This window comes from Spea bombifrons, chromosome 10 (genome assembly GCF_027358695.1).
Source record: "Spea bombifrons isolate aSpeBom1 chromosome 10, aSpeBom1.2.pri, whole genome shotgun sequence".
Lineage (NCBI taxonomy): Eukaryota > Metazoa > Chordata > Amphibia > Anura > Pelobatidae > Spea > Spea bombifrons.
The window spans coordinates 7668697-7957054 of record NC_071096.1 but is presented as its reverse complement, the minus strand read 5'-3'; the positions used below and the strand labels follow the sequence as shown (position 1 = coordinate 7957054).

At 40.1% G+C, this 288358-nt stretch overlaps 8 protein-coding genes across 11 annotated transcripts; 5 read left to right on the top strand and 3 right to left on the bottom strand.

Annotated features, from left to right (window-relative positions):
- Positions 1 to 74780: 74780 nt before the first annotated feature.
- KCNQ1 (potassium voltage-gated channel subfamily Q member 1) lies at positions 74781 to 113005 on the bottom strand. Of its 2 annotated transcripts, XM_053448905.1 has the most exons (17): positions 112845 to 113005; positions 107156 to 107664; positions 85712 to 85802; positions 83076 to 83202; positions 82541 to 82619; positions 81691 to 81787; positions 81391 to 81531; positions 80925 to 81035; positions 80147 to 80242; positions 79642 to 79764; positions 78993 to 79131; positions 78664 to 78784; positions 78468 to 78543; positions 78059 to 78153; positions 77660 to 77706; positions 76770 to 76831; positions 74781 to 75367 (listed from the first exon to the last, which is right to left on the bottom strand). In XM_053448905.1, exons 2-17 carry the CDS (start codon positions 107533 to 107535, stop codon positions 75170 to 75172), a joined length of 1983 nt encoding a protein of 660 aa, XP_053304880.1. In that variant the 5' UTR covers positions 107536 to 107664; positions 112845 to 113005; the 3' UTR covers positions 74781 to 75169. The 2 variants fall into 2 exon arrangements, with proteins under 2 accessions (XP_053304880.1, XP_053304879.1); XM_053448904.1 differs by lacking the exon at positions 112845 to 113005 and having other exon boundaries at positions 107156 to 107895.
- Positions 113006 to 117742: 4737 nt separating this feature from the next.
- Positions 117743 to 137814, bottom strand: PTDSS2 (phosphatidylserine synthase 2). Its single transcript, XM_053449132.1, has 12 exons — positions 137536 to 137814; positions 127482 to 127583; positions 125117 to 125199; positions 123921 to 123988; positions 123610 to 123744; positions 122448 to 122498; positions 121419 to 121532; positions 120883 to 121001; positions 120634 to 120748; positions 119298 to 119443; positions 118745 to 118930; positions 117743 to 117977 (listed from the first exon to the last, which is right to left on the bottom strand). Exons 1-12 carry the CDS (start codon positions 137715 to 137717, stop codon positions 117851 to 117853), a joined length of 1428 nt encoding a protein of 475 aa, XP_053305107.1. The 5' UTR covers positions 137718 to 137814; the 3' UTR covers positions 117743 to 117850.
- Positions 137815 to 148196: 10382 nt separating this feature from the next.
- SYT12 (synaptotagmin 12) lies at positions 148197 to 166650 on the top strand. Its single transcript, XM_053448524.1, has 8 exons — positions 148197 to 148410; positions 155632 to 155685; positions 157265 to 157458; positions 159811 to 160176; positions 164324 to 164539; positions 165331 to 165451; positions 165838 to 165971; positions 166258 to 166650. The coding sequence occupies exons 2-8, from the start codon at positions 155652 to 155654 to the stop codon at positions 166429 to 166431; spliced, it is 1239 nt and encodes a 412-aa protein (XP_053304499.1). The 5' UTR covers positions 148197 to 148410; positions 155632 to 155651; the 3' UTR covers positions 166432 to 166650.
- A 2575-nt stretch (positions 166651 to 169225) lies between these two features.
- On the bottom strand, positions 169226 to 184513 carry IGHMBP2 (immunoglobulin mu DNA binding protein 2). Its single transcript, XM_053448523.1, has 15 exons — positions 184370 to 184513; positions 183263 to 183432; positions 182299 to 182491; positions 181934 to 182031; positions 181545 to 181708; positions 180999 to 181199; positions 179865 to 180012; positions 178271 to 178445; positions 177613 to 177795; positions 176372 to 176490; positions 175935 to 176029; positions 175611 to 175734; positions 171548 to 172387; positions 171111 to 171298; positions 169226 to 169520 (listed from the first exon to the last, which is right to left on the bottom strand). Exons 1-15 carry the CDS (start codon positions 184438 to 184440, stop codon positions 169329 to 169331), a joined length of 2961 nt encoding a protein of 986 aa, XP_053304498.1. The 5' UTR covers positions 184441 to 184513; the 3' UTR covers positions 169226 to 169328.
- Positions 184514 to 184567: 54 nt separating this feature from the next.
- Positions 184568 to 190692, top strand: MRPL21 (mitochondrial ribosomal protein L21). Its single transcript, XM_053448526.1, has 7 exons — positions 184568 to 184729; positions 186333 to 186393; positions 186854 to 186939; positions 187216 to 187379; positions 188114 to 188166; positions 189938 to 190041; positions 190573 to 190692. Exons 1-7 carry the CDS (start codon positions 184657 to 184659, stop codon positions 190635 to 190637), a joined length of 606 nt encoding a protein of 201 aa, XP_053304501.1. The 5' UTR covers positions 184568 to 184656; the 3' UTR covers positions 190638 to 190692.
- Positions 190693 to 196531: 5839 nt separating this feature from the next.
- On the top strand, positions 196532 to 211561 carry LOC128467023 (ras-related and estrogen-regulated growth inhibitor-like). 2 transcript variants are annotated; one of them, XM_053448525.1, is made up of 4 exons: positions 196532 to 196644; positions 204308 to 204364; positions 208943 to 209016; positions 210584 to 211561. In XM_053448525.1, the coding sequence occupies exons 1-4, from the start codon at positions 196536 to 196538 to the stop codon at positions 211064 to 211066; spliced, it is 723 nt and encodes a 240-aa protein (XP_053304500.1). In that variant the 5' UTR covers positions 196532 to 196535; the 3' UTR covers positions 211067 to 211561. The 2 variants fall into 2 exon arrangements, 1 of the variants encoding a protein (XP_053304500.1); XR_008345663.1 differs by lacking the exons at positions 208943 to 209016; positions 210584 to 211561 and adding an exon at positions 206752 to 206870 and having other exon boundaries at positions 196566 to 196644.
- Positions 211562 to 217805: 6244 nt separating this feature from the next.
- LOC128467819 (SITS-binding protein-like) lies at positions 217806 to 237847 on the top strand. Its single transcript, XM_053449545.1, has 10 exons — positions 217806 to 218564; positions 227264 to 227435; positions 228991 to 229198; positions 230144 to 230294; positions 230684 to 230878; positions 231031 to 231299; positions 232425 to 232561; positions 234131 to 234252; positions 234885 to 235064; positions 236891 to 237847. The coding sequence occupies exons 1-10, from the start codon at positions 218100 to 218102 to the stop codon at positions 237065 to 237067; spliced, it is 2076 nt and encodes a 691-aa protein (XP_053305520.1). The 5' UTR covers positions 217806 to 218099; the 3' UTR covers positions 237068 to 237847.
- A 20661-nt stretch (positions 237848 to 258508) lies between these two features.
- Positions 258509 to 284820, top strand: CPT1A (carnitine palmitoyltransferase 1A). 2 transcript variants are annotated; one of them, XM_053449495.1, is made up of 19 exons: positions 258509 to 258596; positions 265712 to 265869; positions 266737 to 266879; positions 268429 to 268606; positions 269051 to 269152; positions 270978 to 271115; positions 272467 to 272544; positions 273797 to 273904; positions 276694 to 276778; positions 278957 to 279152; positions 279296 to 279484; positions 280244 to 280349; positions 280854 to 280970; positions 281296 to 281460; positions 281748 to 281882; positions 282056 to 282208; positions 282845 to 282958; positions 283601 to 283693; positions 284419 to 284820. In XM_053449495.1, the coding sequence occupies exons 2-19, from the start codon at positions 265729 to 265731 to the stop codon at positions 284515 to 284517; spliced, it is 2340 nt and encodes a 779-aa protein (XP_053305470.1). In that variant the 5' UTR covers positions 258509 to 258596; positions 265712 to 265728; the 3' UTR covers positions 284518 to 284820. The 2 variants fall into 2 exon arrangements, with proteins under 2 accessions (XP_053305470.1, XP_053305469.1); XM_053449494.1 differs by lacking the exon at positions 276694 to 276778 and adding an exon at positions 275963 to 276050.
- Positions 284821 to 288358: the final 3538 nt, after the last annotated feature.

The window sequence follows — 288358 nt, the reverse complement described above, 5'->3', positions numbered from 1 at the left end:
TTAATGTCTGAGTCACATTGTGCATTTGAATAGATATTCCATTCAACGTTCAGAAGACCAAAGTTATTGAGGACTCTACAATGTCATCAGTTCTTAGAGAAAGGCCTAGTGACTCACCTTGTGCCGGATAGAATTACGGTAAACGGTATAATGATTTTATTCTCAGAAAACAGAAACGACAAAATGTCAGCTGAATGAAAATGTACTGTCCGATAGCTATGATTTTTACCATTTTTCAATGTCATACGGTTCAATAACCGAGCACGTGAGTTCTTTTTTTTAAAAAAAAAATACTTTTAACTGTTTGCTGTTTACCTGTTTGAGGTCATCTGGAATAAAGATCTACATGATGAAGTCATCAGAATGTTGTTGCACCGACACAGAATTTCAACAATAAAGCTGTGTTTGCCGATAAGCTAATTCGGGGCCAAGCTTGAGCCTGCGCTTGGCTCGCTGACTCATGTGCAACCAGTACCTTCTAAATACTGAATATCCACATCTGTATGGACACCCACAAGAACCCAAAAAATATGTTTTTTCCCTTAGCTCCCGCTCACACTGTTCCAAATTCGATAAGCCTGGCTTGAGTCCATGCTGGCTCATACAATTATATTTAAAAATCCGTCCCATAATTGCTACTATGTATTATTTTTGCTGTGTGAACGTGCATATTCATTTGCCTTGACTGGATCCTTTTTGTGTCTTTTTTCCAATCACCAATCATGCCATAAAAGGATAGATTACCTGCACACAGATGTGTCACTCCGCCTATTGCATCATACTTTAACTTTTTCAACCATAAGTCTGGATATAGGCGATTTAAGGTGAAGAACTAGGATGTTCACTCTTTTCACTCATCTTCAATGTTTTTTTGTTTCTGTGCTATTGGGAAGAATCCCAAAACGCGAGAGTTTTTATTTTTTTTTGCTAAATACAATCTGTCGGAAATAACAAAGCATAGCTGAACAAATCAATAGCGGTACTTAGTGGCCAATATGCTTTTCCTGCCTGTTAACTGATAGCCAGTAACAGGAGGTCAACATTTTATTGAAGTTTAAGTGGATGTAGTTGAAACACATTGGCCAGAGAGTAACTGTACATTTTTCTTTTAAACTAAAGAGTTGAAAAAACCTACACTCTCCGGATAGACTTTTATCTCTTTAAGCAGGGTAAACGTAACAGATGCTCTTTAAAATATTTAGGTAATTATTTAAGGCTTGGAGTGCTGAGTGTTCTTGCACTTATAAAGGTTCATTAACTCTTAGTCATAGTAAAAAGTAAATACACTAACGACCTGTCTCTTCATTATAGTAATTGTCTCTGTGCTGAATTGGCTGCTGGAAAGAAAGAATGCAAGAAAAAAGATCTGATGATTAAATGGAAAGGAGAATACAATACAATACACAATGTGTCATTTTTATTGTACTTGACAGTAAAAAGGCTGTGGTGGAGGACACTCAACAGTAGGAGTGAGGGCAGGAAAGGAGTGGTAGATGGAAGCTGGCCCGGAGTGGCCATCTGGCACGCCAGATGAATGCCTGGTGGGCTGCTGGCTGAGAGCGCCACACAATGGGCATAAACTTAGTATGACGCCATGGCCTCACCTAGATCATCAGGCTGCCGCTGGCCTTAAAGTGGCAGGGCTACCTAATTTTTGCCAGTGTTGCTCTTTCCTAGAAGGAGTGTTAAGTAGAAATGCTTAAGTTTGTGCTTAGAGTTGTGTGAGTAGCGGTAGGCAGGCAGGGCCGGCCCTGCCATGGAGCAGAGTGGGGCAATTGCCCCAGGTGGCACTTTTGAAGAGGCGGCACTTTGCCGCCCCAAGCGCCTTCTTTTTTTTTTGAAGCGGAGGAGAGAAAGGGGCGCCAATTAGTTTTCGCTTATCAAGTTGTCAGTACCCACTCGGCGCCCCTCTCTCTCCTCTGCGAGCCCTCTAGCTCGGTCTCGGTGCCGGCTTGTAATGCTGAGCGCTGGAATATGACGTCATTTCCGGCGCTGAGCAGTGAAGCAGCGCGCACAGAGGTAGAGCAGGGAGACTCTCGCCGCAGGGCTGCTGAAAGGTAAGTGAAGTACAAGGGGGGGGTAGGGTAGATAATAGGATGGGAGGAGGGTAGATAATGAGAAGGTAGGGAGAGGAAGGGTAGATAATGAGCAGTGGCGTCGGCAGGGGGGGGGCGGCATTTCAAACTTCGTCCCAGGCGGCACTATGTCTTGGGCCGGCCCTGTAGGAAGGTGAGACTTTTATAGATGAGAATCAGGATTTTAAATTGAATTTAAAAAAAACCCCCAGTTTTAGCCCATCAAGTCACGTTCAAAATGACAAAATTATATAAAATAACAGGAAGTGTTTGAAGTCTTCCAAGAAAAAATAAAGTAATGTACATTAAGGTAGTTCCTGTTACTTCCTTCTCATCAGTCAAAATGATGAGCAGGGAATGTCGAGCGCTCTAAGCGTGGTCCATTGTGCTTTCTCATCATGTCTGCTTTGAAGTTATCTATTACTTACAGCCCTCCCCTTGGGAAACATAGGAATATATTTTATTCCATCCCACTCCAAGCTTGAAATTTAGGTATAACAAATAAAACGCAGAGCGGTAGGCAATAAGCCAAAGCAACATGAAATACGGACACAGATGTTTATATTTTATGGCCTGTGCCAAACTGTATTGGTGATCTTTTATAGGTTAATGCAAATCACACACATTAACCCCTTAATGACAAAGCCCGTACATGTACGGGCTCAAAATGCATTGTTTTCAATAGGTTTAGGGACCGCCCATTGTCCTTAAGGGGTTAAAACGTATTCAGATATCGCTGGTTTTATATATATAACCGTCAAGTGGCCCTTTAAGTCCGCGTTCTTCTGTTTCTCGGAATAGAGGGTGTTTAGATAACTTTAATGATGTTTATTCACATTGTTCTGTATTGATCTTTCAATGTTCCCATTTCTGTTCGGAATCTGAGCGCTGGCAAGTTAAACAAAAAATATTGTATTTATTTTAAATAATAGATTTTTTTTTTTTTTTTTTTTTTTTTTTTAGTATCTTTAAAGACTCGACCAGGGTGAAAACAAACATAGATTCCAATTAAAGATGCAGTAATAATGTAACTATGGCAACGGGTTTTCACGCTGTTATAGTTGTAAATATTTAACTGTTATTTCTTGAAGGGCGACCGTGTTTTGTATTAAAGGGTTAAATGCTTTTGTTATTAATCCTTTGTGTTAAGCCAGGGTGGCAATAAATAATTAACTAACATTAATAATGGACATGAAAAAGACTAACAAAAAAATGTAAGCCTGCTATATTTAGCAATGCAGTATACAACAGAGTGCGGTTTAACCCCCGCTGATACCTTGGCATACGTTTATACACTTTATAGCTTGCTTATATTAATATATTTTTTTAGTCAGTAAGGCAATCTCAGTTTTCATAAAATACTGTATTGTAGCTTCTGTGGTCTCACTTTAGTTATTAGTTATAATAATCCATATTTATATAAAGAATTATTTCCATTGAATAAATAGGTTTAATTCTTTTTGCTTACATGTCATACTAATCATGCATACTTCCACTCTTTGCATGCTCATGGGATGTTTCTATGTGACAATCTTTGCTGATCTGCTAGTGTAAAAAAAGGAGAGAAAAGAAAAAAAAAGGAGAGAAAGGAGAAGAGAGAAAGGACAGACGTCAGGAGGAGTCCCCATGGACCAATCAGGAAGGGGGGACATGACTGCTGGCCCTTGTCTGTGGGCTTCCAAGGGAAATGAGCAACAATGTTGCAAAAATGGGGTTTCAACTGCTTGCAACAGGTGCAGCAGGTGTTACTCTGTTATTGGTAACTGCTTGCTGTTGATGTTCTTCATGGTTGTGTTGCGGTGGTTTGGGTTGTGTTCTTATGAAGCTGTGGCTGACACTCTTACCCACAATTCCAGTGTGGTGTCATTATTGGGTGGGGGCGGAGCCTGTGTGTGAGGGGTACAACGCTGAGGGCCTAAGCAGTGAAGGAGAGACGGGAGAGAGAAGAGAAATTACAAGGAGAAAAGAAAAAGCGAGATAGCAAAAAGAGGCGGGAAAATAAAGAAAGGGGAGAGGCGAGAAAATAGAAGAGAAAATAGAGAGAGCAGGAAAGATGTATAACTTGAGCGACAAATCAGAAGAGACAAATATGAGAAGTGAAGGGGAATGATAAAATAGGAAAAAGAGGAGAAAAGAGAGTAATATGGACTAATTTATTCATAGGTCAAGCATTTCCAAAGACATGAACAGGGTATTCCCAGGAGGCTCCTCTTTTCACCTCTATACTGGGACTGTCTATGTGAAACCCTGCCATGTGGCGACCCACTCCTACATCATATATATATATATATATATATATATATATATATATATGTATGTAACAAAGCAAAGGAGAAGAAAATAAGTCACAGACATCCGGAGACCTCCTGAGACCTGGACGTTAAGATGGCAATCCCTTTGGTATACATGGTAAGTTAAGCTGTTCCCATGCCATATACATATGGCAAACTTCAGATTCATGTATATTGCTTATTTTAATTTGTAAAGAAGGATACACTGGATTTTATTTCTCATTAATAATAGTCAGATCATCATACTTATAAATATCCTTCGTTAATATACCCAACCTTACCTGATTAAACGTATCGTATACGTTACATTACAAACTCAACTCTATGAAACATACATAAATTATTCATTAAAAGCTGGATAAGACTACAGCTGACAACGGCGGAGTCAGACATTTCTTCCTGCTCGGCCTTAATTTCCAATCAGTTACGATTAGCGACAGACGGGATGCACTCAACCCTCCTACCGCAGAGCTTAAACCTCGGATTGACAAACACAAAAAAGAAGGCTGAAGTTTGGGAGCGCTTTGAATCCCAATCATTAATATTAAAATCGTCTTCTTACGCCTTCGGTATTAAAGTTCTTCCATGAAAAGTATTAGCGTTCTATTAGCCTTAAATCATTTTGAAGTAAGCTGCTGGAGTTTCATATTTATTGCAGTGTGGGATTATCTCGTTGCATTCAATTACATCTATCTAATTGGATGTTAAATAATCAGCTTTGGCAATTCTCTTCTGGGAGTTCAGGCAATATAGTTATTATAGTTTATAACTGTCAGCAGGCCTAACCTGAACATACTAGCGGCTTAGATAAGAAGAAACGTATAAGATGTTTTGATATCATTTCTTGTACAGTGCGACCCCAATAATAGTTCTCCAAATCCCATAAACACAAAAAGAAAATGTCTTCCTTTATGGAAAGTAATATGGCCCAAAATGTGATACAATCAACATTTTTTGTTTGTTTTGCATTCTTTGCTATCATTAACCCCTTAATGACAAAGCCTGTACATGTACGGGCTCAAAATGCATTGTTTTCAATGGGTTTAGGGACCGCCCATTGTCCTTAAGGGGTTAATGGGTCTTCTGAATATGTGTTTGAATCAAATTGAATCAATATAATTTTTAGTAATTTAGGTGTCTATATAAAATCATGAGTGACCACCTAATTTCTTAAACAAACTCTTAGTAATGATGGAATCTGTAAGTTTTCTCATTTATAAAATATTTTTTTTAAATGTTTTCATTGGAAATTATAAGGGACTACTAATCTGATTATTACTATTATTATTAATAATATTATTACATTTTTTAATTATTTTTTTATTGTTATTATTTTTTATTATTTTTTTTCTTATTCCAAAGTAACTTTAAAATGAAAATAAAAATGAGAATCTGGTTCTAATGCCTCCATACAGCAACGTGCTTGAATCTTTTTAGAAGAAATAATATTTTATTTTGAAAATCTCTGTTGGTTCCAGAAATGGATTTTCATTTTCCATTACATTAGAATAAAGTAGCAGACATGGCAATTTTTTGGTTTTTCACTCCGTATGGAACAAGCTTCTCAAAGACTAAAATTAACGGTGGCATTTGAAGATTAAGGGAATTTACGGGATTGTTGTCAATGAGACAAGATAATAGTCCCGAAAATCAATAAATCCAATCTACGCTAACAGAAATCATAGCTGTTGTTAGAAGCCAGTTTGTTAATTGAGGGGACATCACTTTACTTCCTGCCAATATCCATTTTTCTCTGATCGTTCCTTTTTATACCAGATCAGATTATTGTTATTTGCTTGTAAAAGTGTTTTGTGATTCACTGCATGGATAAGTACTCTAACAAACGCGATAAACATTCGTAAGGCTACTCTCACATACTAGCTTTCCTTTCCAGAAAAAAAATATATAGAATGGGATAAAATATGATGGAATATCAATTAATTTCAAAATGCAAAACAATGTTATGACCTAGTTAATGGTTAAAAATGAATTGCAAAAAAACACAGTTTTTCCGCATCACATAATCTACCTACTTCAACCTTTGGGGTTTTTTGGTTCGCCAAATGGTTTTATTGTTGCAGAAATATTTGGTTTAAAGCAGTGATGTCACAACCCGGGTGCGGGGGGTGCGGACCGCACACGGGTGACACCTTACAGGGGGGTGACACCACACCAGGTTCCTCTGCATTATACCAGCGCCATCCACCAGGGGGCACCGGTATAAAGTAGTTAGATGCCGAAATGAAAGAATGGAGGAAAGAAAGAATGAAAGGAAGATGGAAAGGAATGAAAGAATGGGTGGGTTGGGGGAAAGGGGGGCACATGGTGGGTTCTCAGAGGCGATTGTGTTGCCCAGGGATGTACCCAGACTGGTCAGGACTGGCAATCGAGGAACGGACCTGGCACTTTAGGCACATATTGTAGGTGCAACTGACGACTGGTAATATGCGGCAACGCGCTACGTCTTGATGCTCACATAGAGTGCTGCCGGCCATATCCAGTCACTGACTATTAACCCCTTAAGAACAATGGGTGGTCCTTAAACACATTAAAAACAATGCATTGTACGGGCTTTGTCATGAAGGGGTTAATAGGCATGACTATTAAATTGCTTCAAAATATAACACAAAGATATTTAGCATTTTTTCTTATTTTGCTTTACTTTACGAAATACATAATTAAGATCCAGGCAGCCTCTTCTCGCTGGATGTGTTTCTTCCTCGGCTTATTTGTCCATATCACAATTCATAGCGGGTTACATTACAGTGGAAAATCAATACTTCTAATTTTAAGTGCCTCGGTAAAACACAAAAGGCAGAGAACAGCTGCCCGCAATGGGTGATATCAAAGAACTTGCTCCAGCAATTTATACGCATTTACAATGCGGAAAGGTAAGTTATGCAAATTATATTCAGAAAAATACGATATATATATATATATATGTGGTTGAACAGTATTTTTCTACTGCTTGGTGCAAATTTCATCTCTCAAATCAGCTTTTAAAACACACAGAGACAATTGGTCATCGGTTTTAATATTTTTATCATATGCATGATTGTGTAGTTATATATTAATTAAAAAAGGACCTGTCGTTCAAGGAAATATGTTTAAATGAAATGCAAAATTGTATGTGTTTATTGTTTTAGTGAGAGCTATAAGACACAGGGACGGTCTTAGTACAAGGCAGCCAAGGCAGACCTGGGTAGCCTTAATCAGGGGGCATCCGCTGCTGGAGGAGCAGGGCAGGTGGGGGAGATCATCCCACTCTAACCATCCCAAAATGAAGGCATGCGGGGTCGCTCCCTTGCACTGTGTGCGGGTGATTGATGCTGAGCGCCAGGATATACGCGATCGAGCACTACAGCAGAGGTCTCTAGGAATACACCCTGCGCTCCAACCACAGGAATTGAGAAGATAGGGAGACAGGAGAGGGAGAAAGAAATGGGGAGGAACAGGAGAGATGATAACCGTACCTGGGAACTCTCCGGGTTTGACCCAGAGATTGCCGGGTGAGTGCTGCTCCTCCGGGTCGCCGGAGCAGGGTCTTGACACGCCCCACTCCCCGCCCCACTCCCCGCCCATTTTTTTTCTTGAAATGGGGGTGTTTCCCACTGCCATCAGTGGGAACGCTGCGGACGTAAGAGGGAACGCCGCCAACGTCAGCGGGAACTCCCCCGTCGGCAGCGGGACCCCTCCACCAACGTCAGCGGGACCACCCACCAATGTCAGCAGGACCGCCGGCTGACGTCAGTGTGCAGTCCTAGCCGCGTCCCGCAAGGGAAGGCTCTTGGTAGCCGGAGCCGAGAAGTTCCCAGGTATGATGATAACGAGAAATAAAAGTGAGAAAGAAAAGAGATAAGGAGAACGAAGAGAAATAAAGAAAAAAGAGGAGCGATAGTAAGAAAGGGGAGAGATAGTGTTTTGTAAATATGTGTATGGGCAAGTGTGAATGTGCATCTATGTGTGTATGCGTGTGTGTACGTTTGGGCAGGCATTTGTACGGGCAGTGTGAATGTGTGTATTTTTATATAAATTATTACTGCTATTCTGGTTCCAAAAAGGAACAAAGCGATTCACTGTAACACACGTTTAACCGCGAGGCACTATTTAGTAAATGTACGCATGTTTCTGTACGTCATATTGTTATGTTACATACTACTCGTTAAGAACAGCCCCGGAGGGAAAGAATTGGACAGAGGGGTCACATGAATGTAGTGCGGACGAGGTACCCATGGTCAAGCCGGTTTAAGGGTTGGGGGGTATATAAGGAAGGGTCGTGGCCTATAGGGGCAATTATTTTCAAGAGATTTTTCCCGCCCATCCCTCCCCTACTTTTGGCATTTGCCGGGTACTCTGGTTTTGTTAAGCTGGTACGGTGCAGGAGTTAACCATCTAGGTGCGGTTACTTGTGGTGCACAGAGGTGCAAGTGCAGGACACTCCAGGGGCATGCGCCTCTGTGAATCGTAAGGTCATGTGACTGCCGCGCTAGGGGACGCCGGCAGTTCCAGCAGAGATACAGGTGGACACGCCCATACCAGCAGGTTATTAATTTGGTTATTAAGTGGTTATTAAGTGGTTATTAATGGTTACAATTGGTTATGTTGTCTTTCGTTTTTGACAATAAATTATTGATATATATTGTGTCAAATTTGTGTGTTTATAATATTTGACACTTTGTGACATATTAATAAAGGTTGAGTGTCGCGGTGCTGAAGTATTTTAAGTCCGCACCGCGGACAAATAATTCCATTCTGACGTTTAATAAAATTTTGAAATAAAGAAGTGTCTCTTGTTTTTATTTGTGAAAGAGGTACTGAAACTGGACACTACTTCATTCATGTCCTGTCTACCAATTGTACAGCGCTACGGAATTTGATGGCGCTATATAAAATAATAATAATATACGTTATACAAGGAAATGTGATGTGAATCTTGATAGGTTCACTTTAAGAGTATCCTACAAATACAAACCTATATTTACACCAGATTGTTAATGGGTTTTTTTAATTGTTATTTTGAGGGATAATAAGGCAGACATTTGAGTCAGTAATATCCAACCTGTGATCGTTCAGTAGGGCTTGTGTTCTACCATATGCCTCTGCCAAACTCCATGGACCAAATTATATCATCCCTTTTTATCCAGTTTTGAGCTTATGCAGAGCACCTTCTGCCAGCAGAACAGATGGGTAATTCGATAACATCTACTGGATCGATCAGTATATCAAAGTGATTTATTGATTTTCGTTGGTCTGCACTTGGAATTGGCATTGGATTGAGTAAATTTAATACTGGGAAGTCTAATTGTCGTTTTGTGACATATCTACAGAGGCACTTTGAGACCATTGTTTAGTTTTTTGTTTGTTTTTTTCATTTGAATATTTTATTATATATAAAGAGGTTTGGTTTATTGCCTAAGGAAAAAATAAGCAAGATTGTGTTATATATTTTTTTTATCACGGGAATAAAAAGAAAAGTGTTGTGTACTAATTAGGCAAGAAGCTCTGACAAAGGGTACAAAAGCTTGATTAACTATATAACTCTTCTCAACTTCGTGTAGCAGTAGCATCTCCTTAACCTCAGCAGGGGACATTACATTATATCTTCAAGGACTTTAATGCCACCTTGAACCAAGAGAAACATAAAATGGAAGCTTCAACAATGTCCGGCACCAGACATGGGTAGGGCTGGACTGGCGGCCATGGGGTGAAGCTGGTACTTTAAGGTCAACTGCTGCCTGATGGCGCAGCCGACGGATGGACATAGGGATGTCCACCTGCTGGCCACCTGTTGCAGCAGATCGGGGGAGTGTGTGGCTTTGTCAGCCAGTGGCCCACAAGGCATTTGCCCAGTGTGCCAGATAGCGAGTCATGGCCTGAGAACAATAGGAACCCCCAACAATATGGCTGGGCTACTATGATGTTCAGTAGCTTGATTTCAGTATGGATATCAGTGTTGGTTACAGTTTCTTCTCATCCTACTGACCTAGATATAATTTTAAATCGTGAAGCCCTAGATGTGTTTGGGAAACCGCAGCCAAACACAGAAAAACATCTATATTGCATAAGCTTTCTAGAACTCAGAGGTCTCTTCTTCAGATGGAAGAGACCTTTGAGGTAACAGAAGCTTATCCAGCTACTGTATGTACTGAATACTACTATATCATTATTCTTGACTGTTAATTATTGTTAGCTTTTATCAGTTAAAAATGATTGTTAATGGCTACATCAGTTAATCAATTTAGCATTTTAATGAGTTGTAGCTTTCCCTGACTCTGGATATGACAATCATTATTTCTAATTTGAATGACGTTATATGCTATGTAACTTTAATTAAACCCCCAAATCACATAAATTAATGTTCTATTAACTTACACAATAAATAGTTTTAATGCAGTTGATTTTAATTATATTTAATTATATGTCTAATGTGTCGAATTTGATCTTGATTGGCAGCCGTTTTCTCTAGCCCTATTTACATTTAACAGTGAAAAAAAAATCAATTTTGGACATAGAAAGATAAAAGAAAAAGTATGGGGTTTTTTTTAGGGAAAAAAAATCAATTTTCAGGAAAGGTCAGCATAAAATCCGAGATGCGTGTCATGTCCCTAGTTATTTACGTTTTTTCATTAAGTCTAAGTAGCAATTTATTTTGTGTCTTTTTATGAAACTGGACATTTCAGTAAAGGCAGAAAGAATTGTTTAGTTGACAATAAAAATAAAAAGCCACTGTACAATGCTCGTAGCTGACTCAATTCCGCTACTAGAGATAATTCGGTGTTATAAAAGCTAGTGACTGAAAAATGGCTTTTATTCAACCCGGTCTTTTGGTGAAAACCTTTAAGTAAAATGTAGCTGCATTAACCCAATAAGTGCCAGGGAGCCCTATGTGTTGGAACGCTACGCTGCATATCCATATCAAACTAACATCATTCACTTATTCTCTGGGGTCATTTGATGTTACTAATATTCATAAAATATTAACCATATTAAAATATATTTTCTAGGTCCGTCGTTGATTCAGGTATTCTTCCTGTGTGAATGATCGACTCTGGCACTTTAAGGACGGCCACCTAGTGACATAAGTGGATTGTGGATTGAAATATCTATGTTCATGTCCATATCAGAAGCATACACAATGGCTATTGTGAAAGATAATTGAAGAATGGTGGACTTTTGCTTGAAATAAAGTTAAGCCAGACCACTTGAAATGGAGACAAGCGAAAGAAAGTACCACAAAAGAAAGGCAAATAAATACAGCTAAGAACCAGACCGTAAAAGAAATTATTCATTGCGTTAGGAGGCCTTTCAGCAGAACCTGCGCTGTATGTTTCTTCTCCCACGCGCTGGTTTAATGTTGTATGAGAATCAGTTTCAAAATGTCATAATGGAACATGTAGAACTGAATATATGCTTAACTAATCCCAACTTTAGCACAAACAGAATAAAGAAGAAGAATGTTGTTATTACATAGGGGTGGTTTATTGAAAATCAAATTTTTCTACTGCATTTGGTGAGCTAATGGGTACATATTTTGTAGAAGATATGGTGGAAATTAAGCATGTTGGCTACACATCTTCATATATTTTATTTTTTGACAGATATCATGGGGCTGGTTAATTTTATTGTTTTCATACTTTTTTTAACTTGATTATCTTAATATTAGGGAAGAAAACCCCGGATTGTGGGATCTGAGGAGACCCTCAACTCTATGTAGAAAGCTGAGTAGAAACCATTTAAGTTTGGTGATTGTCCACCAGAAAAAAAAAAAAAAAATTCCTTTTGATGAGATCGGATGAGATAATAACTGCAAATTTGTATCATTTACTGATCACCATTCCCTTTCAAAAAAAAAAGTTGCTTAAATTGACTTGCCATGAACTCCAGCATGACTGTGCTTAAGGCCTAAAGTAGCTGAAGTGACAGAGGTTGATTAACCTGCTCATTTGCCCTGACACGAGGCAGCCCTATGAAGCCCTTCATCCATCAGAGTATCAGAATGTTGGCAGACAGAAGTCAAACCTGTATTTCAAGTCAATAAAAACAGGCAACTCTTAGGAACTTGGCCTACGTGTACCTTAGTGAATCACTTGTGCGTTTACAAACCTCCACCTGCGTATTACATGGATTTAGACAACAAAGGTAGTCTGTATTCCAAATGAAAGGCACGTTTCCTCTCCACAAGAGAACCAAAAGCCCCATTCGTAATGTTGTTAATAGTGCATTGTTAATTTTCTGTAGATATCAATAAAATATCATAGTCTGAAAGAACATTAATAATGAATATCAATGGAAGTGCATTGTCACAAGGTATTCTTGGATAAATTATAGGCTGGCTGTGAGGTTTCAGGCATATGACATATGTTTTTTTGTTGTTATTTTTTTGTAAAGTCTGTAAAAGTATCTTCTCATCTGAAATGTAAAAACTCAATTATTTGTAATATTATCACTGGTCTTAGCAAGTATTAGTGCATATCAGTAGAATAATGAAAATTAAATTGTCTGTTAACTAGAGATTTTACCCGGTAAATTCCAAATGATGTATTGTGAATCTACCCACATTCTTTATTATATGAGATTCAGAAGTGTCCATAAACCAATGTATATTTTAGCATTCATACATATTCCGTCACACAGTGAGGTAGCCTTAATGGGGCCAGATGAACATTTGTCTTTCTGTCGGAAAAGTATTACTTTTGTGGGATTTTTTGTGCAGGACTTAATTGACTTTGCAGGCACTCACATGCCCTTGCAAACAACTCACACTTAGTGATTCAGCTAATGGTTCTATGGGTCTTAGCCTGTGCAACATTAGTTGAGTCTGATCAGTTGAGCTAACCTTTAAATAAATTGAATATACCCAATAGAGTCTTAATAGATGTTTGAGATTCTTATCAGAACACTAACAAGGCTCAATTGAACTAACCACATGTTTATTTGAACAGCTAGACAAAAATGTAGGCGCTTTAAATTAAGTTTACACCTGTCCAGACGTAGTTTTTGATCATCTTGAAATTTTGACTAACATTTATCAGTTTCGCACATGGTAATATTGCGTGCTCTCCATTGAATAATATAGTTGAAGTTGATTTTTTGTTAATCTCTAGGTGGCCTTTTTTTTAGCAATGATAGTCTAGATTTAACAAATGATAACTTAATATTAGACATGTGATTGAGTCGCCAACCATGCTTCCTTCACCCCCGTTAACACCAATTTTCCTTGTGACCAGTTCTATATTGCAAAAATGCTTTGGAAAAAAATACTGCAACAGAACTGGCGAGATACAGAAAAAAAGGCAATATGTTCTAAAGCAGAGCCTCCAAAGTATTTGGGTTTTTGAGTCCCGTATCCTACTTGTGTCTGTGCTAATAATTTAAAAAAATAGATACAGTATATTACTGTTCTGGATATCAGAAGCACTACTGATTCATCCCTAAAAGCTAATGAAGCCATATATCAAAGTCTTAATCTGCACATTTTCATAAACAATATTCTTCATTTACATCCAAAACCACCAAGAGCACAGATCAAACTAAATTGGCACTTAGAAGCATGAGAAACGCAGCTTTGACATTTCTGCTCCAACTGCCTAATCGCATGATTTGCCTTCAGAGGAACCAAAATGCCTTTTTTTGTATAAAGTCATTAGGAGAATGAAGAAAAGCATATGTCACTATCCTTTCAATATGGCTGAGGCAAAAATTGCACCGCTACACGAAGATCCATGCAAACAAATTGCACTTTGCAGTGAATATATGTATCTAGTTATTTACTGATTTGCCATGTTCCATCTAAAATGAATATAATTTACAAAAAAAAGCAAAGAAAAAACGTAAGTACATCAAAATAAATGTAGGGTTTAAAATCACTTCAATTTAACTTTAGAATGATAGCTTGTGTCGCGTTTTTATATTTGATTCTTTATTTGGGAGTTATTCAGAATTCTAATCAATAAAGTGTTCACAGGTTGTGTACAAAAGTCGGCATGCTCTTGACTTTAGGAAGGTCAAATTAAAGTGTGTTTGGAACCTATAGTTTACTTTATATCCCAAGGCAGCCATTTAAGCCAATTGTGGATGTAATGCATCCTCTAACCACTTGGGGCGCTAGTATAAAGGCCTATATGAATACATGCTCTAGTGTAACCAGCAGAAATTTCGTAACCATGCACCAGCAAATAACTCATCTAACTGATGCAACCCATACAATTGAAGTTGAGTCAGGTCAGTCAAGTTAACCCTTAAGTCAACTGACCATTCCCCTTCTTGATGAATAGACCCAAAACACAAAGACCATTTTTTATGTTCATTTAATTATCTTGTGCTTCATACCTCCCAATGGCCAAAGAGAGACAATATTTAGTAGTGTAATGAGAGTTGCCATCAGCGAGTGGGGCTTTACCATAGCATTTTATTTGAACGCTTGCCATACTTTTTAGTTTAACATTTCTGGAAGGTAAGATACGTCTTTCTGCAGATGCGACAAAGATCTACAACATGGTAGAAGAAACCAAATGGTTAATGGTTTAAGTAAATTAGAAGAATGGTCTAGAGTGTGGCAGCTGCAGTTTAACGCTGATAAAATAATAAAATAATGCACATGGGACATAAAAATACAAAGGAAAAATATAGCACTGGGGGTACTGTGCTTTAACCCCTCAATGACAAAGCCGGTACATGTACAGGCTCAAAATGCATTGTTTTCAATGGGTTTAGGGACCGCCCATTGTCCTTAAGGGGTTAAAATATTCTATGTTTTAATAAAATCCAGACAAGGGGGTAGTAAACTCATTGGAGCAGCTTATACCTACACCTGAAAACATTTTATAACTTCCATCTGTTAGGGCTGATCCCAGAAGCTCAGCAGACTGGACATTCTACTATACATTCAAAGATGCTCTTGACCGCATCAAACACAAAACTGCTATTCTATTTGCATTACATGGTAATCTTATATTGTTAGAAGATATTTATAGGGAAGAAATTATGTAATCTGACTGCATAAAATTCAGATAAATACCCAGGAGCCATAAAGACGGAAGCTGTGCCAAGCTACTTTGTATACAGCGCATCAACAACCCGCTGGACTTCAGCCAGACTTCACAAAGAAACAAAAAAAAAAGAAAAACCTGAAATGTTCTGTCTTCAGTAAGATTCTGACATCATTAAATACATTTGTTTTTTCACATTGCATTTTTATTGTGTGATAATGCATCCTCTGCCACTTCCTATAATATTCGCTGTGAATTATTCACCAAAGGCACCACGGGAATTGTTTCTTTCCTAATCTGTTCCTTTATCTGTCATTATTTTTAACTCACTGTTTCTAGTTATGATAAAGTATAAATGTATATCGGCAATAAAGTAACGATAGGTTATTGGCATCAATATAATAAATAGGTTATAAAAAATCCTATTAGAAAAAATATAGAAGCATACAATTTGATGGCAGACAAGAGCCAGTCACCCATCTAGTCTAGTCTAGTCCCCCGGCTGCCCCCACTAGACACCAGGGACACTGGAGCACGGGGGCAAGTCTAGGGATGCATTGGTAAGTCTGGGGTTGCAGAGTCGAATATCAGGTGGGCAGAGTGGTATAGCTGGGGGTATACGGAATTTCGGGGGGGCCGAGTGGCAAGTCTGGGGTCAGATGTGCATAACTGGGGTCAGATGTGCATGACTGAGGGGCAAGTTGTTAAATAAAAAGAAATACAAACAAGAAATGCATTTTTCTCAATCATATCTTTTTATTAAATATGAAAACAATATTACATGTGAAACTTACTTTTAAACTAATATTAAAATTTTAGGGGGGCATCTTATAATCAGGGTGATCTTATAATCACGGTAGTATTACTGTCAAGAACCACAGGAACCAACAACCATGAGTACGGCAGAACATTCCCCTACTGGTGTCACCACCTGGAGGGTCCGTGGTCACTGCGATTCCTGTCCCCATCGAGTCTTTTCCCAGCGTACTGTGATTTGCACTTAATGTGCATGACCATAACCGGTAACTCTCTGACTCCAGCTAACCGGAGCTCACCCTTGCGTGGATATGGGTAAGAGGTGCCACTGACATCAATAGGCTCTCCCGCTGACGTTGAGGGACACGCGCCATTTTTGAAGGGGAAGTGGGCAGGGAATAGAACTGAATTTCGTTTTTAGAATACTCTCTTAAGAGTATCAACTTCCAAAAGCAATACTAAATAGAATAATTAAAAGTTGGAAATTTTCTTTCTAGTATTGAGTATGAGGATGGTAGGAAAATGGCCTCCCATCATGAGTGATAGAGACTAATAAAGCAAGGGAATTTGAACATGCATGAGGTTCCTGAATCTAAGACGGGACCAATGACTGATTAAGATCTGAATGTTACATCAGGAAAAATAGTCATGCTAGATGGGCTGAATGTGTCTTATCTGCCGCCAAATTCTATTGCTTTTATAGTCTCAGAAGCTTGTTCTAAAAGCCAAATGTTAGTAAATGTTAGTCCAAAAAAAAAAGTTAGTATCACAAGCCACAAAGATGGCTTTTTGCATTTAGACCACTGGACTAACACGTCTATCCTCAACAGCGTAAATCTCTAGTAATACACAAAGGATACTCTGTTTCCCAAACACCTTGTACATAAATATTTTAGCGCTACATTTGAAAATGCACCTTGCATATTACATGAACATTAATAAAAGATCAGGTGGAAAAGAGCAAACACAGACATCACAAATACATCCTTATGTTTTTGGAGTTTTGGTTCAGAAATCACACAGCGTTCAGCTGTCACCTTTCCGTTATGTTAGAATTATTTCCAACATTTTCAGCGTTTTTTTTGTTATGGTTTTGCCTTTGCCCGGTGAAATTCTACGTTCTTCATCTTTTCTCAGCGAATAAAATGGACTAGGCTAAGATGAAAAGGAATATTTCTTAACTGAGGCATTACCGTGGCAACCTTACTTGCCAGCCTATAAATCATCCCTTCACTTTGCCCCCTCGTTCACGTCTTGAGACTGTTCATTTACACAAACGCTTTGCAGCTAGACCGGCGACATTAGCTTCCTTCGGAGAATGCCACACTGAATGCTATTTATCAAGATACTTTGCTTGATTTAGCATTGTCTGCATTGCCAAGCTCCTGTTATTTATTGTCCAAGAGGTAGTTTGAGGTAGGAAAGCCAATTACTAAATTCTTCTGCATCAGTTTCCACCATTTTTTCGCTTTCGGCATTTCCGAGCATCGTGTTAGTTTTGAGACATAAAAGGAAGACTCATTTGGGGGAAAAAAAGCTTTAATTTTCTGGTTGCTAAAGGTCTGTATGTGTCAGTTAGTAAAATATATATATATATATATATATATATATATAACTAGTCAAAAGTTTGACATAAAAAAAACCCCAGAAAACAATATACTGCTCAAGACATTAAAATATTCTGTTGTTTTTTTGATTGAAATCAAAGCAGTTTTAAGGTAGGAAAGCAAGGGATTCCCTCTGAGTTTTTGATGATGTCACTTTTTTCTACTTTTCTACTTGTGACAGAATTATTTTGTAATAAGCTGCTAATTGCTTCTCTGTGCCTTGAGTTCCTTTCTATGTTAAGGAGAGACAGCCAGTCTTCAGACCCCAAATCCTTGTGATCACTTTTCCTCCCCTTTTTTGTCTTTCTTGTCTAGAAGCTCAGAGCGTTTGCTGGGTATGAGGGTATCACTGTGTACTACAGCCCTGAAGTCACAATAAAACATGTTTCTAAACTTAATTATGCAAATAAAATCTCCTACAAAATCTCATAAAAAGTCTTGTGAAAGCCCACCCCCCAATCTCTTCCTCTAACCACGCCCTAAAGCAAAAGTGTCCTTTTTTGGTCATGTGTTTACCTGCGTCTGATCCCTGCTCTTTCAGTCCCATGCTTTCTGCGTCCCCGTCTCTTTATCCGCCTCCCTCTCTTCTCTCTTTCAGCTCCGAACTGTCTCTGTAAACATTTCAAGAGGGCAACTTCCATTTGCTATTATATCATGAAACTCCAACTAAATAAAATTATTGATAAAATGATTTATAAATGTAACACTAATTCTACTGAATTATTCCTTTTTTTTAAAAAAAAAATTACATTTGGCAAAATCAAAACTATTTTATTGCTTGCGTTATGATTATAAAACACAGCTAACACAAACCTTATTCCCAGCAATTCTTTCCCAGTGAAAGAATAAAGAAAAGGCCAATACGGCCATACAACAGTACAGGTGAAAAACTGCAGATAAAAGAAGTCAAGGGTCTGAGTCTTTTGAAGGCTTCTTTAAACTTGTCTGAGACAAGATAGGAAAGAGTCCGTTGAATGGAACGTATCATTTTAGAATGGATAAAAAGACTTTCATTTGTTTGTTAAGCGATTTCCCAGATGCTTGACAGCTTATTATATTAGCAATCCCTCCTAAATTAAATTAAACAGCTCTTTCATACAAGTGACAGTTCATCCAAGACATTTTCAGCATTTCTTATATAGAATATATTTTTTTTTCTCCCTGTAGGATATCTAAAATCCACATTAAAAGGTTTGTAGAAGCAGGTCGTGTTCTAAAACAAGAATATCTCTGGACTGTCTCCAGTAGATGCAACATGAAATACCCAGTATCCTTCCTGTGTATTATAAAGCCACAACTCCTACAGTTTTCTCCCCAAGAAAGGACATTGAAGCTCTCCATAATCCATAGTTAAACTGATGGTATGAAATCTCACTCATGTTCAACCAGGCATTATGGAAGTCCAACTTGACCTTTCTTGAAGGAGATGGTCCTTAACTGGTCAAGACTGGTCATCTGGCAAATCCCTGGTGGGCTGGTGTCAGAAGGTGAGGATCCTTTACCTTTGGCCACATGCTGCACATTTGTAAGACCATTGCATGCTGCAACACACATCCAGGCAGCGGCACGTGCATCATTTAGCAGCCATTGCCCTTAAAATGCCAGGACCACTTTTCTTCTCAGATACGACCCTGGTCCTTCGGAATACTCAGTTAAGTCATTGAGACAAAACGTTTTCTCTAATCTCAATTCACTATTGGACTATCTTATCACAATCTGACTTCAATACAGTCAACCATTTCCATAAGGTATCTTTAAGGAAGATGATTCAGGTGCCATTGTAAAAACATTATTTTTTAATCTAAATTGTATTGTTTTAAACTCACAGAATAGGGTAATAATATATCAACTGACAGTTTGCAAATTGTGGTTGCAGAAGCAGTTCCTAAAAAGAAAATGTATGAACTTAGTTTTACATTAAGTATAGCATTTCAAGAGCTTTAATTTTAGTGTTGACCATTCATTTTAATGTCTTATGTCAGCAAGCTGTCTCAACAAATAAAGCATATCGACATGCTTTACACAAACTAAGCTGAATCAGGTCTACTGCAGCCAATCTTTACCATTACTCATCAACAAAGTATCTGGCAAACACGCAGCAGCTCTATAATGGACCAGCAGGAAACCAAAAGTGTTCGTCTATCCATAGTGTATAAATCAGAATCCTCATTTATTAAAGGCTATTAAAGGATATAAAGAATACTTGAAGCCTAGTCATAAAATTATGATATCTAAACTGCCAATATAAACATATATATATAATACATGGACAAAATTATCGGGACACATGACCATTACACCAACAGGGTTACAGCTATGCAATTACATTCTCAAAAATGGAAAATGGACTCCAACTTGACCTCAAATTGACCAACTCTATGGCCACCTTGGCCATAATTTCAGCTACGGACTCAAACTTGACCATGCCAACCCAACTGGCGGACTCAATGAACATTTTTTTCTTTTTAGACACCTTGTTGTCAAGTCCTTTTACATTGCCTCTGTAACTTAACTGATGATTTGAACCTTAGCGAATAGACCTACTGGATCACCAAACGCCTGTGTCCACTTGGGCGCCTAACCGCCGATGAGGAACTTCATTATGGTGTATCTTTATGTCTTCTGAATACATTGTCACACTATACCACTATCACACTTCTAGACAATGCGGTTGTCTAAAACATATACTTTGAATAATCACCAGTTTATTATACATACGGAACTAGGTTCAGTTTAAAGGTAAAACAGAATTGTACTTGCCTGAAACAGAAAATATAGTCTGATTTTAATATAAATTGCGTTGGAATAACAGATTTGACTAGTGGTAATAGGCCACAGTGGTTCAATGAGTCATTATTGTGATCCGTTGCTTTGCAAAAGAGGCTGTAATATCATGCTGACATTTCGTTCAACTAACAGCGAAGAAAATCTTTTATTCGAAACAATTGGTGTGATTTCGAAATACTTTACAGGGCAAATTATTGGGTAATAGGCATATAAAAGAGAATAATAACGCTCAGATGAAAATGTCCTAACTAATTGGAACTTGAAGGAAATAGAATGTTTGGGGAAGCATAATTGGGTATTCAAGTATATTTATTATTTAGTCCTTGATGAAGGTTTTATGGTGCACTCCGTGCGAAGAGACATGTAAAAAAAAAAAAAAAAAAAGAATGTAACATCGTTACAAGAAATTGCTTATTCCTTAGGGAAGTGACTCTAGCTATTAGTCTATTTCTCCTTTGGAAGTTCAATAAGAAATATAAGTCATATTAGCATGTGTGCTTATTTAAATGAGAAATAACCGGGTATAGGGCCAAACTGGAGATTATTATGCAGCCATGGCACTTTAGGGCCAGTAGGTGCCAAATGACGCCCATGGAGCTGTGTGTCAGATGGCCAGACCAGGCCTTTGTCTCTTCTTTTCCATTATCTCCCCAACCATCCCTGTTCCTCACGCGGCGGGCAGTATAGTCCGTCCTTGAAGGGGCGCACGCTTCCTGATGAGTGGTACATAGGGCGTCCAGTCCCCAACCCCCAGGTACGCCACTGGAAGCGGGCTTCTACATTCGTACATTTAGATATTAGTGGTGTTTGGACTGATTCATATTTAGTATGATTACATGAGCAGTTGGTTAAAATTAATGAATTATTTATAAATATATACAGTAAAAAGTAGTTTTTTGGTAAAAAGAAGTCTAATTTAATGATTATAAAGTCTGGAGATAATCCAGAAAGACACAAAGTTCATTTGTAAGGAATTGCATTTCAGTAGCATTAATAGAATTAGTCTTTAAATTTGGTTTAAAATGGATGAAATTTACATGCAATTTGTCAATTTTATTGAGATAAGTTACTTGTACTTTCAAATAACACATGCACTTTAATCTGTTTAGTATCTGTGAGGGTACACAGCGAGTATCAAACCCCCGACGATTAGCATGCGGTAGAATCTGAGCAGGGTCAATACAATTAAAAAAAGCAGACTTTGGTAGAACAAGCCAATATAAATCGATCTTGTTACATTTCATTTAGCAGATTAACGTTACTGGAATACAGGACAACACAGAAAAACAAAAGAATGTTCTGACTACGTTCCCATATTGTCATGCCGGATCATGACCTAATGACTATTTGTGACATACAACTGCCAGACACATATGATGTCATTTTGTTGCTCACAAACACAGCTACTGAATAAATATAATGCGCACTTAGTAATTCAGTGACTGTCCAGTCAACTGTAGTGTCCACCATCTCTGACATGTACGTCATGTTTTAACTCACATCAGTGCTCAATGCAAGGGTTGGATTATGGTGATTTTAACCCCTGTTGGTACTTTAGTGATACCCAGTGGGGGGTGCCCAATCACCCAACTTGGCTATCCATCCATCAACGAATGAAGTGTTCAGTAGATGATCCATATAGACGGTAGCTGGGTCAGCACCCCCAGCAGCCCCGTCCATGGCCACTGTCCTTTCTGTAGATCATGGCAAATGATGTCATATGCATGTGATCCGTGACCTAAATGTATAACTTGCCTTTTAAAGAGGTACGTGGGCCGGTTGAGGGATTGGAGAGCTCACATTCCAACCAGCCCATTCAGCAAGACACCAGGAGACCCGATCGCCCAAGAAAGCAATTTGCCATTCTAGGTCTGGGCCTAGACGTCGGTATATAATATAAAATATCGATGACTATGTATTGCTGAATCAGTACAGATTTCCAATGATTTTACAGCTTTTTGGGCCAGTCGGGCAATATCAGAGGATGATCTCGGCAAAGCGGGGCAGTTACCAGAGACAGTGCCCGAACATCGAGATCATTTTGTGAAAACTAGGGACACTTGGGAGGTATGGTATACTGTTTGTATAATACATAATGACTTCATGGGGGCCCATTAAAACAGGAATTGTCAAAAAACCATATATTTCACACCCGGTAGCTTTGACTATGACACATTTCTTCAGTTTTAAGTTACTGTCGTTTTTTTTTATTGGCACTCCTGCATATTTCATATTTGGCACTAGCTGTGATTTTGTTCTTTGGTTTAAATTTTGAGATAAAACATACGAAGATTGCTCTGTGAAAGCTCTATAACCTTTGTAGCGTCCTTATCTCTTGTAGATTCCCTATCGCCGAGCCAATTCACACATCGCTAATAAGAAGCGACAGTAGGCAAAACGTTGAGATGAGATATAGGAATATGTAAAAATGGAAGTCTATAAATAGCGTAGCAGTACAATCAATTGGCATGGTGTTCAAGTTTGATACTGTATCAAAAAAACCAAGAATACTTTTCGTACAGTAAACAGGTTAGTCGTCGGAGTTAATTAAATGTTGGCCGGATACAGTCAAGGACGAGATATGTGAAGACCGGTTTTGTGCACCTTCGGGTTCCATATAAATTGGCAAGTGCAAAATGTGTTATGCAAATGAAATAATCCAGGTTGACATTTTCCTTCTTTCAACCAAGAAAAGCAGAGAGAAAAAAAACATGTCAGAAGCAAGAACCATAAAAATGCAGTTATTGGTAAATACATTTCCTGTTTAATATTCCCCATTGTCACTTATATGATGTCCTGCAAACCAGAATTGAATGTTTGCTGTAATTCAAGACCCAGCTGTCAGCTTCATTGTCGGGGAAGATCGTTTGGCAAAGTAGTAAAAAAAAAAATAATTATTTTTTGCTGTCTTTCAGCTCTCCAAATAATGCTTAACACACTCAGTTGAACCAGGGATGAACAATAATTATCATAATCTAATTGGTTTGAACAGACTTAGAGAAAGGATTTATAAGGTATAGCAGGCAAGGAACATAGTGTAGACTATGGCGGCAGATCGGCCCCATTCGGCCCCATCTAGTCTGCCCACTTTTCCTGCTGTAAAGACACAAACCTAAATCAGTTGTTGGTCTCGTCTTAGATTCAGGAGCCATAAGCCTATCCCATGTATGTTTGAATTTGTTTATTAGCCTCCATAGCTTCTTATTTACCACCCTCTCAGTAAAGTGAAATTTTATTATGTTACATACATACATTGATATTCATAAAAAATAAATAATACAAGATACCATATTTGATGTTTCTGTTTTTAATGAAGAGATCTACATGTCTACATTAGGGTGACCAAATGTCCCGGACCGCCCGGGAACAGTCCCGCAATGGGACTTTAAGTCCTAAGTCCCGGGTAGCCTAAATCTGTGTGTGAAGGAGGTCTCAACCAATCAGGAGAGACTTCTTAACTCTCCTGATTGCCTGAGAGTTCAGAAGCCTCTCCTGATAGGCTGAGTCCCTCCTTCACACCAAGCTCAGTGTAAGCTGCGACCAGGTGTGTGTGTTTGTGTGTATGTGACTGTGTTTGTCTATTTGTGTGACTGCGTTTGTTGGTGTGACTGTGTGTGTAATGTCTGGTAATAGAGGGGTTAACACTACCCATGTCTGTAATGATTGTATGCATATTATTAAATATGAAATCAACATGGTTATGTGTATGTGACGGTGTGTATATGTGAATCAGTGTGTATGTGAGGTATGTATACATATATAATATACAATGTATTTTATGTGTATGTGACGGTGTGTATATGTGAATCAGTGTGTATGTGAGCTATATATACATGTATAATATAAAATGTATTTTATGTGTATGTGATGGTGTATATATATATATGAATATGTGTGTATGTGAGGTATGTATACATATATAATATAAAATGTATTTTATGTGTATGTGACAGTGTGTATTTTATATTATATATGTATATATAGCTCACATACACACTGATTCAGTGTGTATGTGAGCTATATTATACATATATAATATAAAATTTATTTTATGTGCATGTTATGGTGTGCATATGTGAATCAGTGTGTATGTGAGGTGTATATATATATATATATATATATATATATAATATAAAATGTATTTTATGTGCATGTTACGGTGTGTATATGTGAATCAGTGTGTATTTGAGGTGTATATATACATATATAATATAAAATGTATTTTATGTGTATGTGACGGTGTGTATATGTGAATCGGTGTGTATTTGAGGTATGTATACATATAATAAAATGTATTTTATGTGTATGTGACGGTGTGTATATGTGAATTAGTGTGTATGTGAGGTGTATATATATACATATATAATATAAAATGTATTTTATGTGTATGTGACGGTGTGTATATGTGAATTAGTGTGTATGTGATGTGCATTGGCCACAACTATGATTCCATATATTGGGGCAGAACTCCAACATTCTGGGTCAAATTAAAGGTAAACAGAACAAATGGTACCTTAATATTCCAAAACACAGAACACCCAAGGAATTATTTTAATCCCCAATAATCCATACTAATAATAATCCATAAATTACATGGCAGTTAAACCAGCCATGGTACAGCAGGAGATCTTGACGTAATAAAAAAATGAATTAGGGAAACCCGATGGAATCGTGAATGTTATACGATTTTTTATTTCTGTTTTACACTACTGCCTATTTTTACTGCTACAATAAAGTGAGCATACTATATACTGGTACTCTCCTGTACTTTTATTTGTAGGAAAATAGGTTTTTGCTTCCTTTGTTCTCTGCAAGAAAGTTTGCTTGTGGGGAGAGGATGAATCAGAGGATCCCTTATACTACAAAATCTGCTATACCTAATTTAACTACAACAGCGGAAGATTCTTGATTGAGAATTGTTTGTTACAAGCACATTTAAATATTTACAGATACATAAGTAAAATATTTATAATTGGCAATAACAATAACATATCGCATTTTTGCATTTTGGATAGATTTCCGCTACACCGAACTAAAATAAACATCATTTTCTCGTTATTTTGTGTTCATATATTCATATATTCTTCTCGTTCGGCATGAATATGGAAGAGTTTCCTGTAATATTGTGAAGTACGTGCTACTTGAGTTAGGTACCTGTAGTTTTAGTGAAACGCAATCTGTTTTCTGTGCCAGGAGCTGACAGGTGTTCTGACTGTTAGGCCAACAATCACTTTCATCATTAACGAGCTATAAATATCGTACTTGGATATTACAGATATGAGACCTGAAGAAAAAAGCCACTTCCACATTTTCTCAATTATTTGTTGCAATAAAAAAATATTTTTCCGCTACAGTCAGGTTTTAGAGTATCCAAGAGCACTATGTACATTGGAGAATACGCAAGAGAGAGGATATGATGGGAATGTTTAAGTGTATAATGGTGTTGCTCTGAGTACAAGGATGAAGTATGTTTCAAAGGAGGAGAAATGGACAAGGACAAGAGGCCACAGGCTATAATTTGAGAGTTCAGATGCATTTTTAGTTAGGAAGTATTTTTGAAGGAGGCAGAGAAGTCCAAGAGCTCTCCAGCGGAAGCAGTAGACATTATCCCAGAGAAAGATCAAGCAAAGAATAAGCATCATGAGGCTCTCTTTAAAATAAGACACAACAAAGGACCAAATATAATATGATGTGTTACAGTATATAATAATAAATAGCCCACTTGATTGGCCAAATAGTTCTTATCTGCTGTCAAATTATATGTCATAGCTTGGTCTATAAGAGTATTGCTGTTTGTAACCGAAGACATTTTGGTCATTGTTGTTTTCTACAATCTACTTTATTTGTTGGACAGGAAGAGAAAATAAAGTCTTACTTTTTACTTTTTAATAATTTGATCTCTGCCACAATGGAGATGGATCATGCATGGTGTGAAGGACTACAAAAATATTTTTAAAAACCTGGGCATGATAGGAGTGTGATTACAGGCTCCCTATGCCACCCCCCCACACACACATATATTAATTAATTCACAGATACTCATTCATTCCCTTAATCACACATACTTGGTCATACACCCTCCCCCACCTGCTTACCTGAACTGCAGATCTCTCACTCGCAGACTACTGCAAGGGCCTTGCTGCTTCCTCTCGAACAACTTCTCTGGCCGTGCCCCCAAAGGAAGAAGAACCAGAGCAGTCATGTGATGTGCATTCACGTGAATCCGCTGGGTTCCAGCTTTTCCTTGCCGAGATGCTGCTCGCACACTGTGGGATTAGCGCACAGATAAGCAGCCCATTTTTGCCAATAATGCCTTTTTTGGCCGATATATTTCGGCCACAGATATATCGATGCATCCCTAGAAAAAACCCTCATCTTATAATCGATAAAATCGATTCAACTAATCGATAATGGCAACGATTATGTAATAATAGTTAACAGTAATAATAGTTATGGCAAATCTTTCTGAGGAATTGGGTATGGTTTAGCAAATATGGTAAAGATGATACTTTGATTGGCGAACTGACATATAATGGATTGCAAGCTTTTGAGACTATCTAGGTCTCTTCTACAGTCATATTATACCGGCATGACAACAGTTCTTCAAAACTTAACCTAATTATTGTTTAGATTTTTAAGAAGATTCAAGCACCGATCTTCTTTTTATTTCTTAGGTGTTCTTTTGGTAGGAAAACTCCAGTAGCCTCTACAAGTACTTTGAACCCTACAAAAATAGCTGCCTGCATATTGACATACACCAAACCCTAAATGACAGTGGCTTTACAATTCATTAGATGATACAATAATTAACAAGGACCCCTTTTGCCCCATTAGACAAAAGGCTTATGATTTATTTTTAATGTTCATGTTTCAATTTATTTTTAATGTTCCTGTTTCGACTTATTTTAAAATTTCATGTTTCGAATGCAAGGAGGAAACAAAAAATAACAGTACAGTCGGAACCTTGTTTATCATGAAGTACGGAGTACTTGATTTGATTTCACCTTTATCACCTGTCCAACTAACAGTCAGCCATGGCTTAATTTGTCTTTGGAGGGAATCATTTGCCGTTCCAGTCTACCGAGCATTGCTCATGTACGGCCATCCTGCCCAAACGCACGCCTTTTTAGAAAGAGCTTGTTAAAAAGATCTGAAACAATGCCCTTGTTCTGAAATGGTTCATGTCGTTTACCTATTAGTTTTGGCATCTCCTGAAACAGGTCAAAGTATAAAGTATACCTTTTAGAGTTTCTTTCAATTATCCAACTGTAGAAATAATTGTAAGTCTTACAGCCAAGTTATTTATAGTCAAGAATTTATAGCATCTTAGGCCAACTATGTCTCTGGTGCCCCCTTTTACATGCGCTTGCCAGTTAGCATAGGAGGGATGGTCCTCCAGACCCTAGGCATCTGAGTAATTTGGTTACATGGAGATGTCAAAAATGACTTGAGAACCAACTAAATGAAACAGAGAACTCATTCCAGTTTAGGGTAGAAAAAAATCCCATTGCATTTTCCCACCTGCTTAGCATTTTTGTATTGAAAATTTTGGGGTCCAAGGTTTCAAGTGATGTCGCCAAACAAAGATTGTGTGAAGGGGAGGTGGTAGTTCAAGGATTTAACTGATAAATGAAGACCAAAGGAGATGAGAGTCGTAGAGCAGGGCACGCAAACTATATCCAAGTGTACCACAGTGTTAGTTGCCAGTATTTGATTTTTAACTGGTAAGCAATTGTGCTATAAGAAGCATGATTGCCCAATAGGGTTGCCACCCCACTGGACATGTCACTCTAGGCCTAGTCGGATATGCCTAAGTTCAACTAAGGGCAAAAGGGTGGCACTTTCGGTGATGTCCTCTCCCCCATTGGAACATTGGTGAAAGGACGTCACTGGAAGAAACACTGTGGTTGGCAGAGAAGGTAGGGAACCATTTGGAGAGCATGAGGGAGAAAGTGAATGAGAGTGTGAGAGAGTGAGAGTGAATGTGGGCACCGGGGAACTCATTTTGTTTCCAAAATAAAAATGCCCCCCCAAATTTTCAGGGAACATACCGGTAATTTGTTGCCAGAAAATGAAAATGAGACGATGTTCTTTGGAGCCCGTAGCATATTTCACATGAAAATCTTCGTAAAAATGGATTTAACATCAATTTAAAAGAAGTTAAGCAGATTCACAATATTTCCTGGAAAACCAGCGCAACAATTACCTTAAATGCTTCACATATTTTTGGTGATCATTAAGCAGAAGGTATGAAACGCGCACCTGTTTTTGAAGGTTATTTCTTTTGGATTTGCTATATACCTTATGATAATGTCCTTTTCTATTGTCCTCTTAAGATTCCATCATTATTCGCCATACAGCGTTCATCAGGTTTTCTCAGGCACCTGCAGCATTACGCATTGGCTGGGGATCTAGCTTGGTCCATTGTATTGGTCCGTGCCTTTATTTTGCATCATTTGTTTAAAACACTGCTGTTAAAGACCACGTTAAGTAGTTCTTAATTGAATATAAAGTAAATAATGACAAGGGAATATTCACATATGAAACTAGCTGTCTTGGCAGAGAAATTAGACTCATTTGCTACAAGCTTGGATTTTAATATTTAAGCAAATTGCTTCCTTATTCATTACAAGCTGAATTAAGTGAAAAATGGCACAGATGGTAATTTTAGTGACAATGCCAATGGCGGCGGGACTGGATGCCTCCCGTTGCCAACATACCTGGCAGGAAAAGGCACCTCTTTGTTTCTCGGCTTTTTATGGATATAAATGGTAAAATAAAATAAAAATGTTCATCTGTCGCACCCCAGAAAGCACAATTCAATCAGCATGTCTTGGTTACTAGAAGTGACGTTGAAATTCCTGGCCAATCTGTTTGTATTGTCACCTTATTATAAACTCTATATACAGGCTCGGTGGTTTTATATACATGACACCTGCTCTTGGCTTAATGGCAGCGGATATTATTTCTGTTTATTTTTTGGATGTTCTCCTACTTTAAAGAACTGCCAAACCGTATTGATCTAAATTTGAGCAAGAAAATGTTTAGAGTAAAAAAAGGTGGGGGGGGAGGGGCAAGATCTGAAAATGACCTATTTTGGCCTTCCAGGCACATTTGGCATTACCTACCCTGTCCTGATACCTACATGGATATCACCCAGAAGTCATCTTTACTATCAATGAAAGTGCAGGTAATGTCTGTATTAAATGGCATGGATAACGGCAATCCAAGGCCAGGTTGGTTTGCTAAACGTAGATGCACCTTTGTTCCACTTGGACAATACAACAATTATATTACCTAGCATGTTGAGCAAATAAACCTTATCATATTTGTCATTTTATTCTTTCTTCTGAATGATTAATCATATAAAACATAAACATTTAAGATGTTTCATTCAACGTCTACAGCAACAGTCTGCTTTTGTGTCACGTGGCAATTAAATGATCACAAAACAATTAAGAGACAAAGTGTCCCCATAATTAGGGAATTCAAACATATTAGGAACGGAATTTGATAAATTTGGTGGAGTACCACGCTATTCACCAAAGAGACGCTATCGATTCAAGTGTGATCAAGTTGGACATTGCCAACCTCCCATGAAGCTCAGTCAAGTTGCATCACAATGAAACGTCCATCGCTTCAGAATGCAGGGAAAACCAGTGCAAAAATACGTCTAAACTTCAAAAAAAAAGCAGCGAAAAAGAAAATATCAGAAAAGCTATCTGCTCGTAAAATGTCATCTCAATGTATTATGTTGAAGGCGCTAATTACTTCTTCTGGTGTACATATGGCCCAACTGAATCATCTGTCTATCTCCAAGTGCCACCATAGCCTCGATATTAACCTCCTCCTCACACATTTGGTCCTCTACTAGCCTTGTTGTCGCTTTTATGACATGAAATGAAGTTTCGGATGTTTTTTTTAAAGGCCTACACAAGGTGGTGGCAAAGAGGCATCTGACATTCATAGAAGTCTTCATCTTCATCAACTAGTACAAGTTCTTTTGGAGGTTTTTATTGGTTTAGACATTTTAGAAATTGTGTATGTATTAACCAGTCATGTAAAGAAACTTAAAAAAAAAAACAACAGATAAGCATCAATTATTATTTGGATTAAAATGATTTTTTATACTGATATCTGGGGGGAATTAGATGGGAAAAGAGGTTTTGAAGCTATGGTCATTAATAGAACGACAAACCCTATTTCCAAGCAGAATGTCATAGTGCATGTTTTAATGGTTTTACAATAAAAGAATATTTTCAGACATCAGCCTGTGGTTATTATGAGCCTATAGTGCGATGCTCCTAGGTGGTTCCACATCAGTTACCAGAGATCCATTGTTTATCCGGAAATAAATTACAAACGTACACATTCTAAAGCAATTAAGAGCCATAAAATATTGCCTTCCGGCTTAGTGTTACTAGACTATCTGATTATGCCTATCAGGATGTATTCTGATTTTATCACTTGTGTTGATGTCTGTAAACACACGGCTTAACTTGAAAGAACAGGGATACAAGACAATTGATCTGTATTCTGGCGCTGACTAATCCCCAAGACAACAACCTCGAACCAAGCTACCGAAACAAGGCTCTGCTTTTTTTTTCACATAGAATTATGATATCTAGTGATAGATAACAGCATCTCCCAAACGGTACCCTATCCACTCTAGCAAATCTTGTAATTAACTCAACATTAATGACTGTGCTGATATGCATTCATTTTTCACAGCACAGCTTTGGACCTCGCTGAAGCCCCATTAGATATGACTGCTAATTAACCCCTTAAGGACAATGGGCGGTCCCAAAACCCATTGAAAACAATTCATTTTGAGCCCGTACATATACGGGCTTTGTCATTAAGGGGTTAAATTGAGGGAATGAAAGGAAAAACAAAAACAAAATCTCAATCAATGGAATGTGGATTTGTGTTTTTAAGGAGATCTCACTTTCTTCGCTTGGCGGCTTCTCATCTGCTCTACCAACGTTTCATCGGTGGGGGGGGTTGGCTATATGTACCTTTCAAGCAATGGGCGGACAGAAGATTGGCTTGAAATAGGCCTGAAAAACGAGAACGCAATGACAAATAGGCCTTAACTAGAAAATGCACGGTTGGATATTGTGGAGGCTTTCCAAACCCTCCCTTTATTATCTTACTTGAGCAAAACTCTGTGTTGTTATCTCAAAGACCAGTGGAGCTGAAAACAACATTTATAATGTCTGACTTTAAACTAGGTAGCAAAAATAAGCACCTGGATCCTGTTTTTCATTTACCCACCAGCCTGTGATAATTGCATCGCTACTTCAGAATCTACTGAAGTGTTGCTTGTGGTCTAACGTCGTCCTGATTTCACGGAAAAAAATTCTGAAGAATAAGTCCGACGATGCCAGAGTCATTTGTATATGTTAAAAAACAATCTCAGATTATTAATGGCAGCTATAACCCTACACACATGTGTTACATTAACAGGAGGTAGGACAAACCATTCATCTTATCACATAATGCTCAGTTGGATCAAATGCCCCGGTACAGGTTATTACCCAATTACAATTTCAAATACACTATTTGTTGGCTTGATTTAACTTCCCTGCTTGCCGGCGATGTCCTCCATGGGGACTTAGAAAAAACGATATTACTTTAAAGAAATGTCTGCTTTCAGAAATCCACCATACACAAATAACCGCGAGTCGCCGACTAACGAATTGGAAAGATCGCTGAAACAAAAGAAAAATTAGATCTCCCCGTTGAGAAATGCTTACCGCACGGGGCTGCTTATTTTAAAGTTTCTCTAGAAATGTTAAAATCCCACGTATTTAAAAAAAATGTAATGAAAACTTTCTCTAGATTTGTTTTTCAGACAATAGTAAAAAATATAAAAGATCAGACAGGCCCAGACACTGGGCAAATGCCTGGTGGGACGCTAGGCCTCAGCGCCCCCATACGCAGCTCGGTGATCAGAAATACATAGTGTCCACACGGCAAAACGAGAAGAGTTGCAATAGATAAAGTACTAAAACTGTACAAATTAGCATATTTCTGGACAAAGATTGAGCTTCATACATATCTGTCAATATCGTGGATACAACAACAAGTGAAAAGCAAAGAAATATTAAAAAAAAAAAAAAAAAAATCACTCCAAATAAATAATAAAACATAAACGACCAAATTCAATTGCAGAATTATATTTTGCAGCTATTATATATTTATGTATTTATTTATTACAATTGAATTTAATTATATAAAGTATCTGAATGCCAAGAGAGGAAGTGCTCTGCGGTTTCACCATTCACTGAGCAGGGCCTGGCCTCTGGGTGCTACCACAAATTCAGTCCCCCTTGATTTTGCTATGAACAGGAACTCATGTGAAGGTTTTATTTCACTTTTGGAACTTACAAATTAGTTCAATTTACCTATGGAAACAAAACCTCATGCGTAGCATAGGAATATGAACTGAAAAGGTAAACAAAAAAAGTCGTTGCAAATAGTTTTAGCTACTTGTACCAAGCCTGTCTGGAATGATAAATCTGATACTTTTCCTCTTTTTTTTAAAAAAAAAAAACCCCAACATGATTTCTGTGCACAACAAAAGACTATTAGTCAAACAAAAAAAATCCCCGAAGAGATATTTTCGCAGCAATCGCATTTCTCTGTCATTTCCAAATGAGAAAAAAAGATGTTGTGAAAAGCTGTTCGATACAAAATAAACCAAATACCGCTGCCAAATGTTCTGCTTTTGTCATGGTCCGGCGGACACAACAACCCAGCATATTTAAATGATCTGTTGGTATCTGGCATTCCTTGCTCTCCCTACCTCTCATGCATGAGAATAAGGATCCCAAGTGAATTGCAGTACACAACAGCAAACCGTAGACCATATGTCCCGACTGGGTCTCTCGGCCATGTCCCTTTAAGAGGGAGCTTATCGGATCTAAGATAAAACTATAATCGACTGCAGTACTGAAAACCATATATCTTCTGTTTATAATTTATTCAAATGTATATCCAGATTTAACCCCTTAATGACAAAGCCCGTACATGTACGGGCTCAAAATGCATTGTTTTCAATGGGTTTAGGGACCGCCCATTGTCCTTAAGGGGTTAAGTTCTGGACTGCCCTTGACTGGGATCAGACTTATTTGTAGATGGAGGTTTTTCCTCTGTAATGGCGCAAGAGAGCTAAAACTTGAGATGCTCCCAAGCAGGGACCCAACGTAGGACAGGCTCGGAAGCAACTGTCTGCTCTTGGTTGAGTTTCCTGCCGTCAGTTCTAGCAGACGTCTAGATTAATCTGTAAAACTAGGATCACAGACAACTTTCTGCAGCTATTTAAGCAATGTAGTTATATCCTGTAATGATAAGTATTGTGAGAGAGGTGTATTTACGTCGGGCGCTGCCCTAGGCCTGGCGCAAGGCAGTGCCTCCACTCACCAAAGCCGCCATCTTAGTCAGACTGGGCCAGAATACGTCAACGCCGACTGTACATTTTTACCCTTACAAACCACTGTAAGGCTGGGCTGATGTAGCGTTTTAATTATATTTTGCCCAACAAAGTTATTTTTTAAATAACAAATACTCATCACAAACGTAACTATTATTATTATTGTTTCTGCACATTGACCATGGATCTTGAACATCCAGAGGAGAATGATGGCTTCTAACTACTAGAAAAAAAATAAATTAGGAGGATCTATGAATTATAAATAGAAATAAGGAATTAGGAATAAATTAGAAATTAAGATCTATAAGCAAGAAAGATTTGTATTTTATGGGACACCTCTGATATGCAATAAAGACATCTAAGGTGCTTAAGGTGGGGTAAAAATAATGGATGCCCCAAGCTTAACTTAGGTGCCCAAGACAGCTGTCCTTTGGGCATTATCAACAGCTGCCATCGTGTGGAAGCACAGACATCTCCTAACACGTCATCCTTTGCTACACACGTGCCTTGCTATGACCCAAAGTTTGGACGCAGTCCACGGAGGTAGCATTAGTGAAGAGGTCTATAATGGTAGCTGTATAGACCTCCAGAGGGCTGAAGGCGGAGGTAACAGGGGCAACTTGCCCCAGGTTAATTTATGTCTAAAGACCGCCGGGTCTTTGATATTTGTCATTTGTCTTTTTGATATGTACATTCTATAATATTCCATTTGAAATTAGATCTCTATAACATGTTTTATTTGCCAATTTATATGCCATATTTTGCAGACAATTAATAAAAAAATTAATATTATTTTGCACGATCCCCCTTCAACCCAACAGAAAACAAATAAAGTATTTTTTTAACATTTTTATTAAAGTGAAATGGGAAGAAAATATAATTAATATGCTTAAGAATCATGATGAAGGTAAGTCGGAACTATGACAAGTCACCTTTAATGGCTTTGTCACTGGCGATTTCATAAGTCTCATTAGATTTTCATTTAATATTATTATTATTTCTGGATTTTTCTGTCCTCGCCTGATCATAAAAGCCTGAGCAAAACTAGAATGGGAAATTTACATTTTACATTTTCTTCTCTTCTTATGGGACGCGAGGAAGCGGGGAAATGGCAGCTCCGTATTAGATTTGATTATAATTTCCCACAGCTATAACAGTTCTCCTTCAAGGGGGCATCTACAATCAGTACTTCCACATTCATTTCAGACGTTATTTGGCTTCCAAGCTCATTATATTTCCGGAGAAAATTTATCAAGGTTCTAATAGATAATTCAGGTTGGCTGTAACTAACCGGGTTTCCAAAAAAAAAGATATATATATATTTAAAGTGGTGATTTAATAATATTACTTTCTATATTCCTCAAAGTAAAATAATCTTTCAATGGATAATTTTAAACATCAGAAAAATATGACTTTAAAGAAATGCGTGCAGTCTCTAAATCCTAAATTCAGATGTAATGTAAGGAAGCTAGATTTTATGTAAAGAAGTTTTATTTCTCTTATAATGGGTATGGTCCAAGGGAGCCTTAATGTTCTTCATGAATAGAGAGTCAACCTGAAAAGCCATTAACTGGCTGATATACAGTGTTTATTTATTTAATTTATCCTGGTTATCTATGTATATTTATTAAATTATATTTATTAAATTATATGTATTGGATATTTGTTAATTATGTTACTAACTTATTGATTATTTTATGTTTTTGCTTATACATTTATTTATTTATTTCCTTTTTTTAATGTAGCAGGTTTGTAGGCTTGGGGATGCAATATTATATGCTAGTCGTATCTCATTTGACTATTTTGTTTTATGTGGTTTTCATGGGTGTTTTAAGCCTATATATATGTACTTTGTCTGTATAGCTTGGTAGGCTGCTAATAATAAAGTACGTTAGTGCGAAACGCGTCTACCTTTTGGCCTTCTTTCCTACCCTTTAGGTCGTTGTGAGCCATTGCTTTTTATTCAGTCCAAGGACTACAATAAACTTCTTCTGTTTATTTTACGGAAGGTGTCCTCCTGTGTTCTCCGGTGTCGGCTGGCGCATATATTTGGTTGGTCTATAACATAACCTTCAAAACACTAATGACCGCACCAATCATTAATTGTGCTCTTATTAAAATGGGTAATGGTGTTGAAAATTCAATGCACAAGGTAATTTATGCAAATTATTGAAGAATGCCCTAAACAAGCTCGTTAAATTAGTTCCATAACTTTTTGATGAAGAAAAAGCCTTTTACAGAAATATCTTATTTAGTCAGGTTTAACGGGGAATAAATACATTATATTTATATATTACGGGTTGTGTATCTAGCAATAGACAGCGAACAAACAGCATTACGTTTGAAAGCAGTGATCCAAAAAATTAACAGTATAATTAAAATTTAGAAGCTGTAGTAAAAGATAATAATATTAACAATTCCATTAAATTTTTAGGCTTTTCAAATCAATATCCTTGAACTTTACAATAATATGCATAATAAATATAAAAAAAATGTTGTTATAAAACTTTAAATAAAACAATAATAGTTTCATTTTTCATAAATAAAATAAAAATGCCAATCTGCTGACAAAGACTTCCTTATTATGGTGCTTTCCTTAAAGGGACCTTTAATTAACCCCTTAATGACAAAGCCCGTGTATATACAGGCTCAAAATGCATTGTTTTCAATGGGTTTAGGGACCGCCCATTGTCCTTAAGGGGTTAAAAGAAGAGAACTCCCAAATTCCTGCATTTACAAGCAGAAACAATTCCTGGTTTCTCAACCACCAGAAGTAACAGCACACCAGAGAGTCTGATCACCAAACCGGGTGATCTGTCCAAGGTTTTGGGGCAAAAGAGCTACCACCCTCCAGAAACTACCACCCAATAGCTAGAATACAGAACAGGACAAGACCGTAGACCAAGTCCTGAAGTCCTTCATTTAATAGAAAAAATGGTCAAATTTGTATTATTGTTTATTCCTCTACGACTCACTCTCATTTTAGGGGACTTCAATCCAAGGCGTGACAATTGAGCGCAGGTTCAGCGCAGGTTGAGCGCATTCTTTGTTGAGTGCTTACACAGAAATGCAAACTATTGAAAGTAGAGAAGCCAAATAAAAAAAACATGTCTGGAACTCCTAGAAAAAATAGTTGTTGTGTATGGATCTAGAATTTGTGAAATATAAAACTCCTATTGTATTTTCTCCAGGCATCTTTCACGTCTGATTGTCACTTGCTTTCCATGGAGCGTAAGGGCTAAATAAATACCCCCAAATGGGGGGAAAAAATCTGGGTATCATTATTTGCAGACATTAATCATTCCACAAGTATTAAGAGTTCAGTCCCCATCAAATTTGACAAGTTCTAAACCGGCAGTGACATGGAAGCTGGGAGTTGCTTGGCTAATAGTGAAGTTGTCAATTGCCCCCCTCTGGGGTTTTCATGAGTTCTGGTGATTCAGGTCCAAATTTAAGAAACTCTTAATTATAGAAACATAACATAGAAACAATCTGACGGCAGATAAGACACATTCGGCCCATCTAGTGTGCCCGTTGAACCACAGAGTTTTGTGAGTAGACCCCTTTGATGATTTTAAACTTAATGATTGATTAACACTACAGGATTTCCATCATTACAAAATATACCCCATAACCTTGTTCAAATAAAGCGATATTATTAAGTTGTCTGTTTTGTGGTTAAACGAAAGACTACATACAGAAAAAAAAAATATAAAAATAATAACAGTGACTGAAACATCAGAAATAATTCGTAATTATTTTATTTCAGAATTTATTTTTTTCAATGTTGAACAAAAAAAAATATGGGAAAAGGAGTCACATTTCTGCTTGTGATTCCGTTCTGTTACTTTCCGTATCAGCTGTTGCCAGATTCTGCCTGAGAAGTTAAATATTCCTGAGATAGGAACCTCGTTGCGGTATCAACTGTTTACTGACTCTTATAAGCTTTCAAAACTATTCCCAGCTGTAAGCAGAGGTTAGACATAAAAAAAAAATAAAACCTCGTGATTTCTCCTCGACTGGCTAAATTATAGACCCGACGTCAGAAGATTTTTTTTTCCTATGCACTGATAATATTAAAAATGAATGTTTTTCACAAGAAAAAAAAGATAAAGCGTTGATTTATTCAAGCAAAGCCTTTGCAGGAACACGGTCTAAATTAGGCTGAATAATATTTTCTCTCCGTCGAAATATATATACCTGTATGCTGTAGATTTAAGGCTTAAGGTTTGAAATATTATTGAAAATGTCTATTACAATTACTATTTACTATTTACTATTACTATTATTGTAACTAGAAATATGCTACTTCTTTCTAGATAGGTAATAATAGTTGCTTAATTGAATTACTTGCACGATAAGAAGACCGCGTTAATCCTGGAATGTGCAGATATGTAATATATTGTAATATCCGCAAGTTTACTTAAAAAGAGAAATAAGGAGCAACAAGGCAAGGAAAAAAAACATTAACGTGGAAGTAAAATAAAATATGCAAAATTATATATTTACTTCATTAAACAACTGATTAAAATATATATACAATAGAAGAAAAACAAAATAAAAGAGAATATACAATCACAAACCGAGTCCCCTAATCTTCATACAGTTGGACTAGAGGACGGAGGGACGGAGATAAAGATAGGTAGATAGATGGATGGATAGATAGATAGATTTTGTTCAATTTCTTTTACACTTAATAGGCTCTCAAATTAAATGTTTGGAAGAATAATACATTTAGGCCAAAGAAAATACCATTTATCATGCAGAAGAACATATTATTATTTACAAAATATTCTAATGAGTATCAAATATTAGAAAATGCTTAACCTAGCCACAGTTTTTAAATAAATATATATAATATTATATATATATATATATATGTATATATATATATATATATATATGTATATACATATATATATATATATATATATATATATAAGTTTTGATTTCTGATAAATTTGTAGCCTAACTGAAAAAAAAATCCCCTGATAAAAGGCTCACTTTATTATGGGCTCTGATTATGTACTACAAGTACACGATATTTATACCCAGCTTGATCCTGTGTGTACGCTGATGATTGAAAAAGCCGGAAAGAAAATCACAAATTGTTGCATTTGTGAGTTTTAACTATTTTATCATATGGTTCTCTCGATGCCAAAAAAATACATCATCGCCCTCCAAGCTCTTTTTCTACCGTCCAGATTCGACAAGCAATGCTGCTGTACCAGAGTTATCCAAGGATACAGAGAAGATTAGGTTATGGAATATGGAAGATTAGGTTTTAAACCTTAGGTCGCGTTAACTGGTCCCTGTCCTGAAACAGCTTATTATAAATGTACCTTTCATTGCAGAAACTACCCGTTCTACTCTCACCTTGCAAAATCCCGCAGGGCTTCGCTTAATGGTCATTATTGAGCCAAAGCAGATCTATTAACGTCCTTGCCAAGAGTCAATAATACCAGTAGAAATTCTAAGATCTTTGAAATCTTAGTCGTGTTTTCATCTTTGAATCTTGTTATTTTTGTCCGTAAAACCTCACGTCTCCTGAAACCTCTGACCATGCAACCATGGTAACAAAGTAACAGAAAACATTATTACTTGGTCATTTCTGAAGGTCTGGTGTTTATTATTTTTATTTGTGATCGTGACAAATTCTAACTTGGTAACACTTTCAAATGGTGTATCAAGTAATGAAGCGCTATAGCTGTGATCTCTGAAATATATTTATGATCTCAAGACCCTTATGTATATAAATATGTAGACCCCCTGTATGTATAATATAAATGGTTCTGTTGGCCTTGTGTGGCCGCGATTGAAACAATAACGTTATTCATTCAAATGTAATACCTTAATCTGGGGGAAATTTGATAGCAGAACATAATGAAGTCAGCACTGACAGATGATTACTTAATTTTCCAAAAAGCCCGGTGACGGTGAGGCAGAGCCTGTCCTGATGTGTGCTTGGGTGTCTGTGTGACAGAGCCTGTCCTGGTGTGTGTGTTTGGTGTGTTGGTGGGGCAGAGCCTGTCCTGGTGTGTGTGTTTGGGTGTTAGTGTGGCAGAGTCTATCCTGGTGTGTGTGATTGAGTGCCAGTGTGGCAGAGCCTGTTCTGATGTGTGTGTTTGGGTGTTGGTGGGGCAGAGCCTGTCCTGATGTGTGTGTGTGTGTGTATGTGTGTGTGTGTGTGTGTACGGGTGTCGGTGTGGCAGAGCCTGTCGTGGTGTGTGTGTGTTTGGGTATCGGTGTGGCAGAACCTGTCCTGGTGTGTATTTGGTTGTCTATTTCCTGGCACTTTACTTACTGTAGGAATAAATTGAATTATTTCATTTTTACTTATGCAGAGATAAAACGCCCTCCTGAATTTGTAATCACTTCAGAGGGCAAAACTTTCTTAGCCCAGAAATCGTGAGAGGAAAAGTAAACGTTTTGTGTTATTTACTTTATTTACTTATTGTGTTATTTACTTTATTTATTTAAGGATTAGTGGCACTAAATTGTGGCTTCAGGCTTCCCGTGTATGATGACTTTTTTTAGTTTACTGATTATTGCCAATCCCATCACATAAGATTCGATCTTGTATTATCTGCTGAGCACTGATGTTCTCTTTATCCAGTACACATCGATGCCGATTAGTTAAGATTCTGTCTATTTTATTTATTTCTATAAAATGGCCACCAAAATCCTCAGCACCAGGCCCATGATGGACTTAATCTGGCCCTGTCTCCAGTGTGCGTCAGCCATCTTAAATCCAGCTTCTACCCACAGTGTGCTCCAGGCTTGTGCAGTTTTGTTTGGCTAAACTTGTTTTAAATGGTTTGTGGACTGACTTTGTTTTACTGTTTAGTATTGAAAGAATGACATAAAAGTTGACCAAAAAAACGTTTCCACTGCTTTTTTCATTATCGCCAAATTAACCCTGTATTAACATGCATTACAAAGCTAAAAGGCCATGAAAAATTAGTGCGGCCCATGCACACATACATTTCTGATAAAGTGGCCCACTGCAGAAAAAACTTGGACACCCCTGGTATATAGGATGGATGTTTATTAAAGTATAATGCAATCAATAGCCATAAAACTGAATAGAACATTATAACGTTACCTTGAGTCCTCGTGTGCTGGACCTTTTGCATCTACCTTTGTTTCACGAAGCCTGAAGTACTTGAGATGCCTACTGTTTTCAAGATCTCTTATCATGCAATGAATAAAAAGCCCTTCGACCCTTTAAAGATTAATCATGTCTATACTTTAATCAACCAGCAAAAGAAAAAGTTCCCCTATAGAATATTGTCTGTTATTTTGCAGAAGAGAATTTTCTTTCTTTACCTTGTGGGGAAAAAAGTATTTCTTATCATCTTATTCTGACTGATTTTTGTTTTCACTGAAAAATGTTTTCTACTAAATAAAAAACTTGTTTGTATTGAATTATTTATTTTTGTATTGGGAGCTACATAGAAATAACAGATGATACGTTATGTATTTATTGTATTGACATTTGGTGAATACAATAAAATTATGTAAATATTCCAGGTTTTATGCACAGTCAAGTTTTCCCCCTACTTGCATCTCATTGAGATTGATGTTTTGTGCATAGAAGTGAGATGAGATTTCTCTTCCCAACTCACCTAAAACTGATCTGTTTGTGAATAAAACCCACTCAGTATTCCAATGGACCAAACATTTAAAATAAGTTTAATAGGATAATGACCATTCGTCGATGACGTTATTATCACTATTTGCACCTTAAATGGGGATAGGCACCAGCAGACCTTGTGGTGGACATCTCAAAAATGAGTCAATGTTCACCACTGACTTTATTAAGCTGTGTCATGGACAGTCATGTTCTTGAGCTGATAGTTTACCAACCCATGGGCTAAAGAGTGTGGGGTAAAATATTCTTACATAGAAACATAGAATTTCATGGGAGATTAGAACGATTTGGCTCCATCTAGTCTGCCCTTTTTCCTGATGTAAGGACTCAACTTTATATAAAGTAATGTCTAAAAATACATTAATGCTTCAAAATTCCAAGACCTTCTCCCCCCATAAAACGCACCTCCTTACAGCAGATTTCTCTTTCACTCTATACTTTTTTACTCCGTCTTTATAGTTACTGGGTTCTAGGGGAAGATTGTCATGGGACGGAGACTCTCAGGATTTAAGGTGCCAGATATTAATTGTATGATTTAAACTCACACTTTAATTTGGATAAACTCATAGATTCTGCTACACAATTTTACTCAGGTTATAATCATACCCAGGCACCCTTAGGCTTTGTTCCGGGGGGTATAAGGGTTTTTGCCCCAATCTCAGAGTGTCAGGGTGGTCGTGCAGACTGGAGCTGAGTCCTTCCATTATATGCTACTGTGATTATATCCAAGACTCCCAACTAGTGCTATAGCTACCAGTATGTTACGGTTGATATCCCTGCTTTAATGCTCAACCGACTCTATCTTTAAATAAGTCAAGGTTTCCATGAGGATTAGTATTAGAGTCATTTGGTTTACCCATTTGGTGAGTCACTACATAGAATCTTCATGATTTGCTATTGAAGGGTTAATATAAGGCTAATATATGGCTATAATCCATAGCCGAGCTACAGAGTGCAACTAACATCTGTCAAATGAAGCTGTTACCTTCATTTTGTTATTTTGTTAATTTTATTAAGTGAGTGAATGTGGGATGCTTGTTGGTGCCATGTAAAAAGTTGTTAATACAGACAGAAAGGGGTCAATCAATAAGATATCAAATCACTACATTTGGGCATATTTGATTTTATTTTTCAGGGGCCCAGACAATAATGTGTTCTTTGAAATTCAAACCGTTAATGCCCGGCTTTCTCTGTTGATATAAAGCATGTCCGTAATCTAAAGTCACTATTCACACTTTACTCAATACAATAATAATCCTTTTTTTGCTCTTTTCATAATCAAAGTTTTACCTTTTCGCGCTGTGCTAGAATTTCTGATAATATACACTATTAGAGTAAGGAATTAGCGTATTATTAGATCTGAAAAATGCTTACCATTTTCAACAAAAACAAGTTCTGGAAAAAAATCAATAGCTTATTAGCTCCAAGGTTACTAAGCTTAGCAGAAATCTATGTGGGCAAACATGCCAGGAGAAGGACAGATAGTAGACAATGAAGCAATAGCCAATCACAGATCATTTTATTTTGCTGTATGTGAGATTGTATTTAATAGGACGAAATTATACTGTTCAGAATTGACCCTGCTGATACAACGTCTTTGGTTCTACTCGACTAGGACATCTCGATGGTTGAATGTTGAGCGTTGATAGCAGTGACATGTCTATAATGGTTGAAACTGCAACGGCGCATGAGGTCCAAGGCATCAGGTCCTGTCTGTTGATCTTATAGAGAGCATAGGATCTGTATCTCTAGTAGAACATATGGCTCTGGAGGCAGCAGGAGAGGAAGCCTGGTTCTTATTTCTCAAAAGCCTAGTGGCTCAGACGGGTTTTGCGTCTTTCTCTAGATGAGAACTGATACTTTGGCTAAGGTAGGCTAGGATAGCAGGGTCAAGAAGCTTAGCAAGCCAACAATGACCAGGGAAGGGTGCGACCAGTTGCGGAATTGGTGGAACTAAATACTATGCCCCACTGGAGATACAAAAGCCATCCTAAAACCTGGAATTTAGCTATAATACCCTGACCCTCTGGAGTAGATATTGAGAGATCCAAGGGGTGCTCAATCCCATGAATCATAAGGTGCCTTAGGAGGCAAAAGTGTCATGTTATGCTAACTGTCACCACTCTCTCATACATTACCTACATTATATGTATTTGAGCTTGGTCGACCCATTTTAATCCATGTCCCACCTAGTTCCCACATATGCTCTATAAGCAGTCCTTTGTTATACGGTTTTAATAACAGTCCTCGTTTGTTGAGCAGTGTTAGCAGATCTGTCATGTGTTCTTTACTTGAAAGGTTTAATTGCATTAAAACAACAAACGTTTTAAGAAGCCACCTACGGCAGCAACCTATAAGTGCCAGTTTTAGGGTCACATGACCCATGAAACACACCATGAATGCACCAGCCGACACTGGAACAAAACATGGACATAAAAAAAAATATATATATATATATATATATAGGTTCTTGGACCTGTAAAATGTACAGTGACCAAAATGCAAGAAAAGAAGGCTAAACGCTGGGCGTGTTTCGCACTAAACGTGGCCTTTGAGCGTCAGGAAATCAGATAATCCTAAATTTATAAAATTTTATGAAATCAATATATTTATTGGTCCAAAAAAGATTACAATATATCAGTAATTGCTTCGTGTTAAGTATTGTAATATGAAAAGTGCATAGCAGCATCTCTTTTTTTCCTAAAAAAAGAGTTTTGTAAAAGTTTTGTTGATTATTTGTTTGTTTATTTGTTGGGTATCTATTTTCCTATAAATATTTACACTAGTTGGAAAGTATTTTGCAAATTCCTCTACATAGAGCAGAGAGATATGGCTGAGCATTGTTGATGATACTTCGCAACATGTTTTACAAGATACTGGATTACTTGAAATCATTCTCTCATAAGAGTATTATTATATTTGCGATTTATGAGATTTTTATTAACTTATGTTCTGCTGCCACAATCTGGAGGCATTTCTCTTCCTTTAATATATTATTGCATAAAAACACTTTAGTTAGATTATCCATTGATTCCCCCCCCCCCCTTTAAATGCCTGGTGTGCACAAGCAAGTAGAATTCTTCATTCTTATTATGAATAAAACATTTGTGAATGCTGCTGTAGCAAGCAGACAATCGTTTGATCCAACCGACAGCTGTGCGGACATAACGTATTTCAGATCTATATATTAAAGAAGATAAAGCTACATCAACATTATACGCTTCCTTACTCTGACTATCACCTGCTTGACTATTACTCTCGAGTGAGTAGATCTGCAATGATCTGAAATGACTAATAGGTCTTTTTAATAATTCTGCCGCCAGCAGGAGCAAAAAGGCACTCAAGAAGCCATCTTCCTCCGATGATCAAATTTTAATCCGCGATATGTGTCTTTCCTACGTCGGCTAGAGGACCAGCCACGGCAGAAGCCACAAGTGGGAATGGCACGCTGGGGGCAACTATTGGCTTGATGGGTTTGTGTACCCCTGTTGTGGTATGGAGAACTCTCATGGCATCATAGATGGGGATCATATGTAAGATTTAGGTTTGAGGGTACACCACCATGATGATGATGAATGGTGTTGTGTCTCACCTATAGGGTTGGGTTTGCAAACTGCATGCCATTATACTGGTTTAGGGCGTATAAATATATCTCCAACCATCACCAAATAAACTAATAAATGTCTCATCCAAACGTATCACTATGTTCCTTAATTGCTGAGGTTCCTACACATTGGTATGCATAGCAGCTTGACACTCAAAGGGTTAATATACCCAAAGGGTAACCTAACCTGCAAAATCGACTAAGGTTAATCAAAGTGACTTCTAGTATTCATACAATTATAATATAATTTGCACTTAAAATAGTAAACTTATTATGGTGATTGTTATTCATTTTACAAATTTCAAGGGTTTTCAGTTTTTCCAAAATACAGCATTGTCAAAAAGTTTATATTTATGAGACAAGCTTCAAATAACTAACGTTTTCTTTAAAGACCTGGTAATCCCAGAAATGTCATTTTTAGAGACCAAGAAGCAGATGAGTCAGTGTCCAGGACGCATGTATTTATGGAGCAGATCTGATGAATCCTTTGGTCTTCTACATAGACAATGAATGGGGACCTTCACTTGGCAGATGCTGGTAGGGATCGGTATTTTCTGTTATAAATGCCTCCGCTCAAGTAAGGATTGGCAAAAGGTAAGGATTCATATCACAAGGAATTTACTTTATATTACTTTGCCTGTTTTGTTTATCCTAATTTATTTCCACTGGTATCCATCAAACACAGTATTAGATGTTCATATGATAGACCAACCTGTAGGTGACCCGGAATAAGTCATCTCCATGTCGATTTAGGAAGAAACATACCGTATATTATGGTCTTTGGGTCCAAACTTTACACGTTCACTCCGAAGAACTCATTTATTAGAGTGATTTTAATGCTACTCCTGTGCAGCAGATATATTGCCCTCCATATTCTGAAAGTTGTAACTAAATAAAGGAAAAAAGGTAACAATTTATCATTTATTTCATTTAGGAGGCGTCGGATTTCTGAAGTTCTTGCTCTGCTCATTCCCAATAATAGTTTTTTTTAAAATGGTTTTCAAATTAAGTACTTTAAACACGTTGCCCTGCTATCTTTAGCAATGAAAGGGAAAGTGATGATTTCTTTTACAGAGAATATTACAGCAAATTAACCTTGAAATGACTCGGACCGTGCCGATTTGAATGCATATAGGAGATCCGCATTGTTTTTAAAACATATTTAATTTTTTAGGTTTTTCTGTTCAAAGACACAGTGATTGGGTTTTGTTGAAAAATGGCATGCTCAATAATAATAAATCATAAACAAATTACCAGGCGCCAATGGATGATCACAGTCCAGTTTATAATAAAATGTGTCTTTTATTTGTTTGCACAAGCGGGTGACCAGAGGCTGATTTCCTAGTGGTCTTCTGTGTCTCTGCCCACCCCATCTTCTTATCTTCTTCTACTAACCCCTGCTGTGGCCAGACTTGTTAAGGTTTGAATTTCTGTGAGTTGGCCAACACAAGTTGATTAAGATGTTAGCGTAAACTCACCTGCCAAGTTCACTATAGCTCATGTAGACTCCATTCAACTGGGCCCAACTCACGGGGAATTCTTGTGAAAAGCATAGCAACTTGTCATTCACAGAAAGTAATTTTGGGGCAAGTTTTTAGACGCCTTGGAAAATGGCTCCAACTCCAAAATCAATTCAGTTCGCCAAGTGGTAAGTTGACCTAGAACTGATTCAGCTCAACCACTGACTCAACTGACTTGGTCCGTGGCTCTTAAACACTCAAATGATGCGTAAAAGACGAACCATTGTGCCGACGTAATGCCGCTAAGTGTCCGTTCTCGAGAATAGGGGAATGGTTGCGCTGTAACTGTGTCCATACTCACCAGAGTCTGTAAAGTGAAGATCTGTATAGCGAGTATGCCTGTAGTTGGTTGAATTTGTTTATGTTTTTTGAGTTAATTAGCTAATTCTCCACCCAAGAGATATCTACTGAGAAGATTAGCATCATGGTGCCAATGTGGAACTGTTACATAACATCCTCTCCAAACTCAGTAGTACTTATTTCCTTCTTGAAATACAGATATGATACTGTTGTCCCCGTGGTACACAACAATCTTGGAGGGCTTCATATAGGCCGCCATTTTAGATATTCCAGCTTGAGCACCGGCATCTCAGGTGAAAATCGATTCAACTGCTTATTTTCAGGCAAGAATACACAGAATTCCTGGCCTGTTTGCAGTCCTCGAGGACCGGAGGTATGCCGCTCTGTTTTATACCGTATATAAATCACGATTATTGTTATTCGTACAAGCTGGAACTCCTGGAGACCCTGTTGGCACCATCAGACAAATATCAGGTCACTGTTTTGTATACCGTTTACAAGGGGCAGTTAAGGGGGCAGTACAAGGAACCCCGGGGCATCCATTTCACCGATAATTCATTCACCTCGGAACCCCAAGATACACTGTTGTGCTTGATTCTATGAGAAATAGAAACACGATTGTATACTTCTCTGGCGATTTATGGAATTTTTCCATGGTCATATTATACTTTAGTCAGGTTAATCAAATTCTCTGCGGATTGAAATGTGTATTTTTGGCATGTACGGTAAGGACGACGTGTGCTTTCCCATGGGGTCAGACAAGCGGTGAATTTAAAATGTCTCTAATGCTCTTTTCTTGACAGGACATTTTTAATACATTCATTTAGTCACTCTCAATTATGTATGGGCAAATCAAATTGCAACCTTTTCACAGAGGGGCTTTGAAATGATTTGTAATTCAACACTTCATGGAGCTTATGTTTCTGTAATTATTAATTTTACCCACAACACCTCTTTCCCTGCCTTTAAAACATGACTTTTAGAGCCGTACTTTATAAAGCTGTTGTTAATTTTCAGGCGCTTGTTATCAGTGGGTGTACTGCCTGCCACGGTCTGTCTTCCTTTTGACGATAGATGTTCTAAGACAAAAGGGATTCTACAGAATATAATGCTGTTCAGGATATCTAAAACCCACTTTTATATGACTCATATTAATAGGTAGTGCTTGGTGAAAACGAATCCAAAATCTTTAGAATTTCAAGATCAAAATCGTTTTTTAAGTGTCTCATAATCAAGAAGGATAAAAACAATGACTTTGGAAAAGGTCAACATTTTCCATGAAAAAAATTCCACAAGCAAATCACGCTGTTCCACCCATCGCAGGGGTAAGGCGCAGGTGCCCACAGGTCAACCGTTATCCCTCGGTGGCCACAGTCTACCCCTTCTTCAGTTATAGAGTAAGGAGCTGGTGATATGTGCCATTGTGGTGCCATAATGTTGGCATGTTTGTGAGTGTTCCAGTAAAATGTTATATCATGACACTCTCTGCCTCGATTCCGTAAGATAGTCCCACATATCTCTTGGTCCTTCTGCTTTAGAACCAATATGTTGCACACAAGGGCAGTTCAGATCCGAAATACAAGTCATATTTCCCAGTCTTTCTGGGCCTTGAGGTTATTTTCAAGGTTACCTATTTCCTATTAGAGAGAGTCACGGAGTGGGCACCTCAGACAAGTTTTTAGTCCCTGAAATCTTGGAATTCCCCTGGGACCTGTGACGTTGGTCAACGACTATAAAAATCTTGGCATCCTCCATCAATTATGTCTCATCACCTATTCAGTAGCGTACCTAGCGGGGGGCGGGGGGGGCGGTCCGCACCGGGTGCCGCTCATCAGGGGGGTGCCAACTTGCCGGCACCCGGCACCCCTCCAGAGACGGACAGTAATGTCCGCCGCTGGAGGAGCAGGCTCGCAAGAGAGCGGTATCGGAGGTCTTTAACAGACCTCCGGCTCCCTTGAGTGATTTTAAGCCGGTTCCCTTGAACCGGCTTAAAATCACTCAAGGGAGCCGGAGGTCTGTTAAAGACCTCCGATTCTGCTCCCTTGCGATCCGCGCGGCAACTGCTGCTGTGCAGAGGGCACTGTGGGCGCGGCTTCAGTGCCGCCGGGATCTGACAACAAACCCCGGCGGCACTGAAGCCGCGCCCACAGTGCCCTCTGACCCGGAAGAAGACAGTAGAAGAGGAGCGAAGAGGAAGACTGCTGTAAAAAGAAAAGACTGCTGTAAGAAGAAAAGAAGTAGAAAAGAAGGTAGGAAATCATTCATTAAGACTGAGTGACAGTGAGAGTGGATTGGTATGTGTGGAATGTGTGGATTGGTATGTGTGGAATCTGTGGATTGGTATGTGTGGAATCTGTGGATTGGTATATGTGTGGATTGGTATATGTGTGGATTAGTATGTGTGGAATCTGTGGTATGGTATGTGTGGAATCTGTGGTATGGTATGTGTGGAATCTGTGGTATGGTATGTGTGGAATCTGTGGATTGGTATGTGTGGAATCTGTGGATTGGTATGTGTGGAATCTGTGGATTGGTATGTGTGGAATCTGTGGATTGGTATGTGTGGAATCTGTGGAATCTGTGGATTGGTATGTGTGGAATCTGTGGATTGGTAAGTGTTGATTGGTAAGTGTGTGAGAGTGATGGGTGTTATGCTGTACCATTTCTAATGTCTTTTTCATTATAATTATGCTCTAAAGTACATCATAACTCCCATCACTCTATACTGTTCCGTACAGTGGCAGAGCTGGGAGACAGAGGCCTTGCACCCCCACCGCAGGGTGCTGGTCAGGTTCTATGTGGGCAATGTGGACGCTGGCTTTGGGGTGTGCAATCTGTGATCTATGCCTGTAATTTAGGGTGTTTTATCTATAACTTTAATGCTGAGTTTTTATGTGAATTCCAATTGATCAATACCTGAAAAGCTGGGTTTGTGTGTTAATGTGTTGGTCTATATCTGCTATGCTATGTTTCTATACATTATTTATGTTTACCAGCAAATACAGGATTTGTATGTCTTATTCAGTTGATCAATACCTGGGGTGCTGTTTCCATGTGTTGTTTATTTGATCTATACCTTCAGTGCTGAGTGATTTCCAGTTGATCTATACCTGCAATGCTGGGTTTGTGTGTTCTGTTGATTTATACCTGCAATGCTATGTTTCCATACATTATTTATGTATACCTGTAAATACAGGATATTTATGTCTTATTCAGTTGCACGTGCTGTTTCCATGTGTTGTTTATTTGATCTATACCTGAACTACAGGGAGTAATTAAAAGAGAGTTGTGGTTTAGTGACGTAGGGGACAAATGGACTTTGGGGATGATTACGGGGAGAGGACCTCCCAATGTCACGGTGCAGTCAGAAGAAGGGAAGGCTGTACTGACTCTCACAGTCTTCCCCTGATCTGCAGTTGAGGGCAGTACAACATAATCCCTATCACTATACATCGATCTAGACATTTACAATAATGCAGCATAACCCCTACCACTATATACTAAGCCAGACACTGAAGTGGTAGGCCTACACCACATCAATGGCTTTGTATATAGTGATATGGGTTATGCTGCATTATTGTAAATGTCAGGCTCAATGTATAGTGATATGGATTACGCTGCCCCACCGTCAATGTGTGCTCAGTATAAAGTGATAGGTGTTATCCTGTATCACCGGCAATGTGGGCCTCAGTATATATTAACAGTTATGTTGTACCACCGTCAGCGCGTGCCTCAGTATATAATGGAAACAGTTATGTTGTACTACTGTCAGCGCGTGTCTCAGTATATAATGATAGCAGTTGTGCTGCACAACTGTCAATGTCTGCCTCAGTGTATAATGATAGTTATGTTGTACTACTAGAAGTGTCTAGCTCAGTATATAAAGATAGCGGTTATGCTGTACCACCATCAATATCTGGCTCAGTTATAGTGATAGGTGTTATGCTGTTCCACTGTAGTATCTGGCTCAGTGTATAGTGATAGGAGTTATGCTGTTTCACTGTAATGTTTGCCTCAATATATAATGAAATTACTTAAGCTGCACCACCGTCAATGTCTGTCTCAGTATAGAGTGATAGGCATTATGCTGTACCACCGTCACTGCCTGGCTCAGTATATAGTGATAGGTGTCATGCTATACCACAGTCAGTGTCTGGTTCATATGGTATATATAATCATGAGTCGACATGGCAACACCACTATATATGCAAATGCTTAAATAAAAAGAGAACAATGTTATGGTGACTCCTGATTATAATATCAGAATTTTTTTTAGTTTATAGTGTCTTTAGCTGCTTAGCCAGTACTTAATTTGTAATGTTTGTCACTCATTTGTTAGGTCTTCTTAGAAACTTGTTGTGTTTGTTGTTTTTTTTGGGGGGTTATTAAAGAAAGCACTATTATATGTTCAGTAAATGTTATTTAAACATATTTATTTTACTTATAAGTTATTTATTTTTTCAGATTTCTTGTTGTTTACAGTTGACATACAGTTTACAAATTGGTGCAATAAATATTCTTGCCAACATAATTTTGTAGATGTCTTTACATTTGGGGGGGGTGCCACTTACAGGATCCGCCCCGGGTGCCAAATACTGTAGGTACGCCCCTGCACCTATTTCAACCACACAAATCCACGTTGTTAGAAATTTAGGGTACCGAGTTTTGGTCATAATCAAATGTCCAAAGTCTTTACCCATTCATGACAGCACAGAAGATAAAATGATACCCGCCCTGGAAGGTCGAACAATATTTATTTCTCCTCCACCAGATCATGAGTGATGGCAGCAACCAGACTCTCCTGTCTCCATACAGGTAAATATTGTGGGTGGTAGTAGTGCTGAGGACCACAAAGTTTCTCTGGCCGTCTTTAGTATTTTTTTTTTCTTATTATTTAAGATAACATAGAAAATGGATTTGTTTTGGAATATAGCGAAAGAAAAACTGATTTAATGTTCTTTTACGAAAAATGCTGAGATCCATCCTTTTTTTTTCAGATTGCAATCTATACTTTGCAGTGATTTGGTAAAATGGTATAATGCTACAAATATGATTTTTTTTTCCCGATAAGCCCTAGATATATCCCTGTTTTGATCCTTCAAGTGAAAAGGTCTTACTAATGCTTTCTATCAAAGGACACAGATGTCTATAATGTTAAATATGATCCCTATTGTACAGTAGAAAACACTTTTATTGCCAGATGGAACATAATCACTTTTTGCAACTGAATTAAACAGCAAAGTGCTACCGCTGTCACTTTTTAATGAATATTTAAATTGCAAAATGCACAAATACTTGATATGACTCCATAAAATAGTAGATTAAATCAGTCTACCTGAAACAAACGTATCCTCCTTACGACCGGTTCTAAAATATACTCACAGGGTTATGCAAATTAGAATCTGTAATGGGAAGAACTTCAAGTCTCCTGCCAACGGTAATGGCATAGAACAGATAAAAATCACAAAATATTAACACTTGCACTTCCAGGCGCTTTTACATAGATGCGGACAGACAGGAAAGACATGCAGGTAGACAGGGACTTTCTTAAAGAGGCCAGTTGGCAGCTATGTTTCACACTTTTTAATAATTTTTGTTCACCTAAATATGAGGAACATCAACGTAAGGGGCCATTAAGCACATCCGCAGTAAAACTATGTATTATCTTCCAAAGCCGCTCGGTTACGATGATGTTTATATCTAACGTTTTGTCGGAAGGCTCTCCACAAACAAGTGAAATTAAATCAGAAGAACCTGAATTCTCATGCGGGAAGAACACAAAGGTCAAGAGAGGTTTGCATTCTGTTTCTGGAAGATGCGTCTAGGGGGGGGGTCTTGCAACTTATATTGTAGTATTTTGCGTTGATGAAGGCTGATGACTAAATTCGTTAAAAAATGTAAAATAAATAAATAAATAAAGGAAAGAAAAAATAGCTTTTGCCAGCATAATGAATAATGGTTTTTTTTCGGAGACATTTCCTCTAGCATAGGAGTTCTGCAATAAAAGGGCAAATTTTCTCTAAGGGTTTAACTGCCACGGAGGTCTTTGATCTGGCTCATGTGCTGACAATCAGCTGCATGTCAGCAAGTTTGTCCCCCATAGAGAAGCTTCAGAGTTGACAGATAGGAACATTTCCGACCAAACTGGTCTTAATGCCGTTTTCAAGACGAATTTGTGTTCTCGGTCTGAGTCTTCCCGACAAGAAGACACCAAACAGGCTACTAATATGAAGAAATTCCACGTCTGTCTCATCGAGCCAGCAGGACCTCCAGGAGAGCTTTAGGTTGTGAATAATGTTTCTTTTTTCTTATTTGCTTGGTAGACATATTGGCGTCCATAGAATTTTTTACAAAGAGGAAAATCAGAAAAACATAACGTATTCTAGAACACTTTAGAATTGTGTGCAGTGTGGACTTGTAGTCCTGATAAGATGTAGATAAGATGGTTGGTCAGTTTGAGTTGAGTTTGGCCAAATACTTGGACAATGAACATTAAGTCATGTTAGAGTAATTTTTGCTCTTTGTTGAAACTTGTGTTTGTTGAACCGTGTATGAAATAAAAAATACATTTTAAAAGTAATTGATTTGGGACAGATTGTTTTCTTTTTGTCAGTTCCTGACATTCGAGGTCCTGAGTGTCCTCAAATGTTATAATATTGTAGATAGAAAAGGGCAAATGGTCAGGAATGTTTTCTCAGCAGGAATCAGCCAGACCTCAGGAACATTTCAAATCCCAGATTTAACCATTCATTACCAGGATCGGCTCTGTCCAGGGTGTGGTAAAGGATGTCACCCTCCATAATTCATGGCTAACCTCGTTCCTCTCACCAAGGAGAGAAATAGTAGAAGTAGAGGCCATAATCGAAAACTAGAAGGTCACAATCGGTAAGGAAGTTTTCTGTAATAGAAAACAGAAGATACCTACAATACTATTGGATGATAGGACTGGTAGTCTTCACAAGACTCAGGTGGACATTAGGAAGAAGAGGAGAAAAGAATAACTTTGATACACTACAGTGCCATGGAGTCTTTCCTGCGTCTTCCATATATCCACCTAAGTCTTATCAAGACTACCAGTCCTATCATCCATTAGCATTGTGGATATCTTCCGTTTTCTACAACAGTGTGTTTTGGGATCGGAGGAGTCCTTGCGGAGATATAACCAGGGGGAGTCTTATTTCTCTCTATATTTTGTATTTGGTTCTGTTTTTTATCTTTCTAAGGAAGTTTTACTTTACTGATAAAGATGGTAGATAAGAGGAACGGACTCTAAGCAGAAGTGGCAACGGTCAACACAGTAAGGGAATGTAAACATGCATTGGAACGGCTCCTGAATCTAAGATTGGACCAAATACTAATTAGGGTCTCATCATAAAACATGTGCAGGCCAGATGGGCCAAACAGTTCTGTAATCATATTCTATATTTCTATATTCTGTATCATATACATGTATTTGCCTATAAAGTACTTTCTGCATCTGCGTCTACCATCGGTGGTGAGTGCTTGCCTTCTGCTCAGTATCAGTAAACTCTGCCAAGCGGACCTCTACAACGTGCAGATCCATGACAGCAATGTCAAATCAAATAGAAATGCAATTGTTGTCTATTCAGCAGCTGCCAAAACTCTAAACTTCCTATTTTCAACTAATATACTAACAAGATCCTTTTGCCAGGAAGCGAGGGGGACTCAGGATTTTTCTACGTTCTCTAAAATTCAAATTTGGTCAAATAACTAGAAAGCCAACAAACGGAATAAGAAGAAGGGGACTTGAGTTGAAATGCATTTATTATCCATAATAAACACAATATCCACTTAAATATATGCAAGCACACTTACGTGAACGACAGCACACGGATCAATGACGCGCAGATTGCATTTCCTTTCTAATACCGAAATCGTGGACAAGTGGATGCTGTCTTTATTAAGGAGAGAAAGCATGTGACTTTAATTTCAATGCATTTCCATCCAATGTTGCAGATGGAAGCCACTGATTCTCAAAATGTCAAAAAGACCACCAGTGGCCCTTCGGGGGCCTTGGAAGGTCATTGAGACAAGGATGTGATAGTATATTTTAAGTGTTGGTGAAAAAAGCACAGGAAATTATTCTATAGAGATCGGTAGCCAAAAGGCTGCAAGACAAGTGTCTAAGAGTCACTAGAAACATATCCTGGGTTTGCTTAGAGAAATACATATTGTGTGAGAATTTTTTTGGGGGGTTATTTTGTTCAAAATCCCAGTAAAATATGTGACCTATCTAAATAACTAAATATTATATTATATTATATATTATATTATACTATATATGCAGAATACGGTGGTGCTATATAAATCAATGATAATATATATATATATATATATATATATATAATATATACAGTATAATAATAGTATTGTCAAAGAAACAATTTGGGCTACAAAGGTACAGAGCACAGATTTCTGGAACGATTGTCTCGATTCTGAACCATACAAACAACAAACAACATATAGGTGTGGGGTCCTAGGCCCAATATTTTTTTGATTCAGCATTCTCATAATAAATAGCCCACCGTCACCCCACTACCCCTCACCTTCTTCAAACTTTCTGCAGCATATGGACAAAGCCACCAAAAAAGCACCTTATTGAAGCCATTGAGAGTGCGAATTGTCTTGATGCCCACGGGGGGGCCAGCATGGGCTATAGTGGGCCTTGACTGTTGTGCGGAGGAGGGGTAGGCTTTTTGGCGGGAATTTCGGGGGCGGAGTTGGGGGAAGATTATATAAGTGGCTGCTTTCCCGGGCTCAGGAACCATTTTTGTGGTTAGCTTACCTGGTTGCGTGTCCCACCCTCCCTCCCTTTTTCTTTTGTTTGTAGGTTTGTGTCGTTTGTCACAGTCTGTGAGGCGGCAGCTTGCCAGGTATCCAGGGGGTTAATGTGGTGGTAAGTGAATGGTTGGTAACATCTGGTGGGAGGTTCTTGGCTGGCAGTGCTGGAACCTCAGGTCAGGGTGGGGGCATCTCGGTATGTCCCTTCCTTAAGTGGCATTTGGTTATGGTACCTGGATTGCTTGGCAAGCTTGGGTGTTTATTGTATATATTTACATGTTGGTGTTTTGAGTCATTGTCCTTGTTAACGCACCTATGTTTATTGTTTCAGGTATTGGCGTGACAATGACTCTAATAAATAAAATTGGCTGTGGCTTTTTCTTATCCATATTTATGGTGTGGTGTCATTATTGGGGGGGGGTTAATGGGGAGTTAAGCCTAGCCCGGAGAATCGAAGCTACAACAGTCAATGTCTCTCCTTGTTGGTGGTGAGAGCATCTGATACCTTCAATACCTGGCGTTGAGGAGCCGTCGCCTGTAATTTGATCATAAACTCAAGCAGGCTCGTTACATACTAGTTATGTGTTTAAATCAGCATTTAACATTACACAAGTCTCGTTTTCTTTTTTTAATCTATACGTGAAGCACATAGGGATTCATTTTGTTTCCGCATAAGCCATTTGTTTGCCTTTCATCCGAGGACCACTCACGGTGCTCACTGTTTGTAAAGAAAGTAATTATATTCACTTCCACCAAGGCTGTTTCCTGTGGCTTTTGTCACTTTGGTCTTGGATTTAAACAATGAAACGGATTTTCTGCTTTCTCAAACAAAATCCCTCATAGGCCACCATGACATTTTCTCATTTTCGTGAATCATTTGATTTTATCTGGGGATTCCCGCCTGGATATTAAAGAAACCCTTTTACTAGTAGATATTAGTTTTACCAAAACTTTTTTGTTCATGTAGTCAAAAGTATAGAGTCAGATATTGTTTTACAGAAAGTGTCCGTAACAAGAAAAAATGACTCATGATCCATCCATGTTCTAGACTTGCCAACATTACGGTTCCAAGCTGTCCTATGCAGTATCCAAAGTGGAACGGCCTCCAAGCAGAAGTGGTAGACGTTAATATTAATACAGTGAGGTAATTTAGACAGGCATGGGACAGGCATGTGGCTTCTGAATCTAAGACGAGACCAACGACTGATTAAAGTTTGAGATGGGCAGACTAGATGGGCTGATTGATTCTAATCTGCCGTCACATCCACATACTGTCTACCCATGTGTGATGTCACGTGCTTAAGATGGAAACTATGACTTTTCAGTAAATATCCAGAAAATAAATGGATCTATTCATAATGTAAATGTTGTCCCAATTCCAGTTTTGCATTGGAATCCGCTCGGGGTTCTCTTGCGCTCCATTGAAACCTAGAGTGATTAGCAGACTAGGCCACTTTCTGGATGAGCTCCAGCCATGAAATATTTTACAGAGGCCGGCAATAACCTAATTTCATCGTCTGGTAACTTTCCAAGTCTTTCCAAGCATATTGCTGTCCAGACAATTCTCAGAAGCGCTCTCCTGACTACCTTGACTGTGCATCACCTTCTAATTACCTCCCACCTCTCTCTCGTCCTTCAACAAGAGCATTTTGGAAAGCTTGTATCTGTGCGTCTAATAGATGTTTCCAATTCCATGCGTTACACCCCCTTACGTCCGGCTTGTACAAAGTACATCTACTTAAACCATTTCTTATAAAACTTACGAATGTTCTAAAAGTTACCAAGAAACAAGAACAATGATTAATATTCTTCATATTTAAATGTATAGCTTAATTACAGTCTAACCGTTTATGTTTTCTCCAAATTCACATCTCTTTATATAAAAATTAAAAGTATTACAGAGGTACCGACAATCAAGAAATATCACCATGACTGGCAGTGTGGGCTTTAAATAAAGGGTTGGGGGGGGTCCAAACACTCCAAAAAAAGGTGTTGTTTCACTTCTTCTGCATCATTTTATAGTTCCTAGTGCTGTTGGATGCCCAAGTCATTCACAGAAATAATGAATTATACAAATTGTTAATTTTGATGCAAAAGCAGTCGATAGGCTATTTCCATAGAACATGAAAAAAGTTTCTGTTATCATATGATTAAAAAAATAGTGCATGGGCTAATTTCTACTTGCTTAACATATAGACAGGACAATGCATGCTTTGTCTAAACTGAAAAAAACACTTCTAGAAGCTATAATACGGGGTACAGCTTCCTGTTAAACACAAATACAGATAACTACCGGGTTTTGGGCAGGGCAATAAATTCATAAACATCATACTCAGGCTAATGCAGCTACCAGACGCAGTGAACTAAAGCCTATTTTATGTACAAAGACGGTAAGGACTAGACTTGTGCATTTGTACGAACATGAAAACAAACACGAACTTTGTTCGTCTTTGTTAATATCTCCTAACTAATCTCCCTGCTCCCTTCCCCCTCTAGCCTACCTTGTCTATGCAGCATCGCAGGGGTTAACTGGAGAAAGAATTTGTAGGATCAACAAGGAGCAACTCTATTGGTCGCCGGCAGGGGCCTCCTCTGGCATCAACCAATAAAGGACAGCTGCCCTTCATTGGTTGATGTCAGAGGAGGCCCCTGCCGGCGACCAATAGAGTTTCTTGTAGGGACCCTTAAAATCCTGGTGCCAAAGCTGGTGCGTAACACGTTAACCCCGTATTAACCCCTTCTAAATAAAATGGCAAAAAAAATGAAGAAGAAGAAGAAGAAGAAGAAGAAGAAGAAGAAGAAGAAGAAGAAGAAAGAAACACGAAGAATATTCATGAATATTCGCCCAAACCGAACACAGGAACGGACGAATATTTGTGGAATATTCATATTTTTTCTCCACGAAGACGAAGCGTTGGCCGGCGCCCAAGTCTAGTAAGGAAAGAAGTGGTGGGGAGAAAATAATATGTAAAATGTACTATATAAAAATTGATTTAAAAGTTAAAATAGCACTAAATATTTTCTTTTCATTTTTAAGATTTAAAGAATATTTCCCTGGGAAGATCTAACACTTGCCACCTAGAATCGGAATAGCATATTCCGGAGACATTTATGCTGAACTCTTTGAAGACTCGAATTTCCGTAAAAGTGCACTTAAATATGCTTTTATCATCTCTTTATTTTTCTTTTCATTGCTTATTAACATACCAAAAAGCATTAACAACCCAGGAGGGGCTCCTCAAGGTTATTAAAAAGTGTCATCTTTAAAAAAAGTTATTTCTTTGATTTTGGTTAATATTTTAACTTCAAGCCCGCAGGCTACCAGACTCACCACGTTCAATATATTCCAAGGCCAATCCGATTTAGCCAAAGGGGAATTTTAATGACATTGAAAGAAAAAAAAAAAACGTATAAAAAAGTGAAACAAAATCTGAACAGATGGATCTTCCGTTCTTCTAATATTTCAGGGATTTAAAACTAAATGTATCCGAGCCAACAACTTAAACTACACAATTTTGGAATTTGCGCTTTTCAATGATAATGTATTGCTTTGAAGACTCGTAATAATTAAATTATTTAAAAACGAATTGAGAACACCAAATAAAAACACTGAATCCAACCTCTTGGTCGTGACACTTAGTGATGTCAAGATATGCAATTTAAATCTAGAAAAATAAAAAATACCTGTTGAGGGATTCTGGATTTATGTATAAGGCAAACATATCAGTGAAGTCATGGTATTATGTAATTAAAATGTATATGTTAATTGGCATAGGAGTCAAAATGTTGATGTACCACACCGACGCAAGGAGCCAGCCTTCCACAACCTACCACAAAAATCCAAATTGTGCTCATCTGGATTCATCTGGACTTTGGTCTAAGCCCTGGGTCATTGTTGTAGACGATAGATGAGAAGACAATCAAATATTGTCCATATTCCTTATGTATTGGAAACAGAGATTTCATGTCCAGCCACTGCTTGACCATGTTTTATTAAATCCACTCTGCTTGAAATGCAGCAAAGGTCATAATACCTTGGATTTTACCTCGAAAATAATGTACAATTGTCAACTTTACACGCGCATTACATGTTCAGCAATTCTAATCATCGAGCATTCTCCATATCCACGTAATTGTCTCGGATCTGTCTTACGGGAGGTGAATGTATTGTGTGAGAAAGAAATATATGATGCGTGTAATAGAACGGAAATACAGATTAAAAGCAATTTCTAGCTGCTCAAAGCCTCTTTTCAACTTTTTTTTAGATTAATATGCAAAATAAGGGCCATTATGCTAGATCTTTTCAACTTAACTCATAACGCAAAGGGTTTGAAGGTAATATGTGAAGTAGAGGACTGCACTGGGAGGCGGGTCCCGTGGGTCCCGCGGGACCCGTCAAAAAACTTGCGGGCACGGGCGGTCTTGCTGGTGCTGCGGGCAGGAGCGGGCGGTCAGGCACTGTACCTGCGGGTCCCGGTAATCCCGCGCAGTCCCGCAAGGCTGCCTTCTTGCTGCTCCCTTACAGTGTCTCCTAGCTTGCTCCGCCCAGGAACAAAATGGAGTCATGTGATGTGACGTCACTTCCTGTGACTCCACCTTGTTCCTGGGCGGAGCAAGAGAAGAGACACCGTTAGGGAACAACTCGAGGGCAGCCGCGCGGGACTGCGCGGGAAATCAGGTAAGGAGGCGGGCATGATTGGCCACAAAAGTGGCGGGAGCTGGCGGGATTGGCCACAAAAGTGGCGGGAGCGGGCGGGAGCGGGCGGGAGCGGAATACCCACATTCCGGGAGCAGGCGGGAGCGGGATTAAAAACCGCGGGAGCGGGCGGGAGCTGGATTAAAAAAGTAGTCCCGCGCAGGGCTCTAATGTGAAGCCCATGGCAGTGACAAAGGCCCGCGCAGATGGGATAACGGCCTCAGTAGGGCAGTTACAGGTTCTTATCCAGGCCTGGAGTAGGCATCTGGCACGCCGGGCAAATGCCGGGTGGGCAGCTGGCTGACAGTTTTAAAGAGGCAGATCAGGTGCGGCAGTCTGCGGCCACTAGCTAGACCCAGGCCGCGCGCTACGTGGACATAAAAACAGGCAGTCCCTCCAATCCAGCTATTGGCCTCACTTGTGTCATAAGGTGGCTGTTGGCCTTAAAGTGCCAGGGTCACTTCATCATCGCCTGTCGGGCCCTGTCTCGGATTCACACATTAAATGCAGTCGTTTTTGAGCTTGCAAGAAAATGTAACCTTTGTCATATCCTCACAATACTGTGTGTGATGAAATAGGGAGTGATTAATGTATATATAGATATATAAGTGGTGCAATCACGGTAGCAACTATTGAAATGTTTTTGATGATTGTCCCACTTTAACACACCAGTGTTCCTCTTCAACACTCAACATAACTGTGCGTTCGTGTGGGGAGGGTATAGGCTATCGGTGTTCACAACTGTTAATGTTCTGCTAAAAGAACATTCAGATTTGGGAACACTTAGAATTTTGGATAACCTTGTGGAGCAACACTGACTCCCAGTGTCTGATGAACATATATCCTTCTGGTTAGATTACTGGCGCTGCATCCAGAATTGGCATTACATTGCACCATTTCAGAAAGTAAATTTGTTGTAGAGATATCTTGGCCCATCTTGGCTGGTGACCTTGACATCCTGGTGAAATGAGCCATTCCACAAGCTCTTTACCAAACCCAAGTATTATAAAATAAACCATTCAATGATGTGTTTTGGAAATATGTCCCATATAGTATGAGTTCCTGAGAATCGCTGGGAGGCACTGGTATCACTGGTATCACACCAGTTAAACATTCTGTGAAAAGGAGACAGCAGCTATTTGCACCATAACAAACTGGAAATGTTTTGACGTTCGCTTACGGATTTCAAGCAGGCACGTGATGTAGCTTTTTGCTAACCACTTAATCCCATGGCTGAAAATGCACAAATTAAACCAATTTTCTTCTCCTTTTTTTCAATTGGCATGATCCTTGGAAGAGTAATCCTTCAAGGCAAGCGGAGAGGTTCAATCAGCAAATATTAAAATTAGTTTTACATTCCTTACCAAGAAATGGACACATATTTTAATCGGTTGCTGGATTTATTTTTAAAATTGGAAGCAAATACTACAGATAAGAAGAATGAATTATTTTATTTCATTTCAAAATAGGGATTATGGGGCTTTTTAGATACCAGCCTCTATTTGCTTGCAAGGAATGAGTATTAAAACAGTATAAAGGACGTAGTCAATTGTTTCCATTTAGTAGAGAATGATTACAATGACTCTGTATCCCGACATTCAGTGTGGTAGATGGCGGCTATGGAGGTAGTGGGCTGCCGGGGTGCTGTCCTGGGTCAGGCCCAGATACCTCTCTCTGCAGCACAAGCCCAAGTGGGGCAAACGCAGACCCCAGGCTTGCCCATTGGATACCTGAAGTTAGAATGCAGATGAGAACCAAAATACCAAAAGGGAGGAAAGGTTTCAGCTTTCTTGTCTTTGGCTGCCATTTTGAGGAGCCAGGCTTGGCAAATGAATGCCAAGCAGTGCAGATGATAAACGATATCACTTATAATAGAAAACCATCTGAACCAATGACTACGGGGATGTAAGGACAGAACATTTTGTTAAACCTACGGAATGCTGGTGGAACAAGAGACACATTTCATAAATGTCATTCCATCAACCAGGCATTTTTGGTGCATAATTTCACTTTAAGTATACAAAGCGGTTATCAAGGGCATGGTTGAGGACGCGTAATCCTTGATTTGGTACGCAAGGACTCAACGGTGAATTCATCACACACTGGAAAGGAAGATGAAGAATGAAAATGGAAATATTATATCAGCAAAGAAACTTAGTCAAGGGCTGGTTAAAAGATGGAAGAAAATGGGAAAAAAACAGCAAGAGAAGGCAAATTAGATATCCCTGGAGGCGTCACAAGGAAGCAGAGAGAATATGTTGAGAAAGGGGATTGAAATGGCGACGGACAAAACTGTTAAAAAAACCCAAATGCCCTGTCTCGTTTGTTCCACAGTTGGAACATATTTAATTGAGGGGCAGTTCTTGAGAGCTGCCTTCCGTGATGATTCAGTGTGTGAGGATGAAGAATATCACCTCTGCTCCTTCCATTGTTCTCCATAGTAATAAACAAAGGCACAATGTGTGTTTTCATGCAGAGATATATTAACCTCTGGGCCTGACCAGGGCATCACCCTCAGCCACCCACTCCACTTTTTACAACCTCCAATGGAGTGCTGGATATGATGTCATAACCCAGCGCACTGTATCTCAAAGGCCTTCAAACTAAGTCTCGGGAGGCCTCCACAGTGTAAATGGGTTGGATGAGGAGATCGGAGTACTCCCCTGTAACCGACCTATTCAGCAGTGGCACACCCAGGGGGCCTGACGGCCCAAGAGGTTGGTCTAGGCCTAGGCCGACCACAATAACTTGCTGCAAATATGGCAGACAAATCTTCTGCTACGGTGCTTCCAACAAGCGAGTCATGGGGAGAAAGATCTCTGATACCTTCTCAAACATGATCACCAAGTAAAATAGTCCCAGCTGCATCAACAGAAACACTCATTAGGTTGTTGACTAATGCCCAGTGCCCATTGCTGAGATTCAATGTGGCTAAATATAAACTGGTTCTATGATTAAAGAAAAGACGTAATTTGTTTTATTATATGATTTATAGTCAGGTTGATATCGGAGACTCCTTTGTGTCTGTGAGCTCCTAGTGCTTTCCTAAGATTCTCACCATCAGGTCACCCCCGTATTAAAATAACGTCAAATTTAAAATGCCTCGAAAGAGCTTAACAAATCTAGGCCATAGACTTAAATCCCCATGCAAATATACTCACTTATGCCATTTCTGATGATGTGAGCTTACATCAGGAGAAGAATCATTTAAGAAGCAGGTCCCAGGACAGAAGAACTATTTTCAGTGCCATTAATTGTAATTTCTCCGGCGATTTAATCTTTGCTACCTTCATTTTTAGCAGAGGTAATTTTGTCAATTTATTGCAGGTATTAGGTTGGCAGCTTGGCAGATATCAACCCTTTACAATTCCGACCTCTGCCGACGTTAAATCATCACCAGTCACTTCCTTGCATAATTGAAGTTCTTTTAACAAGGCTCATCGCACAATCCCTCAAGCAGACTAGAAATATTATCTGAGTGCAAGACCATAAAGGTCTTGTTTTCAGTTATTTTTTTTTTTAAAATAACATGCAAATGTGAAACAGATTTTTATCCGAGTGTTACAATCAGCCGAAGTGAAATATGAAAATGAAGAACGAATGTGATTTTAATGCTTTAAGCCCTCAAAAGATAGCGTATCAATATGTCTGGGAAAGGCTGCGTTTGTAACGTATCTTAAAAGCCGCTACTTGCTGAGGCTGACGTTACGTTAAAATATGATCTACTGTTACAAAAAAAAAAAGAAAAATGTAAAAAGCTGCTAAAAATGTGTCCTCGGGACATGAAAATGTTAAAAAAAATGGGCAATCTCAGAAATTATTTATCTGAGCAATGGGGCGATGGGTAATACTACTACAAGGTAACCCTTTGAGGTCAGGCTGGACTGGCCTATGAAAGCCTAAAAGGGCAGTATGTCATATCCAGCCATCGGCTACACTTATGTCAACAGGTGGTTGCTGGCCTTAAAGTGCCAGGGCCCCCACATTATCAATGGTCCAGCTCTGCTTTGAGTTATGTATTACTTGATCACTGAATGGGTTAATTCATCATTATGCTTATCGTTATGCAAAGGATGTTGCATTATTTTAAGGGAACGGTACTGCGTTCCAGTAGCTACAACTGGGAACTCTCTGGATTTGATGCGGAGTCTTCGGGTGAAGAGTCGCTAACCGTGGGCTCCAAGATAGCTCCTTCTTTGGGCAGGGGAGTGGTTGGGAAGCCCCACCCACACCCCACCTACTTCCTGTCTACTTTTCCCTGCTTCCTGCTCTGTTCCCTCCCACTAAAGCCTCTCTTGTACTAGGCCTTGCCCCTGTGCACCCCTATGGGAACTCTCTCTTCCGGAAGAGAGAGAGCTCCAGGAAGTTCCCGGGGGGTCAGTGAGCGCCGCTCTAGTGTTTCTAACAGTTTGTATCATAAAATTAATAGGGCCCGGCGGCACTGACCTAAGCCTCCAGCTTTAAAAAAAAAAAGTCAAAAAAACACACAAATACATTGTAACATTTTAATAAAAACTTCTTTCTTCTGATATTTCTCTTTGCATGCGATTCAATCTGTGTTCTGCTTATAAGGACACTTTTAATATTTAGAAATCTCCAGCACTAGCAAGCGGACACCTTCCGGCTAATTTACTGTCTGGTACATGGCCTTTAGAGACCTGCAATTAAACCGGTGGAATTAGAGGGGGAAAAAAAACATTAAAAAACAGCACACAGTCACCTCCTATTCAGAAATCACTATGATTAACGTACAGGGAGCGCGGAAGCCGTTCGGTGTCCTGTCAGTCTTGTTTCGAAAGAACATTGCCGTTAGGAGAGAAATATCTGCCTCCCTGTAGAACAAATATGGCTAATTGCTTGTTTGTCGTTGTTTTATAGCTCTCTCTCCCGTCTGTCTGCGGAAAAGTAGCCGCGCAACAAAGAGGTCATTTTGACTTTTACATGATCTACTGTGACCTGCAAATCCATTATGTCTTCACACACTCCGACACTCACTATTTACTTTACTGTTATTTCTTTATGTATGGGCGACACATGGATTTTTGACTCAAGTAAAGTTACGTAGACTTTAGCACGGGGTCAGCGAACGTCTAACACTGCAGATCCTGTTAACCACAAAGCCCATAAGACTAAAAAAAACTCGTATTGATTAAAATATTTGGGATATCGCCCAAAGCATACCTGCCAAAAGCACCTCTTTAGAAGGGACAGTCCCTGTTTGGGACCCAGATATCCTACCCCGATGTGTCTTTTTCGTAAGCGCTCAGGTTGTTTGCTGGGTATGAGGGTTTCCTGGAGTTCTTCTATATTTTTTTTTTATAAAAACAGATATTTTTTTAATTAAATGCTGTTAATAAAATGCCTTCATTTTCTTCTTCTCAAAGTATTAGTCATTTCCATAAATAGCTGTCATCTCAGCCCATCTTTCGTCATTTCAGATGCTAAAAGGCATGGCAGCCGGCAGTGGCTACTGGAACCAGCTCAAGATATTATACGGAATGTTTTGCCTACTTTTGCTTTCCATGTATACAAACGGAATTTGGCAGCAGATAAGACCCATTAAGCCCATCTCTTCTGACCATTTTTTTGCTGATCTAAAGACGAGTGGCTTAACTAGGGTTTTTTTTTTTGCCTTCTTTTGGATCAAGAATAGGAAGGTAGAAGGGTTAGGTAGAAGGGTTGAACTTGATGGACTTAAATCTTTTTTCAACCTTATGAACTATGTAACTGTAATCTTAATCGGTCGTTGGTCTCGTCTTACATTAAGGAGCCATATGCTTATCCCATGCATGGTTAAATTCCCTTACGTTATTAACCATCTACCAAATCTACTAGGAGGCTCTTTCATCTACCATCATCTACCATCTTTCATCTACCATCTTTCAGTAAAACTTCCTTACATTATCTCTGATGAGCCTGTGAAGAACATAATCGTTTGGTATTCCAAGGCCAGAAACTGGCAGACACAGGTTACAGTCTAGCAAAGGTTTGAGTAATGTTGCCCGTTGCATTTTTATGACTGCGACACATTGACGTCTGTAATGCCTTCGAAAATATGTAGAACACGGACATTACTTTGGTTCCAATATAAAATAATGCTTAGGCTTTTATTACAAAGGGGCAGTACCACGGACCATCATCTTCCACAAAGGACAGAGAGTGGAGAACCTGGGATTGATAGTCATTCCAAAATAAGGAATGTAAATGTATCAAAATTCTCAGTTTCTTGAGATATAATCATAAATTAACCCTTTCAGTGATCAAGTAATACATAACTCAAAGCAGAATGGAAAGTCCTGCTATGATTTACATTTTGTCTTTGAAGTTGCAGAAAACCTCCACTCGCTGATGACAGCACTTTTTACCTTTTGATAGGGTTACTTACACATAAGTAATGTATTTTAGTATGTACCTTATATTATACTGGGCAATTACAGGCATAACATGACCGTCTCGGAGGCAGTGGCAAGATTAAAGCCCAGTGTAGATGTTCTGGATAATATCCCTGAAATTACATTGCAAAGGGTTGTATTTTTATGTAGCCTAGAAATTGAAATTGTTTAAATCTGGAGAAATAAATTCTAATGAAATGAAATGCACCAGTGCACATAAATTACGAGCATCATTGAGTAATACTCGGAGACAAGAGCTCCAGCAGGGCACATTCTGTCTATGACCCTTCAGATCCAAATCAGACACCATCTATCATCTTTGACATAATTTGAAGTTTTTTTTTTTGTTTTTTTAAGTCCATCTTTGCCCACCTTGGCAGCTTGTAAAAAATACACACCTCCCATCTCGGGACCTAAACTTCTTTATCTCTCTCTTTTCTTCTCTTCTTTTCTAGGAGCTCAGAATGTTTGCTGAGTGTGAGTCTGTCACAGTGTTCTACAGCCATGAAAGTCAGAATAATGTGGAAAATGTATTTATAAACTAAAGCGTGTGCATACAAAAGGGTATTCAAAAAATGCTATTTGGCTTAAGATGACTTGCACAAAATAAAATTTCCAGGCAGGCAGATGTGAAATGTTCACCAATGCACATGAGTTGAAAAAAGAAGGCAACTTGCAAATTCACTAATGTGTGAGTTTCCTGTGACTTTAATGATTAGTTGGAATTTTAGCGGAGTGGGATGTTATCATCTTGCAAACTATAGAAAATGACATTGAACATGCATACCCTCACCTTTAACTCGCAAAAGTAAATCTGCAAGGGCATGCATGGCTTTTATATATTACTATATATATATATATATATATATATATATATATATATATATATATATATATATATATTTAAAGAATAGTTTTAGGAACCTGGGCTAATTAGTGCAAATGTTTTAGACTGTACCTTTCCTTTGGCCTACTTGTCCATCCTCTTTTCTCCAGTGCTTCAAACTATCTTTTAACACCCATCTCATCAGGGAAGCTGATCAACAGACAGGTTAACTCCCTTTCTCTAACCTACATCTGGCTCACCTTTCCTTGCCTCACTCCTCTTACTCCTCAGTCAATCTGTACAGATGTCTGAGATACATTCATGTGGTTGGCCCCTGCCAAACATTTGTACTTTCACCTTGGGTTTAATACACTATCATTTGTTTAAATTGTTATGGTATGCACTACTAGTTATGTCTTGTTTACCTAATGGCGCTATATAAATCAATAAATAATAATAAAAACTATATTCAGTCAGAGAAGATTCACTTGGGAGTCTCAATAAAGCAGATTGCACAACCTGTACTTCCAAATTATAGACACTGTGGACATTTAGTAATATGTGGCGCCACCTGGTGGTAACATTAGAAACTGGCAGTCTTTACATTAAAAAGATTCTGAATTCAAACTATAAGACATCTTGCGTCAGTCGGGAATAATGCAGATAACGCATGAACAGATTGCTTCAGTAATTAATACAAATCCAAAAGGTGCTGTTTTCTTAAGTAAAGCAAAAGCGCATTGTGAAAGTTTATAGTTTAGTAACCAAATTACCACTCAGGAGCCTCTCTCTTTTGTTAGTACAGAGCAAGCCTAGACTTGCCATCTGGCACACCAAGAAAATGCCCGGCAGGCAGGTGGCAGATGCCACATACTCATCTGATCTGCTTAAACAGGATGGCCATGCTACCTGGATATTCTATTTTCAGCAATATTAAACAAATTTGTGACGCAGGATCAGTGGCGTTGGAAGGGGGGCAGAGGGGGCCATGCCCCCCCCCACAACATGCTGTGTTTTTTTGCTTGCAGCCACGAGGAAGCACTGACACGAAAAGAGAAAGAGGGACGCCAAGCGGTCGCTCAGGAATACGTTTTCAGCAACCGCTCAACGCCCCTCACTCTCCTCCGCGAGGCCTCTGTCTTGGTCGCAGTGCTGCCATTTCTCATAGATAGTGAGAAGTGGGGAGAGGGGGTAGATAGTGAGAAGGGGGGAGGGGGTAGATAGTGTGAAAGGAGGGTAACAAGAATATTTAAATAAAGTATAAGAATGAATGAGAGAATGAATGAATTAATGTGTGGATGCACTGTGTAAATGAGTGAGAGAATAAATGAATTAATGTGTAAATAATTTGTGTGAAAGCGTGAGAGAATAAAGGATTGTGAGAATGAAAGTGAATTAGTGAGTGACTGTTAAAGTGTCTGTGTGTATCATAAATGTATAAGAGATTTTGTGGAAAGGCTAAAATGGCAGGGTGTTTAAGCCTTGGGGCGGGGTATTTATGGGACAAAAGATGACACAGGTAGTGTGTTCATGTTTTTATAATAATATCTCATGAGCAATTCATTTTAAATTACAGATGAAACATTTTACACTAAGTTATCCCTGTTGTATTTTTATTTTTAAATTGTACATATGTATAAGTTGTTTTGGTTTATTTCCTACTTGTTTTTTTATTGCCAGGAAATCCATGAACTTTTCTTTGTAGCTTTTACTCTTACCTTACAAGCTTAATTAAAATCATCACACACAATAAAAAGCTTAAGCTATTTGGGCTATTTCCAAAATGACCAGTGTTCACTGTTGCCACTGAAGCAAATTCTGAAGGAAAATGGTAAAAAGTTGGCATTTTGTTAGTGGTTAAGAATGAACACTGAACATACAGTAGGTTGTCCTTACTGCTCAAAACCACTAGATGGCAGCACTGTCTCACTTTTTGGGGTTAGTAAAACTGCAATGAACTGCTTTGGTGTTTAGGATATTAACAAATAATAATAATAAATAATAATAAAATAATATAATTATTACATTTGAGATTGTCCCTAAAGCACAAGATATATAACACTTTATTGGCACCATATGTACATGCTAATTGACATGTTCCAAGACAAAACCAATTTAAAAAAAAAAACAAAAAAAAAACAGAATATATTACATGGGAATGTGGATCCCCACAGCATAGACTGCAGGGAGACTGTGTATTTTGAGTTCAGTACTCTGAATAAGATGACCCTGGAGTTTTCGCTGATGTCTGTCATGCCACAGAACAGGTTTCCAATGTCCATATTGTCCAATTGTCCAAGAAGGAAGGAAGTTTTACTTTACTGAGAGGTTAGTAGCTAAAGGAAGAACCTTTAATCAGAAATGGTACAGGCTAATACAGTGAGGGAATTTAAAATGCATGGGATAGATAAAGTTATCCTGAATCAAAGCAAGAACGCAAGAACCAATGGAGGTTTGAGTTTTTACATAAAAAAAGACATGCAACTTGATGGGCCGAGCGGTCCTTATCTATCACTAAAGTCTATGTTTCTAACAACAACAAACACTTCGTGAATCACATTGGAAGCATTTTCCTTAAAATGATACTATACGCTTAAATGCCCTTTCATGGTGTTCTTTAGATCAGAACGTTAATATGAAGTTGGACTCATCTGGACTTTAACCATTAGAGAATTTTCAGTCTAACAATAAATGTATACGCATTTCAGAAAAGTCTGAATGATAAACTATGTGACCGCCCGATAACTTGTAAAATTTCCCCAAATACAGGTGAGACAAGGGCACAAGTATGGAATGTACACGGGACCGGGTTGAACAGAGAACGCATTGAAGGACTGATATTACGTAAGAGAAGGGTACGTCCCTTACTATAAACAGAGAATACATTGATTGCTTGGCAACCTGGTTTTAACTCGGAACAACAGAAGAACTTTTCTGCTAGGCTGTTTTAGAATGTTCTTTGAAAAAACCATAAAGGAGGCAATAAAATGTAATATTACTGTATAAAAAGGTAAGCGTCCAGTCCCCTTCTGGTTACTATCCAACCGATTGATCGCCATAGTGTAATATAGAGATTGCCAGCACATAATTGTTGGTTTGCAACACAATTATTTTGGACCTGGCTGTTTTCACTTGGATGATCTCTTGGGCACTTTGAACTAAGCTTGATACATGTACAGAGAGCAACAGAGATGAGCCGAACCCTGTAAGGACCCCCCCCCTGTTAAATCCCCTTCAGGAGATGCATTCAGTCAATTGGAGGAGAGGACATCACTGAAAGCATCTGCCCCCCCATTCAAGGATCAGGGAGAGGATGTCAACACAAGTGCCGCCATTTTGGCGGAAGTTCCAGCCAGTTTTTTTTTTTGTGGAGATACTGATGAAGATAGAAGATAGTAGACTGAAGAAAGAAGAGAAGATAAAAGATAGAAGATAGAAGATAGAAGATGTGGAAGTGGAAAGAGTGAGAGTGTGAAGGAGTGAGAGTAAATATGGGCAACGGGCAATAAATTTTGTTCCCACATTAAAAAATGCCCTCAAATTTTTGGTCGAACCGAATGGGTAGGGCCAAAAACAAACCAAACAATTAGCCCGCACTTAAGCCATCAAACAGCGGTACAAAGGTTTGGATCATGGATCATGGAGGAATGTATAGTAAGGTACTCAGAGGATTAGGGTTACTCACATAGTACTTCGATATTCATTTTTCTATAACAGGACGGAACACAAGAAAATACTACCGAAACACTGAAATTCTTTCGACTACGGACACATTCTGGTTAGCAGGCACTGTCCGTGGCCCAAACTCTTTAAACGAGACAGATCATGTTATACGTTATTATATATATTTCAACAAATTTAATCTTAATCACCGAATAAATCAAAGTCTTTAACTTTATTGACGACGCCAACCATGCAAAGCCGGCAAACCTTTCCAAAATGTTTCAAAGTGCGGTACGTGTCACGCTCCCCAACCATGACCACTGGAAATACACAGATGATTGCTCAGAAGATGAATGTTCCACAATCTTCCTTATTGTTTATACAGCGCCTACACTTTGATATGTCCTATTCTTTTTACTTTCCCACGGAAACATTAAATCGTACTTAGTGATCCATTCCCATACGGTTCTCCCAGGTACAGGCATTGATCGAGATCATTATCTAAATTGTGAAACACGGGTGTGTTTTGTAGGTTACGGAGCGCCGGGAACCGATCGCAGACTCCGCCGGTATCAGCTCTGTGGGTGATATTTGGGTTGTCATTTTCTTGGGTCGGTTTACTTTCCTTTAAATGTTGGCGAGTCACTGTCTGTGAGATTTAAAAAACGCACGCGATCGCTTCCTGGGTTTTGTTATAAAACCACTATTATTTTATTGCAAATAAAACAATATACGGCCGATTCTAAGGAAGTTCTAGGGCAATATTCAAGAAAGTTGTGACTTTTTTAAATCCAGCAGCTTTGATACCCCTGCTGTACATTTATTGGTAAATTTATTGGAATACAGAAGCGGAAGGATAAAGAAAAAACGGGCTGACATCATATATATTATAACATTTATGTGATGCCCCCCTTGCTAATGCTCATGCACATGGAAGGCACTGCAACTGATTTGATTGGATGCTTTCTTGCCACTGATTGGCTGCATTATGTAGCCAATCAGTGTTGAGAATTGTCTGACCACAGAGGAGGCAGGAAGCTACAGCAAGAGATTAATACTTAAACTTCCTTTGGTGAGGCTGTCGGGCACATTAAACTGTCCATTTAAATCAAATTTTAATTTGTTTTATAGTATACTTTCATTGAAATAGTACTCCTCATAAAAATGTCTCAAAAATACCGCACTAGTGTTTTTTTTTTATTAGGAAAATCATTAATAATTACAGTGAATGAATCATTAGGAAAAAAAAAATAATAATCAGATACTGATTTCACAAATAACAATGCCCATATACTTTGTGAAATATTCCAGCCGTATTAAATGACAATTTTTGTTTATCAATTACTATTACATCAAACTGGTAGATAAAACACTCCCGTTACCAACGCAATTTTAGTGAACACCCAGAAATGCTGCAGCATTAGAAAAGAAAAGGAAAAAAAAATCAAGTGTTTAACCCCTTGTATACCAAGAAGGGTCTGTGACGCATCATATTTTTATATATATAGCGCAGTTTAACCCTCTAAGATTCAAAGGTGGTAAAAATGAGTGTGGAGTATTTTGGCTTCTAAGAGGTTAAGCCGTAAACAGGAAAAAGTATTGTTTTCTGCAGTTATGTGCAAATTATTCAGAATGCTCTGTAGAATTAAAAAGAATAAAAAATATCGTATTCATGTACATATACAGCAGTATACAAGATTAATCCAAATGCATACAATATGTTAAGGTCACTCAGAGTCTGAGACTGTCCCTCCAGTTTCTCCAGATAAAGATGTTAGAAAGATGCCCTCCCCCCCCCCCGGGTATTAAAAATGAACAATTCCAAACGTAACAAGTGATAGGACTTAGAATAACATCTTTCCCTAGCCCTGCGCTGCAGTGCCATCTAGTGGCAGGGAAAGGGATACATTCAAACCTGCATAAACAGTATTCTTGTTCAAAAACTAGTATTTTATATACAGCAAGACATATGAAAAATATTGCACTGAATGAGAATATCCTGGTTTTGAAATGTTTTCTTTCAAGCTTCGATAATGTTGCAAACAACATAACAAAACAGCCATTAAAAGTTGGTTAAAGGCACTTATACAGTATCTCAATGCGGTCTCGTAACGATCAGCGTTACTCGGAGACTAACATATAAAATTCACCGCGACGGTCATTTTTCAACCATTCGGTTTTGCAGATCGATGGGCCGTGTTAACGGGTCAATTCCGGAGCAAATGACTAAAAGTGGTGCTGTCGCCATGGAAACCAAGGAAAAAATCCTGCTGAATACACCACAGTTGGCACTATGCTCACGAAATAAATACAACCCAACATACTGCTATTCAGCCTAAAACTGGTGCAAGCATATTAACTCATCGGTCTATAACATTTTTATTATGCCGCAAAATAGGAAGATAATAAAAAGTTATTATTGTGTCAATTTAGGGCTATGTGCTATAAATTCTACATCATTTTAACCAAAAGCAGTAGGGGAAAACTATATATTTCCTTTATGTGTGTATAACAAACATCAATGCTTAAATAGTCCCAAAAGGGGATTAAAAAGTGAATTATTTCACATAATATTTACGGCTGCAGTTTTATTGTTTTATGTTATTACCAGTGTTTTGTTCTCCCCTTTACGTACATTTTTTTTTTTACGAGGCAAATGAAACCTGCCGTGAGACAAAATAATATTTAAGAATTTAACTATTGCCAAGAAAGTTGCTAATCTGTCCGTTTCCGTCCAGGACCCGTTTACACCACATTACGTGAGAAAGGCACAGATTTTGTGATTTTTAGGACCTGAGAAATCTGCCAAACTCCTCCAGTGTATCGATCAGGCAAGATCTACCCGGATCTTATTTTCACAGGTTTTACTAAAAATAAAAAAAACAAAAAAACCCGACATTTTGGAGAAAAAAACCCCCAATACCAAGGTTCCATAATAATATCCAGTTATTTTGGTCTGAGTACTCTTATCAGGAGAATACCGGCCATTACTTTAACATCCACCTATATACTTTTTTAATCAAATACCTACGTGTGATTTTTGTATTAAAGAACTATTTTTTGGCACTGAAATTTGGCCTTCAATTCAGAAACCCTGTTAATTTCAGCTGCACGTTAGAACGCTTTAAACCACATCCTTCCTAGCCCAAAACGGAATCGCGAGATCAAATCGATCCATTTTATGCGGTTTATATGGACACGGAAGCAGCTACCTAACCCGTTTTAATCACCGTTTACGATAGCATCTTTGAGACTTGTCTACGATTTTACAAGAGAAAGAAATAATCTACAAATTATATGAAAACGCCAGAACTGCTCATTTACTAAAACCGTCCTCTACTTTCATATAAAATAAAAAAAAATAGAATAAAACCCTAGATCTTTTAGGAATTTCTTTTATGAAGAGTAGCCGACGTCTGCTGGAGTTTAAACATGCCCGCTTTTAGTTGATCCCACCACACAATGAGTATTTTCCCCCCCATGTCGCGTTACAGGTCAGATCACCGGATGGGTGGAAGTTAAAACTTTCTCCAGTTTCGCCATATCAACCGCTTCCCTTTGTCAGGATTTCCAGAGGAGCCACCAACCATGATCAGGAAGGGAACAGTTAGATGTTCAGTCTACATGGAACATTCGTCGGTGGTCTTCTGCATTGTTAAAATACATTCACAAAATCAGTAACTTTTGGTTTGAACGCAGTAGTTGACCTGGGTCCATTGTAATAAATGTCAAAGTCTGTTTATGGGTAGCAGCAGCAGACTGGATCTTCATCAGGATGTATTGTCCTGATTCCGTCTCGGCACGGTAAGCTGTTCGTACGTAGGAAGGGCGTTATGGCAGAGGTGGTGTTCAGAGTCCATGGAGCTGCTTCGATGAGGCGACCTGCTCGTTTGACCGGATTGTTGGTTGGAAACTAGATGGTGAAGCATGTCGGTGATGAGATTCAACTTATGATCCATCTGTGTTACCTATACAAAAAAAAAATCATTATACGTCAATGTGACTGCAAAACTAAACAGTACGAAAAGACAAAAAAAAAAAAAGACATAAATGACACATTTTAACAATTAAAGTGTAGGAACTCCTTGTGAGGATCTCATCAGTGGCGGAACAACCGGGGTCGCGACTGCGACCGGGCCCTGGAGTTCTGCCAGTCAGGGGGGCCCAAGGGGTGCCCAGCGGTTGCTGAAAACGACCGCTCGGCAACTCTTGGGCCCCCCTGACTGACAGAAATCCAGGATGCCTCCGCTCCCCGCCGCTGCTGCCGCCGTCGCCGCTGCCGCCGCTGCCTGCATCCAAAACAGCGCTGCCCAGAGTGCAGTTTTTGGAGCGTGAGGCGTTTGTCTCGGGTGCTGGCGCTCAGCAGTGAAGCGCCAGCACCTGAGACAAACGCCTCACGCTCCCAACACAGGAGTTGACGGTAAGTGACCTACAAAGGGGGGTAGGGAGGGAGTGGGTAGATCGTGAGAAGGGGGGGAGGGAGTGGGTAGATCGTGAGAAGGGAGGAGGGAGTGGGTAGATCGTGAGAAGGGGGGTAGGGAGGGAGTGGGTAGATCGTGAGAAAGGGGGGTTAGGGAGGGAGTGGGTAGATCGTGAGAAAGAGGGGTAGGGAGGGAGTGGGTAGATCGTGAGAAAGGGGGGGTAGATCGTGAGAAGGGGGGTAGGGAGGGAGTGGGTAGATCATGAGAAAGGGGGGTTAGGGAGGGAGTGGGTGGGTAGATCGTGAGAAAGGGGGGGTAGGGAGGGAGAGAGTAGATCGTGAGAAAGGGATAGATGGGTGGGGGGGCCCTTAACAGATTCTCGCACCGGGGCCCTGAGGTTTCTAGTTACGCCCCTGGATCTCATCTTTATTTTCCTACTCTAAAAATGTGTTCCTATGCCGAACGTTTGGTAAGTTAAGGTGAGATTTCTTGTATTCCTCCTCATTGATTTAATTTTACATCACACCTAATTGCAGGGGAACACAATGAGGCGCACCCTAAGTAATCTGCTTTACTGCAATTTAAATAGACACCAAAAGCCAATAAATAGAAAAGTATTAATTATTTCCAACGCAATCTACTCTATTCCTGCTGTGTCCTTGTTTTATTGGAGACGATCATTTAGTCACTTTCACAGCCTAAGAAATAATACAGTATTATATATATATATATTATATATATATATATATATATATATATATATATATATATATATATATATATATATATATATATATATATATATATATATATATATATATATATATATATATATATATATAATATATATATATTATATATAATATATATAAGCATTTCTATATAGATGTAAAATGATATAAACAGTTTCCAGCAGACATAATTTAAGCATTGCTGATAGATCCGTTACCTTATCTTCCACGCGGTTTAACCTGGAACCAATAGTGTTGTTCCCACGATCTTTCACTTTATCTAGACAGAAAGAGGAAAAAGGAGTTTGAGTCAAGTGGCATTTCCAAAGGGGGAGGTTGCTTTTAGGAACCATCAAGGTTTAGGAAGAGATTCAGACTTTGATTTTAGCACCATAGGATCATCAGCATTCTGGCCCCAATAACTAAAATGGTCAATAGTAAGCGGTAGTAGCAGTTCTTCTTGGTAGGCTTTGACTATTTCAAAGGTGCTACTCTGACCTGGGGAGCTTGGGTGGGCACGAGTACCACCCAAGCTCCCCAGGTCAGAGTAGCACCTTTGAAATAGTCAAATAGCTGATGCTCCGGGGGATCTAGTGCTGCTGCTCCGCATGGGTGCAAGTAATTGGGAATGGGACATATGGTTGGCGCTACTGCCACAGCTGCTGGGAATTTCTATTTCCAACCCCTGCATCTCTCCTTGCACCCTACGGAAAAGCATTTCCCTTCACAGGAATCAACGCCAAGTAACCACCCCATGTCAATAATTGGGCAGGCTACTCAGTTTTCTGACAATTAGCACCTCGTAAGCAGCGGAGGTTGGAAAAACAGATATAACAAATTCGGAAATGGTTTAAGCTGGCGTTGGCCCAGAAGCAGGTAAAAAGGAAAACAAAGACACAATTCCAGCTTATTCTTAGTTCTCTGCAACAATTAGCTTAGTACAGTAAATGAACCTTGAAGCGGCTGTATGACTATTGACAAGAAAAAAATATATACTTTTAAATGACAAACTATGAAATATATTATTTGACTAAGCGAGTAAGTTACATCAAATAGAGAACACAGAGGAGTGTCCCTTAAAATACATCCCGAACTCTTCATTATTTACCTGATACAGAAAGGAAGAGAGACGGCTTCCCCAACGACTGGTCCAATCTGGAAATTAAAAGAAATATTTTTAACAAGTTTCGAGTGGACAGAATATGAAAGAGCAATGTCATCAAACTGCATTATTATATGTATTTAAGTGATACATTTATTAGGAACCGGCAAGAGCTGGATGCTGCCAACCCAACAATATAACAACACCCACAGGTTTCACAATAGCTTTACAGGGAGGTTGAGGGACTTTATGGAGATCATTAAGGGCAACATTAAGCTTGAAGACCAGCGTAAATTATTTTTACGAAGGATGGGTTTGGTGATCCTTTTTAAATTTGAAATTTAAACTACATTCATTGTACAATGCAGTGCCCGGAAAAATATAAACGGATACGTTGTCCACAACCTTCTCTGCAGCTCCTTAATTCGGACCATCAGGTTAAGGTGACCTTGAGAATATTGTTCAATAACATCCCGCACATCATACGGTTTCCTCGCTTGCTGTGTGTACACAAAATAAAAATAAGGAGAAGTCACAGCTGATCTTTCAAACAAGCTTTTATATTTATATATATATATATATATATATATATGTCCCAATACAACTACTCTAATTATAAGAAGTAACAATAGTCTGTTAAGGGAAGACGGGACACTTGGGAGGTATCCAACACATCTAAATGACATATTTCCCCAGTGGGGAAGCGCAGGTTCCCTCGATTGTCTTTTTTTCCTATGCATCAAGGCTTAGACGGTTGTAAATTTCTTCATGGTACGATTCCTACAATACAAAATATTTAATATGCTAAACACACCTGAAATTTCTTTTTTGCCACAAAGTACTGCATCCGTCGAATTACTTTTATTGCTGCTCTGTGATGTTCCCGAAGTCTGCAAAAACACACAAAAAAACTCTCAGGATAGAAGCCTCTTAAATGGACGCGATCACAAACGGAGTGCAGTCGGAAGAGTGTTCCAGAGCAGGGGTATCCAACGGGTAGAGAGACTTACTCTGAGATATGGGTTATCGGGGTGAGTAGCGTGTCTCCTTCCATGTCCAGATCCTCCGTAAAGCTGTTTGTCCTGATAAAAGGCGCAGAACTGACATCTAACAGCCCAAAGGATTTTTTCACTGTTAAAAAAACATATTGGTAAAGAGACTGTCCGACTTTGATGCTTACAGTCAACTGGCTTTGAGTTTCTAGAGATGGCTAGACGGTGTTTTACTAAATCATATATGAGATAAATGTGTACATTGTAACCTCCATTGTCTCTAAGTTTGCCACCCAGGTGATGTAGAAAGGATAGAACTGCATGCAATTTGTCACATGATGAATTACCTGTGTTTTCATATGCTTCCACAGAGTAGTTGTCGCTCTTTTTGTCCTCCGCAACATGGTCATAAGTGATATGTGGAACATTTAACATCTTCTCTGTAGAGCCTTCTTCTCTTTCTGTGCGCAGTTTCTTCCTCTTAACCTGAAACGAAGAAAATATTTCAAAAGAAAAAAAAGGTAGAGAGTGTACAAATGCCCTTTTTAAAAGGGGGGACACATGAAATAATATTTTGTGCCGATTTAATATGTAAAAAGAGAAAATGAACTCCATATGAAGCAGATCGATGGTTGAGCGCTAGGAAGCATCGATCACAAGGCGACGTAGATCGCTAGCACCTTATGTGGTTCAGATTAATGGAAGCTGCACTTTGGGTTCTTTAGATCTCGTGAGAATAGTTTTACAATACAGTTCCCTCTGGCACAACACTATTAAAGGTGCTGTTCCACCAAAAAAACTAATCTGTAGTAAGCTAAGCAAATAAACCTTGGCATGCTTTGTTTTTCAGGGAAGGGTTTTATTGAAAGGTGGACACTTAGCTGGCAACAAGTGATGTTTCTAATGTTGCATTTAGTGACAATGTGTCAAATTCAGGTAAATGGCAAAGAAACACGAGGACAATCAGAAAAATACAGAATAGCAAAAGAGAAATACCATGACGGTTTTCTTGGGCTTTGGGCTTGGCGACATGAACTGGTGGTTCCGTGGTTGTTTCCGGATGTAGATCTTCCACGTTGCAGAATCTGGATTTTCAGCTGCATAGCACCTCCACGCTGTCTGGAACAAGGGAAGCAACGGCGTTCATCTGTTACAAGTCTGAGCATCGACTCTTACGATCGAAACGTTTTAACTCTACGGCTAAAATCCATTACAGGATGGATTCATTCACATTGAACAAAGCTTTCCCGGGTCAGAAACCCAAGTCCTGGAGCTTGAACTGTGGGAACTCACCACAACTGTTGGGGCAATTAACCTTGATGTGAACTAGATCAACCACCCCGAGCGGTGTCATATTTTTAACCACATTCCCACCACATACCAGGAACCAGAGGTTATATACGGAGAAGTGAAACATCTTGTCATGTATATTTACACTTAAATATTATATAAAATGCATCCCCACCACTGAGGAGAGTTGTCTTGGTGTAAAGGCCGTTACCTGAATTAGCGATGCTGCGGCTGGTATCTGTCGGTTAAAATGTTTCTGTCTCTGTTTTTGTTGCACTTTCAGGGCAAATCCTGAGCCTAGGATCCCCTGGAGATAATATAAGAACGTGGAACAAATGCTTCAAATCAGGTAAAAATGATGCCATTCTTTGTATTCAACAGGTAATTATAGCCAAGTAGTTTTTTGTTCAAAAACAAATAAAAATATTATGCTAATCTTTTAAGGGGGGTCACAATAATAATCAGATTGCTTTTTGATGTTTTTTTTGTAACTGTTACATTTTTCTTCATTTTATATTTCTTCTTTAGAAAGAGTGAAACATTATTAAAACAAAAATTAAAAAAGTTGCCTAATTCAGACAATTGTAAAAAAAAATATTCTGTTCTAAATTGTATAGAACTGTTAAAATTTGGAAATCCATTTTTTTGGAGGCCAGTTTTAATTTCAGAAACGATGATGACATTTGTAAATATTTCCAATCATGTAGAATTAGTACATGAAAAAACAGGCTTAAGAAACATAAATATACTTCCCTAAAATAAATATAATTTAAAGAGACCTTGGAAGTTATATATAAAGAGTAATTCTGCAGCAAAGACCACAAATGTTTCCTTTTTCTCCACTTTATACCAGAATGGTTTTTTATATTTTTTTTTTAGTCAACCCATTTCCTATTCCCGAAATGAGCCATTTGAGACATTTACAAGTTGACGTATTGGCCACCTTAGGCGATATCTGTAGTTTTTGCATACGTAAGTAGGGAGCTTACCGCCGGTAAAGCGAAAAATGAAATTGCGAACACCGAAAAGCAAGAGGCGATAGTTTTTCCGATCCAGGTCTGAGGAACCTTGTCTCCATAACCGATGGTTGTAACTGTGACCTAAAGAAAACATAACAGAGATATAGATGTTATAGAAGCAGATACAGAGAGGAAACACCTGGAGATTCCATAAAAGAATTCAGCGTAGCCTTGAACCCAACACCTAAAATACCTCTTTCCCTTTCATGTTTGGCGCCTTGCATATCCAAGAGACCTTTACTAATCCTCTGGGCCTGGCGGCTTGCTTGGCCGCTTCATCTACCCCTTCAATCTTTTGTTATTTTCATATTTATTTTACATTTATCATATCAAAAATCATCAGGCAGACATAACTACCTTCAGATGAATCCATAAACTGAATTCCATTTAAGTTCTTATTATGTAACCATTTATATTTCATGCTGAATGTACTTACTACTCCCCACCAAAGGGCATCTGCGTAGCTTCCGAACTGATACTGCCCTGAATCGTCAACTGCTTCTTTTTCAGCCAAATACACAAAATAAGAAGAGAAGATCAGCCCCAGGAACCCGATGTAAAGGGTTGTAATGAGTTCCTATAAAGAGAAGAATTTCGCCAACCTTTAGGTACAGAAATACTAACGAACCGTAACAAATAATAATACTGTCAAAAGCAAGGCGTCGTGGTTATACAAACAGTCTATTACACAAGAGTAATAAAGGAAGCTTGATGTTATCCCATGGTGTCAACATACTTGTCTGTGAATAAACACCACTGATCCCAGAAGTCTCCAAGTGCCACCTTGACGGTCAACATGTAGCATCCGTAATATCTGAAGAAAACGGATTCCCCTAGAGAAGAACAACATTACATGTAAAACACGTAGTCCATGTAATTTATTTCTCTGTTGAGGGTAAGGTTCAATTGTCAATTTACAAACTCCTAAAACCTCTCACTCTATAAGTAAGTTCTGGACCTTTTGGCTAAAGGGAAGAGGTAAAGCTTGGTCGAGCAGGCTCACAAAGCCCGGGATGTGGTTTTTGATGCCCCCTGGTATCGGGGTATCATGGACCCGTTTATGTGGTGTGCGGGGGAACTCCACTGACATGGGACGTAACTATGCCCTGGCCTTTAGCTGGTGGAGAAAGAAGATCAAAATTTGTATAACACCAGCCATGGGCTAGGGTCTGAACAAGCTGAAAATCACTTCACTTTTGGGGGCACACATGGTGTTGATTTTTGATCACAGTTTTTTCTGGTTCTTGTTGAAAACGCCACAGTGGAGCTGGGTCCCTTAAGACTTGACTTTGGTGTGGGGGGGGTTGAGTCTTTTGTCCACCACCCTTGAAGACTTCAGTGGGCCTCCTCTTTCTTTGGAGGGGGACCTAGAAGATCCGATCTTCTCAAAGTTGTCATATAGCTAAGTTTTGTTTCTAATTTGTCTTGCGCATGGGGGAGGGGGTGCCCCTTGGTTCATAGCACTTGATGTAGCACCCCTATAATCCTTCCAGTGGTTTTGACTTTATTATGGGTTTGGAAGTTGCTTTGCTCATAAAAGTCTTGAGCCAGGGACTATTACATTGAGCATTTAAGGGAAACATTACCTTATGGCAGATGTTGCAAAAACTTGGCCATTGGATCCAACACAAAGAACTATGACTGAAGCAACGACTACTATCAAATCTGGAAGAAAAATATGTTTTATTAAATAAATAAATGTATTAATTCAGCACAAGCAACAAACTAGGTTCTTCAAAGAAAAAATTGTAAGATTGTGAACTCGTTTGAGCCCTCCTTAACCCTTGTTTCTGTAAGACGAATTGTTATATTATACTGCTTGTTATATGCCATTTACCCGTTGTACAGCGCTATGGAATTTGATGGAGCTATATAACTGCCGACAGCTGTCCCAGCCAACGACAGGATAGTAAATAGCTAAACAGAGGTAGACCCGAGCTTGCTTCACATAGAAAACACTCCTGAGAGCACTAAGGGAACGGCAGTTGTCAATCAGTATAAGGAACATTGAGAAACAACCTTTCAACATCACCTTTAACGAAATTTGAGTATTTGGATAAAATAAGAAAAAATGCGTTTTTTTTGGCATTGGTGTAGCGTTTGTGCACAGGCCACTCTTACCTATTATAGAAATAGGCTTCCTAGCAAACCGCAGCCTTCCCCATACTCCAACATATTTGCTTCGACATCCGGCAGACCACAGACGGACCACATACTCTGCTCCAAAGAATACCACAAGTACGATTTCCTGTGGGGTGAATAAATATGTTTCTCAAAACGTGAAAAATCTTTTCTTGCGCCTACAGAGAAACGTAAAGTTTTGCGGATCAGATTTTTAGCTTTATAGTAGATATTTTCTTCTGGCCTCTTTAAGGACTAGTATAAAATACTGAATATGAATCGGCTAAAAGACCATAAAAAGCAAAAAAAAAAAAATTAGCTTATCAGAGCTGTGCTAATCCCCAAACAGCCTGTTTGGGGGCACTGACAAGCTGGGGGAAAGATGGCACAAACAGCTTATATGTACCATCATTGTCCTCAAACAGCTTGTCTGTGCCTTCTTTGCCCCTTTCAACATACACATATGTAAACACACACAAATTACATACACTTACTCAAACTCACTAATACACATGTACACATCCATGCTCACACACATACACAAGTTTATATATATATATATATATATATATATATAAATATATTATAAAATTATATATTATACTAATTATATTATATATCTAATTATCTTTCAATCCAATAAGAAGATAAAAAAAGCTACAAAATATTTTACAATTCTTCATATATTACACAAATGGAAACCTCGATCTACTGTAAATTATTCTACAGCATAGGACACTGGACACCCTCTATAAGGCGAGCTTCAGACCTGTCAATCAAACAGGTAAGGGAATTCTCAACCAGGTTGCTAAATTCAATACCGTGCCAAATTTAGGAAAAGACCAAAAAGTATATTTTTACATTCATTCTATTTTAAAGATAAGGGGAGCTAGAGGTGCCCTTGGCGTATGTATATTGCACAACATCCCTGCTTCAGAAAACAATGTTTCAGTTTTAAAAGTTCTCACATTCTTTCAAAGTAAAAAAAAGAAGAACGCAAAGTTATTGTAATAGGGATCTGCGGTATAAAAGCAAATATTCCATAAATCATGATTTCCTTTATGAAATAAGAGGACCATTTGCTTCCAAGGTGGGTGCTTTTGATCCAAAATAAGGCAACTTCCCCTTAATTAAATTAGTTTTTTGAATTTCGCCACTTAGGGGGAAAATTTGTTCTTGAATCCAAAAGGCAATCAGATTTCTCCTTGGATCAAGAAGCTCTAAAACATTAATGTTTATTCTATTATTTATAGCCTTGTATGAAAAAAAGTAATGAATCCCTAAACAGACCTGCTTTATTTTTCCCAAATGCCAACAGTATCCTTGCAGTCACCTTCACAAATTAAAGACCCCAAAAGAAAAAAAACAAACAGTATATTCTCATTGAAATGACTGCGGCCCTTATCCCGTTGCAATATAATAATGGTATTTAACATGGTATGGGTAAAGTATGGGTGTTCACTTTACAGATTTGTGATATATTTGTCCTTGTTGTTGATTTATCGTCCTTGTTGTTGATTTACCGTACTATATGACCATTTTAGGAGATATTCCAGGGACGGAGGCGTAAAATTAAAAACACGTGTTCGCTGCCCTTTTAATGTACTTTGTTAGTATTTCTAAACTACTGCTTCTTAAAGTCCTGCTATTAATGTATATTTAAAAACCCCATACCCATAACACGTTCATGCATATACTTTGAAGCCTCACACAATTAAACAAATGGTTTAAGATACCGTACTTGGGGTTTTCAAGTAAGTAACGATTCCCCCCCCAGCTAAAGGAGAGAGAAGACGTGAAGAAGTGACTAAGATAAAAAGGAAATAAACTTTATTCATTAGAAACTATACCTAAAACATCCACAATTAAATATTACATTGGGCAGAGCGAAGGGTTAAATTTTTTTTAAATCCTCAGTTATCTTGAGGTTGCTAATTTAACAATAGAATGAATATTAACTTTTATGAAACAAAAGTTACCGGTAGTCATTGAGCTTTTAAAAGTAACTTTTTTTTCTCCCTAAAATCATCATAATTAGAACTTTAACATTATGGATCCAAGGCTGACCCTTCAAAGAATAAAAGACCACTGAATGATCAAAATGTTATATCAGTAGAAAATAAAAGCACAAGGAAAAAAGGAGGATCTTTTGGGGGCATCTGCGCCCCCAAAAGACAAACTGTCCCTCCTAAAACGAGGGTGGTATGGCGTATCGAAGGCAAGGCTAGCCCACTGCATGATAAGGTGAAGCCCCCCATTTCATTCCTATAGCCACAACTCTAAATAAGAAAAACATGATACATTAACATTATCTGATGACTGTCTCTGTAGTTGGTCCATCTAGGATGGTCCACCAATATAGACGACATGGACACTTACTGTCCAAAGGCACATCGTGGCTTGAGTTGGATCTCTATTAAGCAAGGCTTATGGGGCAGACCAGGCTGAAATGTGTTGCTTCACATGAACAATGGAGGGACCAACGTAATATGTACTTGGACAAAGGAAGGGAATCTAAATAACTATTTATTAATGATAAATGCGACATTAACCCTAGCTTGTCTTAAACCATACATCTTACAGTGCAAGAAATAGCAATTCTACAATAAAACTGCACCTTTATATCACGAACTTACCATCCAGAAGAGAGTTTCTGTGGCCAGGTTCGAGTATTGCTGTATCGTTGAAAGCACACTGAATATGAGGCATATTAACACTATAAGAAACCTGAAAAAAAGAGAATTTCAAAAAGGTTAGTTTTATATAACTCAAGTCCACCGATAAGCAGAGAGAAAAAACACACAAACGCGGATTTACGTGTATGCTTAAATTTAAAATGCTAATCGATCTGTGGAAAGCCCTTTTGCTATTATGTTAGCAGTTTTTATGGAAAGCATGGAAATATCTACTGTAAGTGACCCCAAACTTTTGAAAGGCAGTGTACATGTATCATAAACACCAATGACCAAACACTGGTATTTCACGTCATATTTATGTCCGAAAACGGTCACTACATGCAATAATGTCTAAAATAACTCCCTTTCAACTGCGATCGAGTAAGAATTTTCTACTGTTACAATAACTTATGCCTGGAACCCCTTAATGACAAAGCCCGTACATGTACGGGCTCAAAATGCATTGTTTTCAATGGGTTTAGGGACCGCCCATTGTCCTTAAGGGGTTAATTGCCTAAATTCACATAAAAATACCAGAACTAAGCGGTAATATCCATAGCTAATACTAAAGGATAAACAGATCTTAACGAAATAACGTAGAGAGTTAATATAGACTGCACAGAGTAAGGCTGGTGATGACCTCATGACGTAGAATTAGTAAAGAGAAAGTGATGCGAGACCTAGAATAACCTTTAATAAATTTGTTAAACATTCAGGATAGAAAGTTTGTTGCTCTTGTTTGTAGAAGCTCTCATTTATAACTCAAGTCGGGCGTATATTGTCTGTAAGTGCTTTAAAAGTAAATATAATGTCGGAATGTTCTCGCTTTCATGATTTCATTTGCATTTGCGGCCTTATGAGGTCCACGTTCGGCTAGTTGCTTTGAAAGTGTGTCATGTGTGTTTTGGTTGTCTTATAAAACACATTTCGTTTACTGAGTGATGAGACAATAGAACACAGATGAGCCGAATATTGCGCCAGTGAAGTAACCAGGATAGTCTAGTGTTATGAGCTGGTGTTGAAGGGACACCTCATCTATTTCTGAGAACATAATGGGTACTCAATGTCATTAACGTACATCGCACGCCTCAACATAAATCGAGTCATCCGACAATGATAAAGGACGTTTTTAGCTGCGGCTGGTTTATCAAACTCTTCCTTCGTTTACGCTCCGCAAGAAAACCTTACAAAAGGAGGTCCCAACGACTAAAACATCTCATAGAACAGACTTTTCATCAGCGTTGGGGACCGATTTCTAGGTAGACCCTTTTTCTCAGTCAAGAGAAGGTGGGAAAGTCAACAGAAAACGGAGTCAAAGAGACAGAAAACCGAGCCAGTCTGAGCAGCATCTACACAAGATAAAAGTAACGTTCAGCACACAAAGAATTGCCTGCACGTGGGTCCGTCTTAACCCAAAAAACAAACATCTAATGCTATAGGGTGTTTGTTTTGGCAAAGCTTTGTCTCCGTTGGCATTTTGTAATTTTCTGTTGGATCTGCTTCACGTTCCCAGGCCTACATTTCCTTATTACAGAGGGGGAAAAAAAGAAACAACAATAATAGTCAGAAAGTTATAATTATGTTCTGATTTAGATACGTTGCATTCATTACTGACCTTGAGCCTCCTGAAGTCAGCTACGATGGAGAAGAGGTCCCTAAACATGCAGCAACCACTCATCTATTATATACTCCATCAAAACAAATTCCAGATTGGATACAACGCTTTATCTGTTCTTGGGAGAGTTCTGCAACAACCGTTGCCTTCTCCGCCGCCCCATGCTCTTTAGTTGGCGAGTAGGCCGATTCTAGGCCTTGCTTGTGGTGCGTGTCCGCTTGACCGTGCGGCATCCCGCAAACTCGCGAGAAGGTAAGGCACGTATGCACATGACGTCTTTGACCTTAGATGACCTTTTTTTTCCTCCTGGGAATGTGCTATTTAAACACCGGGCCTACATTTTTTGTCTGCCCTTGGGTGGTGTAAAGGTGGTGGCAGAACCTGTAGTCTCCTGTATCATTCACGGTACAAGACCCGGCTTGTTCCAGCAACCTTGCCTCAGTCTCCTGATTTGGGTTATCCAGATGTTCATGACTGACAGTACCAGACCTGGCTCGTTCGAGTGTCCTTGTCTCAGTCTCTTGATCCGCTTGTCCTTATGTTAATGATGCATGGTACCAAAGCCATCTACTCCCAGTGACCGCTCTTCAGATCACCTTCTTACCAGAACCAGCTTTCTTCAGTACGTGTTTTCCAGTGGGTTCCAGTCCCTCCATATTTATTACAGATTATATATATATATATAAATATATATATATATTTATACTTATTTATAGAGCACGCTCAGATTACATAGTGATACTAAATTGGTACAGAAAAATAGAAAGAAAATTGTTACTGGTACAGAAGGAAAAGAAGGCTCTGTTCTTAGAAGCTTACACTTTTCTATACTCTATTTCACCCTTGAATCGTATAAGGTCACTAGATTGTGTATGTGCGGCAGGTACTCCCAACAATGTAGCCATTCATTTCCCAATACCTGGTCTCTACCTGTAATTGCCCGTCTATCCCAAACAATGCTTTTTTGTCAAGTTGCTTTACGCTCATGATTTCCAAGTCATCTGACATATCTATGTCAACAGTGACCATTAAAAATGTTCCATTAATATAGTTAAGAAAAACCTATGCTCCTAAAAACACAGTTTAACCCTGAAACAGCATTGATTTCGCAGTGAACCAATGGCTCAATATACGACTACGCTAGGATTAAGTTGACATATTAACTCTGGAACCTAGAACCTAAATGGGCCAATGACATGCTTTGGCGGACTCTTAAATTTGTACAAATGACCTTTTTATATGCCTTAGGTTTTAGAAATAATAGGCTTATCTATATATGAATATATATTTATATATGTTTATTATTTTTATTTTTTTCTCATATAGCTTTATTTTCTGGTTATTTTTCTTTGTTCAGATTCAGGCATTACAAACAAAATTACACGCCTCTAAATCTAAGAATGCTTTTATTTGTATAAACTGGTATGTCATGCCTTAATAAATTCCTAATCTTCTGCTTAAAAATCAGATTTTAAACAATCAAGTTTCCTTTTATTTAATTATAAAACACGCCTAATGTTGAAAAATGTATTTTCCTGGTATTTCTGCATTATTTGGAACGCAGCTCGAGCAGCTAACGCAAATATATTCCCGGTTCAGAATCCTTCGGCTTATTCTTGAAAAAAAAAAAAAAAAATACCGTCATGAGCTTTGCAAACAATGTCGGATTATTAAAATTAATTTGTTTGCGACTGATAACAAAGCCCAATATTCTGCTATTCTAACCCTTGTTGCACATTGAAATTATTATTACTAATGCCAAAGAGGGCTGGATGACGAATGTCTGTAAACTCCGATCTGATGACATCACAGGGAGTGTACAATGACCGAGTCGCGTCCCAAGTCAATGATATTCTCACCCACAGCTAAAGCCAATGTTATTGCTCATTTAAGCAAAATATTAATTTATTTATTTAAATCAAGCAGATGAGCGTATCATTATTCCTGATGTTCTGGCAACTCTTTTCATTAGAATCTTCCATATGCCAAAGGGTTCATTAGCTCTGAATAAATCTGTATTTATATTACTTAATGATATATTTGATGATCGAAATAATTGCAAGAAATGTTCCTTCATCAGCTGCTTTCAACACAGCTCATAAATATGCAATTTTGTAGCTATTAACTGCGTTTCACTCGGTAAAAGTGAAGGGGGGAAAAAAAATTATAGATTAGATTCACTAAGCTCTGAGGGTTTGATCTGCTAATGTTTATGGGACCTTGAAGAGAAAGCAACTAGTGGGAACTGGGAGTTTGACCCAGAGTCTCCTGGTGAAGCGCTGCTTTCCTGGGTCTCTGGGCATTTGGTCACCCCCCCCCATTGCATCTTCTACTCCGTGTCTTCTTAAGGATGTCTAGGGCTAGCCATGTGTCAATTTTTGAATAGCTCTGGCCCCCTCATGAAGCCACACCATCAGAAGAAGGAGAGCACCCAGTAGCCTACCTTGGGAAGTTCCACTTCATGGTTAGTGGATGCAGTAAGAAAGATATAAAGTGGGAGTGAGATTTTGGAGATGAGTATGTCATGGTGGCGAGTTTAGCCAAAAAGATTACTCAAAGCGGTATACAGGCTCGGATTGGCCATCTGGCACACTGGGCACATGCACGGTGGACTATAGTGCCACAAACTCAGTCAATCTCCAATGGCAGATCGGGTGCTGCAGCACAAGGCCAGCGGCTGCATCCTACATGAGCAAAAAGAACGGTCAGGCGGACGCCAGCCTTAAAATGCCAGGGCCACCTCGTCTTTGCCAGTCCGGCCCTGCTTTGGAGAACACTCAAAGCCTTATCTTTGTTTTGTTTTTCGACCAACTTTGCCCTTTGTAAATAAGATCTATCTAAAATATTAAAGGCAGGCTGATCGATACTTGTAGCAAGTAATACGTTTTAGAAATATACCCAGTAGGATGAAATAGTATATGTACAAGCTTAAAAAAAGTTACAGAGCTTTGAACCACCTTAAGTCAGAATAGTGAATGTCATAAAAAAAAAATAATCAGCATTATCTAATTTAAACAACTACAGAAGTTATGGAATCCAAAGATCAATATCTTTGTTTTTTACCTGTCCTGGTGAAACCTACAGCATACCTAACAACATGTTTTCTTAGCCCTAATATTGGTTTAACGCATTTTATAAAAGGAGGCGATGAAGGATACTTAGCTAGAAGTGACCCTATTTCCTAATCCTAAGAAAAACTAGGGTTAAGAACCATTCAGCAGACTTTCACCCATACGAACATACAAGCCATCTAGATATCAAACAATATACTTACCAATCAAAGCAGATATTTTATCATATATGTAAAGATCTTTCATTTTTTTTATAAGGTGGGTTTCAGTACAGGAAATCTCCAAAATGTATTAAATAACAATAAAAAAAGTTATAATAATAAAACAGTAACAACTACCAGGACATGAGATGCCAATTTAGATAAACCTTGTAAAACATCCCAGTTTGTCATTAGTGGTCATGATGTAACTTCTTTTTAGTGACAAAGTAACCGTTTGTGTAATTATGACACTGGGAAATGCAAGAAAGGAATATAATCATCGAATTTGGTCTTTTTGGAGCAAATGGCACTACATCCCAAATGGCCAAGTGACGGCTACCCAGCTCTTGGAGAGCTACAACTACCATGATTACCTGCTAACTTACTAAACATGCCAATGGACCCAGGGATTTCCAATCCCACCACAATTTAGCAACTTTCTATTAGCTTCCCCATCATACTGCAAATGATCATAAAGTGGAGAAACATCAGGTTATGTTTAAGGCCTCTGGTCTTTGCCTAGAAGGAACGGAGACAAAGCTTACACAAGTACTTGCTAAACCTCCGTAACTCCAGGTATTTGGTAAGAAGCAATTCACATTTTTGTCCTTTTCTTGTTAATTAAATTACCCTAAATTTGCTAGATATTTTGATAACCCTATCCCAAGTTTCTTAGACAATGAATTAAGCCCTTGCTCTAAGACCAGCAGATAAAGTTCAATTAGCTCATTATTGCTATAAATATTTAAATACGATTTCACACATTTTATTATTTTTTTTTTTAAACTTATTTTACAGCAACCATATTAAACATCACATGGATGATTCTCTTACAATTTATGCCCTTTCAACGTATTCTTAGTCAGATTTCAAGTGTGAACTTTTGTGCCGACCAATGTCAAGTCCAAGTATGCACAAATCCTATGACTTCCGATACGGCAAAGACGCATAAGTCAACAACGGAGGCGATAAGGAAGATTGTGCCCTCAATACCAGAATAAACTAACCATAAACCCATTTAGCAAATGACTGTACCTTACCTACGTTGTATTTGGTTTTGACTCAGATATACATGTACTTTACAGAAAAAAAAAACATTTACATATGAAATGAACCAGTTTGCGAAAATTTACACCGGAGGCTTTGTTCCCATAAACAAACATCTAGCAACTTATCAGTTCTTTACCTTCATTTGCATTCTTTAGATAGCTATACAATATTTCCAATTTATCTCACTTGGTGCGAGAAAACTGCATGCCACAACGTAGAGATAACATGGCAGGAATTATAAAATGTTCACTCTTCGAGAACAGTTCAAATCCCTTGAGATTAAGAAGCTACTTGATCAAACATATTTAGAAGGTGTCTGTAACATCTATGGAAGGACTTGCCGAAAGACAGGGCTTCTCTGATGAGTGTCTTTGGTGCGGAAATCACACGCGGTCAATGATGAATTTAGTAAACTGCTGTAAAAGTGCAAAAAAAAAAAAAACCCAAACATTTAAGCCAAAATAATTATTTTTTTCTAAAACAAATAACCCAGTTTAATTACGATGTTGTCATGGCATGGTTTAGCATGGTAGGTCTTAAGTAAAACATCAGTTTGGTGGTGCAATTTTCTAGCGATGCCATCAATTTTTGTACAGTTTCTTTTTGAGATGGCATTCTTTTGCTGTGAAGCGTCTTCTGGAGAAGGCATTCGTTTGCTGTGAAGCGTCTTCTGGAGAAGGCATTATTTTGGAGAGCTGGGTCTTCTGGAGAAGGAATTTTTTGGTGGAGCTGGGTCTCCTGGAGAAGACATTTATTGGTGAAGCTGGATCTCCTGGAGAAGGAATCCTTTGGTAGAAAAGGTTCTTGTAGAGTAGGCATCCTTTAGTGGAATGGGATCTTCTGGAGACAACATACTGTAAGGGTCAGGTCTTTGGAAACACAGTTTGCTGATAAAGGGTCTTCCTAAGAATAGTTATTCAGATGTGTGGGGTTTCTTATGTTGCCATTTTTGGAATGTCAGCTCTTTTAGACATTTAGACCGTTTGTGGGCAAACTATTACCAATTCTTGCAACAAAGGAAAAACACGAAGTATGAATGAGAAACACGAAACCCACCATTATATTTCACACCCGAACTTTTACTTTAAATCACATCAAGTAGACTAGAATATATTCTATTCAAGCGACAAAAGCCACACCTAATATAACACATACTATTACCAACATGAGAACATGAGAGAAATCAAACTTGATTAACAGGTTCCTTCTCTGAACAGCACAAAATGTATTGGACATTAAAAGTAAACAGAAAAGCAGAAATACGGTAATTTGTTCCCCTTATTCTACTTTTTAGATATGGTGAGGGCACAGAAAGCCGGTGGCAAGCACAAAGAGACCACAACTACCTCTAACGTTTGCCCCGTCCTCTAACAAAGGCAGCAGCTAGAAGCGCACGCACATAATTAGTACTTTACAAACCGTGTGCACTTATTTCATCCATACAAAGATCACAGAGATGATTGTCACGCAACTACAGAACAGCAACAGCTGACAACATGTTTCAATAATCAATTATTTAGAGGAACCGTTCAAAAACCATCTCCTGTCTTGATTTTGCAAACAAAACATCAAAAGGTGTTTTACCCCCTTTGGGTTACAAAGAATATTGCCAGCTAACCCGTAAGCGGCAGACAAAACACAGTGCCCACTGATGACCACAGGGGCCAGTATCATTAGCTGCCCAAAAACCCAGACAGAAACCACATTTCTGCACATGCGATGGGTCCCAAAGCCACAAAACTGCAAAAAAGCAATGTCTTTGTAAGTCTTAACCCAAGCAGAACGAGCGAGGCGTTGTGGAACGTTTTACTGGAGATCATGATTGGGAACGCCGGTCTGCAGTGACCCGTTTCCTGATCCTTGTGTGATCTACACAGATTGTAGGAAGAAGATGGAGAAACCGAATAAAAGGACCCTCATGGGATAAGGTCAATTCTGGTGCAAAGTGGTCTCATTTTCACAGCAACCACTGGAAAAATCAAATCGTCGAGTACATTCCATTGGTTACCATAGTGATAAGGCCACCATTAAAACGTTACACCAGCATGTGTCCCATAAATGACCTCCTATGTTTTCTATAGTCAAAAACAGGAGGGTTTTAATCGTTTTTAAGCGATAAGGAATGACAAAAATGTCTCAATCATTCTTTTATTAAAAAGGAAGCGCCAAAACACCAAATAGTTCTATCCATTACGGCGCTTTACAAAGGGTCCTACTTTAACATCGCTACACAGCAATGGATACAAGCTTACTACAGTGGGCCATTTCGGCCTAAAATGTGCAGTCAGCAAAGGTTCGTGCTGATGCTCCGCGTGTATAAAGAAGGAGTTAGTTCTGTTTATGTTTTTCTAACAGGGCTTTACATGGAATGTTAAATAAAAGAAACATCTAGAGCAGACTACGCAGCGCACTGGATATACCAGTATTGCTGAAATTTAAGCTCAGTTATTTTTCCATCTACTTTTGCGAGTATATTTGTGTTTATTTGTTACATGTGTTTATAATTAAGTCTATTAGAGGTGTTCAATGCTGATTGGCTGAACCCCGTTTTAAATACCGGTCCCTATATGAGAATCGTCTGTCTATGATTAAGCCCATATGGGCGAAACGCGTAACACACGGATTCTCTGTTCCTGCTCTTATGGATGTGTACAATAAAGCTTTGTGATTCTAACGGACGTATTGCGATCCGAATGGAATTACGTAAATTGCGCGCTGCTTAATCTGCTTTAGAGGTTTAAACAAAAATGTTAAACAATCCACGTCATACTGCTTAACAAAGAGAGAAAAAAATAAAATAAAAAGGGAAAATGCTCATCTCTTCAAAAAGGACTTATTTTTCCATCACGAAAACAAAAAGCAGCAAATCTTAGTATGGAAATAAATACTTGGGTAACTTCGGTTCTTAACGGTAACCTAACTGGTTGACCATAGTAAATCTATCCCTAAGTGGCTCAGAGGACAGTAATAAGCAGATACCGTATTTAATGAATACAATAAGTGGTTTTCCACTCAGCCGTGGAAGGAATGTCACCGAGCAGCACCCGAGTGTAGAACTCCCATCATGCTGTTATATCGCCCTAAGGAAAATATTACATTTGTAACAAAAATTTGCGCAAATTGTTTCTTTCTAATTTATTTCTATGTTTCATGCGATTACTCGTGATCTTCTGCTGTTTGAGAACCTACAAGCCTCTTGAAAAGTCCAAACACAGCACCGATTGTATCATTAGTGGCACAAGGTGCGAATCACGCTTGGAGATATTTATGCTACAAACTGCTTTTTTTTTAAAGCCAAATATTGTAAAAATGTCAAAACGCGTCTTTATTTGCGATAATTCTCTGGCTTCACATACAGCGCTTCTGACCTCAGCTCGGGCTAGTACGGCCGCTTAACGTCTGAAACTGAATGAGGAGGGATTTTGATTTTGAAATGAGAATTCTAGAAAATAAAACAAAATCTGGAGAACCAAATTTTTTAATTTAAAGGTACTACAAGCCGTTAAGGTGCATTAAAAATGGAATTTGAGCAGGGAATGAAGTATGAAATCTGTAATGGTGAGCAGGCCGGCCAATGACCCAGTAGGTTTTGAGCAGCCTGGGGGACTTCATGATTCTTTCTAAGACATCGGATAAACATTATGATTGCTTATCGTGCAAGAAATGGACATTCAAGTCCAGACTCCGTGCTCGCAAACTCCCGCTCCCCTGGGTTTTACGAACTCGCCGGTTTTCCACCACCCCACCCTTTGGCTGCCATGTTCTCCAACCACTCATCGTGTGTTTGCCGCACACAGACAGACAACCTCTATAACCTGTCTGGCAGCGAGCGCTGTAATTAATGAGAGGCAGGAAGCTATTCTGGGCAGTCCGGCACTTAACAGTCTCGCTCCTAAATGTCACACGTGTCCAGATGCGGGATGACTAACCCGTTCCTAAATCCGTTCGGAGCTCAGTAATAAAACACAGCAGTGCTAAAAAACCCAGATGCTCGCACTCGCCTGTCTCGCTTTTATTTAACATTTTGGGACATATTTATAAATTTTACATTTTGTTAGATCGCTTCCAGCTCTGTACCGAGAAGCAAGTTACGTTTTAGCTGATCATATTGTTATTATGGAATGTACACTGCAGCTTTTATATTACCCCGATGGGCACCAAGTTGTGTTTGCTCCTTGCACTTCTGCCACTTGATTTGTGAGTTTCTGTATTTATTTCTTTAAAAAAATATATATATTTTCCATATTTGTCTGCAAATACACATATCACAGAGCCGTTGTTTAACGTCGCAGATTTAGATATAGAATCAGCACACGCTATCTTCTTAGCACCATCTTCTATAAACTGTGTTAAGTCCAACAAGGATGAGTCCAACCCTATCTGCTGGGACTGGGCAGAGTCCAGCTTACAGAACACGCAGAGTTACTTTACAAGTTCCTCGTTCTCATTAGTGAACAGAAGTGGCCACAAAACAGAAAATAAGGGTCAATTTGGCATGTCATGCTTGGTAAGATGACCCCCTTCTCTACCATAGGCACATGTATACCTGCAAAAATAGACGGGGCACCAAGTATGGTCTACCAGAAGAAGAGGTCAAGGTTTTGCCAGAACTGGCTCAGCTTTGGGTCACACTAGACATCTGGTACAAGCCTGGTCTGAAACAGTGAGTTCAATCAAGTGTAAAATAATGGCGGCCCAAATCCTTGAAGCCCGGCTAGCCCGAGGTGCGTGTTCCTCGACCTGCCATAAAGATTATTATCCATTGTGTATGAGACTCTGTAACGCTTAAACATTATATACCTTTTTAGCTGTAAAGGCTATGTCCTCAACTGTATGAAACAACATTTCTCTTTTGTTTATTACTTTAAGATCCACAAAATCCATTTTTACGGTAAACCCTCTGTGACGTGAGTCGGGGGGGCTTTAAACAGTATAAGAGATATGGAAGTTTAACGAGATAAGAGTCCTGAATTCCTCCCGAACGCTTGTCGGCTGGAACAGCCAATCACAGCACGGCTTAATGACATTGTTTTTCACGAACGCAGGCAGACCAACGCTGATAAGTGCTTGTGTATTCACGTTTGCCATTTGTCCGAGGCCTAGATTGTTGACAGGGAAATCATTTGGGAAAGACACCAAAAGAAAAACCCAAGGACAACGTGTGCCAGAGACATTCCAACACATTCTACTAGAAAAGCGATCTACAGCGGAGCTTGGAACGCGGCGATACGCGGGACGCTTTAATTCTATAAACTGAAAGTTCTTTCAGGACATCTGTGAGGCGCTAGAGCAGTCTAACAGTACTTCGGTATAAAAAAGAAAAGTCCGTTGGAGCATCAACACTTCTGTGAAGAGACGCTTTGTGTTACAAGCTGTAGGGAGTTATGAGGAAGTAGCACTTTAGTGTGAAAGGAGTAGATCAGCGGATTGGCATCCCTGGGGTAGACGCTTTAAAAAAAAAAAAAAAAAAAAGCAAATTCAAATTTAGGCTGGTAAGGAGAAAAGATTATAGGAGGCATTGGATATAGCATGATTATTATATAGCGCCAACAATTTACAGTCCATACGTTCAAAGGGTGCGACAAAACTAGAACCGACAGACTAAGAAAAAAAATGATAAATAGGTAGAGAGGTCCCGGCCGCCAAGGCTTACGCTCTAGAGCCTATGCTTAGCTAATTGTAACAATTTACGGATGGAATTATGTTATAAACCTGGTATTAGATCCCTTATGTTAAGAGGCATTTAGAGCTCTATCACAAAGGCTACTTCTTTTTGTCAGGTGCGCCCTGGCAGACTCCCTCCCGGCAGATACCTGTCCTCATGCGCAAAGAGAAGCTGCAAGGGTGCACGAAAGGACAAGGAGGATATGACTTGAGCGGCTTCCAGTTCCCAATCTGCTCCAGTTTCCTTTCCCATCCAGCCCACGGAGCTTGGCCAAGCCCTGGGGCGACAGCCTGCACTGGCCTGTCTGCTCATATGTTTCTTCTACACGTGACAAAGCAAGAAGTATTCAGAAAATGCGAAAAGCCCCTCGATCTAGGAGAGATATCTGCAAGGTGGAATATAATTATTCCAAGCTCACCCTACCGCCATCGGAAACGGAAATACACTCTAAAAAAACGGAAATTCCTGACAATTATGTGATTGTACTAAAAAATAAGCATTTCACAATATTCTGTTTTTAAGACACCTCTAGTGTTTCCAGAATATGTTTTCAGCAGATGCATATTAGCCATTTGTACACGTTCTCAATCGGTTATCTGAGCCCAAAACACCCCGTCTCTTCATCATACTGCCTGAAGTAAGTAGTAGAATTGCTCAATCTTAAATCACTCCATAGACACTCCAACTAATGAAAGTCTTTGGAGGAACGGACTTCATTAGCATTGCCATAAAGCATCAGCTCAGTGTGGTGTTTGAGCAGGGAAAGCCACCCAAAATATCACATGACTGACAACAATGGTGGCCTCCAGGTCTGCAGATAAAGGGAGTTTACTGACGCAAAATGAAATAAAACCAGCTTTTTGCCAACACCAACCACGGCACTGGGGTAGAAAAATATATATATCCCTCTCCCCAATTTTTTTCACCTTGAAGGACAGCCTGAAAGAATATACAGACAGTTTTTATATGCTACGTCTATCAAAGTAACGTGTTTTTAAGGTTGCACGACCACTTTGAAACGCTAGCCAACGTAAATAAGGTTTCTCCTACGTGTGTAAACATTTCCATACCATCACGGAATGTCAGATCGTTCTAATTACATTGCCGTTTGGAGCAGGTTGGAGGAAATCATTTTTTTTATCTGCAGATTCTCTTACGTTGGCTTCCTGCTGACTTTCGGAGCAGGAGAATGTTTTTAGATGTAGCAGGAAGTTCAAATACAATCCACTCCTTCCACCCCACTGGATATATACATGTATCAGTGGATACGCGAGTTGACTGTTAAAGTACCTTGGAATTATGTATTGTCTCGACGTGCCTCATTACCTCTTGTTTCTGTAACTCCAAATTGCTATGTGATGTTCTACTTATTATATCTATTATATCCATTATTACCCATTGGACAGCGCAGCGGAATATCATGGCGCCATATAAATCAATAAATAAAATATTTAATAAAACCTCCGTCAAAAGGCATTATTTGCGAAACTGGTGCAAAATGTCTGATACGGAAAAATAAATAAAATGTTGAAATATTATTCACTACAAAAATAGTTTGCAAGTCAGACATAAAAGAGAATAAGGATATAGGGATGAGTGGTGAGTAAAACTTAATTTTTAAGGTTATCCCGAGCTTCTCCACTATATATTCACAGCGCGATCCCAATTCAGCCTCAAGAACGTACACCAGAATTCAACAAATAGAGTAAAACTGCTTATAATGCCATAAAGCACTGCAAATATACATTCAAAAAGTAACTTTGCACTAAAATATTCGTCTATAAAAGTAAAGATTATACAGCATTTGCACAATTAGAAAGAGATAAATTCCCCTATAAGCATACTTTGCATGAAAATTGTTTTTGTAGTGTATATTTCTATGATGAAAATTTTTTGCACATAACTACTTTTAAAAAAAAAAAAAAAAAAAGATTTTTGTGGGTATTTTTAGTTATTTTTTTGGGCTCACATAAGGAAAAGCTAACTTAGCGAATGTAATCTCTTAGTTAATGTAATCATTTAAAGGTGGAATGGCGAAAAAGGTAGGCTGTGTTCTAGAACCATAGGAAGAAGAAAAAAGGTAGAAACACTCATCAATCGATCAAAAGTAAAGGATTTCATGATAGACAAGTTACAGACTGTACAACTGACATTCAGTCTTGGAATAGGGATATAAATCTATGATCGTCCCGGAGGGAGCGCCACATGGTCCAGTTTTTCCCAATCAGTATTGGCTGCTTGAAGCAGCCAATCCCTGGTGAGAAAGCACAGTCACTGAAATTAAAATGAAAGAGGGTCTCATTAGACCCTCTGGAATGATTGCAGAAGCCAGCACTGGATCTGGCTGTCGATGAGTATAGCGTGCGCGGTGGAAAGCAGAAGATGTGAAAGCATCAGCGCTGCGGGGAGAAAAAGAGGCAAATGTGCTCTTCTGAATCTCTGTATTTGCGATGGTGGGTGGGTGGGGGGTCAAGAACTTAAAGCCTGCATTTGGGCATCATACATATATGATGGCTGAAGTGTCCATTCAATGGAAACCAATGCGGGTCCTAACATATAGTTAACCTGTTTATATGGTAGGATCCATACTAGGCTTTAATCAGATTTTAACAGCACCAGCAAAGAACAAATGGTTAAAAATATAGCCATGAGAGTATTGAAAAGCTCCCAAGTTCAACAAGGTCACGTAAAAAGTCTTGGTATTTAAAGGCGTTCCACCTTGGCAAATGCCGGGACTTGCGATACATCTTATGTCTCTGAAAGGCTTCAAATTAAGTCGGCTGGTTACACGCTATCTGTTTGCACTAAATTATCCAAACTAAATGCCGCTTGGCTACTTTTCAAACAATCGCTGTTCCGTGGACTAAAACCAAACTTCTAAGGCATGTAAATATTTTTAAGTCTTTTTTTTTTATGTGAAGACTTTTTATGAGAGTTAAGTTATGTGTTTAAATAAGACATTAACAAGCAGAATAATGACTTTTTCTGCTATTCCGAAAAAAACGGGGCAAAAAAAATAAAGCTTTTAGAATTCTAACAATCGCTATACTTGAACGTGTTGGTTTAAAGGTCTTTCTGGCAGGAAACGTGTTAAACGGAATCTCCTTGACACTCTTTCTAGGTTACTCAAGCGCTGGTTTAATTACATGATTTATTTGCATCAGAGATAACCTTGATAAGGGCCTGTATGGTTGGCCACAGATCAAATCGGTTCTGGAAGTCAACAGATCTACACGCTTTAATACAGGGAACACGCTGCGAACGTTCCGTGAGGTTACTTTATACTAAAATAATGAATAAACCAACAATACCCGGCAAGGAATTAGTACATCCTTACAATATGTTTAGGAGTAACCAATCTCTTATGTTTTCCATGTTCCTTGAGGTCCAGGGGCATTATGGTGGATGTGGGACACTGCCATTTTTAAGGACATTTACGTTCTTTTGGTTAAAAAGGGAATCATGGCCAAGCTTATCCTCGGAGCCTGAAACCAGTAGAGAATGTATCGGGTGCATTCATATTGTATCTATATGTGTAACCTGGTGGGGCTACCTTCCAGAAGAAATAATTGGCCTTCAAGGAAAGACACATATAATACTGACCAACCTTGTGGTCAGAGCTTTACCAAGAGTTTTTATTGGACTCGAAATATTCGTGAATAAAATATTTTGACGCAGTATAATGCATCTTATTGCCCCTAATTTATAAACAATAGCATGTTGTCTATATATTGTTATAACTTCACGGCTGTAGAACCCCAAAATGCCTAGAAAAGAGGGGCATCAGGTGATGAAAGAGATCAGGGGGAATTGGGTCTCAAAGAGGAGTGTTTGGGAATTACAGACTTTTGAGAAATTGAATTTCTTTGACATTTTCAGTGCATGGATCTCGACAACTCCTTCCTGAGGCTAGTTACTGTAACTTTCCAGGGTATGGAGGACGTGACTGGCCTTGGTGAGTTTCCATTGTGGAAAGCAGCCGAGTTAGCCTTTGAGACCCTTTAAAAAAAAACAAAATAATACCCAGAAGAGTTATCAGCCGGCTCCGCCTGAGAGTTGACCATTTTGTTTAATCTCACATACCTGGCTTCTAATACAAAACACATACATATAAATAGCAAGAAGTCCAAGGACTTGGGTGCATCAAACCACTTCAAAAGATAAGAGAAGAAAGAAGGAAGCACATCAGTTAGGTAGAAGCAGGCACCGATGGACTGGCTTCCCTACCAAAGGTTAAATGGGTGAGGTATATAAAGCCTACCATCTTTCTTGACTTGACAGGTGAGCTTATAAGCTTTGGCTACGATACAGTACCAAAGCCTCATGTTTATTTGAAGTATTGTAGGCTTGGATGTCAGCGCTGCTAATTGTCATTGATAGGCAGTTACCATAAAATCTGGGAAAAAAAGCTTCTTAAATGTTACTTTGTTGCTTTTATGCAAATAAACCATCAGATGAAAGAATAAAAAGGACAGATCTCCTAAAACGTGTTGCTTAACCTCCTAAGGAGCGCAGTTAATGTTTTGTCTGAGCGGGACAGCATCTTTAAACATGCTTAGTCTGTAAAAATGCTTTACAAATGACATAATTCCGTCATTCAGGACACAAAGCATTGATAGAGTCCTGTCAATTAGACTAATTAACCGACACAGATTGTTCTAAGGGTTTCTGTGATCTTTGGTATCCAACCACCGCAAACATGTTCTATCCCGGCTTGATTGGCAGAGGAAATCCTGCAATTATTCCAGAGGTGTTGATGGTCGCTGCCTGCCGTGCCCTAACAAGGAGCAGGAAGCGCGCTATATAAACAGCGGCTTTCATGTCCTGAAGGACTTCAATTGAGAGTGTTGGGTTTTGGTTGTACGCTACGGTCTGGAATAGCCTTTAAATAAATGGCGTCATCAAGTCATGTTCTTAATATCGGCGTCTTTGAGAAGTACAGCGACCAGGGCAACCCAACATTAGTTTTCAGGACACTAAACAAGAGCTGGACTGCGACTTCATAAAGATTCACGGCCAGATAGTAAATTGTGCTCCTTCAATTAGATATTGGTGTCTTCCTGGAAAGAAAAGACACTTACCGAGCTGCCACACCTGCAGCTCATTAACCAGGCACCATGCATAATCCAGCCATGGGCCGCACTTATGCCATCAGGCAGCAGCTGGCTTTAAAGTGCCAGGTCCACCTCGTCATCGCCAGGTCCCCCCTGTTGAAGACCGTAAGTAGTGATAGAGACAAAGCACGGTGGCAGCTCGTACGCATGGGCAACATACTGCTCTACAAAGCCTAGCCCATGGTCCACTCATTGTCACAGGAAGAAGCATTTACGTTATTCCTCCGCTATCTGGAATAGTAAAAAGTGTTTCCCAAAAAGATCACGGAACCAGTAAAAGAAATTTGAAATGGCAAACGTATGCAGGCATACAGAATCAATTCGCATAGTACAGGGCTGGCAAAATTATAATAAATTAATAGCCTTGTCCAAAAAAAAATAAAAAATAGAATACTCAACATGTCCATTTCTTTCACCGTGCAAAAATTGCGTCATGTTATGTTACTTGAACTCACTCCATTGTATACATACCCTGGAAGCGGAGAGAGTAGGATATGTGAGAGGATTTTTAACACATCAAGGGGTATAAAAGGATAGACGGATTTTCCGGCTAAGGTTCCAAAACAAAAAAGTGTGTGACGTCGGAGCCGTCGCCTTGGAGGAAGTGTGATAAAAGTTTCTCCTCTGGAAGAGCAGCAGATGCACTTTAGTGAAAAGAGAAATTTCAGAAACAGAACTGAAAAAAATTCAGCCAAGACCTAAATTTAGACGAGAGGAAATCATGACGGCGATAATAGGGCTAGATGATGAACGCACTTACCAGCCTCAGTGATAGAGCGGATTTAAGCACAAAATCCCATTTACGTTATAAACAGCAAAACTAAATTAAAACAAAAAAAAGGCCACAGTTTTTCGGAAAGTCTAAATTGCTTCCTTTGGTTTCAAATTAAAAATGCAAAAAAAGGAGTGGTTTATTCACTAAACGGAGAGTTGTCAGAAGAATTATGGTTTCCACTCCTTCACTTCGCTATTCATCATGATGAGCCTAGCAAACTCGAGAGCTTTAAGGGCTGAGCTGGCCCTGGATAATGTATCACTCAATGGATGAGGAGATACTCACTGATTTAACTACTGAATAATAAATCCCGCCGGTACCCCGGACACGGCGGACGGAATGATCATTCTTTCACATCAACAATAACATTTGGGGTATAAACTGTTTTACTCGAGGTTACCAACCAATTCTGAGCGAGAGAATGAATAGTGTTCACCTTGACTGCCTTTTCAGCTGTAGCTCTTGGAAAACATACAATTGTATCGGACTAAATACAGGTCGGGACAAATACATTCCAACTTTACTTCAAGTCTGACCCTGACTTTTGTTTCTGCTTATCGCAAAACTTAAAACGGACTGGAAATTGCATTTGTTTCGAAATGAAAGGAAAAATCGGTCTCTGAGGGGCCCGATGAACGTGGTATCCACGTAAATAAACGGTCGCCCATTGTCCTTAAGGGGTTAAAACTCAATCATGTAATACAAAATCTATAGCTTCCTAAAAATAGGTAAATGGCTATACGGAAATCACAATGAGGGTCGCGTTAATCGACTGGCCACCCAGCTCCAAAACATCTAAACAATTAGGTTTTGTGACAGCGTTAACCGGTTACAATTCCGATTTGTAGAGCACCACGTGAGTGATTTAATCCGACCCCAGGTAACGTCTCCCGCATACGCATCAAATGATGTCAAGGCTAATTTAAAATCAAAATGAGCAAATAATGCTCTAAACGGTTCTTTCCTTCGGCGAAGGCACTTCAAGAGGCGTGAACTGAATGTTTTATTTAATGGGGCAACGATTAACCAAACTCAGCTGGGAATTATTCTGTAATGCTGGGATTTATGAGAGTCGGGTCTTTCAAATAACCAATTTTATGATGTGTTATAAGGGGTTAAACCTGAAGTACAGCGATAACCCTGCGTAAGGCATAGTTCAATCAGCGAGATGACTTTCAAGAAATCCTATAAACGTAACTAATGAATAGTTGTGAGTTGATACAGTTTTCTCCTCTCCAAATTTTTATTTTATTTTTTTTACTGTACTAATTTGTTAAATAATATTTTAGTCGGATGCAGTCGGGGAGAATATTACGCCCCACGCTGCACCTCATAAAACGAACAAAAAGCCATAAATTGCGGCAGAAAACGCGTCCCTTCACGTATGTCTCATAAAACTTTGCACCCCGTTCCCTGACCTCTCCGCAGGTCGACTGACAGGGAAGGCGTGAGGTCGGAGGAAACACTCGCTCAGCATTCTCATGCGCAAGCAAAGCTATTTCCAGTCAGGGCCACGCGCAGCCATGTTGGGGGTTTTATAGGCTTTTCAGGAACTAAAGTAGAAACTGTTCAATTTCTGATAATTAAACAAAATGTAAAAATAATAACACTATTTAGGTTTGCGGTAATGGCGCTGAAGCATTGTCGTTATTAATCTACCAGCAAAGCAAGATGGCCGCCTCCATTACCCGAGCATACATCATATTAACATTATACAGTTAAATGTGAGAAGACTATGTACACGTTAGTCTCAGAGCCACATCTTGATTGATATGTTGTCATGCCAATTATATTACTGCTAGATTTGCATTCATTTCTTGAAACTTCATATATTTTAATCAGAATTTGATATAAAATCACGGTATTAAACTGGTCGAGGCAACGCTATGAGGATTATATACAAGAGTAGGATGACCAAGTGGCCTTTAATGCAAAGATAGGATAAAAGCGAGGAAAAGTGAAAGAAGAGAGACAAAAAATAGCGAAAAAAGGAGACAGGAGAAAAAAAAAAAAAAAAGAGAAAAAAAGAAAGACCAACAGAGAGATAGAGAAGGAATTATTCAGGAAAGGAATAATTGTCACGTATACACTATTTGTTTTGCTGCTTAATATTGCAAATTCATCAGAAATAATTGTCTAAAACATATAAAAAGACAATATCCATGAAAAAACTGTCAAGAATAAATATTAATTAACGTGTAGCGAAGGCAAAGGGTAAATCTTTAGGGGACCTTGTGAAATGCATCGGCACTTAAACCATGCTTGTATTCATCATTAGTGGCGTTAACCCTTTTATTGCCCATGAGACTCATCCCCCACCTGGTATTTATGATAGCTCCGGAGGGAAACCTTAAATTTCTATCACCCGCTAGCCGGGAGACGAGGCCTTCGAGTCATAAAGTGTTTTCTTCTCTTGGGTTTCTTGACTTTTGTTCCATAAACATTTGGCCGGAGAAGTCTGGTCTGGCAGCACAGAGTATCTAATGAAGTTTCCACTAATAGTAAATAAACACTTTGTAAGTGGATTTATCAAACACAGCGTGTCCTTTCACAGTAACAAACGGAGCCGAGCCAAAAAAAAACTCTTTTATTGACTTTATCCAGGAGTCTCTATTCACCACCAGTTTCTCCTGCAAAGGAGGGCCACCTTAGTCCCGAATAACTAAATCTACGCAGCGTACAGGGCCGACTCAGACCTTCTCAGATGCAACACGAGAACGTTTCACTTTCCCGAGAGGGTGGCAGATAAATGGAACAGCCTCCCAGGAGAAGTGGTAGAGGTTAATACAGTGAGGGAATTTAAACAAGCATGGGACAGGCGTACGGCTCCTGAGACCGACGACTGATTAAGGTTTGAGTCTTTACATCAGGAGAAATGAGCAGACGAGATGGGGCCGAACGGGTCCAGCCCTTTCATAAAGCAGAATTCTTATTCTGGTAAATTAATACGCAGACGCACAGTTTGGTAAATAAAGCCCACAGCGGATTACAGCGGGGTAAATACTGTTTCTCCACAGCCTGAAAACCAAAACTCCACTAATCTTATTATAACACAGCACTGCGCAGGCATAAACAAAAGAGAAAAGTTACAATATAAGAAAAATATAGGCTTATGTTGAAATATTACGACACAAACGCAGCATTGCCAACCGGCGCCACCATGTATAGCGCCATCTTAAGGATGGGCTGTGTCATACCCGACGTCAAGCCTCATATTCAGGGTGTATAAGATAATAGAGCAATATTTATCAATAAAGTACGCACTCTATTGCTAATTACACCTAACGTAACATACGGTGGAAGCGTTAACACCAATTTTTTTGCTTTTTCACCCAAAAACGGGACAGCTTTGGTGGCATCAATAACTTTATTTGTTTACGATTTACTTACAGTTTTGACAGACATTCCGAGTACGAATTTCACATAACCTTACGCTGCTCAAGACCCCTGTTGGGTTTTATCTCACGTAATGCATGAAATCGTACAGCCCTAGAGGACATTATCTAAATAATAATACATATATTTATTATATCTACTGGAAAAATGGTGAAAATGTCTCTTATGCTATAAAACGTATTCAGCAAAATTAAAATTATGATTCATAGGTTGTCAGAAGACAATTTGTTTTTTTTAGAGGGTCTGGGGCAGCCTCCCAGCAGAAGTGGTAGAGGGTAATATAGCGATGGGATTGAAACACACATAAGGATAGGAATAAGCCTCCTGAATTTAAGACGAGGCCAACGACTGATTAAGGTCTCTACATTAAGGCTAGATGGTCCAAATGCCGTAAAATTTTATATTTCAGTTTTTCCCATCTTATTTTTTTCTTGGGGAGGGCGTAAAAGACCCCTTTTCACCATTTTTAGTCTCTGAGGTACTCGGTGGCAAAAATAGAAAACAAAAGCGGATACTCACACCGTGAAGTGGTAGACGAAGCACTTCCATCCTGTAGGTCGCTCTAAAAAGTTATAAACTCTCCCCTGTACGTTGGAGCGGGTGAGCAGCGGTCGCCGGACGCTGTATATCGAGACCCTCGGATCCAGGTTCACAGCCGGCCGCGGGGACTCGGTGTTAATGAGAACATCGCGTTTGAGCTCGAAAGTTGTGTCGTTGCGTTCCTGAGATTGCTGCCCGTTGCTGTTAAACGCCTGGGGGGGTAAGTTGATGGGCTCGTAGTGCGCGTTGGCCGCGTTTTCATTCATTTCCAGCGGCGTCTGCTTATTCCGAAGGTTCTTTTTGGACGATACGAGCTTAATCTTCCAGTTCCTCGGTTCTGACTTTGGAGAGGTTGACATTGGGAATAAAGCAAACGACCCCCCCTTTCCCCTCACTCAGCAGCTTTCAAGTGGCATGAACAAAACACAAAGAGAGCCGCAGACCTCGCTGGATCCTCCGCTCGCCGTCGGCTCGCCAACTTCTTAATTCTGGATAAGAAACAGTTTGAAACAAAATTCGGGTTAGTAACAAAACACGAGTTGAGGTCCTGCCCACATCTACTCCCTCCCGATGACTGCTTTAAGAAGGGAGGGATCTGCAGCACAAGGTTAACAGCGGCAGCCCTTTCCTATACCTCTCCGAACGCAGCATTCACACCAGAGACCGGGGGCCGATCTGCTAAGCGATGCGACTTCACGCTCTCCTCCCCGCAACCCGTTTGTTTGGCACGCTTTGCTTTCTTAAAGCCACCTTTTCTCTCTGGTTTTATTTTTACTAAAGCAGCGTGTGAATGAATGAAAGGAATGGAAAATACGGATACGTTTCATTCACAGAAAGAACTTCTACGCTGAGCAAGAAACATAGAACTTGACGGCAGAACGGGTCTATTCGGACCATCTGGTCTGCCCGTTTTTCTGATGGCAAACCTTAATAAGTCGTTGGTCTTGAGCCATATGCACATCCCACGCATGTTTAAATTCCCTCACTGTATTAGCCTCTACCCCTTCTGCTGGGAGGCTGTTCCACTTATCTACCACCCTCTCAGTACAGTTAAACGTCTTTACGTCCCACCTAAGCCTCCGACCCTCTGGTTTTAGATAACGACCTCCTGTTCTAACATTTCTCCTCCTTTGAAATAAACTTCCCTCCTGTCCTTTGTTGAATCCCTTTACGTATTTAACCGTTTCTATCACATCCCCCCATCTCTCTCGTCTCTCCTCCAAGCCGGACACAGTGAGATCCCTCGGTCTTTCCTGATCAGCTACTTAATTGCCTGTAATGTTTCTCAAATGTCTACTTTCACATATGGAGAGAAGAAGAAGAAAGAACTTAAACCTTAAGAAAGCCAAGTCTGTGGCTAGTAAATAACCCCCCTCGGGGCAGAGTACATTCCTTTCTGTTTTGATGTAAACTAGAAAAAAGAAAAAGGAGTCCATGAGCCCCGGGGTATAGACATATTTAGAAAAGTGTGTTACATTATCTGCCCTTGGCAATTATGTCACAGAATCTGGAATTTCTGATTGGTTGGATCTAGTTATTGGTACTATAACTCCCATCACTCCTGATGAAGCCTTAAGGTGAAACGTGTGGTTGATTTTTCTTTTAGGTTCCAATTTCTTGTTTCTGTAATTAACATTATTATGCAATGCGCATATGTCCTGTTTACTCATTGTACAGCGCTACGGAATATGATGGCGCCGCATAAATAAATAATAATAATGGCAATGTGGCCCCAGAGATGTAGAATTTTTTTTTTTTTCTGTTTAACTTCTTTCACGCCCTATCTGGAGATGAAATCCAAGTTCTGGAGAGAAGAGGGTAGAAGTAATAGAGGGGAGAATGTCACAATGAACAGGCAAATCCGAGAGGCACCTGCTTCACGTTTTTTATTCTTAAAGAACAAAAGAGTGTATTGTAAAATGATATCCAAAAAAAAAAGGTGACGCGCGATAATCCGTGCGGAATGTGTAGTGCCAGCCCTCAATCCTTATATATATATATATATATATATATATATATATATATATATATATATATATATGGGGGGGGGGGGTATTGAAAGAAAAAAAACCAAGCCCAGACGGCAAAATGACTACGTTTTGCCTGTTGAACAGTATATATTTTTTAAACAGACCAAAACCGTATTCATGTTTACAGCGCCACCTTGTGGCCGCATAGCCAGCAACAGCATAGTATCTGCACGCTATAAAAGGGGAGAATTGTGTAAAAATACTGAACATAAAGGGAAAGTAACAAAAAACATAATTTGTGTGCACATAAAATGGGAATTTTATTTTTAACTTTTATTTTTTTATGTATTAGTAATGATATTTATATATTTTTTTTCAGATAACAAAGTCCTATTTGAAGTGTGTGGGGGGGGGGGGGGCAATATAAATACTAACAATAGCCTGTCCACAAAAGGCCACAATAGTGATTGAAAAGCAAGTCAGTTCCTTAAACCCATTAAAAACAATGCATTGTGGGCCCGTACACGGGCTTTGTCATTAAGGGGCTGCCAATTGTTTTGATAATCCCAATCCAGGTAAATAAAGGGAACAATCATGAATAATATCAAATCAATCAATCAAAGCCCCCCCCCCCTGTGACATATACATAAAGACCTGTACATATACACACAGGAGGCTGTTTGCCTTGGGGGGGGTCTGCAGACAGCAGGAGAGGCGGAAGATTAAGGTTGGAGTCTTTATAGGAGGGTAAAAACGGGCGACTAGACGGGGGTGAATGGGTCTGATCCGCCATCAAATTCTATGTTACCTTCTGAACGCCCCCTCGGTTCTGTGTGCTTTAAGTTACCCCTCGGTATTTAAAGAATTTAGGGTATCTCATTGTATCACTGCGATGTGCATCCCATAAATGCTGAACTAATGCATATTGTATTAGCATATACCACATCTGATGGGAGGCCATTCCACTTATCCAGCACCCTCTCAGTAGAGTAAAACTTCCTTACATCCATCTAAGCCTCTGACCCTCTAGTTTTAGATCATGGCCTGTTGTTCTAATACTTCTCCGCCATCAAAATAAAACTTTCCTCCCGTAAATCCCCTTTACATATTTAAATGTTTCAATCACATTCTACAGAGATTTGCCCAGATTGTCACATATCGGTGTTTGTCAACTCGATACTTACTGAGAAGAGAAAAGGTTAGTATGTTGCTATAACAAAAATAACACTTTTTTGTTTATACGATTGCTTTGGTCCAAGATATACTGAATTCAAACGGGAACTTAAAATCGCAACGTAAGGATGCCAGAGAGTATTTGGTGAAGTTTTACAGAATTTCATTATTAATCCTATTATATACATACCTTAATATAACATACAATATACCTGCCTAATATAACATACACTATACATACACTATACCTGCCTAATATAACATACACTATACCTGCCTAATATAACATACACTATACCTGCCGAATAGAACATACACTTTACATACCTAATATAACATACAATATACCTACCTAATATAACATACAATATACCTGCCTAATATAACATACACTATACATACACTATACCTGCCTAATATAACATACACTTTACATACCTAATATAACATACACTATACCTGCCTAATATAACATACGCTATACATACACTATACCTGCCTAATATAACATACACTATACATACACTATACCTGCCTAATATAACATACACTATACCTGCCTAATATAACATACACTTTACATACCTAATATAACATACACTTTACATACCTAATATAACATACACTATACCTGCCTAATATAACATACGCTATACATACACTATACCTGCCTAATATAACATACACTATACATACACTACACCTGCCTAATATAACATACACTATACATACACTATACCTGCCTAATATAACATACACTATACCTGCCGAATAGAACATACACTTTACATACCTAATATAACATACTCTATACCTGCCTAACATACACTATACATACCTAATATTACATACTCTATACCTGCCTAATATAACATACACTACACCTGCCTAATATAACATACACTATACCTGCCTAATATAACATACACTATACATACACTATACCTGCCTAATATAACATACACTATACCTGCCGAATAGAACATACACTTTACATACCTAATATAACATACTCTATACCTGCCTAACATACACTATACATACCTAATATTACATACTCTATACCTGCCTAATATAACATACACTACACCTGCCTAATATAACATACACTACACCTGCCTAATATAACATACTCTATACATACACTACACCTGCCTAATATAACATACTCTATACCTGCCTAATATAACATACTCTATACATACACTACACCTGCCTAATATAACATACACTATACATACACTACACCTGCCTAATATAACATACACTACACCTGCCTAATATAACATACTCTATACATACACTACACCTGCCTAATATAACATACACTATACCTGCCTAATATAACATACTCTATACATACACTACACCTGCCTAATATAACATACACTATACATACACTACACCTGCCTAATATAACATACACTACACCTGCCTAATATAACATACTCTATACATACACTACACCTGCCTAATATAACATACACTATACCTGCCTAATATAACATACTCTATACATACACTACACCTGCCTAATATAACATACACTATACATACACTACACCTGCCTAATATAACATACACTATACATACACTATACCTGCCTAATATAACATACACTATACATTCAATAAGAACTTACGAGCTTTGTGAAGCGCTGCGGAAATTGTCGGCGCTATTTAAGTAAAAGAAGATAATAAAAGCGCCACCGGTTTGCTCCGGATACATTATGATGCTAACCAACCGAAGGGAGTCTAGTTTCCACGGTGCTATGTAAAAGCATTATTTTATCCTGTAGATTGTAAGCTTGCGAGCCAAGCCCTCTCTCTTTACCTAACGTATGGGTTCGTCTAAGTCTGTCGGTTCTGCTTTCGTCGGACCCTTTGAACGCACGGACTGTAAGCAGCGCTGAGGAAATTGTTGGCGCTATATAAATAAAAGATAATAATAATAACAATATAATAATAATAATAATAATAATAATGATGATCACACGGAAGCAAACCGAGCAACGCAATTGCAGCGCTTCCGACCTACGACTCCTGCTCTATAACCCGTTCCGTTAAAGGCTTCTGGGACCTAAGGGGTTAAAGTGACATCCTGATTATTGTTTGAAAACAAACAAGCAAACATTTCCTGTATCTATACCGTGCGTTAGAGCCACGGCAGCCTTACAGCGGCACCCCGGGCCAGATCTGCTAAACGGGGCTACCGTCTGCCTGTCTGCCTGTCTGTCTGCCTGTCTGTCTGCCTGCCTGTCTGCCTGCCTGACCTGGGCACGCGGTCTCGGAGGTTCCTCGGCCCAAACATCTCACCTGCTTCCCCGGCGTGTCTCTGGAGCTCCTTGAAGACGACTGTGACCCTTACAGAGGAAAGCGTTCTAGGAAGCCGTAACATTTCCTTTTGGATGCCATGTAAACTTTAAGCCACCAGCCACCCGGCACTTCCTACTTCATTTCACTGCCTTTCTCTCTCCCTCCCAGCTGGGGCAGAAAAAAAAAAAAAGAAAAAAATGACTTTCTTACCTTAAATTGAAAGTTTAATTGCTGAGAGGCTTCTTAAAGGTACAGTGCCCTTTTATGTTGTAATAAAGGGATTTTTTGTATGTGTGTGTGTAATACAGGAAGCTTGACAATTAACACAAAAGGCTCTCCTGGCAGCCATGAAACATTTTGTAACCTGAGACTGCTTCTTAAAAAAAAAAAAAAGCCTCCCCATTTTCTTCTGATCCCTGCATGATTAACTATTCACCCGCCGGCTTGCAGAAAACCCTCCAATCAGATTGAGCGCTCACAGATTTAACAAATGCACCTTTTTTTAAAAAAAAATAAAAAATCTGACTTTTTCATCTGAATAATACAGGCAGGTTTTTTTTTTTTTTTTATTGAGCCGACCTGGAGACTCTTGAAATATTAACCCTTTAACAGCACATCGTGAAGATTCTAAGTAGTGATTCGCCAAATGTGTTACCCAAATGAGCAGTCCCCATGGAAACCGTAGCACGTCATTATTTAAAGATTCACTTTAAGTGAGTCACCTGCGTTCAAGCAGGGAGATCAACCGTAACATACTGGGAGGGAAAGAACTAATTAGCAGTCTTATATATGATCAGAGCAGGGGAGAATATTAAGGAGTCAGTTCTAGACTGTATGACCCTGAGAATCTACCCCTGAGATTGGCGCAAAAACCCTGAGGGTTTCTAAGTCTGGCGCCATATTTAAGACCACAAACATCACAAGGTTGATCCAAAAGGAGATTGGTCACTCTTGTTCGAAGAGCTTACAATTGTACTGTAACGTTTTCAGCTCTACTTATTGTTATTTGTAATCAGATGAATTTTTTAGGTCGTGTTATATCGGATTATTCGTGAATTGCCGCGGGGCAGCAGGGTCTCCAAGCTCACGCCAGACTACCTGGGCTGACCCGGGCCGGAGGACGAGCTGGGCGTCCATACAGAGAGACGTAGAGAACTTGGTCCTGAAAAGGGAAAGTGGTTTGACCTGCTTCACTCACTTTTAACCTGGCGGTCTAAGAACTCCTCCGGCGGCTTCTTTTAATTAAACCAGCGAGTGAATTTTATATACTGACCGTGTTTGTCAAGGAACGGCCACCATAAAAACCCAAGAGTCTAAATCCTATCGGATGTGGTTGGTGGACAATCAATAGGCGAGAAGCCAGCGGTGTGCTGAGGAAGGTGCACGGGTTGCAGGACGTCCATGCGCTGCTACGATACAGGCGCAGGGCCGGTTGGGGCAATCGGTGATCTCCTCCGCAAGTTGTCCCAGGCCTGTACCCAAGACAGTGCAGTTCTTTCGCCCATGCGCAGCTCGCTGGCTTCTCGGGCTGGTGTTTGATGCTTTATCCCGGCGCTCGGAGACCAAGGGTAGCGTAAGTGAGGACATGCAGTCTATTCAGAGACAGGCACAGACTTCCACTAGGTCACCAGGGAGTACAAGGTTAGTTCATATACCGCAGAAAGGGGTTTATTCACTAAAGGGAGAGTTGTGTTGTCAACCCTTTGGGGTCTATTAACCAAAGGCCGCGTTGTGGGGGAATTGCAGTCTACAGGACCCAAGGTGCCGCTGGAGTGCCAGTATCAGTATGTATGTGGCTTTACTGGCCCACCGGGCATCTGCCCAGATGGCCAGCTGGGGGTTTCTCTGCCCCGGCACCACGCTTGCCGATCACTCTTCTCCGACCTGCTCTATTTAATTTCAAAAGAGATCCAACATGGTCACAAAGCGAAGGGTCCCGAGATAGCTCTTCTGGTAAGGTGGGCTTGTGGTTCTGTCCCCTTCCATCTTCAGACCTCCCCACACCCCCCCCATTGCCAGCGAACCTCATCCATGCATCACAGACTCCCGTCTTGCACCCCAAAGAAAGGAAACGACGTACCCAACAAAAAAATCTTTTAATTGAATCATCACGTGCCACAAGTCTTTCGTACAAAACATACTTTAAACATATCAAATCGGAAACATCAGAAAGTGTAACATTTGTCGTCAGAAGTCTTTACAATGCAGTCAAAAATCCGAATGAACCAACATCCGATACAGCAGAAGACGGACGAGGACCTGTGATTACCGGAATTCCGCCGAACGCCATTTAACCCATTCTCTTGAGTCTTTGGCGTCCCGACGGAATTTAAACGCCACTTTGGAAACACGGGCTTTCGGTGAAGTATTAGCCGTAAAAATTGGTAATTCTTTTTTATAAATATTAAGAGGTAGTTGTGCTTAAGCAAGCGAGAAGATTTCCAGAATAAAACGAAATGTTCATCCGTCAGATGCTTAGAGGAAGGGGCTAGATTTTCCGGGGATTAATCCTCGTTCCAGTGTCAGGAGGAGTTTGTTTCCACTCCATCTATAAATTTTAAGGCAAAAGGGCTATGTTTTGAGAATTATAATTTTTTTGCTATTTAATCATTATTTTTTTTCCCAGATGTTATATATAGAAATATTAAATCAGGGCCTATTGTCCCGAAGCCCCATATAACTGTCAGTATTTAACCATTACCATAGTAACTTATTAAAAATAATAAAAAAAATAATAATGAAAAATGAAGGATATAATGAAGCCCTAATATGAGAGTAGATTTAAAGCTATAGGACAGGGGCAGTTCTGCTACATGTCCATGTTCAGAATGTCAGAATATCGCACCGTGACCGGGCAGTAAGGCATTCTACGCAACACATTCTTTTTATACCTCCAATTCAATTTAGGCTACAGCCCGCTCCACGGGAAGAACGGGGCGACGCTAGTAACGGTGTTTGCCATGGTGCCACAGTTAAGACACTGGTCCTATCTTAAGTGTTCAGCAGGCTTTCGCTTACTTAGAAGCCGATATTTACCAAGGTAACGAGCAACACGCCCGTAATAAGAGGTAGGAGGGGATTTTAATCATTGAAGTTGTGTATTTAATAATAGCCCCTGCATGCAGATTTATCACCGCAGTTTGAAGTCACTGATTTGCATATGAGACAGGGGAAGCTAGAAAAAGGGCAAGGGTGTGCAAATAGCCATTTGCACGCCTGCCCCGTGTTCTCTACAGAGAATGTTAATCGTTAATGCGATGACAGGTTCCTTTTTTTAAAAAAATTATACATTTAGCAAAATTTAAGGATTACGACGTTATGGAATCCAGTCTGGTCACGCACATTTACTCAACGCTCCAATTCTTTGTAACCAGCTTAGTGTTAGTATAACTAGCGAGTGTTTTAACTACCAGTAATATGCTCTAGAGCGGAAGCTAAAGGTTACATGGTTCCCCACTTCACAAATTACATATTACTAGTTAACCTGTAAAAGAAATTATATATATATATATATATATATTCTCCAATGTCCAATACAAAATGCAAAGGTGCGGTTCCACCTACTCTGCCTCTAAATGCAGACAGACTTATTCCTTGTGCTGTTTGTTGAATGCCCAAATGCTTCCCACTTCTTCCATCCATCATTTTTCAGGGAATGCTTAAGTGTCACGTGACAGCAAAGCTGACACGGATAGATGGTTAAAATGGGTGGAAAAAAGCTTTGTCAAAGTGTATTGGTTTTGATTGATTAAATCTTCAGAGAATTAATAAAACGACGGATACGCTAAGGTTTATTTGGTTACCGCGCTAGAAAGCACAGTGTCTAAGTGGGACAGCATCTTTAACAGATGGAGAAACTTAGGGGCTCCTGCCCTGGGTCCCACACTGCCGCTAATTAACACTCTCCCTTCACAACCCTCAAGATATGACTTCATATTCCACCACCCCCTCCATTACTCCATCCTAAAAGCAAAGGGACCCCGCAACCCATGAGGTTCCAGAACACCCCACGTTTAAACCAATATCTATATCACAAAGCCATCAGGCTCCCGTTCTTCCTCGCCTCGCTAGAACCCTTAAGAGGACTCACCAGCCTTAATGACTATTTTCCAAAGTAAGCAGATTAAAAAAAAATTAGAAAAAAAAAAAAACCCTTAAAAACTACAACTTCCGCCGTATCATATAAACACGAAGTGCCCCAAAAGTTCGCACATACAGTTAGCGACCGTCTTCCATTGAAGGAATAAAAATGAGTTCACAAAACTAGAACGGGATCCAATGCACAACTAACACGGCCAAAGGTGGAGCAGTGAATAGCTCAAAGGCATTGAAATGCCCCAAAACGGCATATGATTGGAACCAGAACGAACCGGTCATAAATCTCTCAATCCGCAGACCGGGAAAGTTACGGAATGTTTCATATCTACGTCTCTGGCCGTCTCCCGGGGGGTCCGGCTGGAGAAACGCAGTGAAGCTGCCGTGTTTGACGAGCATCAGTCGTCCAATCAGATACGGCCTGACGTATTCCGTTTTCAACGAGCGATGGATCCCATTCCCGTGGGGGGCACGATGTAGCGGACACCAGTAAAGTACAACAGCGGCTCTGTAAATGCTGCCCAGTTTGGGCAGAGACAAGGAGGTCTATCTAGTCAGTAGACAGAAACTGATGACACAGCACCTAGTTACTATCGAGAACACCATTTAGTCGACATGAGAAAGCGTATCTATTTTTTTTTGCTAGTGTTTTTTTAGTGTTTTTTTTTTAAACATTAAACTGCTCGGTAACCATGTCGACGTGTGCAAATCGGGCTAAAGTTACAATGTCATTTTACTCGACTACATTTTCTAACATGTCTTAAACTATCATAGAAATTCCGAAACAGATCACCAAGTTCTCAGGAATATCAAACAAAATACATAAAACTCCACGAGATACAATCGGAAACGGTTGCTACGTTAAAAGACAAAATGTTCGTCTTCTTCATCGTGGGAGATGAAAACCCAAAAGACACTTCTGCCTTTGGGGGGGGGGGGGTAAAAGGGGTCGGTAGGTTTCCCCCGAAGATTTCCGTCACCTATTCCACGGGGTAAAAAAACAGAATGGAACGCGAGGTTTACGTATTTTGTTATTAAATAGCAGACATATTCAATACATTAAAATATAAAAAGTACAATTTTTGTTCGGTAACAACGCTCTCTCTTTTTGTTTCTAAAACTCAGAGCTTTTTCGGCTTCGAGATATTCCTCTCCGAAGTCGCCTGTCCGTTCCTCTGCACTTTGTCGTCTTCGCTTTTGTATTCTTGCGTGTGCGTTCGGATTTCCTTACAGCGCAGCGTGATATCTCTGCATATTACAAACAAAATGTATATAAAGAAGAGTTAGTTAGGCAACAAGGTCCGCCATCTCCCTTAAATACTGTGTTCAGGCACTAAAATTAAAGTATTTTATTCGTAGAATAACGGGGCCTTCTTGTAAGGCTAGAAGAAAAGAGGTTTCTTGTTAACCCCTTAAAAACAATGCATTGGGAGCCCGTACATGTACCGGCATTGTCATTAAGGGGTTAAGCAAATATTTTAGGGCATAAATATTTGTGATTGAGTCACGTTATATGGCGATATATGCCCCCCCCTCCTGCCACATAGGTGCTTCATTCATTTTTTCATTGCTTGAGAGTCTCTTTTGGTTAAATTGCGGTGCAGTCCCACTGATTCAGTTCCTTGGTCAGCAATGTATCCAAGAAAAATTAGACAGGACTCGCCAAACTTGGGGTACTTTGACGTAGTGTCGGGATAAGCAATATACGGCCGTATAGTGGGACGGAATCCACAATATTTAACCCCATAACGACAAAGCCCGTGCATGCACGGGCTTACAATGCATTGTCCTTAAGGGGTTAATGCCGTTTTTGAATGGTATTTGCTTGGTGACTACATTGGAAATGGTCTCATTACGGGTTGCGTCACCTCCTTCGGGATAAGATACGGGGTTCTTGGAAGGACTGATCTTGATGGATTTTGTGTCTTTTTTGAACCGAGTGACTACGTAATGTTGGCTCCAACGCCTCTAATAAAGTCCTAACAAACGGTTTAATACAGAGGGGAGAAGGTTACCTTAGGAAGAATCTCCACGCTGTCCAAATAAGCACGATAACGATTCCGAGGATCCAGCACTGCGTTACGTAGAACGGTAAAGGCAATGTTAAGGTGATCGGGTCATACTTGATGACAATGAGAAACTCGGTCACCGTTATCGCAGCCACCATCCACGCCTGCTGCCCCAGCTTCTTATGGATCTTCCTAAAAGAGAGAAAAAAAGAGGAGATTTTAAAGGGGTCCAAAAAGAACCAAAAAAACAAAACAAAACCCAGTATTCTGTCACTCGTGAAGCGTGATCTTCCCATAAGAAGGGGTCCCATAACATACGGGGGTAAAAAACAATTTCTCCGTATGTTTCATGTATAATAAAAAATTCTAACGGAAAAAAACGACATAAGAATAAACAAAGCAGGTGGTTGGGATAAGTCGACAAAATTACGGCTGATTTGGCTTGTACTGATAACCAATCGCTTTTCAACAAAGGCATCTCTTGTAATCATACAACGACCTTCAATCTACCTTATATGTCTGATCGTTCAGAGATACTATGAAGACTGACTAAACTTACGAATCGTCCATGAAGTCGTAGATCTCTCTCATGGCTACGCCGCCAACGTTCACAAAGAAGACCAACCGTAGCAGGACCAAGCAGTGTTCCGGCGGCATCCACAGGACAAATTTGAGGTAAAACGTGTTGAGTTCGGCCAACAAAAACTGAAAAGGATTTAATGATATTAATGTTACCAATTCCTTCCGGCAGAAGCGCATATAAATCAAACACAATGCATCATTCAGCGTGCGCGGCGCTTCTAATAAATCGTGTTAGTAATTAGCCAGTATACAGTATAATTTATTTTTTTTGGCATTGTATATTGTATAATGGCATATACGGCCGAAAAAAACCCAAAAGGCTGCTTACGGGCTTAATTTTTCTGAAACATCAGATCGGACATAAAGGGGAAAAATGCTTAACCTTACATTTATAAACGTAATAAATATGTGAATATTAGAAAAGGTTAATAAATATACCGTAACACCTGCTCTGGTGTATCCTTTGATTACAATTCCCATAATGCCCGATGTGCACATTATTTCTTAAAGAGATATCTACTTTATTTTGATGCCTACAGGATTAGGCTTTTGTCATTAGAAAAAGTGTTTTTTGTGGCCTATTCATTTGGAGAAAGAATGAATTTACAGATGCGCTCACCCATAGAAAAGGCTATAACACTATACAGACGCACAGCGATTGCATGGTAGCCGATAACTTGTGGAAATTTGGCACGGTGATTAGGAATCTGCCCGTTATCTGTAAAGAATAGCAGCGGGCTTTCCGTTCAAACCTGATCCCGTTCATAAAGGTGCGAACGGAAAGTCTGGTCTGCTTATCTCACGTCTGAGAGATAAAAAGGGGTTTTTAAAAGGGTGAGCTCAAAAAGTTGTTTTTTTGTTTAGAAAAAGGATATTTGGTGCATTGTGTGTGTTTTTAAGATTGTATAGATCAAACAAATAAATAGTATATATCAGAACGTAGAAATTACATTTTCATTTGTATTCCTTAAGAATGTATTCCTTAGATGCAACGATGACCTCAGAGAGCAGCCCTCTTCATCCACGGTCCAACTATTCTTGTCACTGATTGGCTGCTCCAAGCAGCCAATCAGTCGCAGGAACGGGCTCCCATTGAAACGAAAGAAAGCGCTTTCCATGCATGCGCACAGGGAATTCTCCTTGTACTAGTAAAACGGTCAATGTGAACATTTAAAGGGACCACACAGCTATCGTACGCGCCGGAGCGGCCTTTTAAATGTGCGTTGCAGCCATATGGAATTCCGTCGCAGTCAACGGGGCATCACAGGAAATATTTGCGTGAGCGATCAAAGTCGTACACGCAATGTACGTACCACAAATATGATTCCGCAGACCGCTAGCCACCGGCGCAGGTTCGAAGCGGGTTTCCATTCGAATTTGACCCAGCTGTAAGGTGTGAATTGAAAAGCTATTCTCTTCATCTTACCCCTGGAAGGTAGAGTTGGTTCCGCTGTTAATCAGTAAGCGCCTTTATACACAGTGATAATGACAGAAGACATTTATATACGTCACGGCAGGAGTTGGCGCGGATCATGAACCGCACAGGGCACGAGTTCGCTTACCTGTACGTAGGGATATTCCAAAGGCCCTGCCATTGGTACGGCTTCATCGAAAGCCACTTTAGGGTCTTCATCCCGCAATAAATTCCAAATCCGTTACAGACCAAAACATCCATGATCCACTAAATCCAACGAAAGAAAAAGTGTGACCTAGCTTGACTTAATATACGTAATATTCCTGCATGCAAATACTTAAGACATCCCACTGTGTCTGGAGGGCTGTGTCACGGACTACCTAATGGTTGATTAAAGAAGCCTGAGTTATCCTGTGGACATTTTAATTCGTTAATTAGAAGCAGATCCCACCGCTCAAAAAGGAGTTTTCTATTTTTTGTGGCATTCACCAAAGGAGCCAATAATGCCTGAGGCCGTTAACACCATCTTAGACGGCAAATAAAAATATATAATATAATAAACATATAATTTGGGTTTTTACACTGAATGTATGTTGCATTATAGCTTCTATGATTTCTCAGGTACCATCCCCTGCTGCATATGTACTGATCCTTCAGACTTGAAGACCCCGTGCTTTAACTTACGTGGTCCCACCAGCATTCACTAAAGTTTGGCAGCTGATGCTCCAAGCTGTATTCCAGGAACTCGAACGTTACGCTGATAATCATGCACATCCACCAGTCCCTGATCATTAGTGTCTGGAGGAAGAACACAAGAACACATTCAGAGTACATCTAAAAAGGACTTCAGATCAAAGTTCCATGCTGTGAGCGTCCGGGTCCATCGCAGCTCAATCTACTAGACCAGGGGTGTCCAACCTGCGGCCCTCCAGCTGCTGCAGGACTACATTTCCCATAATGCTCAGCTAAGGGGCTGGCTGAGGAGTATGGGAGATTTAGTCCTGCATCAGCTGGAGGGCCGCAGGTTGGACACCCCTGTACTAGACGAACACCCAGACTTCATATCACACTAAATGTGGTAAATAGTTAAAAGGACTCGCTCTAAATCACCCAGCTGGACTCTCTGACTAATGGAAATCTATTGGGGAACGGACTTCATTAGCATGGCCGCAAAGAATCTGCTTAGCGATGTGTTTGAAATATCACACGGCCGCAGATAAAGGGAGTTTATTGGAACAAATGCAATCCTTTCCACTTTTATTTAACGCCGGACTTTATTACTGGATTTAACACTAATATTTATTTTTAATACGGGATTATTATGCCTTTAAAAGCGGTCTCAGCCAAGCGGCAAGCGGTCGTTCTTAGCAGCCTCATCAGCCTTCGTGATCTGGGAAACGCTGCACCGGCAATTTGTTTTTAGAAAACACTTAGCCTGCTGGGTTTATTAATCTTATTATGTCCCGGCAGCACAATAATCTTATTGTACGTTAGCAGGGCATAATAAAACAATACTGGATGAAGGTGACCCGTTGTTGTACAAAGAACAGCTATTAGTACTCCGGCATGTAAGAATACAACGTATCACTAAGTCACAATCAGAGATCATTAGAAGATCGCATCGTGGTTTGCATGATAACCAGATCTAAAGGACTCAAAAATAAAAATTATTCTAATAAAATATTATTAAAGAATATAAAGCAAATTACTTACTTTTATATACCATCCAAGGAAATGTGCTGGAACAAAGCCATCCATCTTATCCTGGGGAAGAAAGGGTCAATGTAAGAACCTGACGTTACGGGTCAGATGCGGAAGGTTAGAATATACACACAGATCTAAAAATATCTATTTTTTGGGGTTTTTTTGTTATATTTTTTCCCCAAAACATTTCAATGTTATCTAGTCTTTACGATCTGCAGTTTGCGCAGCATTTGCCAGTATACGTCAATACGTGTTCTGCGAGCATTTAAATCACAGCGACCAAAGCTCTACCGAGCGCAGCGGCCCACAAAATAAGTCCAGATATTTTTTTTCCTTTAAAGCCAATCGTTGTGGTTACAAATCAAGGAGCGGACTAGCAGATCCTCCTTTTCAGGAGGGAATCATCTTCTTAGGGGCAAAATCAAACCTCTGCATTACTTACCTTACCGCAGATCACTTACTGCCCCCTCAGCGCCCATAACACGCTGTCGGCACCGATACTGTCCGAGGGGGCAGACAATAGGAAGTTATCTGCGATAAGACAAGTAATCAAACTTTACTTCTCGTATGCTTAAGAGTGAAGAAAAGAGTTTGATGTTACTTTTTTGACTCCTTGTCCTTCCGCTACTAAAGTTTAAAGACAACAAATCCAAAATAATCCTTCATAATCCAAGTGCTCGCTGTCTGCTTGACCCCTCTAAACTCTTATTAGCATGCCAGACTGTTCGCTGCACAGATAGAGAGGTGGAAGGTTATGTTCTAGCACAGGGGAGTCCAACCTGCGGCCCTCCAGCTGCTGCAGGACTACATCTCCCATCCCCCTCAGCCAGCCCCTTAGCATCATGGGAGATGTAATCCTGCAGCAGCTGGAGGGCTGCAGGTTGGACAGATCAGAACCTATCGCCAAAGTTTAAAAATAATAAGAAATCCGGGGACCCGAGGGTACTTGAGCTCACTAACAACCTGTAGCAAAATACTTTCATATCCCTTATTCTTATTTTCTGCATTAACGTGCAGGCAGCCCTGAGCTAGAGGGACATTTTTTTGTGTAGGACTGTATTGCGGGATTCGGGATAGGTGTCAGATACACGTTACTCTCCCCGCGCAGATATGAAAACATTGGATCACTAGCAATAACTCAATTACACCATAAAACTACCACATTACTTACCCACACATTGTGATAAGGATCGGTTTTATTGCCAGGATCATAGATAAGACAATTTCCGCCATAATCTCTTTCGGGCAGAGGAACGCCCAATTTCGGGTCGATAAATTTCATGAATTGTCTCCCGTCGTGGACAGTCTTACGAGAGAGAGAACAAAAGGGAAAGTTAGAGAACTCGTGTTAAACGAGCCATAACATAAACACTATTCACTAAACAGAAAATAATTTATAACAAGTGAAATATCAGGCTTCTACACATCTTATAGGAATGATAAATATTATTATATTATTATTATTATTAAAGGAATTCTTACCTGGAAGAGAATGAAGATAAGGAACAGCTCGTAGACCACGCTGACGCACAGCCAGAACCTCCAGTACGCTGCGGAAGAAAACACAAAAATTTAATTTTTACGGACTTTCTTATCACTTAATGTTGGCAAAAAAATAGCAGTAAGACAGAAGGGTATAGCTGCGGTGTTTTAAAGAGCCAGCGATGCGGGCATCAATGATAAAGATGTCTGTTTCACTGAAACGCCCTTCGCTAAGTGAACCGGCAGCGGCTGTCCATCTCCAGTACAGGAGACGGGTCAACCAAATGCTGTCCTTTAAACCTAGACGTAGACAGCACCCATTCCGTGTTGTGCCGCCATGCTGGTACAGGCAGAGATAAGTGGCTTTGCAGGGTGTCTCACACAGAGGCAGTCTAAAAAAGCAAGAGGTAAGGGATGATCCTGTATCTGAAATCTATGCACGCTGTCTGCAATATGATGGCCTCTTAGAGAACCTCTGCAAAAGGCCACCACACGGACAGCCTGTCTCCCACCCCAGGCGGCTCCGGGAGGCCTGGTCAACGGGAGGATTCCAGGGAGAAGCGGACGAAGAAAGAAGACAGAACAAGAAGAGGCAAGAGAGGAAGCAGAGAAGGTAGGGAGACAGAGCGCGTGAGAGCAAGAGAGTAATAGAGTAAGTGCGAGACTGTTTTAGCCTTCTACTACTGTGTTGTTTTTTTTTCATGGCACAAAACAATAAGACCGTTTATAATCGTGACAATATGGAGAAACCACGGGAAAAATACTACCAAAAATACTCATTTCTTATAGCATGGGGTAGCATTTCGCATGCAGAATGCTTTAATTCAGGATTTCCTTGCAATGTAAAAAACTTGAACTACACACTTTAACAACCGTACTATTCACAGAAATCCGGAAGCAGCCATCCAATCCCACCCCGCAATGCCTGACCGCCCCACATCCATGTCGGGCAGCTGAACGGCCTTTTGTGTAACCGCTCAGGGCTTCATCGCAAACGGTGGGAGGCAAGTATTGATTTGCAAGCTGAACATTTGGACGTTGGCGAGCATGAATGCGTGAACGTGGCATGACCTCTATTGTACCGCACGACCGCCGTACAGCTTAGAGTAAGAAATTCACGTAGAAATATCAGTATATTAACAAAATAAACAAAAGCCAATAAATAATCTAAAACACGCAGCCGACAGACTACATACCGGGATGAGGTCTTGAAAAAGGTCCATCTTTGGCCTGTGTGACGCCGAAACACAGGAACACCAATATACTAGCGACGATGCCTCTGGAATAAAAAGTAAAAACATTTTAATTTTGGAATTCATATTGTATATTGCTTTCCGAAAGGTCTGCAATTTCCGTGCAGTACCGAACGAAGCGCGTGCTGTGTGACAAGTTCTCTTTCAGGAAGGGATCTCCATGTCCTCTCTCATTCATGCCCTTTAAATATTAGTAGCACAGCACATTCACACGCACATACGCATTCTAACACTGAAATAGTATACTTTTATAGTATGCCAGCAGATATATCTCCAAACGCTGTTGGGATATACTTGGTTGGACAGGAAACATTCCCTAAAGGACATCGTCCAGTTCAGTTCCTCTCCCTCCCTTAAACACAAGGAATAAACAGGAAGACGTGGAATTTGAGACGGTGGCGCAGGAACAGAATACGGAGTCGATGTCACCTCTATACTGAACACAAAGAAAGGTGGCCGGCAGGGAACGTAGGAGAGAAAATGAAGGGGAGGCTGTCGGAAAGACAATGTCTGATAACACCTGCAGCGCTAAGAGGTTTGTTACACCTGAGCCGCTCCATTACCCGACAGGTTATCCCCAAGCTGGGATCTAATTCACAACATCCTTCAACACGGAGCTCCCCTGAGAAGCCATTTGTTTAGTACACAAAATCAACAGACTGATCGGGTGCAACGTAAAGCTGTTAAGTGCCAGGTCCGAGATAAAGCAACCCTGGAGGTGCATTAAGGGTTGGTCAGCGTTTAGTAGACATGGGCCATTGTCTTAGAAAAGAATAAAATACATCCAGGCAAGTTATTACTGCGTGTCTAAATGACTGGATTTTCACATCCTATATTACAATGAAATTTCCCTGAAGATGTTTATTTAACCATATATAATGTTTAAATCTTCCATTTGTAAAATGTTTTGAATCTGCCAGTGGAATTTGAAATATTTATTTTAAAATTTTTTAAAAAAACAACTTTAAAAGTCCATTAAATGAACATGAAATGGATCCGAAATCCAGCGCAGATAGGGTTAATGTTGTAAATTAATATTGTAGCTGGAAATTTAATATCTTCATCAGCCTACAGAGGCCCTTTATCACTCCCATCACTCCTGTGTTCCAACGGCCCTTTATCACTCCCATCACTCCTGTGTTTCTATGGCCCTTTATCACTCCCATCACTCCTGTGTCCCAACGACACGTTGTGTTCGCTGATCAAAGTTTAAAAGGCTAACCGATTGGTAGAAAACCCTTTTACAATTAGGTTACAGCGAGAAAATTCCTTGTTTTCCATGAAAACTGCTCAGCGACCCCAAACTTTTGGTGTAAGTTTTTTTATACCAGAGAGGGTGCAATAAATTTATTCTTTCATCTGAAGGTTTAATAACCAATCAGTGCCAGCTTAACAACCAATCACTGCCAGCTTCTGCGTCACATGACACGAGATCCAGACAGAAACTGAAAGCAAAGGGTTACTTTATTAAAGGATTATTTCTGAGAAGGCTTTAAACGATCAGACATTTCGCCCAGAGAAGGAAGCGCCGGTTCGGTCTAAATTCTACATTTGTGTTGCGTAAAAACATTGGCTCAAGTATACAAATGTTGCAAAATACAATTTATTGCTACAGAATTTCTTTCCCTGCGATGTTTACAAACAAAGATCTCACTTGGATACAAAGCTGATCCACAATACATTGTTACAATGCCAGGCATGCGTTTCAAAGCCCCCCTGGAATCATTACAAGACGTCAGAGAAGCAGAGACAGGAGTCCAAGTGTTTTTATGCGTTATAAAACATAAGGAAGTTTTACTTTGCTGAGAGGGTGGTAAATAAGGGGAACAGCCTCCCAGCAGAAGTGGTATAGATTAATTCAGTGAGGGGATTTAAACATGCATGGGATCCTGAATCTAAGACGAGACCAACGACTGATTCAGGTTTGAGCAGGAAAACCGGGGCGACTAGACGGGGGGCCGAATGGGGCCGATCTGCCGGCAGATTCTGTGTCATTTTTCAAACCAATGACTTCTTATCTGTGTTGAATTAACCCTTTGAGGTTTAAAATGTTGTGTATGATTTATTGTTGTATATGGGTTTATGGGTAAACAGGACAGCACAAGCTGTATATAACATAACAACTTTCAGACACAGGCGAGGAGGGCCCTGGACAAAGGAGCTCGCAATCTAATACATGAGGCCATTGAGCAGGACCGGGTGCGTAACTGGAAAACGTGTGCCGAGTGAGCAGAAATCAATGACGCTACGGGACAGACGGACATAGCGGGGGAGGGGAGGACAGATCACATGCACAAAGAATAAATACCTTTTCGTGTTATACGCCGTGTCTTGAGGGGTCTCCTCCAGCAGGGTGACGTACACCAACGCACACGTGAGGCTAAACAGCACGGTGAGTGTGTGCGCTCTCCTACATCGGGGGAGAGGAAGGACAGAGTGACTAACAATATGGACGGCCGGTCACATAATGATATACGTGTTTGCACACGTTCTTATTTACTTACACCAGCTTTATATCATACGACTTCTATTAAACACAAAAAGAAACTATTTAAAGAGTAGTTGATGTAGCGACCTGCCTTTAGAAAGAGAAGGCATGTGGCCCCCAGCGCTTTCCCCACCTCAATGGAAGCCAACAGGCGCTTACCAAGTTCTAACCCCCACATCAACATTCTAGGAACAGTTTAAGCCCAAGGCATAGGGGTTTATCGACTAAACAGAGTTTAGCGTTTCAACTCCTTGGCTTCACTTTCCATTATGAAGGTCCAGCCACTGCAGGAAGAGCTTGCCTGGCCCTGCATAATGTATAGTTAAATCAGTCAGCTTACACATTGACCTTAATGCTGGAGAAAAGGGGCGGAGTTGACAGACAGCGGGCGCTCCTTTTAGTGAATGAAGCCCGTGCGTTTGCTACGTGATCAGCTGCTCCACCTTCAGAGTCTGCTCTCCAAGGTGCCCTTAAAAACCAAAGAATTCCACCAATGTGGCAGAGCTACGAGAAACGAGAAACGGTATTTTCACTTCCCCCGACTTCAAGTGCCGATTCCACTAATTGCCAACATTGTGAGAAATGCGCGCTCTGGACAGACGGCTCTGTTTGCCAACCTGCTTATTGGGAGAGCTATTGAGTATCAAACGACGACGCACCGGAGCTAAAGGGAAGGTTAATGACACGGTCAGAGTAAGTAAAAGCACACAAAACGCCCCGGCACGCTGCATGTCCTATATCTGTAACAATAATTAAAATAATAAAATAAAAAAACCAACAAAATCACAGGATATTTGGCAAAAAAACTTACTATTGACCTACAGCACTGAGAATACAATAGCTTGGAGTATTTTATACGTCAACCATACAATCTATGAAGGACCCTCTAAGGATTATTATATATATATATATTTTATTATTATTAGTTATTGCATTTATTTTCATATTATTTTACCATAGCAACAAGATAACTCCGCACTAGAATATTTTTTTCCCCCCATACATAACCCTCCGTTATTGGGCGCAGTAATAGATGCGATAAAAAATAAAATAAAAAAAAAACAGCTCACATTAAAGGTGCGGATCCGCTGCCGAAGACATTAACTGCATTCTCTGCTAAGCAAATAAGCATATATTTTTCTCAGTGGAACGGCACCTTTAACGGGAGGTTCCGTGTTTTCATCCATCGCTAGCGGTCGGGTTACGGAATGTCAGGATTATACAGAAAATATTTGGTGATGCCGTAATACACGAACGTGCAACGGCCGCCCCACGAGAGTTTATATTTAATCGATTTCAGATAAGAAGTTCCGTTATTTCAAGGACTATTGCACTATAATCTTGGAGCGAGTCCAGGGATCCCAAACACAAAACAAGAGTATTTTTCCTATTTCTACATCGCTTTTTTCAAGGCTTCTTCTCACCTATCCGGGCGATAAGCAAAATAAACAAATAAATATCGAGAGCATCCGATTCCACTAATTCCTCCCAAGAAGATTAGGGGATTAAAGGGTGTTTGAAAAGAACAGCGTGTGTTAAATGCTGACCACATACAACCATTTAGCCGTGTCATCCGCACAGACACGCTTTCAATCATATGCCGGCAGCCCATGCCTTCCGTCCGGGGATACCACGGGAAACTCAGAACGCACTCAGAAACGCCGATAAATACATAATAATGTTCCACGTTATGTGAAATTTACCAAAAACACGTTATTGCACGATATACTTTAACAATATAACTAGCAAACACAGAATCTGCCGGCAGATCGGCCCCATTCGGCCCATCTAGACTGGCTGTTTTTCCTGCTGTGAAGACCATTGTCATTGGTCTCGTCTTAGATTCAGGAGCCATATGCCTATCCCATAGATTAAAGTCCCTTACTTAATTAGCCTCTACCACTTCTGCTGGGAGGCTTTTCCATGTATCTACCACCCTCTGACCCTCTAGTTTTAGAATACGGTTTTGTGACCTAACTTTTCCCCTCAGAATATACACGCCTTTTCTGTATCTTGGGTGGTTTAATCCTAATTAATGATAAAATCAGAATTGTTTTGTTGCAGACAGTAGGCTGCGATTATTTTATCCTCATTCCATGGCCAGTGGCAACTATATGAAATAAAACGGTGTTTTCAACCAATCAGAATTCAGCTGCGACTTCAGCCGTTCCAAATTCTTTCTTCTGCCCCTCTCTGTCACTCACACTAACTTCTCCCTCTCTAAAATGACTCGTGATGCAAGAAACAGATCAGCCAGGACCGAGCCAGGACCGAGCCAGGACCGAGCCAGGACCGAGCCAGGACCGAGCCAGGACCGTCTCGTGACCCGATTAGCATGTATGAAAACATTGAACAAGCTAATTAAAATATTGATTTCCCCCCCGCCCCCCATCCATTTCCTCGATATCAGCCAGACTGAACAACCCAAGCTTGTGACACGTCTACATGCCCTGAAGGTGCAAATGCTTCATGGACGGCATTAAAAGGGTTAACATGCGGAAGCGAGTTAACCAGTTAAAGGCCTGTTGAATTCAGTTCTCATGATGTCGCAGGAGGAACATTCTGCGCCGTCAAAGAGGCTTAACGGGAACAAATAAGCCATTTCCGGGGTACTTTATACAAGTGGCAGGGAAGGGCCGCGACGGACACAGCGCGTCCACAATCCATCACAAGAGTCTCTTCTCTTAGAACCCATAGTTCCAGATATTCCAGAGAATAGTATAGAAGGCACAACTAGACACTAAACAGTTAAATACCGCAATCAACCGCTGAATATTCATTTACAACCACGTTCTACTATGTATGAGTTTCTGCAGCGCTGACATATTCTGTAGCGCTGTACAATGGCATTTTCTGGACAGCTGTATATAAAGGGACCCAAGGATGCGATATTACCATTTATTGTTTTATATAGCGCCGTCAAATTCCGTAGCGCTGTACAATGTGTAGATAGGACATAACAAGCAGTATGTAACATAACAAATTGACTTAGAGACAACAGGTGCGGAGAGCCCTGCTCCCAGGAGCTTACACTCTAGAGATAAGGCATATGGCGGAGACGAGAGTCCTGAATTAAGAATGGGGCAGATTAGAGGAGTCTTATCTGCTGTCGTATTCTAGATTTCTACGCAGGGCCTGGTACACTAAATGCGTATTAAAATAAAATGTATATACTGTGACATGCATTCATTCATACTGAAGAAAAAAAAAAAAAAAAAAGACTTACTTTGGGGAGAAGCTGCAGCCAACAATTGGCAGGCAAGCGCACCAACTGAAATCTGCGAGCGTGCCGTCCATGCATGCGCAGGGGATGCTCCAGCCGACTGGCAGCGAGTTAGCGCTTATCAGGAGATGTGTTTGCACATCTCCGGCACGGCGAGTACCCAGGGGGAGGGCAGGGGAACACGGCCAAATGCGTACGAGGGGATTCACCGTGACCCCAAGCATTGGCAAGGGGGACACCACGGAAATTTAAAAAGTGCAGACGATGGCTGGAGGCGTGCGTTCGCGAAAAGCGGGGGAGGAATAAATGCATAAAACAAGACATTTTTAAATGAAACTAAAGAATAAATTATATATATACACATACACACACACACACACACACACACACACACAAACAGACTTTGCAGAGTAGAACGGAGTTGCATAAAAAGTGATTCTAAGTTTGAAAAGTGGTCTTATCTCCATAGTAACCAACAGGACAGTCTTATCTAAACGGCGATAAGACGTACTTATTTTAGACATAACCTCATGTGAATTAAAATGATAGAAAAAGTCCGCTGCCAAATGGAAAAATAATCTGGCAAATGTCCAAATCCTTATAGCAAGAGAGCACTGGAGTAACTACAGGGGTTGCAGCTGCGACGGGGCGCCCGGTGCGATCCCTTCTACCTCTCTCCTAGTGCCTCATCAAAATTGTTTAGAAAGGGGTCACGTGACTGCCTGCACAGTGTGTGATGCGAGCATGAATGCGTATGCCCGGGCGCGAGCATGAATGCGTATGCCCGGGCGCGAGCATGAATGCCTATGCCCGGGCGCGAGCATGAATGCCTATGCCCGGGCGCGAGCATGAACGCCTATGCCCGGGCGCGAGCATGAACGCCTATGCCCGGGCGCGAGCATGAACGCCTATGCCCGGGCGCGAGCATGAACGCCTATGCCCGGGCGCGAGCATGAACGCCTATGCCCGGGCGCGGGCATGAACGCCTATGCCCGGGCGCGGGCATGAACGCCTATGCCCGGGCATGAACGCCTATGCCCGGGCATGAACGCCTATGCCCGGGCATGAACGCCTATGCCCGGGCATGAACGCCTATGCCCGGGCATGAACGCCTATGCCCGGGCATGAACGCCTATGCCCGGGCATGAATGCCTATGCCCGGGCGCGGGCATGAATGCCTATGCCCGGGCGCGGGCATGAATGCCTATGCCCGGGCGCGGGCATGAATGCCTATGCCCGGGCGCGGGCATGAATGCCTATGCCCGGACGCGAATGCCTATGCCCGGACGCGAATGCCTATGCCCGGACGCGAGCATGAATGCCTATGCCCGGACGCGAGCATGAATGCCTATGCCCAGACGCGAGCATGAATGCCTATGCCCAGACGCGAGCATGAATGCCTATGCCCAGACGCGAGCATGAATGCCTATGCCCAGACGCGAGCATGAATGCCTATGCCCGGACGCGAGCATGAATGCCTATGCCCGGACGCGAGCATGAATGCCTATGCCCGGACGCGTAGGTGTGTGTGTGTGTGTGTGTGTGTGTGTGTGAATGTATGTGTAAGTGGGGCAAGATGGAGTGTGCATGGAGTATGAGTAAGGGTGTGTAGTTTGTGTAAGATTGTTAACATTTGTTGTATGTTGAAAGGGGGAGCAAAGGTCAAAGGTGGCACAGACAAGTTGTTTGGGGGCAACGACGGCACAGACTAGCTGTTTAAGTTAGAGGGCTGGGGCGAGATTTTAACACCGTGCTTTCTAGTCACGCCCCTGCAAAAGAGTATTCTTTTTTAGTTGTTATTCTGATGTCTGCATCAAAACAGAGACTCGGGAAACAAAACAAATACTGCCGGGACACACAATGTCCTTCCTTATTTACAGAACGGCTGAAACTTTTGCAAAATATGTCAATTACACAACTAGTTGACAGCCAGCTGAAAGGTTTTAGTAGCCAGATACTCGGCTTACGCCCCGACCGGGTCTTATCTAACGTCTCGCTCCTTTCCAAACAGCCGCTCATCTGCGTGAAGTGCGACTTGCACTGTCGGAATGCGCTCATCTCGTACGACGTTCATTATATATTATATATTATACATACATATTATATATACATTCTATTCTTCTGACGATAGCCCCGATGCTGTGTGCTGAGTGCATTTCAACGTTTAATACTTCGCATGCATAGTATGTATTTGGCGGGCTGGAGCTGGGGACTTGGGTGCCCTAGAGAACTGGGTTTTAACACACGCTCCTTCATTAAAAACCACTAGGTATTTGCCTAGGGGCCAAACTGCACGGGAGACCAACGAGCCAAGCAAAACAGGTCACACGGGACCAGCATTCACCTTAAGCAGGGTCAGACGTGAAGAAGCGGAGAAAGCCGATCCCTGCCTTCCACACTTAGTGGGGTTGGTTGATCCCTTTCCAACAGTGGAGTCCGCGCATGCATGCAGAGTGTGTCCAGGTGGGAGCTGGCTTCTGGACCCCCTGTGTATTAGAGCGACCGGGGAGACACTTAATCAGCGCACGACTCTTATAAGGAAACAAAACAATGGCCGATCTTTGTTGCCATTCCCTGTTTTCAGAACATTCTATGCCGGGAAAATAACATCGTTACATAAAGCAGGACGTGTTTCTGTCCCAAAACCCTGCGTTTTTACAGAACTTTACGCCAAACAACCCGTGTAATCAGATTAAAGATTACAAGAAGCCGTGTGCACAAACATGCCCATCTACTTTAACTTCCTGCTGTCAAACGGGAAGGATTTTTCCTCCCCTATTTTTAAGTTGCTGATTGGTTCAGGCAGCCTTTGAGAGGGTGGGTGGGGGTAAAAGGGAGCGCAGGAAATTAATCAGCTGGTCCTGCCACAGTCTGCCACCGATCTGACGAGCCAAGGCTACGGAGGCTACTGAACGCTGCTTAGGTGACGGCTCCCTTTAAATAAAGGATTGATTTATTTTAACCTCGAATGTTTGCTTATCTGAGCAGTCAGGGCAATTAACCCCCCCTTTTATCATATAGCTGTAAACTTTACAGCCTGGCAAACTTCACTGCCTAGGAAGCCTCGCATCCGCCTCCCATCCGCCTCCCCTGACCCTGCTAGTCTTCATGATGTTCTCTCAAAGCAAACCCCCCCAAACCCCAAATGGTATTTCCCCCGTTTTTTAACCTCAGATACGGAGGGATCTGTCAAAAAGAGGCAAAACTAGCATTTCTAAACCAAATGTAAAGTTACCCCCCCAACTCTTACGAGAGCGCGAGAGGGCTAGATAACGGGGAGGAATAACCTAAATCAGAAGGTAGACCGGAGGCTCTTTAATCCATGCGTTTAATATTTCACTCTGTGATTATCATCACATAAGGATATTTATTGCTTAAAACGATAAAACGTTCTCATTGGCTCTTTAGTGGCCCCTTTCAATTCTCGCTACATTATTTATTATAAGTAGCGATCAACACGCATCCCGCTGAAAGGGTAAGAAGGTCGCATGGAAACATCTCGCAGATTGCAACGTTTCCGGGATGCGTATAAACAGGAGTTTACAAAAAATAGATTTTTTTTTGATTTTTTAAATCCCATTTTTTTTTTTCTCTCAACTCTTTCAAACAAACCCAAATACTTCAAAGTTTAAATAATTTAACGTGTTCTTATCTGTGTAACAAACTAATCGGAAGAGGTCTGCAAAACTGTAATATCTGCCGCATAATTCATTTATTTGCTATAATAATGACTACATGCGGTAACCTGGCAGCATAAATGTGAAAATTTTGCCAGGAACATGTTAATTATCACGTGACACTACTCTGTCCCCCCAGATATGCCACTTCGCCCCCCCCCCCGGCTCCCTGGTGTCTAGCAGGGCCAGCCAGTGAACGCCTGCGTGACGCGCGTAGACAACCTCCACTGCCGGCACTTCTTCCGGTGCTCCACCATAGAAGCCCCGGCAGGTTATGTCACGCCGGTGGTCCACCATAGAAGCCGCGGCGGAAGTGCCAGCAGCGGAAGTTGTCTAGGAAGGATCCAGGTCCCCTGCAGCGCTGCGGGGTATCAGAATCCTAACCCTGCTGCTTACCCGAAGAAGGGCTAAATGAAAAAGAAAAACACCCGCCTAGCGCCCAGAACTGCATGACCCTAGCGTCGGGCGACACGAACTGCACATCCCTGCGCTAAACCCTGAATATAAGTCTTTAAAGTGGGGGGGGGTGGGTTGCGGCCTATATTCAGGCCAATATGGTGATTATATAAATGGTAGATCTCAATGAAACAACCTATTTTTTCCTGCTGTAAAGACTCAAATCTTAATCAGTCGTTGGTCTCGCGTTAGATTAAGAGGCCATATGCCTCTTAATTCTCCTTACTTTATAAGCCTCTACCACTTCTGCTGGGTACCCAACCGGCATGAATCAAACCAACATCTAGGACTTAAAAATGGTCCAAAGCAAAATAAGTAAGACATGTGAGCAGCTGGCAACGCCGTCCGGTACGCGCCGGACGCATCATGTGAACAAGCTTAGATTTCTCCGAGATATTAATCTATGACATCGCCGCTCCCACCGATTCCTTCTGACCAAGAACAAAAGGGTAAAGAATCCTAAGGAATAAATATTGCGTAGAAGAATAGAATATTGCGTGCCCAGTCGGCACGTATTACCCTATAAACGGGAAGCTACGGAACGTTTCTTAATATCGCCTGGAAATACAGTTATTTTTTTATCCGTTTACAAGAAAAAAGTTCCTCCTTTGGTCGCAATAAACAGTCCGGGCAGCCGGCTTCTCGTTCTCCAGGCGGCCCATCGCCAGCACGGGAAACATAAAAGAGTCCCTTCTCCTTATTTTCCAGTTATCCTTCCCTGCAATCCCCTGAGATTTGCATGGAAACCTTTTAACCTTTTAAATGCCGGACCCGGCAACAGAGCACAGAGAACCGAGAACGAAGCCAAAAAAACGTTACTACGCCCAGGAGGCCGACACCGATTAGACTCAGGGAGATAGCGAATGTTTGGCCTGCAAGACCCGCAGCGAGAGACGATACATTAGAGAGAAGTAAAAAAAAAAAAATATTCATCTCTCACAACGGAGTTTCCCAGAATATTGTTTTTGGCATTTTTTTGGCCCTATGTGTCTGCGGCAAAACAAGTTGTTTTTCTCAAGCGCAGAGGAGCACATCTTAGTGGAACGGCGGGCCAGCGGTCCCCCAGGCACTTGCCCGCTGTGCCAGATGGCCAGTCCAGACCTGAATTAAACAACAACTCTGTGTTCATATCCCTTTCGATTGTAAGCTCTTGAGCGGGGCACACATAAGCCCGCCATTCCTGCCAGGAACTCTGTATAAAGTAGCATGAGGCTAGATGGCAGCTCACGGGCCGGGTCCTGATATATCTGTATGTTTACGTGTATATTTGTTATATATGTGTTAACTGCCCCATTTCAACTGTACAGCGCTGCGTAATATGTTGGCACTTAATAAAAGATAATAATATTAATAATAACATCCCTGCCGACCTCGGTTGTTGGAGAGATTCCGGGATTCCGGGTCCTTCTGATTAATAAGAGGGCTGGGTGGTCTCAATTTAAACAATGAAGATATTAATCATTAATTAAATAAAATTGCACACAATATGAATAATCGCAAATTAATTCAAGTTGTCAGTTTTCCGATACTCTGGCAAACCCTCGTGCAGCCGCGCAGGATCAGCTTGGATCTATACATTTTCTAGGTCATTTATTATTATCATAATTAATTATTATGACTTTTTTTTATACATATAAATGCAAAAAAGTACAAACGCTAGCAATTCAGTGACCCTGCTTTACCAATCCGCACTCTTTTTGTACTTAAAAATATCAAGTATTGAGACTGGTAGTAGATAGGTGGCACTGCCTTCCATTAGAAATGTGAGGGAGGTGATACCATGAATATAAGCCTCAAAGCATGATGATAGTTCTTGTCAGCGACCAAGTTCTAGGCTTCTATTAATCTTTATCTGTCTCAATCTAGCAATGGATACCACCGAGCAGCACAAGGACCCCCTAACCTAATCTAAATAAGAAAAAGCTAGCTTTTTTTGGACTCTGAATGAACTCTGTCACGGTCTGCAAATGCAATACAACATATTAAACGTTAATAGGGTGTACGGCGCCACAGACTATGATAGCGCTATATAAATCAATCGGAATAATTGATCAATAATAAATTGTGACGACTATCCTCTCTGATAAAATGACATCAAATTGCTAAAACAAGGGTTAATCACATTATTTTCTAAGGAACACAAGGGGCATTCTTAAGCCAAGGGAATAAATACCCCCCCTCCCCCATCAGATGCAATGAATGCCTGGCCTACCCTTGCAGAGGGCTAGAGGGGCAAATAACTAGCAGGTGTCTGGGGCAAATGACACATGCTAAACACTTAAGTAGAATGAAGGGGCCGGACGAGCCATGTTAGTAGCCAGCCTGGCTTTGGAATAAGAGGGGATTAATCTATAAAACAAAGTGCAGAGAAAGTTCGTCGCCAGCAGGGAGCCAAGGCCACCCGCTCTGGGGATTTGCGCGGCTCTGCTCTACAGGTGGGGGGTGTCGGGGCATGAAGGGGCAAATGATTTAATAAGTAGGGGGTTCAGGGCGGTAAGAAGCAGGCAGGACCCCTCACCAGAAGAACGTGTTGGTGCCGTCATCAAAGACTTCGGACTCGGTGGTCCTCAGGCAGCACTCGCCTCTCAGGGGGGCTTTGGGAGCCTGGTGCTTGCCCCGGGCCTCTGGTTCCTCCCAGTAAAGCCCGTCCAGGGAGGATTTCCTGGCAGCCGGCCCCTTCCTCCCGTCATTGCGGATCATGTCTCAGCGGTGGTTGTTGTTTGAGGAAGCCACATGTGAAACGGCTGGGAACCTTCCTCACAGTGACCGGCGGGCGCTGGGGAGGAGCATGAGAAAGGACAAGAGGGAGGGAAGGAGGGACGTACGCTCCACCTCGCCACGTGACCGTGACGCCAGCCGTGCCCCACTCTCACACTGGACGCTGCTCAATCATTCGTTGCTAAGGGGCGGGGTGTGGAGGAATCACGCCAGGAAGCGGCGCTCACACGCATGCGCTGTCCGCGGTGCTGAAGTCAGGATTTGCAACCTAGGCACTTTTACTGTGTGTGATTCTGCCATACCTACCAAGTGTCCCTATTTTACCCCCAATGCCCTCTAATCTCTTTTGTTATCTCCTCGAAAGTTTCGAATGACTGTCACTGATCCTTAAAGCATGCGCGTGTATTAATGAAGAAACAGCATAGAGTTCTTTGTGATACATTCATTTTAAGGTTATTATGCCAGATTTTCATTTCTTTCGTCTATCACGTTCAAGCTTGAATCAGCCAATCAGTGGCCGTAAAGTGGGGAAGGGGCAAATGCATCGGATGGGGGGGGGTAAAAATGCATACAATGGCATCCGTTTCCCCGTTTCTAAAACCTGCTAGTTAATTATGGACCCGGCCCACATGATGAAGGGTGTGAGATTCAGCCAGCGAGGGGTTAATGATTACCGCAAAAGAGAAAGTTAAACGTGATGGAAACATGAAAGGCAGATTTAGTCCGGCAGGGATTATTCATGAGCGTTATATATAATGTATAAGGATATGAATGAATTACTGTATTAGAACGGGGCTCGGGGGCCGGAGCGAATAATGTGAGAAGTCTGATCGCTTTTATGTGAATTTAATGAAATCACAGGAGAAATGCAGAATTTTGACACAATGTTTACACACATATTTTTAATGTTAGAAAATCCTGAAAAAAATATAGAAACTGCACTTTTTTTTTGTGCAGATAAAGTTTGTATGTCTGGAAACTTTGGAAATGAGGTGACCCGGAGACTTTAATGGCCCATCATGGACTATGTAGCGGCTCATCAGATAATAAAATTACCAAATGGAAACCGTGACTTGTTATTATGTAAAGATACACTTAACTGAGTCACCTGCATTCAAGCAGGGATAACAACCATAACATACTGGGAGCAAAAGCACCAACTCAGTCTTCAATATCAGATGAACGTAGAGGATAAAGGAGTCCGCCCCAGGCAGGCTGTCCCATGGGCACAGCTTTTGGGTCGTCGGGCGTCATGGATATAAAGAACCCAATTTGTCCGTCATTATATGATAGTTTACGACCTCTAAGGGATCTTCTGGTGCCAAAGGAGCTTGTTGTGACTTGGCTCATCAAGAGCACCATTGGCAAAGCCATGGCCGGGCCAGCAAGCCTTGGTTCCGGCCCTTCAAAAGAGGAGAAGGACAAGCCAGAGCCAAGCGGGGGCAGATATTGCTCCTACTTTCACCTTGTTTCTGGGGTGTCCAAGTCGGCTCACCCACAGGACAGCGAGCCAAGCTTTGGGGGTCAGGTGGGCCTACAATGGCCGCTCGCCCACATCGAGCCAGGGCAGGTATCAAGGGAGAGTTTGTAGTTGATTCGGGTAAAGGAGGCAGTTCAGAATATAAAGCCAAGCGTTTAGATTATATTGCAGGGGAGGTTGAGGAGCCCGGTGGCCATGATGAAGGTACACAGACTCGCTAACGCCACCTTTGATGTGGAACGTTAGCCAGGAATGCCGTCGTGCACATAGAGCTCAGACCATGGGGTGACTGAGAACGGCAGACGGCGGGGTGGGAAGGAGATAGCAGACTTTATCACGGGAAGCGCAACAGCTTTAAACGTCTGACCCAAGATAGCGAAGAGTACGGAGTTCACATCCAGGCATTCGTGATTCTTTTATTCTTTACCTAGATAAATGGCGGGGTTGGTGCAACGCGATGTCCGGTCTGCGGGGGCATTCTGCCAACTTCAAGGGCTTTTTATGGGGGGGGTGGGTTTGTGTATAAAAAAATAAAAAATTTCTAAAAGTGGTCTCATCACCATGGTAACCAAATATTTTGTGAATGAGTCCATTCAATTGGTTGCTATGGAGATAGGACCACTTTTGACATTAGACATTGTAGAGAAGGAGCTTTTTAGAAGTGAGATCTTTTATACAATGGCTTCTCATACCCAAGCACCGCTACAATTATTATCTCATACTCTTCGCTTTTTTGCCAAGTATATGAAGTATGTTCTGTAAATATGAAGGCTGGACTGATGACTATAAGGCGGCCCTGGCACTTTAAGCCCAGTGGCCACCTTATGACGGATGCACTGCCCACACTACGTTTTTAGACTCATGAAACATGTGACTGAGCACATCAAGCCACTGGACGTACACACAGCACCCCACCAGCTGCTGGGGGTGTTATCGGGGCAGATGGACAGTCTTTAGCCCTTCATACCTGTATTCGTAAGATTAGCCAAATAAAGTCAAATCAATAATTTTGTTAGATCACATTGAATTAAAAATCTTAATACTTCCAAATGAAACTTATCGAACGAACATAACAATTAAATCAGCGACGTAACATTGAGTGTTCAACGCCACGTGTCACGTTTAATAGTGTTCATTCTGATAACAGAGTGTTTAAGTAGTTATTATACTGTCATTTCACTGGTTATCAGTCATTTCACTGTCAAGGTGTATTGACTTTACGATAAGTCACTTTATCTTTCTGTACCTTAAACACCAACTTTGGTATCTTAAGATATGGTGTGATCCGCTCACCATATTATGTCAGCAGGAGATAGAGAGGCTTCGCGTTGTGTCAGCATCTATAGACTAGGGATCATCCTTACAGAAACAACTTGTGAGTAAGAGGTGCAAATGTTAGAGGAACCAGCACAAGTTTATCTTAATGTCAACATTGTTTAAATAAATACTACTACTAGACAGGAACGGTGAGCCAGAGGTAGGTGGTGGAGGGGTGTTAGCATGTCTGCTGATAGGTGTCCCTGAAGAAGCGGATTTTAAGGGATTTTTTGAAGAGCCGGAGGCAAGTGGAGAGTTGGATCAGCCCGATAGGGCCTTCCAGAAGATAGGGGCAGCTCTTGAGAAGTCTTGTATATACACGTAAGAGGTAGAAATCAGAGAAGAGGACAGGATCTCCAATATGTTGGCAGACAACCCAAAATGCTAATCATTGAAGCTGTAGTGGCTTGAGAGGAAAACTGTAATAAAGATTTAATAATCGGCATGCCAGCGGCCGCCTGACGATGGTGGCCGGACACGCACCGTCCTATCTTTCCATGCTCACGTAGCATGTGGCTGGGGGTATCCAGCCGGCGGCCACACAATGCAGCACCTGATCTGCCGCTGGAGCTGATTTTAGACATTTCCCCAAATTGAGCCTATCGAACCCGAAAAATGTACAGCTCATATTTATTTGTAATATTTTACAATTAATGTTAATTTGGTAATTGTGGCGGTTTTTGGTGTTAGGGTGTGTTTTTGTGTGGGATAATATTCCTCACAATCTGTTCTAAGTGATGCACGTTATGTGTTGACTGATATATCCATAGAGTAACTTAGACAAGGTAAGAACCGGATGATAAGAACTTCTTCTGACGGCTACATCAGCCCTGGGGAGAGTTTCAGGGCTTTCTCAGTCATAACTTTTCACATCAATGTGATTTTATGCCGGGCAGTTTTTCAGAAGAGCATCAGCTTCATTTCACCAGTACGACTGAATACTTTATTTATTTCTTCATTTTTGTTAATTACAGATTAAAATATTAAAGGGACACTCTAGTGCAGTATAATATAGGCATACCTGGCTTCGGCTACTCGGAGCCTTCCCTTGCGGGACGCAGCCAGGACTGCCCACTGACCTCAGGGGGCATTCCCGCTGACGTCGGGGCCGTTCCTGCTGACGGCAGTGGGAAACACCCACATTTTGATTGAAAATGGGAGGGGAGTGGGGCATGTCAAGACCCCACTCCTGCAACCTGGAGGATTCGGGTCTTGACCTGGAGAACCGGAGCTTCACCCGTCACTCTTCGTGTCAAACCCGGAGAGTTCCCGTGTATGAGTATATCACAGCTGCATTTCCCCATGAAAGTGCATGGAAAGATTTCCTAAGTTGCCCTATTTGCAAAGTCACTCCTCAGAAGAGGGAGAGCCCAAGGTGGCATGGGTGAGACTAGGGTTAGTGGCACCGAGGAGCAGTATGTCTTCAGCATGTCCCCCCTCTGTAACAAACACACACAAACACGCAAATTCGCTCTAACACCAACTCATTCTAGCACCATACACTTACATATACATTCACACACATACACATACACTGTCATACATTACTAACCCTAGGCTCACCCCTGACACTCAAACACCATACTCTGACACACGCTTACACAATATACCAACACACACACACAATGACACCAAAAACCAGCTGTTTTAACTTCCTGTTACTGGTACCTGCAAAAATATTCCCCCAAAATAACTTATCACCCCCTGCTGTTAATTTATTGCCCCTGCATGGTGAAAGATGATTGGTATTAGCAGCTTTGTAAGGGAAGGGGTGCTATTTATTTTTTTAAACCAAATATATTTGAGATAATGACACTAACTGACAAAAGAACCTTTGAACACATTGAAGGATGCTAGAAGCTGTGTTGGTTGTGCTTTAATGCTGTCTTTCAGCATAAATGTTATTGCACATAATGTTAAAGGTTGATTTCCTTTAATTTACCATGGAAACGGGTGACATTCAGCTATCCGAGACACCAACTTAATGGCATAAAAGGAATTGTCATTTTCCAATCACGTAAATATTCGGCATTTAATACGACAAAATATTATTATGATATTGAATTTACATTGCCAAATGACGAGAGTTTAGAAAAGGTACTTAGATTAGTATTTTTTTGCCTAAGAGACATGCTACTGCGATTGAATAATTCAGAGTGATTTGTGTTCGAAGAGACAGATAGACAGACTGCTCGGTGCGTGGGAGCCAGTCGGCTGAAGGCCACATATTACATCTGACAAGGTTTTATAAGGTAAAGTCTCAGAAGCCTTAGAAAATTGGTAGGAAGAACACAGAGATACAATATTACTGAAGGCAAACGAGGAAGAGAGGAAACCAAAGAGACCTATTTATGAAAATCAAACCTTCTTTTTTTATTGAAACCTCTCATTATGTGGCATATTTGAACAAGAAAAGAAAACTCGTCTTGAAAGAGTTATATTGGAAATGGAAAGTGATTCGTCAAATAGAATAATGGTGTCGCCCCGTGCTAACCCCATGGCTTCTGATTCTTTATCCGTCACCAAGGCGTTCTCCTTAAGGATTTAAAGGGAATTGTTACATTACGGATTATCCCCAGTAGTAGTTGTTACATTTATATAAATCATATTAATCATCTTTTCCCACAGGGATTAGCGTTCTGTCTACTCTGCTGGATTTAACACTTTTAGAACTAATTGCAATATCAGAGACGTTGTTCTTGCTACTGCCATCAAACATCTCGGGGTCGAATACAGATCTAAAGGCAGGGGCCTCTTGAACTGTCCCAGCCCGTCCTCCATTCACTGTTCAGCCCCGTGCCACTAAGCCCTCAAGCTCACAATGGGGCCGCAAGGCCCCAACATTTGGAAAGGGCCAACTAGGTGTCAATGTCTGCAAAGGATCCGTCTGGGTCACAAAGCCCAGAAGAGCCTAGTGGGCCGCAGGGGCCTAGTATTGGGTAGTCGCTTCACAGTGGTAAACAATCTCTATTGCTAGAGGCTCAGTCTGCCAAAGCAATGCAGGCAGAGTACAGGAAGTAGGTTACAACTTCCTGTTTGGGGTAATGGTGGGATTTCCATGCGGTGTTCACAGAGAGGTCATTAGCATACATGGGAACTCTCTGGGTTTGGTCTGGACTCTCTGGGATAAGCGCTGCTTTCCTGGCTCTCCGGGTCACCTTCCGTTTGGGAAGGGAGCCATTTAGCCATGCCCACTGTTGCAGGCTAGCCCCACCCCCTCTCAAAGCCACTCCCCAAGAGCTCAAGGAAGCCTACCTCTGGAAATTCCATGGTCAGATTATCAGTAAATGACAGACAGACAGACAGACAGACAGATATACAGAAAGATAGACAGCAAAACAGATATAGATAGATAGATAGATAGATAGATGATAGATAGATAGATAGATAGATAGATAGATAATGGATAGATAGATAGATAATGGATGGCTAGATAGATAGATAGATAGATAGATAGATAGATAGATAGATAGATAGATAGATAGATAATGGATGGATAGATAGATAGATAGATAGATAGACAGATAGATAGATAGATAGACAGACAGACAGACAGACAGACAGATAGATAGATAGATAGATAGATAGATAGATAGATAGATAGATAGATAGATAGATAAAAAAGATATATAGAAAAAATCAATCCCCCATCTCATTATTCCCTCCCTGATAATGAAAAGAGACAATTTTAAAGAAATATGAGTCAAAAATCAGATGTCTTTTCCTCTTACAACATTTGGAGCGGCTGCTTCTCTGTTTCCGCGTTAACATTTGAGATCATTTACATTGCACAGTAACAGTAACATAACACGAAGGCTCCCGAGCACCGCGGGACGCTCGTTAAGCCCAAGTCTTATTCAAACTCCCTGCAGAAAAATAACGAGCTCTCAACAGAATAGAAACTGAAAGAAACATTGACAGTGATAGTCGCGTGCAATGTAATTAACCTGTTCGTACCAGAGGGCACAGGGTTAACAAGAGCATGTCAGCTGCTAGTGCATGATGTGTTACACGGAGCCTTGTTCTATACCCACTTCAGCTCCCAAAAATCCTTTAAAATCAATTTATCAACCTGCCAATACATATACATAAATACACCTATGGAGAAGCTGCAGCTCCAGCGCTGCAGTGCAACAGCACTGCCTGATCTTGTGAAGCAACCAATCAGAAGCCGTAAAGTGCTCCAATTAAAATGAACAGGGGGGCTTTCTGCACATGCAGGGTCTCATGGGATAGGGAAAGAACCAAATGTATACGGCGGATTCTGCAGAAGGGGAACCGCGTGAAAAGGGACCTCTCGGTTACCATATGTATTAAGCCTCTCCGGGAAGCGGGTCGTCAGTCCCGAGCGAGGCTGTTGGAAATCAGAGCTGCTGCTTACGAATACCGGCTCCCTTAATATACCATATAGATAAATGCAATATTCTCTAAAATTCTATACTGGACGGATATTAGATGCACCTACTTCTATAATTCACTAGATGGCAGCACACTGCTACTATTTCCATGTTTGCCGTCCGGCCCCACCGCGGCTCATCAACCACCCTTTGCTTTACATTTGAGTGAATAAGATCACTGTCCTTATTTTTGATTACTAAACCATGTCCTTAATTGCAGTAATAAGTCAGAATTTAATGAATTTAGCGTGCAGCCGCGTGCGTTGGGTGAGTTTTCCTAATTTTTTCCCAATTTTACTTTTTATCTCCAATTATACTTTCTAAATAAAACTTTACCTTACATCCTGACTTGTCCATGCTGTTCCAGAGAACTGAAGAAAAGCTTGAACGATCATCGAGTCTCCTAGTGATAATCACAGCTCATCGCCAGCTATATCTACATCCTGGTGGGACTATAGGGGTCCTGGTTGGCCTGTAGTCCCGTAGCATTTAAAGTTTACAGTTTGAATTTAGACCCCAGCCTAAGTTTTTCAGAACAACCCTTCCTTCTCAACATAGACCTTTTAGAAGATAGAACACAACGATGTCTTCAACGAGGATCTTGTCCGTCTTTTTATCCTTCTTGTCAAACGTTGGTTCTGTTGGTTCTGATGATGTATGGAAGCTCTAATGCTTTTTGACAAGTTTTTGATGGAGTCTCTTTAAAGCTTTTTTTTTTTAAGATTACTCCTTGACACGCCATTCATCCTCCTGCCAAACCCCACCAAAGATCTTAGAATGTCCATAAAACGTATAACTTTGGTGGCCTCTGCAACTGGAGTTGGGATAGACTGTTTGGAGCCACACAGTTGCACGGTCCTCTGGTAATAAAAGTGTTATGGTATTTTATGGTTATTGGCATACTGCTACTTGAACGAGAGATACGAGAAAATATATCAGATAAGATAAGATAAAAGCATGAATGAAAGTGCAAACAGAGATCGAGTGGGTGATCTGATGACATGTAATGGGATGGAAATACCGCTCCATCTGTGTTATAGGAGGCGGGTAGGCTGTGTGACTGCAGAGGTTTACTAAACATAGAAACACATCTAAAAAAGTGATTCTGGTGCAAAGTTCTAACATGGTCCAGTAACCATAGCAACCAAAGGAATGGTCCAATCAAGTCGGTGTCTTAGGTAGCAAAGGAAAATATTCTAGCCTTTCCCGGATAGAGAAAACTCGGGCAGCAAGGGTTAAGGGAAAGATTTATTAATATAAATATCCATAGAAAAAAATTAATAATAAACACAAACCCAGCAGAATATTATTATACTTAATGTATTAATATTAAAACCACGGTCTGCTGTCCAGTATCTTGTGTATGGTTTCTATTTGCTTCCTCATAGTCTGTATAACCTGTTGGTCCAAGCACCACTGCCGTGTGGACGGATAGGCAAACCCAGGAACTCTCTCCCTTTCTCCTGGAGGTTCCACTCCCGACACCTTTCGGCCCACTTCCCACCCCTGTAATACCCACTCCCTGTCTCTTTTTGAGGATATTCGGATATAGGTCTACCCCCTTATCTCACTCACACTCCATTCCTCCCTTTTATAAGGGGCAGGAGAGGGAGAGCTTCAAGGATGCCAACACTAGGAGGTTCCCCAGTATGTACTGGAAAAATACAACAGACCAGTGTTGATTCTGGGAAAATCAATTTACAAAAGTGGTATTAAAAGCTCTCGATGAAGGGACCAGCCTGTCATGTTATGGTGCACATGGATAAGAGTCCTTCGGTACCAGTCGATATTCTATTCAGGGAGGTAATTAAACGCAGGCCGAAAAGGGCAACTGTCCAGGGCCCAAACATCCTCAGGGACCCAGAACCAGCTGCCCCCTTCTCCGCTGATTGACCTGGCAGACGTCTTTGTGTCAGGACATGATTAGAAACAGAGAAGCTGCATAGAATGTCAGGTATAATTGAGGATGACAGATCCCATCTTCCATCCAGAAGATACCTTGTACTACATTCTCTGAGGGTTTACTTATCTGGATTTCTTGTTGGGCCTCAGTTCTAGTTGTCATCATTCTATAGTCTGGATTCTTTACCTGAATTGTTTAAAAACTCTACTTGCTACTTAAAAATAAAAAATGTACTTGGCCATTGGGTCTTCGCCTGTTTTAAGCTACCACCTATTACCCAGCAATTCCCCGTTACCCCTGGTGCTGATGAAAGCTTAACTACACATGATCGCTCTGAGCCAGAGGCTCAAACTTTAGAACACGGTGGTTTCTTTCATCTTCGACCTTCGATCTGGCCACTGGAGTCCCCGTGTGCACCAATGTAAGACTGGATCTCGATTACGTCAATGCCGCTTTATGAATACTGCCTTAGACTTGTGTTGATGCCAATTAGGGCTTCAAGTTGTTTCTTAATACGGTTAGTTTCTTATCAGAAAGATATGTCAACACTCTTGCTTTACAATGTCTGACGGAGCTATATCGGCTTCTTGAGTTCTTGAATTTGCCTTCAGGTTTTGGTGAATGATGGTGAACTTCTGAACATCAGCGAAGAACAATGGTGCATTGATCGGATTCCCGCCAACACATATAGAGAAGAAAGAAAGAAATTGTTATGGTCCTGTCCCAACAGGCAAAGAGCTGTGAAGGAGGCTGAAGGAGGACATACCGACATGTAAGCTTGGGCTAAGCAAAGTTTGGCCTCTCTACATCCATCGCATTCTTCTCTGAGCCCAAATGGTCCGAACGGTACTGTACAGAGTGCTGCAGTCTATATAGATAGGAGTGGTTCTACGTGGCCATACACAATGTTTATATTACTATGTTACAAAGAGTTAAAGATTAACCCCTTAAGGACAATGGGCGGTCCCTAAACCCATTGAAAACAATGCATTTTGAGCCCGTACATGTACGGGCTTTGTCATTAAGGGGTTAAATGTCAAAGGAGTGAGCAACCACCAAGATGAGACCCATCTTTCTACCGAGAAAGAACCGTTTGTGTCACATCCAGCATCTGTCTATGTGACGATGGGGCAGGTGGGTCTTGAGGACCCTACAGTTCTCTGGTGCACAAAGAGTCCTTTGCAGCAGCGAGGGTCTGTAGTTGAAATGCCTGCTACGGCGTGTTTAGCCGAGGATGTCTCCTTATCCTGTGTTTCCCTGGAACAGTCATTTCAGGGGTTGGACTTCTGCAGTCGGTAGGAGGGCTTCAATGAATGCAGCGTAACGCATCAAACACAGAATCCCAAAATATCACCCATCTCTGTGGATGTGCTCAATTATTTAGCACAAAGCCTTAAGATGCATAGATGAGAGGAGAGCCCCTGGAAGTGATCAAGCCCATTGTAGTATTTCCTCCCCTTGCCTTTCTTCGGGATGGATGTTTGCAAGAGTCCAGTTTGTCGTGTAGTGGGATATTGCGTGTAATAAGCTAAAAGCTCTTCCATACTTTGTACATATCATCACTGCAGCAAACTCTGGGTAAGGTAATCCTTTTATTACTCTCTTACTTCTTTTATACTCGGAAAAATACAGATGGTTAAACTTATTCGCTTGGAATAACAGTTACTATACTTTGCAGAATGTAAGATTATATATATATATATATATATTTATTTATATATATATATATTTATATATATATATTTATTTATTTAAATATATATTAAATATTCATATCGAAGGAGAGATCTACCATGGAAATGTATATAAATAATTTGTATTCATATAGCATGTGTGTTCATGCATTCAGAATTTTATTGTGTTAATCAATGACTATCATGAACATATATCTATTATTAACATTATTTATATTATTATTTTTATTATTATTATTATTATATAACTATAGAATATGACAGTGATGCCACTACAGGGGATCGGACGTTCAGAAACAGAGCTGGCCTGGGGATTCCGCGGGTTGATGATCTGTGCTTGCCGGTAGTGTATTTTGGCTCCGTCTAACCCTTTCGGTGCCAAAATAATGTGCTAAGAGTTACCCACCCACTTTTTTTTATCCGGATACCCTATACCGATCGGTGCAAGACAATGCATTGATCACCTCCCCGGCACTGAAAGGGTTAATTGCGCCGCTTTGCTGAACCCTTCTTGCAGCGTACAGTTTTAACGAAAACACTGGTCTTTGCTCCAGTGGCCAGCTTGGGTTTAACTGTTTACCTGCCGGTGAAAAAAAAAAAAAAAAAAAAAAAAAAAAGCAAGAAGGGGGGAAAAAAAAAGAACTTTAACGAAAAGTAAAGAACAAAAAATAGCAGATATTGAATTCATGATACATGACTGTATCAGAGGATCAGAAAGGTATTGCAGTGGATCGATGTCACCGACGGTATCTGGCACTCAAGGGGTGGGCTTTTTAAACATAGACATTGTAGTTAATTAATCTTATGTGACTTGTTTCCTGCAAATAGAATGCCGAGCGTATAGATTGCGTGGGGAGATGTTTGTCTGTTGGACTCCATTTAATTTGGAATTCCATGCCAGCCAATCAAGGTTTATGCAGGCAATTAAAGGCGGCATCCGGTCCGTTACATAACCGTACAAAATGTGCAGATTTGGCTAATAAACGTCCCCTGAAGTCCCAAAGGAATTTTAAAAAAAAGCTAACAATTGCTCCTATTTCTTCTTGGAATTTGGAACGTTAAGAAATAAATGTTAGGATGCATTTATTTTATATCGTGTATCCGATCTTCAAAGCGTTGGCTTCCTTCTTCATCACGCAAAGTGGCTCCTTTGACGTCATTCGACGAACATATACGTCATTAATACCGTAACGTGACTATTGCAGTTTGAATAGCGGTGGGGATGTGCAGAATGGGAGTTTGCCGGAAAACCTCTCAAAGGAAAATCTAGCGATTGTGTGTTGTACAGTCGGAATGTAGGTCATGCAACTGCATAACACGGCCGTGTGAGCTTTTCGCTTGGAGATTTACAATAAAAGTGCGATAGACCATTAGCCGGGAGAAGTGCGCTCTAATCCGACACTAATTGCAGGTAGAACGCGTTTTACCGATCCTGACGCCGATGGAATAGAATCCGCAGTGTGTTTTATAAGGTCTTTTATAGTGGATAGGATTAAAATACTTTGTATAAGGGGTTAATATTTCTCTTTGATGAATCTACTTCAAGCTCTCAGCTGCTTTGGTCTTGGGTTCCAATATTGGCATAAAAATAAGGGTTTTTAGGGTACCCACCACTAGCTCAGCCCCCTCGGCAGCCCTCTACATAGTCGGACTGGCCCTGGCTAATGAAACTGCTTTTAATGGCCCCTTTTTCTCTGGTGCTCTAACTAGGGTTGCCATATCAGCAATATTTTTCCCGAGACGTATACATTTCACATATCACTGATCAGTACGCAATATGTATATATGTATATTTATTCTAGGAGTGCAAAGCCTGAATATTTTTTTCCTTGAGTTGAGGGCTCTTTGCGTGGGTCTTCGGCACCCCCCAGGCGTATCCGTGCGGTTGCCGAAGGGGAAACACTAGAGTCACGCTCTTGAAATATGGCATTCGAATGGTAGCCACCATCCAATTAATGGTCGCCTGTCTATGGGCAGTGTCATTCCCTTAATAGTCTCTATCCACCATTCACATCATCATATGGGGGTTCCTCAAAGATGACAATGACATCATAGGATCAATCTCATGGAAGGGTTACAGAAAAGCCCTCTGTAGCTGCAGACCTTAGAGGCAACTGAGTCATGAATTAGCAATAAACATTTCACTTGGAGACTTAATAGGTGGAACGTGCGGCGACATTTTGTACTTTACAAAAAAATATATAAATCCAGCATTTTTCGTATATATTTTGTGCAATTTGCTTAATTTCACAATATCTATAATCCCTAAAATCAGTGATTTGATGCCCAATCAGGGCCCGAGGACCTATTAGCTGTTATGAGAAGTCTCTAATATTAGCAGCTCTTTGCTCCATAAAGAAAACCCAACGAGCGTGTCATGATGACATCACTAAAACGGAAATGTGGAGATAAATGTAACCAGGTGAAGGAAAAGCCGCAGTGTAAATTATTATTATCGATGTCTGCATTGCATAGGGAATCCTGGAGACTGAGTCAGCTATCTGGCAGGGATGCGATAGGAAACCCCAGGCTCTCCGCATGCTGTGGACTACAATTCCCATCAGGCTGCGGAAAGATAAAGGAAGTCATAGAAACGAAGGCACAGAGCTGACAGTTTTTTTTTTGCTGGCTCTGACGAAGACCTTTTTAGGTTGAAGTGTAGGCCGTTTTCCGGCGTCATCAATAATTTTTTTTTTTTCTTGCGAATTGTTGAGTGAGCATATCTTTTTATTATCCGTTCCATTACTGGTGACGGCGGAAAGCGCAGGATCAATCACAGGTTAAAAGAAAGACTTGTAACTCTGTCGACATAGACGTTCTCCGCGAGGAAGGAGAGATCGGTTTCTTGATGGGTACAGCTCACTGCTACATTCTGTTAGATTATCATCAGAAAGAGACATACGAGGGGAAAGACCTCGCTCTTGGGCAGACCTGGGAACTCTCAGGGCTTGACTCTGATTCTTAGGGTTTTTGCCCCAATCTCGGGGTGAAGGGGCAGATTCTCAGGGTCACACAGTCCGGGGGATGACTCCTTCCTATTCTACACTTCTGTGATCTTAAATAAGACTCCCAATTGGCACCTTTGCTACAGAATGTTGTGGTTGGTATCCCTGCTTGAATGCAGGTGAATCAATTAAGTGTATGTTTAGTTCCCACAATGGCTAGTATGAGAACCATTTGGTTAACAGATTTGGTGAGTAACTACATAAGCTTCACAATGGGCTATTAAAGGGTTAATAATTCAAGGCCAGCTCAGGTACGGTCAGGTATATATATATATATAATGGGAGGCTGTAATAGTCCGGAGTTGGCTTTGGAGATTATTGATGTCTCAGGGGGCTCAGGGGGCTCTGTTTTGTCAGCTAAGCTCGCCAGGCATTATATGGATTACTTCATTACTTAAAATGTCACTCTGAAATACCCAAGGGACCAAGAAAAACCCCTTTTACCATATTGTATCACCTAAGACCCCAAGCACACTGTGTACTTAATAAAAACCATACATTCATTTACTTAATATGATGTTATAGAACAGAAAAACATCATTATAAGAATGTTTTTGTACCTGAAGTGAAATCTAAAATAATGTTATTAATGTTATTAATTTGTGAGGTTCTTCATAATTTGGGGTAAGAATAGCAGTAGTAATAGTTTTGGGGTTTAATGACGTGGATAATGAGAATGACATTTATGTGACAATAATAATAATTTGTGTAATTCAGTAATGTGGTCAATTTTTTTTTTATTAGAAACCGGAATTCTGTTGAAACGATGGCTTCCCGATGTATAGGAAGCATTAGGAAGGTCGATCCCGTGCAGCATATTGTGAATTAGTCTGAGGCTCAGAATATTCCAAGAATGTTTTATTCTTTAGAGAGAGGAATCTCAGCGGGATCGCGTTATGTTCCCCCCCTATAGTCCTCTTGGCCGTGATTTATGTAGGTTAGGCGCTCTCCAGCTGCCCCTCGGAGCCCACCTCTGCAGCCACATCCTACCTGCTGAGCGCCAGGAAATGACATTAGTATATGACATCAGACATCAGTATATGACATCAGACATCAGTATATGATATCAGGATTCCCCCCTCTAATTGGGGATTATTAAAGGGATCTTGTTCTCCCCTTTCTAATGCATAGAGGGATTCTGCAGACGCCCGCTATATATTTGCCCTCTTCTCCTGCCCCCAGTTCCTTGGCTTATACTAAATGTGTTTGGCTTCTGCTTGTCACTGCGCATGAGATATACTCGTCAAACCAGAGCCCCATGTGCAGAAAATCCTATTCCTGCCACTGATTGGCTGATTCAAAGTGGTGCAAAAACTGGACAACACAGAGCCATGTGTTACAGCTTGGGAGCTGCAGCTTCCTCTAAATGTAAGCACCTTTTTTTGTTTTGCAGTTAAGGAAACATATGCGGGTGATTCTGCGCAGAACAGTAAATTCTCCCTTTAAAAGCTCTTGGAATGTTTCTGGATCAGCAATCCCGGCACCTAAGGGTCTCTTTAACAACCATCCTGCTGCCGTCTCCTCATTAAGTCGCCACTCGCTGCCGTCTCATCGTATTCTTAGCTTAGCTGAGTTTGTTGTTTTGTGGCGGCGAGAGGTCGATAGAAAAAGGCACCGTCAACCCATCGAGCAAATGAAAGTGATTAGAAGCTATCGTGTTGTTTCCCCGCGGAGTAGAGCGGCGCGGTATAAACACGAGAGCGGGAGCCGTGCGGATGGCTCTGTTTAAAGGATCTCTCGCGCCTTCACAAAAATGATCCATTAAATATAAATACCCATTAAGTGTGAATTTCAATGAGGACAGCGAATGAGAATCTAACTATAAAAAGAGAGACGGCTTCACGGAACGTAGCGCCCCAGAAGCAGCAGCGTGTGGAAGGCGACCCGTTTATTGGTTCCGCTCCAGAAGCCACCTGTTCCTGAGTGCTTCCATAGAAATGTAGAATTTTACGGCAGATAAGACCCATTCGGCCCATTTAGTTTGTGATTTAAATACCCCAACCTTAAGCCCCGTCTCAGATTCATGCCTGTCCCATGCATGTTTAAATTCCCTCGCGTTTTAGCCTTTACCACTTCTGCTGGGAGGCTGTTCCACTTATCTACCACTCACGTTCTTCCATCAATGTTACTATCCTCTGTGTTAAAACTCTACAGTAGAAATCCATAAATGCTGCTGAAAGTCCTGTATGTAAACTCCTACAGACACCTCTATGACTACAGGTCAAATCTGCCCAAATTCTTCAGAATTAGAGCGTCGGGGGGGGGACTGATGCAACCCACCCCAGCCAGCACTCACCCTGAACAGATAGACAGTCTATGAGCGGAACGCGCGGGGCATTTAACGTTTATCGTTTACTGAATGTTACAACGAGCGTAACATTTTATCAAAATACCCAAATATTTCATGGCTTGTTTGCCTCTATTGATAATAACGCGACTCTCAGTACGGGGAAACGGGCCTTTACGTTTATTTTATGGGCATATTATTTTAGGAGCCCAAGGCAAATGTTAAACGGGGGCAGCTTGGCTTAAGGGGGAGTCCGCCTGCGCTTACATACGTCCGACCTCTGGATCCGGCACATTTATTCCTCGGGAGACGCTTCACTTTGCCCTGTTTTGCAGCTTCAGCTCCCGAGTAATAAGATTTTCTTCCTCTGTTCTAAAGTAGAAAATGGCATTTTTAGTGTGGCGCTATAAATGTCAGTTATTAATGGTACCCGGGATGAAGAAAAAAAGAGAGACACTCGCGGCATTTATTGTCTTAGTTTACAAATCAACAGTGCTTTCTGCCAGCGTGGCCAGCAGTGTGTACAAACGGGTATCGAAGCAGAAAATATAGAATAAAAGTTACTTAAACTGCTGAATTTGCATCATTTCCCCTCAGAATTGGGAACGTCTAGAGGGACCTCCTCAACCAAGGCCCGGCGGGAGTTATGGCCCAAATCTGTGATCAATTAAAGCACTTTGTTATTCATTCATTAATCCTGAAGGAACCATAAAAATGAGTGACTTAATTCAGTAGAAGCTGAAGCGTTCGAGCCTCTGACGACTTGTGCCACCGATTGGCTGCTTCAACTGGCCAATCAATGCGCATCCGCACAAGGGTCTCAAAGAGCACTCATCGAGCCAGCGCTGGAGTTGACCGGTGATGAGATGTGTTCGGGCAAACTAATCTCCCCCAATGCAAATAGAAGGGGGGCAAATTAATAATTTTTATTATTTGTTCTCTTCCCTGTCATAAACCTCCTGACAGCTGATCGAATAAACAGCATGGAGAGAAATATTAAATTCTCTCTCTCTTCTGGTGCCGCTTGTTATTTAATTAAAACTGAAGACCCCCAAAGCATCTCCATCTCCAGCTTAATGACTAGATGGGGCCGGATGGGATTACTGCAGGGGGGCAGCCCACGTGCCACTCAGTAACAATTACAACACACCCCGGGAAAAAAAGTTCCCAAAGTAGTCACTTTTGGTCATTTGATGACCTAAATGGTTCCTGGTTCCTTGACTTGGGGGTCACGCATTCTGCCGAGGGGCTCAATCTGGACCCCCAGTACAGTTTGGATTTCAAGCTCATTCAAAGTAATTGAGACGTTTAGTTCCTGCTAAAATTCTGCCGCTCATACGTTATTATGAAAACGTAATGAATAATATATCAAACATTGATATTTAATTCGTTTTTTTTCCTTAAATCCCAGCTGTAAAAAGTGATATAGGATTATCTCGTTACTGGTCGGCACTAATCCACATAACACCCGCTCGTGATAATTAGTTAGACATTTCGTTTGGTACAGAGGTCACCTCCGTTGTCAAATCTACATCCAAATTTAATTTATTTGGTGCAGAGAAAATATCATTTGCATTTGAGCAGCTTCGGGAAAAGCACAACATACAATGAGAAAAGAAACCTGCCTGGGTAGTATTTTTTATATTTATGTTATATTTATATAATTGTTTTAATTTTTTTTTAGATTTTATTTAAACGTCATTCTTTTCACCCAATGCAGGACCCCCCTCTTGACGTTGATGTTATGGTCAAAGCTGGTCATGGTTTTCTTTTCTATGTCTCCCTCAAACTTATGTTCCTTTTTTTTTTAAAGGTGGCCATTGAGTAAATGTCATGGAGAGCAAAGTGATGGACTATCGTATGAGTGGTATGTATGATATTTCATAATATTGTTGGAACGTCCGAGTGTAAATGCCCAAATATCGACTCTAGAACGAGCTGTGTTCAGCGTTTTCTTGGACTCGCATACAGATGATAAGGGCCCATTGCGTTAGTTCATACTATGGGAATTGAGGCAGAGGTGAAGGACAGTCAACAGAATGGACATGGACCAGAGACGCATCCTTGACCAGTTTTCAATAATCTCAGAAGGTTAGGAAGAGTATGATAAGCAAATATGGAGGAGAGTATACGGCAGCATAAATGGGGACATTTGAGGAAGACTACGACGATGTGGGGTTAGAGCAGAGTCAGATGGAGTAGAGCTAATGGGACTTTTGATAGAACAAGACCAGAATAGTCTCAAAGGTAGAAGGCAAGGTAGACATTGATGAGAAAGATTCTGAGGCTGAGACTCAGGAAGATTCTGATGCTGAGTTAAGTTCTAAAGGTTGGGTACTTGGGAAAAGCTTTATGGAGCAATAGGGAGGGAAGAGTTTAATGAAGCAAGGCTACTGGAGATTGTGATGGAACAAAAAATGAACAAGAACATGTTGTGGGAAGATCATACCAGAGTATCATGGAGTGAGGGACACACTTTTGGGGCAAGATTGTGGTTGAGTTTGTCACCTCTTCCTCACTCCTCACCGCCAATTAAATCAACTGTCTTCTGGAACCTTACTACCAAAAGAGACAGCTTGATCTGCGTCAACATGCCAACCCTGAAAACAGTCTACAAGACAAGGATGTGAAGAGGTTATGAGAGAGGAAAAGAAGTGAGAACTAGCAATATGGTTAGCAATCTGCCAAGTAATGTGCAAACTACTAAACAAGACAGCTATGTCTGACTCACTTTGCATAATTTCTAAAATATTATTAGCAATTAGCTATAATAAGATTATTTTCATGGTTTCTTGTTTTGAGTAATTCAGCCCTATTTCTATTTCAATGCTGAGTTCTACATTTTGTGATAGGTCATGTGATACGAAAGAACTATTTAATATGGCTACAAATGGTTAAAAATAAGCAATTATTTCAGGGCATTCCTAAGAGTTTTGGCGAGAGCCAAGTATGACAATTCAAACTTACCTGAAAACGTTAATATGATAAAAAAAAAGCAAAGAACTATTATGTGTTAATTTCTGTGCGTGCAAAAAAATATATTGTGCTTGCATAATTGGCTCCGGTGTTTGGTTTTATTATGACGCACCCCATTATGCAAATTAGATGCACGAATACCTAATTTGCATCCCAGGTCACATGGTGATATTTCACAGAGCTATCTACTAAAAATTATTGGAATCTCTTCTTTCAATTATAGAAACATTTATAGGGATATAAAGCATTTAGGTCTTAGCGTCACGGGAGATCCAGACCTTAGCTGGCGTATTATATACACGTTACCCGGTGATACCCTCATACCCAGCGAAGATTCTGAGCTACTAGAAAAGAGGGGCATCGAGGAAGGAGCGAGGGGTGCAGGGATTTGGTGCCCAGGGGTGCTCGGGAATACCAGTTCATACACACGGCATGTATCTGCTTTCACATGTATGTTCGTTGTGTTTCAGTCATCAAAAGTCCTCCAGGATGGGAAGTCGGAATCTACATCGCTGGGGCGCTGACATTGCTTGGAGCGGCAGGTCTTTACCTGTGGAAGCTGTATAAATCGGGGGATTATCCATCACCTTCTCCTTTTCCAAACTATGACTATCGATATCTCAAGCAAAAATATGGGACTGCTCATGCGAACGTTAAAAAAAAGGTATGCTGACACACGGTACCGTTCAGAGGTTTGGGGTCAATGAGCTGCTTATATGGAAAAAAGGACATTTCGAGCTGTGACATAATCACAAAATGGCTTTCTAACGATCTAACGAGCCTTTTAAACTTAAACTTGGATCAGCGAACACAACGTGCCATTGGGGCACAGGAGTGATGGGAGTGATAAAGGGCCATTGGAACACAGGAGTGATGGGAGTGATAAAGGGCCATTGGAACACAGGAGTGATGGGAGTGATAAAGGGCTGTTGGAACACAGGAGTGATGGGAGTGATAAAGGGCCATTGGAACACAGGAGTGATGGGAGTGATAAAGGGCCATTGGAACACAGGAGTGATGGGAGTGATAACGGGCCATTGGAACACAGGAGTGATGGGAGTGATAAAGGGCCGTTGGAACACAGGAGTGATGGGAGTGATAAAGGGCCATTGGATCACAGGAGTGATGGGAGTGATAGAGGGCCTCTGTAGGCTTATGAAGAGACTCCATTAAAAATCAGCCGTTTCAAGCTACAATAGTCATTTAAAACATTAACCCCGTCTGCGCTGGATTTCTGATTAATTTCATGTTCTTTAATGAACAACATTTGATTTTCTTTCATTAACGAGGAAATTTCTAAGTGACCCCAAACCTTTGAATAGTAGAGTGTATATATTCATGTAGTATATATTATCCTGTTTGTAAATATTTATAATACCGTACTATATATAGTATTTAATTAACTGAATGCATCTTCTACTCCACTAAGTATCTCTGTATCTATTTTAACAAACAAGCACTTCTTTCCGATTATCCTAACCGGGCTTCAACGGGTTGTTGGTTCATTATCGTGATGGCCTTTGCAGGTTGTCAATAAAAGCCTTGATCAATAGAACCCCCCCCCAGGTTCCTAGAAAGCACAATAATTGTTTAATAAGTTCCGCAGTGTCGTTATTTTAAGTGAATTGGGGGAAGGGAGGCTTGCAGCCATTGCTGAACACATGATGTGTGCACGCGTGTGTACGCTTTCTGAAACAACATACAACGTTTGATATCATGCGAGGGCCCCCAAGGTTATATGTGTGACCAGGACAGGGCCGACAAGGGCACTGCTTTGATTAGCAGAAGCCCTTTGTGTGTTTTGTGTGTCATTCCACATCTAGCCACCGGGGGAACTATTGTAACAAGGGCTGCATGCAGCCTTTACACCTGGACTGGATTATTTCTATGATCCTTTTATATAGTCCATTGAGATTTGTTTTCTTTGGCATTGTTAGCCAAAAGTTTTGGGACACTTTATTATTACTATTAGCTTGGGCTTGCCCCTGGGCTCAGTGGTGCCAGCATCCCTCTTGTGTCTACCTATACTCCTAACTCATTGCACTCATTCACTGTTGAGAACATTGAAAATAATTATTTTTTGCTTCACTGATTCATAAAAACAGGCGTTTACTATATCTTTAAGGCACTAATTAAGCTGCAAGTCCTCAGCATGTATGGTAATCTATCCTGTTCGTACAACAGATAATTAAAAAGTTGGAAAGCAAAGTCACTTCCGTGCCCAGCAGGAAAATCAAAGTAGATATCAGTCATTGTTTGGTAAATTACCCGAGAGGGAAATTCATGAATATAAACTAATAAATGTCCCCTGTCTGAGTGCACATGGTGTGTCTTGGATGGAAAAAATTCAGATAAACGCAGGGGTTAATCTAGCATTCATGATACAAAGATGTCAGGGGTAACTGAGTGTTGCACAGGCGTTTGTCTCCTGCTTGCTCCGTTGTGTAGCTTGGGATGTGTGGTGTATGCCGTGGGTAAGATTCTTTGACTTCCAATGTTTACCCTAAATGAACTTGGTCCTCTAACCTGAAACGACCCTTCTTAAAGTCAGCATTGGGTTAATCAGTCTAAGTATAGCTGGAGAGCCAACATTGGTTAGAGCTGGGCTGGAGCTCATTGCATTGCCTGGCTCGACAAGATTTATGCAGTAAATGCTTGTGCCGGGCTCTTCTTCTCACCTGGATTTTGGTCTTCCCAATTGTCCATATGGTTGGTCAGGTGGATCTTCTTCTTTTGCGAGTAAGCCTGGCTGCAGAGCTTTTTCCGCACACTGAGCGGCTTGCCCAGTTGGTGCGGAATTAAGACATAGAAAGCGATAAGAAGCCACAGTAGCTCCAACTCATGGTAGGTGATGTGGTCCACAGTTGGTGGAAATAAACCATTAGTTGGTTGGACTAGAAGTTTTGATTCCCAGACAAACTGAGACACAACGGCCAAACATATAATCTCCAGGATGCCAATTTAACAATTACTGCGGTATGATGTTTCCTAATTATTAATCTATTTCTGTTTGCAGAGAAAGGCTCCTACGGGCTCTGCAAACAATATGGCAGACCTCATCGATACTTACGAGAGCATCAATGAATTTGGACCTATGGAACTGAACAGCAGAGATATGGAGATGACACCATATGGCATGATGAGGAGGTCCCTTTCTACCGATTCCCTCAGTTCCATATCTTCCATCGGCAATAATTTTGGCCAAGACTTTACTGTTGGACAAATCGAAGTCACCATGGAATATGAAGTTAATTCTAACATGCTACACGTTTCCTTGCTACAAGGAAAAGATCTGCTGGAAAAGAAAGAAGACGGTAACTTCGAGTCCTGCTTCGTGCACATCAGTCTGCTCCCGGATGAACAAATTGTCGGTATTTCTAGGGTAAGGATGTTTCATTTTGGAAATAATGATTTTTATGGGTATTGAGAACTATATTGTACACCGATTACTTGAATTTTTTTATTTTTACCTAAACCATAATATTTGTTCAGAATGTTCCAATTTTGGGCAAAGTGTGGCAAATCCACAGAGCTCTAATCTTATTCTAGTGAATTAGATTGCTTGAGGAAAAGGATTCAAACCTGATTGGAGCCGGAGGATATAATTCTCCCACCAGCCAATGGAAACAACTCCTTCGCCGTACTACGCAAGGTATCCAACCAATGCGGGGTTAGCTAAGAGCATTGTCTAATCAAATGGTCACACATACTGTACGTTACAGGGTTCTCGTTACGATCATGTTAAAGAACAGTGGAACGCCCGTCACCATAGATAAGCTATCATGGTATGACATCAGATGACATCAGATCATCAACCTACCCGTTCTCCAGGTCACAATCCCTGAAGAAGGCCACGCATTGTAACTGGAAATGTCTACGTATCATGAGCAATTGGAGGGTCTCGTGTCCCTTTTACGTTTTTAGAATGCGTGTCCTTCTTCAGATATTTTGACCTGTAGAACAGGTAGGTTGATGATCTGATGTCATCTGATGTCATACCATGAAACGTAGAAGAACATGATGATTTGGGACACATGGCACAAGATGCCAGCCGTATAACTCAGAAACAATATTTAATTTTTTTAGGCTTACCATGTTAAATATTCTGAGATCATCAATAGAAAAGCAACTCAGAAGTAGAAAAATGAAGCCATCAGCTGGAACATTGCACTGGTTACTATGGTAACTGCATCACCTCGCACCAGAATTCTGCGTTATACCTAATCCCCATTGCTTCGTCCCCAACACTACTTTGTATAGTTTGAGCTAGAAATAAAACATTGCTACCATGTCCAGAAGAAGACTCCATCTGGGGATGTCTACCTACCAGATCCATACAATTTATACCAATATTCCACAGAACCCCACAGAGGTCATTGCAGAGTACAAAATAGACAACAAACTAAACGAAACCCTCCTTATAATGTGTATCCATCAAACAAATTATAAGGGAATGGTCAGAGACTACTAAATCCCCCCCCCCGGTGTGGGGCAGAAATGGGTCACGGACCTGTACACAAAAATATTTCAGCTCCGTTCTCTGCATTGATTGGCGACAGGCCTTGTGAATAAGGGACAACCATCTATGGTTATATCCAACGTTATTACTGTATATATCGAGAGAGAGGTGCTCGATTATATTCCGCCATTGTATAAATTTGCAACCTATTTACGATATTACATTATATCTGTGTGTATGTGTCTGTATATACCGGTATATATGTATCTGTATATATATATGTATATATTCTGCTCTCCTGAATCACTGCAGTGAAGGGGAAATCCAGTTAAAGCTGGCGAATCGCGTAGAGATGAAGCAGACAGAATCTCCCTCGGGGCTCGAACACGCCAGGTTTCCAGCATCCCAGCGCGCGGCGTGGGCGTACAAGCTACGACTTTAATATCTTAGCCGCTCATTAAAAAGGGACAGCTCGGATCCCTGTCTCGCTGCTGCTTCCCGGTACAGCCGCGCGCGCGTTAATTACAGCTCATGGAACAACGCGGGAAGCGTCACGGAAAAGAGACCTTTAACCCACAACTCAAACCCTTTCCATTCAACCCTTCTGCCCATCGGCGTCCTAACACGAATTAACCATTCGCGCGTCATTATTCCCCGTCTTCTATTGATTGTGTTATTAAGAAACCATTAGGGTTTAAAAATGATACTTGGGGTCAGAACTGTCCTTATTGTAGATGAGACCACTGGCGATCGTTGCTGGTTCCCATATATATATATATATATATATATATATATATATATATATACCAGTATAATTAGCATGCGCCAAGTCCAGGGTATACTAACTGAATTCTGCAGAGACTGCGGCGGTATGGAAAATAGATTACAGGCTCCGCTTGTTTCATGCACTGAAGATCTTGTAATTGTTGCTGGGTAGACCATGAAATGATTTCCTTTCCCCCCCCCTTCCTTACCGCAATCTCCGTATACTAAAATGTATGTCAACGTTCCAATAAATTGTCAAAAAATCCGTTCAGCAATATAGTCTCGGAAAATGGAACAAGCGTATACGCAAGCGACGCTGTTAAAGATATATACTAATAATTATGTTCTTCCGTGATTCCTACTAGTCTAAAATCACCTGCCTTCATCAAAGGACCCTACCCCATCCCTTGGTGGTCCGGTTAGCAAAGCAGTAGGGTCTTTGTGCCCGTGAAGGTTCATATTAGATAAGATATTTCGGAGCAGTGTTCTAAAGATTTACAGAGAGGGTGGTAGATAAATGGAGCATCATCTTGACAGAGGTGGTAGAGGTTAATACAGTGATGGAATGTAAATAACGATGGGTATCTAAGACAAGACCAAGGTTTTAGGCAGACTAGATGGGCTGATTGGGTGTGATCTGCTCAAAAGTTCCATGTTTGTGAAACTAGATTTAGTACATATCTCCAGAACGGCTCATAGATTCTCTTTACACCCCCCTTGTCGTGTATTAAAAGGGACGAGAACTGCCCTCTCTGTTTCATTTCATTATTAAATACCCCTGGATCAGGCATCAGCTGGATCAAGGGCCGCACTAGGTCAGTGTTAAGGAATCTTGGTGGAGCCGCATGATCATGTTAAAAGTGATTTCGGGATAAATACCGCTAAAATATTGAGTGGATCCTAAACCTGTAACAAGTAAAATTGGATATTATCCCGCTATCTGCCTGGTCAGAATCCCAGGAGCCCAAACAATCGACAGATGTCTTTAACACTTGAGAAGAATATCGATCGTCTTGTACTCCGAGCTGTACAGTGGCTAAACTGCTTTGTTTTTCCATTTTCTTTCCAAAATGTACATTTTTACAACGTTCTTTATTTTCTGATTCCCATTGGCTGGCTTTCTTTGTAAACACATCCGATCGCCTGTTTCCGCTGTTGGAAGATATTCAATAGCCTACGCCAACTCTTCATCGTCATCTCTAAGGATATAGGAATCGCCGTCTTCTAAGACGAACAGCCAAGGATATTAAATGTTAACAATTGCACCTCTTATAAGAAAAATCACAGAAGTCAACAGAATAGAATTGATTTGGGGGTCATGAGTTGTAAAAAGTCAGTAATCCCACCCAAAAGATCATTAGGAACTGTAATTGCTGTGGACTATTACTTCCATATGGACAGAACGTATAGACAGAAGGAACATGAGAGTAACAAATCACGGCTTTCTCGAGCTCCTTCTTCTCATGTCCATATCCCCCGGAAACTTAACAAGTTAACAAGGAAGTTAACAAGTTAACAATTTGTATTTCTAGTCCAGAGACTAACACTGGCTGTTTTGTTACTTTCGTAAATGGACCAGTATGCATTTATGTTAGTCCTTATGTAAAAAGGAAGTACATCGAGGGACTTGTTTGGTCATTGCTGAAAATGACTGGAAATGAATGAGAAAAAGGTGAAGGTAGAAGAAGACCAGAAAACATGTTTGGCTCTTCCATAACCCCCCTGTCCAACTCATCTGCTGAATAGTTCCTGGAAGCAGAGGAGCAATTAAGTAATGGTGGTCCTATAGACATTTTTTGGCCCATATGTCTTCAGCTTGTTCTCCTGGAATTGCAGGAATCAATAGATTGTTGGGCTGCATTACCACTGGTGGTCTCCATTGATGTATGATAGACGTTTGCTACTCTCAAGAACATTCAGAAAGATCCATTGTAGTCAAGGAATAAATAAGTGGGTGGGAGTGGAAGCTCTTGGTGGGAGAGGCACATTTTTACTAAATTTGGGGATTGAGCTCAATAGTTGTTCACTTTGAGTTACAATTTCATGACCAAGAATTGCTCCAGTAATGTCTTATTATGAATGATCTGATATTTGCCACGGGATATTGTTTAAAGATGATACTACCCCTTTAAATGCTTGTTCATTCATTCTCTCTAAAGCCGAATGAATGAATTATGTGAATTTGCTATTCACATATTGTGTGTGCGTTCCATAACAAGTAACACATTTCAATGCCTTTCATCTAAAAACATTTCAGTGATGCACCATCTTCTGTTGACGTACGCATAATTCCTTGTTTTGACAGATACAAAGAAATTCATATTCAGTTTTGTTCGATGAGACGTTCTCTATTCCTCTCGACCCGCTGGCTTTGGAAGAAAACAGCCTTAAGTTCTCAATATTTGGAATTGATGGAGATGAGAGGAATGTCAGCACAGGAGTCGCCGAACTGAAGTTATCAGACTTGGATCTGGCATTGCGGCCCTTCAGCACGTGGATATATCTACAGGACGTCAACAAGGTCAATGGACTAGCTCAATTACGTCGATATAAGCAATTTAACTACCGTTACTTGTAGATATATATGATATCAGCATAGAGCTTTTTCTTACACTTTGATACTTATCTTTATTGAGTGTTTCAAGCAGACATGTCACTCACAAAGTAAGGCTACAGGATAAAGCCATGAACCAATTGAAGGCTTAAATGGATCCCTAACCATATCTGGGAATTCTTAGGGTTTGACCCTAAGTCTCAGGGTTTTCCCCCAATCTCAGGGTCACAGGGTAAAAGGGCAGATTTTCAGGGTCACACAAATTTTGTATTTCTTTTTTGGCCATTCCTTTTTGGACAACAAATTTGTTTCCTGCCTTTTTGGTTTCGAACGAAATTACGTTGTCCCTCACTCACATTCCCTCACACTCTCTCATACTCATTCTTTCTCACTCTCTCTCTCAATGTCCTCCTACCTTCTCTGCTGACCGCTTCTGTGCCTCTGTCTCTTTTCCACAGTTCTTCTTCTTCCCTAACCTTATCCTCTGTCTTCTTTTTTTTCTTCCCTTCTGCCCAGTATCAGCTCCGTTAACCAGGCCTCTCGGAGCGCACACTCTCTCCTTCTATTGAAGGAAAGGGGAGAGGCTGTCTCGGTCATGCGTGCCGTGTGGAAGTGCTCCAAGACGCCAGAATAACGCACCTCTCTTTCTCCTCATCTCCGTCTGTATTATTCTGGCCTCCCGGAGTACTTCTGCTAACGGACGGAGCCATGGGGAACACTCTCTATGTGTCTCACTATGGACAATGTTGATCTTTCAGGCCGTGGACTCTGTAGGCGAGATTCTTCTGTCTCTTAGTTACCTGCCAACCGCTGAACGTCTCACCGTTGTCGTTGTCAAAGGGAAAAACTTGGCGTTGACAGAAGGAAGAGTCACAGGAGGTAAAATGTACTGTTTAAAAATAGAGAACTGTGCCAAATATAGAGAAGGGTCAACTATTCATAAAATCATGTCCCCCAATATCTTACTTAACAGCGATGACCTATTTGCCACTGCTTTCCAGTTGACCTGGGTTCTGGTGCAGTTGACATCATAGACAAAGTGTGGTCTCCTACTTTAAAGGTCCTGTTCCACCTACTCTGGTGAATTTAACACTTTTGAAACTGATTGCATCACCAAAATATCATTCCCTTTCTGTTTAGTGGCCGATTTTCATGTTCAACTGTGGAAGCGGAGCTTGAAGTAAACTCCTCTATTCTGCACCACCTTTGGCCCACATTAAAATAAATCAACATTAAAAAAAATGATTCCATTACTATGTTCACAGATCCATTTGTAAAGGTTTACCTCCTTCAAGATGGCAGAAAGATCAGTAAGAAAAAGACAGCGGTAAAGCGCGATGACCGAAATCCCGTTTTTAACGAAGCAATGATATTCTCTGTTCCGGCTATTGTACTGCAGGTGAGCCATAGACGCTCATTCATTTACATCCTAAAATATCTTTGATAGAAGTTACAGGAGACTTGATTTAATGAATATAAGAATTAGCTTGTGGGATTTAGAAAGGATTTATGAGAAAATGTAAAAAATCTAAATTTTGTTGGAAATAAAAAAAAAAAAAAACAGGATAAATCAGATATGGTCGACTTTGTAAGCCGCAAGAAGGGCAAATTGCATAGAAATCGTAACAAAAAAGCTAGTATCATACCGTGTGCAGCAAATAACACTGTGATCCATTTCATTCCAGGATCTGTCTTTGAGGATCACGGTTGCAGAATGCTGCGAAGGCGGAAGAACGGAGAATGTTGGACACGTTATCATCAGTCCCACAGCAGCTGGAATGGGCATGGCTCATTGGAACCAAATGTTAGCTACGTTAAGAAAGCCGGTGTCCATGTGGCACCAACTGAGAAGAAACTAGAAATATATCTAACTGGGTGGGGGTGGAAGCTCTTGGTGGGAGCGATGGGCGTCTCGGCATGGAAGAACTAAAAAATGGACACAAGACACCACGTAATGCTTAGCGTAACAGTCTCACAACCTGTGTTTGATGGCAGCGAGCTTGCTGGATTTATGTTTTTATTTTATATAACATGTAATCGTCCTTTACAATGTGCTTTGTGTCATCTGCTGGATCTCCAACTTGGACAGACTAGGTGTGCTCTCTAAACCACCATGGTGGAGGACCAGGAGCTTTTGTCCTATTCCCACCCATTTCCCATCCATTTTATGCATATGCCCACCTCTAAGGCCATTTTTTTTAATGCTTAGGGGTCTTTTGTGTGTAAAGGCATCTTGACGGCATTTTCAGCACTGGTGGAACTGGCGATCACCAGGCAGCCCTGGCACTTTAAGGTCAGCTTCATGCTTACGCTCATGTCTCTGGCGGACAGACATATCCAGCCTTTGCCCGGTGTGCCGGACGGCTAGTTGTTTGAAGCCCTGGTTTTAAGACACTTGTTAAGAGTCTGATACACATTCTCTTTGTATATCTATATTTTGCATGGAGCCTACAACAATCGTATAAAAGCCTGACACTTTAGGGTATGTACTTATATGATAAAACAAAGCAAAGTTAATTTAACCCCTTAAACCCATTGAAAAGAATGCATTTTGAGCCCGTACATGTACGGGCTTTGTCATTAAGGGGTTAATATTCTTTCCTACAAGCCTCTATTTAAAAAGAGTCAAGACGAATTAAGCCATATCCCCGAGCGTTGGCCTGCTTTTCTATATTAACTATTTCGAATGCCAAACGATGAATGTTTACATGAAAATCATCTTCGCGAGAACAGATAAAAAATATTTATACACTGATATATTTCTAAAATCAAAGTTACTATTTAAAATACTTATTACATAATACTATTATATAATACTTATTATTAGTCAAGGAACATTGTAACTAAAGGCATGCCGCCCGCTACTAGATCCATAAAGAAAAGCGACAGTTTATGAATATCCATTCTTCAATTACATTGTATCCAGAGTATTTTTTAATAGCGTTGATGATATTATAAAAATAACCGCACCAAATAACCATATTTTTCACTAAAACCGAATAAAACGATGAGAAAGGACGACAAACTTTACATAAAATAATTTTTGTAGAAGATGCCTGCGTTGTAAAGCAGAAAAAGGAGCTGAAAATGACCTTCTGATTAATAAGAGAGCGTTCTGTGATGAGTTGCCAATTATGAAATGCCATATTTACCCGACGCGCAGTATCTGTTTACATATCTATACACTTTTGTACACGTGGGACCACTTTACTGCACGCCGGAACATCATGAAACTCATTAAGGATCACGTGTCAAAGAGGCCTTCCGTGGCGTGGCGTAGCCGACGCCAATTGACGGTCGGAATCAAAATTTGGAACGGTCAGCAAAAAATTGGTTTCTATAGTAATTGCGCAATATTTATCACCAGAAAAGCTCTGGGTCTTCTGAAAATAAAAAATAATAATAATAAAAAAATAATCTATAAAAATGACAATATTAATGGTGCATTAAATTAGCCAATTAGATATTTGGAAGAACAAAATACACTAAAGCAGTGAAAACAAAGAAAAAAAAAACATAAAAAATGCTTTGACGGTGTAAATAAATTGCTTTGTTATTGCCTGTAATGTTAATAACCAATGTTTAATGCAAATATTAACATAAATAACCAATTTTCTTTGGATTCCCGTTTATGAATACGTGCAATAATCTCTTCAATGGAAATTGGAGTTTTCTCGTTACAAATACATGCTTACGTTTTATGTTTACCTTATGAAAAAATAATGTTTTTTTTTTGAATTTTAATAAAACATAATAAGTAATATGTGTCTGTGTTGTGTTATAAATTATAATCCTTCGCCAAAAGATCATTTGTATGAACATATAATGGATCTGCCATTTTTTTTTTTTTACATATATTTTTCCAGTGGGAGTGGATCACATCTCTCAGAATACAATACGTGAATTATTTAATGCCGTTCATATGCTGATATTTATTTAATAAACACAAGTAACTGGTCTCTGTCTCCCTTTCATACTTTTATGTGGCTCTTATAGATCACATAGAACCCCAAGAAACGGTCTATACGGTAGGACAACATAAGTGCTTTGAGCGGTCTCTTGCCACGGTCTCGCCAGAGGTGAGACAACATGTTAAGCGGGTATATGCCTAATTTTATATTATTTTGGGCACCCACAGGCTTCCCCCCCACACACACACACTTTCTCCTACAAATATATTCCCTTCCTTCTTCACATTCTATTCTTTACTCCTCCTCCATACATTTTACTCATATCTTTATTTCTCAAGTCCCCCTCCATCTCCTCTTCCCATATACTATCCACCCCCCATGACCCATCTTCCTATCTCTGCGGGGTCTACTGACACCGGATCAGGTTATATAAAGTTAACTTTCTCCTTTCTTCGCTATTATTAACCTCTTACACTTTCCCACAAAAATTCACGTTTTTCCATTAACGCAACAAAAAGTAACAGAGTTCGCATTCTGTGGGCTAATTAGCCGCCATTTTGTAAATAATTTGCCAAGAAACTATGTGAAGAACATTTTAGCTGCTAATTTAGTTATTGGATTTGCATTCTGTAGCCTGTTTTAGTAACCGTGACTGCATTTGTATTATGAGCGCCGTCATCCGGGCATTGCCGGTTACATATCACCACCCTTGGTCATTGTAAAATAAAACTGAGCAAAACCGTTTTAAGTAAAATCTCATGTTTAAATATTTATTATGTGAAAATAATTTATTATTCCTTAATTTTAGGTCTTCTCTGACAAATACTTTATTGAGTAACGATCATTTATTTGTCCTTCTTTTTAGTTTTTCTCTGATTTGTTAATTCATTTATTTTCTTGTCCAATTTCCTCTGCAAGTGAGCCTTTTTCGTTGGATCCAACGAGTGGTCTTTATGCCCGCTTCCTGCATAAATGATTCCTTCGCGGCTGATCCTCGTCCGCGCGTTGGCTTTGGCCCTTTCCCCACATCCATGAACCTGAAAAATATAATACGTAAAGTGTGTTAGAACGCTATGAGTCGACCCCCGTCCGCAGGGTTCGCTAAGCGAGCGCTGGTGCTATAAGTATATCACACGAAGAAGATGTGTTTGCCGAACCCATCTTCTGCATCCAAAATAATTGGGGGCTCCCTAAGGAACAAATGCATATGGGGGGTATTCTGCGAAATCCTTCCATGCATTTGCAAAAGGAACACCACGGAAATTTAAAGGGACCCCGCAGCATTAAAGGACTCATAACGGCTGGAACGTCCCTTTAAAAATAGAGGAGACATAACGGAGGGAATAACTCTACGAATCCAAAAATGTGTTTTTTTACATTTTTTTATGTATACATTGTTTATTTGAATTGCTGATCACCATTACGTAGGTGTATTTAGCGTACAGAAAGGTAAAACACTTAGATTTGGGGGGAAAGTAACAGATCCACTGTAATGGATGTTTCTCGGATTCCGTGCCACCCCCACCAAAACAAATAATAATCACAGCTCGTCTCGCGGATCGCCTGCTGGCTGTTTGCAGAAGGCTTTAATGATATATGAAGGCACCGTAAGACACAGACGTGGCCTGAACAGAAATGGGATGGCGGCGCTGATCTTCCCTATAACTGCAATAACAAAATAATTGAATGCGAAAGGACGGCGTCGAATCACCGGGTGCCTATAAATCTCTAAAAGTTATTACACCGGTAATAAATTCCACTTTAAGTAGACATTGCTTTTATTAGGAAAATGCTCCAAAGGAAATTAATTCCTACTCGGCTTTATGAGAAGCGCTGAACAGTTATTATTATTATTCTGCTTTATTTCCTGCTTCGGGAACACGAGGATTCGATTCTAGATCTGGGGTCTAGGTTTATAAAACAACTTTATCGCATGTGAGATAAGTCTCCCCGGGAAGAGATTAAAAAAGGAAACAGCTACAGCTTTTTATGTCGGATACTTAAAGGGACCCTACTAAACCATGTATATTCATGTACTTGAAATGCTCTGATCTTTCAGCTTATTTACACTATAATATATATATATATATATATATATATATATAAAATGTATATTACATATATATATTTATATATAAAATGTGTATTATATATATATATCAAAAAGTATATTATATTATATTATATATATATAGATAGATAGATAGATAGATAGATAGATAGATAGATAGATATAGATAGATAGATAGATAGATAGATATTGTATTTGGCTCTGTTTTCTCTTCTTTATCGCATCACACAGGCAAAAACATTATTACAGTTGCCTTTCTGAAGATATATCTCCATAAAGACATACTTCAACGGACCTAAACTTGTTTGGGATAATTAAGCGGGACTGTTGCCACCACCTTTACAAAGCCTGTCTGAACCAATCAACAATAATCAGTAACTTTGCTACAGAGGAGAGATAACTTAATGGGGAGGACAAATCATGCAGATCCTGAAAAGGAGGTTAACATAGTAAGACAAAAGGTGGGTTTATCTATACATAGATGATGCTTATTTTGGTTTATAATTGGGGGGAAAGAAGCCTAATTTAAAGCAGGAGCATTGCTAACAGTGCTTACCTCTGGAATATGGTGGCTGAGGCAGAAGCGTTTGTTGCAGTGTACACAGAAATCTCCCACTGTGACGACGCTCGCTTTACATGTACTAAAACCACACGTCTTGTCTGCCTTCACTGTGGCAGCGATTAATGCATCAAACCCTGCGTCGTCGTCGCCAACGATAGCTGTGGAAACAGCATCGGTTTTACCTGTAAATCACAAAAAATAAATATATATATTTTATACATGCTTATATACTAAAGCCATTTATTTTGGCATGGACGCCCGCCATACGAACATCTAAGCAAGGCACTTCTGTAGAAACATCCCGTGAGGCTCACCAATCAATGCAAGAAAAACCGATGACGTGACTTTCTTTAATGGTCCGGGAAAGCAGTCAGTGTTACCAGTTGCCAGACCTACTAAGAACCTAATGGAGCGATAATTAATTTACTTACTTTTTGCGTTGGATTTCTTCTTCTCCGAGGGTTTTTGAGCTGCGCCCTGTTGTCTCTTTCGGTTTTGGTCTTCAAGCCTTTGCTTCTCCCGTTGCATTCTTTCCGCGTGCAGCGCTTTCAGGTCAATGTTACGCGAGGCTGCGCCGCGGCTTATCTCCCGGTCGCTCTTTGCCTTTTCCGATTCCGGTAATTGAAAATCCTTCTCGGGACTCGTGTCATCCATTTTCGGAGATACCGCATCTTCCGAAACGACTTTGGTTTTGGCAACCGAAATACATCTTTCCTTGCCGTCTCCCGCGCTCACATGCTGTAAGCCCCATTCTTCTGCTATCTGATGGACCAATAATCTATCATGCGATGTGAGGCTTGAAGGGAAAGCCAAGTGCGTCTTATGAGGGTCCTTCATAAAATCTTCAATCGTTTTTCTCAGACTGTCTTCATTGGAACCGTTTTCAGCGCTTACCTCCGATTCCTCATCGTGCGGAAAGCTCTCCTTGGAGTCTTCCCGCTTCGCTTTGTCCCTTGCCTTACTGCTTTTGTTAATATTCCTTTCCTTTTTCTCGTTAGCTGGCCCCTTACTCCTCGTACCGGGGGCTTTCTTGGCTTCGGTTTCTTGCTTGCGGACATTTCCGTTCTCTTGGGAATATTTTTCGGGTACGACGTCCTCGAGGTATTCAAAGGCGGTTCTGACTTCTCCGTGTTTGTTGAAGTAATCCACCATACCTTTAAGAAACTTGTGGCTGCTAACGGTATGGGTATCGCATATAACAGCAACGTGGCGGCGCGCACGGGTAATGGCCACGTTCAACCTTCTGTCTTCGGCCAGAAATCCCACTTCGCCTGTAAAGCAAATGATAAAATCAACATTTTGTTTTATGAAAAGCCTTAGAAAAGTTTGCCTGTTACGTAAAAAAAAATTATAAATATTTAGTATACATTATTAAGGATCTGTACCCAATTCTCGACCTAAATTATTATTATTCTTATTAAGGAATATCCTGAATATGGAGGATCGAGCTTTTGATTGGCTAATGTGACTCCTGAGTGACGTGGTAGCCAATAGAAACAGAAGAAGGACACTTTTCGAAGGCAGCTTTAACAGGAGACAAATAGAAATCATTATTTCATCAATAACGGATTTTAAACCCAAAAAAAAAAGATGATAAATTCTAAATTAGTAAATAAACAATCTGCAAATCTTATCGGAAAGAAATTTTAATTAACTTTGTTCATGGGTTTAGAAGGCCAGATGAGGACAGAGAAATTCACCAAGCAATAAAACATATGCGGCGCACAGACTTGATAAACCGATCACTGCAAACCGGCCGGTCCGGTTAGCCGCACACTAGCCCAGGTCAAAGGGAAACGCAGATTTAAAAAGCCCATTAAGAGGATAGAAAGATACAATGTGGCTGCTGTACACATTCCTCCTATATAAAAAAAAACAGATCCTGAGCCACAATATTCACAAATATCTATGTAAAATGTTACAGGAAGTATGCACAGGAAGTGCAGGAAGTGCTCGCCAGAGCAACTATAACGGAAAATACTTCCCCCTTCCTTCTGATATTCTGAATTAAGTTTGGCAAGAATGCAAATAAATTATGCCTGTATATTAGCATAATGTATTACGTTTGTGCAAGCCACATGTAGTACAGAGGAACCTCAAGTTTACCGCCTTCCTTTCTTTTATGAGCAAACTCACTCTATTTCTTTCAGATTCCATGACAGTATAAAAAATGCCGTTATCTCTTGTTTGAAAACATGGCACTAATACATTAAACGCGCGGAACACTTGTAATTAACGGTAATAAATGCACAAAGGCGTGTGTGGGTTCGCTAATAGACTGCTTCATACTCAGTCACTTGAACGCGAAGCCCATGAGGATTACGCAGCTCTGCACGCTATAATTTCATCGCAAAAAAAAGAGGTTTTTAATTTTCACAATCCACGAAGGAACAGGGTTTCGTCGGCTGCAATCAGTGTAATTAAATCTCAGCGGTTAACCCTTTCAGAAAACAATGTGCCTGAGAGGACGAGCTCCAGAACGTGAGATCCTTCTACAAACAAGGCACTTTCTTGCATCCTGTAAAGGAATATCTAACCGATGAAACTCGCTCTTCGTCGACTAAAGTTCCTGAAACTGTCAGAGGATTAGTTTATTTAGGGAGTCTAAAAATCCCATACTAAAAATAGCATAAAGTGCCACTTTTTCTGAATGATACGGTTCTATAAATAAAATAACACAAGATAGTGGTGTTTGCCTGTAATATAAGAAATATATACCCATTATATACCCCTGTAATGTGTCATCAAGTATCATCTTCATTTCGACTCAGCAAGATATTGCCCCCCTATAAAGTTAAGTTGCTGATCGTTGCTGATCGGTTCAGGCAGCCTCTTTAAGGCTGGGGTTAAGAGAAGGGAAAGTTCTACGGGACATGAAATTGATCGGATAATGCTGGCTCTGCCAAAATCATTTCACTGATTTAGAAACAAAAGACGATCTACAGTCGTAATGAATCAATTTCCTTATAATAAAGAATGTGACGGTGATTTGACATCATGAAAGAATTATTTCGGGACATTTGGCTGGACTAGAAATGCTGGGTTTAGCGAAAAAAGGGTTAAATTCAGTGGAATGGCTCAGACCGAAGTATTTAGGCCGAGATCCTTCTCATACACTGTTTTTGAAATGAATGGATTTGGATCCAGTGTTTAATATATCATTAGAATGGTAATTCAGCATGTAAAGTTTGTTTTGCTGAATCAGCTCATTTTCCTCCCCATGAGTTATTACCCGTAAGAGTTCTCATTCTGTGTATAGCTCCTGCTCTCTTTTAGTCATGCAGCATTTCAAATCGAGCTTTGGAAAAATACCAAAGATCTTCTGAATTCTCCCCATTAAATGTATCTGTTATGTAAAGGCATCCAATTCTTCAGCCAAGAAGGAGGATGCTAAAAACCTGCGCGACGCACCAGACCAGAACATTACAGAGGAAAGCAAGCATCAGAACAAGAGATGGGGAGAAGACACTTGGAGGAGTAACAATTAAAGTATTAAATACACTTTGGTATACAGGAATGTATATCATTTAAGAACAGTAAGCCCCCCCCCGTTATAACAATAAACATAGTCCTTTTATTATGGCCTTCCTTTCCCCATAGACTTTTTATATATCAAATGCCCCTCCCAGGGTGATTGACAGAGTGCAGCAAGATACGGTCTTTGTCTAGAAAATAAATAGCATAAAAGGGTCAGGTATAATATAAAAGGTATAATATGCTTCAATACCATTCCTGGAAAACAAGGACATTTCTGGCTGTAACATAATTACTAAAGGGGTTTCTAACCATCAATTAGCCTTTTAAACTTAAACTTGGATCAGCAAACACAACGTGCCATTGGAACACAGGAGTGATGAGAGTGATAAAGGGCCATCGGAACACAGGAGTGATGGGAGTGATAAAGGGCCATTGGAACACAGGAGTGATGGGAGTGATAAAGGGCCACTGGGACACAGGAGTGATGAGAGTGATAAAGGCCATTGGAACACAGGAGTGATGGCCTTGATAAAGGGCCATTGGAACACAGGAGTGATGGGAGTGATAAAGGGCCTCTGTACGCCTATGAAAAGATTCCATTAAAAATCAGCCTTTTACAGCTACAATAGTCATTTACAACATTAACCCTGTCTGCGCTGGATTTCTGATCCACTTCATGTTATTTTAATGGACAAAATTTACGTTTCTTTTAACAACAAGGACATTTCTAAGTGACCCCAAACTTTTGAACGGTATTGAATGCGGGAGTGAACAGCACACACGGCTAACCACATGAACACAATGTTGCATTAAAAACATTATTAAACAAAACAGAATATTGTTACAGTTTTTGCTGTTATATCAATGAACAAAAACATACAGTGGGAATTCTTCACCTTCTTCTATTTAATTGTTTCATTCGAGAGAACAGAGAGGTGCGACTATACGTCAATCTGTTCGTCCCGGGGTAGAGAGGGAGATTAGACTTCGGCTCACATTTAAGTCACACTTATCTACCTTTAGCGTTTGATCTCACAAGAGATAATACAACAGCTTCTTTTTCCCTTCCTTGAAAGCCATCCACAGATTTGATTTCTAGGTCCGGATACCTCTGACGGAGACACTGCCTCAACATATCCACCTGAAACAGACCACGAGACACAAAAACAATTGACCAAAATAACCGGAAAAAAGTATAACTTTACCCTTCCAAACATTATAGGGGCTAACAGGACAAATTAATTGCCCTGTTAGCACAATGTATGCAATACACACACTATTAACAAACAGTGTAAATAGCTAAGCCCCCAGCTATACCATGACATACGTGTAGCACATTACCTGCAGGTTATACGGTGCTATTACTGCAATATCACGCGGTTTCACGCCTGCCGCCGTGAGAGCCTGTATGTGCAAATCCACCAGACGGACTTCACCTGGCCAAAGAAACAGAGTATTAGGACATAGAAACTGCAAATAAACTGGTGTTTGAGCATTAATGAGTTAATCTACATGGAAGTCCATAAGGCTGATGGGAGCAGAACAATAAGGCCTTGACCCAATTTACCCTGCGATGATACATAGATCCGCTTTTTTCCCACCGGAAGCAGATCTTATCGTTCATACAGGTTCAACCAGTCCCCGTTGCCCCATCCTTGAGCCTCAGCCTTGCTTTATGGCAACGTGCTGCAGGTCCTAGGTCGCTCAGATCTGTGAACGATGTGAATAACTGCTGATACCGCCTCGGGTGACCAAATTTCAGAACGTGATTGTCCTACCTGGATTCCCCTTAGATTGCTCGTCTTCCACATCAATTTCAAACAGACCACAATGCGCCGTATCAATCAGAAGCAGCGGGATGCTCGTCTCCTCTGTTAATGACACTCCTGGCAGGTCCCTAGCACGGCAGAACACATTTGTCTATAAATCACCCTTTCCTCTCTAGTCTTCACGCGGTCAACCACAGTATCCTGTTGACCCGCAAACTACACTCGAGAGGACACCTACCAGGCCCTGAGCGTAAAAGCCAGCAGTATCAAGGCTGAGTTGGAATGACAATGAGCCAACCATACCGTGAGTTAAATTAAAGATGGAACCTGACTCCGCAACATTAAAAAATCTAATTTAGGTGATATATTTGTCCACACATTTATAGATACACACGGCTGGATACTGTCATTAGTCCAAGGCGCTGTGATAATGTAAAGTGCACGCAATGGTCAAGTAGAACAATTCTGTTTTTTCCATATAATCCAGGATGGAGTAGGGAGTTTATCATAATTCTTAATCCATAGTGATGGTTTCCAGGCATGGTAATATGTATGAGACCAATGCAGTCTATAAGGTGGCTGAATATCCAAGGATTTATTGTGCGGTCACATGGACTACCAGGCTACCACTGGACTAGATTGCATGATCCCATCACTAACATCACAATGGATGAGCGTGGGTGCAGGAGCTTCCCCCGCCACGCAGACGTGAAATGCAGCCGTATGGTCAGATATTAATACTTTTACAAAGCACCATGAACTTAAGACTCTGGAGTCCCGAAGGGCAGCGTTTGGTCGAAAGATACTTCAGGCGGATGGGCAATAAATATCCTCTTTGGGATATCATCTGCTCTGCTACATCCCAATGTAGGCTGTCTCATTGATAACAAGGACAGATAAACATATATGTATATTTATATATCAAATAATATATCAAATGGAATAAGTATCTTGTGATAATACCTTTTTTATTGAACTAACAAAATTTTGGAATGAGACACTTTCGGGAGCTCTTCTCCCTTTCTCAAGTCTAAAACATTTCTGAGCAAAACGACACAATGAATTCAATGCTGTGTGGCAGGGGGGCTTACTGGAGACCCCCTGCTGTGATTAAATGATACCTGGCACTATAAGTTATTAAGTAGTAAGCAATAACGCCCAAGACTATTTTATAAGAAGAAGCATTACTAATGAATTTAAATACAAGGGGGGGTCTCCCCAAAGTATCCATTAATATGCATCTGACTTACTTGAGCAAATGGTGTGCAACAGAAGAATGTGCCGTTAATCGCCCCCCGTACATTTCACTGGAAGCCCACCGCATTATGGACTGATTCATCCGGTACTGGACGGTTAGCATCCTCACTACCGCATCTCCGTACTTCGCAATCAGCCGCTCCATCAAACTTAGAGACAGACCGTCGGCTGCAGCCCTGTGTAAAGGGTTAAACAGACAGGAAAAAGTAAAAATGGAATAAAACACTAAATCTTTCAAGCTAGAAGTTTAATGTGAAGAAGCCAGGGACGCCTCTCTTACTTACAGAATAAGACGTAGAGTCGCATAAGCTTTCAAGACCTTCTAAAGTCTTTCAAGATTGTCTACCTGTCCTTTGGATTCTGCAGTTTGCCCAAACAAGTGGAGACATAGCCATTCACAGAAATGAACCCTTGGGCAAGGGGTTAATTTTTTGGCAGTGCCAAGAGAAAGGGAGGGTGTAATCATTCCAGAAGCAAAATCCATATTTGTTAACACATAATTTCAGCTTTCTTATCCAGACTATGGGCTCGTGCACCAGACTAGCAGAGTGTGATGGGAGTTTTACTAACAGCATCTGATACGGAGAGGAACCACATCTGAAAAATATAACAAGGAAGACGTCCAACCCATGGAGGCTCCTAGACTCTTACTTGTGAGATATGATTGTGGGGGGTAATTGTTTGTGATCACCGGCCAAGATGCACTTTTTGGTCTGCAGCAACGAGATCCAGCAGCTGGCTTCCAGCGCTTGGGCGCATTCATCAATTACCACCAGGTCAAAGTAATTATCGGGAAGCAATTTCAGAGGCCCGTCTAACGAGGAACCTGGAAAACAAGAACCGTTTTGGAAGCAGGTCGACGATCTTACAAGGTTGTCATTCCAGAATTAACAGTCGTCGTTAATTAGCACGAAGAGCTCCTTCTCAAATGGTAATGATGCAAAATCTGGAGCGGGGCCATCATTAGACAATCTGTTTGCGAGGGTTATATTTACAGAGCTCTGGATGTGGAGCCAAAACAAGTCCACGGCCGTGTGTCGGCGGTATTAGTCATGTGTAAAAAGCTTACTGTCAAATGCCCAACTGCTCGCTATATCCAGTGTTGTTATCCTGAAGGATGATTTCCATGGTTGACTGATCTTTGGGGCAACCAGACAATTTTCAACTCTTCAAAATAACAATGGGTTCCTCAGTATCTCAGACCCAGCCGAGGTCAGGTCAAAGGCTTGATTGGAATTGGCCAATTAAAGTCTTCCCTCCTAACCATATCCTCATTGAGTTATTCGGGACTCATTGAGTATTGAGAAACGTTGGTGCGAACTTCTAGGGACTTTGCCGTTAGCAGCACAGAATTTGCCCCCAACTACCACAATAATACAGGAATTTAACTCAGTTATTGAAAAAATGGAAACTGGCTGTCTGCTTATAAAATTACTTCTTGTTACCCTTGAAGTCCGTAATGGACTTCAAGGGTAACAATATCCCCAATAATATTTTTCTGGTTGCACTAATACCTCTACATGCCGGGTTGCTTTTTACATGTAAGACAGGATGTAGTCCAGCTGCTGCAGGACTACATCTCCCATAATGCTCTTTCAGCTAAGGGGCTGGCTGAGGAGTATGAGAGATGTAGTCCTGCAGCAGCTGGAGGGCCGCAGGTTGGACACCCGTTATATAAAATATCATATATTCCAAATAGGAGAGGGTTGTCGGGTGCCCACGTACAGGGGCAGTTATTGCTGAGAGTCTTTCTTATACACTACATATTAATTCCATACTAACGTAAAACACCATAAATGGTTCTTTGTACGCTTTTGTATATTTTTCAGATACCAGTGCAACCAGACAAATACTGTTGTGAAGTATTTATAACTTTACCCTATCTAGATATGCGCTGAACCCTTTTTATTCTATAACTGGGTAAATCGTGGAGTTTGCCTCTCTTGTTGCACTCACATTATTTAGTATCGGTGGGATTAGACTATTTAAGTAAACGGACACTTAGATTGCACTCACCAACCCCTCTCTTTTTTTTTTTTAATAAAAACAGGTTTTATATTCTGTAGCAGTCTCATCAATAGGAAGAAAGATCAGTGCCATTGGCTTGGTTTCCGATAATATTTTGTCCCAAAAGGTACGAGAATCATCCAGCTTGGAACTCAGCAATGGAACCCGGAGACAGAGATCTCCAACAGATAACGGGAATAATGTGAATAAACTGCCTACTAAGCAGCATTTCACTGACCTGTATTGGTGGCCAGGATTACGTTGGCTTTTTTTAGCGTCTCTATCATCGCGGCTTCTTCTCTGCTCTTCAGCTCTTTTCGGAGAGCTTTAATTTCTGTTTTAAAATTGCTCTTCTCGTCCTTCCGCTGTAGCTTTTTCATTTTTGCCTTAGGAAAAGATCAAAAGGAATTCATATTCAGTGGAAAATGTGTTTTATCCGCCTCTGACGACACAATTCCGTTCACAATGGCAGTTATTTTGGGGGAAAAAACAGCGATTTGGGTGAAACGTGCAAAAAGTGAACCAATCAGCGGAAACATTCCGCTAGTTTCTAAAGATTCTGTGCCGAACACTCAACGTATTCTCCTTTCTCTATGTGGTCAAACATCTGTAGAACATTTTAAAGGCAGGTCCACATTTACGTGTTACTCTTCAATATTAGGTTGTGTTACTATACTGAGAGATCAGTTGATCCCACCTGATCATTTTTAAATGCTAGAGCATTAGACTAAGCAATAGGTGTAGAAGTAACTTCCCTTCCAGTAATCCATCTAAAGAAGAAAACAAAAAGAGGATAGATAGACCCTAAGCCAACAACTCCGAGGCGTTGTTAGACTTCATTACAAATCCGATCTGGCTGACAAATCAAAGAAACTTTAAGAAGCCGGAATGTACAAAACCAACAAATCCTCATAATATTCAAACAAAAAATGTAAATTCTAAAAGCAACAAAGGCCATATTACTCATTCTAATTAAGTAAAGCTGATTTGTTTTCCTTCCAAAGGTAAAATCTCTTGTTTGTTCTGTACGTAGCATTCCTGATACTTCTTGCTGCTATACTTTCTTCTCTGATGCCCCAGTCCCATGGGTGACTACTAAAATGATGAGCTGAAAGGACATCTATAGAGTTTCTCTATGGTGTATTCCGGCAGCAATCAACACTGCCCACAGAGAAAGACCTGTGGCTGTCAACGATGTAGGAAGAAGCCTATATACCTGCTTATGTGCAGCAGCAAGGAATGGTAAGTCACCAAGTACTATAATGGTCAACTAAGTTAGGGAAAAAAGAATATTCATTATACCCAACAAAAAGGCAGTAAAATCTATAAAGACAACGTACAAGAGAATATCTCACCGAGCTTCTATACTTACAAAGGTCTGGTCGATGTCCTTACGGATATCAGCTACAATTTGCGCATTATCGCTACGCGCTAGTACAGCGTCCAGAGAATGGTGTTGTAGGGATTCCAGCAGCCGCGCAGGATGACCCAGGCGTAGTATCTTTTCTTTATATACCGCTAGGCGCTCTACCAGATTGTCTACCGCCACGTTAGAAGGAGCGCAGCAGAGGACCTCGGGTAGATAAGAAGTTCAAGTTAAAATCAAAGCGCATAAAAGAAATACGAGATGATATTTTAAGACGTTTAAGATGGATTCCCATAGACAATTAATTATTTGTCCTTTAAGATTAAACACAGCGCTGTATACAGTAACGTAGGTTGGCGCTGTATACAGTAAAGTAGCTTTCACTCCCTTTATCTGCAGACCTGGAGGCCGCCATTGTTGTCATGTGATATGTTGGATGACTTTCTCCGAAATACCACACTGAGCTTGTTCTTTACGGCAATGCTAATAAAGTCTGTTTCTCCATAGACTTTCATAAGTCAGAACGTCCCGCGAGGCGATTGATACGCTCACCTTCAGCCCTTGCTTCACAGCTTGGAGGATAATTTCCACCACTGTGGTGGTTTTACCAGTCCCAGGAGGACCATGGACAATAGCAACTTCTCTCTGACCAAGAGCAAAAGCTATGGCTTCTTTCTGTGAATCGTCCAACGACGGATTGTAAAACTCCAAAGCTCCTGACGGGACAAGAAACGTCAGCGAATGTAAGAACATGCTAGGAAATGTAAAACATGCGCGGGATAGGCAAATGGCTCCTGAATCTGAGACAAGACCAACGACTGATTAAGGGTTGCGTCTCTACAGCAGGAAAAACGGGCAGACTAGATGGGGCCGAATGGTCTTTCCATTACATTACATAATGTTGTGGAGGAATCACCTACCTAATTAGTGGTGGGACTTACTTGGCTGCACAAAACTACTGGGCTCAGAAGAACAGAACAGGACGTTGATCAGGTCAAAGGCAGGTCCAGAATGGTACTGACCCAAAGTGGTCAAAGCCCTACAAACCAAAATGATGAAAACACTGTAAAAACACCAACAAACGTGCACACGGCCAATGAAAGAACCCATCGGGGCAGAGGCATTGTTTAATTGGTCACATCTTGTTTGCTATATGCAAATTACTTGATACATGGGAATCATTCATTCGCATTTGCGTTAACGTAGTAGAGTCCGGGATTATTTTGTGATGGACTTTCTTAAAAGCAAAGTCACTGTATAAATAAACGGAAATTGGTTTTGCTTTATGTGATTTTGTTGTCGTTACCTTTTAATTCTCTTGTACGTGACATCATTTGCCAGTTTGAGAAGCCTGTACGTACATTCAGTGCCCAAGATTAATGTGTCGTTACTGGAATCGTCGAAGGCCACGTTAATAGTCTTCTGTGTGACCCCTGCCACTATCCCTGTGGCAAGAGGTTCAGTGGGACTGTTTGAATCATAAAGCCCCACAATGTCACCTAAAAAAAAAGAAGGCAATGGATCATTTCTACAGGGAGGTATTTCAGAACGTGAAGAAAAATGAATGAGACCGGGGATAACCTGCATGCTTCCACTCTCAACAGCAGCAAACTGAACAGAATGCAGAAGACATCATGGAGACACGTAGATCCGACTCATATCACTTAGAATTCCATAGAAATATTACACTGAATTTATATAGCGCCTGCAGATTCTGTAGCGCAGTTGCAATAGGGGAAAGTGAAAATAATGAACATGGACAATTTAAACTGACAATAACATTAACACACGTTAAGACATGCTGGTACAAAAGGATTGGTGTTTTTGCTTAAATAATGACAAGTCAAGGTTCCCATTAGAACCATTTGGGTAACACATGTAGAATCTTCACGATGGGTTATTAAGGGTTAATAAAGTCTCAGGGTCAGCACCTTTAGCACATCCCCAGGTATGCTTAGTACATAAATACATATATAGAGGCTCGGTGGCCAGTGTGCTCGCTGTTACCCTTATAACTCGTGTTATGCATTCTATTATCATGTTAGATAGTTATGTATGTCCATGGAGCCCACGTTTATCATGAAAAGAATGGAGCCGTTCTAGGACAACCCATCAGATTGCAGCAATCGCCATAGAAACCAGCGATCCGAATCTCGAATTAGGACTTTGTCTTGGAACTGCTCCAGTTTCTATATGGCCTCTAAAATGTGAACTTATTTTCCCTCTAGAGAACGCAGCAGGAGATAACACAACGAGAGCGCGCGATGTACCTGACGAAAAGCTGTTACTCGGCAGGACTGCTTCAGAGTCAAACTTCCTGGGGGTGAAGGTGACGAGGAGACGTCCATAGAGGCCGGTTCTTTGGCTGGCAACCTGAAGCTTCAAAAGGCAAACTCCTTTCCGCTGGAGCTCCTTTAAGGAAACACTTCCCTGCCACGCTCTGTACAAGAAACAGACACGATTAGAATGGTGCAGACATTGCATGGCGGTAAGACGCTCTTCCTCTTTATTATACACACAGGAGGACCTTAGCGCAGATAAGGAACACCGCTGGGGTGGAATTACATCAGGATGATAAAAGCTCTTCAATGCGATTTATTAAACACCCCTGAAAGAGAAGCCGTCGCCGACAAAGATGGACCTGGAACCCCTTCGCTTAACGTGTTTTGGACAGAAGACACGCGTGTAAATGTGTTTGGTGAAGCACCTCAATGGGATCTCCCACCTCTGTGACTATGACGGACATGTCAAGGGGGAAACACGCCAGGAACACGGCCCTCACGGGGTCTTCTTCATCCTAAGTGTTCCTCTATAGTAATGACATCCCCTGTCCTCTTTCCTCCCCGACGGCTCTATTATTATTATTATTATTGTTATTATTATTTATTGATGTTTGGGAATGTTTGATGGGTAGGGGGGTATCGCAGGGTTCCACAGCCCTAAAAGTAACAATAGTGTGTTTTTATAAACAGAAAAAAAGTGTAAATAATCTAAATGATTCTTTCTCCCAAAGCCTTATGTATATAAATAGTCACATAAAAAGTCTTGGTGAAGCCCCCTAGACCCACCACCTAGAATAAAAGGGCCCCACTTTAGCCACTGGGGGGGGGGGCTTTGGGTAAAATATGTTAAAGTAGGGGAAATAAAATGCTGACATCCTCATATCATTGATTAATACACCCAGGTAACACCAAATGGGACATTGTGCAAGTACTGGCAGGGGGCTGTCCCTACAAATCCGGGAATGATGACAACTATGACACATTATATATTGCTACTGAATATGGTATAAAATATGGAGACTAGTAATAAAGTTGTTGATAGGGTGGCTAACATACATTAATAATAATAATCATAATATTAATAGCGGACTGCACCTTGATTGCTCGATCTCGGCCTCTCTCTCCTCTCCCAGAAGCTCCAGTTGCTTTTTCACAAACTCGTCCATTGGCCCCCGTGGCCCCCGTGGCCCCCGCACATAAACCAGTTAATACGATAATGTGACTGCGAGGCTCCCCCTGCCCCCGGTCTGTCACTAGCACTTCCTGTTAAGGTCGGAACCTTGTGTCACGCAGCTTGTGTTTCCGTGCGGAAGGGAAATTTCCAAGCACCGGTGCATCTCCCGTACGGAGCCGCCAGCGGCCTGAGACCGGGTTTTGGAGCTATGGCGCTGGCAGTTTGCGGCCGTCTAGCGGGTAGTTTGCTGGCCGGGCAGTGTGTCCGGGCTGCCGGAGCTGGTGAGACTGGATCCGGGGGGTAGGAGGGCGGCCTGTGTGGGTGACCCATAGCCTCCTGCCTGGGTGACATTCACAGCATGTGGGGTCAGGAGCTCCGGGGATGGGAACACACTGTGTCCTGCGTGACAGGCTGCCGTGATGGAGACACTGGCTGGGGCAGCATTTATCTCTAGTGTCATACTTACCTAGTGGCCCTGTCTGGGTCCAAATGCCCCAGCTTTCTAGGAGCTCAGAATGTTTGCTGGGTATGAGAGAGAGTCCCACAGCCATGAAAATAACAACAACAACAACAACAACAACAATAATAATAATAATAATCTGATTTATTATAATTGTCCAGGCAATGACAGAAACATTTGTCAGTAGGTTTCAGGCACATAAAGGGTATTGGTTACAGGTCTGCTGTCGGAAATCCTCGGGCCCAATGCTGTCCTATAGACAGGGTCCCCTGCCCCGTCCTACCTCAATTTACTTCACTTAGGGTGGTAATTAAGTGGAACAGACTCCCAGCAGAAGTGGTAGAGGGTAATACAGTGAGGGGATTTAAACATGCGTGGGATAGGAATATGGCTCCGGAATCTAAGACGAGACCAACGACTGATTAAGGTCTGAGTCTTTATAGCGGGAGAAACCGGTGAGCTGGTTTGTAAATATCTGTGTGTTTTTCTTTGACATGCAATGGTTAATAATAAACGATTCCATGAGTGATGTAAACAGAGGCCAGGGCTCGGGATGTATTTGGAAGCCAGGCTGTGACTTCATCTGCTTGCAAGAGCAGCAAACATTCAGTCCATCTGTAAGAGCGCGATGAGCACTCACCACGCGAGTGAAGGGACCCAGACCTTTCTTATCACGAACTCCAGACGCAGAGTTGGAAAGTTGCGTCCGTTTTGGCAGCGACCCCAGAACGCGTTTCTGTTCTGAAGTCTTTATTGGGCCGGTTTTAGGATCTGCTCTGAGGATTGATTGGCCGGCATGGAGAAGGGTTCACTAACACGCTTTGGTTTACGTGTAACACGCCCTGACAGTGTGCGTTTCTTCCTTGTAATAGGCGATAACCGCCTGCCGGTACCGGTTTCAGAATTAAATAAATATATATCTGCAAAGCACCATATCTTTGTGTGAACGAGATAATATAGCTCTCCAGTGACCTCATACCCCAGACTTCTGATACTCGGGGCTATTTCTAGCGACTGACCTTTCCACATTAAATGATCCTGTTGCCAAATAGTTACTTTGTGTGTTAAGAGAAAGCTTCACTTAAACAATGAATTTCAGACAATTCTGTAAATGCTATATAGTGGGTTTTATAATTAAATCCGCTATTTTTTTTAATTTTCACATTATATTTTGAAGCGGGTCCCTTTAATAGCGCCGTGACGTATGCTAGGAAACGGTGGGTTTATAAGGAGTTCAATCTGTTGGCCAATTAGCTAATTTTCAAATAAGGCACCAACATATACTGTAGCGATCGCAATACATGACAACGCTATTTAAAGAAAGAAACATATAAAACATATTCATTTTGATTTTGATACAGTTGACGGAATTATGTTTATTTGGATTAGTCGTATTAACGCCTCTTTTCTTGTTTCTCTTATAGCCGTGCTGTCTCGGCCTGGTCTCCAATACCTGGGATTACGGAATTCTTCCATACAGACGGGGTAAATATTGGGTATCCTAATAAACCCTCTCAAAATAACTCTGCACTTTCTACACATAAAGCTAGATGAGGGCTGTCAGCCCTGAATAAAGTCTTTTTATGGCATCAACGTCTATAAGGTTCCTGTTGAATTACTGTACACATAGTGGCCCAAAGCAAACTCTGCACTGTACTGCCCTAATTCAGATCAAGTATATAAATCAATGAACGTATAGATCAAGGCGATAGTCTGTATAAATCATTCCAGTAAATGATTCTTTGTGTTATCATTTCCTTACTATGTATGGAAACTATGTTACCTGGTACTATGTATGGTCAAAGATGAAGATGATTACTTCACGGTTATCTGAAATACTAACCATTAATATGGTTTAAATTAGTGCTCTGGTGCCTGTGCTAATTACTGGGCTTGTAGGACATTTGCGTTCATATAAATCACATATTACTTGTATCATCCGCAGCCCCCTTCCGAAGACGTCGCTAACTCAACCGCCTTGGCCTGAAACTAAACTCCCAGATCCAGTGGAAGAGGCAGAACACCACAAAGGTAGGATAGATAACAAAGTGCACTTTCTGATGACTCTACTGTTCTTGGGGTTTGGGGTCTGGTCACCTAAGTCCCGACATGTATAGTTGGGTACGGGGCTCATCTCTTCATGGCAGCTTTCAGTGGACCATGGCAGGGTATGGCATGGCATAGGGTATGCAGCTTTGGCAAATACGAGTGCTGTGAAATTTCAGTTAAAAGCTCAGGTTGCTGGAGAACTTGACATCGTTGTTTTGTACATAATATACACTCGCCGTCTGTGTTTTATTTTTACAGAGCTTTTACAGAACATAAATAACCTCATAGCTACAAGACAATATGGCAGACTATTCGCGGTCATCTCCTTTTTAAGTAGACAATGGAAAGTGACCAACGAAGACCTGATTTTACTTAACTGCTCAGTAGACGCAGAATGTGGAGAGAGAATCCGGCTAGAAAAGGTAAGGTTCCGGGGGGGTTGGCTGAAATTGTTTTAATTGTAAAAATTCTCAGAATATTTTGACAAACTATCCATACAATATACATTTTTTTTTTAATAATTTAAAGACGGCTCTATTTGGTCAACAGAACGGGTTCTGTAAAATTTTAGAGACAGAAAATGATCATCTACAGGGGTGATGTATTAACTCTTAAAGGGCCAAGCTGTAAAATGCAAGAACGTGAAACTGTCTTTGCTGCTGTCATTTTGGCGGCTTCACAGGTCCATTACGTTTTTTTAGTTTAATAAAACAAAACAAAAAAGCTAAAAGGCGGCTTTTCTGGCAGCTTTTGCAATGTTATATTTTTTTTTTACTGATTTCCATGTAAAGATAAATCTTCAAAAATGGCGTACCTCTAATTGTGCTCTGTCTATAAACCTTAGCAGGGCCAACCCGTGAAGGTTTGATCTAATAAATACAATGAAGAAATGTTACGGGACTTTTGTATACGTTTTCCAAGGCAAACTTCCTATCAGTGCCAGCTGTTTGAAAAAGCGTTCGGTGGAGCAGGTGGCGCAGCACATTTATAAGTTTACAAAAGTACATTTTTTTATACTTGAAAACAAAAGAGATTTAGAGGCTTAACTTCGAATCTATTTACTGCTCACTTAAGAAGTTTGGAGCAAAATGTTCACCCTTTCCAGTTTATTTTCGTTTCTTTCTCTATCGTGTGACTAAAACCGTTCTTTTTTTAGGTCCTGCTCGTTGGCAGCGATAATTTTACACTCGTCGGAAAGCCTCTCCTCGGGTAAGATATGGATTGCCACTTCGGCTCTCCCACGCTATTCTAAACATATGTGCCCGTCGAATTACGGCGACGTTTCTGTGTTTCATTCCGGAATGTAACCAAATTCACAAGTGCCCCTACAGTGACGCTTTGAAAGAAAGCCTGCAATTAGCAGATTATTCTGGGACGTACAAAGAACTGGCCTCCTGCCAGACTCCGGGAGGATATCACAAAGAGCATGAATGTGCGTGAATCCAAGTGTTCGAGCCTTAATCTTCTGCACTCCGCGTTAGAATGAGCAGCGCTAGAATGAACAGCGTAGTTCCCTCAGTGTTAAATCTCTGTTGTTAATCCATTGAAATAATACAGGAAAGACCTCATGGGTGTAATATGTATGGGAGCAAGTAAAAGACGGTGTTTTAACTTTAAAAAAGAGAGATTTAGTAAAGTTCAAGAGTGATTAGAAGAGGAAAGCCATAAGACAAAGGCTGCGGCTATTATTCTTCTTCATAATAATCAGTTGCTTTTGTTTGGTGTCCTATTTTTTTTTTATATAAATATATGCTATTAAATAAGTGAATTAAAAAACAAAAAAAGAAGAATATGAGAGAGGGAATCGGCAGAACAAAGTCTGTTTATTTCCTTCATTTGTTAGTTTTGAGACTATAATCTCGTAACAGTTCATAACGAAGAGCTGGAATTCATTTAATGGAATATTGTGGTCTGGCTAAACGCACGCTTAGCTGTTACCCAGAACAAAATAAACATATATAATAAAAATATACGGTAATTGGTTTATAGTAATGTTGAGTATTTGGCTAATAAAATGTTGAAGTTTGCACGCCCGTGGAGGATGGAATTTGGTAACGTGTTTGTGGGAATTTGTAGCTACGTGGAATAGTATTTATGGCAGACCGATATGTAGAAAAAAATTTGAACATGCACCATGTCTCATAATCTCATATTTGTTAGATGGATTAAGATAATTAGTTGGCTGACTAGACTCCCATTCGCTTGTGTTCACCTGGCTTCAATTAGCCTTTTAAACTTAAACTTGGATCAGCGAACACAACGGGCCATTGGAACACAGGAGTGATGGGAGTGATAAAGGGCCGTTGGAACACAGGAGTGATAAAGGGCCATTGGAACACAGGAGTAATTTGGGTGATAAAGGGCCATTGGAACACAGGAGTGATGGGAGTGATAAAGGGCCGTTGGAACACAGGAGTGATGGGAGTGATAAAGGGCCATTGGAACACAGGAGTGATGGGAGTGATAAAGGGCCTCTGTACGCCGATGAAGAGATTCTATTTAAAAGACCCGTTAAGTATAACTGACAGGAATAATTTTTTCCATGGGGTCTCACAACTGTTCCGAGTGTTAATGATTTGCCAATCCCATGATACTCTACACGGTCAGGAACAGCTAGCCAGGCCGGGGGCTACACAAGTCACTGTTGATGAAGAGCGTGGATGTCATCTTCTCCCACCTGCTGTAGCCGCTTTCAGGCTTTTAGCCTCGTGTCCTGCATTTGTTCCTTGACCAGTTGTTTCTTAGCAAGTGAAGTATTATAAATATAACACGTTTGTTAATTCGTAGCCATTAATCATTCCACTCCAGGAATGTAGAGGCTGATACAGTGAGGGAATTTAAACATGCATGGAATAAGCATCAAGCTATCCTGACTCTAAGGCAAGACCAACGATTGGTTAGAATGGGCAGACTAGATGAATGGGTCTGATCTGCCGTCCAATTCTGTGTTTCATATGATCTGTTGTGTGGCTTATTGCAGGAAAGACCTGGTACGAGTTGAAGCTACGGTGATCGAGAAAACCGAATCCCACCCAAAGATTCACATGAAGTTCTGGAGAAGACACAGATACCAGAGGAAAAGATGTACGTTTCTACAGGAATAACTTTTTGACAGTAACGTTTAATGGCACATGCAGAACGTTTCCATATTACTCCCTAGAAGTATATTTGCCGTATGGTGACATCATTAATTGATGGCACTATATATATGTGTGTGTATATGTGTATATATATATATATATATATATATATATATTTTTATTATTATTATTATTTATTTTTGTAACCTAAACTTGAGAAGACCTCATTTCTAGTACAGATGCCCAAACACTAAACTGACTTGTTCATATATTTTCAGGGAAGTCTTAATTGTCACTGTGAGGGAATGGCAGGCACTGATTGGTTGTTGCTATAGAAACCAAAAAGCTTTTTCGAAATTTTTTTATGTGATTATACCTTCAGCAGAAAGAATCAAATAACAGATCTGCTCAGGTTCATTTAATCTAGTAGAAAGCCCAATTACTTGGTTTTGTCATTGGAACAGAACCTTTAAACCCCTGCTTTTGGCGTCGTCTTTTTGTGTATAAAACCCTGTTTTTTTTCATGTTTCTGCAGGGATTGTGCATCCGCAGACAGTCTTGAGGATTAACACGATTGAAATTGCTCCTGCTTTATCCTGAGCGTCAGAAATTGTATCTTTATGATAATGGTTAATAAAATAAATGTTGCTTTCTATTTCTTCTACAAATGATCAAAGCACTGTGCATGCGCTCTTCTTTAATACCCCTGAAGTAGTAGTTTGTAAAAGTCCATTGCCATAGAATCTGATGAAGAATATGCAGCCGAGGTCTGGCCATTTTTTGCCAATGATTGGCTACTTGAAGCAGCCAATCAATGGCAGGAAAGTGCTCCCATTAAAATCAATGGGGGGCTCTTTCCACACGTGTGCCCAAGGATGCAGAAAGACCCCTCGCAGCTTTCCCCAAAACAGAGCTAGAACAGATCGGCTGAACACTTCTCCTCCTCGGCATTTAGCTGGGGAATAAGGCGAATGTAGAATCCCCCCCAATGCGTCTGTAAAAGGGACAACATGAACGTTTAAAGGGGCCACACAGCTCTTATATGCATCGGAGTGAATATGATGGCTGGGGTGCACCTTTAATTAGAAATTGGAACATAAAATGGTCATTATTTATATATTTTGAGAAACTATTGTCTTTTAAAAATTACAACTTTAAATAGAGATTCAAAGAATGGATCTTGGGAGCAGAAAGGGGGGTTTTGTGGTGATTGGCATGACTAAAGCTTTTTTTAAGCCAATGATGGAAAATACACCTTTTTACCATAAATGTTCTTTTTATTGCCTTCTGAAGAAAATGAATGCAATGTAAGCTGTACGATATCTGATCACTGATGGGGCATTTATAAAATTGGCAGTCTATTTGGAGGAGAACATATCGGGGGCTGTCTCTATTAACCCCATTAAGTAACTAATTAAAAAATAAAGGGGAAAAACTCCAGGAGACGAGGACAAAGTTTAAATCTACAACGTAAGCAGTCTAATACGACGAGGATCTCGGGCCATAGATCAAAGTAATTAAACTGAGATGAAAGCTATCCAAGTAATTAAAACCGACAAACAGGTTGTTTAAGCCATTAATCCCGATGGCTGTCAGTTTTGCACCAAATTAATAGTAAATTTTGTTTAGAGCAGATTTTATGTTTATTTAAAGGGAAAGTCGATGGAAAAGTCCCCATGTCTTTAATTTGCCGTTTATATTCTGTGCTCGATTAAGACCCTCTTGTGCTCTTGGCTTTTGATGGCTCCTTCCCCTTCTCCTAGCCCGACTTCGAGCTAAAGTAGCCTGGACAGCGGCTGTCCTGTAGCCAGAGCTTCCATTAACGTGCAGGGGCCCGAGACGCGTGCCTAGTCTTCCTAATGGATAATCTGGCACCGCACCATGTATTTTTGAGAATCAGTCCTAGTTCTGGTGGCTCCGACACTGAACACCGTAAGAGGACGAAGTATTGGAAGTGGACGATCACACGCGTGAGCAGATCCACCAGCACATGCGTGTACACAGATAGCGGCCACTGCTCCGTGATGTCAGGAGGCAGTCGCTGGGGACGCATCCAAGAAAGGCGATATAAAGTTTATATAGAATGGTCACATGGCTCGTACGGCGTCTGCTCATACCTTCTTTGTGCATTAGTTACCAGACACCTAAATTTAATCTTGAGGGACGTGATATCTAACAGGATTGGAGAGATGCCAGCCGGGCACCATTACTTAAAATAGTCTTGTATAATGTAGCATTTGAAATTTATTTAGTAAAACAAAAACATTTAATGCTTTGCTGGAATATACTGTGGGAAAATAACATGTTCTTAATTGGGGTGATTTTTTGCCATGCTTGTTTCTTGCTAAAATAACATTATGGAATCTCTAGGAAGAAAGAAGCAGAAACTCTTTAGGACATAAATGTGCTATTTTAAAACACTGTTTATTTTATCGGTCATTCTCTGCCGTGGTGCGATTTGCCCGCTACTTAAAGCATAAGGGAAATAAACTTAGCATCTTTTAGTTCCGTACTGAGTAGGATTCCTTAGTTTTGCTTCCTTTGCCGTCTTCTCCAATCCTGGAAAAAAAAATCTTTCCCCTCTTCGGTTAACACCCGGCAGAAATCAATGCTGAATGAGATTCTCGTAGCAGGACGTCCAGGAGTGATTGTGAGATCGGCCGATAAGAAACAAAAGGTCCAATGAGAAATCTATACGCTTTTACACCCTGTATTGTATGGATTCGCTGAAAAATGTTAGAAGAATTCTAAGGTCAATCAAAGAATATTCTTAGGAACAATCCAAGAAGAGATATGAAAATGTGTGTAGGAGAGAGGGTAGGGAAACAATACGTAGAACAGGATTCCGGAATAGTAAATCACAGGTGACCGCTTGTGTCCTGTGACGGTAGGTGAAGGAGGTACTCATAGGTTATAGAGGTACGCAAGGAAGAATTCGGTCAACAGGGGGTATAACCGATACAGGCATGTGATAAATTGTTATGTTTAGATAATATTTTATGTTATTTTCTATTCAGCTCTTCAGCCAGGGTTGTAACTAGAAACCACAGGTCCCTGGTGCGAAAATTGCCCCTGGGCCTCCCAACGTCACCAACCAACATGTCCCACAGTGCCCTTTAAGCTTTGCCCTATAAGCTTATTGATCCCAAGCAGCTTATCAGTGCCATCGTAACCCCCAACTAGCCTGTCTGTGCTATGTTTCTGAGTGTTATCTTTTAATATTTGGAGGCATTTATTGTGGAATGTTCTTTTTAAATTTAGACTAAATTAAAACTCGTATGCCACCCCCGATGCTTGCGCTTGGCAAGAATCCTTGATGGCTGTTGCAAAAGGTGACCTCTGCCCATCGTTCTGTTCTGTGGGTAGAGCCAAACCTATTTTAGCGAGAAGCAGAAATAAAATGTTTCTGGCTAAAAAAAAAAACAAGTTGTTTTGCAAAAAAAGACGACAGACGGGACAATTAATAAACAAACAACAATGTTTTGTTATTTTCTTACAAAATATTCTGGTACATAATCATTGTGTTCAGCTGCAGAGACGGCCGGCACCGGTAATGGTTCAACGTGGACGACGGTAGTTCTAGAGATCTGTGAAGGGCATTTTAGTTACCCCTTTTGGCTTTTCTGTTCCGATATCTGTCCTATAGGCCTCAACATATAGCCGGGAAGGGCATTTACCAAGAATGCCTTGGGCCTATTTTCCACCATAACCCCTCTTCAAATCCTGGTTCATGTCTACCTCTATGCATATCCATGTCCCCAAACTCATTATGTAGGGTGATAGATAAATGGAACAGCCTCCCAGCAGAGGTGTTAGAGGCCAATATAGTCAGGGAAGTTAAACATGCTTAGTATAAGCATATGGATCCTGAACCTGATACAAGACCAGGAACTGGTTAAGGTCTGAGACTAGACGGACCGAATGGCTCCATGTTTCTATGTTATACCCATCCTAAATCCATTATCCTGGCAATTTTTCTTTCTCATGTCCTTTGCCCCCAGCGGTGAGCCTCACAGGTCTTAATTTAGTTCATATTTTTTTTTTTTTCTTGTTTTCTTTATTTTCTGGATTTTTCGTAAATCTCTCCAGATTGTGGTCCATCGAAATGGCAGGAGATTCTGCTCCGTATGGGAACGGATCAAGTGTTTTGCGATAATCCCTCCGTGTTCTGTTCGAATCGTGTCGCTCTTCTCCCACGTCGGATCTACGGACGCGTTGTTGTAACTTTTCAAATCCTTTGGCTGACTGTTTTCCCCATGACTGGGAGTGAGAAGAGGATTTGTTCTGTGTGGGCACAAATCGACACATGCTGTAGGACATCGCTTCTGTCTACATCAAAACACACTGACTGTGCCCAAAAAATAGGAGGATTTTGTCATACATTTTAATTGGCGGCGTGTCTCGAAAATAGTCAGGAGATTCTATTATTTCATAATAAAAGCCTTTTTTGTGTGCCGAGCGGATAAAGGCTATAAACAAAGTGTTTCAGGCCAGAAGCAGGGGATACAAGGAACGTGTAACCCAGAGAATGTTACATTTAGGGACAAGTCCTAACCGAGCAACCAGGTCGGAACGTTTCTATCGAAGGAACCTTATAAATTTATAACCTGCATAATGTCTCATTAAATAAATAAGATTACTTATAAGAAGCTGATGGGGCTTTAATACATGGAGGGATTTATCAGCATCCACCCCATACCTTTGCCCTCTTTTTGCCCCCAGTTTGGCTGAACATACCCTCTGCTTGCCGGTGCACACGCGTGTTATACTCACCGCCAGCGTTTTTTAGTCCTGGATCACTTGAGAGTGAGTCTAAGGAAACCTCCTGCATGCATGTGTAGAAAGAGATCCCACTGATTTCAACAGGAGCGTTTTCCTGCCGGTGAATGGCTGCTTCAAACAGCCAAAGCCGCCGCAAGAATCAGAAAGCGGAAGGGGTGATATCCTGGGACTCCAGAGCTGCAGCTTCTCCTAAAGGTAAATGGCCTTTATTCACCTCTCCCCCAGGTTACTTTTGAAGAGGCACAAAAAGAAAACCCAGCCTATAGAAGGATTGGTCGGTCAAGGAAACCTAGAGCAGCAGATGGAAGACACCCAAAACTTACTTCGCTTCACAATGTCAACATTGGCAGAACACGGTGGGACCCTGGTACACCATCTACTGGTCTGAAGTGGTGTTCGTGGATGACTTGCAGCGAAAAAGTCATACCTCCGACGTGGAAACAAGGCCAAGAGACTCAACTATCCAAGAAGACGCAGAAAAATGTAGGAGTCAAAATGTTAAATATTTGGCTGTAGCAGAAGGCCGTTTGCTGACGTGCTGGAGAGCGTTACAAGAATGGTGGACGTTCATCGCAAGTTTAGGGCTACAGTTCTGGAAACGGAGTTGGGGATTTGGTCAAAATGGATTGTCGTCTAAATGCTTCTCCATCATGCAATACCATTGGGGAGGCACCTGATTGGCATCAAATGTATTCCGCAGAACGACAACGACCCCAAAAGTACAGCCAAAGCCATTAAGAACTGTCTTCGGTGTAAAGAAGAACAAGGAGTCCGTAAGTGTTGGGTTCTCCCCGACAGGGCCCTGAATTTAACTTCATTGAGTCTGTCTGGGATTACATAGAGAGAGAAGTAACTGAGGCTGCTTACAGGACTGCGGTTAGTTCCAAGATGTTTGGAACAACCTACCTGCCGAGTTCCTTAAAAAAACTGGGTGCAAGTATACCTACAAGCATTGATGCTGCTTTGGAGGCAAAGGGTGGTCCCACCAAATATTGAGTTGATTTTTTATTTTACATCACTTTTTTTTGCATTTTCAGACATATATATATATATAAAATATGCGTATTGCTAAATAAAAAAAACTGCTTCAGTCAGAATTTTCCAGGGAAGGCTTAATTGTCATGTGATGCAAAGGCAGGAGCCCATAGGCTGCTTTTTAAAGTTTCTCTGTTACGCTTTAATTAAACATTCCGACAAAAGAATAAGATTATTTCTTTAGCACAGCAGAAAGTACTATTCCGGTTTCGCCAAGTGGGACAGCACCTTTAAATTAAATCCTATCTGCAAAATGCGGAGGGAAAGGGAAAAAAAAACTGTGAAACTGCTAGACGGCGAAGCAAACTGTTCTGGCAGCGACGGACTTTAACACAAAGCCCCTTCTTGTTCACTTATTCAGTGTGACCCGGTGACACCACGTAATGATTTGTGCTTCCAAACCCTCTGAGCTTTGCCAGAATGTCTTGCAGTACATTGCATGTAATTTTCTGCTTCAACAACCAGAAGAATAGGAGGCGGGGAACGCTATAAAGTAGGCAGGAAAGATTCGATTCGGAGAGAGGAGGTTGGCCGGGACACAGAAATTTATTTACTTCTTGCCAAACCAAAAAGCACAGCGAGAAAGCACATCGCATGACACTTCATCTCGTACTATTATGCATCAGTAATCTAGCTGGTTTGTGGAGCCGAGCAGACAACAAAAGACACATCACACGCACCATGACCTCTAACTTTGCATTACCACGTCCCCTGAGGAGATCCTGGAGTCTGGCCTCGGCACGGACCGTGCGCATCGTGGTGCTGGGTCAAAGCGCGGTGGGGAAAACAGGTAAATATGACTGTGTGTACTGCTATGTATCAAATATTCTCCATCGATAAGCGGGACGACCGACGTGACGATTCCCTTTCCTAATTGCGTTCATGTTTGTAAATTAGAAGCAAATACGTTTATTCGTATCAAGAGAATTCTCTTTGTAGTTTGGTGAATATTCATGCACGATAGTTCACTAGTACGCGGCTTTAGAAATATCATTCCCAGTACTGTTGAATTCCCAAAGCCATTCCCCGATATAATAATTAAAACAAGAATCGTTTTACCTAATTCTTATTTTTGTTGGGAACACTTAATTGTCACATGACACTAAAGCAGGCACTCACAGGCTTTTGACAGAGGAACTTTCTGCGCTGTTATGCGATTAAACCTTTAGAGGAAAGAATAAAGTGATAAATGTACTCGATACTTCATAGTATGTGGAAGTGGAACAGGGGTCTTATCACGACAGCAAGCAATGGAATGTGTCTGCCTACTGGACCATTCCACCGATCGCCATAGCAATAAGACTTTTTCTCAAGCTTTGCATCTATTGGTCCCCCTGCCTCTCCGTTCTTTGGTCAGTTGATCGGTCGATACCTTTGCCGGCCTTCAATTATTTCAGTTCTATACTGGCTGTCAGAAACGGCTTCCCCGGCCATCGCCTCCACGATAAGTTTGGGAATCGGAATGTAGTCAATATTAGCTACTGGTGATTTCTGCCGGCTCGACAATCTGTGACGCGCATCCAACAGGTTCTAAGACTGCTGATGTTCTAGATCACCTCCTTTCTACCTGCTGTAACACTTCAGACTTTGTTTGGTCCTCGAAATATGTTTGAGATGACAGCCCTGTGCATTTCTAAAATGTATTCTCTATAATAGAAACATAAGAACCATTCATCCCATCTAGTCGCCCATCATTCTTGGTGTAGACACTGAGACCTTAATCAGCCGTTGGTCTCGTCTTAGATTCAGGATCCATATGCCTGGTCCAGACATGGTTAAATTCCCTTACTGTCTTAATATCTATCTACCACTTCTTCTGGGAGGCTCTTCTATTTATCTACCACCATCTCTTCCTCCATTCCTCCATTTATGCCTCAGACCCTCTAGTTTTAGATTCTGCCCTCTTGTTCTAAGGTTTCTCCTCCTGAAATAAACTCCCCTCCTGTCCTTTAAATCCCTTTATGTTTTTCGATGTTTCTATCACCCCCACACACACACACACTGCTCTCCCCCAAGCCGGACATGTTAGCCTTTCCTGGTACTTTTTATCCCGTAAACCATTTAAGTTGCCCTTCTCTGTACTCTGTCTAGGTGCTCTAGAACGTTATCCCATCAATCTACTATTATTCCCCTGAAGCAGTGCCTTCTGAAATTAGGTTAAGATAAACTGACAGCACTCGGCATATCCATCCCAGCCTAGAAAATCTTTAGTGAACCGGCTTTTTAATCATATTATTTAATACCGATTCCAAGTCTTGACGCTTTCGATGGAATTCTCACGAAAGTGGAAAAAGTCGAGGTTTTCCTAACAGATGGTTTCTAGAATTCCCCTTCCGCTAACCTGGCCGACTCTCAAAGCTTTACCAAGAAATGAAACAATCAAATGTTTGTTTTACAATCTGTGAAAAACAAACAAAAGTTAAAAAATATGTGAAATGCAAAAATGGTTATAAACACAGGGAAAAAAGAAGTCTAGGGAATCTAACTTACTTTGCTTTCATCATCTAGTTTATTCTGACGCTTCCAAAACCCCGACTAAGCCCATTAAACTGAAACATTGTTTTTTTTAATATTAAAAAATATAAATGCATACATATTTTTAGAAGAGGAGGTCTTGGATTTTGATTAATTTAAATTAACCCTTTGGAATACCACTATAACCTTCATTTCTTCAGTCCACAAATAATTTTTGCAGTATCGAGTGCCAAGGTGCTCTTTGGCAAACTTCAGGTGTTCAGCAATGTTTTTTTGGAGAGCAACGGCCTCCTCCGTGGTACCTTGCCATGGACTCCATGCCTGTTCAATGATTTGTATATGGTAGACTCATGAAGAGAGATGATGACCAGTTCCAATGACTCCTTCCAGCCTTTAGCTGTAACTCTAGGGTTCTTTTTCACCTCATTGAGCGTTGTGCCCTGGGATCCATCTTGGCTGGGCACCCACTTCTTGGGAGAGTAGCCACGGTAATAAATTGTCTCCATTTATGAACAATTTGTCTAACTGTGGACTGATTAATATGTAAACTCTTTGAGATTACTTTCTAAGCCTTTCCAGCTTTATGCAAATCAACGATTCTTGATTGTAGGCCTCTAAAACTCACCTCCAAACTTGTTTTATTAATTGGACTCCAGGTTTGCTAATTCCTGACTCCAATTAGCTTTTGCTGATTAGCCTGGGAGTTCGCACACTTTTTCCAACCCACACTGTGAATGTTTGAATGATGTACTCAATATGGACAAAACAATACCATCATTTTTTGGGGGTTATTAGGTAAAACAGGTTGTGTTTGTTCCTTATTGTAATTGTAGGTGGAGATCATATCATATTTTAAGACAAATTTCTACATAAGTGCCAGTAATTCCAAAAGGTTCACTCGCTTTATATTATTATATGAACCTTTTGGTTGTTTCACTGCACCAAATGCATAAAAACTTATTAAAAATGATTTAATTCATATCCTAATTTCGTGTTGCAATAATTTAATTCATTTTCTTGCATCAAGACAAAGTTCATAAATTCTGTTGTTGTGGATATATGACATGTTCCTTTTTTTTCTCCATTCTGCTTCTGATCAACTTAGCCGAGCCAGTTAAACATTTAATTCATTTGAACGAACAAATCTATTTAATTACCTGCAAGGCTGTTTTTCTGATGCCAGCAAAAGGACAGAGTCCATCTTCATTACCCTTTTATTCGTTTAATGCCCAGTAAGATATTTTCTAGACCAGAAACCAGATTCAAAGCACTCAGCATGCCCTCTTTGGAGATTCATCTTACCAACCATCTGGTTAGGCTGCTCCTCCAAAAAAAAAAACACAGTCATCATGATAAAAATATAGATTTTTTGCAGTGGTTCCAATCAGTTCCCGTTAATTGCTTCATGCTTTAGACCACAGACTTTAATATTAGAAATGTTTTGGGAACTAGTAATGGATATAAGACGACGTTACCCGAGGGGTCCTAGGCTCAGAACTCTAGGCATTGTCTCAGTTTGCCTTTATAGTAGGGCTGTTTCTCTATACAAGTCTTTTAAGTTCTGTAATTCAAATTGATTGTTCCTCTCTTAGCATCGTCAAACCCATTAAGAAAAGTATTAAAGATGTCAGCTTAAAAAAATTAATTGATGATAAGAAGAGGCTTAAAATTTGCATAACTAAAGATTTTCTTGTCCTAATCCTTTCTTTAGCAATGCCACGCTATAAAATGCCAGAATCCAGATAGCGATCCATATTTAATCCTTTTAAATGATATAATATAATAGGACAGGGACATAAATCAATCAGGATCTATTTAGAACTTTCCCGCTTTGAAAAGGTTGGCATGACTTGAAAATGAGAAACCATCAGCCCAAGGAATTTAAGCCCATGGTGGCATCAAGTATTGTTGAAGGAACCCGTCAGCGTCAGAACAGCACATCATCCGGTTTAGTCCATCAACACCATCAATGTAGCCTTCAAAGTTGGTTTTGGGCAGTTTTTGGACAGCTTCGCCTGGCGTTAAAACAGTTGCTGGGTTCCATGTGTTCATGGGTCGCTTTACACAAAAGCAGAGGTAGCTGTACATTAGTGATACGGTTTAGAGGACCAGCATTCATAGATTAAGATGCAGTCACATACCCTATTATTACGTCATTTGTTCAGATGCAAAAGTATCAGGCATCCAATGTCCCCTTGACCCACTATTTTGCCCCCGTTGGGTCCTCTACTATACACACTTAGCCCAGGAAGTGGCAGCAGAGTGGACACCCTGTTGTCCAAGTAATGACCCTATACTCAACATTTTATTAATTGAAAATGATATCATGATATCATAATGCTAGATTTCCATGCATCTCTACCATATTAGCGCATTTACATTAGAACATGAAGATCCAAGGGAGGCAGCCCGTCTGCCCCAGGGGTCAGTTACAAGGGAAATCTCTGATATCCCCAATTGGTCCATTTGAACTCTGTAGGGCTTTACCCGGTGACATACGCCTGTAAGAGACTGAGGGCCAGAGTATGACATCATATCCTTGCGCTCAGCAATGGGGACGCCGGCCAGAGAGAGGGTGACTGGGTGCGCTGCTATAGGCCTGATCCATTGCAAATATGGCACTGCCTACATACGTATATTTATTTGAAAGACGGATGAAAATAGATTTACTATCGAGTTATTGTTTAGATGAATTTATATACAACAGACTCACACACACAACGCCAAAAGCAACAAACCGTCAGCACTACAATAACAAGCAATCAGAATATCTGCACTCATTCCGTGTAAATAAAATATTTACTAAAGGCATTTTATCCCCGACCTTCTAAAAAAAAAACAAGCACAGTAATCGAGGAACGCAAAAGCTTTTCTGAAACCAACAGATTTGTTAATCCAGATAACTCTGTCCACCATCAGAAACCAGCATCTCCGGTTCACGTCAGCATCATCAAGAGGTGTACCATATTTTACAATGCTCATCAAGAGGCGTTTGCGGTGAGGATTATACGCACTGTATTCTTCTTGTATTATTGAGTTTATCAATACGTAATAAAAGGATACGGACACACAGTGTGAGATAAATTCCATGAAGAATGTAAATGTCACAGCAAGATACAGCAACACAGAGAGTTTGAGAACCTGCCACTTGTAGGAAGCCCCCTGACACAACCTGTCACATGAGATGTTGTCGCAAGCAATAAATATGAACCTCCTTGGGCAAAGGTTTGATATGGGGGATAATTCATTCATTTAGTAGCCTTTATTAAGTGGCATAGTAACAGGTCTCCAAGCTACTGGCAGAACGCTAGGGTTTTGCACAGCATTACAGGCGTAACCTGAAGATATAGGTGGGTTTGGCAGATTGTACCGGTACAGATGGAAAGTAATGGATTTGCCTTTGGTAATCACAGGTTAGAAATATGGCCACTAACAATCGCCTTAACTAAAACAGAAGTGTCAGCTCCATTAATTGCATTCAATTGCTGGGCTTGAGTACCGTTGGGTTCTTGTTGCCCATGGGGTTCTTGTAGTCTCTGTTCTCCCTTGTTGGCCGACTCTAGCAGAAGACAGAGGAGTCGTTTTAATCAGATCTCAAACCGCAAACGTTTAAAGCTCAAGGGGTATTGGTAAACAACTTGAAATGTAGCTCTCTTAAAATACGAGGTTTCCATTCTCATTGTTTGGTCAATAGGCGAGACCCATTGTTTGTCCTGACTAATGGCTCACCATAATAGAAGGCACCTTTACGCATATGTTCAAGGTCCATTCAATTGTTAAGCCTGGAATATCAACAGACCACGATGTCATTCAACTGTCACATTAGGCAACGGGGATGTGAGCCATCAGAACTTCACACATTGAAAGCATTGCTATATATATAATCCTGAAAGCGTGAAATGTCCACAGCTCTCCATCCTGCAAGCTCTCACCACTAAATGTCTCTTTAAATGAGGTGTGGGCCACCAAAAGGAAAGAGGAATAACGCAGCACATTTATTTGATTGTATAATAAATTAAATACAGCTAAAAAAAAAAACATGGAAAACACTACAACATGCAAGACGCAATTATTTGTTTGTGACCTTGTAATAAGCAGAGAGGCAGATGATTCACTGCGTGATAAACAGCAGATTGCGCTGGCGTGCTGTGGGCAGGAATGTGTGACCGGTCGACATTTCTCATGATAATTGTTGCATCGCCTGCCTGGCAGAGATATATTAAATCCGTGGAAGTCTCTTCTGTATACACATTTTGGGTTTTTTTTCCCAGCAGATAAACTGTATGTTTAGGAGGAAATACAATAAATTCACTTGTGTTTATAATGGGGGGAAAAAACAAATTATACCTATAAAATATATTAAATTGGTCTATAAAAGAAAAATTTAGGGAATTTATACCACAGTCTGGGACTCTCAAAATGAGATCCACCAAGCCCTATAGCTATGCATAGTCATTGCATCCCACAAGGAACCAAGTACACATTGGGGCCCTAATTTGGAACCCTGCCTACTTCCTTTCATACCTCCCCCCACTTCCTGCTTAATTATTTGGTTTGGTTGCCTTGTGGGAGTGGCCACAGGACCATTGGATTGTTGAGAGAAGGCAAAGGCGCCTCAGATAGAAAGCCAAGGAAAATAGTTGAGAAGACAACGGAGAAAGAGGTAGAAAGAGAAAGATAAAGAGATGAAAGAGTAATAAGAAGAAAGAAACGAGACTGTTCTAGTTACAAACAGAGAGGAAAGTGAGAGTGCAGAACAAAGTAACATCTCAAGAAAGGGGCAAAAAAAGCTGTATACAGAAAAGATGCATAATGTGTTGGAGAAGAGACCTCAGAGGTCTACACCTTACTTCTCACAACTTATTATTTTGAATATGTTGGTCTTCTAACAAGTATTACTGACGGCAGACTCCTTATAGAATCCCAGGCATGTTCTCGCCTTATTAAACACTCATGGTTTTGTATTGCAATAGATCAACGGCTCTAATTATAATAATCAACATGGTCAGTAGTCTAGGCCCGTTCCCCATTACTCTCCCATATCACAGATGTACTTGTCAGTGCTTGTTGTCGTTTCTTTTGATCTCAATTAGGATGTGGTTTCCTTGATGTGCGGAAATGTTTAATACCCCGAAAAAAACTTTTGCCTTTTAACTTTTAGTTACATTTCTGGTCTGTAATCAATGAGGTGTGAAAAAAAATCACTTCTCCATATTAATTCCACCAGAAAGTAATCTGTTCAAGCAGGGTGATAAAACCTCGGCGCTTGCCCGTTTTTGATAGGTTTGTATTCTATGCTTTTTTTTCCCCAAAGACTCAAATTTCATTTCTAAGTAGGATTTTTGGGATATAAAGAGATGTTTAGGATACTGTACATTCTATATAAACTTTTACTCTTTACTACATTTTGTCTTTCTAGAATAGACTGTAATTTAATCGGTGGTGTGACAACATGGCATGGTCCAAGCTGGATCTGGTGGTCTAGTGGTGAAACAATGAGGTCTGGGATTCCTTTAATACAGGTTCCTCTTAATGTCCTCTCTTTAATCATTTTCCTACCCCATCCTGACCCTCTTGGTGCTGGTCTGCAGCCACTTCTTTACTCTCCAGGTTGGAAGAGTTGTTGTTTCTCCAGCTTACTCCTCAGCCAAATTGGGATAGGGTTTGCCTCGTCCCATATGGAGACGATGGGGAAAAGCTCCAAGTGAAGGAAAGGTATGACTCTGAGATACCTCATCAGACTCTCCCCACATCATGACCTGTCCACCTAAAGACCAAGCACCATCCATACCACATAGGCCTTCCACTATCCAGTCTGCTCACACCAGATCGGGACAGTTGGAAGCTATGATGTATGTGTTTATATACGCTTTGCAATAAACTCTAGTTACCATCCACTGTGAAGTTTACAATTATTGGCAAATCTACTTTTGTTTTGCTTAATCATACCAAAATGTATTCAATTTGATTTATTACAGCCCTGACTGTAAGATTCATCACTAAAAGATTCATTGGAGATTATGATCCAACTCTTGGTAAGTACTTTGATAGAAACGGTATATAAATGAGAATAATGAAAACTGCTCTTTGAATGCTGGGCTTGAGGAGTAAATATTTTACCTTGGAATTTCAGGAAACATTTAGCCAAAGCAGGAGACATTTTTAAATTCCAGGTAAATTTTACAATTTTAATCTTTTTTTTTCATTTAGAACACTGCGAGGGTTGTGTATGAAAATAGTACTTTCTCTACGTCCTCATGGTCTATTTTTTTTTTGGACAAAGGTCCCTGCAGCTCATGTGAAACTGAGGGGCTCTTGGGGGCCCACATACTTGTTTAACGCACACCTGTGCCATTTAAAGCTGAAATTAATCACATCCACCATCAATGCGTGTACCACGAGATACGGCCAACTGCTGGATATATGCTGCCAGCTGCACCCAATGGAGATCAGGTGAGTGTGTGGTGCCGATGACCAGCCGCCCAATGGCTGCTTGCCAGATGGCCAGTCCGAGCCCACAACTATAAAGTCCCTTGCGCTACTTCGCCCCTTTCGCATATGTAGCCCGAGACACCACATGCCCCTCATAACGCCACTCCTCAGAAGAGGGGGATGCCTGGGTGGCCCACCCTGGGAAGTCCCCATGTGTGTCCATCAGACAATAGTCTATAATACGGAGGATTACATTCAGCAACAAGTCGTATCTAGCCTGTTACTGAATTCTAGGACCCTGAAATATGAGTCAAATTGTATCACTTCCATGACAATACATCATTGTATTTTCTGTCTAATAATTCATCTTCAAATTAACCAAAAAAAATGACATTTCAACAAATAAAATTGATGTCGGAGCCATATGCCTTAACTTCGGTGCTCGGCAGGCAGTCATTTTCCACATGAATAGTGTTTGCAGCTCCTTGACAACTTAAATGATCATACAATCAGTCCAATTCTCTGAAAACCTTCTGTTCAATAATAACTTTCCCCCTCCTGAACAATACTTTTCCTATCTCATCCTGAGATCGCATGCTGTTATCGAGCTCACGTCGCTGTGTTTATACCTTGCTAAATGGAAATTTTGATTAAAAATAATTTCATAACTTTGTGTAATTAAATACCTTTTCATTCAGGAGCTTTTAATAAAGGTCTATTAGAAATTCTTTGTTCTTTGTACCTAAACTTTACTCTTCTGTAAAACAATTGACAGGGGAATTACTTATTAAACTGCAAGTGAACGGAGACATTTCAGCATGGGGAAGAAAATAGGGATGTCCCTAGCGGGAGCCAGGGCTGTTGGACTTGCAGGGCCCACTGGTGGTCAGCGGGTCAGGAGTCACTTGATGTCACTTAGTCCCAGTCTCTACTAGAAAGACTTGCAGACAGACACAGGTGGGAGTACGGAGCTGAAAGAGGAGCCCGTAAAGACTTCCCCACCTTGGACAGATATGGGGGGAACTCTCGGGGCTTTACTTGAAGCCCCAGGTACCAGAGCTGATTACTGGGCACCTTGGGCCCCTTCGGTGGGAGTTAACGCTGCACCTCTCTAGTTGGTGTTTTGGTTGAGATTTGTAAAGATATTATTAAAAGTTTAGTTTTAGAGTGATCAGGTAGGATTATTTCAGTATAAGTATCTCTTGCATTGCAATGGTTAACCTATAGCCTTTTGATTTTTTTTGCTGTATGTAACCTCTTGGACCCCGGCCTTGATTGTCTCCTCGGCAGTTTGCCTCCGCTCATACTTGAGAAGCAGCACCTGTTAGATATATAGGACTCAGTACCCACTTTGAATCTTAACCACATTTTCTGGGAACGTTGCCAAAATGCTAATGATAGCTTGTTTAAGATTTCTGGATCCAAGAAAAGTAACGTCTTCTAATTAGCTGGCACCCGTAGAAAATGGGGAAGAGACCATTTAATGGGGAAGAAAACCAATAAAGAAATCTTAACAAAATTTGGTAGGTTTAGTTGGGAGTCCTCCTATCAGACATTTCTACTAAATGTTCTTAACTACAAACTCGACTGGACTAGATCACAACGGTATAATATGTCTCACCCAACCCCAACGCATACGCAATGTGCCATATTAAAAAAATACACTTGAAGACGGGACTTCTGCAGTCTTTAAAGATGAAGTAATTCTACATAGATCTTATTTTTTGGTTTCCAATCCAGTGCTCAAGGCACACCAACAGTACAGTACTTTTGAATATTCCTATTGGACTAAAATGTGGTAATTACGAGACATGGACGAAAAATGATTCGGACAAATTTCTTTTTTCATTTGGTTGATGAAATTCTATGGTTTATTTTTAATTTGAATACAAAAGGGACTGTTTTTTCTCTTACTCACGCTCACTCTGTCACTCTCTCCCTAACTTCTCTGACAACCGCTTCTGTGTCTCCCCATCGGTGTCTCACATAGGGACAACCGCTTCCCTTCAACGGGTGGGGAAGAGGTTGCCCCCGTAGATCTGCCCTATTGCGGAAAAAGCCCTGAAGAAGAGAGAAGAAAGAAGACAGAGAAGTGGAAACGAGGAAGCAGAGGCAGACAGTGAAGCCGAGAGACACGGAATCGGTTGTCGGAGAAGATAGGAAGAGAGCGAGTAAGGAGAAAACAATACATCTCAAACAAAAAAATGGAGCTTTCTCTTTGTATTTGTTTGTTTCATTGGGGATCCCACCTTGTTTGTAGACAAATGTATGAATAAATGAATTTAATGAAAAGAATTTGAAATGGAAATTCATACAAATTTGAATGCACAAGTCTAGTAATGACTGAAACCTAACGTGTTGGTGTGCCTGGACCACTGGGTTGGGAACCCGTCTTAAAAGTGTTGGTCAAACAAACTGTATCACAAACTTCTTTATAAAAAACAAAAGAAAACAACATTTGAATGCAATATTTTAGTTTAACATTGCCTATTTCTAATGGGTCATTATATAAACTATGTAAACATCAGCCTTTATCCAATATTTAATGCCCAATATTATACGCCAACTGAGGACAGAGAAACCTTCCATCCTTAAGCTTAAAATCCTAGACCTTCGACAAATAATCTCTCTGAGAAAATCCTAAAACTCCCTAATTGCTACATTTTCTTTAAAATCTTAGCCAGAGACCCTATGTTACTCTTAGGAATAAAGCTGTTAAATCCAGATCATACTGTACGTGCCTTTTGGTAGGAATTTAAATCCAAGGATTAGTGTTGTGTACTTTTCAGACTACAGTAATTATTTATACATCTAAAACATTTTCTCTTCCACAAGGTCAAGCAGCGACCGTGGAGCATTGTTACCGTGTTGTTTTTGAAAGCAACTGCCGAAGGCTTGGGGACGCCTGACCCTTTATGTGACTTCTGCATTTGGATTTGTATGAATCGCAAATTTACCACATTTTGGCAAATTCGGCTATTTGTACAAAACAATGAAAACGAGTTCAGACTCCCCCATGAAGCAGAAGCAAACAGCTTCTTGTTTGTCCCAAATTTGTGGGCCTTTTCACTCACACACTCTCATGCTCTCACACTCTCATTCACTTTCTCTCTCACGCCCTCTAAATGTTTCCTTACCTCCTCTGCTGACCATTTCCGCTTCTGCCAACCACTTCTACATCTTCTTGTCTTCTTGTTCTTCTTTTACCTTAATCCACATCTCCATGGACATAATCTCGCCCGATCCTCAAATTGGGTGCGAGGATGTCACCGAAAGAGCTATGATTTTGGCAGAAGTTGAATCCTCCAGTCAGGGGGGGAGGACCTCAATGAAGGTACCCCAATTTTTCGCTGACGTGAACCTCCACCAAAAGAGAAGAAAGGGAAACATTTAGAGAGTATGCGAGAGAGAATGAAAGAGAATGAGAGTGAGAGAGAGTGTGAGTGAATGTGGGCACTGGGCAACAAATTCTATTCCCGAATATTCAAAACAAATGGATTTGCTCATTTTTGGTAGAGTTTCTTCAGCCCCTCCAGTTACTCAAAACTCACCTTTTCATACACACTTTTATTTTTCACAACTTGTACAATGATGTTACATCTTGGGTGCATAAGTGTAGTAGTATTTTTATAACTGTTTGAAAGGAAGAATTTAAAACAAGGGAGTACAAATTACAGCAGAGATGTCCAATGTAGAAATAACTATTTAGAGAAATCAGACCTTAATGAGTTGTTGGTCTTGTCTTAGATTCAGGAGCCCTCGCTGTTTTAGCCTTTACCACTTCTGATATGAAGCTGTTCCACTTATCTACCACCCTTCCTCTAAGAGGAGACATCTTTACAAAACATATTTTTCTTCTTTTTTTTTTTTTTTTAAATATTGCATTCCTTAATGTGTGCTCAGTTTTTATATATTTTAAAGATGAAGTCAGAATAAATTGTTTTTTTCTGGAGTCCCTAAATGTCTTACGCCACCTCCACGTATTGTATTATGGTAACTTCAATTAACCCTAATTACATACTTACTAGTAAAATCCAAAAAACTGCCAGTAACAGTAACTTGCACTAATAGGACTGAGTCACCGTAATAAATAAAATAAATAATATCAGTGAAAAAAAAAATCAATAGATTCATTGTTTCATTTAAAACAAAAAAGAAATTCATCCCTTTGTTTTTGGCAGAAATGATTTACAGACATACAGCCGCAATAGACGGAGAATTTGTTCATTTTGAAATCCTAGATACGGCCGGGCAGGTAAGATTCCAGAATTTTTATTTTTGTATGACTTGTTGCTACAGAAGTAACTTTAAGCTTTTTTGTACTGGCAGAGGGTTATGCAATGGATCACTGACTATCCCGACAATGACTATATTATTGGAATTCTTGAATCAATTATCTATACATAACATCAGCCGTTAATCATTCCCTTTACAAAAAATAGTGGTTTTGTGTGAAAGCCAGGGCTGGACTGGAGATCACTAGGTGGCTCTGGCACTTTAAGGCCAACAGCCGGCAAATGACGTGCATGCAGCCACACGTTATGATTTTATGCTCACTGATCGTGCAGCCGGGTGTATCCAGCCTGGCCAAAGCTAGAACTAATAAAACATATCTTTGAATAACAGGGATCCAGTATTCTTGATAAAGGATATAGATGTGAATAAGCGATACATTCTCTATGTTTATAGAATTCCGTTCATTGTAGTTGAGCCGGCGTTCTTCTATAGTCTGGATACGCCATCTAGTGTCTAAACCATTCATGTCTTATTGCAGCTCCAGAATCTTGATTGGTTCATTAATTGATTGATTGGTTTATCATTAAGACATTGACATGCCTAGCAGTATAGTAAAATAGAATGGATTGTCTCCACAATTTTTTTTTTATCCCTAAATCATCACATCACATTCTCCCATCATTCAAACATAATAAACCCAAATATATTTTAATGTATATTTATGTCCAGCTGCTTCATAGTTAGAAATACTTAGTGTGGGAGTATGTAGAGAGTAATATTAGTATTAATATTATTATTAGTAGTAATATGCACCTAATCGCAAAGTGGGTTCTTCCTAACTCCATAGAAATCTTTACATTTATTGATATTGTCTAAACACAGAAAATTATTACTATTTAGAAGAATACAATAAAAACCCAACATGATGAACACTTTATCTAACCAACGGATGGAATCCACCCCAAAACTGGTTGGTGTTCGACTGCGACTTGTAGGCTATTATTGGCACCCTTTTCCCCATAAACATATGGGATGTGTTTTATTCTATTGTCTCATTCCCACCATTTTTTTTTTTTAAATAAAGGCAATAAGGCTTGCTAACCTCTTCAGGGTAGGCTACTTTTTAATCCCGAGTCAAATCGAGATGTTGGTTAAGTGAGGACACTAATGATGATGACTACTCACTGGTGACTTTGGGGCTCTTGGTCGGCCACAAATCTAAATGCTGCCTTACGCTGGTCATTGGTCCTGACATCACCTTATCCAGGATGTGTTATGACTTCATACATACTCCTCTTTCATTGGTTGATTACTGAATCAAAGACAAAAAGGCATGTTTACGCATCTTTAGGTTGCCTGTGAGGGTCAAACGTCATCAGACGTCTTACACATGCTTGCTATAGGAAACGTTTCAGCAAGGTCTTGCTATATAAAAGCACTTGAAGAACTTGACCTACTCAAACGTATCCTACCATAGAGAAAAATGACAATTGCAGTAAACAACTACTAATTAGAATAAATGTTGTAGTTATGCAGATACAGAATAGTATGTATCTATCCCGGTTTAACATTTGCTTTTTCTGTAGGAGGAAGATTCTTTGCAGATCGAAGAAAAAATCAAATGGGGCGATGGCTTTGCAGTTGTTTATTCGGTGACAGATCGCTGTAGTTTCGATGAGGTCATGAGGTTATGTTTTCTCATTAATCATATCCACTCCAGTACAAGGAAAGGAGCCGGCGACCAACCTCCCGTTGTAATCGTGGCAAACAAGAAAGATCTACAGTTCGATCGCATGGTGTCCACCGATGACGGCGAAAAGCTGTCTAGAGCCTTGAAGCATCACTTTTTTGAAATTTCCACAAGAGACAGTTACGAGGAGGCCGCAGTTGTATTTAATAGTGTCTACTACGAGCTACTGAAACAAGGAAGCCTTTCTCCGGGATCGTTCAAGAAAAGGACTGTGTCTAAACTCATGGAAAAAATTCCCAAACTTTACGCCAACTCTACGCTAAATACAACCGGCAGGAGTTTAAGTTTCAATTCTTTTCGAGATTATATCCCTGAATGAACTGTCGCCACGGGCTGCCGTCGTAAAACTACTAACGACTGTGATACGAGTCCTAACATCTTTTCCATTAGAAGTGTCAATAAGTTGGATTCTCATTGGATTCTCATTCTCACCGGGCATTTGCTTGGTGTGCCAGGTGGCCAGTCCGGCACACCAAGCCTATAGCCTATAGCTGTAGAAGTTGAGAGTGAGTTAAAAAAATACAGTATAGATGTTACTTCCATCCACAAATGTATTCATTTTAAACGAACAATAGGAATATGTGCCTTTAAATGGGTACTTAGAGCTCAATATTTTATGAGCATTGGTCATTCATTCCACTCGAAAAATGAATTCATGTTGATAACCAGTTTGGGAACTAAGTCCAGCGCGCACGGCTATAATGTGTGATGGGTAGATGTCCCTTATAAAGGGAGAGAGAAGCTCGGAATTTTTCTGAATAGTTTAATCGGGCAATTGCAGTGAAATAAATCACAATGAAATAATTATATATAATTATATATATTATTATATATAATATATTATATATATATTCTAGTAAGTCTTCGTTCTAGCAAAGAATGGATCCTTTGGTCGACGACTAGTATAAAGACTTCAAATAATTCCTCCTTATCTGGTTACTTCTTTCGTTGCATTTGGTTTTGAAAGATCTTCAATGTGTCAATTTACTTAAATTTAAAAAGCGTTAAAAGGGTTAATGTTTTCGCTTGAACCCACGTGCTTGTTATAAGAATATTCAAAGGTTTCGCGTCAGTTGTATAAATCTTACATTTCTCATATACATGCTGTTCTGAACGTGAACCCTCATCTTGTCCATCAAAGTAGTGGTTTCTTGGGATTTGCTTTGTTAAAAAAAAAAACTATTTTCTGCATAGTAAATTGTTTTTTTTTGTGAGATTTGATTTTGTAGGAATACAGCTTTTTTATTCTTTAGCTAAATAATGTCCCAATGCTAATATAAAAAAAATGGCCCCACTGACGTTCCTTTATGATGTTAGATGCTGATGCTCGTTTTCCTTCGACCAGAACCAAGAATGTTGGCGGAACATTATTTGGTGGGGTTAGAATGGCAAGTCTTGTTAATTTGTATAAGGCACACACATATATATATATATATTTTTTTACCAGTACAATACAAATGCCCTTTGAGTTTTGGGATAAAGTTGCCCTCACACTAGATGCTAAGACAGCAAACGTATTGATGGCTGCTTCACGCTATGTGTAGGTAGCCAGATGGAATGAATGCAGACAAGTAACTTACCAAATGTTATATAATGAGCCTTATTAAACCTTTCTGGCTCAGAACTCTACACAGAGCCACAAAAAGATGTCGTGACTGGGAATTCTGTCATCTCTACGCCGGAGCCCCTGTTACCTTGTGATATAATCCTTTGTTGGTGAAGAATGTTTCAGAAACCGAGTGCCGGTTCTTTACGACAGAACGACAAACAACAGTATCAACCTTTCAATCCACGGACACAAACTCCAAATGTGAGAAAAGCTGGGACACTCAGATATCATGACATCAGAACACGAAGGAGTCATCTCCGGCCTGTACGACCCTAAGAATCTGGCGGCAAACTGAGATTATTCTAATCACAAATCTCCAGTCTGAGAATAAACTTTATTAACATGGGAATAATCCTCCATAACTCGTTAGCAAAACCTCCCAGGGAATATTGCGGATGTTGTAAGGGAATTAATTTTTTATAATATAAACCTCGTTATACACATGACGGACAGGACCGACCGGGTGGAAGCCGTGAGGCGGTGGCGTTTTCTGCCAATATTAAAATATAGGTGGAAGGTATTTTTTGCCGACTTCTATTTCCGGGTAGGTATAACACGAGATGACATCATATGTATTTACTATGAGAGGGAACGGAGGCATTATATAGTCTCTCCTTTAGATGGCAGCATCGAGTTGCTGTCGGTAGACCTTGGGCTTTAACCCCGTATTCAGCACTGCTGCACCCAATGGCGTAACCCCCCTATATCTGGTATCCAAACCAGGTCACTAGTGTTAGGGAGCGTGGCAAGAGGTGGAGAGGGGATGGCCAGAGCTTCAAGTGGGCAGAGTCAGAGGCATGGCCACCAGCCCGCCATAGTGAGGAGCCTACTTGTGGTGCTCAGCTGCAGAGAGACCCGACAATTGGCCATAATTCTTTCTGGAAACATCTAATTCTTACATGTTGCTGATCACCACTAATTACTTAATTAATTAATAAGTAGAAGTAACAATTTTACTCGAGTTTAGTGACCAGAGTCACGTTTATATGGAGTGAAGTCCAGGTAGATCTCAGTGGAGACTCATCTAAAACCTTGGTGATTTTGGATATTGTATATATAAATACATCTCTTTCCAAAATAACTGCCATCAGGGGGGCACAACCAGTAAGGGGACGCGGCTTCACCTACCTGTCATGGACTTCCTCTTTGGCCCTGGTGGTCTGCTACCCGGGACTAGGCCCTCACCCGCTTTGGGGGTCTAATGGCCCATTTCAGAGAATTGAGAATATGTTTGTATTGGGGCCCAAGATTTCTGATGGCAGCCCTGTATAGCAACAGATATTTGCTGTAGGGAATTTTTTTTTATATATATACACTTGTGATTATGGATATTTTTGGCAAATTGGTAATGGCATATTTGACGTTTAACCATTACTTATGTGCATTAACGGATCTACTGTTTTTTTTTTTTTTTTTGCTTTTTGGGGTAGTTTGCTGGCATAGTGCAGAATCCCAATGAAAATGGATGAAATTTCTTCCAGTGTCTGATATCTGGCGTTAAGATACCCCGCGGCCAAAGAAAGGTGTCAGCTGCGGTGACTCATGATTGGCATTTCTAAAGGTGAATTCCCCCAAAAGGGCATTCAGTCCATCCACTTTATACACATTTGTAACAAGATGAAGGATTTCGCAATACGCTCCGGAAAGTCCCCTGGCTAATTGTGGCCCCTGCTGTTATATGAACCCCTAACCAACACACATGGCGGGGCAGATATTTATTTCCATAAAATAAATATTATTTTTATTGAATGTACCGGCGCGTTTCATTGCCTTGAGGAGGACAGGTGACATTTACAAAATAAAACCTGAGTTTTTAACAACTTCTCCAGAAAGTTGGCATTTAACGAATACGTACGTTACTGTTTTTTTCCCCCCCAATTCATCACAACTTGACCGCAGTCAAGATGCAAAATATGCGAGTTCGATTTTTTAACTCATCAGCTGCCAACATGTAATGTATGTATATTTAAGAAAAATAAAGTTGATATGGTGCAATAATTGACCCAGTAGAATACACTATTGTACTTATTTTCAATAATAACAATACTGGGCGTAATTACATACTTTCCCGAGACAGGAATCCTCTTTAAAAATAGAATGAAATATCGGTTTGGAAATGAATGTTGCTAACTTCAGCAAAAGTGTTTGCTGGCATTTCTGATCATGCAGCTCGTGTTATAACCATATTCTATAAAAACAAAGAAAAAAAAAAACAACTCATTAAATCAAAGCTTAACGATAACGAAAACATTGCTACCAGGGTAAGACACTTCTTGCAACGTTCAAACAGGAATAACGCAAATCCACAAGGCGTAGATCGCGATAAAGAAAACAAAATTGATTGATATGAACTCCACTCCCAAGACATAAAGAGAAACAAAACTTCACTATAACAAAAGTATTACACTTACAAAGAATACAATACATAGGGGCTTTGATAATGATGCCTCTACAAAACAAATAATATCATTTATATTTAAATACCGTGAGTGTCGGAGGAGTGTCAAGTATCGGGTGCTGTAGGATAGTTTTCCTAGCCACAGCTAAAATGATGTGGAGTTTCCCTTTTGAGGACGCAGATGATGTAATTTGAGCCCCCAAAGCTACTAACCCAGCACTAAAGCTATGTATTCTATTAGCGCTCAGATCCATGTACTTATTTCCAAAAGGCAAGCCCATACACAATGGCCTAAATCTAGATTATAAATGCATTCTAAACTATGTTTAGTGGATGAATAAAACAATGGCACTGACCCACATCTCCTACCGTAAAGGAGTCAAATGTAGGGCACAATGGGGGGGGGTATATGGTTTTTTTGGAATGCCAACCAAGGTATTTGGCACCCTGGGCAGCTGTCCGACAGCTCTGGTGGGTGAGATGAACTCTGTTCCAGACGTCTAAGAAATGGTCATGTCTGGTAGCCCCCTCTCCATTCCACTGAGTTAAGGCCCATCCTTTTGTGAGGATGGGTTGGCCACCATTGGGGTGTAGCTTGTGTAAATTGAAAAAAACAAAAATATATAGAATTTAATTGTAATATAGAATTTAATTGGACTAACATTCCATTTTAAGAACACGCTTTTAAGAATATCATCCTCCCGTTATCAAGTGAAAAACAATGCCAACCACAAAACATCCAAGTAAGAAATGGGCAGCAGTATAGGGTTAAGGAGAATGATAAGGTCTACGTGACAGCAGTTTTGTTGTAAATGAATTTAGCCAGCGTGAGAAGAATATGGATTGTGCGAGTGAGGGAGATGATGGTATTATGTATGGTAATGGTATTGCTTTTGGTTGGATAAAGGGAGGTTGATACTCTCGAAAGCTCCACCATACGGAGGATGACAGGGTCCCTCCGGTTAAGCTTTCCAGGATTTGATAGTAGAGAAGAGGATAGAGGATTAACTGTGTAATTCATGCCTATCCATTCCGTTTCAGGTTATACACCTTGTGGATTGGTATTAGTAGAGTTAAAGGGCAACGGTTAAAAGCGGGGTTCCTTTAAATTCACACCATGCCTTCTGCTCCATCAAGGTTTAAAGGCCTACAAACTTGGGCTAAGGGATATCAAAAAAAATTCTGAGCTGGTCCATGTAATTTTTGTAATTCACAGATACAGGTCTGTAATATTTTCTATAAATAACAAAGATTTAGTCCAAAATTTTGTAATACCACTGGAGACCTCTAATGACCATAGTCTTCAACTTTGTGCGAAGGTTGGACCTGGTGGACTTGGACCACTAACTGGACGAATGCCAAGGATGTTTTAAAATAATTGTTGACGCATAATATAAATATATATATATATATAATGTCATGTTATCCACTTCTGGTTCTACAAAAAAACCCACATTATTATTATTATTTTTGAATTAAAGGGATGTAGAACTTCAGAAGAGCCCAATGAGCTGCACGTACCACAGGTTGAAAAACTTTTTTCCCGGCCCCATAGCTGGAGGACATCTGTTCTATGTAACCATTTACTTGAAGAATTGTGAGGAACGAGCCATGATGGGTAAGGTAAATCAGACAATTCTATCATCTGCTAGTACCTCGTGCCATCCGAGAGGACTCCGAGATGAAAACGGCGCTCTCATTTATCTGGTTTGGTGGGGAAAAGGACACGTCTGCACACATGCTACACACGCTTACTTATCTTTGATCAACAGAAAAGACGGGGTGTATATTCAACATCGGTCATCCGATGACATATGTGTTTCAGTGTGGCCATTAAAATGGCACCCGCTAGATTATGTAATGTGTGTGACCTGTCTTAGTCTATTACTATTACTATTAGTAACAATCTCTGACTTCGATTAGCATTTGCATAACGCTACATGGTTAAATCAGTGAGATTACTTTAAAGAACCTGGGGGACACATGAACAATGCATTATACAGGGTCAGCTCGGCCCTTCTTGCAGCGGAAGCTCGCTGGGGGTGGCCCAAAATGTGTGAAAATGGAAGGCTTTAAACCCTCCTAGGGAATTTACGAACATTCAGAAAAGTAATAGTTAATACTTCAATATTTCCAACTTATTCAGAATTGTCTGCTTCAGCTCACAGTTTGTTTGTCGATAAAAACAATATTCACAAAAAAAAAAACATTAAAAAAATCAAATTCCGCTAAATGAGGATCAATCCGGCAAAATAGATTAAAACAATAAAAAAGACACCAGGTTGTATTTTTTTTTTTTTAAAAAAGACATTGTGATCAATAGATTTATAGATACAGAATTTGTACAAATATAACCTTTATGACGTCTACGAAATTCTAAATTAGAATTGCAAAAATAAAACTATTGTACAAAAAAATCTAGTAGTGAGGAAGAAGAAGTCAGGTATATACTGGGATTTTTTTGGTTCTACCCAAACACGACAATTAACGTGAAATCTGTTAAAATATCCTGAAAAATGTCGAACCAACATAAAAACATAAAGTCATTTTTTTTGGTTGATACTAAAACCCTGTAAATATTCCTATTCTGTCAAAGTAAATAACAGATCACTTAAAATAATTAATAAGAATAATAAAAATAAACCTCCCAGAATTTACCAGAAAAAAAAAATCATCGATTTTGCTATTAAAGAAAAAAATATATATAATTTTTCCATAATTGTCCATATTTTTTCTAACGCTCAATCCCCCGAATAAGAAAATATTTAATTTGTTTCAGTCATTTCAGGAAAATGTATTCTCTAGGACCACCTGTGAACATGCAGCATTACAAGCATGAAAACAAGCAGTTGTCCGCTTTATGATATAGCGAGAAAAGGCGAAAAAGGATAGCCAAGCTCGTGATGATTGATTAAGATTTTATTTCTTGGGGGGGGTCACAAGAAGTCTAATGGATTAGGTTGAGTCCACATGCTGGAGACGTCACGACTCAAGCACCTGGGATATATCTGGCGGTGGGACGTCCCTGGCACTAAAAGGAATCAGCACAGTCGGAGCTATTTCAAGTTGCTTTCCTTCCGCCGAGAGGGCAGCGTTAGATAGAATAACTCCTTGTTACTTATAGCAACATGTGGTAGGTCGGAGATGGCTTTTCAAAGTTCACATATGAAACGGCTTTTTCCGACATAGCGTTAGATCATTTTTTATGAAGGAAAAGGTGTTTTTTCTCCTTTTTTCTCCTTTTTTCTCCTTTTTTCTCCTTTTTCTCCTTTTTTCTCCTTTTTCTCCTTTTTTCTCATTATCCTGAGTTCATCAATTTTATTTCCCAATACGTCGGGTTTTACGATGCCTCATACCCGGAACAGAAATCCAAATTTCATGCCGGAGGTAACCTGGGATTCGGGAGTTAAGGAGATGAACGAAACGTGGAAAGGGGCCGTTGGGTGCCTGGGAGTCGCGATTTTTTTCATTATGACCATCGGAATTATTTACTGGCAAGTCGTGGATCAACCGGCCAAAAACTGGATCCTGAAAGGGAGATTTAGTGGATTTGTATGGGAAAAGAATACTCATACCCTGATACTACAGACCCTGAACGAAAATAAAACCTTCGTTGAGATTAATATAGGAAATTTCCCCGCCGCGGAGCAACCTTTTATTAAGAATTCCTGCTGGATGAATAAAACAGAATTTTGCTACACGTGGGATTCCGTACAAACTCTCCAAATCACACTAAACCAAAGCTTCTCAGCGGGATCTGAGTGCTACAGTTTAACGTGGACTCCGATTCATTGCGACGTGAGGCTGAAAGTAAGTTTTTAATAAATTAAAGTGTTTTTTTTTTAATTTATTAATTTAAATACTTAGAGATTTTAAAAAAGTATAGGAGAGAAGTTTATTTGAAAGGAGAGGAAACGTTCGAAAAAGAAGCCATAGTCAAAACCCAGAGGGTCAAAGGCTTCAGATGTAATTTAAGGACGTTTTACTTTACTGAGAGGGGGTAGATAAATGGAACAGCTTCCCAGCAGAAGCGGTAGAGACTGATATAGTGAAGGAAGTTAAACATGTACGGGATAGGCATACGGCTCCTGAATCTAAGACGAGACCAACGACTGATTAACGTCTGAGTCTTTAGAGGAGACTAGACGGGGGCCGGATGGGGCCGATCTGTTTTTATGTTTAATACAGTACAATGACCCCACGAAATAATATAAGAAATAATATAAGAATTAAACCAGCTCTATCAGTAGCCCATTTTTTCTCCCCTTAGTAAATGTCCCCATCGCGTGTCTTTGTATTAAGTTGTGCTAGAGGGATTTCTAACTGATACCTGTTTGTCTGTCCAAAAATACTCTCAGAGGAACTCTGAAACCTGATCCGCACACTTAGGAGTATGTTACGGAAGGGGATCTCATTTGTAAAACATGCCATCGTTAAATTGTACCCAGATCATTCATTTCAGCCGTAAGAGGAAATTCAGCTAATTATACAAATCTGATAACTGACACAAAGATGCCGTAAAATGTAATTCCCTGCGATATAACACGGAAAAAGTCAAATCCAAATAGTGCTTATTTATTACAATGTATAACATGCTTCACCTCAATATTACAAACATATTTATCTGTGTATTATTATTATTATTTATATTATTATTTATATTATTATTTATATAGTGCCAACATATTCTGCAGAGCTGGTCCTAGTTTTGAGATTATAACTTATATATAATATCTATATATATAATATTTAAAGGTTTGGGGTCGCTGAGCTGCTTTCATGGAAAACAAGGACGTTTCTGGCTGTAACATAATTGCAAAAGGCTTTTCTAAGGACCAATTAGCCTTTAAATTTAAACTTGGATTAGCGAACACAAGGTGCCATTGGAACACAGGAGTGATGGGAGTGATAAAGGGCCATTGGAGCACAGGAGTGATGGGAGTGATAAAGGGCCATTGGAACACAGGAGTGATGGGAGTGATAAAGGGCCATTGGAACACAGGAGTGATGGGAGTGATAAAGGGTCATTGGAGCACAGGAGTGATGGGAGTGATAAAGGGCCATTGGAACACAGGAGTGATGGGAGTGATAAAGGGCCATTGGGACACAGGAGTGATGGGAGTGATAAAGGGCCATTGGAACACAGGAGTGATGGGAGTGATAAAGGGCCATTGGAACACAGGAGTGATGGGAGTGATAAAGCGCCATTGGAACACAGGAGTGATGGGAGTGATAAAGGGCCATTGGAGAACAGGAGTGATGGGAGTGATAAAGGGCCATTGGAACACAGGAGTGATGGGAGTGATAAAGGGCCATTGGAGCACAGGAGTGATGGGAGTGATAAAGGGCCATTGGAACACAGGAGTGATGGGAGTGATAAAGGGCCATTGGGACACAGGAGTGATGGGAGTGATAAAGGGCCATAGGAACACAGGAGTGATGGGAGTGATAAAGGGCCATTGGAACACAGGAGTGATGGGAGTGATAAAGGGCCATTGGAGAACAGGAGTGATGGGAGTGATAAAGGGCCACTGGAACACAGGAGTGATGGGAGTGATAAAGGGCCATTGGAGCACAGGAGTGATGGGAGTGATAAAGGGCCATTGGAACACAGGAGTGATGGGAGTGATAAAGGGCCATTGGGACACAGGAGTGATGGGAGTGATAAAGGGCCATCGGAACACAGGAGTGATGGGAGTGATAAAGGGCCATTGGAACACAGGAGTGATGGGAGTGATAAAGGGCCATTGGGACACAGGAGTGATGGGAGTGATAAAGGGCCATCGGAACACAGGAGTGATGGGAGTGATAAAGGGCCATTGGAACACAGGAGTGATGGGAGTGATAAAGAGCCATTGGAACACAGGAGTGATGGGAGTGATAAAGGGTCTCTGTACGCCTATGAAGAGATTCCATTATAAATAAGCCATTTCCAGCTACAATAGTCAGTTACAGCATTAACCCCGTCTGCTCTGGCTTTTCTTTCAAAACCAAGGAAAAGTGACCCTAAACATTTGCATGGTAATGTATATATATATATATATATTAACTTTAACTTGCCATAAAAATATAAACTTGTAAAGTTAATAAGAGTATATAAACTATGCTTAACCTCGTGTTATTTGTTTCTGCATTCTCCAAATAAAGATCTTACATATACTTACCATTTATAAAGAATGGAGTTTACGGCGCAAATACCACATTTTTAACCCCAGGCTTGGTTGAGGGTATCCATGGAACTGTCAAATTGTTCCTCAGAAGTTCAAACGTTTGAGAAAGGTTATGTGAACCCAGCTTGATCTCAGGTGTGGAGTTGATCCGGCAGATCAGGCTCTTGTGGGACAATCTGGTGAATAGAACTTGGGATATTTATCTAGAAGGTAATAAATTTAATTTAAAAAAAAGAGAGAAATTTCCCAGATTATATTTTTGTAAATTCAATAGTCTCACAATACACACAAAGCATATTATAAAAAATATGTATTCTACAGACTGTAATATAACAAAGTAACACAGAAAAATCAATAAAATGTGTTTTCTTGTCAATAAAATTTTAGTGTTTTTTGGTTTTTACAATTTGAGCATAGAATTTGATTGCAGATAAGTTCAATTTGGCCCTTCTGGTCTGCCGGTTGTGAATACTTAATATCTTAATCAGTCGTTGGTCTTATCTTAGGTTCAGGATAGCTTTATGCCTATCCCATGCATGTCTAAATTCCCTTACTCTATTAGCCTCTACCACCCCTGACGGGAGGTTGTTCCATTTATCTACCACCCTCTCAGTAAAGTAGATTTAAATCAGCAGTATCTGCTAAGTTTGCATCTTTTTTTTTATTGGCTTGATAACAAATACATTTTTCACTGTCACATGAATAATTTAAGCTGTTAATTGAAATGCATAGTATTGATAAAGAAGAGAACTTGCTTTGCAATTCATTTTGGATCCAGGCTGTTCGAGGGGGCTGATGTTTGTGATGGGGCTTTAGCGCAGTAGAAGCAATAATCTTACTGAACAATGTAACTTTTTTTCCGGATACTCGACATTTTTTATTTTCTGAAAAGCAAAAATCATTTTTTTTATAAATAATTTTAATACTAATATGCCAATCAGAGGTGATGTTACAAAAGATTATTGCAATGAAAAAAATAATTAACTCATATAATAACATATTTTGAAAAGTTACAAACCCATAAAAAATATGTAAATAGATATGTAAGAAAAAAATATGCATTTAGTTTTTAAATTATTAGTTTGACATATCATTAGCCAGGCAAGGAATTACTGGCGTAAATCACAATACAAATATTATATTGTTATAAAATATTGTACAGAATGTCACACATTATTATTATTATTATTATGTTTATTTTCACATCTATTTTTTTATTATTTTTTATAATGATTTATTTTAGATATTTTAGATCTCTTAAAATACGGCTGAATAATAGTAATGGATCATTAGGACCTGATTTACAATGATGACGTACCTAATTAAAGAGGCATATTCATTATTTATAAAAATAGCCATTTGTGTTTTAAATGGAACCCGCAGCAACAGATTATGAGGTCAGCTCTTAGGGTTTACACAGAGATAAGGCTGGGATCTCCGCTCAGAGGCACAGGTGGTTACCTCATTAACATTTGGGATCTTTATAATGATAGACGCATGGAGAGCCCAGCTTGTGTTCATGCGCAAGAGCTGCTTCTATGGGTTGTAAGGTCTTCTAGTCTTAACAATCTGCACTCCCGATTTATTTTACAGGCTTCTTTTAAGATTCCACGGACATATTCTCAGCCCCACCAACATATCTGGGAACGCAATGAGCAACCCTGAGATTCTTGAAAACCACAAATTGTCATTATTTAGAGATACACTTAATTGACTCACCTGCATTCAAGTAGGGATATTGGCCATAACATACTAGGAGCCAAAGCACCAATCAGTAGTCTTATATTAGATCACAGCATGGGGAGAGTCTGAAGGAGTCAGCTCCAGACTGTGCGACTCTGAGAATCTGCCCCCTCACTCCGAGACCCTGAAATTGGGGCAAAAATTCCTAAAAAACCCTAAGAGTTCCTAGGTATAACTTTTTTTTAGGTATTGTAGGTGTATCTATAGTTTGTTTATATTTAATAACCTAAGAGATGTTTTCTCCTATCACTAACGTAACACAATTAAAAATGGAACCAGGTGAGAACAAGCCCTGCAAGCTTACATTGGAATAGTATAGATGAGAACATATACGTTTGTCTAGCTTACATCTAATGTTTCTATAATAGTGCTCTTTAAAACGACTAGCCTAAATGTTGGACAAGCAGACTCAAGAAATTATAATTCTCTAAGCTAAACATCAATATATCAACTATAATCCACTAAACAGCATCACTAAATCAACGCCTGGCTTGATATGGAATAGTCAGTGATTTGGGCTTCATGAACTTTTAGAAGACCGGTTCGAGATGAATCTGTATGGTAACGGTTTTGTTAATGAGACTCTAGTCACGGCAACTTTCTTCTACTAATGTTTTTTTTTTATAATGTCTTAGAAGTCATGTGAAATGCTAAATCTCACTAATCCAAGCTTGTTATAAAGGATTAAGTGATTTATTGTCCTCAATATGTATGATGAGCTGTTAGGCATAATAGCCGCGGGTTTATAAACTGCGCGTGACTGTGGAACGTGCGTTTATGTAGAAATGTTTGTGCTTTTCTTGACTAATAAGGTGTTTTTTATGTAACATTTTTTGTATCTTTGTATAGAATTCATGGTTAATTCTTAGTTTAATAGAGATGCCTAAATTCTTACCAGAACAATGTAACAATGTGTGTAACAATCCGATACCTCTGGAACCCACGCTGGGATAACTATTTCACTATTGAAAGGTGACTGACAAAGGCCTCACTCAGCACTGCCATAAAGCAATCTCCATGACGTGCCTGAAAGAAGTGGGTGGAGCCAATATATCACATTTTAATATAAAATGGGGGCCTCCAAGTAATTTTAGAACATTTTTATAACATTTTTTGTTGATATCACACCATACCACTCTATACAACAATTATTTTGGTGGCCTAACTAAAACCTCTTTTTTGAACTCTTCCGTAAAGGAAACAAACACATTTCCAGGCCAAAGTGACTACAGGAAGCTCATTTTTTGGGCTACTGCCAAAACCAAAAGAACATGGGATGTTTCGTAAACCGAAACTGTTATTTCCAAGTTAGAAATATTTTTTGAATGGCTGCAATGCGGCTAATATCGGGATGAGGTACATTTTCCACGCTCGGTACGGGGACTGCTCGTCCGAATGACCGTAGATCGTTTTATGTTGTAGTCAGGCCAGGACTGGCCATTGTGACCAATGTGAGGTGGGCTGTTGCCTGATGGTACCTCCAATGGATTACATGGCAGATCCCGTCTGTTACTGTGGAGCCAATGGCTGGGTACACACACAGTCACATGGTCCAAAATGGTACCCATAGCATGTTGTACCCAGAAAAAGGCTACATCTATGTCATTTTAGTGGCCAGTGTGGCCCCAAGAACCCTAAACCCCAAGTTTGATCAATATGGTCAAAACATCAATCATAATCCATATTTCACCACGTTATTAATCTCACCATAAACAACCCTTCACTCTCTGGCATTGCTAGATATAAAAGATGCATATTATTATTTTTTTCATTTCATATAGCGATTGTATTCTGATTGATTACTAAGGAGTTAAATAATCCTTTCCTGACGGTTATGCTGTTTTAAAGCCTCTCAGCTGCTTCTTAATGAAACTATTTAAACAGTGTTTTGTTTTTTTCCCAAAAGAGGTAAAATCCTCTAGTATTAAAGTTTTAATAATCACTTTCTTTGTTATTCTTCAAAGGTAGTTATTTTTCCTACCACTAATTCTTTTTCTGCTAGGGAAAAATTCGTATAAACTATAATATGATTATGTAGTTCATGGGTAATTCCCAGGAAGGAAAGTTATCAAAGAAACAAACCATGTTATAGTTATGCGTGGCTGCATGCTGCGAGAGTATAAAAAAGTAATGTACGACCTACCGTATCCAGTCGGTGGCCACACACGGATCATTTAGTAGCCAATGGCCCCAAAGTGCTGCTTTTGAGTCCCATTCTGGCCCTGATCTAAAGGTCTAAAGGTCCCAACCTACCACTCAACTTCACTTCCATTAACATTGTTCAAGAAAAAGCTGACATTCTCTGCCCATTCAAAAAAAGCCTAAAAAGCCTTACATTTTTGGAGTAGTTTTGTGTCCCTGGTAGTTATGGATATAATTGACCTAAGAAGGCGACCTATACAGTGCCCTCCACCTTGGATCATAACTTATTTTTTGTGCTCCAGAAAGTACCTACGGGTCTACTACTGTCCCCTACAGCTTCTCACTGTAGGCTCTTATATAGTTTAATTAATTGTGGAAAAACTATGTAAACACATCATGTGTGTATAGGTGGGTGATGCAGAACTCGCTAGCAGCTCTCTGTCGGAATTCCCAGGTGATATCTCCTGACTCCTGGAAGGAAAATGCTGCCACCCAATTTAGACTTCATTCTTTGGCCAGAAGGTCACTGCTCTTGCCAAGGGAATGATAGACGGGGTAAACAAATTATTTGGTGAGGCTGTTAGCACATGTAAATTAGAAGAATGATACGTGCAGACGGGGCTGGGATAAGTGTAAGCTGATTTCATAATCTTGCTTCTATTTGAAGAACCATGCTTGAATGCAAAAAATGCAGGATTATGAAGTATTTAAGAGCATGAAGCTAGTTTGTTCACTAATTACTTTTTCCGTGTTTGGTCCTCTGGCATTAAAGCCTCTTCATCGTTAAGCTCAAGGAGGTTCTGAGCCTCCCGGGAGGTCCAGAGCCTCCCATAAGGTCCAACCTGGCCATGCTCCTGTAGGAAGTGTTGGAAGTGGAAATGTTGATGAGCACACGGACTCTCTTTTGCACCCTTAAGTCACACTTTTAATTCTGCACCAGCTCTGTCCTGTTGGCTGGCAAGTCAAGAGGAATTTTTAACTTTAAAAGGATAGTTGCTACCTGAGCTGAACCTGTTGAATAGGACTGATGCTTGACCCATTGTTGGGAGACCTCTTGAGAATGTTCTATGATTTACAGAGTAAACTCATCTTCGCTCATCATCTGAAAACAGAGTGGCTCTTTAAGAACCTTTAACCATGGAAAGTCAACTTGGAAAAAAATTCAATTGTGCAAGTTCCTTGTGTGTTCAGTTACACCCTAGAAGTCCCAGGATAGCGAAGACCAATAAAGACTAATCAACAGCGCAGTCATCTGCTGGGAATTTATCCAAACGCTGATATTTATTTAAAAAACAGCACATCTAATTTAATTTATATGCTAAACATCAGCCTTCCAACCGATACAACGGTTTGCTATAATCTCCAGCTAAGGCATGTCATGTTTTTGGTACCACATCTTGGGTTTCTAGTATTTGCACAATCCAGAATCGGAGTACAGTGACCGGATCGGCCTTAAATTTCAGATACTTCGAGCGCGATCGCAGATATCCGGGCTTGGCATTGGTCCCTACAGCTCCAAAGGAATTACTCAATATGTGTGTTAAACGTGTAGAAGGTCACAGAGAACCTTATCCATTCTAGACTCATTCCAACAGGGCCGTCCTGACCTTTTGTTCCGTGAGACCAAATTTTGATGTCATGCACTACTTGTTATGTCCTGGTAACCCGTTGTACAGCACTGCGGATTATGAAGGTGCTATACACATCAATAACAACTTTAGCAACAATTAAATGTGGAACTCACAATGTGATGACCCACATAGCTCATATAGTACCGTAGTATTGCATTGTCGAAGATCAGTCTGTTAATACAATATTTTATATAAGTAGATTTAATTTCTACAAAAAAAAAATGTAAAACCTTCATTTAATTAGGATAAAAAGAATGAAATAAAACTAAAGGTAAATGGAGGAACGCTTCATATGATATTAGACATTTGTTATTATACCAGTTTAGTATTCGATATTGTGTATTGTTTGGTTCTGTAATAACGTATAAGTATAGACGGGCACTCAGCTAAAGCAAAAAATACACAATTATTATATTATATTATATTATAACTGTAACACTCTCAAGATGACTCCAATAAGACAGAAAAATTAGCAAAAATGTATATAAATGGAGGTGCACAAACCTATTAAATTATACAAAAATTATTTTATTCAGAAATCGTATATTATATTAACACAAAAGAAACATACTTGCAGAAAAAATAAAATAAAGAACAAGTAAAACAGTCCAAAGAAAGTCTGGAAAAAAAAAGGAGAAAGCAAAAAACACAAAAAGAGCCAAAAAAAGCAAGTGACGAGAGAGTTGTTCCGTGGAGACCCACCCAACGTTTCGGCTGGACTCCTTTCTCAAGTCTTCCTCCCTTTATATTAATTATTGTTTAGTTCCGTGCCTTTTACGTGGCCATACATATCCAGTCATGTCCACTGGCTCTTGTTTTTCAGGATTGCTTTTCAATGTCGAATGTTTCATGGTATGGAGGAGCAACGCTCAGTGCGCAGCGCTGGCCGATCAACAATGTGAACATGGCTCTCCAGCCTTTCATAATCAGCAACCTCAAATCCAGTCCTTCTGGCTATGGATCGGTTCTGGAGAGATATTTTTTGGGATCAACTGGTAAGAACAACGTATGTTGTTTTTTTCTTTTTTGTTGACCACACATGTATTGATCATGCATCTATCTAGAAAGGTAACATAATTCCTCATTGTGCAAAAAAATAAATAATTAAATTTTTGGCATTTTAGGTAACTATATGTATTGACTATTAATGAAAGCTTGGAGGGGTTGAAAGGGTCGACACACGAAATGATAGAGAAAATAAATGTCAATGATTAAAACCTTCACTAGGATTCGCAGCGGAACCACCTGGGGGAATTCTGGAAGGATAAGCAATGTGTGTTGTCAGGCAGGACAAGGTCAGTGGTAGGCAGCGAAGAACATTCTAATTTGAACACTCTGGTGCCAGAAACCAAGAGACCAGACAAATAAACATGGAGAAAACTCATGGTGTCAACAAAAGGGATTGGCAGAAAGGGGAGCCAAGGTGCCAGACTGTTAATAAGACAGGAGATTCATTGTGACAAAGACCTCGATCGAGAAGGAAACCCAACAGAAGATCATTCCCACCATACATGGGATTCCAGAAGATACTAGAAATATGATTCCCATCCACTGGAGGTTCACAGAAAAGTTCTTCTTTCAGAGAGTAGGTTTGAGTTTATCAACTGAAAGGAGAACAGTTTCTTGGAAAATTCAACTCAGATTATTTATTTATATCAATTCATATTGATTATTATGACCATTGGCTTTCTGATACTATCTATACATGGTATGCCCAACAAGTGTCATGTCCTCTATATAGATATCCTAAATGTAGTTAGGCACATTGCGGTTTGGCTACCTGCCATGACACGGTATCAAATGCCTGCCGTCTGTATGTCTTCCGGATGCCTCTTTTCGAAGGGCTATTTCAGTTTGCCCTACAAAATTGTCTAGATTATCTGCTGCATCTGCCCAGGGTCCTTTCCTACACTGCTTTTCAAAGTGATCTAAACGATAATTTAAGGTTAGTAGAAGACAGAATGTTGGCTAATCCTCATAAGCTTGTAGGGTGCCAGAAAAGATAAGGCTGTGCTTGAGATATTGGAGCCCCTGTGTAAAAAAAAGATGTAAGAAGAATGCATCTAATCCGTTCTAAACACATTCATTATAAACAACACATGGAAATGCTATTTATCCTGGCATTCTTAAACAAATAATTACTTATTTTACTGATTCATGTTTTTTTAAAAACTGGCAAATGCATTAATCATCCAACTTGGGGAAAACTGCACAGTGCGTCGCAGGTAGAGCCAGATAAATACATTCAATTTAAATGCAAATGAATCTTAGATTAGCTCAAGAAAGAGCAGTAAATCTATTCTCGGGTGGGTGTTGAAATATATATATTGTTTGCCCACAGCCACAAGGCTCATAAAGCCCAAAAAGTGTTTCTGGGGTTGTTTCTACAATTGTAAGGATTTTTTTTTGTTTTTTATTTTTAGTAATTTAACTTGGGATAAAGGGAGGAGGCACAGGGTGGGCTCCATGCCTCCAAAACATTTAAGTCAACTTGGAAGCAAACCAAGGATCCCCAGCCTTGTAATTGTCTACGTATTTTGTTTCCAACAGGGGTAGCTGTACTGATCAACCCAGATATTCCAGTGTTAATTTCAATCGAAGAGAATAAATCATTTTGTGTGGAGACCCCCACAAGCACAGACATGTCTCCGCTGAAATACACGGTGTGCGTCGGCGAGACCATCCCATCTGTCCATCAAGAAATGGCAAGTCTGCTCTATGAGAGACAAAGGAGGCTTCCAAACGTTGAGATGCTTTGGTAACACGCTACGTTTTTAACTACTCTGTGGTGTACAATCTTGTAGTAAAATGTTTAAGGAGATGTGCCTTGTATGGTATATTATTGTTACAATTTCATTATCTGCTGAAGTTGGAGGTTCCATATTATGAGCACTGGTAAATCTGGGTAAGACCCAGGGGCGTAACTAGAAACCTCAGGGCCCCGGTGCGAGAATCTGTTAAGGGCCCCCCCACCCCCAACCCATCTATCCCTTTCTCACGATCTACCCTCTCCCTCCCTACCCCCCTTCTCACGATCTACCCTCTCCCTCCCTACCCCCCTTCTCACGATCTACCCACTCCCTCCCTACCCCCCCTTCTTACGATCTACCCACTCCCTCCCTACCCCCCCTTTGTAGGTCACTTACCGTCAACTCCTGTGTTGGGAGCGTGAGGCGTTTGTCTCGGGTGCTGAGCGCCGGCACTCTGGGCAGCGCTGAGGCAGGCTGCGGCGGCGGCGGCAGCAGCGGCGACAGCGGCAGTGGTGGCAGCGGCGACAGCGGCGACAGCGGCGACGGCGGCAGCGGCGGGGAGCGGAGGCATCCTGGATTTCTGTCAGTCAGGGGGGCCCAAGAGTTGCCGAGCGGTCGTTTTCAGCAACCGCTCGGCACCCTTTGGGCCCCCCTGACTGGCAGAACTCCAGGGCCCGGTCGACCCCTGCGACCCCGGTAGTTCCGCCACTGGTAAGACCCGTTGGGTCAAATTGGATGAGACGCTCATTAAACCAAGTGAACTCTCCAATGCCAAAAATCCCACAAAACCACCCAAGGGTGAAAGAAAGGAGAGGCATAACGCTCTATCCATTCTAGGACTAGATTTCATGTAAAGGACAATGAGCTTGAAATATTCTGACACAATTCTCTCTAAGGTTCTGATACTGTTTCACATTTGGTGAGGACTTCATGGAGTTTGCTTTTGTACGCAGGATGCCAGTTTGGAAACATTATGGGTTATCTGATTCTGCCGCCAAACTTGAAAGAGAATTGAGATCGTTCCATAATAAGCTCAGAAGGCTTGGATTGGGGGAATGCCTGATTGCTATTAATGAACATTCCACAATGTTACTTTCTAATAAGGTAAGGTTTTTATGGACTGTAAATTAAAAAAAAAATGATCTTTACCGTACAATATGAAAAAAGTACTTTACATAAAGTATGTGCACGCTGATTTTAATTGTCTTTAAGGGTCTATGGCCCATGAAAGGTCACTTAAAGCCAGAAAATTGCATATTTTTAATAGTTCAGATATTTTCTTTTATTTTAATATACATGTCACAAAGGCAGCTATTTTGAAATAGTTTGCAACGGAATCACGCACCTACCCCATTAACCTTCTTGTGGGGGTTTATGTGGGGTTTGATGGGCCAAGGTAATGCAGAGCCCCCACAACATAACTGTCGATATCCCAAATATAGAAGATCAATGACTTCTATCCAATCGATGGATGCTGATCTTTTTTTTTGTAGGACCACAAACCCATAGTGAACCAAGGACTAAGACAGCAAAGACACAGACGGGAGCCGCATTTCCTTAAAAACCTACATCTTATAATAACCACGTCTCCATACGCGAGCATCAGCTCGGAGCAGTTTCAGATGTACCTGCGAGAGGAACATGAAAACTTCTGGATCAGTCTCCATTCCAAGTCAGATGGCTCAACGGTACTGTCTATGTTAGTCTAGAACAGACGATGGCATTACAGCAAATTATTTATTGAAACGATGGAAAGTGTATTCAATTTATAGTCCAATACATAATAACAACAAGCTTCGGTATTGACTATGGCCTGTCTGTCCCAATTTACCCCTTGCAGGCACCAGTCCTGACTAAATGGAATGGCCACTTCTCGGTGAGATTGAATATAAGTAGCGAAGCTGCCGTTTACTGGTATTTGAACTCCGTGAGCACTTTGAAGAATAAGCTGGGGGCTGAATACGTAACATTTGAAGGAGTGGAAGGCAATGTGTTTATGGAACAGTCAATGCAGCCTCGCCGGGGCTTGGAGAGAGACGGTTACACGGGGTTTTTGGCATCGATGGCGACAAAGCTTGGAAATTCAACCATTATCACTGCAAGTACAAGGTGAGCACCTGACCAATGGACTGAAGGCCGGTGAACAAAACTATCCAGGCCTAATGCAATCCAAATAATTGGTCCTTTGCACTGAAAATGGTCAGATAAGTCACCTTATATTAGTTTAACTAAGAAAATACTACATAACAATTATCAGGAACATTTTATTCCGGGCGACTGTTCTACATTTGGAATGTTGACCAAGAACTTCTTCATAACAATGGTCCAAAGCAGATTCACCTGGGTTAACAGCTATCAAATACCCTTGCTGTTAGAATGTAGATGCCTAGACAAGGACATCATGTCTCATGTATGGTCTGGTGATCTCTCTACTGATTGGCTGCAACCCAATGGAAGCATTTTCCATGTATGCACACAGGGGATCTTGTTAGACCCCCCATGGCGTATGCAGAGCTAAAGCCGTAGAATCCCTCCATGCATTTGCAAAGGGAACACCACAAAAAATGACGAGGACCTCTCAGCTATCGTATGCATCAAAGTTCTCATGCTGGCTGGAGTATCCCATTGAGTATCTTTCTCAATATGTAGTCAGTTATTTGAACTACATATTTTGCTGTGTTTGTGTCTTTTTTGCTGAAATCCATGGCTCGCCCCTCAAATTAAAGTTCCATATTGTGTTGATATCTTTACATGGGGCTGAAATGAAGCCGCTGTCCGTGGTACTGATAGCCACTGCGTTGCAATGAAAAAAAAAAGTAAAAATATATTTATCTATTTAGAAGGATTTTCCAGAAACGCATAACGAACTCAGAAACAAGAATGTGTATGTGGAGATTGCGGGACTGTACATATAGACTAACTATATGATCCTTCCCAATTCCTTCTTCTGGGTTTGTTAACCAAGTATTGGGGTTTATTCACTAAAGAGGTAGTAGGTACAAGTTCCATTTCATTTTATAAAGAGAAGGAAAGTGATATGTTACGAGTAGTATAAGTTAGAATTCTGAGCTGCAAAATCAATTCAGATCAATACGTTTCTAGTTAGCGTTTCTGAAAAGAATAATTGGACGCGATGTCAATGGACCATTTGTCTTTGGTGGTAACATAAACAAATTGCCTAACAATTGCATAAAATTAACCAAATGGCTGATCGCGCTCTCTTCATCTTCACAGGTCAAACTATCTGCCAATATTTATGCAAATGAACCCATTACAATCGGACTGGAGCCACCATGGACTTAAAGGAATCATTCCTTCCGTTCTTCATTACAGCTTGCTTGGATACAATTTTTTCATTCCAGATGCAGTAGGTAATCTAAATCACCTTTATCATGCTTACTTAGTTAAGCCATGGATGCCTGATGTGTGAGTACCGAGGTGCGTAAGTAACTGAGGTACTCAGTGGGGTCATGAGGGTGAGCGGCAGTGAAGAAAGGGAGGGAGTGCTTAAAGAGTGGAAGAGTGTATCTGTATTCATGTATGATCTTGCAGTGCATGTATGTGTTGGTGTATGGTGTTGGAAACAGGTTACTCTACGGTGGTATCTGCATGTGTTAATGTATGGTATCAGCATGTATGTTAACACAGGTGTATATATGTGGGAGTGTGTATGGTGTTGCAGTGTACGCGTTATGGTATAGCATTAGCGTGAGTATTTATCAGCATATGGTTCGAGTGCATGTATGTTAGCGTATAGTGTTAGAATGAGTGCCTGCATTAGTATGTGATGGTGTTAGCGTTAATGGGTGGGTGTTAGCATGATTCTCTATGTTACTGTAGAGTGTGTGTTAGTGTATAGTGTTAGCATGAGTGTGTGTCAGCATGTGGTGTTAGAGTGTGTGTCTGTTAGAGTCTGGTGCTAGAATGAGCGTGTGTGTGAGTATTTGGTGTCTGCATGTGTGTGCATCAGGAATGAGCTTAGGTTTAGTGGTGCGAGGAAAGCAAGGGAGATTGTGTGTGTGTGTGTAAGCGAGGGTGTTTTAAAACATGACTGCCTAATTTGTTAATGAAAGACAATCATCATGAAGCTCAATGTGTTTTAGAGGCTTTTCATATGTCTGCCCTAATCTCCATCTCACATAAAAAGCCAATGCATGATAGTATTAGACAGACATCTGAGCTTAGCAGATACCACCCTAAATGTATATATTGTTCAGTTTTATACGCGGTCAATGAAAAAATTCATGCAGTTGTTATTAGAGACATCTGAAGTCCCAAAAAGCATATGTAACTTCACGTCTGGCCCAGTTAGGTATCAACTTCAACCAAAGGCTTTGTGAGCTTGCGATGGAATCGAGTTTTGGGCTATCTGGGGGCATTTTGTAGACTTTAAGACATGAGGATCCCTTAAAATGTCACCAGAAAGAAATAATGTTTTAAATGTCTTTTATTTATTGAATTCTGCTGCGGAGCTGAAGCCAATTCATGGGTTAAAGGGCAATAATATATTTTCCAACTTCTAGCTTTTAGTTTTATTAAACTAGTAATCTCATAAGGAACAGTAAAGCCTCAAAGCATCCTCTGCCATGAATTAATTTGCTAATAGCTCAAAAGACATTTTTAAAAGCTTTGACTTGTCGTTTTTCAACTAATAGCCAGAGACGCATTGAACAATTCTATGTGTATCGGTGCGATGCAGTATTATAATAAAAAAAAGTCTAAAACATATAAAACAGCTAGCTCTTTTTATTAATTATAAAAAATTGTACGTAATCTAAATATATAAATATATATATTATAAAATATATAAATAGGATGGTATCTGCAAAGCAAAACCTGATAAATCTCATAAATCTGATGTCACGTGTACATAGTTTTTGTAAAAATAAGCATTCAGGCAATTTAATTTTTAACCCTTTATCTTTTTTTTTATTTACAAGGAGGTACGTTTGCAGGTGAATTTATAACACATGAAGAACTGTTTATCCGTTGGTTGCAAATTGTGACTTTCCTTCCAGTGATGTCCTTCTACACTCCGCCGTGGGTTTGTTGTGATGATTGGGTGGGTAACACATTCTTACATAGTCCTTTTAACCCCTTAATGACAATGGGCGGTCCCTAAAACCATTGAAAACAATGCATTTTGAGCCCGTACATGTACAGGCTTTGTAATTAAGGGGTTAACATAGTAGCATGGCCAGAGATTTTTGATTTAAAGCTTTTAGACATAACTCAGAACTTCTGGACCCCAAAACAGGGGTCCGTTTAGACATAACTCAGAACTTCTGGACCCCAAAACAGGGGTCCGTTTAGACATAACTCAGAACTTCTCGACCCCAAAACAGGGGTCCGTTTAGACATAACTCAGAACTTCTGGACCCCAAAACAGGGGTCTGTTTAGACATAACTCAGAACTTCTGGACCCCAAAACAGGGGTCCGGGTTTTCACTCTGAATGTCTTTGTCAAGCTTTGTTGTGATGAATTCACAAAACTTCAGACCGTTGGAGTAAAAGAATTGAACATTCTAAGCTGATAACCTAACAGATCAATCCTTATATTCGTAGCAAAACTCAAACTGTACCTCATTCACCTTTTCTGTCCTAATTATTGAAGTCTTTCCTGGAAATAGCTCAGTAATGTACTACGAACATCACCTTCAATCTTTATAATGTCTTTTCTTTCCTTTGGAACAGGTTTTGAATCTCACCAGACTCTATATACAGAAACATCGAGACTTTGTTGTACCCTTGCTGATAAAGTACGCCGACGAATGGCTTCACCTTGGAATCCCTATCTACAGACCAGTTTGGTGGATCAGTCCAAATGATCCCCTGGCATTTACTATAGAGGATGAATTCCTTATAGGAGATGAGGTAAGAATACAAAGTATCTTTTAGGCGTATGGACATGCGTACTGGAAAAATGCTGATTTGTGATCTTTTAAGCCTGTATTTCATTTAAATTTTATTTATAGAAAAACAAAATAGCCATTAGATGGAGCGGTTTTTTTTTCTTCTTCCTATTCTCTTTTAATTTCTTCGTCATGACGATATTAGAATATATGATGTAATACAAACAAAGCTATGACATGGGAGCCCAATCAATGTCACACTTAACGGAATTTCCCGCATTCGGTGGTTTTCCCTCGAATGTCTTGTTGAAGAAAAGAAGAGAAAAAAGTGTTTTTCTAGCACTGTTAAAGATCTAGAATTTTTCTTTGTGGTCCGGCGTGTTCTAGAGGTTGTAAATATGCCAATGAAGTACCATGGTTCGAATCATCTGTGTTTTAAGGACGGATCTATCTTTTAGCGTTATGGATCGTGTTACTCTACGGCTGCTTTGATGTAGATGTTATTGAAAAGTTCTGATCTCTCTCCAGATTCTACAGATTTACAGCAATAAATCAGAGGAAACAGATATATTTAAAAAAAAAAAAAAGAAAAAGGTGAAAGGGTGTATTTTGAAGTTGAAGCCAATTAGCGTCTGTATCTTTCAGAAAATATAACTGCTGCCAACATCTGTATTTTTAAAAAGGGTTTGCAGATCACACTATGATCGTAAACCATGATTAATGTAACCTGCATATATATCTCTTTTCTGCCTTTATCTATCTATCCATTCTCTATCTATCTATCTATCTATCTATCTATCTATCTATCTATCTATCTATCTATCTATCCATTATCTATCTCTATCTATCTATCTATCTATCTATCTATCTATCTATCTATCTGTCTGTCTGTCTATCTATCTATCTATCTATCTATCTATCTATCTATCTATCTATCCATTATCTATCTCTATCTATCTATCTATCTATCTATCTATCTATCTATCTATCTATCTATCTATCTATCTATCGTATCTGCTTCGCTTTTAACTGGAGTTTATTCACTAAGGCAGGGGAGTTTCAGTTTCATCACATTATCTTATGAAGGGACAACCCCAGAGAGTTTCTGCACCAAGAATAGTTCAGAAGGCACTGTATAAAACATATTTAGATCAGCCCAGCTGTTCTTGCAGATACATTTACCAGAGATGTCCCTTTATAACGCATAATTAACTCTCCTGTGAACTCTCTTTTCCACTCTTTAGTGAACTGCTTTAGTGAATAAACCCCTTTATGGGTTTCCCTTACCAGGAAACACTCATATGTAGCCATCAACATCACAGCCCATCACGGTGATATCATATCCATACCTGGGAACTTCTTAGCTTCGGCTGCCCGGAGCCTTCCCTTGCAGGACGCGGCCAGGACTGCCCACTGACGTCGGTGGGCGGTCCCACTGATGTCAATGGGCTGTCCTGCTGATGTCAGTGGGCATTCCCGCTGACATCATGGGAAACACCCCCATTTAAAGGGGAATTGGGCAGGATTCGGGTGTTGACCCGGAGAACCGGAGAGTTCCCAGGTATGATCATTGATAAAAAGGTATCATGATGAAATAATTTTGGTACTAAATCAATCACTTTTCTTTCAATAGCACACCATGTTCTAGTTTTCCAGGACACACCGTGATGTCTTTTTCACGTTTCAACTTAAAAACTAACATTCTTTTGTTACAAAATATATATTTTTAATATTAAAGTTAATATTTTCTCTTTTAATGCATTTCTATGGGGAAGGAGAATATACTTATATATTATATTACCAAATACTGGTAAATATAATCATCGGTTGTCCTTGCCTTCTTCCCAGATGCTGATAGCTCCCATCACAGATCAGGGTGAAGTTCAGAGAGACATTTTTCTTCCGGGAACCAATTACCAATGGATGGACATGAAGACATCTCAAGTGTTTGATGGGGGAACCACATTAAGAAACTATAACTGTGGCCTACTGGAAGTTCCAGTTTTTCTCAAGAAAACCTCATAAAGTCAGGACTATTATACATACGTCTAATATATATCCCTTCTGAGAAGACAAATACTATAGAGGTGTCTCTTATTTAGAGATGACTGCACTTTTCTTAGCACTCCAAGGATCATATGTGTTTTTGTTACATTATTACATCGCCGTTCACGCCTTTGGACATTTGCTACTGTGTTGTCATTGTGCCTTGAGACCACTTTGCCCCAATAGCCCTGGAAGAAGAATATGCGGGTTCCCTGGTATCTTCTCTTACTTAATTATGGCACACTATGATGTCAGATGATCAACTCGTACATCGTACGCTATACGTGTATCACGAGAAGTCTTAGTGAAATACCTACCTCCTGTATCAACAAAGCGATCAGAAACCACTTGTCTTACCATTTTTTTTACCATTTATGCTCGAAACTCAAAAAAGTTCCAAACTATTCCATGATGAACCAAGGTTGATGATATTAAACCCTCCTAAAGAGGAGAGGCACGTAAACGGGCACCTTACAGTTCATTGGACTCTGCACTTTAACAAATTTAGAGCCGCACTCTTTCTAGACATGACCATATAGACATACGTGTATTTTATTTTGCATGCGTGCAAAGGAATTAAGGAAACCCACTCGCCTGCTGGAAATGAACGTTCCATAGAATTATAGAATACAGCAAATACTGTGTACCTCCAACACGATCGATGTGTATACATCACTGTAGAGAAAAAATTGCAAAATAGATACATTTTATTAAAAAGTGTCCAAACGGGAAGAAGGACTAGTGAGTTATTCAGTAAATAGGGGCGCTGACCATTTTCAGGTGAGGAGTGAGTCAGTTGGAATGGAGTATGGGTGTCTGTTTGAGATACACAACTCAGCAACTATCATGAGATTTGTCAGAGGAAGAATATTGGAAACATTGGCCCCCATTGGGGCTAGACTGGGGATTAAATTGAGCCTGGCACTTTAAGGCCACTGGCATGTACCCAGCAGGCGGTCACATAATCTATATTTTTGCTGTGTGTAGCCCCGTGTATCCAGCGGACGACCACACGCTATGAAACGGGATCTGACGTACGAGCAACAAGAAACATGGGAGGCAATGGCCCACCAAGTATTTGCTCGGTTAGCCTAATGGCCAGTCCCGGCCTAAGATCTTCCCAAGGGTCATCTGTAGCTGTGCTAAAGACATGAATATTTAGTATTTATATTTCAGAATACTCCCACAAGAAGGACATTTCTGCTCCCCTAATGAGGAAGGCAAGTTTCATGCACTCCTGGATGGGTCGTCGATGCGCCCTTGTTGGAATTTTGGTAGGCCGGCCACCCCTGGAAAGGTTTATCACCGTTCCGAGCTTTCTCTATTTGTAGACAATGGCTCTCACCGGGTTCCCCGAAGCCCCTAAGGGGGCAATTACTCTTTCAAGTAGGGGCAGATAGGGTAGGGTAGCTTTTTCCCCTCTATACATAAAATCATTTAAAAACTACATGTTGGTTTAATTTTTGTTATTAAACCTAGTTTTATAGTCTTAAGCGTGACTAATGTGTAAAAATAGACGAAATCTGGAAGGGGGTTTTCACAGCGTTGAGTAATATCGATATGAATGGGACAGTGTGCACCTCGAATGCTCGTTATCGTGATAACGAAGACAACAAACCATTAAGCTCTGCACACAATACCGGTGTTTACTCAATACCACGTTCCACATACCCTTCAGGCTCTAAATGTCAGCGGGATAATTACCCGTAAGATATCCCGGGATCACCATGATCTTGCTTCCATCTTTGCCTAGCTGTGAAACATCTGTTCCAGGCATGTGTTGGCAAAATCTGTATTTGATCGATGATGCTGTCAGCGGCGAGTTTTAGCGCAGTGTGCAGGTTCTTGGGGGTCATCGGGGTGAATATTTTCCGCAGTTCCAAAGCACAAACTTTTAAAGCGATTTTATCATCAATGCAACTCGTAAGTGCATATTAATAATGAATTCAACATGTCTGCCACAGTTATTCCCCTTTGAAGAATAATTGGATATTTCAAATGAAATTTTTTTTTCGACCTCCAATATTATTTATAGTTTTTTTTTGTTTTTTTTTTGGTTTTTGGAAGAAGATAATAAGAATGTATTTTATTTTTAGATTATTACAATGTTATCGTTCCAACATTGCTGTATCAATGAATAAGCGTTATGCTAGCAAGTAATATGGGCCAGATCAAACAACTTATGGGTTATAATATCTATTTAGATGCCGCACTTGGATTTTGGGGCGCACACGACGTAGATCTAATGCCAGCCCCGGCAAAGGGTGCCGAGTGAAGGGGGATGGCGAAGACTGAGCCGGTAATGAAGGGGAGAGATTTGGGGAGAGCGGAAAGGGTTAACCATTTTTTTTATTTTGTTTAAGAGACTGCTATTGAAAACACAAGAATTGTATTAAACCCTTAATGACAAAGCCCGTACATGTACGGGCTGGAAATGCATTGTTTTCAATGGGTTTAGGGACCGCTCATTGTTCTTAAGGGGTTAAAAATAACTTAGAAATAGCTGAATCATTTAGAACACGCATAGAACACATGGACATGTCTACGTGCTACAATTAGTTAAGAGTTTTTTTTCCAAGTAAGTGTATCGACTTAACCCAGTACTTTTTATGTTCAGCTGATTTTTTTTTAAAAGAATAATAAAACTTTTTGGCTTCTTGTTCTCTTTTTTTTTTTCTCCATCTATAATGCACATGCATGTTCTTGTCACGTGTACGTGTATATCAATGTCTTTATGGCTCTGAGCTACACAATTGACAATAAAATTCAGGTCTGGCTACACAATAAAATATGCAAAATGTCAATCAAAACTAAAAAAAAAATAAAAAAAATAAAAAAAATAATAAAATAAAAAAATAATAATAAAAAAAATAAATAATAATAATAATAATAATAACTGTAAATTAACATACCCTTGCTTGATTTATCGTCAATTATGTTTTATTAAAGATTAAGAGCACAGTTACTTTAAGAAATAAATATGTTTTACATGTTATATTAATAATATTATTTTATTATTTTATTAAACACAGGGAAAAAGTGATTCTGCATTATATACATTTTAGATATTCGTTAAAAAGTGCTGTTCGTGCCGTTTTACTAGAATTACGGAATTTTATATGAACTCAGAAATCAGAAGTGCGCCTGGCTGATGTGTTTTACGAAGCATGTGTTCTACATATGTTCGTAATTCGCAAAGTCTGCCGTCATCTTTTTGGGTTCAAGCGGTTTCAAAAATCTGTGCCAATCATATCCCGAAAAATCGAAGAATAATTCACTCTCATTTTGTAAATACACTTTGAGTATTCTGTATTATGTTACCAATAGTATGTTTTATTAACAGTACGTTTTTATGGTTGCCATAGCGAAGTGGAGGATCGTTTTACTCTTATGGATAAAAAAAACACTATTTTTGGGCCATCTCTGAGCAGTAATCTCAGGGGGTCTATGACCCACTTTCCGTATCTTTTCATTGAAGCCAAAATTATAAAAAAAATCCATATTTGCAGGATTACAGGCCACCCCTGACCAATGGCCACAGACTTAAAATAACTTTAAATAATAATAAAAAAAATGTTAAATTAATATGTCTTTGGGGGGGATAATGGTTATATCCTAAGACCACCTAGACCAGGGGGTTGGGTGAGTTTGGAAAGTAGACATGGTGTGAGGATGGAGGTCTTCATGGTCATATCAAGCAATTCCAGGTATGTAACAATCAAACCAACATATAACATGACACGGGGACGGGACATGATCAAGCCAATGGCTCATTCCATTAGTTCTGTCTGCTGCCTATAAACGTTACATACGATCAATCAATTCCATCGTTTCAAATGAGCATAAAAACGTACAAGAGTATTTTATGTTCAATGGGTTTTGTTCATAAGATAACCTTTAATATCTGTTATCACACAAGCTGCTAACTTTATTCTGATGCAATAATAGAAGGGGAATGACATGAGAAAACAAGCCGAAAAAAGTCCGATAAATCCCCAAAATAAAGAAGAATGGGTTTATATATATATATACACATCTACCCTGTTGACTTTCACTCCTACATTATTGAGGATCTGAAGAGCTTATGAGATGTTACCGTAATAGCATCTGCACCAGCAAACGTGCGAAATATTTCTTACGCCAACATATTTGGTTCTCGTAAAATCCCTGTGTCCAGAGAGGCAGGAGCCATCGGCGGAATTGCTGCAGCTCGCGTTACAACTTCTGGCAATGGTTTGGAAATAGGAATAAGAGAAACTGCTTGGGTTTTTGTTACGTTCTTGTTTTGTAGGCGATTAAGGGAGCCGTTGCTCCTGATTATGAAAATTCCATGTCAGCTGTGTTTCCGTTCCCCTTAATTATATCCCCCATTCCGGGTCAGTATAGCGATTTGATATCCTTACAATGTTCAGCTATAGGTGGGTTTTAGATTAAAAAGAACCAAGTACAATCCATTATTGAAAGAGACTGGAATTTAATTGATATAAAATGCAGTTTTAATATAATATCTAAATAAATGTAGGAAATCATTGACATCCAGTATAAATAAATAAAAAAGGACCTGACGCGTTTCGCCGGAATGGTGGCAAGATTTAAAGTGCTGCGGGTCACTGAAATTCATAGTTCTTAATTTGAAATTAGGAACTGTGTGGGTGAAGTTATTGATTTAGAAGTGACGCGAGATGTTTTGGTCCGGCTAATATTTGTGGTTAGGAGGATCGCTGGTCTTCGATTAGAGTAGATGCCTGGACGAATTGACTATCCGTGCCGAGCGTGGAAGAGTTTCAGTGCAAATTCTGTGCAGCCAGTTGGTAGAATTGCCAGAAACATTTCTCAACGACCTATCACAGCCTTCTTTTCTGTCATGTGACAATTAAATGTCCATTGCAACAAAAAAAAATCCAAAAACACTTACACAATTTAGTAATTAAAAGTTTTGGGCATTCAGTACTAGGAATGAAGGTGTTAAATTCTGCAGAATAGATGGAACCTTTCACATTAATTATGTTTCGTAAATTTGCATATAGCTCATTACTAATCAGTATAATTACTGGAGATACTTAGTCTCAGTGCGAGGCAAAGACTCGCTTCTAATTACTTCTGTGTCCCGAAGTCTTCTCCTTCTCGTCACGACGCAGAAATCCTCACGCAAACGAGCCTCGTTATATCGCAGATAAGAGCCAACGATGCCTTCCGATGATAATTCTGTGGTTCTCGGTTAATTCAAGATACGAAACTATGGAATGTGAAACTTTGGAAGGTGAATTGTTGGAGTTTTCCTATACATTCTGAATATATTGCGGTGAGTAGTTAAGACCGAAGCGCCCCAGGGCAAAAATAAGCGCTCTGCACCCTCTCTGACAGATTGTTTACCGGCTTGAAATAGAAAATCCGACTGCCGCCGGCACTAAGTGGAAGTCAGGATAGCTCTTTAAAATACCATCTTTATGGCGAGAGACCAACGACGATTACGCAAGAGCTCATTTAGGAGCGGGGAACTCGTTAGGAATGGGAAGTCCATTAAAAGGTTTCCCTGTGGGGTTTTCTTTTGGTTTTTAGCCACAATGCCTAAATGTTAACTACTGGGCATTGAGACTCCGTTCTTAAGAAGATATCGTCTTTCTTTAACGCACTCCACTTAATACTCTTTCTTTTTTAACCACTCGGCTATTTAAAGTAACAAACGTCCATAAATATTAATTACAAGCGGAAATATCTGCTCCAACAGGTGTCCCTGTGCCCTGAATATATAAGATGGACATTGGGAATGGTTGGCGTCTGTATTCTGATATAACCGGAGGGAACTTCTCTATCTCTTACCTGAGATGACCAAGAGACATTTGTATTCTATTCTAGGGGTCTACACCTGATGTTCTGCTTCGTCAACACAATCAAAAACCTTCCTAGCTTCTGGAAGACCTTGTCCATCGCGGAGTAGACATTACTTGGGTCAACGATTGACCACAGGAAGGAAAGACACCAGATGTCCAGGCATACGACGACATAGCCCGTAGAAGGCCAATGTTACTATCCCAGGAGAAGACCCTAGCCAGCAGGCCCAACAAACTAAAAAAAATATATAAAACAACATTTTTCAGCCTTTTCTTCCATTTACACAGACATCACAACAAAGTACATTCAATTTGCCGTTCCAAATGGACTGGTAGGCACATCGCCTCTTCTCCGACACAGGGAATAGTAAGCAAACTCAGTCTTCTCTTTGATCTCTGGAAAGAAAATAAGACAAAATGCTCTTTTAGCGCTTTTCCCCGTGGGAAGATTTTCTGATGACCCCAAATATAGGGGGGAAATATTTTACTTTTGATCCATTTTGTAATTCCGAGTTCTCGAAAGTAACCTTGCAGCATTATTACTAAAGACCATGCAATATTCTAGTTTAAAAAAGAAAACCTGAAGTTAATAATGGGAAATGGAACTTGGAATCCAAGTCATACTTGTGTGATTGTAGCTCCAGTATGTGGATAATTTAGGTGTAAAACCAATGATATTGGTGAATGAATAACAAAGTTATTTGTCAGCAGAAAGGGAACAAATCTGGAAAATGAGGCTTTCAAAACTAGTAATTAATGATAAACCTATTTCGAAGAATTCATAAAATGATTGGCATGATATAACCCAGTCTTAATAATGCTTTAAGTAAAGCATTTGATCTTCTTAGATTAGGTCTAGGCTTAGGGGCAGCAAGTCTGGGGGGGCAGCCCCTCTGACATCTAACGGGGGAGCATATTGGACAACGAGGCTCCCTGTGGCACCACAGCTCAGTAGCCTCGTTAAGAAGGAGATCACTGATCTCTCCAAGCAGCCGATTAACAAGATGGAAGGTTGTGTCACGTTGGCACAGTCCTCCATAGATACGTTCTGCACGGCACCGGGTGTCCTTAAAAAGTGGAGTGCTGGGATATGACATCATATTCTAGCGCTCAGCGGTAAGGCCAATGGTACGGTGGGAGCAGCTGGCGTCTCTGCCCTCGGTATATATATATATTATATATGTAAGGTGGTCTCCTAATACTAATAGGTGGTTTTAGTATTGCTTGTATCTAAAAAAAAAAAAACTTTTGCGTCTGTAAAAAAAGTTTAAAAGTTTCCGGGGACTTTATGTTCTTTGTCCTTAAAATCTACACAGGAGACGTTCCTTTTAAGATGTCCACAAAGAAGAGAACGTCTCATAAAATGCAGGATCCAAAGCCTGCCAGAAAGATTAGCGGAGAGAGGGGGGTTGAGGAAGAGAGCGACGTATTTGCCAACAGAATTTCCAGTTCCCTTTGCTCAGCACGTCATGTGACATCGTAAAGGTACCGCCGGCATTGAATAATTAAAATGGCTTCCTGGCAGTAAATGCTAATTGATTTTCTGACTCTGTATATTTTTTTTTACTAGATTTACAGGGCAGCGGTAATCTAGTCTGGAGAATCTTATTTTGCTAAATGGAGCGTCTAACACTTTGTTATTAATGCATTTTTATTTTAAAAAATGCCCAAAAAACCCATATTTTCCCAACAATTATGGCTACAATAGTTTGAATTAGGAAGAATAAGATTTTAATATGTTTTCTAGATATTGATACTATTCTTGTTTGCTGAACTCTTAACATGAGATACCGTGTATCAAATGATTTTGCTCTAGTGCAGGGGTGTCCGACCTGCGGCCCTCCAGCTGCTGCAGGACTACATCTCCCATAATGCTCTTTGAGCTAAGGGGCTGGCTAAGGAGGATGGGAGATGTAGTCCTGCAGCAGCTGGAGGGCCGCAGGTTGGACGCCCCTGCTCTAGTGGAACTGCAAGCTCCAATTTTTCTCAACCAATCATCTCATGATTTAGATCTCTATAGGAAACCAATTGTCAATTTTGTGCGTCTTAATTGATTTAAACCAGTAATATTTGATCCATACATTGGGCTACCAGTAAAATGTATAGGTGAAAAAAATACTTTGTATATAAAAAAATACTAGCTATATATAAATACATTTTATAGGATTTTTATATTTAAATGTATCATATTTTTAGGAACTATTAATTACTGTGTACATCTTACATTCTTCTATTTATTGATTTTGAACTTTATTTATGACTTATTTGTTTGTTTAGTAGATGTTACCTTCGCTCACGGTGTTAGGCGCTCTTTATATACTATTCTGTTTCAAGCTGACACGGAATGTTTCTAATTTTATGATAAAGTGTTTGATGTGTAACGAGCTGGAGAAAATATGACATCGCAATAAAAAGTATCCACGCGGAGAACGGTAAATGGAAATTTCTGTTTAGTATGCGTCGGGCATTTACTTTACAAAGAACGCATCGCGCCCGCCAGAAATCATCAGAACAGGTTTGAGCGATGCTGACCCAGTATGGAATAATACATTAAACTTATGCTACGCCTGTTATTTTCCAACAGATAGGGAGCTGTCATTCATTTTTTGTTTGTTTTTTTTATTTTCTTTAGTGTATTTTCTTCTTTGTATACCAGTTTTCTATGAAAGGCAAGTTTTCCGGCAGCGGCAGAAGGCAAGCAGCCCCATAACTTTATAGCCGTCATTATTTGTCATATTAGGCTGCTGCTGGTGGAGGTCTGCCAAAACTTGTACTGGAAGAGTAGCTGAAATCAATATGTCTGGCATAAGAAATCACTGTAGGCAGGTCTGGACTGGCCATTTGGCAAACTAGGCAAATGCCCGGTAGGCTATTGCCAGATGAGCCGACCTTTACTACTCATGTAGGGGATTCCATCCTTCCCCTAGCAGCAAGCAACCATCCAGCCAGCAGCTGAACATAGACGTCATTCATCAGCTGCTGGCCTTAAAGTGCCGGCGCTAATTTACATCCCCGGCCCTGGCTGTAGGAAAGGCATTTACATTAAAGGCTCCACACAGAGGAATTATGAGACAAGTCTTCCAAGGTGCAGCTCAGGACCAATATCACATTGCAGAACATACGGGAATTTAAATGATTGAAGAGATATTAATGTTTTAGAGCTTCTTGATCCCAGGCCTTTTGGAGTAAAAAAAGGAATCGGAAATAGATTGTTGGGGGGGGGGGTCTTGCCTTCTTTTGGATTAAAAGCAGGAAGGAAGTCAAATTGGTTGTACTTGACGGATTTAGGTCTTTTTTCCAAACTAAATTACTGTTACTATGTTTTTACATTGATGCAGAACAAGCTTAAGTGTCCCAAAGGTTTTCCTCTATCCCGGAACTGTGGAAAACAATGTAATGCTACCCTTTTCAAGACAAAAGATGGTAAAACATAAAGCTGGACCATAAACAGACCACCTTTCCGGATCCAAAATCAAATTCGCTGGACACTTTCTTACAGAGTCGATATTTTCTTACTATATCCTTTATTTCCCATAATACTGTGTAATAAATATTGCAGCAAAGATTTAGGACTGACCTTCTAATGTTACTGTGGGATGAAGAACCTTTGAGTATCTTTAGACCGGCTCGTACCGGCAGCTGTTATAAGGCTCCACTGGGTTTCACCGTTGGGTTTCTGATGATTGTTTAATGTGATTTTTCCTATAGGTAGCTCTTTGTGGGCCTTTGGATTTTGAGGTCACATTTTAAGATGTGGAGGGCACCATAGTATTTCTACTTAGTATAAAGCCCTAGCCTAACGCCCTTACAAAGTAGGAGATACAGATGAAAAGCATTCAGGCTACTTCCCAGTCCCATGTAAACAGCTAATGAAGTACTGAACGTAGTAACTGGTTACATGCTGATGAACGTACATTTTAAATGTGCCTGACAAGTATACTAAATGCACTGTGGGGTTATAAATGGAGCATTAGTTGAGCACACTGGGGAAAACCCTCCTTACAGGCATATAAGTAATTTATACCTGCCTGGCATAAAGATGTTCAAAGTAAAGGGTTCCTCTTAATAAGGAGAGTTGTTATAGTTGTATTGAAGAGTAGATGAAGATGCAAATATCTGAAGTGACCAATGAGGTCCTTAAAATGTTTGTAACTCTACATCTATTTCTCTTATAGCACCTTTGCCTAAAGACTCCAAAAATCAAAGATTGAAATATGTCAGTTTGTGCATTTGCAAGCAATTGGACAAGCAACATCTACAGAGCGAAAAAATCTCTTTAACCCCTTAAGGACAATGGGCGGTCCCTAAACCCATTCAAAAACAATGCATTTTGAGCCCGTACATGTATTGGCTTTGTCATTAAGGGGTTAAGGTGCACCCAAGTAATACTTGAATAAAAGGTGCACCCCAAGGGGACATGAGACATGCAAATGTATTGGAAGATATAGCGGTAGCAGCTTACAGTATGTTCAATCTTTTGTACCATGGCGCCACCTGCTGTTAAAGCTTATGAAGTGCACATTGTGTGCAACGCCTCTTCTGTCCAGAGCTTAATTAAGATGCTTACAATTAACCACTGTGACAGTTATAGAAAGAGAGTGATCAATCATAATACTGGCTCTGTAATGAATCAAACAGTGATAGTGCATGCATTAAGAACATATTAATTAAGGAAACAGGCAATGAATCGATTTTATTAATCTGCGGTTTCAGTTATTTTTCAGTTTTGTTGAGCATACCCATTGAACCGCGCTACGGAATTTGATGGCGCTATATAAAACAGTAAATAATAATAATAGTCTCAATAAGATGATGTCACAGCAGCATTATGAAAATTGTGGAAATATTGTAACTATAACCAGTTCTAAAATTGTTGAAATGTATTTCTTCCAGGTTCTAAATATTTTTAAAAAAATATTTATAGTGGTGCTACAAAAGAGATTAGTTAAAATGTATAGAATTTTGTGGCTTGGTGAAAGGGATGGAGGGCTAGGGTTAATTGGATAATATAGATCCCATACGGAAATATCAATATCAAGTGTTTTCTTAGTCAGAACAACCAAAGATGTCTGTAGAGACCAAAATGAAACATGGAATAGACCCTTATAGAAGTTTTTAAAAAATATTTATTTATATAAAATAAATAAATAAATGTAATGCATTAACCATGACTAGAGCCCAAAGGATTGATCCTTTATGAATTGACACACTTTTGGGGAAAAAAATCATTACAGTGTTGCAGAATATAATGGTGCTGTCTAAATCAAATTATAATTATTAATTCATCGATTTAAATTAACAATGCTGTAAAAATTGGTAACAGTTGTGCATGCAGGAACATGCAGTTCCTTAGTGTTGCCACACGATGTCGCTGCAATGCACTTTATTGCTGGTATTTGAAAGGTCAATGCAGGTTAGGAGAGCTCTATTCTGCTCTAGCTCAGAAGCCCAACTACTATTAACTACCTATTAGTAATAAAGATTTAAATCACTGGGAACCCCTGACTTTATAGATGATTTTAAGAATTTACACTCAGTAGCCAATATTAAAGCTGGGGCCTTGGGATAGTACTATGTGTAATTCACATGGGTTCTGCATGAGACTTTGTGTTAAATCCTAACTAAGACTTCCATGTTGACATGGGTCACAATTTGTGCATATTCTTTTGGGATTTGTGGCTATGCGCACACACAGTGAACCATTCACAGGGATTTCCAAACACACAGGGAGTAATCTCATAATAACTGGCTAATCTCATCTTCTGTCTCACTTGCCAATGAGCGTGTTCTGCTTCTCTCCGAGCTGTTGTTTTGTTACTTTGTTGTTGCACCTAGATTGACCTTTGTCCGTTCTACCACTATACGTGACCTATTGACCAGGGTCTTAGGAGGTCCCAAGGCCTCTTGGAGCAGGAGTAGGTCCTTTTGAAACCAACCTTAATCAGTTTGCTTTAAATCCAAAAGAGGATAGAGACATCAGGAGGGGCCCCTCAATGCAGATTGCAAGGGGCCCAGCATTTTGACTAAAACCTCATGATGCCCAGCAAGCCAAAAGTATTTTCTGACTTGCTTCATTATTAGTTCTCAGCAGCAGTGTGTATTGGAAGTTATTCTGCACAACTATTTGTCTGTGATGAGAGTTATGGTGTACCACCATCATTGCCTGTGTCTGACTGACTATGTAAATGATAGGAGTCATGCTGTACCATATTCAGTTCCTGAAACACTGCATAATGATGGGAGTAATGCTGTACGACCCTCAGTGTCTGGGTCACCATATAATTATAGGAGTCATGCTGTTCCACCATTGTTGTCTAGATCACTTTATTATGGTGGGGGTTATACTGTACTACCATCAGTGCCTGGCTTGTTATATAGTGATGGGAGTTAAGCTGTACCACCATCTGTGTCTGGCTCATTATATAATCATAGGAGTCATGTTCTACCACCTTCAGTGTCTGAAACACTATATATTGGTGTAAGTTATGCTGTACCACCTTCAGTGTCTGAAACACTATATAATGATGTACCACCCTCAGTGTCTGGATCACCATATAATGATAGGAGTAATGATGTACCACCATTGGTGTCTGGATCACTATGTAATGATGGAGGAGGATTCGGGGGGGGAGGCATCACCAGAAGCTCCACCACTTTGACAGAAGGTCCCTGGAAAGTTATGTCTCCAGAGATGTGGATGAAAAAAACAAGAGAGAAAAGAGAACGTGGAAGGGAGGAGGAGAAGATGCAGAGCAAGAAAATGCGCGACACAGAAATGGAAGTGGCCGGCAGAGGGGGAATGGAGACATTGAGCAAGCATGAGAGAGGGAACGAAAAATGAGTGTGTGAGAGAGTGAGCGTCAGAGAGAGTGTAAGAGAATGAGACTAAATATGGGCGTTGGACAATTACTTTTGTTCCCGAATTTTAAATGGTGCCTGATTTTCATCCGAAACAAACAAGCAGGAAATAGATGTCTTCTGAAAATGAATGGGCAAAAAACGAACCAAAAAAATTGTCTGAATTGTTTTTGGCCAATTTGCATATGTCTAGTACACAACCTCTAGTGGCCAAGGTTTACTTTACTGTCCCATTATCCCCAGTGTCCCATTAAGCTCATGCAAAACACTTGCTCAGGCCTCAACCAGCAAAAAATGTGAATAAATCACTGGGTATTTTTATCCTCAATTTAATTTTTACTTATTTATCTACTTTCCTCAAAATAGCCTATGTAAAAAATATAGGGAGGCGGCACATTTAGTTTGTTCTTGCCTCAGGCCAAAAGGAGCTAACTACAGCATTGCAAATAGCTATTATGCGGCTGCTTGAAAACCTTCTATTCTGCAAAATGTTTACCAATCTTCTAGCTGTACTTAGGATTGGAAACAATCTAAATGAAACAATTATGTTTTATAAAATTACGCCGGGTTTCATTCATTTAGAGCCGACTAACATTTACAGCTAAACGCTCGCTTTATGCGATAAAGGTGAACTACATTTGTTTTTCCAACTGGTTATAAATGTGACTGTCCCCTCGGTCAATGTTCCGGGTAAGGTTTTCCATTTCTATGAATTTATTGTATATCTCCTGTGTTTGCAAACATAGTTTAGAAGTCATAGAGCTGAAAATCTGGGCTGTCAATCGGTATAAGGGATTTGGCGATATTTAGTCTGCCCCAGAAATGCTGAGATCTGCGTCTCTCTGAACCTATTAACAACCGTCAGCAACTTGTGCAGTAGGGAGGAAAACCTCTCATTTATATTATGTTTATATATTTGTTGCCAACTTTATTAGGGTAAGAAGCGCAGACGGTTTTTGTTTTTTGTATACATTGTACAGCCAATACACTGTTTCTTGCAGCATGCTTACACCTGTTTGGTAGGCCTCGTATTACACATTTGTATTATTTGAGCCTGCGACTAGCTTAGCGCACCGACATTTTTTCTTTTCCCGGGAGGACAAGTTGCCCTAACAGGCTGGAACGTAACATAATGTTATGGGACCCCGCTGTGATAGCGAGAGAAAGAGCTGCGGGTGAAGTAAGGGGATGAAGGAGTCGGCGCATGAGTGTGGGGATAAGGAAGGGAGTATGTATGTATGACTGTATGTATGTAAGAGTGTATATATATATATATATCTATATATATACATACATGTGTACGTGTTTGTGGGCATGGATGTGTATATGTGTGTGAGCATGAATGTGTAAATTTGTGTGATAGCATGAGGGATGTAAGTGTGTGTTAGCTTGAGGGTGTGTGTTTAGTGAGTGTGTAAGTTTGTGCAAATATGTGTAAATATATGTGCCAGTGTGTAAGTGATGTACCAGGGAGGGGGGTCACTTGGCTTTACCTGCGTTGGCAAAGGCCCGGCCTGACTTAGGTGACCACATTGTGCATTTTTTCAGAGCACATATCATTTTTAAATGTTTCTGACTCAGCTCAGTACTTCTTATACCTGAAAACTGTCTGGATTTGGGTGACCAGTCACATCAGCCATTGTTTCCAGGATACATACATTAAAGTGCTGCCCCCTGCAGTATGGTTTATGTATAAACTCACAGAAGGCAACCAATTACTCAGTTCATCCCACATACAGCAGAGGGCAGCACTTTACATCTACCCGTCAGCACCATGTCAAAATTATATGTGTCCTGGAAACAATGGCTGATGTGACAGATAACCAATCATGTGACCTTCAGGAATATTCACTCATTTACATATTTTACGGGGCCAGCTCAGGCCTCCTCGAGGGTCACACTTACTCAGATTGGTCACACAATAAATAGTGACGTCAGTGAGTTGAAATAGCATCTCACCTGCAAACTGCCACATTAGTCGAGAAGCTATTCATATCGTTGCAGAGATTTATTAAGTCTCCTAAACTGTAAAAATGTGCTATTTGGAAAAAACGATCACCTTTAAGAGGATAACTTCCATGATGTCACCCAGGCACAGCACGGCCATCTTGGTGTGCCGTTGGTCAAAAAAAAAGTTGGTCAACAGCTCCCCAAACTTATCGTTACTGCCACTCCTGGAGTGTGTAGCCGAAAAAGTCAGGGGGCGTCCAAAGTGCGGCCCTCCAGCTGCTGCAGGACTACATCTCCCATAATGCTCTTTCAGCTAAGGGGCTGGCTGAGGAGTATGGGAGATGTAGTCCTGCAGCAGCTGGAGGGCCGCAGGTTGGACGCCCCTGGCCTAAGTCATTGTCAACTCTTTGAATATATGGACTTTAAGAAGCACTGTAGGAATATTTGGAGCAATATAAATAATAATAATAAACAATAATAATAATATAATAATATTAACAATAACTGCATAAAACAAAATCTTTCAGTGCTTCACTAATTTACCATATTCAAAACTTTATTCAAAACCCAAAGAAAAAAAACCTTTTTATCATAAGACGCTCCCTCTTTAATTATTAAATTACAAGCCTTTCGTTTTTCGACCCTTTGGGTTCCTTCTGCGGAATTAATCCGAACTTAAACGAATGTCATCCCAGAAACAAGTGTCGCTTCTCTCTCTCTCTCTCTCTCTCTCTCTCTCTCTCTCTCTCTCTCTCTCTCTCTCTCTCTCTCTCTCTCTCTCTCTCTCTCTCTCTCTCTCTCTCTCTCTCTCTCTCTCTCTCTCTCTCTCTCTCTCTCTCTCTCTCTCTCTCTCTCTCTCTCTCTCTCTCTCTCTCTCTCTCTCTCTCTCTCTCCCTCTCTCTCTCTCTCTCTCTCTCTCTCTCTTGTACACGTCTTTGCTAAAAGAGATCGACCTTTCCCCTACTTCTGGAGAGCCCCACGTGACGCCATCTCTCAGGGGGGGGGGATCTCCAGTCAACAGAATAGTAGAGAATAGCAAACCGAATGCCCTTCAAATGACACACAGGATTCCAGAAGCACGCTGCGTGTTCATTGTAACATCGAACTGCTTTTGGTTTCATTTTCTTTCCTAGTTACATTTTTAATTTTTGGTTTTGTTTTTGTAAAAAAAAAAATGGGACTCCTTCTTTAATTAGAGGCCCTTAAGAAAAAATGTTACAATGTTTCGAGAGGTCTCTTACTACAGTCTTACTTCTCTATTACTGCTCATAATGTATTGCATTATTTGAATGCAATACACCAAAAAGTTAAGTTAATGTAAAAAAAAAATTAAAAAAACATTGTTTATGTTTACGTAGAACATAGAATCTGATGTCAGATAAGAACCGCTCCGTCCATTTTATCTGCTGTAAAACCTTCAATTTTATTCAGTCCTCGGTCTTGTCTTAGACTCAGGGTAGCATTATGCCTGTACTATGCACGTTTAAATCCCCTCGTCTACCACATCTGCCGGAAGGCTGTTCCACTTACCCACCACCATTTCAGTTACATTATTTTTATGTGTATAGAGTGTACCCTAACGTTACAGAACACGTTTAACACCTATAATACACAATATCTAATGTGCTATAATGATCACAAATGAATTTATTGTTTAATATTATATATATATATGTAGTATCCCGGCATAGTTGCCGGCATATCATTGTTAAACCTCACATAGCTGTTAGCCCTCAATGGCCATAGTCAGATGTCACCCCAGATAATAGAGAGATTAGGTAACAGAATGCGGCGTTTCTGGCCCTACAGAATGCTACATCTACATCTCAGGAGCCCCTAGGCACAAAAGTGAACTGGGCAGGGCATGTAATAAGAACGTTATTTGAATAACTCCTGAGACGTCTCATGTTTCCTGAATTGGTCTGACATTTTACCTGAAGAAGAGACATATGAGGTCCTGAAAGCTTGTATAACTTTACACTGTAGTCTTGGTTTGGAATATTGTGCATTTTGTTTTGTATCTCGATTGTAAGCTCTTGCACTCACGGCCCTCGTTACCTAATGTATTGCTTCGTCTTAGCCGGTTCTAGGTTTGTCAGACCCTTTGAATGCTTGGACTGAAGAAGCGCTACGGAAATTGTTGGCGCTATATAAATAAAAGATAATAATAATAATAATAATCATTTGTTACCTGATTCCGATGAGTAGAGCCGCTGTCACCTGTTATCATGCTCAGGTATGTGGCGGCCCTGGAGTCGCGGTTATTCTAACAAACACGACCTTCGCCCTGGAGATCGTGTGATGTGACATCGACCTGCGATCACAAGACTAGGTTACTGTTTGGCTTATTTTTGTAGATTCACGCCTTTGTTTTATTTTTCATCGAATTCATTTAAATGACGTCATGTAGAGCAGATGCAAAAATAATATTTCACCCCATATTGTTCATTCCTGGTCCTTGGTGGGCTGTTGACCTTCCTTTCGGTGTTTCTAGAGTAGAACAGCATAATGTGTATTTCATGCCTTCTTAAAGTTTCTTGCTGTATGAATTCCTACCACTTTGGTTGGAAGGCCACTCCATGTATCCACCTCTTGGTGCAGTCGGACTCTTTTTTTTTATATAAATACACTGAAATGTTTTCGAGGTAGGAAAAGAACTTTAACGAGGCGTTCCTTTCTGAAACATGAATGTCCTCATTCCTTCTTTCTTTTATTATTCAACGGAGTTAGCGGAGATTCTAATCGGGTACCAAGGAGGCTCATGGAGGCCGATCCAAGAAAATGTGAATTTCTAGAGACAGTTTGACTCCCTTCTTTTTCTCTGATGGTCACCAAGTCTAATTCCTTGTCTAATGGATACTCTGAATTTTATATATTCTTGTTCAAAAGTACTTCAGCTTCTTTACTCTTATGTCATATCTGAAATCCATGCTTGAGTACAGGTGGGTGAGTTAAGGCTGTGTTTCATGGTGCTGTCAGCAGAAAGGGGCCCTCAGCTCATGAAATGTCCACCGTTGTCCAAGTACAACGTGCGCAAGCACTTGGGATGGTCTTGTTGTGGTGGAATTCCAGTGTGGAGGGTGATGACCTGGATCACATTTCTGCATAAGCTAGAAATAGACTTTATTTTACTGCTTCCTTGACAAATGTTGATGAATGAAAATCTCCTTTTTGTCATAAAGGTCGTTCTTTAATATTAATCACGGAATGAAAGGTTCCAGAAAGAGCAAGCGATGCAGTGAAATTACATATTAACCTCGCGGACAGGAGGCCAACTCAAAAAGACGAGAAGATTTAGCTTTCAACCTTGAACCGCCAGTGTGTCCCGGTGATAGCGGGTCACTCCTCGTTCCCCATGCCGCTGCTACTCTGCTCCTCAAATACATTTTTATCTATTTTAGTGGGGGTGAATTTATGCTCCACCCAAGAAGTGTCACCTCTGATGTCATTCTAGACACCTCATGACCTAAAAACCAAATGGAAGATGATCTAGACATTTGGATCCATCTTCCACCCACATTGAGTTGCCTAAATTCACTATTCAGCAGGTTAAAATGTTAATGGCCCAAGTATTAAATAAATCCATCAACAGATTGTTTGAAAACCCTTTAAGGGACCGCCATTGAGATCTTCCAGACCTTGGGAAACGGTTCCTTTACAATTTGGCTAAATTACATTTAGAGTCTAGGTTGGCCAAAGAGTTCTCATCGGCCGTCAGGTTCTACGTTTCAATGTTTCTATGCGTTTCTGCAGACGTTGGTTATCTGTAGGTGAACAATGAGATGAAGTTCGTTGTCCAAGCAAATGCTCTGTGACTTCCCGCCATAAATCTTCATCTCCTCAATGCAGTTCGGCTGGTTTCTTATCTACCTTCAACTTTCCTTAGAGATTTGTGGCAACCAGCGAGCACAGTCCAAAATGAGACCAGTTATTCAGGTTATACATGTAGGTCTAAGAGTAACCAAGGGAAATAACCTACAAGAATCCGCTGAGACCTTCAAAAGACCATAAGAAGTCTTCTGCAGACAGAAACTTGGCAGAAATGCTTCCCAATGTTCTACACAACCGTAAGAAAGAGGGGACGTTTTTCATTATTAATAATCGTAACTCTGTTACAACTCTGTAATATATCAACTCTGTTGCAAAGTTTTCATTGGTTGCCATGGTGATTGCTCAAAATTTAAAATGAATACCCCACTAGGATAACCTTAATAGAGAACGGCATAGATGAAACACCCGACTATATTAGAGGTATTCAGGGGTAGGTATACAGTGAAGCTCGTGTGTATTGATTATAAGACATTCATTAAAAAATGTATACATTTAACAAACTTATTGTGATTTTTTTCTCAGTGTCAGGCATGTTTTTGTAAGCACTTTTATCACTCACGGGAACGTTGTACGCTGTTTGTATTTTGCACAACCAAACGAACTTTGCTCCCGCATCATCTGTCAATGAGAAATACTTGCCTCTGCAGTCTGTGGAAGACTAAAATTCTATTTAGCGAACACTTTCACGAAGTGCTTACGAAACCCGTTGAAGCAGCTGCAATGAGACCCCCTGTTACCCGGTATGTCTGCAACCCCTGAGCTCCATTTTCTTACAGGAGACACAGGCCTCTTCGTTCTGTTATGCTAGAACAATGCCATAGTTTCCCAGTTGGGTTGGGGCCAGGTCTCTAGTGGTCCTTTCTTCCCAGTGGGGAGGTAAAAATTTGGTTTTTGGGGTCTCCTTTCACGATCCAGGTGAATCTCAACAAAACTTCATAACCACATAACCACACTTGACCAAAAGTTTAATGTGTGTGTTCTAGCTCTGCTATCACGGACAAACACCCTGACTACTTTTCTTACTGCATGTGGTAAACAATAGAATGGCTCGGCCTAAACCACCCAGTCGGCAATCTGACTAATGAAAGTCTATGGAGGAACAGACTTCCTTAGAATTGCCGTAAAGAATCAGCTCAGTGTGGTGTTAAAGCAGGGAAAATCACCCACAATATCACATGACCAATGTTCCCTGTAAGCTGTGCTCATTCTCATACCTTACACATTCATGCACATACAACCACTCTAACACCATACACTTACCCATACATACATACACAAACTCACTCTAATACCTTACACATTCATACACATACATCCACTCTAACACCATACACTTACCCATACATACATACACAAACTCACTCTTATACCTTACACATACATACACTCTAACACCATACACTTACCCATACATACATACACAAACTCACTCTAATACCTTACACATACATACACATACATCCACTCTAACACCATACACTTACCCATACATACAAACATACACAAACTCACTCTTATACCTTACACATACATCCACTCTAACACCATACACTTACCCATACATACATACACAAACTCACTCTAATACCTTACACATTCATGCACATACAACCACTCTAACACCATACACTTACCCATACATACATACACAAACTCACTCTTATACCTTACACATACATGCACATACATCCACTCTAACACCATACACTTACCCATACATACATAAACTCACTCTAATACCTTACACATACATGCACACACACTCTAACAACATGCATGTACACATATGTATGTAAATATATGCATATTCACACACACAGCCACTCTAAAACCAAACACTTATATTGACATACACACACCACTCTAACACTTACACACACTCTAACGCCATACACAGAAATACATACACAAGATGAAGGGCAGGGGGAGAATATTTAATGGAACAGCAAACTGAACAAAGTTCAGTCCAAACTTCAAAGAATACAATTTCTGCCAACTACTAAAAATTAGAGGGCGAATTGCACGCGACTGACAATGATGGCGGCCTCCAGGTCTGCAGAAAAATGAAGTTTATTGGAACAAAATGAGATAAAAGCAGGTTTTTGTAAAAGGTGAAAATAAATACTTACCCCTGGCCAAGACTGATTGTGTTGCCATGTTAAGACACGGAATCCTCATGCTCTCATTGCAGTGCAGCCAGCGAGTTCTGTTACTTGGCTTCCCCATCATTATTAGACTATTTTGCGTTACTCCCTTTCCGTTTATTAAAGACGAAATTATGAGTCAGATATGGAAACTGCACGTAATTTAACATTCTTCTAAAATACGAACAGAGAAAAAAAATGGACCATTTCAAATCGCTTGATGCTCAAAGGGTTAAAGCTCTTTTTTTTTTTTTTTTTTTTTTTTTTAAATAAAAAATATCATCATATTCCACAGTAGTGCACAATTGAATAAGCTGACAAAACGTCCGACAGAGAGTGGAAAATGACGTGATGTCAATTCATGCAGCTTATAAATAGTACAGCTTCCAGGGCTGCTTCGGGGCCGTTACATTCCATTTACTTATATAGCGCTAGCAGGTTTCATAGCGCTGTTACAATAGAGGATGGTGAAAATATTTATTAGAGAGACCTTAAAATTGACAGTGACTTTCACACGCCTTAAGACGTACTGGTGCAAAAGGCAAAGAAGCTCCGATCTCGTGAGCTTACAATCCATGAAGAATATGACCTAAAAACATGTAATAATTCAGACTTTTGCACAATGACATAGACGAAGCAAACAAGGTCACGCGTGAGTTATGACATCCTTCTGGTGGTTGAATGAAATTCCAGCTCTTGTACGGCTGCAGGGGAGGAAACCTCACTCGCTTTAGTATCAGGAAACAAAGCTCACTCCTCCTACTAGGAGGAAGGGACTGGGTTAGATCCAGGAGAGGGCTGACTCTCCATTCTGTGAGTGGTGCAGGAGAGAGAGAGAGGCAGGGATCCGGAGAGAGCTGTGGCTGCAGCTTAGCTGAGGATAAGCAAAGACAGGTAATACAAACGCGTCTCTATCGTTATTACCCGTTATTTCTATATATATCGCCAACAACTGCCGCAGCGCTGCTTAGAGTCCGTACGGTCAAAGGGTCCAAGGCGAACCCGTACATTAGGTAAAGAGGGCCCGGCTCGCAAGCTCACAATCTATAGGGGCTGGTGCTTTATATGCTATATAAGCAGGTGTAGAGGGTTAATTTAGGACGGCACTTCTGTATTGTAACAGCGAAGGCTGTGCTAGTAGCCAGGCGTGGATTATTCTAACTTTCGCAGCAAGCGCACAGCATTCTAACAGCGGCTTAATGATCAGGATCGGTGAAACGACATCCGACCGAATGATATTGATCCGTATCGCTGGCTGCGAAGTGCATTGTGTAATATAGAGGCAAGGCTCCTTATTAGATGTTACCATTGGAGATTCCGTCCTATGTGTGCAGGGCCACGTTGTTTAAAATGCAGATCACACCTGTAGACGATCGGGTCTACGGAATGGAAAGCGGACGCCGCCAAGCACTATTGATAAGTGTATAGATTAACCCCATGTGTGCCGGGCTAGAAAAACGCAACTGTGTGTAATCCTTTTTTAGTGCTAAAACCCACCTGGCACTGAAAGTGTTAATAGCATGCTAAAATGCAATGTGGCAAACCGCCGTAGGGTTAAATATACACAAATGAATGGTCAGATACGGCTACATCACCCATGCAGCAACATAGTATCGTTATTTACAAATAAATGTATCACCCGGTTTAGCTGTGACATTGTCATGTGCACAATGATACATTGTCAATACGGGAAGCTCAATTGAACACCTCCTCCTCCTCCTCCATATATTGAAAATATATGAAATTGCCCGAATGTTCTTTATTTTTCACAAAAAAAAAAGTCCTAGTTCCGTAATTTAATCCTCGCGCGTTATAGGTCTATAGCGATGCACGTTGTCGGTGTCCGCTAGTGTACGCTGCGCTTGTTCTAGGCAAAGCCTTCACCACAGGCATGCTCTGCAATGGGTGACCTTTTACCTACTTTCCAGTGTAGCAGTGGTCACGTGGCTCAGCACCAGTTTGGGGGTTGGGAGTGTTTTATGTACTGGGAGGGGGGGGGGTTGTTATAATAAGAATACAGAGCAGGCGGCAGCTGTTACGTCCTTGACTTAAAAGGGGATGTATGGATTGTAAGAGTGAAAGGGGGCATCGTAGCCAAAAAGAGAAAGCACTTGCCAAGGACTAACAAATATTTGTGCTGACACGATATACGCTAATGTGCTACAAGGCAAGAGAAGATGACGCTATTATTATTATTTATTGACTTATATAGCGCCATCATATTCCGTAGAACTGTACAAACTCAACCAATCCATGATATCTTGTGTAATGTACCCCTAACTCCTTCTAGATTGTAAGCTCCTTGTCACCTTTTGCTCCTGCCTAAACAGTTGTGTCCTAATTAACCATGAATTTATAATAATAGTTACAATCATTATATATATATATATATATATATATAATGTGTGTGTACATTTATATGTAATACATATATGATCTTAATGATGAAGCATCATGACTCATCCAGCAGTATCATTTGTTACATAGTGGGGGGGGGGGGTTGACATGTCAAAGTCATCCATTTTATGCATTGGGGAAAGACTACCTCCTTAGCCTGTCTCTCCCCCCTCCCTACTACAGACACCCTTCTCTCCCCCCTCCCTACTACAGACACCCTTCTCTCCCCCCTCCATACTACAGACACCCTTCTCCCCCATGACATCAGCAGGCGGCATGATTGAATGAATTAGCTTCTGCAAGTAGGGCCACGTTAAAAAGTGTCATGTCGTGCATCTGTACTTATTTCATCACAGTATTGTTTTTAAAATGTTTTCTTAAATATCATAATATTGCTTTAAACAAGACACATTACAGACTTTCTATTTTTTTATATCTACATACATGTCAGGATAAAAGCCTTGTGACATCACTGTTTTGTTTGTTTTGTTTTTATATTCTGCCTCCAATTTGTTTATCTTCTCCCCTTTGTTTCTTAAACAAATAGAATGTTGGGGTCTTTTCTGGAACACCCTGCACATGTACCTCGTGCCATACTGACAAATCTCTTTTTGGCCCCTTACAGGCACTTAATCTATAAGTAAAAAGCTACAAATAAGCTATGATCTAATCTTCTCTAACTATTATTGTTTTCAGGACAAAGTCAATGTTCACATGGCTAAGGCAAAGCAACGTGTAAACGCATAAAGCCATCAATAGTCACTTTTCTGTTGATTTTTTCAGGTCTCTGTCCCTTTAAAGGGTAATTGGGGTCTCGTTGGCCAAAGGAAAAGGGTATTTTTAGTAACCGAATGAAATTGGTTCTTGTTTTAAGCTCTAGTTATCTTGGCTTGGGCTTTAGGCTGTGTACCCGTTTATCTTTTGATGTCCACCTTCCAGAGTAATTGTCCATTGTTTAGCTTTTCTGTTGCCTGGATGTAGCCGAGAGGTCATATTGTCCCCCCAGGATTGTGTACTGAGTGCAGTTGTGTGTTTTGTTGGTTTAGAAGTGTCCTTGGGCATTATCATCAAAGGAGCCGTTTGTGTCATTGCCTTCAGGGCAATTTGCTTACAGTGATAATTAAAATACCTTTGTAGTTGGGGGTGGTAGATAAAGAGAACAGCCTCCCAGCAGAAGTGGTAGAGGCCCAAATGGTTCATTTCTTCTTCTGCGCTGTTTTTCTTCTCCAAAAGTGTATATTCCACAGAATAGTGATAATTAAGCTTATTTTCCCCCATTGTTCAGTAAAGTGCAGATGATGTCACCTTTGAGTCTCCATGCAATGCACCTAGCTTTCCGAGGCTTGTATAAAACTTTGTCAATCCATACTTTGTTCTGGAACAGGCTTTTCATGGTCTTAGATTCATAGTAGAACGCATTCTTCACTATCTTATCAGAGCTCTCGTAAACCAATTGCTTTAATCTCCATTATCTGCTCCGCTGAACTATAGACTCTTCGGAGCCAACTGTGTATAATAAATGCTTTATTCCTAATTAGCATAACATGTTATACCAAAGATCATGCTTACCCCAAAACTAATACATGCAAATGATTGTATCTTTAGCATGTCTGTAGGCATCTCACATAGGTACCACTAAGAGGTCCATTTGGGCCAGGCCAACCTTTAGTGAAGACAACTACTACTATTATTATTATTATGCTTTATTTGTATAGCTCCAACGGGTTCTGTAGAGATGTTCAATGAGAAATGCTGGTAATTATAACCAATAAAGATTTTGTTACATTTGGAACATTCGATTAGTTATTAAGACCTTTTACTGTATTTATATAGCGGCAACAATTTCGGCAGCGCTGCTTACACTCCATAAACTCAAAGGGTCCGACAGAACCGGCTGAGATAAAGCAGGCTTGGCTCGCAAGCTTACAATCCAGGAGGCGTTTTGTATTGCCGCTGCCTGCGTCCTGCTGCGTACAGGATATTCGGGCTGCGGGTTGTCGTAGCGATTCTGAGAAACGCATTTCCTGCCTTTTTTTTTTGTAAAAGCAGAATTTGCTAGACACAGAAGCCGCAACAACATACTTTTAATTAAGTCCAAACATACATTTAATTAAGTCCAAATAAAAAAATATCTCGAGGGTTAAGGATGTGGAATACTTTCCACACCCTTAACCCTTAATTGATCTTCTTTGGTTTCCATAGTATTTCTTACGCACGTGTTCCAGTGCTGGTTGGTATAATCTTGGCAGATATTGTTATTTATTGTTTTTTATATAGCGCCTTCATATTCTGCAGCGCTGTACAATGGGTGACCAGGATATAACAAGTAGTGTAACATAACAATTAGACACGTTGTGTTTCTATATCCAGCGCGAGACACCATAGAGAGTTGTCACCAAGATGCTTTGCAGAAGCTTGCGTGGTTTCAGTTTCAGAACGTTGTAAGATCGCTATAAGATTGTGGGACAGCCGAAATATGTTGGCACCGAGACACCGATAAGATTATTATTCCGCTTTAGTGATCGGTGTCCCTTTAACGCTAATGGAACATCGCTGGGATGGCATAGCTGTGGCTTAAGGAGATGTCCCGCTGACGGTCCTGTGTCCCGCACACCTGCCATATGTTGTTTTAGTGAAGGACGGCGGGAGATCTGGAGTCCGGCCGCCGGCAGAAACCCGACCTCTGTCACGTAGTAATCACATAACCTCGCTGGAGCTCAGCGAGCTTCCGTGTACTAGGTGTTTATGGGTAGATATGCGAGGAAGCGTCTCCCCCAAGAAGAAGCCGTAATGGCACACTATGGAAGGGAACCCCGCTATACCCGGCCTGATGGGATTTTTGGGGTTTTATGACTGGTTAATACATTAGTAGTAGTAGTAGTAGTAGTGAAGGAATGGGATTCGCAATTAGCCTCTGACTATTTGCTTTGGCCCTAATGTGGCCCCGGATGTTTTGAATTAGAGTGCAGTTAGCTAATGTCCCTTATAGTCCCTTCAGGAATAATCTGTAGCTTGAGCTGCCATTAAATGGGCCAGACTGGGGACAACGAGGTCCTTTAAGGCTGGTGGCCCGGCACTTTAAGGCTGGTGGCCAATAATGATATAAGTGCAGCTATGGACGTAACATTTTTATGTAGGACGTGGCTGGGGATATCCAGCCCCTGGCCGCACGCTGCAATCTGCCGCTTCATGGCATCAGCAGGCCTAATTTAGTTCAATTATGCTGAAGGAACACCATTTCAAGATAAGCGCAACACCCCTGGTGATCAGAATATAGAATAATATAATAGTGGTCCGGCACCTATTAATATATCAATGATTTGTATGATAACTCTATATCTGGTCTCATCCAGCATGGAAGAACGAATGTTGATAGCTCTGCACTATTGAATTTTAAAAAAAACAATCTTATTTGTAGGAATTAATCCTAAACATCTGTTTTCCTAATTATTTTGTATCCCTAGAAACCCTCAAGTATTGTGAACACACTTCATTTACCGGAAAGCATTAACACACACATAAAGACACAGACCTAACACGTCTCGAGATCCCCGGGTAATTTCCCAGCTCGTTCGCTGTCCTTGGATAAACCGGCGATGTACGGTGAAACTGTAGGACCTTTGGCATCTAGATTAATCCCAAAGCTCCACAGAAGGTTTGCATAACATGGCGTATTAGGGTAAATATTACAGAGAATGTTGGCTGACCCTTTGGTAAAGGACGCACTTGTCTTTGAAAGCCAACCGTTATTAACTATTTCAGTGGTAACATTTTTACTTCGCTGGTAGTACTTCATTTAGGCCCTTGATCCCAGCCATCATGACCTATGGTTGCCGGTTGCTGTTAGGGGTATCTTTGTAAGGGTTATATTTAGAGGACACCCCCCACCAGCTAGAGATTAATGTGTGCTCCAGTCCATAGTGCACATGGGGAGGGCTGGCACCTTCTGGATTAGGAGTAAAGGTAAATCCAAGTAGGCCCTGGACTCTCCTATTGCCTCGCCCGTAACTAACCAACACTAACTCACGTCCTAACACCGCACATGCCCACTTACTCTAACACATGCCACAGTCCAACACACTCGAGTGAGCTTCAATGCCTCTTCCACACAGTCATGTAAGGTTGCATTACTTGACTCCACTAAACCTCTGCCTTTGTCCCAATGAGGCCTGCTTGATCCATCTGAACCGGCCGGGGAGGTCAATTATCCACTTGCCTCCACCCAGGCCATTCCGCCCCTAAATTAAGTTACGTTCAATGTAACAAATGACCCCTGCTCCCTCAAGATGATAAATGTCCTCATGTACCATCACTATGTGCTTGTTGAGGTCAGATAGCACCAGAGGGACAGGTCCTTGAAAGGTCTTTCCCTCTTAGACTTCACCGTTCCATTGAATCCGGTACACTGAACCCAGAAACTATTGTCAATTACAAGCAGATCTTATTAAGCAGTTTAAAGGGAAAAGGGAAACTCTTATCAACCTTGTGATAATAACAGGATTTAGGCTACTGTGCCTTCTACAAAGGAGGTAACTTGAAGCGAAAGTAACAGGAAGGAACCCCATAGTACCCAACATTGGATGAGTTCCCGCTGCTGCCTGCTTGTGCTCTTAAAGCTTTGATACAAATGGCAACTATGAAAATTCCGGTTCGGGAACATCAGTTCTTTGATACCCAGACAAGAACCAAACTTTGCAACATGTGAAAGAATCTAGGTGGTGTTCTGAACAGCATTCCTTTGATCCAGGAACAAAAGAAACATTAATTGCCTTAAAAAGCAAAATTCCACTTTTCTACAAGCACCCTTTCTTTTTTTTTAAAGTGCTTAAGGGGCGATTTAATAGACTTATACCTCTTTGTTTATCCGCCAGATCTTTGGTGTCTTGGCGAAGTTAAACGGTACCTTAATCCGATCCGTACCGAAGGGTACAGAAATATAGAACAGGAACATGTAGACGCAAGGACGGCCGTTTAATCTCATTCTTCATAATCCAAGAGCTCAAAGAGTTTACAATAATTACATTTCTTATTAAAATGTTATATAAACTTGCTGCTTGTTATGGACAATAACAGATTTTTTGGATTAAAAATAATTGTAAGCTTGTAATGTGCCTTACATTTTGAAAATCCCTAAATACTCAGTGGATACGGTATTGTATTATAGGGCATACTGTAAATACTAGATTATTGTAAATATGTTTTTTTAATCTCATAAGGGTCTGCCACTGGATTCTTTTATGGTAATGTGAGGATTTTTTACTTTTCCGAGAGAGTAGTAGATAAATGGAACAGCCTCCCATCAGAAATTATAGAGGTTAAGACAATAAGGGAATTTCAACATATATGGGTTAGGCGTAAAACTATCATGAATCTAAGACAAGATCAAGGACAAATTAAGGTGCGAGTCTTTACATCGGGAGGAATGGATCTGATCTGCTGTCGATTTCTATGTTTCTAGGTAAAGTTGATATTGAATGATATCTAAATGTAGTTTAAGAGTTTAGAACGTTGATAGTTCCCCTTGACCATGATCTGGAACTTGGAACATCTCATCTCGACGATATTGTCTGGTCGTATAACATATATATTTTCTTTCTATGCTTTGCCATTAGGAGTGTGGTGAGTAAGAATGGCAGAAGCCCATCAGGCCGTAGCATTCCAGTTTACGGTAACTCCAGATGGAATTGATCTAAGACTAAGCCATGAAGCTCTCCGGCAGATCTACCTATCCGGCCTCCACTCCTGGAAGAAGAAGTTCATCAGATTTAAGGTGAAGTAACTATGGTTCATAAAGAATACCACCACGCTGCATGCTATTACAGGAATAGACATGGTTTCTATAGACATATCAGATGTTGATGACTCAGAGGTGCCTTTTTCAGAAGTCTTCACTGCTCTTCTGGACCAAGTCGGCAATATGTCTCATACGTTTAATTTTGATTACTAGAAGGTGTTGGTGTAAGCCAATGTTTAGAGCTCCCTGGTATCTCTGGCGGCTTTTAAAAGCATATTAAGCTTCTTAATTTTTTGGGAGGCAAGGACAGTAAAGTAAACTTAGTTTACAACTCGAGAGCTACCAGTTGGCTGCCCTGGCCTTCCGAGTATCATCTGGTTGATTGGAGGCCAGCTGTCCTGTTCTTCCATGCCTAGATAAGAAAACATAGGCGGCATTACAGAATTTAATTTATGGTTGTGCTATAAATGTTGCTACCAGTATAAAATATGTTTATCTGACTTAAAAATAAAGATTTCCCAGGTTTTAGAATAGAGGAACATGTTCCCATGCTCTTCAAGACATCTATATTTGGATGCCATGCCACTCTTTGTTTATGTGAACGTATAATACGTGTTTCACAAGCAAAATATATAACGAGTGAGCTAGTCTTCTCCTTATCAACCTTGGTTTTTTTTCTTAGAATATCTACTGTATCTTCTCAAATTGTGTTACAATGTATTAAAGGTAACGCTGATTTCAGACAATTATAATTCTGCTAAAACAAATAAATATTCAATGATTTTAGTCATGCTTTCTTGGCAGACTTGTCTGATTCGTCACTGTTATTTCTCCCAAAAATGTGACATTTTTGAGTCGCTGCCGAAAATATGCATTTTGCTTATATGGTAAATTTCTCCACAGAACGGAATCCTCACAGGAGTCTTCCCAGCAAGTCCATCCAGCTGGTTTATCGTAGTTGTTGGAGTAACATCTGCCTCTATCTACGCCAAAGTGGATCCTTCATTGGGATTAATAGAGAAAATAAACAACACCCTTAGCAACACGTAAGTGGCGCGTTTAATCTTTTTTGTCTGATGATAAAGAGATCAGGAGCCTTCACGAAAGGTGGAGAACTTCGTTCAACAGCAGGAACAGCCTTTACTTCTTTTATTATTATATTTATACATTTTATTACATTTGTAACACTTTTATAACTATATGTAGCATTTGAAAGAAAAATATTAGCTTACCCACTTCTGTTCCGCTCTTTAGCTATGAGAATTGCCTCTGAAAATAAACAGTTTTTGTATATGGGACCAATGGGGTGTTCTGCTGCCTGGTTGTCCATCCTTGCTCTTGATAAATCCAATGGTTTATAAATAAGATTTCTTTGGCTTGTGTCCCGTCTGTTCTTTGAATTCATAAAACTCTCCATTATCTAATAGTAGATATGGATTTTGGTTCTGCAACCACGGCAAGTCATACATGTAAATAGAAATGAACTCAGAGACCGAAATCGGGAATAAGTTTTCTTTGAGAGACTGCCAACTTCTCTCTAACTTATTAAGAATTGACATCTGTACTTTGCACGGTATTGGGGCCGATAGGCTTTCTGATTGTTAAAAAAAAAAAAAAAAAAAAAAAAAAAAAGTACATAGATTTCCAGGAAATGATATCATGGTGATTAAGCAATGGGTGATTGTAGTATATTAATTATTTACCACTCATGACGTGGACAGGATCCATCAGATGAAACATGACCCGATCTATGTGCGTAAAATAATGCTACTTCGGTTTTCTTGGCTCAGAGGGGTTCTTGAGACACCCCCTTTGGTGGCATGGTTTTATTTTGCCATATCCTTTGTTGGTATGAACACCATATTCTACAGGATTACAGAAAACCACATAGTTATAGAAATGCAATGACCTAATGGCCCAGTTATCGGAAACTGAGTTAAATTTAACTGATGGAGGAAGTGGACTTCTTCATGGAGTCTCAGACTTGCATATCTCAGTATTCCTGTACTGTTGCTTCTTACAATGCTTTTATATTTCTATTATATCAATTTAATGTTTCCATATAAAAAGCCCATAAAATAATGGAAATCTATAATCTATATGTAAAATGAGAGCTGGGCAGAGGGAGAGACCCAAAATATTTCTCAAGAAGGGCAAGTCTGTTGTACAGTATTTCTTTATTCTCTACAAACTTTGTTTCTGAAACAAGGGTATCCGGCGATCCAGGATAAAGCATGCAGAAGTCTCACAATAACTACTTCCATTTTCTCAGCAAACCTTAGGTCTACTTCTTCCATCTCCATATAGACAATGTGATGCCCTCCAACTGACGTGGACATAAAGCTCCTATTATTGTCATGGAGTAGGTTATAAGCTTGGCGCACATCATAGGAATTGCAGTCTCCCAATGACTTTAGAGTTACATGACTCTTGGCAACCCCTGGTCCATCATCTCTACCAACACAATTGAAAATGTCATAGTCTTTGTTGTCCTCTGTGTGCTATATATCTGAATGCACCCCAAGGAGAAAAGCCTCTTTGTCTTCTCTTTAATTGTTTAATTAATACATGCCCCGTGATTTCTTATCTTTAAAGAGGATATATGTCGATGTCCAGCCAGACCCAGGACATTGTCAGTGGCGTGGTGTGTGGCACAGGCTTATGGGTGGCCCTTATTGCCACAATGCGGTATTCTCTGAAAATGCTCCTGTCCTACCACGGATGGATGTTCGCTGAACATGGAAAAATGTCGACCACTACCAAGATCTGGATGGTTAGTAGATCATGGAAAGATATATCAGGTCATGCCATATTCCAGGTATATGGAGCCTATGTCCATGTATCTGTAATATTGTGATATACATGTTCAATGATGCAATGCAAAGAGTTCAACATGCAAAGATGTCAACATGCAAAGCTGACATTTGAATGAATACATTTGAATATGTCCTTTGGATTTTCTTTGAAGGCTTCAAAAATAGAACTGATTCTCCAGCATCAAAAAGTTTTAATTTGAAAATGAAGTTATGATTAAAAGATCTTATTCAAGAGAATTTCATATGTTCCATGCTCGGCGTTTTGCAAATTAGTTGGACAACAAAATCAGATTGTCTGTCTGTCTCATCTCTAAATTAATAACGAGTCAGTGAGACGATATACCTCGCTGACTTCATGATGATGCACATAACATTTTTGTTTGTTTGTTTCATTTTTCCAGGGGATGGTTAAACTCTTCTCTGGACGGAAGCCAATGTTGTTCAGTTTCCAAACGTGTCTTCCTCGTCTCCCAGTGCCATCGGTGAAGGACACCGTTAGAAGGGTAAGCTATAAACGCAAAACACTATCACATGGTGATGGGCCACCGTCGGGTGCCATGGTACCATACACCTTAGAAAAGTCCCGACAGTGGGGATCAAATTAGAAGCTGAACTAAGAGTAGGCTCATGGTGCTCAAATGATACAAAACAGAAAGCATGTAGGAATTTCAGTCCTACTTGGTGGACCTGAGCTTTGGAAGGACTCACGCTGGTTCTCTCTGCCCTTTGGCTTGTACAACTACGTGATCTGTGCTCGGGCGGCCTTCTTATTATAGAAATCCAGATGTTTCTTTTACAAAAGAATAAAGTCATGCCCAGAGGCTTTTCGGATTGCTCCTAGAAGCTGGATTTGGAAATTTACCCATTAGAACTATTTCCTCTTGGCATAGAAAGGGGAATTCTATTCTACCAAGGATCTATCCAATCCCACCCATACAACTTTCCGCCCACCTACTCTACTACACTTCGGAAAACACATTCGGTGCATTAAATTTACCCAGAAAAAAGGAAATTAAAAAAAATCACATGAAGGGATTTTTAAATAATATAATAATAAATTTAATCATTTTTAATAATTATCATTTAATATAATTGATCAAGTTATTTGAGGGTCACGTGTCTTTTATTGTGTATACATTTTAGGAAGAAGTTGCGATAAGGTAAGTATCTGAAGATCTGATTCATTAAGCATCTAACACGCTATATGCTTAAGCCAAGCTTCTTGCTTATTACAAATGGCTTTTATTTACGGCTCTGACGTTAAAGTGAAAATAATATATTTGTGGATATGTTTCTGTTGTAAATGAATCCTAATAGACCATGAGAGACACAATTACTTTCTGGAGTCTCTTGTTTTATCTACTAAAGTTTATGAATTAACAGTTACAAAGTTTTCAAAGACGATTTGGAGAATGCATCACAGTTTAAAATTTCTTGAGTTAATTTGGGGCCAGATAAGACTTTTCAACTTTGGAACCAACCTAGAAAAACTCCTTTTTTTCCCACTCCGATCATAAGACCAGCATCGTCCGAATAAGACAGATATTCAACCCAACTATGGTCTTCAATCTCAAATAGTCCTCTCCGTTATGTTCAAAGGTTTTATTAAATCAAAATCTTCATAGATGGCTGTACAATTGAACGTGAAGCCGTACATCATTCTTAACAGCACAGTAGTAGTATGAATAATAATATGAATATGGAAAAAATAGCTTTCTTGAGTGCTCTAAATTGACATGCCTGCATGCTTGTTTGTACAGAAGTGTTTTCCTGAAACGATACACTGATCCATTAAGATATGAGTGCCCGTTTCTAATGCAACGCACAGCTAATCACGTTTGGCTTAATAGAAACTTTGAGAAGTGCTGGATTGGTTGTCATTGGCTTGCCGGAGCCTCGGTTACTGTTAAATTCCCAATTTAAGGGCGCTCTCCCAAACTGGGACCTGCACTGTTCTACTGGATAGCCACAGTTTTTTTCAGTTTCCAAAAATATCATCGATGTATCCACCTCTTTAATCTCAGGGATTTATTTTACTAAAATCGTACTCTGCTGTATTCATTGCAAATAATTTTTTTTACATTTCTAGTATATCATATAGCCCAACAATTGTGCCCTTATTTTTTTACTTTTGACTCCGTTACTTGTAGTTTAACCATGGAAACATGGAAAATGTTATACATTGCCGACTGCTGGCGTATACACAATATGTTGTCATTATACATTGATGGTGGTGGATTTGGGCACCTTCTGTTTGTAAAATTTTCCAATTATTGCTTCTCCTGTTGTCACCTGTAACATTAAGACCCTTTTGTTTTGTCCCTGAAGTATCTGGAGTCTGTGAGGCCGCTCATGGATGACCAACAGTTTAAGAGAATGGAAGGTCTTGCGAGTGATTTTGCTATTAACCTGGGACCAAGACTCCAGTGGTACCTGAAGCTAAAATCGTGGTGGGCCACCAACTATGTAAGTTAAATGCCTTGAATGACTACATTTCTATGACAAAGAATGGCAAAGAAAATATATACTCCCCCCCCCTCTCTCTCTCTCTCGCCCCACCCCTCTCTCCCCCTCCTCTCTCTCTCTCTCTCTCTCTCCCCCTCCTCTCTTTCCCCCTACTCTCTCATCCCTTCTTCTCTCTCTGTCTCTACCTGTCTCTCTCTCTCTCCCTCTCTCTCTACCTGTCTCTCTCCCTCTCTCTCTACCTGTCTCTCTCTCCCTCTCTCTCTACCTGTCTCTCTCCCTCTCTCTCTACCTGTCTCTCTCCCTCTCTCTCTACCTGTCTCTCTCCCTCTCTCTCTACCTGTCTCTCTCCCTCTCATTAATCTTGATTTCAGTGTTATAAAAGTGTGGCTTTGTTTTTAAGGGTACCTTATGGCTAAATTCACACCATAAAGCACCCATGAGATGATCATTTGGGTACGAGAACCTGAGGGTCAGCTTGGCCTTCACGTTATGAGTGCCAAACATGTTTCATTTCAACCCGTTTGGAATTCTAAAGGTTAACTTGTGTTTTTAATACATTAAGGGGAATTTGATCTTTGTAGGAAATTGAACTGGGGCCATAAACCGTACACTTCCACTGGGCTAAAAAGAAACTGTAACGTCAGTTCCTTGCATTAATTATATTTGAGGCTAAACAGCCGGTATAATGCTGAATCATATTATCTTTCCAAAATGCTGATGGCAATTGGTATCCTTATGCTCGATTTTACTTGTTCTATATACACGGCGCTCTGCGATGCTGAAACATTAAAATAGGTGCCTTGTAATAGAAGGGGACACGCAGACACCCCAGAAATTCTTTACGAATCCGCTAAACTTGGAACAGGTCCATATTTTTCATCCAAATACCGTATCATTAGCTATATTTGTTTTCCAAGAAATACAGGGAGCCATTAAAATATTGTGATGACGCAGCCCAAGCTGCCAGCAGGCGCCCCAGACCAAGGCTTTGTAAATGTTCTAGTAGCGAAAGGTTCCGTGTAATCTCCCAGCTGGACATTCCGTTATTAAATCGCCTGCAGATGCGTGGGAGAAATATGTGTGTGTGCTGCACAATTTATTTTAGGCTTGCTTTGTCTAGTCTAAATATTCCGCATTGCTATAAAAGCCTTCAAATATATATTAAAAAAAAAAAAAAAAACTTTATATAAATGTCTGCATATACTGGCTACTAAATGTAAAGTTGTAAATGTGATGGTGCGTTGTCATGACAACAAGTTACATTTATTTTAAATCCATTCATATTTAGTGATTTTTCCTCGTAACCTTGTTTGTTTTCAAGTGATTATTTTCCGTGATGTTTCCCTTTCAGGTTAGCGATTGGTGGGAAGAATATATCTACCTCAGAGGCCGAGGGCCAATCATGGTTAACAGTAACTATTATGCAATGGTAAGCTATGCTATAGAACACGGGAACTTTTATATGTGAACATCGTAGGCAACCATTGCCTTGAGAAACTCTCGGTGTGACTTAGAAGCTCCAAATATGACGGTTTCACGGTCATACCTTTTAGGGTAGAGGTTATTGTGAGTTGTGGTGGGTTCGTGGTGTCATTGTAGCCTGTTTTTATTCTAAATGGTTCCACACCCTTGCCATACATTCCAGTAATATCCCCGGCTCTTATGGAATGGAGAACAAAACCTAAATCATGAGAAATTGCACAATATGGAATCCAAAATGTCTATCCATCTACACAACAAAGTTTAGATGTGGTGCTTGTAGAAGGGTGGAATGTGGTCTCCGTAGGAGGACTGTTAGCTAGTTGCACCTGTACATTTGGCACATCAGATCATATACGGCACACTGTGACCATTAGTGTTCTGTTTATGGTTGATGGCCAGCTGCTTCCTTCAGCCTTGGGCCCAAACAAGATTTACTAAAGAAGACAACAATGTATACCTTCTCCATCCCCAGTTAAAAGAAGAATCTGGTGCACATGAGGGTTCAAGGCCCATAAAACAAGAGAAATATTTGTTACGGGTTAATTATGTAGCGCTATGTTTACCTGCCTCCAAGTTCCTAGTAAATGATATTACCGCTTGTACTACAACAAATCCAGCAGACCATAAAACTGTGTGATGCCAATGATCAAAGTGCACTCTTATCAAGCGTAGTAAGGGGGGGGGGGTATCATTTTCACCATTGCTAGGAAATGGAGGCCTTACGCACCATAACTCTAAATTTGATTTTGAAGGCCGTCGGAGTTGTAAATGACCGTGGCTGGCTAACTGGTTAATGTCTCTTTTATATGTGACTGATTAGCTATGTTCAAGGGCAGAGTGTTATATCGTTTGTATAGAGGGAATCTGATATTCGATGTCCGGGCCGGACTGGCGATCATGAGGTGGCTCTGGCACTTTGAGGCCAGCGGCTGTACCCGATGATGTAGGTTACCTTTTTATGCTCACGGGGCGTACAGCCAGGCATATCCAGCATTTGCTTGGTGTGCCAGGTGGCCAGTCGGGGGGGCCTTCCGATGTCCCTTTTCTCTACAAGCTCAGAATATTTGCTGGGTATGAGGGTATCGCAGGGTTCTACAGCCCCAAAATCCCCAATGATGTGTATAGAAATGGCTTTATCAATTACATCGTAAAAATGAAATGTATTATTCTTCTAAATGCCCGATATATTTACCCCCCAGGATTTCCTGTACGTGCTGCCAACTCAAATCCAAGCTGCAAGGGCTGGTAATGCCATCCATTCCATCTTACTCTACAGGAGAAAACTCGACAGGGAAGAAATAAAACCGGTATGTGCTTTGATGTCTGGCCTTTCACCTCTCACAAGGAAAGCGATTGTTTTTTTTGGGTTGGAAAGCGTCTTTTCCGATACGTTACTGTTCCCAATCCTTTTTATCAACAGAATATTTATTTGTCTTCTCGCGGGGCTATCGGCCAAAACAAACGTTAGCAGGAAAAAAAGGCCGATTTTAGGTTTTAAAATGCTGTCAATGGTCCTGAAGCCTTTGACATATTTGTAAGAATACAAATAAACTTCCCAGTGTTTGACAAAATGGCGTGTCAGACAAGAAGCCATTTTGTCGCCCCCAGTGCGTTTTTATACGTCAATGCGTTCTGGAGGCCTATGTTGCCCCTGGTCAGGTACCAATACAACCTCTACACATTGGGGGTATTTTTGGAGGGAGTACTGTGGCCCCCTGGTCCAAGCACGGCAGGCCTAACTCACCTGGCACTAAGACCAACCCTGGTGTCTGCCTGGCACCATTGGTGTTTACCAGCTGGTACCCAACCCCTTTTATTAAATTGTTCACGTTAATGATTTATTAGTCTTTATAACATGCTTTAACATGGATTAAGGGAGCAGGATATTTCCCAAGAAGGGAGGTGTGACCCAAAAAAACAACACAGTCCATTGCAATGAATTGAAATGTATCATTCAAACAATAACTACAACACTAGAACTATGAGAACGTCATGTAAATTGGGCTAAAATGTCTCCATTTTGTAATTTTTTATCTTTCACGAAGTATTAAGTTGCACTGTTGACGCCTCTTTAAATAGAATCTTGTTTTATTGCGACCATGTTTTTGTAAACCCCTTTCTTCAATGTCCTCTTGTTTGAACCTTTAACGTCATTGTTCCTATAAATATGTGTGTATTTGTGTTTTCATTATCTCATGCAACAATGGACATTGCGCAGATCGATCCAGAGCCATTACGTATAATTTGTTTGCCAAACAGACTGGAAGAATGGAGCATTAACATTACAGGCTGCTTGCCAGGGATTCTTTTTCTATTATTCCTTAAATAAATGGATGGTTTGTTATTTAGATATACATTTTGTGACAGTTCTTAACGCTGTTGCTTTGCACTTTTAATTTCTACCTCCCTGAAACTTTTAGAGACCCCCAGACATGGGCACAAAGATCTAGTATGGGTAGCATGATGCGATTTTATTACAGCCTCCAGGAGCAACACTGCTTCCTACAGTCCAATTAGCAGAAATAAAAATACAATAGGAAGAATGCTAGTTTTTCATTTTACCTAAATCCCTCATTCCCATCATAATGTTTCTCTTTTATAAGAGATCATTTTTTGCAATATATTTCATCCCAAGAGTAACATTCTATATGATTTATGTAAATTAATTAGGTTGTTATACAATATATATACAACTTTGTTTTTTCATAGCACTACTAAATATGATAAATATTATTAACTAAAAATACAGTACTTCTGGATATGTTAGTGCTAAATAATAATAAAAATAACTAAAAAAATACAGTACTTCTGAATATGATAGTGCTAAATAATAATAATAAAAAAATACAGTACTTCTGAATAAGAGCGTGCTAAATAATAATAATAAAAACAAAAAATCACAGAATTGCTGAATATGATGGCGCTAAATAATATTAATAATAAAATAATTGACAGCAGTGCTGAATATGATAATATAATAGTATAATAATAACTATAACAATAACAACACTGCTGAATAGGTATATTAATAATTTAATAGCATTTCTATTTTTGTTGCCATTTTAAGGATTTGCTGTCAGAAATACTATGAATAAAAAACAAACAAAAAAAACGACCATTTATTTAAGAAAATAATGGAAAAACAAAACTATATCCCAAGGTCTGCCTTTGGAAACCTTTTTCCTAGCTCCCCCATAACATGTTATACTCTCTGCTAGGAGAGGGCCGGATAAAACGTAATAATATAATAATAATAATAATAATAATATATATTTTTTATTTTACATCGAACAATATATTGATTTGACTAAATGTAAATGCCATCATTTTGACTGATAAAACATTCGGCCCACTGTGTGGTGTAGATACTCCTCATGGGATCCACAGTGCCATTATGCTCTGCTCAGTGGGAAAGAATGTATAATACTTCAAGGATCCCCGGAGAAGAGACAGGTAAGAGAGTCCAAAGGCAGTAGCCGTAGGCAAATAAAGCATCCTGCCAAATATTAACCGAGAGACATTTCGGCCATCACGTTTCAGACTGTCCTACTATCAATTCCGCGCGTTCTTTGGTTAAAGGTGCTGTTCCACCTATTCTGTTGAACAATTGGCTTTTTTGATGTAAAATGTGACCTCATTCCTTTTTTTTTTTTTTTTTTTTTTTTTTTTTTTTATGGAAACACTGAAATTATTCGATCAGGCACTGATTGGTTGTTGCCATAAGTGGAACAGCGTTTTTAACAGTCCGTACTTTCTCTTGAAAGTCAACCACAAATGGTTTAGAAGACGCCTTACAAACACTGACTGATCTAGACTCATAAAATATTGGTGATGTAGCGACACGTTGTCTCGCGGTTAATGTTTAAGCGGATACCTTGACCTTCCCGCCTTTACCTACAAGGCTGCCTTGCAATGTCTACTTCTTGCTTGTGACATGGTCTTCATGTTTTAGGTTCCTGGATTTCATCTTGGGTTCTTCCATCATTCCTGTGTCCATACCATATATTTTTTTTTATTACTTTGTGCTTGTTTAACTATTTTATTTTTCATATCCATCCCTGTTTTTTTTTTGTTCACACTTTATTTTTCCTTTCAGCTTATGGTTAATAATACCATTCCAATGTGTTCTTCTCAATATGAACGAATGTTCAATACTAGCCGTGTACCCGGCATTGAGACAGGTACAGTGGCAGTCCTGTCTTTCACGTTGTCAGTTATCTTAACCCAACCAAATGTGCAAATAAAAAATATATAATGCACGTGGCCGTATGATAGTTTATTTATTGGACTAATTTTTAAGTTTTTTTTTTTTTTTTTTTTTTTTTGCGTTGCTGAAGAAAACAAACAGCCTAACAAGTGAACCATTTACAAACTCAGGGTCGTACGACATAGAATATAAAGTTTCTTTGTAAAGGACTCTGACCGTAATTATTGGCCTCTACCACTTCTGATGAGAGGCTATTCCCTTTATGTGGCACCTTGCCGTAAAGTAAAAAAAATACCAACCCCCAACCATGATGAATTTAAAAAAAAAAACAACTTTGCGCTAGGGGAAAAAAAACTATCCGGTATTCTGTTATTCCCTAATTCTCCTAATAGAGAATGCAAGGGGGCCATACCATTTTACTTAGACCTTCGCTACGTTCCTTCTCAGTTATCATCATCTTAAATTAAATAGTGCCATACGTTTGAAGGTTTTGACAAACCTAGAACCGACAGACTAAGACGAACCGCTGCAGTAGGTAGAGAGGGCCCGGCTCACAAAGCTTACAATCTAGTGGGAATGGGGTGGAGAGAAACATAATGTATGGAGAAGGACGGAGAGCTCAATCCAGAGTACTTGCGGAAGTTCTCTGAACTGCACACGAGTGTCCTGCCTAGAAACTCTTTCTTTGTGAGTGGTTCACTTGGCATACATTTAAATGCTAGTAATTCTAGTAATCAATCTAATATAATATAATTTATTTTAGACTCCACTTTTAATCTGCTTGACGCATCACAATTTTTTGTTTTTCACCCCAGCATTCCAATTCATTTTTGCGCCTCTTAACTTCTTGCTGTCCTGTTCTTGCATGGATTCATCTGGGACTAACTCATTTCCTCTGCTTTCTGAATTAAAATCAAACATCTCGTAGATAATTATAAACTGCTTTGTTGTTATGTACTGTGGTGTGTTGGATGTATACGTTGTATGTATTTTTATATACCTTGTTCATTATTTTAAAAAAACATGTTTATAGCACCCACGTGTGGAGCACTTATATTTAAATAATGAACCACCCCCATTTTCTATAGAATTAATATTAAAAATCACATAGAACTTAGAAAAATATAATTGCTCGTACTTAGTTGTATTGACTAAATAAAAGGCCCATAATGTTCCATTATAGTTTTTTCTATATGGTCCAGTCAATCTGCATAAAAAATATAGGGTCCATACATATAATGTAACATTATTTGTTGTATATGTGTAAACAGGGATAAGGTATGCTAAAGAATGATAACATTAACTGGCTTATTCTTTAGTAAATTAAATCTAGAACATTCTAGAAGGTTCTAATCCCCATTCATGCCTCTAACTGTAATTTGTTATGCAGGGGACATATAGTCTACAGCCCTTCTGTTTAATTATTAATTAAGCAATATTTATAATACAATCCCAGTATATAAATAGAATATTAATTGCCGCTATCGAGCTATCATAGTATTATTGTTCACAAGATAAAAATAGGTTTGTGGTTTACGTCATATTTTGATATTAGAAGCAAAGCTGAGCAGTTCCGGTTCCCACCAGAATCACAAATTCCCACATTTCAAGATGTCTACCCATTACTCAATGATAAATAAATAAATAAATGACTCCTTCTTAAAGAAATTGAATATCGGGGGAACGGATATTCTCTCATTCCTTTTATTTTTCCCCTTTGTAGTTGGAACCACAAATAAATGAGGACCCGACATTTTTCATGGGGTGGGAAGGGCAGGAGATAAAGCTCAAAGAGTTAAATATTTCCTTTCCCCTTGCCTTTATCTTAACTCATCCCTGCTTCCTCTTCATAAATTACCCTACCTGCCCCACCCCCATTCAGTTCTCCTTCCATTTATAAACTTGCCCCCATAATCTCCCAAACTGCCTAATTGCCCTTCATAACTTGCCCATTGGCCCCCAAATTCTTAGAAGTAAGGGTTTGATGTCAATGAACACCAGGCCCTCTCAAAGCATTTGCCGCTCTACTAGGGTTAGACGCATCAAGATAGACCAACCCCCATCACCATCGACAAAGTAGTAATATTATAATTCAGTGTTTTTGATCCCGGTGGCTTCTTCTATTCTATTAAAAAACATCTCGTCGTCATAGATACCATTCAGCATGTGAAGGACAGCAAACACATTGTCGTCTACCACAAAGGACGGTACTTCAAAGTGTGGTTGTACCATGACGGACGATTGCTGAAGCCAAGAGAGATCGAACAACAGATGCAAAGAATTCTCGATGACAAGTCCGAGCCGCAGCCCGGCGAAGAGAAGCTGGCGGCTCTTACCGCAGGAGACAGGTAGATACATTTTTCTTTTGTGTTTTAATAAGAATTTTTGGAACTTATTTTTATTTTTTGAGGTGTATGGTGAAATGCCAAATACCATTATGTTATAAGCGCTGATTTAAATGTATTATTTATATCTGTTTTCTACCCTGCAGAGTACCCTGGGCTAACGCGCGCAAAACTTACTTTGCAAACGGAAAGAATAAGCAGTCCTTGGACTCCGTGGAGAAAGCAGCTTTCTTTGTAACACTAGATGATACCGAACAAGGTTACAACAAAGATGACCCCGTCACATCTCTCGATAACTACGCCAAGTCTCTGCTGCACGGAAAATGCTACGACAGGTACGTTCCTCATCCCTGGTCAAAGTGTTTTTTTGTAGAACGGGTACATGACCTCTGTAACTTGGATCACCTGCCATACTCCAGCTGAATGGGAGATGTATTATGAGATATGATTTTGGGGAGAGGGGAATACCTTTCATTTGGGGGTTCCCTATGAACGTTTTCTGAGAGAGGAGGCATTGTAGGAAATTAAAGGAATTGGATAAAGGATTCCCCAGCCTACTTAAAACCAGCACGCAAGGTAACTGGGGTAGAGAATAACCTTTTCAATATTCATTTAATACATTTTTACAAAGAAGCGCATGAATGAATTTTTTCATTAGCGATGAATGAGATGTATACATTATACCTTTGACTGTCAGTATCTGTGAACTAAATCCCTCTGCTATACCGTCTCTTGCCGATGCCCCTCATTTATATAAACTCAGAAGGTTTGCAGGGTATTGCAGCCCTGAGAGTCACAATGATCTCTATGCATATAAAAGGCTTGGAACTCGCCAAAGGTCCAATCAGAATGGATATATTGGAGTTTGGCATTTGGGTTAAGCTCTGACCAGCATGACCATCAATTACTTTGTAGGTTTCTTGTATACATCAGGACAGTCACAGTTATAGTCGGAGATGAGTTTTGTTCAGGACGGGCGTAACGCGGTGTTATAAATCTGAGGGACACTCGTTGGAGTTTGATATGGGTGTAACTGTGCCATTTTCTTTACCATGTTTACCGGTTCATAATCAAACTGTTAATTTTGTCTTTAGGTGGTTCGACAAAACAATCAGCTTTATTGTGTTTAAGAATGGAAAGATGGGCATGAACTGCGAGCATTCCTGGGCCGATGCCCCGATCCTTGGTCATCTGTGGGAGGTGAGTTCAATAACTGTCTAAAAAAAAATGGACAAAATGTCCCTTTCGCCAAATGCTACATGTAATGACCTCAGATATTATCATATGGATATTTATTATAATCTGATCAAAGGTTTGTAGAAGGAATATTTAAGATTCAAGTGCAAAAATGGGTGGAAACCACCACTTTTAGGTCACTGAACTAAGGTGACATCACATCAAAGTGTTCATGACGCGTACTTCAGCAGGAACTCTAGTTATGAGAGGCATAACTTTTTTTCATATACGAGGCGTAATAAACTTCCAGTGGGCAAATTTTGTTCACATAGGGTTATGCTTGAAAATAAATTGCGTTCTTCAATGTGATGACATCATCCACATAGGATTACATATTTACATGCAGGTGCAATATATTATTTGTTTTATATAGCACCATCATATTCTGTAGCGCTGTACTATATATAATATATTATAGATAGATATAATTTTTATGCATATTGTAAAATTATCCTATTATATTTGCAGTATGTCATGGCCACAGATAAGCTTGAATTGGGATATGAAGCGGATGGACATTGCAGAGGGGAACAGAACGCCAACATCCCTCCTCCAACCAGGTTGCAGTGGGACATTCCGGAACCGGTAAAATGCGTTTGAACGTAACATTTGATTGTTTTATGTCATTGCCGGTTTAAATGTCCATTCAAAGGCTCGTGCGCGTTGAATTCCGCTGTTGCCCGCTTTAGTTGAGCGGTGCGTAAATTGCTGCTCTTGGCCGACTGGCTGATGGATCGCGGGAATCGTAGTTTTGCAGCAGCTGAATGTCTGTAGTCTGTCCACTGATAATGTCCTTTGTATGGCTGGTAATTGAGATCACCGGCAAGTTACCTGAGCCAACTTATCTAAGAAAGAAAATGTACTTGTATATTTTGCATCGATGGAAAATCCTTGTGTCTTCCCGTTCCAGTGCCAAACCGTGATTGAGGATTCCCTGACTGTTGCCAAAGCTCTCGCGGATGACGTGGACTTTCATTCCTTCCCCTTCGACGCCTTCGGCAAAGGAGTCATAAAGAAATCCAAAACCAGCCCCGATGCCTTCGTGCAGCTCGCTCTCCAACTGGCTCACCACCGAGTACGTTCGCTTCATAGACCTAACTATAAAATAAATTGTTAGCATGGGTTATTATTCGCAAGAGATCTTAAAAATAAACCCCAAATCTGCTGAATTTTTAAGGACAATTCTCAGATTCTTGGGGGTTTTGTGTTTTATCTTTTTTTTTCTTCTTTCTTCTCTAGCGTTGTTTCTTATAATGGTCATTTCCGGTTACCTGTCTGTGATTATGTAGAACACCGATGGAGAAGGGAAAAAATATTCTTTATTGTTGATAGATTTTTTTTTTATTTTTTTATTTTTTTCAGGATAAAGGAAAGTTTTGCTTGACCTACGAGGCGTCGATGACCAGGTTGTTCAGAGAAGGCAGGACAGAAACTGTTCGTTCTTGTACGTCGGAATCTAGCAATTTTGTTCTGGCAATGGACGACCCAACACAGAGTGTAAGATTTATGCATGCGATGTATATAAAGCTCTAAAATAAAAAGACATAAAGATTTCTTTAGTAACCAATAATTTCAGTATTATTATTATTTGTTTGTATATAGCGCCATCATATTCTGCAGCGCTGTACAATGAGATTTAATATATATATCATTTTTTTGTGTCTCTCCAGAACGAGCAAAAAATCAAATTATTCAAAACCGCGGCAGAGAAACATCAGCAGATGTACCGCCTTGCCATGACCGGCTCCGGCATTGACCGTCACCTCTTCTGTCTGTACGTCGTCTCCAAGTACCTGGGAGTGGACTCTCCTTTCCTGAAGGAGGTGAGTAGCCCTGTGTCTTGTGAGCCTGGATTAGCCTAGATGGGCGTCTAACACTCACGTGTCGGGCTGTTCATCCCACGACAATCCATCATATGTTTGGTCATCCAAAATTTGGTGCGCTTTTTGTGTTAATGAGCCATTTCCGAGATTGACGAGAGCGGATCTTCTACTATAACGTTGCTATGTTAACAGCACATCAGGAAGCATTATTGCTTTATATGGCACCATCATACCCCGTAGCGCTGTACAATGGGCATTGTTTTGCAGCTTCACTTGGGCCCATGTAATATTTTTGTAAGCTTAGAACCACTCAAACCTATTTTATATAGCTACAAGCATTCTGTAATAGACATGCCCTATTATTATTATTATTATTATTATTATTATTATTATTTATATAGCGCCAACAATTTATGCAGCGCTTAATACAATACATATATGCAAGGGGTCTGACGAGACGAGAATTGACAGAAAAAACGATATAGCTCTACGTTTACCTTGTTTAATTTCACATGGTCAATCTTTGCGGCCCATTCGTTTCCACACCAGCAGATGGTTTTCAATGCCCATAAGGGTTGCTCTCGGGGAAGCCGATTGTCCTCTCCTCGTATTTTTAATATCCTTGAATCCCCTCAGGTTCTGTCCGAGCCGTGGAGACTATCAACAAGCCAAACACCCCAGCAGCAGGTCCATCTCTTCCAGCTGGAGAAGTTCCCGGAGAACGTTTCAAGTGGTGGTGGCTTTGGACCCGTAAGTATATTTTCTCCCCCAAATTCCAGTAAACCAAGGAAAAAGTTTTTAAGTCAAAAGACTCAAACTTTAACTCAAAAGTTAAAACACCATTTTTTCCCCTGTAAAGACTATTTCTGAGGAACACCAGGCTTCCTCGTTACACGTGAAGCCTTTATTGATCAGTCAACGCTGAAAGATTCCATCATTCGCGTCTCGTTAGCGGACGTGGCCTGTTTGTAATCTCATCAGAAATGTGATTTAACGGCTAATATCTCGAGGAAAGCATCTTCTCGGTTCCCTGCATACTGGTTCTGGTCCTTACCCCTATGGCGAGGTTTTAATCCCAAAGTGGTTATCACCATAGCAGCCAGTGGACATAGCAACCAGTGGAATGTCAATAAATCTAAAATGGATCACCCTGCAAAGGGATTTAGACACTTAGATTTTTAGTAACATGGCAGATGCATTTTAACATAGAAAAATGTAAAATGATGCATCTGGGGAAGAAAACCAAACATGCTAATTATAAATTGAATGGTTGGTTATGGCGGGAATCCGCTGGGGATTAGGAACAATTTATGGAATATTCAGTACAATTTAGCCCACCGGTAACTAAAATGTGCCAAAACTAGCTAAAGTAATGGAAAATCCTATTTTCAGGTTGCTGATGATGGATATGGCGTCTCCTATATTATCGTGGGTGAAAATCTTATCAACTTCCATGTATCGAGCAAATTCTCCAGTCCCGAGACAGTAAGTAGTTTTTTTTTTTCATTTCATTGTAGCTTTTATATTATTTTATTGCAACTTTGTAACGAAACACACTTTTTGCCCGTCACGTAACATATCGGAACAGCAGCCTTATTTTTACCCAGAACAGCCAGCTTCCCGAGGAAAAGGGGCAAGTTTATGATATTCTTGGTATAGAAGGGTTAACCCTGCGGTGAATTCTGGAAGCCCCAGCTGTCCGCATAGCCGTTCATTTAAGCCGAAGTGTATGTTGCGAGTATTTCTGGCCACATGCAGAAGCTGTGGGATCAATTAAAATAAGGGGGAATTCCTTTGGGACTTCCAAGTTTGTTTGTTTGTTTTTCGCCTTATTTAGGTCTCTTAAAAATAATTTTAAAAAAATCTGAAAAGACAAAAATATTTATTTTATTATGTATATATAGATATATATAAAGCGATGGCCCTTTATAGAGTTTAGTGAAGTCTGAACCTTTAGAATCACCAGAATTTTTTTTTTTTTAATTAAAGTATCCTAATTGACACATAATTAATAAAATAAAAAAAATAAAAAACTTTAATTAAGCGGATAAATAATGAATTGTGGAACTAATAAGCCACAAAAAATAATACCAGATATTCTGTTTTTATAGAAAATGTAGATTTTTAGTCGTCTACAAAAATGTTGTGTCTTGAACATCATATTAATACAAATCTGTTTTTCTTGTTTATTTTTTTTTTTTTCTCCCCAGGATTCGCATCGTTTTGGTAAAAACATCAGACAAGCGATGCTCGACATCATGGGCTTGTTCAGCCTCACCACAAACAACTCCAATAAAGGAAAAAAATAAAAGATCCTTTTGTAGGGTAATTAGCCTGGAAAAACCATTCTGACCTAGTTCCTAGTACAACGATCCATTTCACTGCAACCGTACGGACAGAAATCACTTTCGTAGTTACTAACCGTAGTGACTGCGCAGATCCGATCAGATTTGAACACCCTTCCTTCCTCTGGTTTCCATTACTTTTATACATTTTATTGTTTCAATGACTTTTTTTTTTGTTTTTTTTTTAATTCTGTTGCTGCTGGAAAGTCATCTGAAATGTTACAAAAGCTTCCCGTTTAACGATGGATTATACAGAAACCTGTATAATTTCACACTCAACTCAAGTGTAACGTTCCTGCTCTTACTCAATTACTTTGAAACGTTTTGTTTGTTCCCCCAAAAAAGGAGGTTGATGTCCAAGTGGGACTTCATCCAAGTCCATTTAAACATCACAGATATCTTGTTGACGGAGCGATGTTCTCCACTCGCGAAGAAGAGCGGAACATCGGCGCTTAGATTTTATAATGCATATCCTAACGTTAGGATATGCATTATAAAATCTAAGCGCCGATGTTTTGGCATCTACATCCTCTCAAGGTCAGCTATCTCCACGCGGTGTAAGTACACCGCGTGGAGATAGCTGACCTTGAGAGGATGTAGATGCCAAAACCGGCTTCGCTTGCCGTGCCGGTGGGTTAGACACACGGGGTCTCTGACAAATGCCTGTAAATATAATACATGCAGCTTGATGATGCGTTACCTCTAGAACAGGTAAACGAGGTATCGCGTAATTTGTTGTATGCTTGGGCTATGCATTATAAAATCTAAGCGCCGATGTTTTGGCATCTACATCCTCTCAAGGTCAGCTATCTCCACGCGGTGTAAGTACACCGCGTGGAGATAGCTGACCTTGAGAGGATGTAGATGCCAAAACCGGCTTCGCTTGCCGTGCCGGTGGGTTAGACACACGGGGTCTCTGACAAATGCCTGTAAATATAATACATGCAGCTTGATGATGCGTTACCTCTAGAACAGGTAAACGAGGTATCGCGTAATTTGTTGTATGCTTGGGCTATTCTCAATAGAATGTGGTGTCCGCCACCACCACCCCCCCGGCAGTTAAGAGGTTAATGTGTGTTAGTGCCTTATATGTGAAGGCTGGTATCCTAAAAATCAGTTGTGTTAAGCAGACTGTACACACGGTACGTTACCGACACCCGTATGGTAAGCTCGCTATTAACCCTTTCAACAACCCTACTATCTTCCGAGAATGAATTCTGAAAAAAAGTTACTGGCTCTCCGTGCCTCTCGGGGGTATTAATCCCCCCGTAAAGAGGGCAGAGAGTTTTGTAATGTATGTATTCTGTACAGGTCTTCTCTGCTCTCTTTTTTTTTTATACTCTTGCCAAGACGTTGGGAATTTTCGTATGAAGGGGGGGCGCCGTTTTTACCCGAGGCTTGAATGTATAGTAGATTTACCTTCAGAATATTCTATTTAAAGACGGTAAGGAGATTCTATTTTAAAGATGGTGACTGACAGAGTTTATGAATTAAACGGCTCTTTTTTTTAAAAGTTTTCCGCACATATCCAACAGGCTACGAGATGAAACATTAAATCCTTGGTTTACCGTACAATTTGTTCATTTGAAAAGTGTCTGTTAGGAGCCAATGGTGATTTTTCTAGAATTTGGGTCTTCGCTTCAAAAAACACAATCAGAGATGGTCCTTTTAACTGTATTCAGGCGATGGAGGGATAGCTTTTGTCGCTCAACCTTCAAAGACCTCCAAGCCCTCAGTGTGTACGGATACCCCTATTGGAACACAACCACCAACCAACAACGTCATGATTCAAGTTCTTGCTAAGATTATACGCCAGCCTTGGGCAAATTTTGTTTGGGACCAACAAAAACACTTTGAGGAACCAACAAAAACACTTTGGGTTTGCTGCCGTCAACGTTCTAACACGGGATACAATGTGGCAGATCAGACTCGGTTTTCTCTTCCATTTAATACACGTAGATATTGATCCTGCTGCGAAATGACGTCAATCGCCTGAACGCACGAGAAATGCTCATCTCCGTTTCCGGTAACCGTTTAGTTTCTAATTAAAAAAAAAAAAATTAAAAAAAATAAGTCGATGAAACTTTTTGTCTAGATTTAAAGGTGCATTTCCTCTAGGGTTTAATTGTCTTCTAAATATTGCAAAGATCTGTTAAAAGCATGCGTCGGCAGTGATGCATCAAGATACTGTGCCACTCTACCTCTGTCTTAGTCTTAGTCTACCTCTGATTTACAATTGCCACCACGGCTCCTTCCTGGTGGTCCAGGATTCAGAGATCTTTTGCCTCATCAGCTTCTTGCACCCCCTAGAGGCTGCAGCGTGCATAGCGCTCGGATATGCCATTATATCAAATGCAGCTGCATTAGGAAGAAAGTGGCCAAGTTCCCTCTTTCCTCTATCTCAGATGATGGTGAGCTAGGCCTAGTCAGGCTAAGCCTAAGAACTCAAGAGCATCAGCCCCATATCGTCTCTTCCCCATCTGTTTGATCCCTGGTTAAAAAAAAAGCACCCAAGGGTCATTTGGTCACACAGGCGACTGGGTATAAATATCCAGAATAAATTCCTTTCTTTTTTTATTTTATTTATCGCTAAATAAAAAAAAAAATAGCCTTGGAAACCACAATATCACAAATTATTGCATACATTTTTTTTTTAAAACACTTGGGGAAAATCGCACCTTTAAATTGACAAAAACCAAGACGAGGACTAGGAATTGATTTAAGTAATTGGTACGTCTGGTTTAAAATGGAATTGAATGGTTTCTAACAAAAACATAGCTGCTATTCTGACAACGCTGTATAAAACCTGCACTATTTATGTAAACTATTGACCAATCGGTGTTAAATTAGAATTACTTATTAATTTCTGGTGTTATTTTATTGATGTAATTCAAGTCGGATTAACAAACTAGTTTTAAGGAATATTGAAGTGCTGACGGGAGTATGTCCAACGATGATACAGGAGGGTTATATGGCTGTGTTTGGCGTGTGTAGAGGTCTTTTTTTTTTTTCTTAAGAACAGGTAATATTTATATTTTTATTTCATCTAATGAATATCACGCATTGCAATATGCCTGTTCTTTTGTAGCCAGTATCCATTGCATGTTAAGGTAATGTGCTCCTTTGGGTGTAAATCTTAGGAAAGGCTGAGTTGGAAAGTAGGATGTCGTTAATAAAAAAAATAAAATAAAAAAAGTAATTTAAATATTCTGGTTTTGTCTGTATTTTTCTTAATTTTTGGCTTTGTGACGTAATATGAACTGTAGGTGGCGCTGCTAAGTAATCAACAGTATAACCTTATATATGTGCTATTAATGGCAGATAAGAACCGTTCGACCCATCCCGTCTGCCCATTTTTCCTGATGTAAGGGATTTTAACCCCTATTAGTCCTTGGTCTGGTCCCATAGCGTGGATAGCTTTATGTCTATCCCATACATGTTTAAATTCCCTCACTGTATTAGCCTCCACCACTTCTGCTGCAAGACTATTCCATTTATCTACTACTCTCTTAGTAAAGTAGAACTAACTTACATTACCTCTAAGCCTCTGACCCTCTGGTTTTAGTCTATGAAGTCTTGTTCTGACATTGCTCCTCCTTTTATTGTTCCATGCTGTACATAAACATTTAAAAGTATATTAATTTTAAGCATACGCACTAAACTTGTGCAAATGGACCAGAAAATATTCGGATTAGTTTTTCATTTCCTTTTTGTGTGTTTTGTGAATTTTTCTTTCCTGCCCTTTCAGTTCAGGGTTACTCACCCTCACTCTCAAACTCTCTCATACTCTCTTCCACACTGTCAT

Coding starts and splice junctions, on each gene's coding strand:
- LOC128467023 (XM_053448525.1), top strand. CDS start 196,536: ATGACCTCTAACTTTGCATTACCACGTCCCCTGAGGAGATCCTGGAGT. Junction 204,365..208,942: donor AGATTATGATCCAACTCTTG/GTAAGTACTTTG, acceptor TGTTTTTGGCAG/AAATGATTTACAGACATACA. Junction 209,017..210,583: donor TCCTAGATACGGCCGGGCAG/GTAAGATTCCAG, acceptor CTTTTTCTGTAG/GAGGAAGATTCTTTGCAGAT.
- MRPL21 (XM_053448526.1), top strand. CDS start 184,657: ATGGCGCTGGCAGTTTGCGGCCGTCTAGCGGGTAGTTTGCTGGCCGGG. Junction 186,940..187,215: donor AGAGGCAGAACACCACAAAG/GTAGGATAGATA, acceptor TTATTTTTACAG/AGCTTTTACAGAACATAAAT. Junction 190,042..190,572: donor CAGATACCAGAGGAAAAGAT/GTACGTTTCTAC, acceptor ATGTTTCTGCAG/GGATTGTGCATCCGCAGACA.
- SYT12 (XM_053448524.1), top strand. CDS start 155,652: ATGGAGAGCAAAGTGATGGACTATCGTATGAGTG. Junction 155,686..157,264: donor GATGGACTATCGTATGAGTG/GTATGTATGATA, acceptor GTTGTGTTTCAG/TCATCAAAAGTCCTCCAGGA. Junction 165,972..166,257: donor TTCCGGCTATTGTACTGCAG/GTGAGCCATAGA, acceptor ATTTCATTCCAG/GATCTGTCTTTGAGGATCAC.
- KCNQ1 (XM_053448905.1), bottom strand. CDS start 107,535: ATGTCAACCTCTCCAAAGTCAGAACCGAGGAACTGGAAGATTAAGCTC. Junction 83,203..85,711: donor CAGAAACTCTCTTCTGGATG/GTAAGTTCGTGA, acceptor TTCACCCCACAG/GAAATCGTACTTGTGGTATT. Junction 79,765..80,146: donor CCGCAGCATCGCTAATTCAG/GTAACGGCCTTT, acceptor CCCTTGTTCCAG/ACAGCGTGGAGGTGCTATGC.
- IGHMBP2 (XM_053448523.1), bottom strand. CDS start 184,440: ATGGACGAGTTTGTGAAAAAGCAACTGGAGCTTCTGGGAGAGGAGAGA. Junction 178,446..179,864: donor AATCCTGGCCACCAATACAG/GTCAGTGAAATG, acceptor CTTGTTTTCCAG/GTTCCTCGTTAGACGGGCCT. Junction 177,796..178,270: donor CCCACAATCATATCTCACAA/GTAAGAGTCTAG, acceptor CCCTTTACACAG/GGCTGCAGCCGACGGTCTGT.
- LOC128467819 (XM_053449545.1), top strand. CDS start 218,100: ATGCCTCATACCCGGAACAGAAATCCAAATTTCATGCCGGAGGTAACC. Junction 227,436..228,990: donor ATATTTTTTGGGATCAACTG/GTAAGAACAACG, acceptor TGTTTCCAACAG/GGGTAGCTGTACTGATCAAC. Junction 230,295..230,683: donor CAATGTTACTTTCTAATAAG/GTAAGGTTTTTA, acceptor TTTTTTTTGTAG/GACCACAAACCCATAGTGAA.
- PTDSS2 (XM_053449132.1), bottom strand. CDS start 137,717: ATGATCCGCAATGACGGGAGGAAGGGGCCGGCTGCCAGGAAATCCTCC. Junction 123,745..123,920: donor TTATCTTCATTCTCTTCCAG/GTAAGAATTCCT, acceptor CTCTCTCGTAAG/ACTGTCCACGACGGGAGACA. Junction 120,749..120,882: donor TGGAATATCCCTACGTACAG/GTAAGCGAACTC, acceptor TCTACCTTCCAG/GGGTAAGATGAAGAGAATAG.
- CPT1A (XM_053449494.1), top strand. CDS start 265,729: ATGGCAGAAGCCCATCAGGCCGTAGCATTCCAGTTTACGGTAACTCCA. Junction 271,116..272,466: donor CGTGGTGGGCCACCAACTAT/GTAAGTTAAATG, acceptor TTTCCCTTTCAG/GTTAGCGATTGGTGGGAAGA. Junction 272,545..273,796: donor ACAGTAACTATTATGCAATG/GTAAGCTATGCT, acceptor TTTACCCCCCAG/GATTTCCTGTACGTGCTGCC.